This window comes from Panthera leo, chromosome E2, assembly GCF_018350215.1.
Source record: "Panthera leo isolate Ple1 chromosome E2, P.leo_Ple1_pat1.1, whole genome shotgun sequence".
NCBI classification, from domain to species: domain Eukaryota; kingdom Metazoa; phylum Chordata; class Mammalia; order Carnivora; family Felidae; genus Panthera; species Panthera leo.
Window position 1 is genome coordinate 33,411,096 of NC_056693.1, and position 285,850 is coordinate 33,696,945.

General features: G+C 44.2%; 8 protein-coding genes and 3 long non-coding RNA genes across 20 annotated transcripts in view; 8 read left to right on the top strand and 3 right to left on the bottom strand.

Annotated features, from left to right (window-relative positions):
• Positions 1 to 709: 709 nt before the first annotated feature.
• NUDT21 (nudix hydrolase 21) lies at positions 710 to 15,654 on the bottom strand. Its single transcript, XM_042918553.1, has 7 exons — positions 15,403 to 15,654; positions 12,778 to 12,978; positions 11,860 to 11,923; positions 7,199 to 7,288; positions 3,073 to 3,148; positions 2,332 to 2,446; positions 710 to 1,049 (listed from the first exon to the last, which is right to left on the bottom strand). The coding sequence occupies exons 1-7, from the start codon at positions 15,516 to 15,518 to the stop codon at positions 1,028 to 1,030; spliced, it is 684 nt and encodes a 227-aa protein (XP_042774487.1). The 5' UTR covers positions 15,519 to 15,654; the 3' UTR covers positions 710 to 1,027.
• A 50-nt stretch (positions 15,655 to 15,704) lies between these two features.
• OGFOD1 (2-oxoglutarate and iron dependent oxygenase domain containing 1) lies at positions 15,705 to 37,706 on the top strand. Of its 3 annotated transcripts, none has more exons than XM_042918550.1 (13): positions 15,705 to 15,775; positions 17,743 to 17,888; positions 21,706 to 21,752; positions 24,631 to 24,731; positions 28,232 to 28,348; positions 28,927 to 29,018; positions 29,227 to 29,355; positions 29,636 to 29,749; positions 31,182 to 31,261; positions 31,529 to 31,842; positions 36,178 to 36,300; positions 36,800 to 36,858; positions 37,353 to 37,706. In XM_042918550.1, the coding sequence occupies exons 1-13, from the start codon at positions 15,748 to 15,750 to the stop codon at positions 37,512 to 37,514; spliced, it is 1,512 nt and encodes a 503-aa protein (XP_042774484.1). In that variant the 5' UTR covers positions 15,705 to 15,747; the 3' UTR covers positions 37,515 to 37,706. The 3 variants fall into 3 exon arrangements, with proteins under 3 accessions (XP_042774484.1, XP_042774483.1, XP_042774486.1); XM_042918549.1 differs by lacking the exon at positions 15,705 to 15,775 and adding an exon at positions 15,858 to 16,084; XM_042918552.1 differs by lacking the exons at positions 15,705 to 15,775; positions 21,706 to 21,752 and having other exon boundaries at positions 17,757 to 17,888.
• Positions 37,707 to 44,914: 7,208 nt separating this feature from the next.
• BBS2 (Bardet-Biedl syndrome 2) lies at positions 44,915 to 77,943 on the bottom strand. Its single transcript, XM_042918756.1, has 17 exons — positions 77,652 to 77,943; positions 72,213 to 72,440; positions 67,189 to 67,314; positions 66,862 to 66,924; positions 65,985 to 66,062; positions 62,582 to 62,686; positions 62,411 to 62,497; positions 59,273 to 59,408; positions 58,888 to 59,027; positions 57,620 to 57,761; positions 57,361 to 57,532; positions 56,594 to 56,723; positions 55,128 to 55,259; positions 54,268 to 54,405; positions 53,267 to 53,379; positions 46,101 to 46,249; positions 44,915 to 45,394 (listed from the first exon to the last, which is right to left on the bottom strand). Exons 1-17 carry the CDS (start codon positions 77,766 to 77,768, stop codon positions 45,288 to 45,290), a joined length of 2,163 nt encoding a protein of 720 aa, XP_042774690.1. The 5' UTR covers positions 77,769 to 77,943; the 3' UTR covers positions 44,915 to 45,287.
• Positions 77,937 to 104,629, top strand: LOC122208103. 2 transcript variants are annotated; one of them, XR_006197107.1, is made up of 4 exons: positions 77,937 to 78,025; positions 83,015 to 83,138; positions 101,747 to 101,868; positions 102,706 to 104,629. It is a non-coding gene; the product is annotated as an uncharacterized LOC122208103 (long non-coding RNA). The 2 variants fall into 2 exon arrangements; XR_006197108.1 differs by lacking the exons at positions 101,747 to 101,868; positions 102,706 to 104,629 and adding an exon at positions 86,097 to 87,129.
• Positions 104,630 to 109,870: 5,241 nt separating this feature from the next.
• Positions 109,871 to 112,084, top strand: LOC122208102 (metallothionein-4). The gene is made up of 3 exons (XM_042918757.1): positions 109,871 to 109,901; positions 111,305 to 111,370; positions 111,925 to 112,084. The coding sequence occupies exons 1-3, from the start codon at positions 109,871 to 109,873 to the stop codon at positions 112,014 to 112,016; spliced, it is 189 nt and encodes a 62-aa protein (XP_042774691.1). The 3' UTR covers positions 112,017 to 112,084.
• On the bottom strand, positions 111,241 to 122,064 carry LOC122208104. The gene is made up of 3 exons (XR_006197109.1): positions 121,951 to 122,064; positions 111,901 to 112,055; positions 111,241 to 111,317 (listed from the first exon to the last, which is right to left on the bottom strand). It is a non-coding gene; the product is annotated as an uncharacterized LOC122208104 (long non-coding RNA).
• A 3,810-nt stretch (positions 122,065 to 125,874) lies between these two features.
• Positions 125,875 to 127,093, top strand: LOC122208340. Its single transcript, XR_006197210.1, has 4 exons — positions 125,875 to 125,899; positions 126,146 to 126,211; positions 126,430 to 126,494; positions 127,028 to 127,093. It is a non-coding gene; the product is annotated as an uncharacterized LOC122208340 (long non-coding RNA).
• A 16,406-nt stretch (positions 127,094 to 143,499) lies between these two features.
• On the top strand, positions 143,500 to 144,415 carry LOC122208074 (metallothionein-1). The gene is made up of 3 exons (XM_042918698.1): positions 143,500 to 143,626; positions 143,934 to 143,999; positions 144,197 to 144,415. The coding sequence occupies exons 1-3, from the start codon at positions 143,599 to 143,601 to the stop codon at positions 144,286 to 144,288; spliced, it is 186 nt and encodes a 61-aa protein (XP_042774632.1). The 5' UTR covers positions 143,500 to 143,598; the 3' UTR covers positions 144,289 to 144,415.
• A 3,901-nt stretch (positions 144,416 to 148,316) lies between these two features.
• LOC122208165 (metallothionein-2) lies at positions 148,317 to 150,020 on the top strand. The gene is made up of 3 exons (XM_042918935.1): positions 148,317 to 148,463; positions 149,030 to 149,095; positions 149,767 to 150,020. Exons 1-3 carry the CDS (start codon positions 148,436 to 148,438, stop codon positions 149,856 to 149,858), a joined length of 186 nt encoding a protein of 61 aa, XP_042774869.1. The 5' UTR covers positions 148,317 to 148,435; the 3' UTR covers positions 149,859 to 150,020.
• Positions 150,021 to 155,355: 5,335 nt separating this feature from the next.
• On the top strand, positions 155,356 to 157,014 carry LOC122208130 (metallothionein-2A). The gene is made up of 3 exons (XM_042918840.1): positions 155,356 to 155,466; positions 156,033 to 156,098; positions 156,770 to 157,014. Exons 1-3 carry the CDS (start codon positions 155,439 to 155,441, stop codon positions 156,859 to 156,861), a joined length of 186 nt encoding a protein of 61 aa, XP_042774774.1. The 5' UTR covers positions 155,356 to 155,438; the 3' UTR covers positions 156,862 to 157,014.
• A 27,785-nt stretch (positions 157,015 to 184,799) lies between these two features.
• Positions 184,800 to 285,850, top strand: part of NUP93 (nucleoporin 93) — a 103,291-nt gene continuing 2,240 nt past the window's right edge. Inside the window, exons 1-21 of one of the 7 annotated variants that reach the window (XM_042918628.1) lie at positions 184,800 to 184,885; positions 203,666 to 203,858; positions 213,489 to 213,606; positions 252,292 to 252,354; positions 257,391 to 257,519; positions 266,330 to 266,404; positions 268,424 to 268,513; positions 270,078 to 270,217; positions 273,814 to 273,946; positions 275,597 to 275,754; positions 276,917 to 277,082; positions 277,352 to 277,445; positions 278,218 to 278,409; positions 279,004 to 279,130; positions 279,244 to 279,316; positions 279,626 to 279,670; positions 281,343 to 281,459; positions 282,231 to 282,349; positions 283,237 to 283,354; positions 283,795 to 283,878; positions 285,315 to 285,443. In XM_042918628.1, the coding sequence (XP_042774562.1) occupies positions 203,680 to 203,858; positions 213,489 to 213,606; positions 252,292 to 252,354; positions 257,391 to 257,519; positions 266,330 to 266,404; positions 268,424 to 268,513; positions 270,078 to 270,217; positions 273,814 to 273,946; positions 275,597 to 275,754; positions 276,917 to 277,082; positions 277,352 to 277,445; positions 278,218 to 278,409; positions 279,004 to 279,130; positions 279,244 to 279,316; positions 279,626 to 279,670; positions 281,343 to 281,459; positions 282,231 to 282,349; positions 283,237 to 283,354; positions 283,795 to 283,878; positions 285,315 to 285,443 (2,349 nt within the window). In that variant the 5' untranslated portion in view covers positions 184,800 to 184,885; positions 203,666 to 203,679. Of the gene's footprint in view, positions 184,886 to 185,999; positions 186,214 to 203,665; positions 203,859 to 213,488; positions 213,607 to 237,357; positions 237,456 to 241,952; positions 242,018 to 244,088; positions 244,150 to 252,291; positions 252,355 to 255,391; positions 255,451 to 257,390; positions 257,520 to 266,329; positions 266,405 to 268,423; positions 268,514 to 270,077; positions 270,218 to 273,813; positions 273,947 to 275,596; positions 275,755 to 276,916; positions 277,083 to 277,351; positions 277,446 to 278,217; positions 278,410 to 279,003; positions 279,131 to 279,243; positions 279,317 to 279,625; positions 279,671 to 281,342; positions 281,460 to 282,230; positions 282,350 to 283,236; positions 283,355 to 283,794; positions 283,879 to 285,314; positions 285,444 to 285,850 lie in introns of those variants that run through there. The other 6 variants (XM_042918629.1, XM_042918634.1, XM_042918633.1 and 3 more) reach the window with 6 other exon arrangements.

Here is a 285,850-nt window from a genome sequence, read left to right on the forward strand (position 1 = left end):
GTGTTATTTTAAAGAGCTTTTAAAATTTGGCATTTTTCTCTTAGGCTGATAAAATCTATCCCCTATCCTGTCCTTATATTTCAGTTGATTCAAATTATTCCAAAATATTTTTGAAAAGGCTTATGTCACTTGCTAAAACCAAATTTTCGTTTCTATGGATATAAACTGAAATGACTAACTTTGCAATCCAAAGAGCTCAAAACCTAACAGACCCACTTTTAGAAACTTCCTTTACAGACCACTATTTTACCATGACTAAGAATGTCACAACACAAATAATTAATACCTCCACTATGTGAAGGAAAAATATCTCAATCAGCTCTCAATGGGTCTCTTTTTATACCAATTCCCACAAGTTTCCCTAAGGTAGCCAATTTTAACGACTCCTCGTATGTTTAAGGTCTGTTGCTTGCGAACAAAGGTCTGAACGTATCAGTATAAAATGTACAAGTCAGTAATATACTGGCAGCTCTGCTGTAGCACAATTCAGAGTGCTTTGTTTCAGGAGTTACACCTTGGGATCCATCAAGCAAATCTAGTTCCCAAAAATAACATAGGTTCCTCGTCACAAAAATCTAGAACACAGCCTTGGAGTATACCCCAACTATGACCTCAGAACAAGGGTCCCATAAACTCGACTGACCTAAATCTGCCATTGTCTTTAAATATTCATCAGCCTACGAGGGGGGGAAAAAAACCAGTCCTCACCTGTAAGAATTTTCCAAGTTTAATGTGAAAAACAAAAATACAAATAGAAAGAAGTCCATACTCTTTAATGTTGTACAAAAAGTAGGAGTAGAACCAAAAGTAAATTAAACTTTATCACATTTGTTTACATCACTATCTAGTTCTTCATATTAACTTTACTATTCAAACAGAAAGTAGGTAGCAATTTAGGGATTGGGGACGAGATAAAAAACAAAACAAAACAAAACCAAAAAAAACCTTGTCTACCATGTTTATTCTACAATGTGTTATAGCTGTGCTCACAGAGACGGCTTCTTTTACTTCTCCACTGTGCAGGAATTCAGTTGTATATAAAATTGAACCTGAATTTTAGAAAGAACAATATCTTTATTAAAAACAGCATAATTTACAAAGTTTTTTACCTTAGATGATGATAAAGAAATGTGAACATTTCTGCCCTCCTTTGACATTATTGGCATTTTCTATACTGAGACATACTTTTCTCTCACCTGTCTGATCTTACACATTAAATAAGTGTTGTTAAATACTTACAACTAAAAACAAAATTTAAGAGTGTACATTTGATTAATTATCCACTAACAAGTTCCTTGTGGGAAGGAAAATTTTATACCTCATGGTACTCTGCCATTCAGCACAGTTCCTGATACCTGGTAAGTGATGTCAGGGCTCTTTTTCCTATGTCATACTTCAACTTTTAACCCATCATCAGACCAAGAGGAGCAATAGATAAAGTTTGATTCATGTAACAAAATAGAAAGACCAATTTCCTAATCAACAAGGTTTCACAGAAAGCCAAAATCACTACTGGAAATGTTTTTGAACGAATATTTATGTCAGCATTTGCCAGGCGCCTGGCACTATTGTTAAGCACTTCAGATGCATCATTTGACTCACTCCTCACAATTCTATGAAGTGGGGACTACCACCCTGATTTACAGGTGAAGATACAAGCAAACAGTAGTTTGTCCAAGGTCACACTGCCAGAAGTTATTAAAGGTAGAATTTAAATCCAAACACTGCCCTCAGAATCTATATTCTTAGGCACCCACATTGTTCTGCGATCCCTATCCATAGAAGGCTCCTCAAACAGTACAAGCCAACTTTTTTTTTTAATGCACTTATCACTCTACCTGCCGAAAGAAACACAAAAAACCTCCATGTATGTCAAAATTCAAGACTTAATCCCACATACCCAATAGGCCTAACTATAGCAGGCTTTGAAGACGAAAGAGAACATATTACACCAAGAGATTCAATTCTCCACATTTTTATACAGATAACTTCCCTGGTTTTTATTATACACTGCTGACTGCCATTTTACCATCTCTTCTTTGAATGAAGACTTCAATCTTAACAGTAAAAACAAAATAAATCAGATTTGGGGAAGAGCACCGCTGGTACACTTCTGGTATTTACAAGAATGTCATGCTGCAACTTGAGGAGTCTGGGGACACTTTTTAGTCAGTCATATTTACTCTATGGCTTGTACATGAACTATGAATCCATCTACGTGTTAGTTTCCTTAAAAACCAAAATTCATAATTACCCCTTCTCAACCAGCTCAGAATATTTTAAATCTGGCAATTCAGACTAATCAGCCACAGAATGTTCAACTTTCTATACCTGCTCAGAAGCTGAGGGAGACTGGAAATGATGGGTCCATATCCTGGTGCATTGTCATATAATTCAAACAATGGTGCAGCTACAAGCTTGTAATTTTTAGGGACTGCAAACAAGGCTAAAATAAAATAAAACAGTATTCATTTTCTGTAAATTCTTATACAATCACTGCTTCTACTTCATTCATAAATTCATCACTCACTGGTTTTACATTTGAGAAACTTTTGAGGAAAAAGGTAATTCTCATTAACACATTTTTTGGTTGTATCTTCTGGGCAAAGTTCATAGTTCATGTTGCTAACAAGTAAGAGCACCTTAGAAGTGCTGGCCCTGGGAACAAGGAGAAGAGCAGAGCCTTGGGTTTATAATTTATTAGTTCCATTTTTAAGACATGGAATAATTATTTGTTAAAATGTACAACAGATCTAAATATGGTATTAAAAAAAAATCAGTTCATCGATCATCTAAAATTTTCAGTTTGTTACAATGTGAGTATCAATAGAGTTATTTCAAAATGCCACCAAATGGCACTTTATGCTCTAGTTAAATTTACTTTCCCCCCTATAGCATGACTGGCACACATATAAGAAAAACTAGTGAATTCTGTACAAACATAGTATGTGCTTTTATTTTCAGAATAAATCCAAAATTTTAAGGAACGTGGAGAAAACACCAATAGAAGTATTCTTGAAATTACTCTACAAAAGTTTTTAGGTGGGTGCTTTCGAAAACAAACTAACTTACCTTTCTCTTGAAGTTGAACCAAAAACAACTTCTTATGTTCCTTAGGTTTTGTAATATGTGCAGGAATATACGGATACTAAAATAGCAAAAGAGAAGAATTTGTATTTGCCAAGACATCCCTTAATCAACTCCATACCTTTATTTATCAACTTCTTCCATTTCATATCTTACGATCAAATATCAACCTTTAGAGACTAAGTTCTCATAATCCCAACACAATTTTACTTAACGTGTATCCTGTGGTTTCAATTATTTCTTTATATGTTTATTTCCCAATACAATGTATACTGTTGGGAGAACTAGAACCCCTTCTAGTCTGGCCTTTACCAAAACCTAGTACCTAACAGATGTTCTAATAGACAAATGCTTAATAAACACAACATAATAAGTAGAAAACCATTCAAGTCAATTAAATATGCAGTCGTAGGATTTACAGCTTGAGAAATTTACAACCCAATGAAGTCTGACATTAAGTACTGTTCTAATAAAAGTTGTTTTAAAAAAAAAAATCACTAAGTTCAATTTTCTAGAATTCTGATGTGGACACATTTGCTATATTAAAAGTTTAAATATGGCCCGTGAGGCATTTGACAAGATGCTCCTCCCCCAATGATGCCACACACACACCGGATGCACGCTTCAGGAACACCAGACGAGCAGTGGAAGGGGAGTCCTATCAGCTGGAGAGAATCAAGTTGCTTGTGAAAATGCAGAAAATATTTTGGAGAACTTAAGAGATTCTAAAGAAAATTAGAGAGGGGAGGCTACAATCTCAGAAAGAATTTTGATAGAGCAAATTTTAAAAGTCTGGGATACAGATCTCTCCTGCACCTCCCCGTAATACATTCAGAAAAATCTACTTTGGCTTTGGGAGTTGTATTTGAGGGCAGGGCAATTGAAAAATGCTGAAAACAGATATAAGGGGAGAGTAGGATAAAACAGAGGCAGCCAAAAGAAGGTAATATCCCCCACATTTAATGTAAGAACTTACACTGAGAAGCTAAAGGTCTTTCCCAAGATTACACAAGTAAGTAGTGACATCAGGATTCAACCTCATCTATTCAACCGTCATCACACTATAAAAGCCTGTTACTTCCCACTATGCTACCCCTCACTGGATTATCTCAGTATTCCAGTCAGAATAATTACACAGCACAGCCATCCCTAAAGTATGATGAACGAAGACAACCATCCCAGGCGTTGGAGGCTCCCTACATGATCATGAAAACCAGGCACTGGCAGTAACAAACAAAAAGGTAAGTAGTAGTTTGAATAGCACAGGCTATGGGAGACCTGTGGTTCACATAAAACAGAAGCTCCCACACCATGACCAAACCAAAGTGACTGGCATTAATTACCCCAATTTTCTTCTACTTATGGCTACATGTTCCTTTTCTTTTAAGCCTTTCTTCTCCAGTCTTCCTCTTGGTGTTTATTTTAAGCCAAGGGCACTTTATACAGAAAGACAGGGAGACGGTGTCATGCTCTTTTCCCACTGACACCTAACCACTACCCCAAGTGTATTAAATAAACATATAACACCTACACACAACACCTGCATTACACCTCATGGTAGCAGAGCCAACCCTAGGGTTCAGTGAATTAAAGTAACTGTCCTAGCACTTCGGTAGGGGAGATGAGGGCATTTAGAAAGTAGCCTGGAAAACTTTTATTACTGAGCTTCCAGTTCGATCAAAGAATGTTCAAGAAACCATAAAAAGTTTACAATAATTGTTTCATGTATCTTTGGACCAGAACTTCACTATTTCCAGATAGCAGATACTTTCTTAATAAGGCCGGGACAATCCTCAGGGAGTGAGTACTAGCACCAGCTTCCACAGCGCCTTATCTTCCTATCCTTCAGCTATACTAGAGAGTCAGAAGGAAGAGGACAGACACAATAACCTAATCTTTACTTGGTTGGTATTTTGTATGATTCTTAACCTGGAACACCACATAATGCAAAGAAGGTATCCAAGTCATAGAGCCTTGTCTACAGGATTCAGGATCAGAGGCTCTCATCAGTTAAAGGTGAGAAAACTTGGACATCAGTACCATCATCAATCATTACAATGGATTAAAACACAACACATGTATTTAAATCCATGAGGTCATATGACACTTTAAAAGGTCAATGAAACACACTTTTTGTGCCCCTCATCACCCACCTCAGATCCCATCCCACTTCAGATTTCAGGGCAGCTGTGTTGGGAAGTGCTAGAAAGCTCCCAGCTTGCTGCCACTGTCTCAGTCTCTGCTTTTCAGCCTCAAAGCATTTCCAAAGCCCCCAAAAATCAACCAATGCTCAGACTCAACATGAAAGTGCAAGGGAGTTAATTTAACCCCTATCCAATGGGGTATGAATCTCCAGTCTTCCATCCTTCTAATGGAACAATCTGGTACATTCCACATGGTTCCTCACAGTCCTCAGCAGGATCCAGTTGCCCAGTTATAATAAAATCAATCATGTGCCCTTCTTTTTTTGACTATTGCTGTTTCTGGTTGCCCTCTCCCATCAGTCTATTGCTTTCTGGGATCACTTCCCAAACAAAATGTCTGTACCCAAGTCTTTGTCTTATTCTTTCTCTTGAATAACATCTTTGGAGGATACTAATAAATTCATTCATTCTTATGAAAAGACGCATCTATTCTTTCCTATACAAACTATACCTCACGGTAACCAAATAGTTGATGAGAGAAGTTTTCCTTAATAAAACTACCACAACCGTAATGAAACCCAAAAAACTATTATCAATGAGCCACTAACATTACAGAAAGAGACAACCAGACATTAAAAAACTTCTGATGGAAGTGCACGATACCATCGGTGGCAGCCATCCTCCAAGATGACCCCCACGGTCTCCCGGTATCCACACCTTTGTGCAGTGCCCTCCTACAACGTACCATGTTGGTTTGTGCAACCAACAGCATACAGAAGTAAGTGATGGTATGACACTGTCAAGATCAGGTTATAATAGACCACAACTTCCTCCTTGAGCACTCTCTCTGTCACTATCTCTATATCGGATCTCAAGCTCTAGTGGAAGCCCGCTGCCTTACTGGGAGTTACACTGTGGAGACGCTCTCACAGTAACAGAGAGGCCTAGGGTCAACACCCAACAAGGAACTGAAGCCTTCAGTCGAACAGTCCAGGAGGAGAGGCCCGCTGACAAACACATGTGTGAACCTGGGATTAGATCCTTCAGCCTGAGTCCAGCCTGGAGGGGATGCAATCCCACTGACAACCTGACCATAACTTCATGAGACCATGAGCCAGAACTACACAGCTAAGCAGCTCCCAGATGCCTGAACCTGAGAAATGAAGATAACGAATGTTTGCTGTTTTAAGCTGCTAAGTTTGGGGATCATTTATTATGCAGCAATAAACAATATACTGCCTATGGTAAGTAAGCCTTGCACTCCCTCATCAGCCAAATCCAGCCTCTTGATCTAACTACCAGTTTATAGCACAGAAGCCAAAGAGCTACATGTTCAAGGACAACAGGCAGATGCAATCAGCAATGGAAACACAAAAGACTTTAAATAACTTGCTTTCATTAACAAATAAATTACAAGGAAAAAAAGAAGTAGGAAACCAACCAGCCAAAAGAGATTTAAGAGACTATCCTAATTTAAACAAATTAGAAAACAAAATAAAAATAAAACTTGAAACTAGTCAAGGGATATACATATTTAATGAGCTCATGGAATAATTTATTAATGTGAGAATGTGTATTGTGGTCGTGTTTTTAAAAAGACCCTTGTGTTTTAGAAATACATACTGAAATATTTACATTCCAAATGATACCTAGGATTTGTTCCAAAATAATCCAAGGTGAGAGCAGGGGAAATGGGGTTGCAGGTGAAGTCTGACCATGAGTTGCTAACTGTTAACCTGTGGATGACAGGTAATGGGGATTCATGTATTTTCACTATTCCTTCTACTTTTGTATGTTTGAAATTTTCCTTTAAAAGAACAAATGCTTGGCTTTTTCATTTTTTATCTAAATTAAGGAGAGAGAAAAGAAAATTTCAAGTCAAATTCTACTACACTCTTTTCAAATGGCTAGAATTAAATTCGTTTTCTACTTACCCAAATGCCCAGCAAATGTAAATGAGCACTGACCTGAGGAGGTTCAAAATTTGGTCTCCACCAGTTACCAATGCAGTCATCAATGACCCAGTCTTGCAGGACTCCATCTTGACGACCCAGGATCTGTTAAAAAGAAATAAGACACCCAATAAACAATCCATTTATATCCTTCTTTTGTGAAAATATAGATTTCCTCTTTATGACTTTTTATCTAATATTACCTGTGTCACTTGGCCCAAGACATACACTATTAGTTCCAAAATGGCAATCTAGCATCAACATAACTATACAGGACCAACGAATCTGTTGTTACATCCTGACCACACATGGAAAACCAAAGGTGATGAATTACTTACATCAGCTAATGCCATACATACAACAGTGTTTCCAGAATCAAGCTGAGGCTTATGTAAATCACCCACCTACCTAAATTATAGAAAAAAGTGTTCCAAATTCACAATTCTCATTTTTATAAATCTGTGCATTACATTAGACTTAAGTTATTTTAATCAAAATCACACTCCATACATTTTTATTGGTCGAACATGGTTCTACAAGGTTTACCATGAGAAGTTCCCTGTCCCACTTTCCCAATTTCCACTGGCTACAACTTTCAACTCTTAGCTGTTTTCCAATACTTGCCTCTATTTTTACAAGCATTCCCCTTGTTTTTAAATAAACTGTTTAAGTTTCAGAGGGTTGCTGGAGAGAAGGTAGGCAGGATGATGGGATAAATGGGTGATGGGTTATTATTGTTGTAATGAGCAACTGATGGATCACTAACTTCTATTCCTGAAACTAATATTATACTACATGTTAATCAGAATTTAAAAACTTGAAACAAACGAACAAAAAACTGCTCCAGATTTACTGAAAAAAAAAAAAAAAATGCAAAGATGCTACAGACTTCCTATATATCCCATACCCGGTTTCCCCTATTATTAACATCTCATAATAGGACAGGACGTTTGTTACAACTAAGGAACCAATACTGATACTTTATAATCAACTGGAAGCCCATACTTTATTGCGATATCCTTAGTTTTTAACTAATGTCCTTTTCTAGTCCCAGAATCTATCTCCTCTAAGCTACATTTAAATTATGCACAATTTTTCCCATAGACTGTAACAGTTTCTCAAAGTTTCCTTGTTTTTGATGATCTTCACAGTTTTAAGGAACACTGATCAGATATTTTGCAAAATGCTCAATTAGACTGGGATTATAGGTTTTGGGAAGTTTGGAGAGGAAGACCACAGAGCTAAAGTACCATTCTCATCACATCACATCAGGGCACGTTCTATCGGGAGAACTTTTCACTGATGTTAATCTTGATCACCCGACTGAGGTAGTGTTTATCAGGATTCTCCACTACATTTACACTTTCAATGCATTCTTTTTGGCATTTTTTGATTACCTTATTATGTTTTTATAAACCTAAAGAAAAAAAACCATTAACACCCTCTACTGTGGGTGAGAGTTTGGATCTCAAAAATTACATCCTCCATTCATACTTTCTCCTCCACCATTTGATTAAGTTTATATTCAGTACTTAAATTACTGTAACTAGGTGAATCAGACACACCAGAGTGTTTAGTAAACCGTAATTACATTTTGTTACTACGCAACTAACCTTTTCTTTCAGAGTTAATAACTATCTCATATATCCCTATCATTCACTATCACTACTTCATCTCCACATTCTCCCAAGAATTTAAATTTTTCTCAAAACATCAAATTTTCTATCACTTTCATTTTTTCCTAAGACACTTTTGTTTTGTTTTGGAGAGAGAGAGAGAGAGCACACACACACAACTGGGGGAGAGGAGCAGAGGGAGGGAGAAGAAGAGAGAGAGAATCCCAAGCAGGCTCCACATCTAGCTTGGAGCCCAATGCAGGGCTCAATCCCATGACCCCAGGGTCATGACCTGAGCCAAAATCGAAAGTCCGACATCACTCGACCAACTGATCCACCCTGGCGCCCCACTGACAGACTTTCTATATCCTCCACCACTCTGTAGATGCTCTCAGCCCTGCCTCACAGTTGGAGGCCTAGGACTTCCCTTTTCCTCTTTCCTGTGTTGTTAGATCCTCTCTATATTCTGAATACTGTATCTTCTTAGTTTTTTTTCTTTCATTTTGGTGGTGAACACCCTCCCAGGAAGCTCCCGGGAGCTTCCTGGGAAAAGGTACAAGAGATATATTTCTGGAAACTGTAGGTCTAGAAATAAATTTTTTACCTGCACATTTGATTTATGGTTTGATTAGACAGAAAATTCTATGACAGAAATCATGTTCTCTCAGAATTACAAAGGCATGTTCCCAGACCTTTTAACTTCGGTGTTATTTCTAGGAAGACAATACCATTTCTAATTTTGATGCTTTGGATTTAATTCCTGTCTCTCCTCCCCTCCCCAACTTTGGAAGTTTTTAGGATCTTCTCTTTATCCTTACATACTTAAAATTTCAGGAGCGCCTGGGTGGCTCAGTTGGTTGAGCATCTGACTCGATTTTGGCTCAGGTCATGATCCTGGGGTCATGGGATCGAGACCTGTGTTGGGCTCTGCACTGAGCATGGACCCTGCTTAAGATTATCTCTCTCTTCCCTCCCCCACCATCCCTCTATTCTGCCCACATGCTCTCTCTCTCTAAAATAAAAAAAATAAAATTTCATGATGATATGCCTTTGCATGGATCTTTTAACATTCATTATAGAGGGAAGGCCAATAGGTCTTTTTTAATCTGAAAACTCATGTTATTTGCGTTTGGGAAATTTTCTTGAGTTATTGTTTTGCTATTCCTCCTTTGTTCTATTTATCTATAATCTATTCTGGTCCTTCTAGAATGACCCACTAATTTTGTCTTTTCTTACCTTTGTTTTACCTTTTCATTCTACTTTCTAGATTTTGCCAATTCAATCTTTTAACCCTCTACTGAATTTTTTGTTTCTGCTAACATTTTAATATCATGGGTTCTTTCTTGTTGGCTGAATAGTCTTTTTTATGGCACAGTGTTCCACACATGAGCTATCTCCTTTCATCACACCAAAAATACGAGTCATAATTTTGTTGCTGAGTTTTCTGTTTCTGTTGACTTTCATTTGCTTCTTTTACTCTCTTTCTTCTTAAGACACTTTCTCCAAAAGCCTGGCTCACAATTAGGGGTAAACCAATAAGATGCTTAACTATCACCCCTCTGTGATAGGATCACACTGTTCTTTGGGAAGATTCTCAAATACTATCATCTGGAGGGTTGTTTGTTTTGGACTGGCCACTTTCTCCAGAAACAAAACCTCCAACCTTCAGCCCAGGGTATGTATGTAAGCCTAGTTGTCACCATTTTATGAGTCTAGTAGAAGTCTAGAAGTCTCACTACTGAGGATGTAAACTCTCACTTATTCTCATCTCCTCTACTTTTTCAATGCTTAGTGTTCTCTGAGTGAATAGCTACTGACAATCAATCACCAGCTAGTCTTTGTCTAACTGTACAGAGTGGGGAAGATGACCTAGATATAGAAATATGTCCTATACAAACTGTCAATCAACCCAGTTTTCAGTCCATGCATGCCCCCACTTTCATGGGCACCTGGCACTTCCAATCCTTCAACCTTTTGCTCTGTAGTGCTAGGTCCTGGACTACCTTCCTGTTGAGAGTTTCTGCTAAGACAGATGTGACTTGCCCATCTGCTTTCTAGCTCCTAAAATTTCTTTTTCGCTTTTGTCTCATCTTACACTCCTTCAATCTTACTGACTTTATATCTTAAATAAAAAAACAAAAACTCTTTACTTCCTTTTTGGTGGAGTTTTGAGAAGGAGCTGAGCTAAGCAACTAGGTCCAATCAACCACATATGAATGGAAGTCTAAGCACAGCACAATATTTAAAAGTTACAATGCACTAGAAAAAATACTGGAAAGATAAACCAGTAGGTCAAAGTGGTAGAATTACAGGTGATTTTAGCTTTGTTTCTCCTTCTGCTTTTCTGTATCTGCCAAGGTTTTGGCACAAAACGTATATTAGTTTTGCAATTAAAGAGGGAAGGACTGCATGCTAAAAAGTGAAAACAACCTGCAATCTCAAAATCTCGAGCATCTATATACATTTGGCCCCTAGTCTTTAGAGGCAGACATTAGAGTGCTTTTAAAAGGTGGCACAATTTGAGTGAAGGTTAAAAGATAAAAGTGCAAAAACGAAAATAGGTATTTAACAGTAATCATTCTCTTGTCAAAACCCTATAGCGGTCTACACTGGAATAATACTACATTCAAATCTCTAGCCACATGACATACTAGCTATAAACATCAAGCAAGTTACTTGAAACTCTGGGCCCAGTATCCCAATGGGTAAAATGGGATTAATAATAGTACTTCCTCCAAGGGCTATTGTGATGGTTGAAGGAGTTATTCCATGTAAAGCACTCAGAACAGTGCCTAGCACAATAAGTACTCAATAAATGTTGGCATTTATTAACCATTATTGTTACAACAAATTACAACAACAAAAAAAGTTAAGATAAAGCACAAGATCAACTTGCAGAAATTAAACATTGTAGTAACACTGTTGTTTATGTTTTATTTATTGAAAACTATTCAAAATAAATTTATCCTTTCCACAAGAGATAAAAAGCCTAATTGTCCATTAAGTTGGTGGTATTCAGGGCAAGAATCAAACTGCAAAAGTGGTTAAATGGAAAAATACCTCTGTCATTAAGCGTTTTAGTCCTTCAACTTCATCTTCTCCAGGGTTAAGTTCACCACCAGGTCTGTATAAAAGTTAAGAATTTCAGCTTTCAACTTAATACAATTTTAGGGTAACAGGAAGAAAAAAAAAATAATGCTTAATTTCTATCATGTAACTGAATAACACATATTTCAATGTTGGCTAAGGCAATCAAAGCAAACAAATGTAAAGGGAGGGGAAAGAATGTGCTAGAAAGTTGAATTCATTGTATTAAGTCACCAGACTAACAGTACACAAACCCTAGTTTTAAACAAACAAAAGGTGTAACATAACAAATATAACTGCTGGCCATGAGTCCATCCCAATCTCTTCTCTCTGGAAGCTATCTGGTGAAAATGGATTCTAGAAACGCCCAGAGAGGCAGTGGACCACATTCTTTAGGTCTGAAAAATGGGACATTTTTCAAGAATTCCTATCTAAGGATTTGACCTTTTTGGTATAATCTGGTCAAATAGTTGTGGGCTAAATATATAATACTGAGAGATTTATAAGTTTAAATGATAAAACTAAATAGTTATCTATAAATATGTAAGTCATTTTAAGAAAAATAAACACTATTCATCCTAAGAAATAAATAATATCAATTGTTCTTGGTAATGCTACAATGATACCTAGAAATTGAATTTGGACTTATTTGCTGTACAGGGCTTCTATCAGGCTCAATTATTAGCAATATACAGACACATGCAGATTTCTAATTAGGCAATAAATGAGCACTACCCTGGAGGAAAATGACTTATGAATTCCTCTTTCTGAAGACTCCATTAACAGTAGTGTTTGCGGAAATAAATGACTAAGGTCTAAAACTGTATTCCAAAGCTGCATAAAACAGCAATCCTAAAAGTTGTCTTGCTGTTAATTTCCAGTGACACTTACAATTTGAAGAAAGTTGTGCCCAGCTGCAGCAGTAACACATGTGGTAGCCGGTGTTCATGGACAATCAGAACCCCTTCTACGGTCCTTCTCATTCCAATTTTATCAAATTCCTCCCTCATGCGCTGAAATCTGGCTGCAACAGAGCTGTCCTTCTCATAGAGGGGCTCTTTTGTACCAAAAGTATAATTGGTAAGAGGGTACCTGTGATCCAAAGACAAACATCTCATGTGAGAACTGAAGACAATAATTTACCATGACAGATTCCAACCATGGATAAAGAAACTATGGTATAAAAGTGTATATGTTGTACTCAGAGACACAGGATTTGTCCAAAGTTACAAGGCTAGTTAATGTGACAGCAAAGATTAGAATCCAGCTCTCTGGACTATAAAGTCAGAGCTTCCATTAGATCAAGCTGCTACCCACACTTGAACTTTCAACTACAGACAACACCATCCCTAAGGCCCTCAAATGCTTAGAGAAGTGGCCACCTGGATGTCTGATACTCCCCTGATTTTTTATCACAGCTGCCATACTACTATTGACAACCTAGCTAATGCTCCCTAGGACTCCTCTACCAATCTAATCAGAAATTCTATTAACTATAGGTGTTAAAGACTAATACCTATTTTTCTACAAGATGAGCCACTACTTTCCATCATCTCTTCAGTTAGCAAAGCAGGGACTTCTCCATTGTACACCAAGCATTATGCCCAGTGCCTGATACAAAGTAGGCATTTATGCAATATTTCCTAAAATAAAGTATATTGTGGGGAAGAGGACTTGTTTTCAAGTTAGATTATAATGCACCCTGGTGAAATGAGTTCACATCAGTGATTTTTTTTCTGAATACTGTATTTATACAGGAGAGGAAACGTTCTGTAAATTCATCAACCCACAACTTTTTAAAAATTTTTTAATGTTTATGGTTAAGAGAGAGAGAGCACAAGCAGAGAAGGATCAAAGAAAGAGGAAGACACAGAAAACTGAAGCAGGCTTCAGGTTCTGAGCTGTCAGCAGAGAGTCTGACACAGGGCTTGAACTCAAGAGCCCTGAGACCACGACTTTGGCCACAAAGTTGGACACTTAAACTGAATGAGCCACCCAGGCATCCCCATCAACCCATAACTTTAATGGGGCAAAAATAAAAACATTTCACCAATTCTACGTAGTAATTCGATGCAAACTGGTCCAGGAATAAAGTTAACTCAAGAGAAAACCGTGAGCCCTAGCTCTAATTACCAAAGTAATCCAGAAGCTGTGCTTTCACATGAAAAGAAAAAAAAAAAATTACCTTTTCCACTTCATGGAAATCTTATGAAGATGTTTTGAAGAAGAGATATGAAATTAAACTGCTATTATGCTAATGTAATAGCTAGAGATATTAGCTTGTACATACACCACTATCTACCTACAGATTTAATAAACCTAACATTTTTATTATCTAACTTTCCAAGCCAGCACCTGTTTTGCCAAATAAAAACAATAACAACCACCATCTTTTCCATTTCAAATCACTGTTGAAGGGAATAAGTTCATTTATTTGAATGTAAAATAGAGAAACACTTAAAGTTTCTCATGGAAACACCAGTATCAGTAAATTCTTGTACCTTATAAATACTGACCAGTATAAACTGGCTCCTTTCCTCCATTAGGGTCAGCACCACGGTGGGTCACAAACTCTAAGATATTATTTAAAGCAAAAAAAAAAAAAAAAAAAGAAAGAAAGAAAAGAAAAGAAAAGAAAAAGGATATTCTGACAATCTCTTGATCAAGACAGAGCCCAAACGCCAATTACCCGCCACTGCAAGATGACTTTTGTGAGTGACATCGACACGCAAGGGCTTGAAGGGCTTAAACAGAAAAGTGTTGAAAATAAAAACGCAGGCCACAGTGGATTCTCTGGGGCTGCAGGCTGGTCCCCTCCACGGTCTGAACGAAAGCCCAACCCTAACAGAATCCACCCTAAGCTGGGGCCTACGCGGTGGTTGACTCCGGTCGCTGCGGCAGTCAATGCCGCAGGTGAATGCATAGGGTAAGCCAGCTAGTTCTGAACACGGGAATAAAATGTGCTGCATTCAAGAGCCCAGATGCAATTAAGCAGTTAAGAGAAAAAACCTAAACCTAAGCTTCATACCGAGATCTCGAAAGCTTACCGCTACAGAAAAGTGAAAACTGCAAAAACGATACATTACACCATTCATACCAGATAAAAAACACAAAAACAATACCACAAACGTGATGTGAAAACAGAAACCTTGGACAGGAAAAATAAACACACATTTTCCAGTAGGTTACCTCTGGAGACGTGGGGAGGGGGCGAGTTCAAAACAAACTTGGGATTTTCCTAGAATGACTGAATGGAGGGGCAGGGGAGCAAGCCTTCTCTCCAGAAAAGGAAAACCCTCCTCCCAAGTAGGACTCTAACCCCGTGGCGCCCGAGGACCAGGAAAGGGCCCCGAGGGATCTTCAAAAGCGCGCGTCCGCGAGCGGGACTGGAGATGGTGGGGAGGCGTGGAGCCCGCCGAGGGCCAGGGACACGCCAGAAGATCTGGAGTCTTTAGGAGCGCTAAAGAGGAAGGAAGTGCCCGCGAAGGCAGCGCGCTAAGGCCAGGCCGCACTTACAGATTGATGGTTCGCTCCAGGGTGAGGGGCTTCGTCTGCTGGATGTACTTGTTGCCGAACTGGTTGACCCCTCGGGGCCAGCCGGTTTGTGAGCGATTGGGCGGCACCACGGACATGCTGACTAGCTCGAATACTGGCGGCGAGAGGAAATGGGGCAGGCAGGGAGACTTTCCCTGTGCCGGGAGCGGTTATTCGCGTTCTCCTCAGCAGACGCCACCCGCCATTAACATGAGAGCGCAAGAGGAGGTAAAGGCACGCCGGAAGTGCATCCGGAGCGTCTGGCGGCAGGAAGTGGAGAGGCGGTGGCTGGCCTAGCCCAGCACCACTGGGCCAATCGCTGATGAGATGACTGCAATATCTGGAGTTTCCATTGGTAAGTCAGGAATGGGCTCCTCCTCCTCTTACTTTCGCACTTCCTATTGGGCGGCGCTGGGAAACACGGGATAGGGGGCATTCTGGGAATTGCAGTCCGCCCAGGAAAGTATAGCTGCTTAATCAGTGTGGCGTGGGTCTGTAGCTTAAGAGAAGATGAATGGGAAACGGCCAGCTGAGCCGGGCCCCGGCCGTGCGGGGAAAAAGGGAAAGAAGGAGGTGATAGCGGAGTTTTCGGATGCTGTCACGGAAGAAACCTTGAAAAAGCAGGTGTCTGAGGCCTGGAGCCGCAGGACGCCGTTCCGTCACGGTAACCGAGTGCTGTGAAGGGGGAGCTGCCGCGCGGGGTCTGGGGGCCTCTGAAAGTCCTGCCACTCGAGCCGAGCCCTGGGCAGCGGGGCCACAAGGGAAGAGTCTCTTGGAGACAGTATGACTTTGGCCACCTCTGACTCTCCTGCTATCCTCTATCATCCCAAGTTCGGTTCGGATTTAGAAATCTGAGAAGAGGAAGAAACGTAGGCCCGAGAGTTTTGGGAAGCAGAGGGCATGCAAGTTCGTAGTTCCTCCGAGGGCAATGATCGCTTATCCCAAAATAGCGTAGCCAGAGCATTTGTTGTGAGCTGCCAGTAGTTGGCACCTGCGCTTAATCGTTTTCACACGCCTATAGGTCGACTGCGTGACTTATGAAAGCAAACAAGTGTTGAGCAAGGGGAGGAACCCACCTTGAACGATTCCAGCCTCAGCCTCAGATACCACCTTAGGGGATAAGAATTCTGCTTAATGCATCATGCTTTCCCTTCTAGAGATTGCCATGAGTTTGCTTTCAGTTGTTAAGTACTTTAAAGAGGTGAGTCCTGGGTGTCTGGATGCACATAGAAAGGGATAGCTCTATACACGCAGGGACTTGTCAATATCCTAGGCTGTAGGATGGAAATAGGGATAGTGTCTACCACAGCTTGCTGAAGAGATGAAGTGAAGTCGTGCGTCTACAGCACCACTGTGTTTGGCACGTGGTCGGTCGTGGTGGTGGTGACTATTATTACAAGCAGTGGGTAAAATGTTGAGCTAGAAATCAAGGCATCGGAAAGTTATGCTTGATTAAAAAAAAAAAAAAAAAAAAAAAGAATGTTGTAACTTCCTCCAACAGTAACTTGGGGAAAGAAAAAGCAGGGTCAACGAAAAATCACCAGCCACTATTGTTATTGTCACTTTTTAAAAATGTATATATTTTGAGAGAGCAAGCACAAGTAGGAGAGGGGCAGAGAGAGAGAGAGAGAGAGAGAGAGAGAGAGAAAGAGAGAGAGAGTCCCAAGCAGGCTCAGCACTGTCCAGCGCAGAGCTGGACATGGGGTGGGATCCCACCAACTGTGGAGCCGAGCTGCTATTCTCATTTTTTTTTTTTAATTTGCTACTCTCATTTTAAGTGTGGGGGAAATCAGTAAAGAATCAAATATATTCAGTTCAATAGCTAATCTTTGAACTAAAACAGAAACGGAAACAAAAAAGCGGGTAGCCTGGGTGGCTCAGTGGGTTAAGCGTCAGATGTCGGCTCAGGTCATGATCTCGCAGTTTATGAGTTTGAGCCCCGCTTTGGGGTTGCTGCTGTAAGCACAGAGCCCTCTTTGGATTCTCTGTCCCGCTCTCTTTCTGCCTCTCCACTGCTCACTCTCAATCAAAAATAAGTAAACATTTTTTTAAAACTCAAAAAGGAGTACGAACCTTAATTTAGTGATATCACCTGTACTCCTTTTAAGAATTAGTATTTTAAGAACAATATTTTTTAAAAGTAGCATTGAATGCGTAAAGAAAAAAGAGAGAGCTTATAATTCTTCCTCCAAATCTTAGACTTTACTTACTTGATTTCTGAGAATTCACAACCATTCCCTTTTGTATTCTTTCTGCTATACCACTTAGGGGTCAAAAATATAAAAGGAGAAAAAGCCACAAGTAATGTTTTCCTTCCAACAGAGGCCATTGTCATGGACATGGAACCCTTTCTTCACTGCGTGATCCCAGACTTCATCCAAAGCCAAAACTTTTTGGAAGGGCTTCAGAAGGAACTTTTGAACTTGGACTTCCATGAAAAGTATAACGATTTATATAAGTTCCAGCAGGTATTTATGTCCCTTTCACTCTTCCACTTCAGAAATTAATTGACCACAAAGCCATTCATTACCTTTGGACTTGAAGTTTTAGATTGGGTTTGCCTTGGAGGGTCCTTGCCTTGACATTGTAAGAAACATTCGTTGATTTCACATAAGCTTACCAAGTGTTAACAATGTATTAGGTGCTATAATTATTGCGTGGGACTCTCTGACAGTCTCTGCCCTGTAAGACTTCAAAATCTAAAATACAGTAGAAGTGATAACGATGGCAACAGATAGTCAAGAAATACAGTAAGCCAGTAAGTTAAGTACATTATAAACAAAGGGGATCAGGTACATTTTGGGGATTGATATGCTAAAGAGAACTGTATGTTGGAAAATAATAACCATTTAAATTTTTGAGTTCATGTCTTTATTTTAGGTGGCATGATGTATTGCAGCATGTTGCTCACTGCAGAATGTCCAAGGAGAGTTAGGTCTATTCCTTTTTTGGTGGACGGTTTAGTTTGGCAGGAAAGACCATGTCAAACTCATGGCTGGATTTTCTACTCTTAGAAGACGGGGCCTAGTCTAGGTATGGAAATCTAGATCATTGGTTTCCCCAGTTTTGGGGGGAATATCTTTTTAGTACATGGTGTACATCACTCTTAGAAATCCTTTATAAAACTTCATGGACATCAACCCTCAAGAATCACAGGATAAAATGAAAAAGATGAAGACCTATTTTGTTTTCTTTGCATTTACCCTTTGATTCCTCTTTATCTGGGATAAGAAAGTAAATAACAGGATTTCTGTCTCTTTTATTCTTTTGCACTAGAGCTGATTGTGTCCCCCAGTATGTCTATCTTTGGGCCTTACACATATGATTGAATTAACCACATGATAAAATACACAATGTAACTCTTAATAATTCAGGAAATCCAGTTAATATTAAGCTTTTATCCTTAGTAAAGTTACATAGGTTAATTAAAACCACAATGATCTGCCTTTGTAATTATATCAACTTCAATAACAATAAATCTCTGTTAGACTTAGGGCCATATGCATCTCTGATTACTAAAATTGAGAAATAAAGCTGGTTTTTACTTAATGCAGTTTGGTGGATGAAAATACTTCTAACTGTAAAGTCAGTGAGTGGGAAAATAATAAAAAGGGCCCTGGGTAATGAGGAGGGGAATAAAAGATAACTTTAGATCACATGGGTGTTTGATGGAACTCTACTGGGCTGTGAATAATATTTACTTATGCTCACTTTGGGACTGAACTTCTTCATCCTAAGACAGTAAATATAAAACCTGCTTTCAGTCTTCTGTCCCTTCAGACTTTGTATCCCCTTTGCTTGTGCTATGAATTGCCTTAATTGAGTCTATGATACCTTCCAGCCTTCCGAACAGTATGTCATTAAGAGTTGCCTGATATTCTGTATATTTCAGAACAAACATTATTGAGTGCATGCTTTATGCCATGCTAAGTACTTTATTAATTCATTAAATCCTCAGTCCTATGAAGGAGGTACATTACTATTCCTCTTTTACAGATGAGGGGACTACATCAGTTTTTCCTTCTCTTCCGGATCGTTCCCTTTGACATATAAAAGAAAGATGTTAAGAAAAAAGTGCTCTTGACCTGACTTTGCCCTTCAACCACCACCCTAGTCCTCTGCTCCTCTTTTTTTTTTTTTTTTTAATTTTTTAGAGAGAATCTCAAACAGGCTCCATGCTCAGTGCAGAGGCCAGCATGGGGCTCGATCCCTTGACCCTGGGATCATGACCTGAGCCTAAATCAAGAGTTGGACGAGTGAGCCACACAGGCGCCCCTCTCTGCTCCTCTTGACAGTAGAGTTCCTTAGAAGTTGTCTGTACTTTTCTTAAATATGTCTTCTCCCATTCTCTGTTAAGCCCACTTTTCTTCAGCCTTTCACCTACAACTCCACTGCAGCTGCACTTGTCAAGCTCACTCTCGACTTCTTCTACGTTAGTAAATCCAGTCAGTCATCAGTTTTGAGGCCTCATTTTACTCCACCTCCCAGCAGCACTGGAGCTACTATGTTACTCCTTTCTCCTGGAGACATTTTCACTCTACTGTCCGGATGCCTTGGGGCTTCCTGCTACCTCCCTGGCAAGTCCTTGGTTTCTTTTGGTAGGCTTTCCTTTTGTACCTGACTTCTCAATGATGGAGTACTTTAGGGCTTTGCCCTTGGGCCATTTCCAGGGAGACCCTCGCTTTGCCTCTACTCTTGGGTATCTGTTCAGTGTCTCACACCTAAGTCCAAAACTAAACTCCTGATCTTCTCCCCCTAAATCTGCTCCACCTGTGATTTTACCCATCCCAGTTAATGGCAACTCGATCTTTCCAAGGGACCAGGCTTAAAAAACCTTAAGGTCCTCTCTCCCCTCATACCCAGTGTGTCAGGAAATTCTGCAGGCTCTATCTTCAAAACCTATCCAGAAAAACCCACTTCTTTCCATTCCAGTGCCAACAGCCAGCACCTGGCCCAAGCCATCTTTGTCTCTCATCAGGATTATTCTATCAGTCTATTAACCAGTCTCCCTGCTTTTACCCTTGCCCAGCTCCACTGTCATAGCCGTTGTGTTATTTTAAAACAACAGTGGACCCAAAAGAATTGAAGACACGTTCACATAAAACTAGTACACAAATGATCATAGCAGCATTATTCGGAATATCCAAAAAGTGGAATCAACCCAAATGTCCATCACCTGACAAATGGACAAACGAGTGTGGTCTGTCTGCACAATGGAATATTATTCAGCCAGAAAAAGGTATGACGTAGTAATGCTGCTGTAACATGGAGGAGAGGAGGAGACTTGGAAATGTGCTGAGAGAAGCCAGCCACGCAAGGCCACAGACTGTAGGATTCCGTCCATATGGAATGTCCAGAATAGGCAAATCCACATAGAGAGGCAGAATGTAGACTAGCAGTGGCCAGGAACTTGGGGGAGAAGGGTATGTGCAGTGACCACCTGATGGGTACGGGGTTTCTTTTTGAGGTGATGATAAATGTTCTGGAACCAACAGTGGTGGTTGCACAACATGGTGAGTAACCTAAAACCCACCGTATTACATACTTCCGGATGGTTAAGATGGTAAATTTTATGTTACATGAATTTTATCCCAATTTTTAGCAATTTAAGCAATTTAATCCCAATACTCCCTTGCTCAAAAATTCCCATGGTTCCTCATTTCTTTGTCAGAAAGCCAAAGTGCTTAGAACAGCTCTAAGGTGACCCCTTACCTCCTTGGCCTCATCTCCTACCACTCTCCCCTGTACTCTCTCTGCTCCAGCCACATAGTCTCCTTGGATTTCTTGACTAGGAAATGCTTCATACTCAGGACCTTGAATCCTCTGTGCCTAGGTATTCCCTTGGACTGTTTCCCAACCTCCTTCAAGGCTATGCATCCCTCAGCGAGGTCTAGCCTGGCCACCGTGTTTGTACTTGGAAGCCCTTCCCCATTTGAGCATGCCTACTCCCTCATACCCTGCTGGTTTTCCCCGCGCATTTGTCCCCTTCTTTCATACTGACCACTGTCTTTGTATGTTTATTGTCTGTCTCCCTCAAAAATAACATAAGCTCCACTGTCACAAGTGTTTAAGTATTTGTTGAATAAGTCACAGGGGGGTTAAGGAAGTCGCCCGAGTCGCAGAGCCGCCACGTGGAGAGACCATACATCAAACCCAGGCAGTCTGGCTTCAGGGCTGGGCTGTTACCCACAATGCTATGCCACCAGGGCACTCACTGAACTGCTTTCCTCTGTGTGTCTCATCTATGAAGGAAATCTTTTTTTTTTCCTCTTTTTTATGATCAAGTCTGATGATTTGAAGAAGAGAAGAGAGCCTCACATCTGTGCTTTAAGGTAAACAACTGGTGCTATTTGTCAGGTGCGGGAAGTATTATATAATATTATATCGCTTTTGTAGAGGAGGAAACAGACTGAGAGATGAAGTAAGTTCTTCAAGGCTTCCTAGATGAAAACTGAGGGAGCTCAGACACAAGCTCAAATCAGTCTGATTCCAGGGCCCAGTTTCTCAATGATAAAATGTTCAACCTTGTTAGTAATCAAGGAGACAACTGCAGGAAGCATTTTTCACCTATTAAGTTGGCAAATATTCAAAACCCCAGTGTTGACAGTCGTTTAGACCCCTTTATGCACTGCTGCCGACTTTCTTAGATGATGGTTTTGAAAGATGTATCAAAACCCTAAAAATTATGCTTATTATTTTGTAGTGTAAGTCCACTTGTGAGAACTTATCCCAAGAAAATAATTAAGGATGAGCTCAAAAATTCCATAGAAGATTATGTGTTGTAATGTTGTTTAAAATAATGAAAAACTATATACAAATTAAATGGCCATGCACTGAGATTTACATAGTTAATGGCACAAATGTAAAGTGGAAAACTCTACAGCTGTTGGCTATGACATATGTGAATTTTAACATGCGAGTATGATAAAGTTAAACCCTATTTCACCAATTCTAAGATACATTTTCTTTTTTCCCATTTTAGCACTGCTGAGATCCAGTGTCTCACTAATTACAATGGTGTCCTAGTTTAATTGGCAACATTTTTTTAAGTGAAATGTAAAATAATACTACTTCTTACAGACAAAGGCATATTAGAGTCAATGAAATACACTTGTCAAAAGAAAAGATGTTAAAACAATACACAAAGTGTGAATGATTTTAAGAAAGATATCTATTTGGCTATGTGTATACCAACGGAACGGCAGAAGAATGGGATGTTTATTTAAATCTGGCTAGTAGGATTTCAGATTTTTTTTTAACAGTTTTTTTTTTTTTTACTTCTGGAGTGTTTTTTCCCCAAGTTTTGCTACAATAAACACATGTTATTTTGGGGGGGGGGGTTGTTTTGTTTTTTAAGTTTATTTGAGAGAGAGTGCATGTGCACATGAGTTGGGGAGGGGCAGAGAGAGAGGGAAAGAGGATCCCAGGTAGGCTCCATGCTGTCAGCAGTGAGGTGGGGGGAGAGCCCAACATGGAGCTCGAACCATGAGATTATGACCTGAGCCAAAATCAAGAGTCAAGGACACTTAACAAGCGCCCCTTAGCACGTGTTACTTTGTAATAACTTTGTCATCTGTACAGAATTTCTATATATGATGGCAGTCTGCACAGATTGTTATTTCTTCCAAATCCTGAACTATTGCTTATGTATTAATTGTAACTCATAACATTTCATATTTATTTAGACCTTTCGTTGTTCCAAAGAGAGGTGATCGTGCTTTAAGGCATTATTATCTCATTAGTTCACAGCACGCCTCTGGTAAGCATTTCCTATGGGACCAAGGTTCCATTCTATACACACAGGGTAACAGCTGGATAGTGTGTGAGAGACGGCAGTCCTTGGTCTTTATAGAAAGGTGACCTTTATCTTTCCCGGTTGGATTCTGCAATTTCTCTCTTAAATACAATTAACAAGTGAGAATAATGACAGAAAATAACCCTGTCCTCGTGACACCCTCACAGAGTGACTAGAGGAAGGGCTTTTTATGGAATAAACTTGAGGAAGCCAATGTTACCAGTAAAAGAAGGATTTAAGGCTTTGGTAATAGTTGTTTAAAGCATCAAGACTTTGCAGAAATGTTTGCCACCCACATCTCAAGCCTGGTTCAGCACTTTGCTCTGCTGGCTCATTCCATGTAATTCGCAACTGTTTTTAAAGTTATGTGGCACTTCTGGGTCAACTAACGTAGCACAGTAGTTTACAGAAATTTTTTGGTTTGGTAATGTATAGTGCAGAAGAGGTACTCAGTATTAAAATCTCAGATCAGCCTGAAGACTTGATATTTATGAATAGCACAATTGCATTTGGTGGGAATTTCAATTGTGTACATCTGGACTTAGAGGATCCCCAAAATATTGTCTGTGTGTGCAAAATGTGAACTAATGTAAATCCTTTCAAAATGATATAAATTCATCGAGATTAACAGAATTTCAAAGTTGATCAGCTGAATGAGTTATAAATCGTATTAAAGAGATTTCTGTACAAAGAACCACATTAGGTGGTAAATGGAAATGGCATCTTTTCGTGGTATCCTGCTAGTATCAGAACCTCTATGAAAGGGACACCTGGGTGGCTTGGTTGGTTAAGCACCTAACTTTGGCTCAGGTCATGTTCTCACAGCTCGGGAGTTTGAGCCCTGTGTCAGGCTCTGCTGACAACTCAGAGCCTAGAGCCTGCTTCAGATTCTGTGTCTCTGTATCTCTGCCCCCTCCCATTCTCTCTTTCTCTCTCTGTCTCTCAAAAGTAAACATTAAAAAATAAATTAAAAAAAAGAACTTCTATGAAAGATTTTCCCAAGTGCCACATAGTTAGCATAATATAGACCGTTATTGCAACTTAAAGTTTTTAATCTACAACAGCGTCACCCAAGTGGTCATTAAACAGTGGAGCCGCTTTTAGTGCTGAAGAACATATCTAAAAATCAGTAACCTCGGAATGGAACATCAGTGCAATTAATTATGACAGAGGCCAAATCACTGCCATGATAGGGCATGCCATAAATTTAAAAGGAAGAAAACAGAGAAAACAGAGAAAAAAAGACTACAGTAGATAGATTAGCATTTATTTCTCTTTATTTCAGTTCCAAGTCCTAAACTGTGCAAGTTTAAAGTAAAGAATAAACTGCAGCCTCCAGGAAAAAGAAGTTGTGGCCTAGATCCAAATGGAGGCCTCACTGCAGCCTAACAAGTGATCTTTGTTTACATTTCTAGGAAAGTTCTGTTTGAAGATTTCCGGACTTGGCTTGCTGACATTTCCAAGATTGACCTGGAATCAACTATTGACATGTCCTGTGCTAAATATGAATTCTCTGGTAAGCAAGATAAAGCCCTTGACATCTGGAAGTCTTAAAGGCTTTAACTAACAGTGGCAAGAAGATAGCACCAGTGTGCCAGAATCCTGGGTTGCGTGTCCCCGCGTAGCGTTAGAATCTGCTCAGTAAGGAACACTTGACCGGCTCATGTACCGAAACGCCCACCTTCCTGGAAGGTATAATAAGTCAGGGGTTGTCTTTGGTGGAAATATGAAAACTGTTGACCATATTTTCCGGAAAATGCTGACATTGCACATGCACACCCGCTTTGTGTACAGTATCAGGAAACTCAGAGGTGATGTTGTAAACTCTACTCGTAGAACCACGTTCTTAAGGGAAAAAACCTCAATATAGAAGGATACAGCGTAAACCTTGACAGTCCCCTTCCCTTTCTTTTTGTCCCCCATCTCTTCAGAGGGATCCATTGTCACCAGTTCCCTTTGGGGGCATGTAAATGTCTTTTTGAAAACATGTTTGGTTTTTTTGTCTACAAGAAAAAGTATTTTGTTTTGTGTTCCTGAGTCCAGTTTTGATTTGGGTTTACTCTCACACAATATAAAGTATAATTGGGGGAAGTATAAATTGGTAGCAACTTTTTGAGGGTAACTGAGTGGTACACAGGAAGAGTCCTATCATACGCCCTTTTTAAAAAAAAAAAAAAAACTTTTTCTTTTCAATTGAAATAACTTCAAACTTCTAGAAAAGTGGCAAGCATAGTACAAATAACGTATTTCCTGTTGGACTTGGTTGCCGTTCTGCCCCATGACCCCCAACTGATTCCTACAACAAGGACATTCTCCTGTATGATAATGATAAACCATCAAAATCAGGAAGTTGAGATTAATACATGATTCCCATCTAATCCTCAGGCTCCATTCAAGTTCTATTATTTGGTCCTTGATTGCAAAAGGATCTAGGGGCGCCTGGGTGGCTCAGTCGCTTGAAGTGGCCGACTTGGGCTCAGGTCATGATCTCACAGTTCGTGAGTTCAAGCCCCGCATCAGGCTCTCTGCTGTCACCCGGAGCCTGCTACAGATCCTCTGTCCCCCTGTCTCTCTCTGCACCTCCCATGCTCGCTCCCTCTCAAAAATAAATAAACAAAAAATAAATAAAATACATGTTCAAAGGATCCCGTCCAGGATTGCACCGTGCATGTAGTTGTCATGCCTGTTTGGACTCCCTCAGTCTTTCCTTGACTTTCATTGTCTTAATGCTTCTGAAGGTTTACAGAGGAGTCATTTTGTAAAACTTCCCTCAGTTTGAGTTTGTCTGATGCTTCCTCATGATTAGATTCAAGCCGTGTGTTTTTGGTAGGAATATTACAAAATTAATTATGTGGGGTTGTTTTGTTTGTTTTTTTTTTACTGCATCTTCTCAAGTGGTATGTGGTTTCTGTGTGTCATAGTCTAGTGATACTAACTCTGATTACTTAATTAAGGTGGTGGCTAATGTCAGGTTTTTCTTTTTTTTTTTTTTTAATTAAAAAAATTTTTTTAATGTTTGTTTATTTTTGAGAGAGACAGAGCACAAGTGGGGAAGGGGCAGAGAGAGGGAGACATGGAATCCGAAGCAGGCTCCAGGCTCTGAGCCGTCAGCATGGATCCCAACACGGGGCTCAAACCCACAAACCACAAGATCATGACCTGAGCCAAAGTTGGACACTTAACCGACTGAGCCACCCAGGTGCCCCAGCATCCTCTGATATTTCTTGCTAGTTGCCAAACAGGGATATTTTTCAATAAAAAATCATTTCTTTTACATTTATTAGTTATTCTACTGTAAAGGAAACATTCCCCTTTTCCCATTTATTTATTCATGTATTTATGTCGGTGTGGATTTATGGATTACTGATTATGTAATGGGCTATAAGCAGTTGCTGTCATTATACTGATGCTCATATTGTCCCTGATTTGATCAAGGGGAGCCCCTTTAAACTGACTTCAGGTCCTTTTGATGTGTCCCCATCATTCTTAATATATCTTACTTTCTAGCAAAACAAGATTTTCCAGGCTTATCTTACATTTCCCCTGCTCTAGATCCAGAGTTGGCCATTCTTCCAAAGAACCCTAGTTCCTTTTAGTGAAGAATGATGCTTAAAAATCAAGATCTGGGTGGCTCAGTCGGTTAAGCATCTGACTTCAGCTCAGGTCATGATCTCACGGTTCGCGAGTTGGAGCTCCACATCTACTACTGTCAGTGCAGAGCCCACTTCAGATCCTCTGTCTCCCTCTCTCTCTACCTCTCTCTCTCTCAAAAATAAATGAACATTAAAAAAGAAAAAAATCAAGGGGTGCTTGGGTGGCTCAGTCAGCTGAGCGTCCAACTTTGGCTCAGGTCGTGATCTCACAGCTTGTGAGTTCGAGCCCCGCATTGGGCTCTGTGCTGACAGCTCAGAGCCTGGAGCCTGCTTCAGATTCTGCGTCTCCCTCTCTCTCTGCCCCTAACCCACTCGCATTCTGTCTCTGTCTCTCTCAAAAATAAATAAACATTAAAAAAATTTTTTTGTTTAAATCAAGATCTGGACTGTAGGTGTTTTTGCTGTTAGGGTGTCACCGCTCCCAGGCCTTTCAGTGGAAAAGAGGCAGCAAACACATATGCACATATACACACACACATGTGCACACACGTGCATTTACACTTTTGTGTGTTTCAACATGTAGAAATATGTAGATATCTAAATATCTATATAAACATCTACACATATAGGAAGCTTAATTCATGTTGATTCCTGCAGTTGTAATTCAACACTTTAGGTTTATCCCAGATTTTGCCATTTCCGTATTTGTAATTTCCTACCTCAGCAGTAAGAACCATGGCTTCCATTATCTTCAATAGATTTCTTCATCAATCGATCATGATCCCTCCATGTGTGAACAGCCTCAGTTCACCATAGCATGCCTTCCCTCCCCTGCCCTACACAGATGCCTGCCTTGTTCAGTTCCACCAAATGGCCCTTAGAAGTTTTAGCTCAAGAAATAAATGGGAATCAGTACCAAAAGGTCTGTGTACAGTGATGTTCATTAAGGCAAATGGAGACAACTTAATTAACGAGTGGAAGATTAAAGGGGAAGGAAGATAATTCATAATCCATATGGTATACTACATGGCCATTAAAAAGCATGACAGGTGTGTATACTGATGTGGACACTTACCATGTAATCAAAAGGCCACAAAATGACCACTGTAGGATACTGTTTTTTTAAAAGCAAATGTATGTAGGAAAAATACTGGAAGAATATATGCAAAAATACTGTTAGTGATTCTCTCTGGGGTCTGTCCCTATATGTGCCCTTCAGTGCTTTTGGAGTCCCCCGTGTTGCCCGTTTTATGTCTCCAATTATAAACCAGGAGAATAAGTGTCATTTTACAGCTGGAGGAGTTCACATTACAGATGAGTATCAAATGGACTGATACTAAATGCTGGATCCAGTCAGCTCCAGCTGCTCCTGGAGCTGCTCCTTGCGGTGCGGGACGTTAAAGTGTGCGTTGCACTATTGCAGATGCCCTCCTCTGCCACGACGACGAGCTGGAAGGGCGCCGGATCGCCTTCATTCTTTACCTGGTTCCTCCCTGGGACAGGAGTTTGGGGGGCACCCTGGACCTGTACGACGTTGATGGTAAGACAAGTGCATGCTCCTCGGCACTAGCCACTTCTGAGTTCTTACATACAACATGTGTACTCATCTAAGGAGGCGGAAGCCATTCAGTGGGGTGACAACCGCAGGGGAAGGGATGTCGGCCCTGACAGCTGCCTCTGAGTTGTGCTTCGAGTCGTCATTACTCCAGAGATAGAGTCCATTAACAGGACTCGGCAGACCCTACTTCTGAATACTGACCGCGGAAAGGTAGAGTGCGTGTACATTCGCCTGGCACCGTCGGTCTGCCAGGGCGAATCCATCTGACAGGAAGCCAGGGCTGTTTTCTAAGGACCAACACCAGATGTTGACTCTGGAAAACTTTCCGAATTTATTCCAGCTCTCATCAATAATAGAGGGATGGCGTAGTGAGAACAGATATCACCCAGCAAAACCAGCAAGTATGAGGGAGACAGATGGAAGGGGGTGGTGGTTTTGGATCTGCAGGGTACGTCTAGTTCCCCCTAGAAATCTGAGAATTGTCGGAGTGAAACAAGGCGGCCTGGAATTGGTTAACGATAACGAAACCACATTTGTGGGTGTTTTCTCTCCTGGTGCAGAACACTTTCAGCCGAAGCAGATTGTCAAGTCTCTTATCCCTTCGTGGAACACACTGGTTTTCTTTGAAGTGTCTCCAGTATCCTTTCACCAGGTAACAGTTGTAAACCACAAATACATAGAATGTAAGGATCATACTTTTTAGTTCCCCGTTAACAAAACGTGACAGCTTCCCGATGGACCCCTGTGGCCAGATGGTGCCCGCATCCGTTGTGATGGATCTGGAAGTCAGTGCACCCTGGCTGGTGACCTTCCCCCTTATCTGGTGTGTTCATTCATGTGCTGCTGGCCTTTCTTTTCAGGTGTCTGAAGTCCTGTCTGAAGAAAAGTCACGTTTGTCTATAAGCGGCTGGTTTCATGGTCCTTCACTGACCAGACCCCCCAACTACTTTGAACCACTTGTACCTCGGAGCCCGCACATCCCACAAGATGTAAGGATAAATGCCGGTTGTCGGGCCTCTTCTCTAGAAGCTGTAGCATGTCATTTGTTTTCCTGGTAATGAAACTAGACTTTACGTTTGCTCTTCCGCTCTTCTTGGATAAACTTTTGATAGTATCTTTTCTCAGGCAGAGTTTTCTGGCACTTTTATGTGTAACAAGGAGGAAATTATAGAGTGAGGATTTGCATATATTTTACTGTTATGAAATGACATAAGTGCAAAAGCAATAAGAACTGTGAACTCATATTTGGCATCTGCTCCTTCTTTTAAGCATGAAATTTTATATGATTGGATCAACGCTACTTATCTGGACATGGATTACCAAGTTCAAATTCAAGAAGAGTTTGAAGAAAGGTCCGAAATCCTCCTAAAGGAGTTCCTTAAGGTAAGCCAGCATATCCTGTCCAGTATATCTTGGGGACATCCTAACAAAATCTCACTGTTCTAACAACTTCTGCTTTTGTCTCTCTTCTTGGGTGGGTGCATAGGCATCATTAAAGGAGTTTTTTTGTTTTATTCTTGATTAGAATATTTTTATCACGCTCTTCTTCAAATAAAATATGGAAGCAGTACTAGCAGCCGACATAGGTAGCAGTTATATGCTTAGTGGGTTAAGAGTCCCTTGGGTGTTCCCCAGTTTTCTAAAATCTTAATGGTGCACACACACACACACACACACACACACACACACACACACAACTAGCCTCTAGGCTGAGAGGGAGTTGTATGTATTTTCCTTCCTATTCATTTGGTGAATATGGTTCACTATAAGCTCATTGCTTTTAGTAGAGAGATTATTAATTGGTCAACGCCTATTAACGAGCAATTGACAAGGATGAGGTAGCCCATTTCAGTGGCAAGGGAACTACATCAGAAGTCAGAAGGACTCTATGTTCATGTCCTGGCTCTATGGTTTTACTAACCCGAGCAAATCACTAAATCTCTCTGAGCTTCCATCTCATCATCAATTAAACTGCAATAGGACCTGCCTTGCTCGTCTTGAAGAGTTACTGTGAGGGCCACATGAGATCATGGATGCTGGTGTGGTGCTTCACAGTGATCCTGCTCCCCCCCCACGCGCAGTCCCAAGAGCTGTTCCTCCATGAGAAAGATAAAGGTTGAGACGCTACATTCTGTCTCTCTCTCTCTCTCTCTCTCAGAATTTTAAAGCTGACATTAGCATATTAAGGAATTTGAGAAGCATACTAAATAAACTTGTTTGACCCTATTTTACTGAGCTTACCTAAATCAGGCTTTGTGATCCTCGTTCCTGTTTTACAGCCGATAGGACTGCAGTGTTGAGAACATTCCTTGGGAAGCTACATTAAACAACTATAGAGAAAGCCTCTTGAGCATATTTCAACAGATTATTCAGCTTCTTGCTCTGTTCGTGGCTTACTATATTTATAAGGCTGATTAAATAAAAGTGAGGCCTGCAAGAGATTTTCGTTGTAATGACATTGGCTGTTTTGCAGCTTAATTTTTTTCCCCTCATAGGTTCTGGATTGAAGTCTGTATTGTGATCTTCATTTTATAAATGCAGGCGACTGAGATGTTGAGCAATTTGACATAAGACCTACAACTGCTAAAGGAGATCGTCCAGATTAACACTCGAATCTCTTGGCTAAAGCATGCTGATGATTTATCCAGTCTTTGTTCTGGCTTCACTGTATCAGGCCTGGGGTGGGGGGGTGAGTGTCGGCTGGCCCTTTTAGGAATCAGCCAGAATGATTCTGCAGAGCTGCTCCAGCTGCAAGACCAGGTGTGGGACTACAGGGAGAGTCCCTGACTGTTTTTTTTCTGTGCTCCTTTTCCAGCCTGAGAAGTTTGCAGAGGTCTGTGAGGCTTTGGAGAAAGGAGATGTGAAATGGAGCAGCCGAGGTCCCCCTAACAAAAGGTAGAACCAAGACATTTGCATTCAGCACCTGCCCGTTGGTCAGCCAGGCTCACCTCCGATAATAGGACATTGGCCCCGGTGGTGTTTCATCCCCACGGCCATCTGGTAGCAGGCCCCGAGAGAACCTCACTGTTAGAACAACTGGTGATTCAGTGAGCTATGCCAAGGTTTAGGCAGCGGGGTACAAAGCTAATGATCAGCTTTTATTCCATGCGTGATATTTACGTCTGTGGCTTCGATGAACAACTTGGCATCGCTGCTTTCCAGGTTTTATGAGAAAGCGGAGGAGAGCAAGCTTCCCAACATCCTGAAGGACTGCATGGAATTATTTCGCTCCGAGGCTCTGTTCTTGCTGCTCTCCAACTTCACAGGCCTGAAACTCCACTTCTTGGCCCCTTCAGAGGAAGATGAGGTGGAGGACAAAAAGGAGGGCGAAGGCACCTCTGCGGCTGATCACACTGAAGAAGGGACTAGCCATAGCTCCCCTGGGCCCCAGAGTCCTCAGACAGCCGTCAGCCACAGCAGCCAACAGAGCAGTGAACAGACAGACCCAGAGTCCGAGGAAAACGAAGCCAAGAGAGGTAAGCTGTCGAAATGATTTGTCCTTGTGTACCATTAAGCACTCACTAGTCAATCATTTATTCACCCAACAAATATTGCTTGCGCATCTGCTCTATGCTAGGCTTGTTTCAGGAACTGGAGGACAGAACAAACAAGGTCTCTGCTCTCCTAGAGCTAATATTCTAGTAGGAGAGGACAAAGATTAAACATGTACACGAACCACAAGGACACATCAAATAACGATAAGTGCCATGCGGAAAACTTTCGTAGGGTCACGTGTGAGGAACGACCGAGTGGCCTCTGAGGTGAATGGGCAGTTGGAAGAGCCTGTCTCAGAAGCTGCTATTTAAGCTCAGATTGGAATAACAAGGATCTATGGGAAGAACATTCTAGATAGGAGGAGCAGCTCATATGTTTTACTAGGCTAAAGATTTACGAACAGTGGACAGAAATAGGACTGGCTGTGCCCCAAACTGCTTTAAAACACAACATCATCAAGGAGAGGAAGGTGAGCAGCTTATGTCTGCTAAGGACCAATAGCAGGCTAAGAAAAACTTGTTTGCATTTGGGCACATGGACAGAGGAAATTATTATTAAAACTAAAGGAAGTCTAAGGGCGCCTGACTGGCTCAGTTGAAAGAGCATGCGATTCTTTTTTTTGTTTTGTTTTTAATGTTTATTTTTGAGAGAGAGAGAGACAGAGTGGGAGCAGGAAAGGGGCAGAGAGAGAGGGAGACACAGAATCCGAAGCAGGCTCCAGGCTCTGAGCCATCAGCACAGAGCCCGATGCGGGGCTCGAACCCACAAACTGCGAGATCATGACCTGAACCAAAGTCAGACGGCTAACCGACTGAGCCACCCAGGCACCCCAAGAGCATGCGACTCTTGATCTCAGGGTCCTGAGTTGGAGCCCCACGTTGGCTATGGAGATTACTTTAAAAAAATAAAAAATTTTAAAATTTTTTAAAAAAGTAGAGGAAGTCTTTCATCATCTACAAACAAGATGAAAAAGAGAAAAACATAGGAAATTTAAGAGGGAAGGCTTCTGTGGATTTGGTGACTGAGTAGTTACCAATTCAACATACATGTTTCAGTACCTACTAAACCAGTCGAGAAAATCTGTTTCCCAACTCCTCTCCTCAGTTTTACTCTCCCTGCTTCCGCTCTGATTTCTTGAGAAGGACCCCATGCAGCAAAGACGAGGGATCGCCATGGAAACAAACTCCAACACCCCCCCCCCCTGCACTGTGACAGGGAAACCACAAGCATTGTAATGCAGATTCTGTGGCCTCCCAAACGGACTAACCAGTTGCTTTTGTCACCACAGATACTTAGAACACCAGACCCAGGTAGCTTTTCCTGTACTGGTCAATACACAGCACTTTCTTTAATAATTTTTTTTAATGTTTTTTACTTTTGAGAGCGAGAGAGAGAGAGAGAGCAAGCAGGGGAAGGGCAGAGAAAGGGGTACACAGAATCCAAAGCAGGCTCCAGGCTCTGAACTGTCAGAGCCTGACATGGGGCTCCAACCCATGAACTGTGAGATCATGACCAGAGCTGAAGTCAGATACTTAAGTGACTGAGTCACTCAGGTGCCCCAAGATGGCCTTTCTTTAAGATAGAGGTTGGCTTTCCTTGATAATTGAAAGTGGCATCTATACTTGGACCCTAAAAGGAATCAGGTAAAGATCAGTGGAGCCTCAGGGGCTGTTTAAAAAGGTATTTGTTTGCCTCTATTCCTTTTGGTTTCATTTTTATGGGAACCTGCAGCTTAGGAAAAAAAAATCTATATAGGTGGCCAAAAGATGCTTTATTCTATTACCAAGCATCTACTGTTATGGAAGTCCCTGGACCAAAGCAGAGCAGGGAATACAAAAGGTAAACATGAAAAGTAACTGTTTGCAAAGTTTATCATCTTAAAAGGGTGGGGACCAAGCTATAAAGGAGCAGAGTTTTTATATTTTATTAAACTGGCCTAAGTTCAAATTAGAGGCTTTATAACTTTAGGATGTTAAACGTAACCCATGTGATAACCAAAGAAAATAGCCATAGAATATACATAAAAGGAAACAAGAAAGTAATTTAAATGTTTCAATGCCAAAAAACCAATTAAGTACAAAAGACAGGAATGCAGGAAATGGGGGACAAAAAGCTATAAGGCATTTAGAAAACAGGGGCACCTGGGTCGCTCAGTGGGTTGAGCGTCTCTTGATTTCAGCTCAGGTCATGATCCCAGGGTTATGGGATAAAGCCCCACATTGGGCTCCACACTGAGCATGAGCCTGCTTAAGATTCTCTCTACCTCTGCCCCTCTGCCACATGCTGTCTCTCTCTCTAAAATAAAAATATTTTAAAAATAGCAAAATGACAGAATTAATTCCCTCTTTATTAGTAATTATTATTTTTAAAAATTTGTTTTATTTATTCATATTGAGAGAGAAAGCACAAGCGAGGGAGGGGCACAGAGAAGGGGAGACAGAATCCCAAGCGGTGTCCGCACCATCAGAGCAGAGCCTGATGGAGCACTCGAAACTACAAACTGCGAGATTATGACCTGAGCTGAGATCAAGAGTCCGATGCTTAACAAACTATGCCACCTAGGCACCGCTCTATTAGTAATTACTTTAAATATAAATGACTATCAAAAGAAGGAGATTGACAAAACAGACAGGAACACATGATTCAACTATCTGCTGTCAGGGCGCCTCGGGGGCTAAGTCTGTTAAGCATCCAACTTCAGCTCAGGTCATGATCTTGAGGTTCATGAGTTTGATACCCACATGGGGCTCACTGCTGTCAGTGGAGCCCGCTTTGGGTCCTCTGTCCCCCTCTCTGCCCCTTCCCTGCTGTCTCTCAAAAATAAATAAACTTTTAAAAATGTTTAAAAAAAAAAAAAAAAGAATTTCTTTAAAAAAAAATACTGTCTGCTATCTACAAGGGACCTGCTTGAGATCCCAGAAGCAGAAAAAGATTGAAAATCAAAGGATGGAAAAAGATGTTCCATGCAAGTAGTAACCAAAAGAGAGCAGGGAGGAATGGCTATACTAATATCAAATAGACTTTATCTTTATTTTAGTTATTTATTTATTATTATTTTTTTTAATTTTAATGTTTATTTTTTATTTGTGTGAAAGAGAGAGAGCGAGCGGGGAAGGGACAGAGAGAAGGAGACACAGAATCTGAAGCAGGCTGCAGGCTGCAGGCTCCAAGCTGTCAGCACAGAGCCCGACGCGGGGCTCGAACCCACAAACTGCAAGATCATGACCTGAGCTGAAGTCGGATGCCCAACCGACTGAGCCACCCAGGCGCCCCTATCTTTATTTTATTTAAATTTTTAAGATATCATACAAAGTGTCTTCTCTGACCACAACAGGATGAAGTTAAAAAGAAATGAGCTATCAAGCCATGAAAAGATACAGAGGAACGTTAAGTGCTATTACTGAGTGAAAGAAGCCAGTCTGAAAAGGCTACTTATTGTATGATTCCAACTCTATGACATTCTGGAAAAGGCAGAACTAAGGAGAGAGTCAGATCAGTGGTTGGGAGGCACTAGGAGGAACGAAGGGATGAATTAGGTAGAGCACAGGGGGTTTTATGGCATTAAAACCAATTCTGTCCAATACTGTCATGATGGAGACTCGACATTACTCATTTATCAAGACCAATAGAATGTAGAGCACCAGGAGTGAACCCTAATGTAAACTATGGATTTTAGTTAATAATAATGTGTAGTATCAGCTTGTCAATTGTAACAAGTAAATCACACTGAGACAGGATGTTAATAAAGGAGAAACAGGAGGTAGGGCAATCTATTTTTTTTTATTTTTATTTTTTAATGTGTATGTTTGAGAGAGAGCAAGACAGAGCGTAAGCAGGGAAGGGGCAGAGAGAGAGGGAGACAGAATCCGAAGCAGGCTCCAGGCTCCGAGCTATCAGCACAGGGCCCAATGTGGGGCCCAAATCCACAAACCGTGAGATCACAAACTGAGCCGAAGTCGGACGCTTAACTGAGCCACCCAGGCACCCCTGCAGTCTGTTTAAAATTATAGTATTTATTCATGTTATAATTTTTTTTTTATTTTGGCAGCTAAATATTCTATCTGAAACTAACTGTAAAGAAAGAGAGCATCAACGTCCCCCCCGCCAACAGTCAGACATGGTACATTTCTGACAGTCACTGTTAAGGCTAGTTTGGTTCAGTAATAGATCAGAACAATAGGTCAGTAGGTCAGAAATAATTATGGGAATGATTTTGCTTTAGTGCTGGATCATTCCTGCTTACTATTCCCTCGCAATCTAGCAGTTGTATCAAGTTATTTTAAATTTTTTCTGGCCTTCCTATGGTTTTTTCTTAGACTCAAGTGTTCCCACATGCCAGGGGGAGTTGAGGCGTTGGAAGACTGGTCACTACACTTTGATCCATGACAACAGCAAGACTGAATTTGCCCTGGATTTACTTCTCTACTGTGGCTGTGAAGGTAAGAGTCAGGAAGTAACTTATGGAAATCAGTGAGCTGTTTCCATAAGAGGGGCAGTCTCTCCCGGTGATGCTCTCCACCTGACCCAATTCAGAAGTGATGTACCTTGGCCAGGATCACAGATCACAGAGGCACCCTGTTGGAAGGGATCTCGGGGGTCATGAACTTCAGTCTCCCCAACTCAAAGGATTTCTATCTGTGACTAAGGTATGGGGGATGTGGACCAAAACAGTTTCCCTCCAAGAACCCTCCCGCCCACTCAGATCTACATCTTTTATGTAATTTTCCTTCCAGGTGTATTTTACATTTAATTCTTAGTTTTCACTCCTTATTTGATGTTGGTTGAACAGTAAATTCCGTCTTATAAGCCATAGAGTTGGTTACCACTGAGGTCCCAGATCCCCCAGTCGTAGAGCAGCCTGGTATGGGCGATGTAAGTAGATGATGGAAGTCTTGTAGGAAAAGCTTTCTGAATGCTGGTTTGTCTTCCCTTTGTAAGGCTGGGAGCCAGAATATGGCGGCTTTACTTCCTACATTGCCAAAGGTGAAGATGAAGAGGTAAGTTGCTTCTGATAGCAAACTATCCTTCTTACTTCTTAAGGAAGCTTTCATTCTTCACACACCCAATTTTTATGACCTTCTGCCAGTGTCCTTAGCTGATAAATGCATGACGGTCTGCCTGGCACTGGTTCTGATTTCTAGTAGTAAGTACTCAGCAAGGAATAAAAATGCCAAAGGGTAATCACTAGGCATTTATTCTACCCTATTGAGAAATTCCATAGAAGTTAAGAGTTCCCATGAAATCTTTGGATACAGTAAGGAATAAACGCAGGAGGTAGAACCTTTCTGGGTATGTATGGGAATGGGGTCCGTTGGGAAATGCCTTGACAGCTAGAGCAACAGCGCCTCCTCATAAAGGATCTTTTAAAAGATCCCCTGTCACCAGTCTGAGTACATGATGTGAAAACCATCTGTTCCGTGGTGAATCGTTGAGGAAAAGAGTTGAGAACAAGTTCTGTGCTCTGATGTGACACTGTATTCACTTATTTCAGCTGCTAACAGTGAATCCGGAAAACAACTCTTTGGCACTGGTCTACAGAGACAGAGAGACTCTGAAATTTGTCAAGCATATTAACCACCGAAGCCTAGAACAAAAGAAAGCCTTCCCAAATAGAACAGGTTTCTGGGACTTCTCGTTTGTCTATTACGAATGACAGGGCTGAGCCAAGCTGAAGAAAAGAGACCCTTCCTCAGTACTGGGGAGTGCCGAAGAGCTAGGCATCACGCGGAGAGCTACAAGGTGGCCTGTGTGACCGTGTCTTCAAAACTGCGTGGTAGGACTCATCGTTATTGTATGCAATCTAGGCCTTAAGCTTGGAGCCAGGTATTTCTCTCTTGATAAAAAAAAAAAAAAAAAAAAAAAAAAGCTTTTTTGTCTTTTTTTTTTTTCACATTCAGTTTTCCATTTTCCATATGGACTTCCTTAGTGATTTTTAAAAAGCTTTTGTGTGTGGTAAAATACACACAACATAAAGTGTACCATTCTAACCATTTTTAAGTGTATACTTGAGTGACGTTAAGAATATTCACATGGTTGTGCAATTGTCACCACCACCCATCTCCAGAACTTTGCCATCTTCCCAGACTGAAACTGTCCCCACTAAAGAGTAACTCCCCGTCCCCCTTCCTAGCCCCTGACGGCCACCATGCCACTTTCAGTCTCTGTCTCCGTTCATACAAGTGGAACAATACAATATTTGTCCTTCTGCAACTGGCTCATTTCACCTAGCATAAAGTCTTCGAGGTTCATCCATGTTTCCAGTGAGTGTTTGTTTTTTAATACTCATAAATGACTGCTGATTCTGTCCTTCCTAAGCATACCGGTTTAGAAAGGTATAGAAACTTCTGTCCTGTTCTGGGTGGGCTCATTATACTTCCTCCCGGTGCCTATGGCTTTGTTTCACTGTGACTCCCTTAGGACAGTGTGGACTTAAATGATGATGGTATTCCTGCCTTGGTAAACACCGGGCCCCAAACCACATGGCCCCTGAGACTTCTGAGTGGCTGCTTGTGCCATATGTCATCATTCCTGGGGACCCACTGCTTTTCCATCCTGGAGTTGTGGCTCCTGTATAACTAGATGATTCTAGCCTCGCATGTGTCTTTCCTGTCCCTAAATACTCTCGGGTCAGCTATAAAATGAGTTGCCTGTTTTTCTTTTAAGAGAACAGATGCTAAAGGCCACATCAAAATGCCAAGAGGCTGTCCATTTTGTTACATTCTCTTCCCTGAACTGGTGTGAGGCTTATGTGACAACTACCACCTATACATGGGGGTGTGTACGAGGGGGGGTAGTGGTCGCTGCATCGTTAGCTACAAGATGCTGTTCTCATTCCAATACTGTCTTCTCGTTTCCTCTCTGTTTTTTTACATTGATTACCAACTGTTACCGTAGCTTTTATTTGGGATTTTATTAATCAGTAGGAAAAGCATTGGGCTTTTATCTTCTTTCATCTCCTAATACTTCAAGTACTCCCTCTAAAGTTGGCATTTAAATGAAGAGAATGAGGTTCACTTCCTTTAGGTTGATGGTTTCAAGATTTTTTTTGATTTTGTACCCCAGATAGATAGTATCTAGATAGATAGGGATAGCTATCTAGAAATTTTACACATGTACGAATATTCAGTATTGTCATAAAACACTAATTTTTCTCGGGTGAGATGAAAAAGACGTACCTAGAACTAGCTCTAACGTCTTCCCACACACACACAGTACCAGGCCAGTTTACATGCGTACTGTTTATTTGGTGTTTTTTCAGTTTATTTATTTTGAGAGAGAGACAGGGAGAGAGCCAGCAGGGGAGGGGCAGAGAGGAAGAGACAGAATTCCAAGCAGGCTCCGCACTGTCAGATCCATGAGATTGTGACCTGAGCCAAAACCAAGATTCAGATACTTAACCGACTGAGCCACCCAGGCACCCCTACATGTCTGCTGTTTTGGAGACCAGAATTCTTTCACCACAGGGGCGCCCGGGTGGCTCAGTTGGTTAAGCATCCGACTTCAGGTCAGATCATGATCTCACAGTTGATGAGTTCGAGTCCCGTGTCGGGCTCTGTGCTGACGGCTCGGAGCCTGGAGCCTACTTCGGATTCTGTGCCTCCCTCTCTCTCTCTGCCCCTCCTTTACTTGTGCTCTATTTCTCTCTCAAGAATAAACAAACATAAAAAAATTTTTTTTAAAGAATTCACAGCACAGTGACACGTGGGATTACAACAACTTTGTAAATAATGGCTTACATGTCAAAGTTTGCCTTTTCTTTTCAGTTCCTACAGACTGAATAAAGGTCATCCCTACAATATTATTTTCGCTCACTTGCTTTTTGATGTGTTTTCATGAGCGGGAGAGGGGGGAATGAGGTTCTAGTGAACAATCTGTCAGTAGCATAACTGCAAGTGGAAGGCCCAGGGGAAAGCGCCAGGGCGCTTGGAAAAGAGATACTCATGGCTGTAGGTGACATCTAGGAGGCCACCCCACTTTTCCAAATCTGGAGCGCTCAGTCTAACTCTTAGCATTCGTACAACGCAAGCGTTAAAATGTGTTTATTAGTTTCTCCTTAACCTCAGTGTGTTTAAGGTCTGCACCACAGCAGAAGCTTCTGTGCTCTACGCAAAAGGATCTCGCCGTCCGAAGGGAGAGACTCCTGGAGGGCCAGGCTCCGACGTTTCCATCAGTTACATCATCTACGGGAAAGATGGTGTGTTCGCAGGGCACTTTTCTGCACTGAAGACACTCAGTGATTGAGAAGCTGGTCTTCCTTAGTACTTCATTCTTCACCTGGATTTTTAGGGCTTAAAGCCAGTGTCAATAGTTGTGGCAAAAGAGGAACTGAAACACGGGCATCTTGTAAATCCTTCTTTCAGGTAAGAGCTGTTGATGTTCACCTGTGTAATAGATGGCATCTTCTCTCTCAGCAGTGAACCTCCGATTCTTATTGTTCCTTTTAGCGAAGGAAGATTATTCCCCCGCCTCAAAGAGAACAGCTTTATGTTTTTTCAGATTATATGAATAATACACGTTCGTTGTGAAGAATTAAAACATGTAAAAATAAAAAGGCAAGCTCATTTGGAGTCGCGCCATCCTGGCACAGTCACTGTGGCGCTTTGTAAGGTACCGACTTGGCTAACCTGAACCACATTTCCCAGAATTCCGTTCCCAGTCAGGGTGAGCCACAAATTCTTGTGCAAGATCTGGGGGGCCCGGATGAGGCGGTAGCCATTTAGTAGCTCACCACGTGGCTTAGCCAGAAGCCCACCTCCTGGTGTGAATCCGCATCTGGGCTGCAACTGTCCCAGCTGCCCCTGGATGTTCAGCATCTCTGTTCGAGGTCTCCCTGCCCGTCCTCTGGGCTTCCAGTTCCCGCACGAGACAGACAATGTGCCTCACAGAGACTGCTCTGCCACTTCCTAGAGCTGCATAAGGTCAACCCCCCAGAACAAATCCCCTTTACGTGTTAATAATGACGGACATTAAGAACATTTTCGTAGTTATTTGGACAGCATATTAGCATTTCTGTTAGGAGGAAAAATAAAACGTTCAAGGAAGAACCCTATAATAATCTAACTTCAGTACACTGTTTTAAAGATGCGGAAAATGAAGCCTAGAAGAGAAAGGGGCTGTTTTTTAACCTGGTTTTGAACTTGGCTTTCCTACTGCTCACCAACCACCTTCCAAACTCTACTGAATGTGGTGGTTTCTTTTCCGCAGCGGGGAAAAAATAAATCAATGCCTGGGCTACCTTTGCTAGACCAGCATTTCTTCAGCTAGGAGTTCTGGCTGCCAGGGTCTCTTCAATACCATTATGTACTTACTCGTATATTACTCAAACTGAGTGAGAAAATACAAACCCTGTTAAAAGGGTCACCCTTTGTGACACCAGAGGCAGGCTCTCCAGCCCTAATGAACAGAATATTCCCGCAGAAACACATGATTTCCTTCTCTGATTGATGCAAAATCAGTCCACATAGACAGCTCTGAAAACTACTTGGGAATTGTCCATGTGGCATCGTTTTAGGAAAAGCAGATTTCTGTACCATACAAATAAAAAGATGAGTCAGGAGCTACAGCATCTAGTGTGGGCAGGGGCCAGATGGGAAAGAGGCAAAATGCAAAACACCAAGCTGCAATGGGTGTCTTACTGTACTTTAGTTTCAAAGTGAAAAGTGGAGATAATTTAGTTCTGTGATCACAGGACTCTGCACTGGCAGATCTGCAACTGCTAATTATAAAATTTGAAACATAAATAATGTTAGAAATCATCCTTGTAAAGCACTTCTAGGGTTGCATAATTGTAAAGTCCCTAGTTCTTTGATTTTTGAAGCCACGGATGGGCTGACTAAAGGCAGGCAATTCCACGGAGAGCAGCGGGTGCCTCTCTGTGCTCGGGGCACTGGCTCGGCACCACTGGGAGGAGAAAGGTGATTGAGACGCAGCCCCTGTTCTCAGTGGAGGATTAACATTTACCTAAACACAGAATGTAATAAGGGTTAAAGAATAGACATGGGAGGGGAAGGGTCTCCTGAGGAGAGAGCATTTGAGCTGAGCCTTGATGTACGTGGATAGGCAGACATGGTGGGAAATGATAAAAACCATACTCTCTAAAATATTGAGTACTGAGGTGCCTGGGTGGCTCTGTCAGTTTAGCGTCTAACTCTTGATTTCGGCTCAGGTCATGATCTCACAGTTCGTGGGGATCAGGCCCCACATCAGGCTCTGTGCTGACAGTGCAGAGCCTGCTTGGGATTCTCTCTCTCCCTCTCTCAGTAAATAAACTTTAAAAACAATAAAAATAAAAAATATAGAGTACCTTAATCTGGATGTGGGCAGGGTGACTTTATTTAAAAGGATGCTTAAAAAATGACTAAAAAGCTTTCTCCCAGATCCCAGAATCCTCAAGATCAGCTTTTTTTTTTTAATGTTTATTTTAGAGAGAGAGCAAGCAGGGGAGGGGCAGAGAGACATGGAGACAGGCTCCACACCGTCAGCACAGAGCCCAACACGGGATCCGAACCCTCACCCCAAGATCAGCTTTTTTTTTTTTTTTTTAAATTTTTTAACATTTTTATTTATTATTTTTGAGAGACAAGAGTGTGGGCAGGGGAGGAGCAGAGAGAAAGAGGGAGACCCAAAAAATGAAGCAGGCTCCAGGCTCTGAGCTGTCAGCACAGAGCCCGACGTGGGGCTCGAACTCATGAGCCATGAGATCATGACCTGAGCCAAAGTCAGACACTCAACTGACTGAGCCACCCAGGTGCCCCCCGAGGTCAGCTTTTAAATGAAAGCTCAGTGTTCACTTAAAGCTTCAATAAAATTCAGCAACAAAATAGAGCTTAAGCCGTGACATTTTAGAAGGCGCTCAGATTCTATCAGGATAGAAAAATGTGACAACAAAAGAGAAATAATTGATAACCATTTTTCTCAACCTTAAGTTGAACACGGTGACTTCTGAGAGGAAACAGATGGTAGAATGTTTTATGAACATTTTCACCTGATCCAGTCTTTACATGACTGGGAACAGTCTGGAATAGCAGGAGGGGCACGGCTCCTTGGTTTCAAACCCACACCATGACTCACCAAGCCGTGAGACTCTAGAAAACATTGTGCCTGGGCTGAGATAACTACTATCAAGAGGATCAAATTATTGTGAAAATAACCTATTTTAACCTGTAAGTCAGGGCGATGTAAAGCTACCTTACTGCAGGTTAGCCCCTTCAAGACTTGCCATGAGTATTTTTAGGTCTAAGAAGGAAGTTTTTTGGCTGAAGAACAACAGAATGACCTTTGATGAGATTATTAGGATCCCTAAAAATGAGTAGTGTCATGCAATTAAAACCAACACCAACTAGAGATTTTAATCCCAAAAGCTACAGACAGGTTAAATTATGGTCATGATAGAAAAAGAAAAGAGTAGGACTCGAATTTTGCCAGTAGCTCTGTGACTCTGGCAAATAATTAATCCCCACAGCTCAGTTTCCTCACCTTTGAAGCACCTGTAAGATGTTTTTCTACTCCAGGGATTATGAAAAAAGAACACAGCATATATGGGTCTTTTGAGCTTATAAATTGAAAATGCAAAATAAAGGTATTATAGGGCACAGTCTCATAAAAATTAGGATTCCACAAAGCTCCCACTTCAGAAATAGAAGAGGTCATTCAAAATTAATTTACCACAAGAGGATGGCTTCACTTCCCCGCTACTTAGGAATGCTGTTAAGATGTGAAAACGATGAATGTTTTATTTTTTAATTTTTTTAAAATATAATTTATTATCAGGTTAGCTAACATACAGTGTATACAGTGTGCTCTTGGCTTTGGGAGTAGATTCCCATGATTCATCGCTTACATACAACACTCAGTGCTCATCCCAACAAGTGCCCTCCTCAATGCCCATCACCCATTTTCCCCTCTCCCCACACCCCCCCCCCCATCAACCCTCAGTTTGTTCTCTGTATTTAAGAGTCTCTTATGGTTTGTCTCCCTCCCTCTCTAAACTATTTTTCCCCTTCCCTTTCCCCATGGTCTTAAGTTTCTCAAATTTCACATGAGTGAAAACATGATATCTGTCTTTCTCTGACTTATTTCACTCAGCATAATATCCTCCAGTTCCATCCACATTGTTGCAAATGGCAAGATTTCATTCTTTCTCATTGCCAAGTAGTATTCCATTGTATATATAAACCATGTCTTCTTTATCCATTCATCAGTTGATGGACATTCAGGCTCTTTCCATTCCTCAAAAAACTAAAAGCAGAACTACCCTACAACCCAGTAATAGCACTACCAGGAATTTATCCAAAGGATACAGGAGTGCTGATTCATAGGGGCACTTGTACCCCAATGTTTACAGCAGCGCTTTCAACAACAGCCACATTATGACGAATGTTTTAAACATTAAACCAGTCCCAGAATCTACCTTAAGGCAAAAGTTTCACTCTGAGGGAAGGAGTTGCTAGCTGTTGGCACAAACACCAGCTTTCTCTTCCTTGCCTCTCTGCAGTGAGATGTGGCCATGTTAGCTAAGGGAGCATGAGTGGAAATGATAATGTGCTATTTCCAGATCATAGCTTTGATAAAAGCTTTCCCTTTTCTACTGACTGGGATATAAATACCTGTAAGGCCTTAGGACAGCCCTTCTCCAACAGGGTTCCTGTGCCATCAGGTTTTCACTGTATGTGATGAATGTGAAAATTGTCACCCGAACTGATTTCCTGAAACTTCTTTCTCTAGAGAACTCAGGGAAAGGCTGCTCTAGAGGATGACAGGGCTGAATGATCACAGGAAGCTGGGTCCCTGAGTAACTATGGAGAAATCCTAACATAAAGGAGAAATAAATGGGTCATGATAAATTTTGAGGTCTATTAGTTTCAGTAGCTAACATTACTCCAACAACAGATCAGCCTCAACTGACTCCCTTAACGCAAATCTGTTGTTTACACCCACCCCCCTTTCAGTGATAAGGCACACAAATGGAATATCCATGCTTGTGTTTTCCTCCACACAGTACAAATGGTTTATGTAATTCTAATACAGTGGTGATTTTATGGTCAACACAAAGTGTAACTCTTATGTTTTAATGAAAAAGAAAGTTAATTACAAATTCAATTACAATTTCAAGGAAAAAGATGTATCTATATGCCAACTTTACATACATACATACAGAAAAACTGGACTTTGAAGCGCTAACATTTCAAAGTGTTCAAAGTGTTCACCCACTCTACACAAACCTAGTATTGGGTTACTGCCGCTGATTTTAAAAATAGCAAGTGGATCCGCTTTTCAGATGCAGGGCGTTGTCTTACATTTGTACCACTCACCACGGCTGTTACCATTCTTAGCACCTGGGGTCACCGGCATATAATCCAAAGCAAACTAGCCTAGAATTTTAGGGAAAAACACTTTTCAGGAACTTCATTACCTATTGTTTCCTTTCCTAAGAAGAAGCTGTCCCCACACGCATGATTCTGAACAGCATGTTGATGTTGTTGCTTCGAATTGCATCCCGACAAGCAGTGATCACCTGGTTCTTTGGTTTTCCGACTGTGTGGGATGAAACATCCAATCAGTACAATCCAAAAGATCATTCAAAGTGACATTATAAATCAGAGGCCAGCTTTAAAACAGCATAAAACCAGGGAAGAAAAGAGATATATGGTGTGCAAATTTAACTGATTTATCTTACCACTCCCTAAAAAAGGTATCTTTGTGAGGCAATTTATCACAAACCACACCTACAGACCATCTACAACCTAGAAATGAAGTCAGTTCTATAGAAAAGAATCCAAGCTTCTATCTACCTAGCAAAGGTTATTTCTAAAAGAAGGTCAAAGCACTGACCCAAACAGTAGATTTCAGGTCTAAATCTCTGGCTATATTTCGGCTGCTTTTGGTTTATTCTATTACTCTTTCTCTAAATTTTAAGTTGGATACTTAGCTCATTAATTTTCAGCCTCCCTTTTTAAAAAAATAGGTGTATTTGAGGTTTTCCTTTGGGGTATATGTCACTAGGTTTTTCTTGGAAGACACAGCAAGACCTAAGAAAAGGCGCTGAAAGTTTTCCTGCCTCTGAAGTCTGCAGACTGACTAAAGCCTAACAGGCCAGCCAAGGTCAAGTGGCTTCCACTGAGCTGAGTGTTACAGGTGTGCCACTCTCGGCCCCAATATGAATTCTTGAAGCCACCACTACCTCTAATGGTTCTCACCCCAAAATCACAGACTACTTAGGGTGCTACAAAAAGAGACTTACCCCGCAAACGACCTGCTCTTTGAATGGCCTGATTTACTGCTTTGAGGTTCCCCAGTAGCTCTGTGTGATTGTTACAGCGAATTTTGTATCCGTTTAGCAAGTCTTTATTAAGGTCGTACAGTTCCATGTAGCGATTCTTCATGGTTTTCCTGTGTAAATCAACATCAGTGTATGAACCTCATCATACCCCAATATGGCAGGCTTACCTGAGAAAACCTGTAAACTTCTTACGTACATAAAGACACCAATTTTTTTAGCTTTGAAATGTTTGCTTTGACAACACTGAGAAAGTTTCCATCAACATATTCTATTTCCTCCAAATAAATGGAACACAGATGGCCTTTCTTGTTTAGTGGTCCACGGTTTGTTTGAATTTAGGAACCAACAATTAATAAACGCCCGCTGGGTGGGGGAGTAAAGAAAAGTAGGCAAGGCAGTAAGGTGGCTTCACAGTTTCTGATTAATATTCATTGGGCAAAAGTGACCTTATTCTTAATATTTTTAGACGACTGGTAAATTCAACTTCAAATTTCATCAAGGTTTTAAAAACAAAGGCATAAAGGGGCGCCTGGGTGGCTCAGTTAAGTGTCCGACTTCGGCTCAGGTCATGAGCCGGTTCGTGAGTTCAAGCCCCGCATCGGGCTCTGTGCTGGCAGCTCAGAGCCTAGAGCTGCTTCAGATTCTGTCTCCCTCTCTCTCTCCCCTCCCCCACTTGTGCTGTGTGTCTCTCTCTCTCAAAAATAAACATTAAATAAAATAAACTAAAAACTAAAAACAAAGGCATAATATTAAAACCACAATGAGATATTACTACACAATGAAAATGATTAAAATAAAATAAACTGATAAAGCCAAATGCTGATAAGGATGTGGAATGACTAGAACTCTCCCACACTGCTGATGGGAATGCAAAATGTACAGCTACTTTGTGAAATGACTGCGAAGTTTCTTAGGAAGTTAAATATACACTTACCAAATGACCCAGAAATACCATTATCAAGTATTTACCCAAAATAAATGAAAACATGTCTATAAAAATACTGTATGCAAATGTTTGTAGTAGCTTTATTCACAATCACTGAAGTATGGAACAACTCAAATGTCTATTAAGTGGTGAGTGGATAAACAAAATATGGTATATCCATTCAGTGGAACAGTACTATGCCCAGCAATAAAAAAAGAACAAATTACTGACACAGGCAACAACATGGATCCATCTCAAAGGCATTAAGGTAAGTGGAAGAAGCCAGGCTCAAAAGGCCTATACTATATGATTCCATTTATGTGACATTTTGGAAAAGATAAAACCACAGGGAGAAAAATCGGATCAGTGATGGCCAGGGACTAGAGGTTAGAGAGATACTGATGCAGAGAGACAAAAGGGCGATGGAAATATTCTACATCTTGACTGTGGTAGTAGCAACACGGCTATACATGTTTCTCAAAATTTACTGAACTGTAAACCTTAAAAGGGTGAATTTTCTGTGTGGATATAGTAAATTATATATCAACTAAATTGGCTTTAAAAAATAAAACAGATACATCTGAGAGCCTCTAAATGAAATATAAATAATTCAGGAAAAATGGAATTTAGAGGTTGGTGGTCACTTTCCTCCATTTTAGCAGTCAAATGCCTAAGGTCAACAATAGCTCTCTGACTGAAAAAGAAAAAAAAAAGCCAGAGACAGAGTTAAACAGGGGCCCTAGAGGTAGCTGGCCAGAAAAAGCAGAAACCTAATATACCTCAAAGAAAATAATGGGAAGAAAACAAATTACAAAGAGGCAAACCAGTCTCGATTTACAAAGGATGCAATTTTACATCTGGAAAAACTGTAACATAATTTAGTAAAGTAGTAGATTACCAAATCAATATACAAAAATCAGCAGTGTTCATATACTCAAAAAAATATATATATATAGGGGCACCTGGGTGGCTCATCAGTTAAGTGTCCAACTTGGGCTCAGGTCATGATCTCAGGTTCATGAGTTTGAGCCCTGCATCAGGCTCTGCGCTCTCAGCACAGAGCCTGCTTCAGATCCTTGTCTCCCAGTCTCCCTCCCTCCCCCCCCCACCCCTCCCTTGCTTGCTCTCTCTTCTCTCTCTCTCAAAAATAAACACTAAAAAAAAACAACAAGATATAATGTGGAAGAAAGATCCTACTTAGAACTGCAAAAATAAAATAGGCACAAACTTAACAAGAAAGTCTGATACCTATACGAAAGACCTACAACATGACTTGAACACATAAAGACAGACCGTGCTCTTAGTAAGACTGAACATCCTTGTAACAACGTCAGATCAAGTTAATAAACTTAACATGATCCCAGTAAAAACACTTATCTTTTTTTTCTGGAGCTAAAAAACCTGCTGATAAAGTTCACTGGAAAAGACAAGCACAAGCAGCCAGGAAAACCATGAAAAGGAAGAGCAACCTAGCCATACCAGGTAACATACAAAGCACTTTCCATACAAAGTAAGGAAAAGAATGGCACTCCCAAATGAAGAGCAAGACAGACCAAGAAAACTGGATAGGAAATCCAGAAATAGACCCAAGTGCATGTGGAAACATGATGCATGATAAAGGTATCTCAAATCAGTGGGAAATGGACTTTTAAAGCAGGAGTATTGAAACAGTGCAAAAAAGAGAAAACTGAACTTATCACTGTTATGCTAAAAACCAGGATAAACTCCAACCGAAACAGGGATTTAAATGTAAAAGAGGAAAACATACAGGTATTTAAAAAATAGGTTAATTACTCTGAATTCGGTGTAGAAGTTTAAGGAAAAGACTAGCCACTTTGACTACATAAAATTTTCTTAAAACTTCTACATGGCAAAACCAAAAATAAATTTTATTTTTTAAATAATATCCTTTATTTTAACCAGGGCACTTACATATTTTTTTTCTGAGTTGTTTTTTTTTAATGTTTAGTTTTGGGAGAGAGAGACAGCTTGAGTGGGGAGAGGCAGAGAGAGGGAGACACAGAATCCGAAACAGGCTCTAGGCTCTGAGCTGTCCGCACAAAGCCCAACGTGGGGCTTGAACTCACAAACCGTGAGATCATGACCTGAGCTGAAGCTGGATGCTTAACCCACTGAGCCACCCAGGCTCCCTAAAAATAAATTGTTAAAAATCTAATAAGCAAAGGACAAATACAAATGAAAACCTGGGGGAAAATATGCATTTCCTATCACAGATAAAGGATTAATAAACCTAATACATAAACAGACAAGATAAACAGTTCACACACAAAAAGAAAAGCCAATGGCCCTTAAAACAATGAAAAGATGCTCAACACTGCTCACAATAAAACAAATGAAAATTAAAACCACAATGAGACCACTTCTCACCCACTGAACTGGTAAAAACCCAAGAGTGTGCCAACATACTCCATTGGCAAGGCTGAAGAGAAACAGGCACTCTCATACATTACTTCTGAGAATGCAAAATGACAGAACACCTAATGAAAGAGAATTTGGCAATATCTTGCAAAATTCTGTACGCGTTTATCATTTATCCTGGCAATCCCATTTCAGGACTTGTTCCCAAAGGTATCCCGGCAAAAATATGAAAAGATAATATAACAAAGCTATGCGCTGCAACATTATCCATAAGAGCAAAAGAGCAATCCAAATGGAGGGAACTGGCTGAACAAACACCCAGAGCATGAGTGTTGCGCAGCCATAAATACAATGAATAGTATTTCTGTGTGTGACTATGCAGTGAGCACCATATTTTTAATTGTAAAACACCAGGCGGGAAAGAGTAAAATGCTATGATCTATCTATAGAGTGAGAAGATGAGTGTGTGTGTGTGTGTGTGTGTGTGTGTGTGTGTGTGTGTGTGTATTCAAATTTTGACTGGTTATTTACAGTGAAAGGGAGGGAATAGGATGAAGGTGACAGGAATGAGAAGTTGGACACTTTTTTTAATTTTTTAAATGTTTTTATTTTTGAGAGAGAGAGAAACAGAGCGCAAGCAGGGGAGGGGCAGAGAGAGGGAGACACCAAATCCAAAGCAGGCTCCAGGCTCTGAGCTGTCAGCACAGAGCCTGATGCGGGGCTCAAACTCGTGAACCGCAAGATCATGACCTGAGCCAAAGTCAGACCCTGAGCCAACTGAGAAAAGTTAGACTCTTCTGCATATTGTTTTATAGAACTGACTCTATATAAAAGTTTTAATAAATGTGTAATAAAATTAAACCCAAAAGAAAAAAAATGCCAATTCTCCCAAGACCAAAAGCAAAATGAACCAAATGAACCTAACTGTAGATAAATTTGTGGCATAACCAAAAAGGGGGGAAGTATTTCAGATACAATAACTTGACTAAAAATCCCTACTGGAATATACTCTAAAGACACAAAAAAAACTAGAAAAAAAAGTTTTTACTGTTTTCAGCACTCATATTGTTGATGTTGATACTATTCACCAGTCACACTGGTATTATACTAGCAAACAGTCAGGTTGATACTGGTTAGAACCAAGATTTTTCAATGTGAGAAAGAAGAGATATACTTTAAAATAAAAACTAAGAGCCCGCATTCATAAATCTGAAATGGAAACAGAATGAACTCATGATAGTCTCACAATAAAAATATATACATTTCCTGGTTCTACCCATTGAAAAGTCCAGAAACAGTAACCGCCCAGAGGGTGGTGCCCAATGGGCACCTCTCATGCACAGACTATAATCTCTAAATACCAATTCCCACTAAAAGTAACCAAGACTCCTTAAAGAAATGGCTGCTTCCAGATTCAGAAAGATGTACCCGATAAGCCTAAAATATTTTGTACAAGAAAACAAGGACCTAACAGAAAAATTGGCTATGTCCAAAGGTAGCTGTAGCCAACCTGAAAAGGTTTCCAGTGGCCTAAGACAGGACAATTCGGCCATTATACAGAGTAACTAAAATGGACTGAGCACATTAAATATGTTAAAATATATGAGTTTATAAGGATTTAAAAATCTCACTGGTTAGCACAGAGATGCTAGAGCACCAACTCATTAGCTTAAAGCTGATAAATAATCCTTACAAACTGTACCTCAGGGAGCAAAATAATCATTAATTCATAAGGGAATGTTATGCTTCATAGAAGTATTTTGCTAAAAATGAAGAAAAAAATAACAGAATTAGAATATCACTGTTTTGCAAACTCCTAAAGAAATAATGGATCTACGTAATGATCATCAACGACTGGTAACAGAATAGAAAGAGACAACCAGGCATTATATGCTCCCACGTAGAAGTACACAACACCACTTATGAGCTATTCTTGCCAAAAAGTTGAACCTGAGTCTAACCAACCCTCTGCATCTAACTACCATTTTGACAGAAATCCAGGGGACAAGAATACTACTAAACATTATCACAAGGATGCAATCAGCAAAATCCAAAATGGGACACCACAGAAGAGGGAGAGGGCTGGGAAAAAGAATAAAAAAGAATAAGCAACATGTGGATTAAAAGAGACTTAATTTTTTTAAAATTTTTTTAATGTTTATTTGTTTTGGAGAGGCAGAGAGAGACAGAGCGTGAGCGGGGGAGGGGCAGAGAGAGACAGAAATACAGAATCTGAAGCAGGCTCCAGGCTCTGAACTGTCAGCACAGAGCCCGATGCAGGGCTCGAACCCACAAACCCCAAGATCACGACCTGAGCCGAAGTCAGACACTTAACCGACTGAGCCACCCAGGTGCCCCTAAAAGAGACTTAATCTTTGGTCTTTGTTTGAACAAACCAATTTAAAACATACACACGCGCGCACGCGCGCTCACGTGCGACAACTGGGGAAATTAAACACTGACTAGGTTATTTTGTGATATTAAGAAATTATTTTACAGGGTGCTTGGGTGGCTCAATCAGTTAAGCATCCAACTTCGGCTCAGGTCATGATCTCATGGTCTGTGAGTTCGAGCCCCGCATCTGGCTCTCTCTCAGAAATAAATAAAACATTAAAACAAAATAAAACAAGAAAAAAGAAATTATTTTACATTTTTCTAAATGTGATAATGGTATTGTGGTTAGTGTTTTTCAAAGGCTCACTGTCTGAAATATTTATGGCCGAAAGGATATGATGTTTGGAATTGGCTTCAAGATAGTGCAGTGCATGGGAGAGGAAGAAGGTGAGCGCAGCCATAAAGCAGGATGGGCCAGGGGGTGACCAGGACCGAAGCCAGGTGGCAGGGGTATAGGAAATCACTGTATTACCTCATCTACTTTTGTACGTGTCTGAAACTTTCAACAATGTTAATTCTTTTAAAAATCACTTACTTCTGAGCAACACCATTTTAACGTATGCCGATGATTCAGGCCTTTCAGGAAAAAGCCTAAGCGGCACCCTGGGTGAACCCTTGCCTCTAATGTACACAAACTTCATCCATCCCTGGTGTCTTACTCTATCTACCTCAGTACTTTTAGTGCCGAGAAAAATTCTGCAAGAAGCTAGACCTGCACATCTTTGTGTTGTTTTTTTTTTAACTGTTTTATTGTAAAATGTAAAACACATTCGGAATAGTTCACACAACAAATGTTTGTTAACCAGGTCCGGAAACAGAACATTGCCGCAACCCGGAAGCTTCCCGATGGGCTCTTTCTGAACACAGTCCCTCCTCCCCTGACAGAAAATACTGTCTTATGTGGTAATGTCTTCGCTACGTTTCCTTACATCTTCTTCACCTATGTATGCTTCCCACATGATACACTTTTCAGTGTTGTCTGTTTCCAAAGTACATAAAAGGAAGCATTTTGTACACGTTCTTTTGATTCTTACTTCTTTCAATTTCCCTTATGCCTGTAAGATTTGTCCATGTTGTCATATGTCATGGAGACAGATGCCATATTTCATGGTACGACTATATTATAATTTAGCCATCACATTGTTGATGCTACTTTGTGGACTGTTTCCACTTTGGGATTCTTATGAGCAATGCCTCAGGAACATTCTCGTACAAACATCCTGGTGTATATGCGCAGAAGTGTTTCTAGGTTATAAACCGGGAGTAGAATTCCCGGGTCACAGGGAATACACATATTCAACTTCACTGATGATGCCAAGTTATTTTTCAAAGTCACTGTACCAGTGTGCACTCCTACCAGCAGCATTTGAGAGCTGTTACTCCGTATTGCTGACATTTTTAAACTCGTACCTGTCAGGTAAATACTCACATGTCCCTCATCAGACGCGCATCCTCAGCTCGGACCAGCAAACTTCGGATCAGGTTAGAATTATCGGCCATCTCCGCACTGAGCTTCTGATGCACTGAATGGTATTCATCCACCTGGAGACCACGAACACTCAGGAATGAAAAAGACCTCACAGACTCCTTGAAAATTAGTCAGATTGAGAAGACACTATCTGCCACACACAGAGGCCCTTCTCTCTACCCTGTTCACCTACACCATCTCGACTCTCCCCCACGGTTTCACCTCACCAATGAATTATCAGTCTATACCACCTCCCGCACTCAAGATGACACTCCATCTGGACCTCTCCACCGGGAGCCCTAGCAACATGCATATTAACATTTGAGAGATCTGGGGTGAGAATGCGGTTATAACTGAGGACCAGTCACTATCCTTTTTTCTTTTTTTTCTTTTGGATTTGGGTTGTTGGAAAGCACTAAACCAAAGAGCAAGGTGAATACAAGAGATAAGATGAGTGGCTAGCAAAGGAAAAGGTTAATATGACGTTTGTTTAACTGTAAACCAAACAAAGAAAGCAGGGTGGTCAGAAGCTAAACCCCTCACCTTTATAAAAGAAACCCTTTAGCTAGTGGGCCCTCTCAAACTAATTCAACTGTAACAATTTTCAAAAATTCTTTAGAACATGGCTATCCAGGGGCGCCTGGGTGGCTCAGTCGGTTAAGCGTCCGACTTCGGCTCAGGTCACGATCTCGTGGTCCGTGAGTTCGAGCCCCGTGTCGGGCTCTGTGCTGACAGCTCAGAGCCTGGAGCCTGTTTCAGATTCTGTGTCTCCCTCTCTCTGACCCTCCCCCGTTCATGCTCTGTCTCTCTGTCTCAAAAATAAATAAACGTTTAAAAAAAAAAAAAGAACATGGCTATCCTGTAACATACACACATTTGTGGTATCTCTCATCTTCCGAGACACATTTCAAATGTCATGAGACTACCACGTTCTCACAAATGCAGCCGCCGGGTGCCCTCACCTTAATTAGCACCTTTCGTAACTCCTCAAAGTAAACCGGGAAATCTGCTTCTACCTGAAGGTCTTCAATAGCAAAAAATGATGCCATCGACTGGATGATGTCACCAGCCAAGTCGATATCATCAGTATTTACGGTGATCTATCCAGGGGAAAATAAGAGACAAGCTTAGCATCTTCAGATATTAAAGAGAAACTTAGCGGGGCGCCTGGGTGGCACAGTCGGTTAAGCGTCCGACTTCAGCCAGGTCACGATCTCGCGGTCTGTGAGTTCGAGCCCCGCGTCAGGCTCTGGGCTGATGGCTCGGAGCCTGGAGCCTGTTTCCGATTCTGTGTCTCCCTCTCTCTCTGCCCCTCCCCCGTTCATGCTCTGTCTCTCTCTGTCCCAAAAATAAATTAAAAACGTTGAAAAAAAAAAATTTTTTAAGAGAAACTTAGCTAAAACACTACCTGAATTTCCCCACATTCAACACATTTATTGAACCTAAATTTATATGGGGTGATGAATCAGATAGGTGTTAGCCCTGAAGGAAATTATAAATTTTAGCAGCAGGCTAAAAGATCAATCCTCTGGCCTTCTAAACTAAACAACAAAATCATTCAAACGTTGAAAATGTTTTTTGTTCACCTCCGTATCCCCAATCCTTCCCAAATTAGACAAGGAAGTGCTGAAGGGAAGGGTGGAGGAAGACAGAAAACCACCTTCTAGATTATACCCCAGTGTCTAAAACGATTGACACTTTTAACACTAACAGACTACGTTGAAACATGCAGTTTTACAACCTTGATATCGCCACCCACCTCACTTTGCACTGAATGGTAAACATTACATAGGAAATCTATGCCTGTGACAGTAAACGTTACCTCTCCACTAAGCTTGATTTTTATATACAGCTGGCCACCATTCCGTAAGGACGTGAAACACACTTGAAATGGAGCATTTTGAATGTTAGTGTCTTCTGGTAACAGAAAGTTCTGGTTGAGCCATATAACAACCTTAAAAATGAATAGGATGAAATGAACTTTCATTTTTAAAGTACAGTCATTCTTAAGAATTACCTTTCTTTCTAGATTTACTGCTTGTTTAAAAAACAATTATACTTCACACCCCCTCCCACCAAGAAAACACTAATCACACTCCTTTTTCCCACCTCATACATGATCTTAAGTAACATTCATAATTATGTTTGGCCCCACAGCATGCATGACTTTACAGCATTTTCAGTGTAGACATAATCTTATATGGATTGTAGAAACAACTGGGTATGGTGCTAAGCCTGTTTACACTGTAGCTCTTCTGTGGCTACACTCTTGATGAGGTAGTCTGCTTAAAACTATTCCATTCTATCCTTTAAAAAAAAAAGGTAAATGAAGTACGCATGCACACACACAGCACAGACACAGAGATACAGCCACATAAGTAAAAAATAAGTTTTAATATTCATAACAATAATGGTGAGCAGCAGCATGTAAAATGCAGCGGTATTCCTTCACCAGCTGAGGTTATGCATAACCCTAATATAAAAGTGCATCCTAGCTCTGTAGTCTTAGTGGCCAAAACCAGAAGTTGACAATTCATCCGTTAAACACATTTATGTAACTTTTTGTCATAGTAAGATCATCAGACTAAAACCAGGAAATAACCATCTTAAACTTATATAGCCTTCATTTATTATTTTTGAAAGATTTCAAATTAGGGAAGTAAAGGTCATGGGAACCTTGACCACATAAGAACCTAAGAATCTACGTGACTAAAAAGCCTCCCTCAGATTTCCGGAGTCCAGCCGAGGTTAAAGGCCACTGGCATTAGTCCTTTACACTTTACAAGGTACTGTCACACCAAATATGTGATCTGCAGGGCCCCCTGTGAGGTGGGACTAGCCTCACTTAGAGATAAGGGAACTGAGGCTCAGACTGGTGAGGGCTGACAGCACTAAGAAAATCACTAAAATTTAACTAGTTAAGGTAGCATCTGAATCCAGAATGTTCTCAGCTCAAACTCCCACCCTCTTTCCAATTCGAAGCAGGTTCCTCCTGAAACACTGGGTCAGGACAAGTACACCAAGGCCATGACACCAATTAAAAGCTGGTAAGAATTTATCTGCAACTAAAGACTGCTCACGTAAATAAGGTGGTGTATTTTTTCAAAGTGAGAGAAGAGATTTTCGCAGTGTTTTGGTCACAGGTTATAAGCCAACACCAAACTCACCTGCCTCTTTCATGTCGTAATTACTGCTACCAAATAACTCATTCATGCAATTTCCCCTTCTAAGAAACATCCAAAGGATGCCGAAGGGGCAACAATATTGAAAGAAAAAAGTCAGACTCACCCTCTGTGCCCGTTCCGCAAGGATAAAGTTGACATAGCTGAGTGGCTCGGTGGCAGAGTGGGGGGCAGTCAGCGCATACATGGAGAAGCGGGGGAGCTGTCTTGTCAATTCAAATACGTGAAACTGGGTGCTGTGGTCAACCAAAGCAACACAAGATGAGAAATGTGCTGCATGGAATATTACTTCAAAATGCAAGGCCCAGATAACAACTATAAAATCACTAACTGGGTCATTGAGTTGTTATTCATGGGTTTTACTGAAGGGAAAAAAAAACCCAAAAAACTTGACAATCAAGTACTACGGTGATGGGGTTTGGGATCAGAGACAACATGAGTCTTATACATATATACATACGCGCACCAAGGGTTTAAAACACCCTAAAAGAAATGTGAAATGGCTTTTATCTTCCACAAATGTAGCGATATTCCTTCACTAGCTGAGGTTATACATAACCCTAATATGAAAGTGCATCCTGACTCTGTAGTCTTAGTGGCCAAAACCAGAAGTTGAAAATTCATCAGTTAAACATATTTTTGTAACTTTTGTCGTTATAAGATCACCAGACTAAAACCAGGAAACAACCATCTTAAAGTTACATAGCCTTCATGTTTTATCTTTGAAAGATTTCAAATTAGGGAAGAAAAGGTCATGGGAAATCTTGGTTAGGTGGGTAGAATCATCAAAATGGCGCCCCCAAAATCCACGGCATGGTAGGAAATCCACCCATCTTGCCTCCCTCTAAGTGCTGGCTGGAAACAAAGGGTCACCTGCTTCTGTAACCCACGAAGGTTTTCAAGTGCAGATCCACAGGGACATCTTTGGGAGGTGTGACTGGGATGCGGATGGAGCTGGAAAGGCTGTGAATGCTGGGGTGTACCACGTGGCTTTCACCCAGGAAGATTCCCTCGGCAAAAATCAACACTGCTCGGATGATGGTGTCTGCCGGGAAGAGAGAAAACGGCAGTTCCAGAACCACTCCCAGGAGGCACAGGCGTCCACAGGTGCCAGCTCCAAGTAATTCCTTACCGTTAGAGGTGGAAATGCACAGTTCCACGTGAGCAGGCTGGGTCTCATGCCCCAGACTGACTGAGAGGGCGGTGTGCAGCTTGGTGTTGGCTGGGATGACGCCCCGAGGCCCGTCAGCCTCGTTCAGTGGACTCAATTCAGCCTACGAAACATCCGACTTCCGACTCAGTCACCGAAACAGTGAACTAATGTCAATTTTAAATCATATGGTTATTTGGCTTCAAAAACTAACTCCCTGGGGTGCCAGGGTGGCTCAATTGGTTAAGTGCCCAACTCTTGATCTGGGCTTAGGTCATGATCTCACACTTCGTGGGATGGAGGCCCCTATGGGGCTCTAAGCTGATAGTGCAGAGCCTACTTGAGATTCCCTCTCTCTCTCTCTCTCTCTCTCTCTCTCTGTGCTCCTCCCCCACTTGCATGCTCTCTCAAAACAAATAAATAAAAACTTTTAAAAAAAGACCAACTCCCAATCATCTGATATTAATCCCATTCTTTAGAATCCAGAGGACTCACCTCCTTGGCACTCCCTCACTCTACCCGGCCTCTTCCCAAGGAAAAATACCCCATCCTTTCCTGTGGGTAGGGCCCGCTGGTCCCCACCGTGCCTTTCACAAGTTTTTTTGGTGTTGTTCTTTTAAAGTAGCAAAACAAGTTCACTTAGTGTAATAAATTCAAATACAGTCACACATGACAGGACAAATTAAAGTCTGGCTTCCTAGCTTATCTTCCAGCCAACTTGGTACACACACATGCACGCACGCACGCACACAAACACACACGTGGAAGCACACTCACAGAGGTTTGGCAGTTGTCACCTTTTTGTTATTTATTTTTGAAAAAGATGAGAGATATTCTGTACATACTGTTCTTGCACTCTTTCAGTCAGTAATGCCACAGATATCCTTCCATATCAGTCCGAGTACATACACCTGACTCTTCCAGGCTGCTGAACAGCCCCGAGCACACGCCCCACGACTGGTCAACATTTCTGTTGCTTCCAACCATTCACTGCCACAGACAGTGCTGCAGTAAAGGTCTTTGAGGGCTTGTGCAAGTATTTCTATAGTTTAGGTGCACGGCAGTGGGACTTCCAGATTCAAGGATACGCACCCTCTCAACTGTGACCCCAGCACAAAGGCTGAGGCCGTCCGTGCTTCCGCCAGTGGGCAGGAGGCAGTCCCGCTGGGCACATGCTATACTCCGTCTTCTTCCACATTTGCCATCCCCAACTTTTCACACGACATGTCCCCTTCAGCATGGGGGCCTACCTTGGCATTTTCCTCATAGTTACGGAGTTCCAGCAACAGATTCTGTTTTTTCTGACTCAGCTCTCGGACCAGGTCCTGCTCTATGCTGGTGTCCATGAGGTTGCCTCTCATCTCGGCTGTGCCTGGCAGGTAGCCCCGGACTGAACAAAAGAAAAAAAAAACCCTCACCAGATTGAGGAATACCCCAGCATAGCCAGGTCTACTTTCAAATCATCAGTTGTCTGATCTTAAAAACCAAAAACCTAAGTTCTCATCTCCTCAACTTGGTGAATTTATTAGGAGGAGAGGGTATCAATACAAACACTGTATACACGAATTTCCTGGCATTCTGACCCAATCAAATTGGAAACCTGGCTTTCTGAGGCTTTTTCCCATCCCAATTTACTTTCCCCATCCACGGAGCAGCAGATTAGCTGTGTGTGACCATCCATCCGGTAATCTCCCTCCAGCACACCAGCAACTGCAGAAGAAAAGTTGTCTTTAAAGATGACCTCCCCAGTTCGGTCACTTCTAGCATCGACCTAAAAATAAAGCAAGAACTTGAAAAATAGCTTATGCTGTAGCTTAAAACACACACACACACACACACACACACACAATTTTAAAGTTAAAGTCAGCTTTAAAGGTCAGCTAGTCTAGCAGTTTTTCAAGAGTGCTCCATGGAGCCCTGTGGCCTCTCAGGAGGCACCTTATGACCACTGGGGCCAAGGGGACAATAAGGGGACACAACCAGCTGTACTTTCTTCTTTTTAAATGAAAGCTGTTTCACATATTGGCCTTTATATAATATTTCATTTGGAGGAATGGGTTGGCAGTACATATCCACTTACTATCTGTGGGAACTTGGGAATGCCCCTTAACCATTCTGTGCTTGGTCTCCTCGTCTGGAGGTCAAGAACAAGCAGAACCTGAAGGAAATAACTGTACCTACACCCCACAGGGCTGGAATGAGGCCTAAAGAAGTTAACACACGTAAAGCACTTAGAACAGGGTCTGCACATAGACATATACAGGAAACATTAGTTCTATGTAAAAGCTTTGTCTTTATCGTGTATGTGTATAAAATATATCTACATCTAAAGTTTGAAAAACACCAAGCTAGCTTAACCTTCCATCATATAACCTTTTATAATAACCGATTTTAAGAGTCACTCTTCCAGGGCACCTCGGTGGCTCAGTCGGTTAAGCATCCAACTTCGGCTCAGGTCATGATCTCACGGCTCATAAGCTCTAGCCCCGCGTCGGGCTCTATGCTGACAGCTCAGAGCCTGGAACCTGCTTCAGATTCTGTGTCTCCCTGTCTCTATCTCTGCCCCTCCCCCACTCACACTCCAATATAAATAAACATTTAAAAAAAAAAGCCACTCTTCCACATAAAAACTATTGGGATGCCCTAGAGAGCCCTCCTATCCTGAGTCTCCTCTTCCCAAGAAAGGCAAATAAATAAATGATCAGAAAGCAATGCACCTGAAAAACAACAATGAAGGATAACTGCCTAAAATGTTGACTTTTGTTTCAAGCAAGAACACAAAATAAAAGGGTGGCTATAGAAAATCTCGTAGAGCGATCATTTCAAATAGCCAATGCCATTCACCATTTTTGTCTTTTCGCAAACATTCTTCTGGGCAAAACTTTGCAACAACAACAAAATAAAGTCATTTAGGTCATAGCTTACTACTAGCTCCTATCCCTTGCCTATGGAATGTCACATTCAAATATCCATGCTCTTAATAACACCAACATGTAAGCCTGAAAACTATCAATGCTAAAACCTGTGAAGCAATTTACCAAAGCCCTTAGCACATTAACCTAACCCTAGAATCCCCTGGCCAGCTTAGTCAGTGGAGCATGCAACTCTAGATCTCTGAGTCATGAGTCCAAGCCCCATGCTGGGTGTAGAGATTACTTTAAAAAATAAATAAATAACCCTCTCAGATTGAACTGAATTTGCTTCTGCATTTCCGCAATGTTTTACAAATAAGAGGGTTCATTGACTAACTAAGAAGCAAGGCTACAAATTAATATTTCTCTGGATGTTCTGCTCTTTTGCTTTATCCAACAGGGAGGTTTTGACCTGGGGGAGAGAATGGCCCTCCAAGCCCACAAATGACCTACAAAAGGTTAAAGTTAATTGACTGGCTGCAGTCATCTAGTATTTCTGCACCTGAATTCACATGCTGGGTCTGTATATTTCCTTTTGGCAGTGTAGATATTAGTTTTTCTACTTATATAATGAACTGTGTTCATTTTCTTATCTTTTTTTATGGTCTGGAAGAGATTATATCATAGAAATCCCTTAAAATTTTGAAAACATTTAACTCTAAAAACATCTAGGTCCAGAATCATATTTGAAGGAAACTTTTTTTTAAAAGGCAACTTTTGAAAACTTCTCAAGTCTAGTAGTTACTAATTCTTGAATTAATCATAATAATTTATATTCCCGCAGAACATGATCCAATACAAATAAGATGTTCGCATTTCTTTTTATTTTAATGTTTATTTGAAAGAGAGAGAGAGAGAGAGAGAGAGAGAGAGAGACAGCGAGCAAGCACGAGTGGAGGAGGGGCAGAGAGAGAGGGAGACACAGAATCTGAAGCAGGCTCCAGGCTCTGAACTGTCAGCATAGAGCCCGACGTGGGGCTCGAACTCACGAACCATAATATCATGACCTGAGCCAAAGTCGGATGCTCGACCGACTGAGCAACTTAGGCACCCCAAGATGTCACATTTCTTACTAAGGAACACGACAGTCTTCCCTTATAATTTTTATATGACCATACCAAAGGAAAATCAATTAAAGAAGCAGGAACCAACATAAGGGTCTCATAGAACTATTCTTCATGCAACACCAAAGGAAGGTTATAAGGAACTGGCCAAAGCAAAGACAAATCAGAGAAGAGAAGGCAGGAATTAGCTGATCTCCTTCAGGCAATCCAGCACTATCAGACAAGAAAGCTAGGGCAAATGGTACCCATGGAGATCTGGCAGCTACTTAGGCAGCTTCTAACAAGACAATCCTGACTTGCCAGAAGTCTGTAGAAAATACTGATTTGAACTTAAAAAAGGAAAGAAAGCAAAAATTTATTTTGAATTTCATAGCTGGAAAGACAATATGATATCATGATTCTTCCCACTAAGTCAAAGTTTTCAGTCAGTCTTAAAGTTTTATTACAGAAGAGCCCTACAACTCCTTTTTTTTTTTTTTTTTTTTTTTTTAGTAGCCTACACCTAGATCAACCTGATTAAATTGCTTCTCATTCCTTCAGGGAAGAGATTTAGAAATATCTTCCTGAAAATTTTCTCCCAAATAGGGCTTTAAAGACTAAAAGTCCACTCACTCACTCTGCAGTATTGACACTACACCAGGAAGAAAAAATGTACAAACATTATGAAGTTAAATCTGAAAAGTACAGCAAAGGGGGGCAAGTCCATATTTTCATGTTACTGACTCTGAGTCCTGCAGCAAATAGATCTCAGACAACCAGTCCTCTGAATTATACCTGAACTCTGTGCTTAGACTTACCTTCCCATTGGACCAGCCAGTTATCAGTTCACACACTCCATCAGAATTAAGGTCGAAAGCATGAATGCTCATGGCATGATTTTTGGACTGAAAAGGAATTTCAATAATTAGTGCAGAAGTCTCTCAATATGTCTAAAAGCCCTGAAATATTGGAGGCTGAATTATACTAACTTTAATTCTCCAGTATCGGGCTGTTTTGTCGTAAACTCCAACTGTGCCATTGGAAAGGGCATAACCAAATCGACTACCATACATGGAGCAGAGAGAGGTGATTATCTGCAAGAGATAACACACAAAAACACAACATCTTTTCATTAAAGTTCAATTCCATGTGGAGTATGGCTTTATAAAATCGCATGCCTTGCCACTGAGTATGTTAAAATTAGATTTAAATCTGTTAGAGGGGAATGTATTTCTCTTCTCTATGATCCATGTCATCTATTTCAGAGTTGGGTTATGAGAATTAAATAAACTCATAAAGTCTGTTATTTTAAATCAAACTTATGTGGCAAGTTTTGGTAAACTGTTTAAAAAAACACCAATAAAATTGAGCAATTGAGGATGAAATAGAGTATACAGGATATAGAAAATACACAACAGACATTGTTATACACACTAACTCAAAACGTTTTAATGATTGTTCCAGTTTCCTTAACTTACCATATCCTACAGTTTAAATTTTAAAGACTTGCCAGCGCACCTGGCTAGCTCCATGGGAGCATGTCACTCTTGCTTATCTCAGGGTCATGAGTTTGTGCCCCACAGTGGGCAGAGAGATCATGTAAATAATAAAAAAATAAAAATAAAAAATAAACAGACTTGTCGGGGCGCCTGGGTGGCTCAGTCCGTTAAGCGTCCGACTCTGGTGTTTGGCTCGGGTCACGATCTCACAGTTCATGAGTTTGAGCCCCGCATCCGGGCTCTGCACTGACGGTGCAGAGCCTGTATGGGATTGTCTCTCTGTTCCTCCCAGCTTGTGCTCTCTCTCTCCCTCTCAACAATAAATAAATTAACTTAAAAATAAAATAAAATAAAAAGACTTGTAAAACCCACAGTTGAATATCTTTCATGTACATGCTTTTCTATGACATAATTTCCTATTTGCTACAGATGAAAGATGTTTTTTAGAAGAAAACATTATCTTTTGAAAAGTACAAACCCAAGCACCTGGATTTGTGACTGTTGTGCTGTACAGAATGTGTACATCATACAGAAATATTTACAGGACTGTTTGGGGATTTAATATGCTTAAAAGGATAAAATTTTAGAGACTGAATAAAATTATCCTTTATTTAAAGTTAAAACCAAAACTTAATGATATCTCTGCTCCTGCAGATCCACTTTCTAATTCTGACACTAATACAAGAGATATTAAGAAATAAATTGTATAAAGCAGAGAATAGTTATATAATTTCCTCCACACCTACAGCTTTTCTACAAAACCACCCACTTCACTTAACTCTGAATACAAAGTGCTGTGTAGGACTCCAGAATTATTTCGCTCAAGGCATTCTTTTGGCAATACTCAGTACTATCCAACTGCCAAATGAATTATAATTTTGCTGATCCGCTAAACAGCGTTTGAGCTAAGAGCAAAATCCAACCGAAAGGGCAGGAAAATGGCCCTGAAATGAACAATTTTATAAAGTTCACATATTCATAACCTTAGCTCTATTTCATGTTCTCCTGTCCTTTTCTAGGATTTAGGAAAAAGGTGTTTCCAAAGAATGCACCTTCCTCACACGTAGCATTGACAATAAACAGAAATCCAACAAAATCTGAATGATTCCCACCCAACAGGAAAAGATTTACTACAAATTTGAATGAAAGAAAAACGATAATGCAAGACACAGCATCTACTGACAGGTGACTCTCAAGTTGGCTTTTTTGGGGGGGGGTGGGGGACGGTAGGAAGTGGCAAACCCCATTAAGAACCTAATGAAAGCTAAGGATTCTCTCTTCAAAAAAATCACACATTAAGCACATACACTTAAACAGAACCTCCTAACTTTCAATAGGGTCATTAATTTTCTCTACCTATAACTAGCAGTTTATAATTACAATAACTGTGAATATATGTTATTTTTTTTAAGTTTTTTTAAATGTTTTTATTTATTTTTGAGACAGAGAGAGACAGAGCATGAACGGGGAAGGGTCAGAGAGAGAGGGAGACACAGAATTCGAAGCAGGTTCCAGGCACTGAGCTGTCAGCACAGAGCCCAACACGGGGCTCGAACTCACGGAGTGTGAGATCATGACCTGAGCTGAAGTCGGACGCTTAACTGACTGAGTCACCCAGGTGCCCCAATAACTGTGAATATATAAAAAGTATAGTAGAACTAAGTAAAAATCTATGATCCTCACTATAAGATAAAGGTATATTAGCTAAACCAAGGATAACACTTTGTATATCAATATGCAAGTTTTGCTTTTTGGTCTTTTTTTGTAGTGGAACAGAAGCCCGACTTTCCTAGACAGCTTTTGTAAGTGGCAAGATGCAAAGACAAGTGGTCAAGATGGGCCCTGAGGCCAGTGCCTCAAGCTTTCTGATCTAGACCCAAACATGACCTGAATAAATTTTGCAGGATCCCAGCAAAATCTGACTACTAAGACTCCCTTCTGTTGTTTTTTTCTGCCTCTCTAGAACGTTCACAAGCCACTGCTCGTTTATCCTCTTCTCCTTCCTTTTTCAGAATATCCTAATTCGTTTTTCTGTTTCCATCTTGCCCAATCCTGGGGAACCAGCAGCATATAAATATCCTAAGAATGCCAAAACTACAACAGATAAGGGCGATCTGTAGACAAATGAAGTTTAAAGTTTTCAGAAACATCCCAGGTTCTATTCCATGAGCAATCCTAATCACGGAGAAACCCACGGGTTTCCAGTTCTCCAACATCTGATTTTAAGTTTACCTTAAAAAAATGTGCCTAAGAAGTACTTAATCTGAATGGAGAGGGAACGTTTTAAAACCTTCGTTTGTGTACTTCATTCAAGCCCATTTAATACACACGATGAGGAGGAGGCGGACAATCTTCAAATCCTGACCACACCACTTCGCAGCCATGTCTGTGTTTGAGTAATTGAACAAAGGAACTTAACACCAGTTTCCTCATCAGGAAAACAGAAATAATAATATCTTCCTACTAGGGCTGTTGTAGGATTAAATGGGTTAGTTTACCTAAAGCACTTAGAACAGTATTTGGCATATATTAGGTGCGCAATAAATGGTCACCATTATTAGTGTTCTTATTATTAATATGTATTAACTCATTAAAAGAAAGGCCTTTAAGTACTCAACAATTTTTCTCTATTTAATCAGTCTGTTCAAAACGTATCTTTTCTCTTCCCCAGCGGCCACCCCTGCCTCCCCCCAACTCTGAAAATATACCTTGATACAGGATTTTTAAGTGCGTCTTTCTCTGTAACATGCAGTTCTGTTCAATCTCCACAATTTTTACTTCAAAACTGTCTGGGTTGTGAGAAGATATCCCAGCACCCTTGTCAGATGTGACATTTCACTGTGCTGATCTATCTTGCCCACAGTTACCATGATTCTGAGGTGGCACTTCTTACCTCTGTTTCTGTCATTTCTGCTATAATCTCATCTTCTTTAAAAACTCGGATATCAAAATCCTCTGATCCGACAAGGAGCTGAAAAGAAAAAGAATCGTGCGTATTTAGTTCAACAAGCAAACACAGCAAAATTTCCATAAATGAAACAAAGAATGTGCACAGTACTTAAAACACTGCTCCTGCTACCCAAGATCTGCTCCCTATAATCTGGTAGTCAGGAAGGTTCCTTCTACTGCGAAAGTCAACACCTTCGGTTAGTGAAGAAAAGGTGGCCACTACAGACTATCCTTCCATGTGGGCTGCACATCCTTCCAGAATATGTTCTTCCACCAAGCACCTGAAAATGCTCCCCATTCTCTGCCCACAGATGGAAGCCCGGTTTCAAATGCCAGAGACCAGTATCCACGGACAAGAGACAGGTAAGCCGGTGCCCAGTACAGCACTTGGCTGGCTACTCAAGAAGCTAACTTCTAGAGTAACCATTAGAATACCTTCAAAGGCTAAGAGCCAATCTCTAAAACTTTCAGATTCCTGAAAAAGTCACAGTTGAAAACTACTTACAATTATGGTTTCAAAGCATCCGAAGGCAGCTGTAATTGTGAATATGGCTGTGGTCCCATCAAATGCTCTGCCCCCCCCCCCCCACCGCCCCGTCCTGTGTCTTTGCAACATTACGGCCTTGATCTTTACATCAGACAAATACAACTGATTCATTGTTCAAAAGAGAAAGACAAATGAGGCCAGTTGGCTTGTCATTTAGGCAACAGAGCACCAAAATCAACCAGAGAAGTGTTAACTTCTCTTAACCACTAATGTCACTGTCAAGGGGAAATTATTCAGCTGAGCACACAAGATAAGTATCTCCTCCTCCACACACCTCTTTCTTACCATCACCGTCAAAGTCACATAAGGCCAAGGAATGAACGTTATCTCCAGTAACCTGAAAATAAAACCAAAACTCATTAATATGCCATCTTTTTTCGCTTAATCCAAATGCATTAGCTACATGAAAGAGGATTATACAAACCACCAATGGGTGTTATTCAAATTACAAATGTTCTTTTTTTATGTACAGAATTAGAAAACATGTTTCTATTTTGTTTTTCTTATTCATTACAGCCAAGGGTAAAACAAACAAACAAAGCATAAAGAACATTAAGTGAAAATGTTTGGGAGGATTAAGAGAATGTTTTGTTCTGTATACCGTCCAAAAGAGATCATTTCCTTCGTGATCAAAACCCTGCAGAGCACAATTTCCACCAATAATCGCAAGAGGAGAGGAAATGTCCCCCAGTGTTCCCAGCACAATTGCATTGGCCCCATCTGCAACCTAAGAAGGAAAAAAAAGACATAAAATCTCAGATACACTGATGCACAGGCACAGTGGACATAAAATAGATCCTCATTTTTATTTGGACACTCAAATCCCTCTGTTGTCATTTGTGAGAAGCCACGTGGTCTCGTGAGAGGCAGCCCAGGACTGTCCATTGAGGACAGTCACTGTGGCTTATTTGTGCTTCTACCAGGATGAGCACAGATTCAGGATCAACTCAGGCCACTGGCCTCTCACACTAATCTGCTGCAATAAACTGCTACAAAATCCAAGGCTCTCTAGAACTACTAGTTCTAGGGGCCCAATTCTTGACAGAATCAAACTTACACCTTTAAAACACCCAAACTTTTGTAATCTATTTTAACCACTTTGCATGGAAATCTTTTTATTGCTTATTACCCAGTTCTCTTGCTACTAGTCCTTTTACTTGTAAAGTTACTAAGAATTCTGTACAAAGAGTAATAAACCATCCAGAATTAATAAATGTCCCAGACTTCTTGAATAAAGTATATAAGCATAATTTAACTTATTTTTAGAAAATTCAAGGAAATCTTTGGAAATACTGTTTATTATTAGGAAAACAGTCCTTATTTATATAACCTTTATGTAGGAAAACTATTTAAAAATTGGCTATAAAAGAAAGAAAACTTATTAGAAATCAAAACTGCTAAATGGCCAATAACTCAAAAGACAAAGTTAAAAGGTAAACAATAAACTGGGAAAAAATATCTACAATATATGAGCCAAAGGACTAATTGTTTTTTAAATGAGCTAATAAAAAGCAAATAAATAAGAAAAGGGTAAACACCCCAAGCCAAAAAAACAAACCAAACAAACCAAAAAGAAAACGAAAAAAACAAAAAAAAAACAAACAAAAAGGCAATTCACAAGAAATACTAATCACCACCAAACATGAAAATCCTCATTCTCACAATATATCATTTTTCATTTTTAAGATTAGAAAGATGAAAAATAACAAGATTATCCATTGTTGGTTGGGGTGTGATAAGACAGACACTCTCATATTCTGAGGGGAAGGTGGAAAACAGTAGTCTTTATATAGAACAATTTAGCAATATTCATCATTTAAAAAAGATTTTTAACTCAGTAATTCCAAAGCTCAATTCTTGACACCATTAATTTTATGTGTCAACTTGGCTAGGCCATGGTACCCAGATATTTAATCAAAAACATCATTATAGGCATTTCTGTGAAGGTATTTTTTAAAATGAGATTAACACTTAAATCAGACTTTGAGTAAAGCAGGTTACCCTCTATAATGTGGGTGGGTGGGCCTCACCCAATCAGTTGAAGGCCTTAATAGAAAAAAGACTGAACCCCTGGAGAAAGAATTCTGCCACCAGACTGTATTCAGACTTAAGTTTCAACATCAACTCTTCCCTGGATCTCCAGAGAATTTGCCTAACCTGCATATTTTGGACTTGCCAGCCTCCACAACTGCATGAGCCAATTTCTTAAAATAAAGCCACCAATCTCTCTCTCTCTCCCTAGAAGTATATATACACACATACACATCCTACACTCAATTTCAGTCTTATACAAAAACATAGGAAGAATATCTTTGTGATCCTGAAATAGGCAAAGACTTCTCAGGACAGAAAAAGCACCAACTATTAAAGAAAAAAAACTGAACAGCTACACTTCAACAAAATCAAAAACTTTTGCTCATCAAAAGACACGTACTTATTGGAATGAGCCACATACTGGGAGAATATGTTTGTTACATGTATTGTTATTTGTTATATATATTGTAAACATTGTTTTATATAAATATATAAGAATTTGTATATAGAAAATCTATAAATCAATAGTATACACAAACTACCAATAAAAAAGGCATTTTGTATATTTGTATAAAGAAAATCTATAAATCAATAGTGTATACAAACTGCCAATAAAAAAGGCAAAAGACCTAGGCACTTCACAAAAGAAGACACACAACTAGAAAATAAACACAAGAAAAGGTGTTATATATCACTGGTCATGAGGGAAATGCAAAATGAAGCCAAATACGACACCACTTCATACCTTAAAATGGCTACAATTAAAAAGACTGGCATAACCAGATGTTGACAGAGTATGGAACAACTGGAACTCACGTACATCACTGATGGGAAGTGTGAACTGGTACAACCATTCCTAGGTATCACCCAAGATAAATTAAAACATATACCCACAAAAAGACAAGTACCGAAATATTTCTAACAATTTTATTAATAACTGACCAAAAGTAGAAATGACTCCGTATGTCCATCCTACATGTCTATGATCAGAAGAATGGATACACAAACTGTGTAATATTCACACAAAGGAATACTACTCAGCAACAAAAAGAACTACTGCTCTCTGCAAAAACATGGATGCCTCTCACAGACCTGCCAAATGCAAGAAGCCAGATACCCAAGAGTCATTCTGTATGATCCCATTTGTGTGAAGTTCAAGAACAGGGAAAGCTAAGCTAAGCTGACAGAAATCAGAACGGTGAAAGTCTGTAAGATAGAAGAAATGACTGGAATGGGGCACAACAATATTTCCTGAAGTGATGGAAATGTTCTGTATTTTTATTGGGCATGTTGGTTACAGGGATCAAAACTCACTGAATAGTCACGTGTAAAGTTTGTGTATTTCACCGTATGTACAATTTTATCTCAATTTTAAAATACAAAAAAAAAGGGTAATTGCATTTCTAGGAACTTATCCTTAGAAAATAATCAGAGAAATTGGCAAAGACATATGCTTATCAAAGTATCAACTGTAATACAGAAACTATGAAAATAACATAAATATGAAACAATATAGAACAGATTAAGCAAATTATAATATATTAACAAAATGAAAAAAAAAACATAGAGCCTAGTAAGAATGATGCAGGGATATACAGTGACTTCATATAAAGATGCTCACAATATAGCATTGAATAAAAAGGCTGTGTGCAATAGCCAGGGAGTAGAGACAACACAAATGTCCATTAATGATGAGTGGATAAAGAAAATATGGCATGTCCATAAAATGGAATATTCTTCAGCCATAAAAAGAATGAAATACTGATACATGCTACAACATGGATCAACCTTGAAAATATCATCCTAAGGAAAGGAAACTCGTCACAAAAGACCATATATGAAAAGTCGACCATATGAAAAGTCGAGAACAGGCAAATCTACAGAGATAGGAAGTAGATTAGTGGTTGCCGAAGACAGGTTGGGGGACAATGAAGATTGACCACTAATGGGTATGGGGTTTCTTTTAGGGATAATGAAGATGTTCTAAACTTGATAGTGGTGATAGCCGAGTAAGTCCCTCAATAAACTAAAACTATTGGATTGTACATTAAATAGGTGAATTGTATGGTACGTGAAGTATGTTTTAAAATATCTTATTATAGGGGCGCCTGGGTGGCGCAGTCGGTTAAGCGTCCGACTTCAGCCAGGTCACGATCTCACGGTCCGTGAGTTCGAGCCCCGCGTCAGGCTCTGGGCTGATGGCTCGGAGCCTGGAGCCTGTTTCCGATTCTGTGTCTCCCTCTCTCTCTGCCCCTCCCCCGTTCATGCTCTGTCTCTCTCTGTCCCAAAAATAAATAAAAAATGTTGAAAAAAAAAAAAAAATCTTATTATAATAATATAAGTTAGAGGGTAAAAAAATGATCACATTTCGTAAAAAATTTCACCTAGTGGGGTGCCTGGGAGACTCAGTTGGTTGAGCATCTGACTCTTGATTTGGGCTCAGGCCACGATCCCAGGGTCACGGGATCGAGGCCAGTGTTAGGCTTTGTGCTGAGCATAGAGCCTGCTTGGGGTTTTCTCTCTCTCCCCCTCTGCCTCTCTCCCTGGCTCGCATGTGCTTTCTCTCTAAAATAAAAAATACATAAATAAATAAACAATTTCACTTAGTAAAAATCAGTTTAAGAGTTACGTGTTACCTCTAGATGGAGAAATTATGAGTATTTTTTTTTGTTTCCACATCTTTTCTATAATAAATATGAATAACTTGAGTATTAAAGCTGCAGTAGCCTAGGGGCACCTGGGTTGCTCAGTCGGTTACGTATCCGACTTCGGCTCAGGTCATGATCTCGCGGTCTGTGAGTTCAAGCCCCATGTCAGGCTCTGTTGCTGACAGCTCGGAGCCTGGAGCCTGCTTTGGATTCTGTGTCTCCCTCTCTCTGTGCCCCTCCCCTGCTCACACTCTGTCTCTCTCAAAAATAAATAAACATTAAAAAAATTTTTTTAATAAATAAATAAATAAAGCTGCAGTAGCCTATAGATGGCAGGCCACAGTAAGCGCTTGTCCTGTAAACTACTATACTAAATTTTAATGCAAAGCCACCAGGAGGTCTGTTTACTGACTTCCTGGCTCTTGGCTGAGTTCTCAATAGATCTTGACAGATGGTGGTATCACAGATATACCTCATGGGAGACAAGCTGGAGTGTCACCAAGTGGTTACCAACCATGATAAAACAAGTAAGTGTCTGGGCGCCTGGGTGGCTTGGTCGGTTGAGCGTCTGACTTCAGCTCAGGTCATGATCTCACGGTCCGTGAGTTCAAGCCCCGCGTTGGGCTCTGTGCTGACTGCTCAGAGCCTGGAGCCTGTTTCGGATTCTGTGTCTCCCTCTCTCTCTGCCCTTCCCCTGTTCACGCTCTGTCTCTCATTGTCTCAAAAATAAATAAAAACGTAAAAAAAAAAAAAAAAAAAAATTAAAACAAGTAAGTGTCAAACAGATAATGCAGATGTAAATAGAAAAATCTCCGTGTTGTTTACGTCACAAGAGCCATACGATAAGCAAACCAAAATAAATGTCTGATCTCTTTCAATCATAAAAAGCCAATGGACATTAATGAGTAACAGGAATATCATTGTTATAAAGGGATATACTTGCCTCTCTGTAGAACAAATCTGAATTATTGTAGACATCATAAGCCAGAAGATTAGTCTGTGTCCCCACCAAAAGAGCATCATAGCCAAGTTCTGGGTTCAGTACTCCTGCAGTCAGGCAGCTGACTGCCTGGTTGATGTTGAGAAGTGAAACATCAGACTCCAGGGGGCTCTGGAAGACCCTGGATGCACTGACATGCTGACTCCGGGTATGAGGATTGTGAATAAAAACCTAAATTAAAAACAGTTAATTACATCCCCGTAAAATACCAAAACTGTAAAATTAACATACATTTATTAAGAGACCCATGGTATTAACAGATATCAACACTAACAAGAGGTCACTTTAACCACCTACAAAACAAAACACTCATACACAGTTATGTGTATTGCTAGCTTTCAACCACTATAAATTATGGAAATTCAGTGGTTCTTAGCCTTGCAAAGAACAAGGTAATGGACAAGATGCAGTTGTTGCTTCCAGGGGCAGCTTACAGGCTACCCACCAGCAGGATGTCAAGTACTCTTATGAACTAGCCTCTTCCTGATCAACCTTCCAGAAGCGTGACCAGCTACAATGTGGTTGCTACACACTAAGAAGATCACACAGCATACAGTAATAAACACTTCCTTTAGCATATTTCATCCCAGCACCTCATAAACTCACTTCCTAACCCTTAAAACTGGCTGTTTTAGGGGTGCTTGGCTGGCTCATCTGGAAGAATGTGTGACTCTTGATATCAGGATTGTAAGTTGGAGCTCCATGTTGGGTGTAAAGATGACTTAAAAAATAAAACTTAAAAAAAAAACTGGTTGTTTTAAGGGTTAAAACTGGTAGTTTCAAAGTCTGGCAGTTTGGGGCGCCTGGGTGGCGCAGTCGGTTAAGCGTCCGACTTCAGCCAGGTCACGATCTCGCGGTCCATGAGTTCGAGCCCCGCGTCGGGCTCTGGGCTGATGGCTCGGAGCCTGGAGCCTGTTTCCGATTCTGTGTCTCCCTCTCTCTCTGCCCCTCCCCCGTTCATGCTCTGTCTCTCTCTGTCCCAAAAATAAATAAAAAACGTTGAAAAAAAAAAAAAAAAAAGTCTGGCAGTTAGTAGATCTGTTTCACAAATGTAAACTGAGTCACACGATCAAGCTTCTTCAAGGTTTCACGGACCATACTAGTAAGACGGAATTAAATAATTAGTCCAAACTGAGCAGTTTCAACTACCATATACATATATACATACATACACACACACACACACACACGTGTGTGTGTGTGTGTGTGTGTGTGTGTGTGTGTGTGTTATCCCAAGAGGGGTAACTGGATGTGGGGCAGAGGTATATTGGATACTAACATGGCTGTGGCCCCCAAAAGGGCACAGAACAAAAACAGATATGTAGTATATCTGTGGTATTAAAATTTCATTAGGGAAATCTTCACAGTCTCTACGAAGAAAAAAACGGTGGGAAATACTGCACTAGGGACCCCTTAAGCCTCTTCCAGTCTTAAAATCCACTGATTTTAAATCAGTATTTCATCCCTTTGGTAGAAATCCAAATAGGACTAATTTTAAGTTATTACCTAAACAAGACAGCCTGTTCAACAACAAATAATTTTCAAAGGAATTGACTGGAAATACACAGAAAAGGTATATAGCTATGGAATATCATGTTCATGTCCTCATTTGTGTAATACTTTATAATGTGCTTTAATAAGTGTTACTGCATTTGATCCTCACAGCAAGCTCGGGTTTACAGATGAGGTCAAAAAGGTTAATGCCCTTTCCCAAGGTCTGGCGACTGTTAAGTGACAGGGCAAAGACTTGGAAGCCTGGCATCTGGTTCCAGACCCTACACTCTGGCCATGATGTCTTACTTCCTTTTATAACAGTTCGGAACAAAAGAATTCTTTCAGAGTCTCCCAGTAATTAGGCTGGAGAACAGGAGGAGAAATCACTTTTGGACTTGCTGTGCATTGCTACTGGAACAGAAAGAGTTTGAGATTCCCAGGAGCCGACTTCTCCCTAGCTTCCCTCTTGCCGTTCTCGGGTTCCAGGAGACCTACTTGTCCCTCAGGCATGGAAAAAGCCAAGCTCAGTCACACAACAAATGGATCACTCTCTGTGACTGGCTGAAGTTCACACAACATTTATCTAACTGAGGGGATACTAATGAAAGTAGAAATCCAACTGGTCCCCTCAGCCCCATGGGCGAGAGAAAAAATGTCCCCAGAGGAAAACACTAATGTTCATCTTGCAAGAAACCCCTTTTTAAAATATCCTTGCTCGAAACAAAACAAATAAAATCCTTGCTCAGGCTCAGAGGCCAGATTCCAGTAAGTCAGATTCACATTCTCAACAGAATCCTACTCATAATGTCAAAATCCTGTTTCTGGAGACGTGAGCTCCAACGGTCAAGGAGGGCTTCAGCCTTACCTGGAATGTTTAATTATTTTTAAAAAAGAATATATTCCGGTATTACTTGGATCATAAAATACTACCGTTTTTAAATCTTAATATAAAATATCAGGTCATAAGTCCAGATTTGTTTAAAGTTCTAAAGAAAAGATCCAATTACACAGGCCACAGGACTTTCTCGTCCTCTGTCCCTTTTTTTCCAACTCCGGAAACAGACCTAGACTCCAGTGTCCCTGCCTTTCACTCTAGATCACATTCTAATGAAAGGGTTTCCACAAAAACCTCTGCCTGATCTTCCTGCTTCCACCGCTAGGCTTAGCTCCCTGCATCTCTGTTGCAGTACCAGCCAGTTATCCTTTAAAACATTAATCAAACCCCATCACCCAAAACAATGATGTTTACACGGCCTACAGGCCCTATATGATCCCGCCCCTGGCTACCTCACTGCTTCCCTCATTCCGTTAGAGCCCTCACTTCCCTGGAACACACCAAGCTACTTCCACCTCAAGGCCTTTGCACTTGCTGATCCCTCTGCCTGGAAGGCACTTACTCCACAAATATGTGGGGCTTGTTTCCTCCTTTTCTTCAAATCTCTGATCTACAATGATCTTATTAGAGGCCTAGGGATCACTCTGTCTAAAATAGCAATCTCCCATCATCTCTATCCCCTTACTGTTTCCATCCCCCCCCCATGGAGACATTATCTGTTGTTATTTATATGTATATATAAATATGTTAACATATAAATAAAATATAAAAATTAAAATTTACAAATATAATACAAATATACGTATTTTATTTTTTCTCCCCCTGGTGTCTGGCTCCCCCTCTCAAATGTAAGCTCCAAATGGGTGAGGTTTGTCCCTTTCAACCTTGCAACTGCAAAGCTAAGAACAGTGTGCAGCAGTAGTAAGCCCTCAACACATTAGGGGTGGGGCCAATATTGATGGGACCTTTTCAGCCCATTTATTTAGCTGCCACGCACCCACAGAACTATACGAATTTCTTTTTGGCATTTGTCAGTACCTCTTAACAGTAACTAACATTACCACATGCCAGGTTCTGTGATAGGGGCTCTACTACATTATACTACCTAATGAAAATGAATTGTAGGGGCGCCTGGGTGGCTCAGTCGGTTAAGCATCAGACTTCGGCTCAGGTCATGATCTCGCGGTTCGTGAGTTCAAGCCCCGCGTCAGGCTCTGTGCTGATGGCTCAGAGCCTGTAGCCTGTTTCAGATTCTGTGTCTCCCTCTCTCTCCGACCTTCCCCCGTTCATGCTCTGTCTCTGTCTCAAAAATAAATAAACGTTAAAAAAAAAATTAAAAAAAAAAGAAAAAGAAAATGAATTGTAATGACTTTCTACTTATGTATCCCAAGGCATATTACATAACATACAACATAGGTAGAAGTGTCTTGAAAACTATAAACTGGGAGCCTGGGTGGCTCAGTTGGTTAAGCCTCCGACGCTTGATTTTGGCTCAGGTCATGATCTTGAGGTGGGTGGGATCAAGCCCTACATTGGGCTCCGCACTGATGGCACAGAATCTGCTTGGGATTCTCTCTTCCTCTCTGCCCCTCTCCCCACTTGTGCATGCACGCACGTTCTTGCTCTCTCTCAAAATGCGTAAAGTTTAAAAAAAAAAAAAGAAAGAAAACTTTAAACCATTATATAAATATTAGCTTATTAAATCCACATTTTAAATCCACACTGGGTTGGGGGACCTGGGTGGCTCAGTCCGTTAAGCTTCTGACATTTGATTTCGCTCAGGTTATGATCTCATGTGAGATCTCATGTCAGCCTCTGTGCTGACAGCACGCGGCCTGCTTAGGATTCTCTCTCTGTCTCTGTCTCTCTCTGTCAAAAATAAATAAACACTTTTTAAAACTCCACACTGGGTCAAGAACAGGTACTTTAACTTCATTGCCACCACTTTCTAGTTGCATGACCTCAAGCATTACTTTGAACTTCTCTGAACCGCTACTCTAATCAGTAAAGTGGGAGTAACAAAAAGAAAATAGCAATTAACAATTAGTGGCTTATATGCCTACATTTCTTATATGCCAAGCGCTTTACTTGTATTAACTTATTTAGTCCTTATAACAACCCTATGTGGCAGATACTATTATTACGAACTTTGCCCAAGGTCATGAAATTAGTAGGTACTAGAGCCAAGATCACTAGACCTGTGCTATGCTGCTACTCTTGGCATTGTAGCAAGGATGAGGAGATAATTAATGTAATGAAGCCTTGTCCCTATTAAAAGTTATTGCGCTTGGTGTCACTGTATTCCATGTATTTGGTCATGCCTCCATCAGTGCCTTGATTTGCCTTGTCTGCAGCCCTGCAGGATTATAAGCTTTGTGAAAGCAGGGATTCCAGCTTTATCTCCGAATCCCCAACATCTAGCACAAGGGAGGTGTTAAGTTTCCTGAATGTTAAATGACCATGTCTTTTTCACCTCTGTGACTCCCACACCTTGCACAGCATCTGGCACATAGTAAGCGCCTAACGGGTACTTAGCGAATAAATTATAGAAAAAGACATAAATGTACATGGATAAAGATCAGGTGAAATTTTAATTGTTTAACTTAGGGGTCTTTGTATTTTTTTTTCCTTTTTTTCTGTAAAGTTGTTTGGCTCGAGAGGCAATATAAAATAGTGAAAGGAGCTCCAGAGTGACAGGCAGAGGCCCTGGACTCAACTCTGGGGTGGGTTACCACTCCTAACCCTGACCAAGCCCCTTCCCTTCTGGGGACTTTTCTTCCCCAAGCTCCCTATCTGCACAGGAACTCCAACAGTGTCCAAGTCTAAATGCCTGAAGACAGGTAAAGTTAAGTGTTTAAAAAAGCCCTTCATGCGAGACCCCATTATTCTTCCTTATTCTGCGCGGGAAGGACGGCTACCGACGCTACCGCCCGGTCGCCGGGCAACTGTGGCTGGGGGCGGGGTCGCAGGGTGAGGGGCGGGTCGCATCGGAGCGGCCTGCGGAGATCCTGGGGACACTAGGGACCCGGGCTCGGTGTGGTAGGAGCGGTTACCTTGCCCGCTTGGGTGGCGGCTGCCAGGCACGGGTGAATCCCGTCGTAGCGCCCTATGGCCACCATGCGGGGGCTGATTTTGTGGCGCAGTTTCAGGGTGAACACAGGCAGCAGCATGATGGCTCAGAAGAGGGCTCGCCGCCCGAGGCATGCGTAGCGGAGCCGGCCTCACCCGCCGCGGTGCGGGGCTCGGGGACCAGAGCAGCCCGTCTTCAGCTGCTTCAAACCTGGCGCGAAACAGTGCGGGATCTAGGAGGCCCCCAAACCGCCCGCTCTTTTCTGTGGCCGCTCAGGCCCGCCGAGCCTCTTCTGCGGCTGCGCAGGCTCCGCCCGGGTCCTTCTGCGCCTGCGTGGTCCGAGAGCCTGCTCCTGAGGTTGGTTCGCTTTCTTTGGTGGAGTTGCGTGTTTTGTTGCTGTTAACTTGACCCAGTTCCATCCCACTGTACGAATGGGTCTGAGCTGTTGCACCCCCGGGGCTTCTCCTAGCACCACAACCAAGCTGCACCCCTGCAGATTCCACACACTAGTACCGCACTCCCAAAGGGTCATTAATTCAAGAAAAGGTGTCTTGGATGCCTGCTCTGCCTTTTGACTTAACTGTTAGTCGAGGCAAACCACAGTGGTTACCGGCACTAACTATACGATCCTTTCCGGATATTTTTAATCACGCTTTAGACTCTCATGTTTAAATAGTCTAGGGCCCCGCTTGTAAAATTCCTTATATATTTTTAAATGAAAACGTGCATAATTGAAACGTCACAAAACGTCTCATCGTTCATTCAAGCACACAGTGTGTCGGGCACTGTTCTAGACAAAAGAGGTACAGCAGTAAACATAGCGTTTACTACTCCACTGGTGCTCTCCTGGCACTAACATATTTGTCACCAGAGACCACCACTAAACAAGAAATACATGTAGTAGGTCATTTGGTAATAAGAACTATAAAGTTAAAGGAGGAAAGAGGGGTAGAGGGTTGGAGGAAGTGGGGTACTAAATAGGGTGGCAGGGAAGAGACCTCACTGACAATTGACATTTAGGCAAGGACTTGAAGTGAGGCATTCTGCCTGGAAGAGTGTTTCAGCAGGTACAAAGGCCCTGAGAGCTCCCTCTGGCTGCCTTCTGGAGATAGACATTTAAAAGTGAGAGATGAAATTAATAAAAACCAAAGGAGGAGACTGAGAAGGAGCAGTCATTGAGGAAGGAGGACCAGGAGTATAGTGTTCCGTAAGCCAAGTGAAGAGAGGGAGAAGGAAAATAACAGTGTCAGATGCTGTAAGTAGGTCTTAAAAGATGAGTTCTAAAATGTTCTTGTTACTTGGGTTTTGTAATTACAGCTGTACAAATGAACATCTTTCTTAAAACCTACCGGTGTGTCTGTGACTAGGTACAACCTCTTTTGGAGATCATGTCAAAGGACTAAATTTGAGATCCTTGATTGAATGTCAGACCTCAGACAATGGACCTCTGCACCTCCTCTGATAGGCCTTGCCTCTGAGTTCTCCCAGCCCCTTTCTGCCCTACCACTTCCCCTGTCACTTAGGGAAACATCACAGTTCCTAGGAGTTCCCCGTAGTGGGAATTGCCCTGGGCTTGTCCCCCTGCCCTCATCCATCAGAATTTACTTTGTTTTGTGAAGTATCCTTCCCCTCCACCCCCAGACCCTACTTCCATGAAGTTGTCATCAGACTGAATCCACTCCACTCTGCTAATAGCTGATCTCAGCTTGATAGGCCACCTGTCCCACGAACAGCTTGAAAGGCATGAATCTCTACTAGAGATCACTTCAGGCCATCAGTTTCAGACAGACATTTATCGAGGGTCTCCATATGCCCGGCAGTGTCGAAGGACCTATGAAAACAGCAGTGAACAAGAAAGATGTAATTGTGCCCCTGTGGAGTTTACAACCTAGAGGACGTAGGGAGCAACAAACATTACCCATGAAAGCAAGTAAGATCATTTTGTCTGGTCATAAGGCTGAGGTGCTGGATAGGCCTCAGGAAAAGCCTCTCAGGAGAAACCTGAACTAGGATCTTTATGACAAGAAAGCAGCAGCCATTAGAAAGTGTGGGGGAAGGGCTTCCCACACAGAGGCAACAATAGGGGGAAAGGCCCAGGTTGGGCATGTTCGAAGATCAGGAAGAAGACAACGTGGCTGGAACCTAGTGAGTGAGAAAGAGGTCACATCACCTAGGGCTGTGAGCCATACCGAGGAGCTTAGCAGGTGGACAAGTCCATGTCTAACTGGATTGCCCTGTGAGGCTGGCCTTGGTCTCCACCTACCCAGCGAAGCCTCACTCACTTTATGTACTGCCTTGGTGGCCTGGACCTTTATGGTTTCTCTTCCTAACGGGACGTTGCAATCAGCAGCAGCAGCATCACTGACATTTATTGAGCATCTTCTACATGCCATCATTTCTAAGACTTCATGTGGATCATCCCACTCAATCCTATAATAACCTTAAGAGGCAGGTACTATTTTACCCTATTTTACAGATGACAAAACTTTTCCTTTGTCTCCTCCTCCCTTCATGACTCTTCAGTGGCTCCCCATTTTCTACCAAAGAGAGCTCAAGCTCTTTGACAGCTTATGGAAATCAAATTCTGACCACCTTTGGCCTCTGCAAGCCTCCTCTTTTGCCACCTCTTGCCTTGAACTCGATCCCGTCTCTGCTGCTGTCTCTAGCTTCCCTACCTTTTCTCACATTTACCCTCTGCCTGGACTGTCCTTTCCCTCATTTCATAACTCCCTCCCATCTTTGGGGACAGGCTGGACATCATAATTCCAGACAGTCATATCTGCTACCACATTTAGGAGGGGTCCGGGAAATCACATCATTTGCCATATGGGGAGTATCTGGGAGCATTTGAGTCTTTGGATCACAATCCTAATTAGGGAGTATTTATTGGGAGTATTTGCCATATTGGGAATATTTGAGTCTTTGGATCACAATCCTAACTAGACTCAGCAAGGATCCCCAGAAGGGTAGATAATCCCCATCCTTTTTGCCTCTTTGCCACTGGACAGAGCAGAGGACTTGGAGGCTCTTTTCCAAGGAGGAAGGAACAACAGCTAGGAGAGGCTGGCCCAGAGAGGCCTCTCCCCCTACCAGCAGTCCCAGAGTGTTCCCTACCTCCAATGATTCCCCACCCCAGGAATCACTGGCTTTTCAGGGAAGACTCCTGTTATCTTCACATCAGTGAGACCTGGGGCTCTGCTGGTGGGCTCTAGGTTGGCAGCCCTACATAGTGCATGAGCCCACAAGTCTCGAAGTATGAAGAACTGGGTTCAAATTCCTCCTCCACCAGTCACGCACTGAGACTCGGGTCCATCAATGAATCCTAACGTACACACTTATTGAGTGCCTTCTCTGTGCCAAGCATTTGACACACACACTTATTCACTTAATGCCCACAGCCAGCTTTGGAGGCAGATTCTGTCGTCATCCCCATTTTACAAGAATGGAAACTGAGTCACAGGGGGTTTATAACCCAAGCCCAAGGTCACACAGCTGGTAAGTGGCAGAACAAGGATAGCAAATGCAGGTGGTCTGGCTCCAGGGCTTGAACTACTAACCACTGCACATACTGTTCCCGCAGTGAACTCCCTGAGCTCCGGCATCCTCTTCTACAAAAGAGAAATATCCATAGTCCTACTTCTGGGGAGTGTTGTGATAATTATACAAATTAATAGAAGTAAAACCATGACTGGCACTTAATAAGGGCTCCCATAAATGGTTCTTATCGCATTATGGGCTTATTACCTCTCGGTGGGAAAGCTGCCTTTGGCTCGTTAGGATCGCTACTGTAATAAATTTGGTGTCTTTTCTTTCTTTCTTTCTTTCTTTCTTTCTTTCTTTCTTTCTTTCTTTCTTTCTTTTTAGCAAGTAGCATTGTTCCTGGTTCCTTCTTATCCCTGGGGGGGGAAAAACCCACCTAGCTAGACAGAAGGGTATGGTGGAAACTAGGTGAGATCCATCTTGGGATGCCCACTTCCCAGGGGTCTTGGGCCACACCTGCCACCTGCCTGCCCCCCACCCACGTCCTCACCTCGCTATGTGAAGCATTCCCACTAGAGGGTGTGCAGGTGTAAAGAACAGAGGTTTGTGAGCCTTAGGACTCTGGATTACAGGCCTGGAGAGAGGCCAGCTGAGAGGGACCCTTGGGACAGAAGGCCTCCCATTGTCAGTCACAGTATTGACTTCTGGACAGTGGACTGGGGCAGGGGGCCAGCTGGAGGTGGACCTTTTTTTTTTTTTTTTTTTTTTTTTTTTGAGAGGGGTTTGCAGAGAGAGAGAGAGAGAGAGAGAGAGAGAGAGAGAGAGAATCTTAAGCAGGCTCCATGCCCAGCACAAACCCCGACTCGGGACTCGATCTCACGACTGTGAGATCATGACCTGAGTGGAAATCAAGAGCCAGACACTTAACCAGCTGAGCCACCCAGGCACCCCTGGAGGAGGACTTTGGACTTTTCTTTTGTGCACTGTGATGTCTGCTGTTTTCACAGCAAGTTTGTACTTTTGTAATAAACACACACACTTTAAAATAGTGTGCGAGGGCCGCCTGGGTGGCTCAGTCGGTTAAGCATCCGACTTCAGCTCTGGTCATGATCTTAGCGGTTCATGAGTTCGAGCCCCGCATCGGGCTCTGTGCTGACAGCTCAGAGCCTGGGCCTGCTTCAGATTCTGTGTCTCCCTCTCTCTCTCTTTACCTTCCCTGCTCACTCTCTCTCTCTCTCTTAAAAAAAAAAAAAAAAAAGGATAATATAGTGTGTGAGTGGAGGATGTCTGTGAATTTCAGAGATCCAGATCCACAGCCCCTCCCCACCCTTACTGCCCCAGAACCCGCCTATAAAAGACCCCAGTCTGAAATTTCCCTAAACTTAAGGGCAGTGGCCGTTAGGATCTCTCCTCAGAGCACAGAGGGGCAGGAGGAGAGCAGGGCAGCACAGGGCCAGGCTCTGTAAGAACGCTTTACGAGCAGCCCTCCCAGATGTCCCCTCCTTCAACCCTTCATCACCTGACTCCCATCACGTGACTGCAGTGGGTCTGCTGCGGGCCATGGGGGTGAGGCTGTCCATCTGGGTCTCCGGTTAGCCCATGTCACACATGTGAGAAGTGAGGAAATGAAGAATCAGATTGCAAGCCATTTACTTAGCAGCATGTCACATATTAAAAAAATCAACAACAGAAATTGCTCCTTCTGGTCAGTAGACAGGAGAAAAGGTACCACCACTACTACTAATGATAGAAGCTAACATCTGTTGAGCACTCACTACGTAGCAGACTGCTAAATTACTCATATTATGATCTCACTTAATCCTCCAGCAGTGCTGTGAGATAGGTAATATTATCCCCATTTTTCAGATGCAGAAACTAATTTCAACTCCAGTTTGCATCTGCCCCGCCCCCCACCGCCCATGCATGTCATCGAACTGGTAGAAAACCCGGCAGATGCCATCTCAACTGAATGACCACGATGAGTAATATGGTAAGTCACGTTATCCTGCACGGGGCTTCACCTCTGTGGTATTTTCCCCTCAAACTCGTAAGCCCTGTCTAATCAGGAGAAAACAACAGATAAGCCCAAAATGAGAGACAGTCTACAAAATACCTGACCAGAACTCCTCAAAACTGCCAAAGATCATGAAAAGCAAGGACAAACTAAGAAACTGTCACAGAGTGGACCAGGTTCAGGGCACATGGTTAGGAAATGCAATCCTGGCTTGGATCTTGGAGGAGAAAAAGGACGTTAGTGAGAAAATTGGAGAAGTCTGACTAGAATTTATAGATTGGTTAGTAACATTGTACCCATGTTAATTTTGTGTTTTTGACAGTTGTACCGTGGTTATATAAGATGGTAACATTAGGGAGACTGGATGAAGAGTCTGCAGGAAGTCTGGCATAGTGCTGGAGATTGGGATGGTCCTGGAAAGGAGGACTGACTCTAAAGGGCACAAGGGAATTTTTTAGAGTGATAGGAATGTTATATATTTTGATTGTGGTGGTGGTTACATAGACATACACATCTGTCAAAACTCATCAAACTGTACATTTAAAATAATTTTATTGCATGTAAATATACCTCGAGGAAGTAGGGTTTTTTTAATTTTTAAAATCTAAATTTTAATTTTAAATTTAAAAAAATTCAAATCCATTTTTAAGTCACTGCCATACATTAAAGCCTTCGATGGCTTCCCATGACACATAAAACCCCAAATCCTAACTTGGCCTACAGAGCTCTGGTGTCTGTGAACCACCCCACCACACCAAGTGTGGCCTCACCTCAGGACATTTGCACTTACAGCCCCCTCCACCTGGAGTGCTCTGCCCCCAGATCTTGTCAAGCCTGGCTCCCAGGTGTCAATAAAATCTCAGCTCAATGGACCCCTCCTCAGAGAGGCCTACCCGGAGCTCCTGGGGCGCTCTCTCTTTCTCTCTCTCATTACCCTGCTTTGTCATCCCCATCCCTATAGCATTGGCCTACATAACTTCTTCCCACTGAAAAAATTCAAAATAGATTGTTTGGTTTTGCACCAAGAAGCACTGAGAAGCGGTGCCTCCTTCTTTTTCTCGTTTTTACACCATGACACTCACAAAGACCATGACTGAGATGTTGGGCATGCATGATTCTGAATACGATTCTGGGTGGGCCTGAGACTCCCGAAGAGAAGGGAAGCCATGAGGAAATGATTCCCGTTTCCACACATGAGGACATATGAGGACTTCATAACACAATAAAGCAATGCTCTACCTCACATCCTTAGTTATCTAAAGACCGATTCAATAAGTTGCATTTAGAGACTCTTTAGGGAAATAAAGAAGAGATTTGGTCTAGCAGGATTCAAATGCAGTCGGTAAGCCCAGTACCCAAGGAGCAGAGGAACAGCTCCTGGCCCAGCCCGCCCCGCCTGGGCACAGATCAAAGCTGATAGCTGGAGTCTGTTCCAGTTTCCAAGGAGTGTGCTCTTTATAGCCCCCTGGAGCCATACCTGGGTGTGGGCAGCATCAGACGCTGGCTGAAGCTTGACTCAGCTTCTGTAATTACCTATTTTGGTGGGAAGCCAACGGCTGGGGCACCTGCTCTAGAAGCTGGAGTTTTTCTATGTTGGTATGAATCCCTAGAGCCGACAGCACAGTGCAGCCTTGCAAATCTGAGCACCATATCTTCAGGTGGCAGAGCCGGCTAAAGAAATTCCAAGTCCCAATTCTACAGTCATGGCATTTCCCAGTCGGAAAGGGCAGAGAGATCACCAGCCCCAGCTTCTGACCATCCAGCCCCTATTTGAATACTTCCCATGATTGAGATGCTCACAGCTCACATGGAGGCCATTACCTTTAAACACGATCCTCAGAAATCTCTCACTGACATTATGTGTATAAATATTTTTTATATGTTATATACATATATATCTTTTATATAAACTTACATAAATAGTCTCTTACTCATTATATTAGACTGACCTACGTCTCTCTGTAGAAACAGACAGATTGACTACATGACCTTTGGGGTATTTGAAGATGTATCATCTTCCCTCCGTGGCTTCTTTATGCCAAACACTCCCAGGTGGACCCTTCAAGGGTTCCTTGGGGTGTGTGTGTTGGGGATGGGCATGGAATTCCTAGTTCCCATACCCACCACGGCACACTTTACCATGACTCCTTGCTTGAGGAGACTGCAGACATAATATATTTTGAGCCCTACCCGCTCCCCACCCCCCCCCACACACACACACACACAGAAGTCCTTTCCCTCACTTGTGGAATTGTCCAGCAGGGACACCAGGAAACAAAGATCAGGGCTATTGTCTTGAAAAATAGACAAAAGCAAACTGGCCAAGGTACAAAGGCTTGACGGGACACAGAGACATGCTCAGCCAGGATTGTGAGAAACTTAACCAAGAGACTATTAACAGAGGTGTGGGCAGGACTTAGGAAACCAACACGGGATAAGGAGGCAGCCATGACTACCTGTCATGGGCTGAATTGTGTCCCCCGACCACCACCAAAAAAAAAAAAAGGTATGTCGGAGACCTAACCCTCAGGGCCTCATAATGTGACCTTATTTGGAGAGGGTCTTTGCAGAGATAATAAGTTAAGAGAGGTGGTTATAGTATCATAATCCATATGACTGGTGTCCTTATAAAAGGGGGAAATTTGGATACAGACACACACACACACACAGAGAAAGCCATGTAAAGAGATGAAGGCAGAGATCAGGGTGATGCTTCTATAAGCCAAGGAGTACCGAAGATGGCCAGCACACTCCCAGAAGCCAGGGGAACCCCTCTCATGGCCCTCAGAAGGAACCAGTCCTACAGAGACCTTGGTGTCAGACTTCTAGCCTCCAGAACTGTAAGAGAATAAATCTGCTATTTAAGCCACCAGTCTATGGTGCATTGCTATGGCAACGCTGGGAAACTAACACACCACCCCTAACCTTCCCCAGAGAAGAGAGCTGTGTCCCAGGAGCACCTGGCTGGAGCTGCATTCACAGAGGTGGCAGAGCCAGGAGGAAGCTGAGCAATGAAGAGCCTCACCACTCTCTCCTCCTACCCTCCAGCCCCCTGCGTGGCCTAAGCCAGTGGAAGCCCGCAGGCAAGGGAGGTGGGAGAAAGTGCCTGGAGGGGCTCACTGTCCACACCTCTTACACCTATCTGGGTATCCCCTCTGCAGATACAGCAGGAAGGGAAGTCAGGAGAGCCTGATCCAACACTTTCATCTGACCTCCTCCTTCCCCAGGAGGGAGCGTGACAATGCAGCCATTATAATGCAGAATCGACAGTCCAATTGGATGTGGATTCTCAGTGCGCACGTGCCTGCTGAATACAAGGCTGCTGCCTGTGACATCATTGCTGTCTTGTGCTTCCACTCGTGCACCCCAACCTCTTTAGAACAATGGCTTCTTGAAAGATTTTGTTATTGAATAGGTAATACTTTGATATCGTATCCAATTAAAAGATACAAAAGCACAAACACGAGGATGTGGAGAAATCGGAACCTTCGTGCGCTGTCGGTGGGACTGCAAAACGGGGTGCAGCCGCTGTGGAAAGCCGTATGATGATTCCTCAAAAAATTAAAAGGAGAACCACAATATGCTCCAGAAATTCCACTTCTGGGGATTATACCCAAAGGAGCTGAAAACAGGCACTCAAACAGCTACCTGTACGCCAGTGTTCAGACAGCATTATTCACAACAGCCAAACAGTCCCAGTAGCTACCAGTAGACGAATGGATAAATCGGCAAAATTCCTATCGTGGAATAGTATTCAGCCATAAAAAGTACCGCATCCATGCTTCCACGTGGAGGAGACTCGAAGGTATTAAGCCAAGTGAAATGAGGCAGACACAAAAGGACAACTATTGTATGATTCCATTCACATGGGATACACGAATAGGCAAATATATCGACACAGAGGTTCCAGGGGGAGGGGGCGGAGGAGGCGGAGGGGGGACTTATTGTTTAACAGGGTGAGGAAAAAGTCCTGGACACAGACGGTGGTGACAGTTGACCCGTGAATGTGCCTAATGCTACCGAATTGGATATTTTAAAATGGTTAAAAAGGTAACATTTAAGTTATGTGTATTTTGTCACAGTACAGAAGAGTGTATTTTTTTTTAATTTTTTTTTTTAACATTTATTCATTTCTGAGACAGAGAGAGACAGAGCATGAACGGGGGAGGGTCAGAGAGAGAGGGAGACACAGAATCTGAAACAGGCTCCAGGCTCTGAGCAGTCAGCACAGAGCCCGACGCGGGGCTCGAACTCACGGACCGCGAGATCATGACCTGAGCCGAAGTCGGACGCTTAACCGACTGAGCCACCCAGGCGCCCCCCAGAAGAGTGTATTTTTTTTTTTTTTATTTTTTAAAAATTTTTTTTTTCAACGTTTTTTATTTATTTTTGGGACAGAGAGAGACAGAGCATGAACGGGGGAGGGTCAGAGAGAGAGGGAGACACAGAATCGGAAACAGGCTCCAGGCTCCAAGCCATCAGCCCAGAGCCTGACGCGGGGCTCGAACTCACAGACCGCGAGATCGTGACCTGGCTGAAGTCGGACGCTTAACCGACTGCGCCACCCAGGCGCCCCAAGTGTATTTTTAAAGAGTACGCAACGAAAAGGAAGTCCCCCTCCCGCCCCAGTCCTTGCCATGCAACCCCCTCCTTGGAGACCCTCCTAAGACCAGGTTCTGACTCTCCTTCTGAAGACTGGAGTTACACAGGTAGGTGCTCTCCTCCTGAACCCTTCTCCCTAGCTTCTGTTCACTCCATAAAGGGTGGCATACTAGACACATGGCTTTATATTTTGCTTTTTGCACTTAACAATATGCTTTGGGGAGCATCCTTGTTCTTCTGTGTCTCCCTCTCTCTCTGCCCCTCCCCCCCCCACACGCTGTCTCGCCCTCTCTCTCAAAAATAAATATTTTTTAAATGTTTTAAAAATTAAAACATAAGGGGCGCCTGGATGGCTCAGTCGGTTAAGCGTCCGGCTTCGGCTCAGGTCGTGATCTCGCGGTCTGTGAGTTCGAGCCCCACGTCGGGCTCTGTGCTGACAGCTCAGAGCCTGGAGCCTGCTTCGGATTCGGTGTCTCCCTCTCTCTCTGCCCCTCCCCCGCCCATGCTCTGTCTCTCTGTCTCTCAAAAATAAATAAACATTTAAAAAATTAAAAAATTAAAAAGAATGGTAGAATTTCAGAAACCCGCCAAGTGTGTGTATTCGTGAGGACAGGGTGGGGATACGATCTCGTCAGTTCGGCTTCACAAACGTTTATGGAGGCCACACCAGGAGAAAGGTCCCTTGCTAGATGCTGGTATAATAATAGCCGACAGCTATAAAGCTCTTACCATGTGGCGGCTACTGTTCTTTGCACATTAACTTACTTAATCCTCAGAACAACCTTATGATGTACGTGCTATTATTAATTAGTCCCGTTTTACAGGTCAGTACTGCCGGGCATGAAGAGGTAAGTAACTCGCCTAAGATCCCATAGCTAATTAGTGATGGAACCGGGGCTGCACCCAGAGTGGGGCTCTAGGGCCCTTGCTCTTGTACAGTCCTGATGCTGCCTCTTGGGCATGCAAACATTTACAGAATTTCATGCCAGCCCCGGGCTTCCTACTGAGAGAGGTATAATGATGCCTTAGACATAAGCCCCATGCTCAATGAGTTCACGGCTGCAGCAGGGGCAGAATTACCCTAATACAAGGCCAAGAACTGATCAGTGTTAAAAGAGGAACAAATCGAATGCTCTGGATGGTGGAGGAAAGATGACGAGAAATATCTTGTAGAGGACGGGACATCTGAGAGTAAAGGGAACCAACAGTAATGGACCAGCCATCCCACACCGGCCACTTCCTATGTTGAGTCCTCCTGATGACCCTATCACCGACCCCATTTCACAGACCCAAAAAACTGAGGGTCCCAGAGATGCATTAAAGTGGTGAAGCCAGGAATCCTCTCCCAGGATCAGCTATAACTCAGAGCCAGCAGCCTCTCTGCGGTGAGGTGCCAACAAGGTGTTCCCAAGGCCAGTGACATCAGCCCTCCTGTGTTGGGAATGTGTGGGATCTTTAGTCAGCCTAATGTGAATTGTGGCCAATTAACAAGCCAAAAGCACTTTGAAGATGACACAGTGCATGTAAAGGGCCCGTTCCCACAGATGGCAGTCAGTGAGGCAGGACAGGGCGGTTTGGGGTGAGGATTATGGGGGGACAATGTCTCAGCAAGGCAGGAATTCCTGGGGCAGAGGAGCCAAGAGGGAGGAGGTTGAACTCATCAGCCAGGCTGGGCTCCAGGAGAAACCTCACTGTTTCTAGAAGGATCAAAAGGAGTCTCTTAAGAGGTCCTGGGAAGCTGCAGGCCTCTGGCCACCCTCCTAAAACAATGATGTGAATGGGGGCATCCCACATGCTGCTCAATCGATGGTCACCACACACTGGGCTCTCGCCAGATGCTTATATAAAGTATCAGCAGAAGGAGACACAAAAACCAGGGAACAGTTGTTGCCTCAGAGAGAACTGCAGGGCTGGCTCAGGGGAGGGAGACAGACTTTTCACCGCACACCCTTGTGCTTCCTTTGAATTTTGAACCATCCAACTGTATTGTCTCTTCAAAAAGAAATAAAGCTGAAAGTTTTAAATAAAGATGATCAGAGCATATCGCTGGGGAAGGAGAAAGGTTACAGAGTAGCTTGTTGGATGTAATTTAATTTCTATGTTCTAAAACCCTACGTGTGACACCAATAAGGGAACACACTGACATCACAGACCTCCTAACGGGATGCACTGAGGACCCGGGATCACTTCCGTGGTGTTGCTGCCCAAACTGCCAAACCCGAATCTACTCCTAAGGACGTGTCAGGCAAACCTTGAGTGGCCCGGCCTGTACCCCTCCAAAATGTCAAGGTCATGAAAGAAAAAGAGGCAGAGGACCTATTTTAGACGGAAGGAGAATAGAAACCCATGGCGACTAAATGTAACTGTGTGGTCCTGGATCGGATCCTGGAGCAGAAGAAAAAATTGCAGTCAACGATGTTGGTGAGACAATTGGCAAAATTTAAGTTAAGATGTGCAGACTAGATAATGGTACTGTGTCAACATTAAATTTCCAGATTTTGTTGATTATCATATGGCTGTATAAATTAATATCTTTGTTTTCCAGAAATACATAATGAAATATTTAGCAGTAAAGGCTCAACTTACTCTCAAATGGTTAATACACATATATATTAATACGTATATATGTATTATATATACATATATATTAACATGTATATATATGTATATACATTAATATGTATATATATATATATGTACATAGAAAGAGAGAGAATGATAAATGTGACAAAATGCACATCTGGGTAAAAGATATATGAGAGTTCTTTATACTAATCTTGTAAGTTTTCCTTAACTGTGAAATTAATTCAAAAACAATAGAAAGATATAAGCCAAAATCTTATCAGTGCTTATTAGTGTGGCGGGATTGCCATTGAGTATTTTTTCTTTTTGCCCATCTATACTTCCCTCGTTTTCTTCTTTCCTTCCTCCCTCCCTCTCCCTCTTCTCTCCCTCCGTCCCTCTGCCCTTCCCTCTGTCCCCCCGCTCCCTTTCTTCCTTCCTTCCCTCCCTCCCTCCCTCCTTCCCTCCTTCCCTCCTTCCTTCCTTTCCTTTTGAAAAAGTGATATGGTAAAAGTAATTCAGCCTAGTTCTTTTCATTGTTGTTGTTGTTTAAGTAATCTCTACACCTAATGTGGGGCTCAAACTTACAACCCTGGGATCAAGAGGCCATGTATGTTCTACCAACAGAGCCAGCCAGACTCCCCTTTGGTAAAAGCAATTCAAATGCTATAAATGCCTATTCCAGCATAAGTCTGCCTCCTCAGCTCCCCAGCACCCCTCGCAGAGGTAACCACCACCATTACATGTTTCTTGCGTCTCCTTGCAGCTGTATTCTGTCCGTACGCGAACGTGGACTGTCTAGGTAGCCTCTCCTTGCTTTCTCCCCACAAATGGTGGCATCTCGTGTCTTGATGTGCACACCATTCTGTACCTTGCCTTTCCTCAGATAACACTATGTATCTTCATGATCCCTCTATATGAAGACATATTTTTAAGGGCTGCCTAGAATTTCATTGCACTGCTGTGTCATGATTCTTTGAACCAATCCCCATTGTCATGGACAGTTTAGTCCTTTTCCAATCTTTTATAAGCAAAATTACAATGAATTGCACCCACTCTTTGTGCACAGTGTGTAAATAAATACATAGAGAGGATAATCTCCTACAAGTGGAGGTGCTTCCTGGAAGCACGTATGCTTTCACATTTTGAAATTTTTTTTTTAACGTTTTTATTTATGTTTGAGACAGAGACAGAGCATGAATGGGTGAGGGTCAGAGAGAAGGAGACACAGAATCTGAAACAGGCTCGGGGCTCCGAGCTGTCAGCACAGAGCCTGATGCGGGGCTCGAACTTACGGACTGCGAGATCATGACCTGAGCCGAAGTCGGCCGCCCAACCGACTGAGCCACCCAGGCGCCCCTGCATTTTGGATGCTGTCGTGGTTGGCCCACAGGATGCGCACATCTGGTTCTCCACTGCCCCCGCACACCGCACGCTTCACATTTTTGGATCTCTGCCAATCAGATAGATTTTTTTTTTTTTTAATGATATCTGGTTGTAGTTCCAATTTGCATTTCTATTATGACAAGCATAGATGGTATCTTATCATTTTCTCTAAATGCCATTTGTATTATTCTGTCATCCCTCCCTGCAAGTATATGAATGATTTAAATTTTCTACCACAGACCTAACCCTCCCACAGAGATACCCATGGCATTAATCCCAGGCTGAGCCCTCTTTGGACCCCTCTGGGGACTGAAAAGAAGAGGATCTGTATCTCCTGGTGCATCTAGACCACAGCCATCCCAGGGACTCCAGTCTCCTTTTGTGTTTACTAGCTGTAAACCAAGGGCGATAATTTACCATGGGAGCTGGGAACGTGACTCAGCTCAGGGTTGGGCAGCCCCGGGCTCTCTGACCAGCCAGCCCCTGGTGCCTGGCCCATGAAGGCCTGATCTCAGAGTTTGCAGCGTGCCCCCTGCCCATCCTCAAAGAACAGAACTTCTTAGTCCCTCTGAGTTTCTGTTTTCTCCCCCAGTCTTTGAAAAGCTGTGGTGGGAACAGAACACTTCATTCAAAGGAAGTCCTGAAAGGCCCTTTTGTGGTGCATCCGGTCCAGGAACCAGCTCAGTGTTCTCTGAAGGAAAAAAGACTTGAACAAAAGCTGGCATCCTAGGAACCCTGGAGGTCAGGCCCTCGTTAATTAGCCACTGGCGTCCCTGCCTCATTAGTATTCACACACAGGCAGAACACAGCTTCTGCCCTCTAAGCTTTCCCTTGAACCTCCTCCATGCAGAGATTGATGTTAGAGGTGGGATTTTTTTTTTTTTTTCCCTCCATCACTTGCAAGATATCCACAGATAGGGGCTTTTTCTACCTCAGGACCTGGCTGAGGGGGAACATGGCCAGGTTGTCAGTCATTATCTTGATCACGCCCTTCTTGTAGACAGAGCCCCAGCTTTGGAAGCAAATGGACTGATGTTCAGATTCCCCACTCTACCCCTTTCTGGCTGGATGACCTTAGCAGATGACCTCTCGGGGCTAGTGTTCTCCCTACAATTATGGATTTACAATAGTACCTATTGTTCAAGGAAGGTGCTGGTGTCTTGGGACACAAAAAATGTGCAGAAAGGGGATTTGGAGATCACAGAAGAACAGAATGAGAAGGGATTCGTTTGCCAGGCTTTTTCTTAGAGGAGATCAACCCAAGGAAATAACCACTGAGTTCTAAAAAAAAAAAAAAAAAAAAATGCAATCAAATCCTAATACTTCATTTTGAGTTGAAATTCAGAAACTTCTTATTATGCTATTACCTTCAAGGTAAACAATTAAAAAGTAAAAGAAATAAAAAAGTAAATCCTCGCCCTCGCTGCTAAGGCCCCATGTGAGCAGGCCTCTGTCCACCTCCTTGTCTCCAATCTACCACTCAACCTTGGACTGTGGGGTGTCGGCGGGGGCAGGGGCACGAGGGCAGGCCATCTCGAGATGGGCCACGTTGGCATGAAGATTATTTCGAGCTGAAGGCAATCAAGACCCTATGGGCTCAATAGAAACTTTTGCCCCTCCTTTAACTACCCAGAAAAATCTAAATTGGGGGTGTTTTCCAGACCAAGGGTTACTACCAGAGATAAATTTTATCTGAGTCACCCATCTGTATGGCAGGGGCAACATCTAATAACCGAACATCTGCTTTTCTTCTTATCGCCCTTTGAAGCGCACTCCTTTGCCCTGAAGTCCCAGGCCCCTACCCACATCTCTTCAGTTCAGGATGACAAACGTACCTCATTTTGCCTGACCGTTTTGGGAATTCCCATGTGTGTATGGATTCCCCATCTGTACGTCATTAAATTTAATTTCCTCCTATTCATCTGTCCCAAGTCGATTTGATTCTTAGTCCAGCTACAAGGACCCTTGAGGGGACAGGAGTTCTTGCTCCCTGACAGCTCCAAGACCGTGCCAGTGAGCATCTCTCAGTGTGTGAATGCTCAGGGTTCCCTTATCCCTCCCCCAGCCCCTGATGGTGGAAGCCCTTTCGACCTAGACTCTCTCCCACCCTCTCCTCTCCACTCTGGCTGACTCCTGCTCAACATTCAGGTTTCAGCTGAAACATTCACTTATGTAGAATGTGCAGGGGCCCGAACCCCTGAGTGGGTTATTTGCTCCTACGACCCTCTCTCTGCAGGTTCTGTCTGTAGTTTCAGACACCCTGTTTTCCTTGCTGGCTGCTAGAGCCACCAGGATGCATTCCTAGAGCTGGCACTGTGACTCACTGTGACTGGCCCTGGAAGGGGCTTGTGGAATATTTTGGCAAGGAAGAAGAGGGGAACATACTGGGGAAGGAAAAGATAGGTTGGAAGGGAGACGTGGATGTACCGACAGGCTTTCTGGAGTCCCACAGCAAAGGGCAGCCACCTACTCGCTTCCCGCCTGGGTAAAGCCCCCTGGAGATGAGGAGAGGTTGGGACACACACGTCTATGGCACTTGAAGGAACAAGCCCTTTGAAATCCCCTTCTGAACTTTGCTGGGTACTTCCTCTTAGAAGCTTCAAAGTGGTTTTCAAACCCTAATTACCCCACACACTATGGCCCCAGGCAGCCGCCACACTGGGCCTAGATGTTCCTGTTTGCAAGTTAGGAAACTGAGCCCCAAAGTTAAGTCCTTGCCCGGGGCCCAAAGAGGAAATCAGCCTGAAAGGTTGTTCCCGTTCTCAGGAAACTACCCAATAGAGGAAGAGCTGGAAGCTGAGGGTACTTTGGGCCTCGGTTTACCTATATGGGTGAGGGGACCCTCACTGCTCTACAATTCTTTAATTCTCTACTGTGCATTTACCCAGCTCAGGAGTTGAGGCAGCCCAGGCAGGCCACATGCGGCCCTCAAACATGTGTTGTGATTGTCTTAGGGTTTTGTTTTTTTTTAACAGAAGATTTTTATAGCAAAATTGAAATTTGAGGATTCTCTTGAAACATCAAAAGGTCTGGAAACACTGGACCCACAGATTCCATCTCCACTAGGTCTAAGGCTAGCTGGAGCTGGGCAGCAGCTACCTCCTTTGCACAGGGCACATGTTCGCCAGTTCGCCACAGACCCCAGTGCCCCCTCTTGTCTCCGACCTGGCTTCCTTCACTCATTCATGAAACCCACTGAGCCCTCTTGGCAATTGAATCAAAGCTCTTGTACTGCCTCTTCCACCTTAGTTACTACCTCTGGCTGCACTGGCCTTCTCTGGGTTTCTTGTAAAAGCCAAACTCTTTCCAGCCACAGGACCCTTACATATGCTCTTCTGTCTGCCTGGAACTCTCAGTTGAAGGGTGGCTTCCTTTATCTGAATTGGGTTCCCCTTAATGTATCTATAGCTATCTCCCAGGCCGCATCACAACTTGTATTTATTCATGACTGTGCTTACTTGCTTGTCTTCTGTCTCCCCTATTAAAATACAAACTCCTGGAGGGCAACAAAAACTCAGTGTTATTGACTGCTGCCTCTGCAGCATGCAGCCCAGAACCAGACAAACCTTGGGAACTTGGTAAATGTTTCTGGCGTGAACGTGTGCATGAATGCATGAATGGGACCCTGGCAGGCCCAGTGGATGTCCATCCAATGATAAGTAGCCAGTCATCCTGCCAGGGGCAGGCACATGTGCTCCCTTTTCCAGAAGCCCTGGGATAAAAAGTGAGCGAGAACACTTCAGGGGGGTTTTAAAAGTATTTATACCTGGATACATGTGTCAGGCAAGGACAGATGACTAAAGCAACCAAAGAAGACGCCAAAATGACAGTACAAAGTGAGGCTTCTTCCAGATGCAGAAAAGGAGGCTTGGCTTCAATTAAATCAGCAAGTCCCAAAGTGGATGCAGAGAGGGGGGATGATGGACACCAATCTCAACAATCACGAAAAGGAGAGCCTCCCTTGAAGTTCAAGAGTTTAAGGCAAAGACAAGCCACCTCCCTCATCCTACTTTATGCAAAGGACCTTATGATGTCTTCTACCCAAGACACAGGATGAGTCAAGAATAAAAACAGGTTTAAGGAAGCATCCGATTGCTAGGGGACAGGTCAGAGGCTGGGTTGGAGGCCCATTTACAACCATGTGGTCAGTGTTTGGTGATGTCGAATGAATAAATGACAGCATGAATTTTGCAGATATCCAATATTATAAGATGCCATATTGCATGCCTCTCCCCCAGGTGCCCAGCAGATCCTGGCCAGAGCAAGAGTGCTGGGCAAAACAGATTCAAACGGTCATTCATTTGGTGTATCTGGTATCTCCAAGGTGTACCTAACTCATGTTAAAAAGGTTAACCTTCCAGGCTGGGAGTCAGCCACTGAAAGGGGGTCGGCCACAGGGAAATTTACAGGGTGAGGATGGTGAGGCTGAATAGGTTTGGCATCTCATATTGGATGAATGGAGGGGTTCTCCAGAGGTGGGGGGGTAAAGGGATGAGGTGGCGTGAACAGGTATCGCCAGCTTCTGGTCAAGAATCCGTTCCCAGCATCTCAGATCCCAAGAGGGAACAGCTCCTCATCGTTGGCCATCCCCCAGCTTCTCCCGGCCTCCTGCAGCATCTCTCCCCTCCATATCCCAGGAAAATAAGAGAGATTGGCCAGAGGACAAACGTGGCACTTGAGGGTGGCTGGGGGCTGGAGAAGCGGAAAAAGGCAGGAGATTTTTGCTCATCACAAAAACAAACAAACAAAAAAACCCTAAAGAAAAAAAACCCATAAAACTTTACTAACAGTGCTCCCCAAAAGGGAATAGACTACTGCCTAAGGTAATGAGCTTCCGGTCACTGGAAGAGTACAGGTGAGACCCTGGAAGCCATTTTCATGACTCTTGTAGATGGGATTCCAGCCAGCATCAAGTAATGTTCTTATCTTGGTGGCTGTGGGTGGGAGAGTTCTCAGACCCCCTGATATTGTAGGCAACATTTTTTCTGTATCTTTTGTTTTTCTTATGGAAAGTGTTGATAAGTTTCTTTAGTTTCTCAAAAGGGTTTATGACTCAAAAAAGATTAAAAATTATTCAGAGGAACTGATGAGGTCACCATTTCCCCAACCACTTCTGATTCTGCACATCAGAATCATCTGAGGAGTTAAAAAAAATATGGGGTGCCTGGGTGGCTCAGTCGGTTAAGCGTCCGACTTCGGCTCAGGTCATGATCTCACGGTGTGTGCGTTTGAGCCCTACGTTGGGGTCTGTGCTGACGGTTCAGAGCTTGGAGCTGATTTGGATTCTGTGTCTCCCTCTCTCTCTGCCCCGCTCCCACTCATTCTCTTTCTCTCTCAAAAATAAATAAACATTAAAAAAATTTTACAAAAAATATGAGACCCTCCCCAGCTCCCACTCCGAGCTTACTGAACCAGAATCCCCCAAAATTTGTGTTTTTGAAGAGCTCTTACTGGATGATTCTGATGCCCTCAACCAAGGACTGGTCTGAAGTCTCTAAAAAATAGTAACCAAAGGAAGGCCTCCGTGAATTTTAAGTGATTTTTCACCCCGAAAGTTTTAGAATTCCAAGACAGAGGTCACAAAACAGGGCCCCGTGGGCTTCTCTGGCCTATGGGGGTGTTTTAAAATAATAAACAACTTTGGCCAATGTTTAAAAATTGGAATAGTTCTGGGTGCGTGGATGGCTCAGTCAGTTAACTGCACAACTCTTGATTTCGACTCAGGTCATGATCTCACAGCTTGTGAGTTCGAGCCCCAAGTCGGGCTCTGCACTAATTGTACAGAGTTTGCTTGGGATTCTCTGTCTCCCTCTCTCTCGGCCCCTCCCCCACCCCTCACTCGCTCCCTCTCTCTCTCTCAAAATAAATATTTACAAAAATAAAAAAATTGGAATAGTTCACACACAATTCAAATTTTCAACTTCTATAAAATGCAATAAATTTCTCCTATAAAATCTCCTATAAGAGAGCTAACAAAATTTGACCCTAATTTGCAAATCCCAATATTTGATTGAAACTTATTGTGTTTGCCACAGTCCCCACCACTCCCTATGGCATACAATCAGCTTACTTTGCTCTTAGGAGTTAACTGCCTAGCCCCTGCAGGCACTTAAGTTTGAGACCCCTATTTGGAGCTTCCCCAAAAATTCACCAGCCTAAGAGATTGTTGACTCCAACGTATTTCCCAAATTGAGAAGAAGGCTGTCTGCTCCTGGCTGAGCTGGGAACTGAGGGGCCACAGGTCTCCACTTTCCCCAGCCCTCTGCCTCCCACCCAGCTGACATCCAGGAGTTGTCCTTCAACTCTGTCCAGCACCAGGCCAAGGACTTCAAAGCCACACTAGATCCAAATTGAGTTGACACTAATCCTCTTTGGCCTCGGCCTGTTTTCTTCTGCCAGGCAGAAACTTCCCGCCTCTGCTCGCTTCCTTTTAAAATTAACAAGCGTTGCAGGCAAGCATCAAAGGCAGGGTTGTGTCTTTAATATTCCAGGCAGGCCCAGGCTGTGATCACAGCCCCTCCCCCATCTTCTTCTCTTCCCAACTGAATTGGGGAAAATGGTTCGGCTGAGAGTGCCAGAATCAGAACATTGGCCATCCTTGTCTGTTTGATATTTGCACCAAGGAAAATTCCAGGGCCAGCAGAACATCTTCACAGCAATTTTCTTCAAAGTGCCCTGCAAAAACTGGGCAATTATTTGTAAGAGGCAGCCTTAGAAGGGTATGTTATTATCCCCATTTTACTGGCAGGGAAGCAGAGGTCAAATGGCCTGCCCCAGCCAGAGAGAAAGAGAGAGTGAGATGGATGGAATCAAAGCATAAATCAATGTTCATCTGAGACTCACACAGACCTGTGTCTGGTCCAGGAATTCTAGCACACCCAGGCTTTCATACCCGGCTGGGTTGTCGTGACCGCCCCTCCTGGTTCTCATGCTAGGCTTCCCAGACCTGAGCTGTGTGAAGACAATAGGTCAGTAACCCCACAGGCACTGACTGAGGGGGTAACAAGTTCTGTCATCAGCCCTCTACCACGCAGGAAATGACTGTGGAGACTAATGATCCTCCTTCCATACAACCCTTCAACTCTTGTCTTTGTTTTTTTTCTCTGTAACATTAATTGGGGATGATCTGATTATTTTCAGAGGACCATGCATTTATCCTGAAGTAATCCACAAGTTAAATAACTAGGGCACCATAGTTCCAAGTTATTAGTGGAACCCTGGCAGGTGGGAAGGGGCTGTAGGGTCAGAGGATTGGTCCATCTAGCTGAGGGACCTGTTCAAACAGAAGTCCACGGACACCACCCCCGCTGAGATTTTGGCGTTGGAGGTCTGGCAAGCCCACTGTTGGCAGAGCTCGTCGCAGGGGCTACAGGTCCTGAGCTGCTATATTCCCTCCCACATCTTTGGAGGAAAAGCCTGGCCAAAAAGTGCCTGCAGACAATGAACAATTTTCTCAAAAAAGTGACTTTGATCCCAACGCTTTTATTTATTTTTTAAAAACTTTTAACATTTATTTATTTTTGAGAGACAGAGTGTGATCAGGGGAGGAGCAGAGAGAGAGCTGAAGCAGGCTCCAGGCTCTGAGCTGTCAGCACAGAGCCCAACGCGGGGCTCGAACCCACAAACCATGAGATCATGACCTGGGCCGAAGTCGGATGCTTTACTGACTGGGCCACTCAGGCGTCCTAATCCCAATGCTTTTAAATACAAACTGCCTTTCTGGGACTTCAGCTGAGGGGACTGCCCCTCTAGAAATCATAGACTCAAGCACCTTCCCAACAGCTCTCTCTTTACCAGCACCCAGAACAGAACTGGGAGGGCCCTGAGCAGTTATCTAGCTATGGACACCTCCTCAGTGTTTCGGGGGGAACTGAGGCCCTGGCAGAGAAGTGAATTAGTGAGTGAGTGACACCAGTGAGTGAATTAAGAAGACTTGGTTGCCCTGGAGAGAGAAGATACAAGAGAAAAAGTAAGATGTGTGCACAGAGGGGAATGAGACAAGAGGAGGAGAGAGGAGGAGGAGGAGGAGGAGGAGGAGGAGGAGGAAGAGGTGGAGGAGGAAGGACACAAAAGGGAAGGAATGGAGAGCAAGAGAAGGGGGGGGGGGGACAGACACCCTTGTTTATTTCACCACCTAAGCACATGGTTCTGTGATACCCGCCAATGATCTCTCTGGGAATCTCAGCTCCCCAATTACACCATAAACCCTTCTTTGTACCCCTAGGTGAGGCATGTGGCACCGTGTGGGGCCCTAAGCAGTTGCTTCATCTGAGCGGGTGGTTCTGCGAATGGCCACATTTGATAGTCACATGGGAGTTACAAAGGCCAAGAGGTTTTATTCCTCGATGCATCACCTCACCCAGCTGATCCGCACCATGGGTGGGATGATAGGCAAGGCCCTTCCCCTCTCGGAGCCTCAGGCTCCCTATCTGTAAATGGGTTTGGGATTGAGACAGGCTTTAGACCACATTATTGCCCTTATAGCCCTGGCATTCTAGAATTACGTTCATTCCAGGAGTTCTGCTTCTGTCCTTCTTCAGGTATTCCTGAGAGATGTTAGAGGGCAAATCCAGAACTCCTTACTATAAATAAATTTCAACTGGAAGGAAGAGTTTTTCAACAAAGGGTATAAAGCACAGAAGCCTAGGATGAGTTTTGCCAACTTGACCAATCCCCCGTGGCCTGAGCAACTGCTGGCAGAGAACATGAAGACTTCGGACACAGCTCCAGGCTGTCCCTCCACTCCCCACTGACCCTGAGTGGCCTTCCTGGGACGTATGAGGGTGTTCATCTTCCTCATCCCCCAAGATCACTTTGAGTCCTCTTAACAGGGAAATTATTAAAAACCAGTAAGGTGCGGGGCGCCTGGGTGACTTAGTTGGTTGAGCATCCAACTTCAGCTCAGGTCATGATCTCACAGTCCGTGAGTTTGAGCCCCGTGTCGGGCTCTGTGCTGACAGCTCGGAGCCTGGAGCCTGCTTCGGATTCTGCATCTCCCTCTCTCTCTGCCCCTCCCCACTTGTGCTCTGTTGCTCTGTCTCTCAAAAATAAATAAATGTAAAAAAAAAAAATTTTTTTTTTTAAATCAGTAATGTGGAAAGACAGAGACAGGCCGTGTGACTATGAAAGTGATACAAACTGGTCCCAAAGTCGGATTGGTTAGTGCGATGCCCACTGAGCAATCGTAGAACGCAGCGCGTTAGCAAGAACACTGGACCACAGAGTAGACCCAAGCAGCCAAAAATCTTTACAATGGTACACTCAGCCTCAGTACTAATGAGGGGAATGTAAACCAGTAACCAAGAAAATGCCATTTTGTATCTGCCAGACTGATGAAACTTAAGTCTGACAATATCAAGTGTTAACAAGGACGTGGGCAAATGGTCCCTTGAGGACACTGATCACACGGGAGTATGAACTTTTGGTAAGCAATGTGGGACTATCTAGTAAAGTAGAGTCAGCCTGTGACCTTCCGCTCAGCAAGTCTGTTCCCAGAGAAACTCTGGGACATGTCACACAAGGAACCATGTATATGTGGCAATCCATTACAGCAGCGTTTGCAATAACGATAAAGGGGAAACATCTAAATGCTCGCCAATAAGAAAAAGGATAGAACTGTGAGATCGTCTTATAATAAATAGAATGCTATATGGCAGTTAAAATCATAAATTTCAAAATGCTAAGCCAAAAAAGCAAAAAAAAAAAAAAAAGTTGTAAAAGGCTACATGGAGAATGATGCCATTTTATATGAGGTTTACAAACTTGTAAAACAAGACCATATAATTTTTTTATAGATACATATATATGTAGTAAAAGTAGAAAAACATGCATGGGCATGGTCGACACTTTGAGAAATCAGTTCCTGGGTTTGGTGGTGGGGTAGGCAGGAGATAAGGGACGTTTACATGAAGGGTTTCCACTCTGCTTTGCTCCTTTAGGTCATTGAAATGAATAATAGGACTTAATGTTAATATTTGGTCATGCTGGAAGTTTCTACATTTAATTTTCTATTCTCTGTTTTTGAAATCGTTCAGAATAAAAATAATAACTCAAAAAAGAGAGAGAGCAAAAAACAAGGAAGAGCATTGGCCCAGAGTTCCAACTGAGAAATCTCCAAGTGCCGCTGTTCCCTTGGGCAAGTCCACTAACCCTGAAGGTGAAGCTGGTGTTCAATGGTTTTCCTACGGGTTCTAGCTGCGATACCACCCCCACCCCAGACAAAATCATTACGTGAGAGGAGGTGGGTGGGATGCACAAGACAAAACAGATTTCAAAAAGAGTGGCTGCCCCATTTAAATAGAAGAGAGGAGGGGTGAGGCCTGACATCCCCTCTGCAGCAGCCCCTGCAATACACCTCCCTGAATCCCCAGGGGTGTGAGCCTGAGCGGCGTGAAGACCCCAACACTCCGTGAGGAACCCAGAGTCTACCTAGACTGGGAGAAATGAAGGGCCAAGACCAGGCAGCTAGGGCACAAAATTTAAGGAGCTACTCACTCTCGGGGTCATTCAAGCACCACCCTGCACTTGCGTGCCTTTAGAGAAATCCTGCTTGCTTTCCCTTTTTCTGACGGCTATTGAAATATGTATTGCCCGTGCTGGAAAGCAAGCTCCTGATGACCAGTCCGTGTGTCTGGCTCACTGACCTCATCCAGAGTGTTAACCTGAAGCCTAGTACACAGCAGGGCCTGAATGTTTGCTGAAGGATTGATGGAAGGAAGGGAGGAGGGAAGGGAGGAAGGGAGGGAGGGAGGAAGAAAGGGAGGAAGGGAGAGATGGAGGGAGGGAGGAGGGAAGGAGGGAAGGGGGGAGAAAGGAAGGAAAGGAAAGTAGGAAGAAAAAGGACTTAGGAAGGACAAATGGACAGATGTGAGCCTCTCGTCCCATCCCCAAAGCCCTAATCTGGGCTACCAGCCAACCTGGGCCAGCCACTTTGCTCCTGGGGGCAATGAGTGTGGGTAATTGTTGGCTTTGACCTTACTCATCCTTCCTCTAGGGCCGTGTGCAAAGCGGAGGGTTTCACTTGCCCAGTGGGTACTGAATTACAGCCCTGGAGCTGGAGTCCTGTGTAATTAACTAGCAGCCACAAGCCCTGGAGAGTCTGTGAAGTCTGCCGAGCGCACAGATGATTGGGCATCGAGCAAGGTGGCTCCTAATCAGCCTTGGCCTGATTTTTACAATCCACAGAGCTGAGACCCACCTCCTGGGAGGCTGGTTACGCACCGGTTGTGGGTTCTTTACCTGGGCTCCGTGAATGGAAGGGGGGGCCTGGAAAACAAAATTCTGTGTGTATACATTTTGGTTGGAGTGAAGAGGCTTTCTTGGAGCTATCCTGAGACAGAACAGCCCCAGACTCCCTGGCATGTATAGCTTTCTGTCTCTCTCTCTCTCTCTCTCTCACACACACACACACATGCATTGTTACCTTAGCTTATCTGATGGAACAAATGTCTAGAGACATATATTTAAAGGAAACGTGAAGAACCTTACAGTTTATCAAAATCTGTACAAGCTCTTCCTGATGATAAGATCTTCAGAACTCGGATCACAGAGAGGGAAGCATCTCGTTAGCCCAGCAGGGGAGGAGTCATAGCGCATGAGGAAGGGGGTGCTGGCCCTGCTCCTCTCAACCAGCCTCCCACTCCAAAGCCCAACTCGCCAGGGTTTGGGGCTCTGTCACCCCTCTGCACCATGCTTTTCCAGGCCGGGCTGTGGACAGATTTGTGACAATGATGTTCACCCTTCGTGTTCTTCACGGCTTCCTACTGCTCTCGCGAGCTTTCTATCCTAGCATCTCCTGTCCTGCTCCTTCCACTTATCATTTCCCTTCTAAAAATGACAAGCTGATGTTCGGAGAGGTGACATGCCTTGCTAAAGCATCGAGGCCAAACTCCAGGTATATCTGACTCCGCATCAAGCCGTCTATAAACATAGCACGCCACCACAAACATAAAATCTTAATAATATCTACCATTGCTCGAGCACTTGCATGTTAAATGCTTGATCTTCTTCATTTTCTCTTAATCCTCACCATAACTCTATGAGTAGACCCAGGGACCCCCATTTTATAGTTGAGGTTCACAGAGATAAGGGAGCTTCCATAGAAAGCGGATGGAAGAGTCAGAATGGGAAACATGTGTGAAGGACTGCTGCCCATAATATTCATTATGCTCTCTCTTGCTAGAGTGTGAAAGGCTATCAAGAAACCCACAACTGGTGCGAGGACAACTAGGCTGTGGTTGTGAATGGACAGTGACACTGGGAGGCAGGGGCATGCAAATTATACCTCAATGAGGTACCATTACACTTCTTCACACTTATCAGAAGGGCAAACATTTCAAAGTCTGAATAGAAGTATTGGAGGAGGAAGTGGGGAAATAAGAACTCTCAGAAATTGCTCAAGGGAGTGCAGATTAGTAGAAGATCTTGGGAGAGCGATTGTCCCCCCTACCACCTAGCTACCCTCCTTCTAGGGATGAGTGAGTTTTGTATATTTATGTACATGACATGAAGGGGGATGTTCCTTGCAGGATTTTTGTAATAAAGAAAACATAGTATAAGGGTCTAGGGCAAGAGCAGGTGCAAGGGGGCCCAGTTAGGAAAGGAGCCGAATCTTCCTGGGAGGTGATGGTGGCCCAAACCCGGCGGCGGCGGTCAAGGCAGGCGAGACTGAGACGGAGACCATAGGGGAATCTGGTTGGAGGTGAGGTGGGGAGAGGCGGTTGGGGATGGAGTCTGAGATGCTGTTTGACATCCATATGGAGATGCTGAATAGCAGCCGGAAATATGGGGCTGAAGTTCAAAAGAGAGGCCGGGGCTGGAGATGTAAACTGGGAGTCATAAGCACATAGATGGTGTTTAAAGCCATAAGCCTGTTAACTTTTTTATTTCTTATAAATAAAAGAGCTGAAGCAAATATGATCATGTTGACATCTGTTAATTCTGGGTGGTCGATACGATGGTGGTTGTAATACTCTTCTTTGTACTTTTTAGTAGGTTTGAACTTTTTAATAATAAAGTTAATTAGTAAATAGTTTATAAGGTGACAAGGCTCCAAACTGCTGACGAGTTCAGTCAGGAATGCCTCAAACCTAAAACATAGGTACTGGTAACTAAGTGAGGAGTCAAGTTCAAGTCCTCCCCTGCCATCAACCTAAGTTCAGTGACTGGGGGTTGACCCTGTTTCCCCATCCGAACAACAAGAGGCTGACCCACAATTTCTGAGGGTTCTTGCAGGGCTGGCCATCCAGGATTCAAGCTGGTGCCTCATAGGGTCCCTGCCAGCCCAGATGGTATCCACCAACCTCTCATGCCTAGTCTTCCAGATAAGGCCAGAAATACTCCATAAGAGGGCTCTGTAGATGGAAGTTTAGCTCTGCCTCCAAACAGATGAGAACTACATCGAGGGGAGTCAGAAAGAAAGGGCTCCACCGTCCCCAGGCCCTGGGACCCAAAAGGAATTAGGCTGAGTTTAAAAGCAGGGAACTAAAAGGGCACCTGGGTGGCTCAGTCAGTTAAGCGGCCGACTTTGGTTCAGGTCATGATCTTACAGTCTGTGAGTTTGAGCCCCGTGATGGGCTCTGTGCTCCAGCTTGGAGCCTGGAGCCTGGAGCCTGCTTCGGATTCTGTGTCTCCCTCTCTCTCTGCCCCTCCTCCACTCCTACTCTGTCTCTCTCTGTCTCTCAAAAATAAATAGATGTTAAAAAAAAAAAAAGTTTTGTAAGCAAGGAACTAAAACCCAGAGACTTTTAGCCACAGTATTTGAGAAGTTTGAATGCATCCAGTTCAGGACCCCAAGACAGGCTGAAGTCTATTAAAAAAAAAAAAAAAAAAGAATAGTCTATGATCCTCAAACATACAAATAGGTGGGTGGCTAAACCAATCTGCCAAGTTGTAATAGGCCCAGGTAATGGTAATGACACTACTACAATAATAAGTGCTTAAAATGCATTCTCTCACTTAACGATCATGAGGACAGTGCCGTAGGGTTATCATTTTCATTAGCCAGGCTTTGCTAATGAGAATATTGAGGCTCAGAGCAGTCAAGCAACTTGCCCCACATCAAGCAGCAAAGAAGGGGCAGAACGTGGATTAGGAGCAAAGCAGCATGACCCCAGATCTCAAGCTGTTGACTGCTCTTGGTGAGCAACTCGTTCCTCTCAATCTCCTCAACGAGAGCCGGAGAAGACAGCCTCGGCGTAACTCTGTTAATTGAGCCATTTATTCATCGTCAGCCCATAAATATTTATTGAGTACTCACTGTGTGCCAGCGCTCAGTGTGCCTGGCCACGGGGATGCTGAGATTAATACGGACTGACTTCATTTTTGAGAAGCATGCAGTCTAGAGAGAGAGGTCAGTATATAAACCAGCATAATAGAACCGATGGCTCCAGGCTGCTCCAGGGGGTGGGGCTCATACGTCTAGAGGGTCCCTGTAGGAGAAAGGATGGTGATTCCCAAAAGCAAAACACGGGCCAGGGTGTGGAGTCATGGCGCAGGACTCTTCTCTGATATCATCAAATGGCTGAACCTCCATTCCTAAACCATGAGTCCCAGAAACTTATTTCTGGCAAAAAACACTGGGCTCAGGAACATGTGTTTAGCTTTTTCCTTCATGAGAAGGGAGAAGATAGAGAACCCTGTCATTTTGTAAGAGAGGGGTATTGGCTGCTCCTTTGGAACAACCTGTTTCATTGTTTTGAGAAAGCCACTGGACATATGCACGGAGGAGAGGCCATAGCTGGAGATGGAGATATTTAGGACTCAGGCTCGAAGGACCTACAACTGCTATGTGACGAGAGAAGAGCTGCCATCGTCAGGACTGCTTTTCTGCAGAGAAGTTCTTACATCAAGACCCCTCGTTTGAGGGGGCAGTGGGGGTGGGGTAGGGGAGTTCATTAACCAATGGGATTTAAGAGCCCCACAAAACCTCTGAACTTGTGGGAGGGAAATGTGTTTTGTGCATTTTTTTTTCCTGGGTAGAGGATCCAGAACTTTCATCAGATTTTCACAGGGCTCCTTGAATCCCGCCGGAAAGCTAAGGATCACTTCTTTGAAGATGAATTAACACATTTTTCAAATATTAATTTTCTAAGGGTGGATTTAAGCTGTGCCTAGAGCCATTGCATGTTCTTGGGGGTGGTGTGTGTATTCTTGTCTTCGTGCTCCATGCAAAGATCTGGAGCTGAGACCCAGAAGACAGGCAAAAGGGCAAAAGGGGCCTGTGGATGTGCTTCTCCAGGCACTTGGAAGAAGGACGGCGGAACAGGAACGGGACAGCCTGGGGCACAGCTCAGCATGGACTCGACTGCCCCATGCCACACATGTTGTTTCAATCTGCACAGCCCAGCACCTGGGAAATATCTTCATGCTACGGGATAGAATTTTGAGATTATCATTCAGACGGGGCCTTCAGCAAATCACAGTGTCAATCATCCGAAGAAGAAGTCATTCCTGGCTCAGACAGGAAAGAGGGAAGGGAGATGGCTTAGATGAGGGTAAAGGACAATCCCTTCCTCGCTCTGGGCTCACGGGTTGGGCTACACCTTCTAAGGCATTAGTATCTGCTGCAGGGCACACACATAAGAGGTGAGGCAGGGGAGCTGACCCTGCCAAGAGATGGACTTGGAAGGAAGACGAAGCCAGCCTCCAAACTCTGACAGCAGCCCTGCCCAGTCAGGGGTTTCCCGGGCTGAGATGTCCTCCTGACCTTCACAACTGTAAGCTCTGGTTTTACTCACCCTTGGCTCCCCAGTGCCCCGCACAGTGCCAGCCTTTAGAAGGAGGTGAATGGATGAACATGCCTGGATCCCCTAGAAGGCTGTGAACTCCTTCCAGGCAAAGGCCATTTCTGGATCACTACAATATCGCCCCTGCCTACCCTCCCCGTGTCCTGCTGATGACCACGGGGCTGAATCCCTTTCTCCTCACTAGAACTTCTCAGCTCAAACCCGTGGTTCCACGGGTCAGACCGAGGCCTCGCTGGTCCTTATGGATAAGTAACGGAGACCCCGGCAACTTACAAAAAGGAGGATCTGCCTCCACTGGTTATGGCCAGGCCCCATCTTTTTTTGCCTTTCTGACTGGTAACGGTATTTTTCAGCAGAGGTCCTCAGTACCCACAGGCAGGATCCTCATGCATTTATACGTCCACTTGTCATTCACTCACTGGTTCATTTGTCCACTTATGTGTCCACTCACTCTCTCATTTATGTCTTCAGTCCTCCGACCATTCATCTCCTTCCTGTATTCATTCATCTCCTAAACGTTGTGCAGAACGCTGAGGAAGAGAGAGGCATCAGACACAAATCTTGCCTTTGAGAGCCCTGAGATTGGGGCACGGGGCACAAGAGCCATGGACATGCTCACACAGCAGAGTACAAAGTAGTAAACGTCATGAGAAACATACAAACGCATCACTGAGGGGTCACAGAAGTAAAGACTTCTTCCAGTTGAGAAAGGGGGAGATCAGAAGCAGCTTCCTGGAGCGTGTGTCATCAGTGGCAGCTCCAGAATTTCTACGTGGAGAGGGGGTGAAGGTGGCAGCTTTTGGGGGGCAGCCTGAAGCTGCATCATCAGGGAGCACTTTACACAAGACTGAAGAGCAATCTGCTGCCTATATCAGAGAATGCGGTTATGGTGAAGATGGGGGGCTCGTTCTCCCACAGAGCCCCCCTTGCTTCTACTACTCAAGAAATGGCGTTTGAGCTCATGCTTCGGTAAATGAGGAGGATTTATTTGGACTCGAGGCAGCAGGGAGAGATGAACACCTGACAGGAGCAAAGGCCGGATGTGGAAAAGTTCGGGGCAAGTATGGGGAGCCTGGAGTCCTTAGGTTTTGGTGAGGCAGGTAGAAGGGAGGAGTGGGCAATGACCTGAGAAAGGTAAGTTGACCTTGGAATGCAAGACTAAGATGTTCGGGTTTCCTTCAGCAGATGGTGGGAACCGCTGAAGGTTTTGAGAATAACAAGAGATGAGCAAGAGAATAACAGGGCCAGTGCTATTTTGGGGGTTCTATCTCCGAAGCAGTGTGGAGAATGAAGAGAAGCAAGCAAGCCCACAGGAGGCTGGTTCCAGGCCCTTCCTAATGTTTAGGGGGGCAGAGCAAGAGCACAAATGGAGGTTCACACACCACTGGCTAAAATATCTAAAAGTTATAAATCAAATTGGCAAATAAAATACATTCCATCCCCCTACCTTACAGAGAGCTTCATAGCCACCTGAAGGACCAGCTTCAAATGTTTAATTCTCAAATCCTCGCACTGGAAGGCACCTAGAGAGCTGCCCATGGCCCCAAGGCCCACCTCCCTTCTTTTCCCATCCCTAGCCTCTTCCCTCACTCCGAGAGGCCTCACGCCCACCAGTGGGCTCCCAGCCCACACATCCAAACTCTGTTTGCACCCCCAGCAAACAGCTACCTCCAACCACCCTTCAGGCCTAGAGTGACACACACCAGCTGCCCATCTGCCCTTGGGAGCCTGGGGCAGAGGTCTGAGCAAACCCTCGGAAGCAAGCCGGCTTGGGATGAGACAAGATTCCAGAATCCAGAGTGTTATGTGTATGGTCTAGAAGAGGTTGCGTACTTCGGTTGGGCACGTGCCCCTGACCTTTGGCCTTCTCACCCAGGGAGTCTGGAGGATATGCCAAAAAAGGCCCCAGTGGGACTTTCTAAAGCCCAAGACCCTGGCTAGAAGTCCCCTTCTGCCCATGGTAAGGGCTTTTAGGACCAAGGGAGACGGAATGAGGCCCCGAGCCAGGCCCTGTGAAGAAGGGAGCAGAAATGGCAGGCTGCATAGGACTTGGAGAGCAGATGGGTACAGCTGCCAATCTGAGCACTACAAGCACCACTGGAGCCTGAGCCCGGCTCCTTGACACCTTGGCACATACGCAGATGGGTGGATGAGCCACCTGCATCCCTTCTGAGAAGCCACCTGTGTGACTGTACTGCCCTCCCTCTCCTCTGCCCTCCTTCTGCCCGCTCCCTCCAACCCCCAGCCCGCAGCGTCTGGCCGGGCCGTGTGCAGGGCGTCTGGCCCCAGGGACAGGTGGGGTGCGCCCAAGTGCACACCTACACAGCTATAAATAGGGAGCCTCCAGCGGCTGCTGGCTCAGCTTCTCTTCCCCAGCTGTGATAGCACTGGAGCCTCTGGAACACCTGGACCATGGACCCCGGCGAATGCACCTGCATGTCAGGTGAGTAAGCATGCCCACTCTGGGGTCCTGGGACCTTGCACCAGCTTCCGACAGGGCACCCACAGGGCTCTGATGAATATTTCTCTCCCTCTAATTAGGAGCCGCCAATGGGGTTTGTCTCGGACTGGTGACCTCTGGGACGGCTCCCACTCTGTGGCCTACTAGTCTGATTTGCTAGAATTGAGACCCTGGATCAGGGGGCACTTAGTGTCAGGCCCCCAGGGGCAGCCACCAGAGTTGAGGAAGTGCTGTGGCTCAGAATCTGGCAATCTGCTTTTGGTCCACTGCTGCCATTCACTCCTGACACTTAGTATTTCCAACACTCAGTTTCCTCATCCAAAAACCAGGGTCACTCACCCCCAGCTGCCCACCTCCCACTGTTGCGATGAAAGTGTTAAAATCATAAGGCATTTGCAGACGTCAGGGGAGTTATTAGAAGCATACGTGGGCTCCCGAGTCTCTGAAACTCCTTAATTTCACGTAAGCACGTAGCACAGGAGGAGAGAGGTCAGAGTTTGGAGACATCCTGGTCTTTTACCAAGAATCCTCACAAGCCTCTCTGGTCCTATACAGGACTATGTCTATACCCAAAACTTGCCAAAGAGACAGAAGCTTCCAGCACTTTGACACTCAAATGATAGGGGGGATGATTTTTTTTTTAAGTGTAAATGGTTTTTGTATGAAAACAAGCTATGGCTGCAGCTCTCTTTTGAGGTTATTTATGTCCCTGGTTCTTTCTCCTGGCCATTCAGGGTTGCCATCTTGCCTGATGCCTTGCAAAGGTGAGGAGGGTATACAAGGCTCCGACAGCCCCTGGGGGACCTGGGGCTTGGTGGACTTGGCCTAGTCTAGTGGTTCTCAACCCTGACTGTACATCAGACTGGGTTGCTTTTTAAAATATGATTCCCGGGGCCCCTGTGTGGCTCAATCAGCTAAGTGCCCAACTTTGGGTCAGGTCACGATCTCACGGTTCGTGAGCTCAAGCCCCACATCCAGGTTCTCTGCTGACAGCCCAGGGCCCGCCTCAGATCCTCTGTCCCCCTCTCTCTCTGCCCCTCCCCCTCTCAAAACTAAATAAACATTAAAAAAAATACGATTCCCTTTTCTCCACCCAGACTCACGAATCAGAATATCTCAAGGGTCGGACCCATGAATCTGCAATTTAGCAAGTGTCCCGGCTGAAGGGCTGGAGACAGCCACCCCAGTTTCCATCCATGGTCTGTGACTGGTAACCACTAAGGGGCCCTGGCCACTTGTGTGATGCTCAACAGCATCTTCTATCCTCTTGCCCAGCCCCTCCCCAAGGACAGACCACTAACCTCGCCACCGGGACGATCTGCAGCACACCTTGTGTTCTCGTTCGATCTCAGTCCTTACGCTTGTGGCTCTGTCTTCTCTTCTAGGAGGAATTTGCATCTGTGGAGACAATTGCAAATGCACAACTTGCAACTGTAAAACGTGTCGAAAAAGTGAGTTATGCTGACCGGGGGCACCGCTGGCCAGAAGCTAGGAAAGTCTGTTCCCTCCTTTCTCAACCCTCCAGCCAGCCATGGTGGTATTAAGCAGGTTCTGGAGGCCTTTGACCCATGCGGGAGTGATCTGAAATGAAAGCTGAGCAGAGACCTGGGGCAAAGCTCCTAAAGCTTGCAGCCCACCTGGGGATGGGGGCCTCCATGGGGGTGCGTAGGAAAAGGGCTGCGGGGAGGTCCTGTTGTGGCCAGTGGTGAACGGGGTGGAGCACTGGCCTGGAGTCATGAGCTCTGAGTTTTAGTCTTGATCTGCCACTGACCAATGACCTTGAACAAACCCCTTCCCCTCTCTGGGCATGTGGCATATTCTTGATGACTCCTGAGGACCCCTCTGGCTCTAACATCCCACAGCTTCCTGCCCCAGGTAGGAAGGTCTTCTGCTAATGTGGATAGAAGCCTGCGGCATGCTCTGCTTTCTCTAAGTGGTGGGAGAGGAAGTGGGAAGACGGGGGCGTGGCCCCCAAACTCACCTGTCTGTCCTGTGACCTTTTCAGGCTGCTGTCCTTGCTGCCCCCCGGGCTGTGCCAAGTGTGCCCGGGGCTGCATCTGCAAAGGGGGCTCAGACAAGTGCAGCTGCTGCCCCTGAAATGCATCCGTTGTGCTGGAGGCAAGGTCTGGGAAGCATCTGTACAGAGCATTAGTCGAGAAGTTAGAATTCTTGTACCATAGGTTATGCTTTTTATATATTTGCTCAGATGTGGTGTTGGTGACATTCATGTAAAGTGCTTGCAGCAATAAAGTTTCCGCTCATGGTTGTCTGATGGCTCAGAGCACTGTTTTACCCTAACCCAGCAGGACGGAGAAGGACTGACTCTGTTGCAGACATGGTAGGCGCCGGCCCGCATCCCTTCTGCAGATGGCAGCTAATTACCCAAACCTGCAACTCTGCCTCAGGGGGCTCTCTCCTGCTGCACGAGCTTGCTAGATGCCTGCACAGAGCAGGCCAGGAGTACTGGGAAATCATCGCCCCTGGGGACAGCCCTTAGCTAATGACAAAGAGGAGTTGGTGGAGGAATACCCACAGCACCTTTATCCTCCCAGTGGGACAAATCTGTGACAGGTTCTAGACCATGCTCCAGAAGTCCCCAGCAGCAGAGCGCTCCAGTAGCCCACGGTGGTGACCTGCTCCTTGACATACGCCATATTGCCTTCCTTCCTTCCCCGCCTCACTTCTCCATTTTCCTACCAGTGCTTCCTGGGATCCCCCACCCAACAAAACTTGTGCGACAAAACTTCCGCTTTGGAACTAACTCAATCTTAGGCAGGCTCTCCGGCACAATATTGGCCCAGAATGCCTCACTGTGTGCATAGTGATATTTAAGGAACTTTAGCACTGAATCGTCCATGAACTCCTAGGGTAGGATGTCTGTGCAGATCTAAAGAAAACCCCCAAGGCCAAGGTACTGAGGGAGTTAGCTCCCTGGTTTGGTTATTTGGGCTCACTTTGGGAGTGGGTGACAGGGTAGACATAGGCCAGGAGAAACTGATGCTGTTCCCTGAAGTTCTTGTATTTCACGGAAGTCAATGTGAAGAGAATCTGAGGTCTTTGCTATTCCCCCCCAGATTGCTGACACAGACATCAGAGCTTTCGCTGCCCTGGCCCAAGTCCAAATAAGCTTAATGATTCTAAGTGCTGCCATTATGTCATTATGCAGCACTTACAATGCATCGGCCACTGTGCTGAGCATTTTACACACACGTTCTCATTTAATCCCTTCAATAGCCCTGCAAGAGGGTGGGTTGTATGGAGGAATCCTGGATTTAAAAAAAAAAATTACTTATTTTTAAATAAATCTACATACACAAGGTACAAAATACAAAAGATACAAAGGGTATAAGTCTCCTTCCACCTTTGCCTCCCAGTCCCTCCTCCTCAAGACAGTGACTGTAACCACTTACTTGTATTCCAGGGATATTCCCTGTCTGTACAAGCACATGTGACACACTGCATCACACACACACACACACACACACACACACACACACACGGCAGTGTACTACATAGCTGGGGAAACATGGTGTTTCCCCTTATATAGTAAATTCTCTGCCAAGTCCTTTTTTCCACTTGAGAACAGTAAGTAGAAGGAAAAATAAGATTAAACCACAAAAAAAACATTGTGACAAAACAAGAATCAATGGCTGAAGCACAATGGGAGACCAAGAGGGAACTCCACATATGTCTCTTTCATGGCAGAGCTGTCCCTGAGCCTAGCACCTGCCAGAGACCGTGCAGAGCAGGGGCCATAAACAGCTATAGGAAATACTGGTAACAATGAGCCTCCCTCTCCCTAAAAATGCACACACTAAAACCCTCACTCAATTTTACATATGAGCTTAGAGAATTCACAGGCCCCCTGAGTCATCTCTGGATCCCTGAGGAGATCTTGGTTAAGAATCCAAGGCACGTGCATGGTATCTATTACTTAAAAGAATAAAGTGGTCTAATAACAGATTAAAATACCGAGCACTTACTTCTTGCCGGGCACTGGGCCCAACATCTCCCCTGCACTGTTTCCATTTAATTGTCACAACATGACCTCGTGAGGTCAATACCGTTATCAACTCCATTTTCCCCAGATGAGGAAACAAAGGCTCACGAGGTTAAGTGACTTGCCCAAGGCTATACAGCTAGTTTATAGAATGGAGATTTGAATCCAGATATACAGACTCCAAAGCCAGGCAACTGAGAGCAAGTGGAGGTAGACAAACAACTTTGTAGATGGACAGTGTTGAAGGCTGAAGTCACTGGAGGCTGGCACCGGGGAAGGGGAGGCTCAGTCCACTCTCATCCACACCAGCACCCTCAGCAGAGTGGGGCGGGGTGTGGGGGGACTCAAGCCCTGAGGGGGGTGTTCATTCATGCCGCCAAGGGCCCGAAACCAGGGCCCATTACAGGCTGGAAGCAGCCGTCAACTCCACCAGCCTATGTCACGGTGGTCATCAGAGACCATCAGGCTTTTGGGGTTTTTTTCTTGCATTTCTAATTGCCTTTTCCCTCTTGCTATTCATTGACCAATCTAATATGCATTGCCTTCTTTCCTGATATTCTGCAGTACTATCATTCTGGGATGTCTTTTCATTGTTCTCCTAGGTTAGATCTATTGTTTCTTGGATCCCCCATCATCCTCTTGGGCTCCTTTCTATTTTGCTGGAGTATATCCTCAAGCAATTTTTTACCAAAAGGATGAATTAAGAAGAGGTGTTTCCTCCCTAAACGTCAGGAAACACCTTTATTTTTCTCTCATGCCTGACTGGTAGTCTGGCTGGATATCCAATCTGAAGTTCGATATCATTTTTTTTTTAGCACTTTAGAAAGCATTGTTCCACTGTCTTCTCACATTTGGTGTTGCTGCTATGAAAACTAACATGGCCTACCCTTTATTTTTCATCGGAAGCTTTTGAGAAATTTCTCAGCCTTTTTGCAATCCTTTTATTAATCTTTTGAGAATTTGGTCAATCACATTTTAATATATAAGAACTTCTTCTCTGAACACTTATCACAATATCTTGTTTGTTTGTTCAAATGAAGTCATTTCCTGAATCTCTCTGGTGCACTAAATGCTTTTTTAATTTTTGTCATCAAGTCTCTTCTTTCTGGAACTATTTCTGCTTCTTTGAGCTACAAGCAGGCTCTGCGGGTGTCAGTGAGGCTTGCTAACTGGCAGGCTTGGTTTTAGCATGCCCAGGTGGGGACCTAGTAGGCAGGTGTGGCCCACCCCTCAGTGTCAAAACCAAAAGGGCCCTCCTCTGACCCTTTTCTGCGAGCCCTGGCCCCTCCAAGACTGGTTACTCCATTTCTTCTGAGACATCTCGCAGCCTCAGCCTGGGGGGAACTGGCGATGTTGTGAAGGAGGCCAATATGACAATCACGAGGCTCTTCTACAGTTCCGTCTTCTATCACTCCCCATCCTGGTTTCTGTGACCACTTCCTCTTCCGTTCTCTCATCCTGACTCCCCCAACCAAACCAAAACAAAATAAGACAGAACCCCCAAAGTCTCTACTTTTTCGATCTGAGCTGTGGCTTCTTCTCTTCCCATTTACCCATCAGTGTGATTCGACCCATTCCAGTATTCCAGAAAAATGTTGTAACCTCTCATCCATTGATGTGCTGTCCAAGCCATCCTCCCCCACACCAATTCTCACTTCTTTTATTAAGCTTTTCCTCCTTTGTCTTTCTTGAGTTTCTTTCAGTAGATTCTCAGGAGGAAGAACAGGTAAATGCATGTGCTCAGTCTACCATCTTGAGCCAAAATTCCAGGCTAGGCTTTTTAGCGGTATTAATTTTTTATCTTTACAACAACCCTGCAGGATAGGGATTCTTATCTCCAATATACAGGTGAGAAAACTGAGACTCAAAGAAGTTAAGGATCTCTTCCCAAACTCAGCCAGGACTAGTTGAGAGAGACGCTTGAAGACCACAGAGTAAGATAAGCGGGGGGGGGGGGGGGGGGGGGGGGGGGGGGGGGGGGGGGGAGATATGCCGAAGGGAAAAGTGAGCAGACTAGTTACAGGTGGCCATGAGCAGTAAAACTTGAGCAACGTGAGGAAACACCAAGGGAACAGATTTTACATCAAGATAAAGAAGAGTTTTGTCAAGGAAGAGCTGCTGAGAGCAGGAAGGTACTGTGTCAGGAGGCTGGCACATTACACATTGTGTGCTTGTACTACCGAAGGGACAACGGAGACCCCTGAGAGACTGTGACAGAGTCTGCACCTGCTCAGGACATTCTCCAACTTCGATGGAAACCAGAGGAAGTCTCGGTGGGGAAGCAATGAAATGCAGGTCACAGGATGGGGAAGGAAGTTCCTCCCGTGGACTGCAGGGGGCGCTCGAGGTCCAGAGGCAGGTGCGGAGGAGTGCGCCCTGAGCCCTGGGCACTGTGCAAGAGTTGAAGTCCTAATTCCCGCCTCAGTCTGGCTGGGTTTGAGGCCCAAGAGATCCCAGAAAGGGCTTAGAACCCTAGACACGGCTGCAAAGAGGATAAATGAGGCAAAACTTTCCAAGGGCCCATTAAAAGGCAATGTGTAAGCCACCCAGATTCCCAGGACAATGTACGTCTAAGAACCATGAAATCCTCATTTGTCCCAGTAACTTCATTTCTGGAAACCTGTCTAAAGAATTTGCCACAAATTCAAGGGAAAATAAAAAAGCATCATTCAGGGGCGCCTGGGTGGCTCAGTTGGTTAAGCCTCCAATTTCAATTCAGGTCATGATCTCACAGTTCAAGAGTTTGAGCCCTAAATCAGGCTTGCTGCTGTGAGCACAGGGTCTCTCTCTCTCTCTCTCTCTCTCTCTCTCTCTCTCTCTCTCTTTCTCTCTCTCAAAAATAAATAAATATTTTTTTAAAAAAGCATCACTCGGGGCGCCTGGGTGGCTCAGTCGGTTAAGCGCCGACTTCAGCTCGGGTCACGATCTTGCAGTCTGTGAGTTCGAGCCCCGCATCGGGCTCTGGGCTGATGGCTCAGAGCCTGGAGCCTGCTTCCGGTTCTGTGTCTCCCTCTCTCTCTCTGCCCCTCCCCGTTCATGCTCTGTCTCTCTCTGTCTCAAAAATAAATAAAAACGTTAAAAAAAAATTTTTTTTAAATAAAAAAGCATCACTCACACAAGAAGGTTCATTGTGGTACTATCCACAATTGTGAAAAACTGGAAATGGCCTCAAGTGTACGAAATCATTCAAGTAAGCAACGGCCCTCACACATAGCAACAGGATATGATACAGCCAATAAAAGTGCAAAAACACAGGAAATAATTATGGTAAAATCTTAAGTAAATATTAGGCTCCAAATGAGTTACACAGTAATTTTTTTTCTTTCAAAAAGAAGCCACACAGGGGCACCTGGGTGGCTAAGTCAGTTTAGGCATTCAATTCTCTTTTTTAAAATTTTTTTTTATGTTTATTCATTTTTGACAGACAGAGACAGAGCACAAGCAGGGGTGGGGCAGAGAGAAAGGGGGCCACAGAATTGGAAGCAGGCTCCAGGCTCTGAGCTGTCAGCACACAGCCCAACGTGGGGCTTGAACTCACGAACTGTGAGATCATGACCTGAGCCGAAGTCGGATGCTCAACCGACTGAGCCACCCAGGAGCCCCAAGGCATTCAATTCTTGATTTTGGCTTAGGTCATGATCTCACAGTTGGTGGAATCCAGCCCCACATCCGGCTCTGGGCTGGCAGCAATGGAGCCTGCTTGGGATTCTCTCTCTGCCTCCCTTTTTCTTTGCACCACTCCCCCACCCCCTCACTGGCTCGTGCTCTCTCTCTCTCTCAAAAGAAATCAACATTAAAAAAAATAATAAATAATAAATAAAATAAAAAAGAAGCCACACAATATACGAAATATGGAAATGAAATATGCTACAATGTTAGCAGTGGTTGTGTTCAAATACAGATAAAAGATAATTTTTCCTTTTCCTTCTTTCTATTTCTCTGAATTTTTCTAAATTTACTGAAGTAGCATTTTTTTTAAATAAACAAATACTGTTTGAAAAGGGGAAAAAAATGTATCCTTTGAGCCAGCAATTCTAGTTTAAGGAATGTTGTATACTCAGGAAAAAAGTCATGAATCTACACACACAAAAGCTACCAAGATGTTTATCACATCACGGGTTATGATAGTGAAGATCTGGAAATGAGAAAAGTGTGTCAAAGGAGGGGACCGCTTAAGGAAATTGTGGAATAAACCTACTAAAATAAAATGGTAGAAATGAAACTAATTTCATGGACAGATGTTCGTAATCTACCGAGAAGCAAGGAAAAAAAGTAATTTATAAATCAGTGTATATTGCAGGCTTCTATTTTTATATTTGAAAGGACCGTATATGTATTTTTTTTTTATTTTTTCAAAATATCTACACTAAACAAAGAAGGAAGAAGCGGGAGGGGGGAGCCAGACCCAGATGTTTTTTAATCTGAGGTACAGATGGCCTGAATTGTACGATTTATTTTTAGAAGCAAGGAAAAGGCAGAGTACTTGAAACAGTGGTGGAAAATTTGGGCCATGTGACTCCAGTTCAATATGCATTCACTAAATGGAGGCTTCCCTCCCTCTCCACGTCCAGCCTCACCCTCAGCCTCCCCGTGGCAAGTGCTCTCACTTACTTTCTCGTATTTCAGTCCCCAGATACCTTAGTCAAGGAGGCAGGGCTAGGCATGGCTCTCCACATTTGACAGAGGACGAATCAGAGGTCCAAAGACGCCAGCTGGTGATGAGGCCGGGGTTGGAAAGCGGGTGTTCTGATTCCCCTGGCTCCCTTCCCTGTATGTCTGAGTTCCTACAAATCACCCTGGAGTTGTTATAGGATAAACAGCAGGGTGTCTCTACCTCAGCACTAGCGACATGTGAGATTGTTTGGGGAGCCTGTCCGTGCGTTGCAGGAGGCTTAGGAGCATCCCTGGCCTCTACCCCATTAGACCCCAGTAGCATCACAACCCACCCCACCGCCACCACCACCGACACGTTGTGACAACTAAAATGTTTTCAGACATTGCCAAATGTCTCCTGGGGGCAAAACTGCCCAACAGGAGAGAAATACTGAAGGAAGGTGAGATGTGGCACAGAACTTGAACGCTGGATCAAGCTGCTCTGGGGCTGTTTCTGGAAAAAGGCGATGCTGCCTGTCCCCAGACGTGGCAGCAGGTGGTGGTGGAGGGGGTCTAATAAGGAAGGGAGAGAGAGAGGAGGGGAGATTGGTTTATGCAGAAAGGCAGGGGCCCCAACTTGCTATGCTCTCTCCTGACAGCACTTAGCTTACTAAGTGTAGATTTCTTATTAAATGCTTCCTTGCCCAGACAGTGGGTTCTCAGAAAAGACGGGTGTTGTCATTGTCCTGCTCTCCTTTGTACCTGCCATTCCTAGCACAATGTCTGGATTAAGGCAGTGCTCAATAAATGTTTGTGACATGGAAGGAGAGAATTCACCATCGCAAAACTCATTTCACAAAGCAGGATGGTGGGGGCCACAGAGCAACTTCATTAGTACATATAGAATCTAACCTGACTCTTCATGACCTGGCCTTCAAGGGGTCTCATAAAAAGGGGTGACCCCAAGGTCAGTTCTCACGCTGATTCATTCACTCAGCCTTCAGAGACATTTCAGGTGTGCAGGGAGCTTGCTAAGCACAGAAGGGAGGAGAGGAATGAAACTCCTCTGTCAGCCTCTGCCTTTAGGGACCTCTGAGTCTGTCAGGGAGACTGTAGGACTACCCACTCTCCTCTCCTACAGGGGAGAAAATATCTAGGCAAAACCCCATAGAAGTTCCCAGAAGGGTGGTTATGTCTGGCTGCAGGCAGGACTGAAGACTTCCCGAAGGAGGCAGCATTGAAGCAGGGCCTCGAAGGATATGTAGGATTTTAAGCAGGAAAAAATTGTGGGCAGGACATTTCAAGAAGGGGTAACAGTATGCACAGAAGCATGAAAGCAGGAAAGCTTAGGGGGATATTTTGGGAATAGCGTGGATTACATTTAGTTGCCAGTGTAGGTGAGGGCCAGACTCTGCATGGAAAAGTAGGCCAAGGGGAACTGGAGTCCATCATTTACTAGTTCCAGCTCCCAGAAGATTGCTGAACACAGAAGTGTTCATTGAGCACTGTTTGTTGAGCGCCTATGACATGTTAAGCAATCTGCATGAAGAATCTCACTGAACGTTCATTATAACCCAAGCGGTAAGGAGCATGATTAACCCCAATGAATCGCTGAGGGAAACAGGAGATTCAGAATCAGGTCTGTCTGACACCAAAGCCAGTCACTCTGAAGGACTTCAGTCTTCACTCACTGCATGTAGGAAGAAGATTCTGGCAGTAATGTCAGGGTGGTGTGGGTTTTGTGAGCAGTGCAGGACCCCTGTCGCCCTGCTGTGGTTGCCCAGCAGACCCCCAGAGTGTCTCCTGCAGTTTGGGAGGGCTTTCTCCTGCCCCAGCTATAACGGACCCTTCCCTCGTCATAACCCATCTTCCTCCCCGAGCCACAGAGCTTCTGCCCCCAACACGCACAAGAACTTCCACAATCGGTGGCCCTTGAACTCCAACCCACCAATGCCCAGCTCAGCTCAGCTTGAGCCCTGACTCCCTCAGGGTTTAATGCCTCCTTCCCTAGGGCCCTCACTGGGAGGGGACGGCAGACCACCTCTGTTCCTATTCTACTGAGGAGCCCCTTGGGGAAAACTCTTAGAGGTAGGAGTAAACCCCAGGAATCAGGGTATTGGCACAGTTGCTGGGGTCAACCTGGCCACCTTCTGAAACCTGGAAGCTTGGAGGCTGCCTTTCCCTGCCTCCGCCTCCCAACCCACCCGTGTGATCAGAGAGAACAGAATCTCCTCGTGGCCTTTAGAACCCACACAAAAGCAGCCAATGCCTGGCTAGGAAGGGCGCAGGAGGGCAGGGGAGACAGAACCAGCAGCCAAGTTGGACGTGAGCACTCAGGGGACCAGCCTGGTATAGGGCAACATTTCCCTGACTTCTGTCCTTCGAGAGCCACCTACACGATTTTGGGCATAACCACCTATCACCTGGTCTATTATTACACTTAAATTTATGTTAAAAGGACATCTTGTGTCACTACTAAGGAGGAGAGACTGAATCACTTGCCATAAACAGAAGGTAACCATGGAGACAGAGGGTTATTACATTTCTAGGTAAGTTGTTCTATGGCCTGCTGAGGCTCCTTCCCCCACCCCTCCCCTGACTCCTTACCCTCTCTGTGACCAGGGCCCCTTCTGTTTCAGCTGCCCCTGTGGATAAAGCTGCTCGCTTAACATTCCTTCTACTAATAAAGCCAGATCTCCCCAAGAAACGACTTTATTTGCAGATAAGCGTATTTGCAAACTCTCTCGGTATACCACCGTCTTCCCAGGCTCCCGAACTCCTGGTCAATTGTTCAGTCCCAGGATAGTCAATTAGGAGACCCTTTGAGGGCAATGCAAGAGTCTAATGCTTGCCAGGATCCATTTCAGCCAGGGGTGGGAGTGGCTGGACTCCTCGCCTTTTTCTGAGATCAAATGGGGATTTTCTGCCCATTAGTGGATCACCCTGCCTGATCTCCACCCCTCAGCCTACCTGTTCTCGCCTCCTGGCCCCAATCTAATTGGAAAGAAAACCGTCTTCGTGCACTCCCTTCTCCCAGGAAGCCCTGGGGTTGGGTGTGGGGGCCCAACAGGAGGACGAATGGCTGTGATTTAGCTGGTTCTGGCTGACACCTGGAATCCTGTGTCTGATGGAGGCAGCAGCAACTCAGGGAGCACAGAGCTGAGGCGGACAATGGAGCTGGGTGTCCTGAAGGAGACATAGGGATCCCAGGCTCCCTGCAGCATCCTCACCCGACCTCCCCAGGCTCACACTCACTCTTAAATGGGAAGAGCCAGCAAGGTTAGGGCCCTGCCAGAAAGTCTTCCAAGTGTCATCCAATTTAAGCCTCAGACAAACCTATGAGGTAGGAATTACTATTATCCCCATTTAGGAATCATAAATGGGAGCCCTTGAGCAACCCAAGGCACAGAAATATTAAGTAACATGTTAATAACTTACCACATTGCTAGTAGATGGCAGGGGCAGACTGTGAACCCAGCCAGCTTGACTTGAGAGCCATTCATTCATTTATTCATTCAGTAAATGTGTCTTGAATGTCTCCCATATACAGGACACTGTTCTAGGCACTTCGGACCTGTCAGTGAACAAAAGCAATGATCCCTTATAGGCTTGTGTTGCTTACATTCTAGCAGAGGTGACCGACTGTGCATAAACTTCACAAGCAAGTCAATTATTTTTGTTTGTCAGACGGTGTGAAATGCTGTGAAAAAAGAAAAGATAGAGCAAGGTATGGGGGATCAGGAGTCCTGGCGGTTTGGGGTATGTGTTGCAATTTTAAGTAGGGTGATCACGGTGGGCTTCCTGGAGACAGTAAGATTTGAGCAAAGACTTAGAAGCAAAGAAAGAAAAGAGGGAGCCCTGTGGATACCCCGGGGGGAGGCGCAGCACGGGCAGGAGCACAGACAAATCATTTTGGGCTGTGAGAATTAATGAGAGGACAGAGGGGAATAAAGGTGGGCATGAGGGGGACTCGCTGGAGGGACACACGTATCCAAAATGTTCTTTGGAGCTCAGAGAAGCTGAGAACTGAGGGATGAGGGCCAGCCATGTGAAGAATCGGGGCTAGGTAATGTGTTTCAGAAGGATGTTGTGGTTTTCAGACCCTTCCATATCTTGGCAACCCTTGATGTGCTGGGTACACGAGTCAGTACATACGTGCATATACACATACACGTGTACAGATACAGAACACAACCACATATACGTGGATCTGCCTTTTTTAAAAATCTTTTTAAGTTGGTCTATTTTGAGAGAGCGGGCAAGCAGGGGAGGGCCACAGAGAGAGGGAGAGAGAGAATCCCAAGATGACAGTGAGGAGCCCGCCATGAGATCATGACCTGAGCCGAAACCAAGAGTCAGAGGCTTAACCAACTGAGCCACCCAGGCGCCTGGTGGATCTTGATATGATATATATATTATGTATATAATAAGCACTTATGTTCACATATTTATTATAAGAATTGGCTCACACAATTATGGAAGCTGAGAAGTCCCACAATCTGTCCTCTGAAAACTGGAAAACCAGGAAAGTTGTGGTATAATTCGGCCTCAGTCTGGAAGCCTGAGACCCAGGAACACCAATGTCTGAGGGCGGGAGAAGATGGATGTCTCCGCTCAGGCAAAGAGCAAATTTGCCCTCTCGTCCTATTGGTGCCCGGAACAGATCCAATGATGCCCACCCACTCTGGTGAGGGCGATCTTCTTTATTCAGTCTACCAATTCAAATGCTAATCTCTTCGGGAAACATTCTCACAGACACACTCAGAAATAATGTTTTACAGCTCTCCGGGCATCCCTTAGCCCGGCCGAGTTCACACACAAAATCACCATCCCAGGGAGGTGGGGGGGGGGGGGGGTAGACTGCTCTCCCACATCTGAAACCTCAATCCCAAGGACATCTGAGAGGCCTGAGGGGAAAGGGCGGGGGCAGCTCTGGCTGAATGTGTTGGCATGGATAATTCGCTGGCACTGAAAGTCCTAGATATTGAAGCCTTGAGGACTATAGGCAATTCCAGCCGCAGGGGCCAGAGTACCCTTAGGCAACATGAAAACAAACAAGCAGGAAATAAACCGTAATGCTAGGGTTGGTGAGGCTCAGTGACCTCATGAAATTGCATGAAGCCCATGTTGAGAACCAACCTGGACTTCATATAATACCTTGAGGTTTCACATGATAGCGTCTCCTGGGACTCTTGGTTCTCCTCTTCTGGTTTTCTCCTGTTCCACCGTTACTGAAGCTTCCACTCACAGACCAACACATGAGAGACCTGCAAAGCCAGGGAAACCAGCTAGCTCAACTCCTCAGATGAGGCCATGTGGAGGCCTCTGGGGCAGCTCATATCTTGGTGGGGGGTGGGTTTCCAACCGACATTTGAAAATGCTTGTCCAGCTCTGATTTAGAACAGAGGCTCACTCTGCTCGGGGCGACATTTGGAGCAGTGCTCAGTCTCTGAGTCTCAGTCTCCCCCACTCAGCAAAACCAGTCTGAAGGCTCACCAGACTTGCCTTCCTTGGGGGGCAGCCAAGGGATCACCTCTAAAGGGGGAGGGATGCAGGTGCTAAGGGGGTGTCTCCTTAAAAGAAGTAGAGGGGCTCAGTAGGTTGGGCATCCAGCTTCGGCTCAGGTCATGATCTCAAGGTTCGTGGGTTCGAGCCCCACGTTGGGCTCTGTGCTGACAGCTCGGAGCCTGGAGTCTGCTTTGGATTCTCTCTCTCTCTCTCTCTCTCTCTCTCTCTCTTTCTGCTCCTCCCCCATTCATGCTCTGTCTTTCAAAAATAAATAAACATTAAAAAAAATTTTTTTAAAGAAGTGGAAGCTAGGGTGGGAGAAGTGATAAGAGCTCTTTGGAGGGCTTGCAGAGGAACCTCCACTCTTGGGCAGGCCACAGGTGCTCCCCTCCAGCCTCCACCTTTCAAACACTTAACTGCAGTGATCCTGAGATAACTTTTGTTCCTTCCTCCTTCCTTCCTTCTTCTCTTTTCTTTTTTTTTCTTTCTTTCCTTCCTTCCTTTCTATTATTCTCTCTTTTTTAAACTCCGTCTCTAGATAAGCCTTGTCCCTATGAAACCTGATGCAACTTTGCAAAAGGTGTTTGCACCACAAGCAGGTAGAGTGAGGCCTCTCCATGGGGGTCACCATGTGACTGACTGTCTGAAATGCCACCATGAGCATCGTTTCTTCTCCTTCTATAGCCTTTGACCAGTTGTCTAGTGCTTTCCTTTGCTCCTCTGTGTACTGGGGATTGAGTGTCTTCATTTGCTGAGCAAGGACGGTGAGGCTCACAGGAAGGATGTGAACTGTTCTGGGTCTGGCTTGTGGTGGCTGCGGGCCACATCACTACAATCTCTGTCTCCTGTGGTTGGTCACACTGTCTCCTCATCTGTCTATTCTCCGTGTGTCTTATAAGAACACTTGTCATTGGATTTAGGGCCCAATCCAGGATGATCACATCTCAAGATCCTTAATTCAATGACATCTACAGAGCCCCTTTTTCCAAATAAGGTAACACTCACAGGTTCTGGGATTTGACATGGATATCTTTTGGGGACCACTTTTTCAGCCTGCCACCGGCACAAGGGACTCCACGGAAGGAAGAGATAAAAGGAAAGCTGCTTCCCTGTGAAGCTGGGATGCAGCCACATAGTGCCACCCCCTCTTCCCCCCACCCCTCCCATCAGTCACCCCAGCGCTGTCCTTTAGGCTTCCCAGAGCCAGCCCCTCCCAAAACCAATTTGCAAGGCCCTTCCACTGGTGTTAGGATTATGTTCCTATTTGATAAGAGATGAGGGAATGGGGTCCCAGCGCAGCAGGGTGCTCAGCACCCCATTTTGACTAACCTGGCGCCCCAGAATCCTAGAATAAGAAGAGAGGCAGGGAAGGGCCGGGAAACATGCCATGCCGCCGTTTGAGGAGAGAAGTGCGCACTCTCTGTCCTGGCCGGCTGCAGCGGCGGACCCGTCCCCAGCGGTGCACACGGCGGCACGCACACGGACGAACGGGAAGTGTTTCCCACCCCCCCCCCCCCCCCCCCCCCCGTGCACGCGGCGGGAAGCGGCCCCGGCCGGGAGTTCAGGAGCGCCGCGCGCACCCGGTAGTGCACGCACGCGGCTGCTGGGTGGGGTGGGGTGGGGGGAGCGCCCGGCCGGGCACAGGGCGGGGGAGGGGGGACGGCTGCCGCAATGCGCGCCTCCGCCTAAGCCTGTGTGCCCAGATGGAGAGAGGGGGCGCCGTGTGCGAGCCGGCTGTGCATGCGCGCCCCCGCCTGGGGCTATAAAAGCCTCGCCACCTGCTGCCACTAGTGCGTCCAGTTGCCGGGAGAAGCCAGTTCACCTCCTCCAGCGGCAGCTCCTCTGGACATGGACCCCGAGACCTGCCCTTGCCCTACTGGTGAGCCCCCGCCCCCATCCTGCGCACAGCGCGCCCCTGACTTGCAAGGAAACGGATGCCCGACGCCTGGGCTGAAGGACCTTGGGGGGACGGGACCCTCCATGTTTGCCATTTTTAACGTCGTTGAAGAGTAGACATGGCTATATCCCACAGGGCACTGAGATTTGGCACCCCACCTCCTCCTTTATGCCTGGCCGCACCCCACTTTTAGCACCTTAACCCTTCCTGCGGTGTCCGCCCTTCTAGGCGGTTCCTGTACCTGCAACGGCTCCTGCAAGTGTGAGGGATGCAAATGCACCTCCTGCAAGAAGAGTGAGTATGGGGACCCCTCCCCCCGCCCCTGCCCCCTGCTCCCTGAAGTCAGCATCTCCCTAGGCAAGATGGAGAGACCCCTAGATCCCCTGTGACATTGCTTTTGACTCTTACTGGGACAGAACCACCTGGGGAGGCCTTAACATACGGTTGCTCGGGCCCTGCCCCCAGTGACTGGTTCAGCATGCCTGTGGCAAGATGTTTTTCTATATTCCCAGATTCTGATGGACAGCTATGATGGAGACCTTCTACCCTGGTCCAAACCCTCACCTCAAAACCTCAAGTACCTGGAGAAGGGAGTGGTGAAGCTGGGGGCTAGCTCTGGAGTTTGGGTCCCTTGGCCCCTCTCAGGCCTTCGAGGATCTCCTCAGTTTGACCTCCCCAAGTCTCCCTGGAAGCAGTGTAATATGCTTGGGGAGGAGGAGGTGGGAGTGTGTAAGACTAGCCATAGAACCTTCCACCGTCTCCTGGAGCCCCTACCGTCTCTGTTCCTCCAAGTTCATCCTTCAAGTCCCTTTTCAAGGCCATTGTTTACCCTGAGATGTTTTCCCCTAAAGGTCCAGCACTAACCCCCACCCCATCCTTGGGACTCCCCTGCACCCACACAAGGGGCTGTGGGCTATCTACTGGGTACTCCTCCCCAGTGGTAGCCCAGCATGCAACTGACATGCCATAGGTGCTGAGTCAAACTGCAGTGTGAGACTAGGAAGGGGGCAGCGCCTAGGCCCCTAGCACCCCTCCCTTCCCCTTTCCCTTTTAGTGGAGACAGATGCAGGGAGAGGCCATCACACTGGGCATTCCCCATTTGATCTGCAGGCTGCTGCTCCTGCTGCCCGGCGGAGTGTGAGAAATGCGCCAAGGACTGTGTGTGCAAAGGTGAAGAGGGCACCGAGGCTGAGGCCGAGAAGTGTAGCTGCTGCCAGTGAGGACCCGCACCCCGTGTGAACCAAGTGGGAGAGCTGGGTGGTCCAGGGCCACCTCTTCTGTGGTGAGGCTTGGCTGTGTGTCCCCTTCCTCTGCCAGCTGCTGGCAAGTGACAATAAACCCTATGAATGGCATAAGCCAAGGACTGGTCTCTTCTTAAAGGGGAAGGAGGTGTGGGGAAGGGGGAGCCTAATGGGAGGGAACTGCCCGATTGAAAATTGAAATCCTGAGACATGGACACTGTTCTCTTGGGGCTGGGATGGAGCTCTGGGGGCGGAATACATTCTCCCCCACCTTCAGGTGGCACTCAAGCCTCCTGCTAAGTCAAGCTCAGTTCTGGGGACGGAGGGGAGACTAGACCCATATGTTTGTCTCTTACTTCCCCCTCTCAACCTCCCTTTGTTCATCTGTATAATGGGGTTGGTGGGGGAGATAGTTAAAACCAGGCCCCAGTCCCAAAGCCCTGTGATTTCTGGAATTTTCTAGTTGCTCCTGCAAAGCTGCCCATTGTCGGAGCCATCAGAGGAGAGAGTCCAGGAGGCCCAGGGGCCTGTCTTGGCAAACGGTCAGCTGCGTTTCCAAGGTCACCACCCTGAATAGCCTGTCTCCCCAAAACAGATTGTTCAGCTCCTTTCAAATCACTTCATCTGGCCGTTTGTCTCCAGCCCCTTTTTCTCCAAAGGCAAGTAGGGTAATAAGAGCTTTTATCCATTGTGGTTATGATCCAGTCCTTGGTGAAAGAGAACACTCAGATTTACCTGGGTTGGCTAAGAAGGGAGAAACAGAATTCTGGGAGACAAAAGTTTCCCAGTGAGAGGACACAATCCGGTAAACACATCAGTTTTCCTCCAAGTTAGTTTTTCAGGATAGTTCATTCAAAAGCCCACCAGGGTTTATTTTTAAGATCTAATAGGCTGAGTTTAGAAATACAGTGTGCAAGAAAAGCCAGTTTTGAAAAGGAACAACGGACAGGGTTTGCCCTCACCCACTAGCATTACTTGTTCTAAAGGTCTAGGAAGTGGTGTCAGCTCAGGAATAGATCCGTTGGACAGAGAGGAGAGTCCAAAAACGGGCCCCGTGTAGCTTCGAGTAAGAGATGATTGGGTCAGTGGCCAAAGGCAACACTAGTCAGTGAACAATTGGCTACCCTTTTGCATATCATGTGAAAAAAATTTTTTCAATTGACTTAAATACCTAAGTGCAAAAACAAAGCTATAAAAGAATTAGAAGGGGAAAATAGGACAGTGTTTATTCCTCTGGGGTGGAGATGATTCTTTTAAATAAGACCTAAAAGATCGAACATTTGAGATTACCTTGTGCTAAGCCCTTTTAAGTACATGATCTTACTTGATCCTTAAACTCTAGAAGAATGGTGTGATTATTATACCCATTTTACTGAGGAGGCAATAGGGCTGAGAGTAATTCGCATGAGGCCGGTTAAAAAATAAACTGAGGTATATGTGTTTATTTAAGCAAAAATTTGATACAAATCTGGCAGATAGAAAGGAACTCCAAGGCGCTGCACAAAATTGAAAGACTTTTATAGGCAGAAGGGAGCAGGAACAATGAAGTTATAATCGGAAAAGGAAGGAAGGAAGGAAGGAAAGAAGGAAGGAAGGAAGGAAGGAAGGAAGGAAGGAAGAAGAGAAAGAGAAAAAAGGAAGAAAATAAACCCAGGTTGATTATTGCAAAGTTACTTTCCTTTAGGAGATGGGAGGAGTCTATCAGGCATATTACCTAACTAGTGCTGATCAGGCAGTTCCTGATTAACTGGTTTAAGATGCCATTTCTAGGAGAACCAAAACTATAATTAAGTCTCTGTTTGGTGACATGGGGTTTAGCACAAGTGACCCCATTTTGGACCTGTTGTCTTGTTTTTAACAGATCACATAGCTAGAAGGTGGTAGAGTCAGGATTTGAACCCAGGCTAACTGACTAAAATCAGTCCCTTGCAACTAACCATGATTGTTTTCTTGCTTCTGGCTTGCCTTGTGTTACAAAAAGCATCAAAACAAATCTGAATCACCTCATACTCAGGATGATGTTTTTGTCTGTTGAAGCTACTAGAACAAAATATTACTGAGTAGCCATTAACAACCGAAATTTATTTCTCACAGTTCTGGAGCCTAGAAGTCTGAGATCAGAGTGCCAGCATGGTCCAATGAAGGCCCTCTTCTGGGTCAAAGACTTCTCATTGTATCCTCACATGGCAGAAGGGACTAGGGAGCTCTGTGGGGTCTCTTTTATAAGGGCACTAGTCCCATTCGTGAGAGCTCCATTAATCACCTCCCAAAGACCCCAAGAAACACAAACATTCAGACCATAGCAGATGACTACAAAACCGAAATAAGTGTTGGCAAGGATGTGGAGAAACTGGAACCTTGTATGCTACAGGCAGAAATGTAAAATGGTGCAGCCACTGTGGAAACAGTACGGCAGCTCTTCCAAAAATTAAAAATGGAATTGCCATATAACCCAGCAATTCCACCTTTGGGGATATCCCCAAAAGAATTAAAAACAGGGCCTCAAAGAGATATTTGTAGACCCGTGTTCACAGCAGCATTATTCACAATAGCCAAAAGGTAAAAGCAAGGTAGGTATCCACTGCCAGATGAATGGGTAAACAAAACATAGTGTTTACTTACGGTGGGATATTATTCAACCATTCAAAGGAAAGAAATTCTGATTTATGCTACAACGTGGAGTCGTAGGCCAGTCACACAAAAAAAGAAAAAACCGTATGATTCCAGTTATATGAGGTACCTAGAGTTGTCAAATTCATTGAGATAGAAAGTAGAATGGTGTTTACCAGGGGGTGAGGAGAAGAGGATGGGAAGTTGTTTAGAGGGTACGGATTCCAGTATTGCAAGATGAAAAGAGTTCTGGAGGTTGGTTGCACGATGATCTAAATGTACTTAACGTTACTGAACTGTACATTTAAAACTGGGTTGGAAGAGCATGTGACTCTTGGTCTCAGGTTCATGAATTGAAGCCCCACGTTAGGTGTAGAGGTTACTAAAAATAAACAAACAAGCAAACTTTAAAAAATAAAATAAAATAAAAGTGGTTAAGATGGTAAATTTTATGTTCTGTGCCTTTTACCACAACTAAAAATAAAATAACCAAAGCTACACGGCAATAGAAAGTAGTTGCTATATATGTGTGCTATAGACTATATTGTATCTGCTCAAATTCATACACTGAAGTCTGAATCCCTGATATGATTGTTTGGAGACAGGGCCTGTGAGGAGGTAATTAAGGTCGAATGAGATCACGAGAGCGCGGGGCCTTGATATGATGGGATTAGGATTAGTGTCCCCAGATGAGACACTAGAGAGCTCTCTTGCAAGATGGTGTCTGCCTACAAACCAGGGAGAGAGCTCTCATGGGAAATGAACCCTAGCTGCATCCTGATCTGGGACTTCCAGCCTCCAAAACTGCAAGACAATAAATTTCTGTTGTTAAATCCACCCAGTCTATTTTGTCATGGCATTCTGAGCTGACAAATACAGTGTGTGTGTGTGTGTGTGTGTGTGTGTGTGTGTGTGTGTGTGTGATGGGGAGGGGAGGAGACCAGTATCTATAATATATAAAGAGTTAATACAAATCAATAAGAAATGGACAACAAGATTTTAAAATTTCCAAGGATATAAATTAGCAATTCATAGGAAAATAAACTTGAAAGGCCAAAGAACAAATGAAATAATATTCTATCTCATATCTATCAAGGAAATGCAAATTAAAGTAACATTTTGCCCACCGGTTTGGCAAAAGGGTAAAAGACTGCTATTTTGTATTAAGAGTGAGGGGGTAGGGGAATGGTTATGAACCCCCATCCCCTGCTGGAGGGAATGTAAATTGGTACAGCCACTTTGGACGGCATTTTAACAGTAGCTACTCAAACATAAAATGTGTATATCTTCAACCCAGGACGTTCACCATACCATCATTGTATTAGCAGAAGCCTCAAAACGAGTTAAATACCCTTTAGTAGGGAAGCATAAAAATGGTCATAATGACCGCCTAATAAAAAGAATCATGTAAAGGGCCCCTGGCTGGCTCAGTCGGGCGTCAAACTTTTGATTTCGGTTCAGGTCATGCTCACTCAGTTCATGAGATCAAGTTCCATGTCAGGTTCTGCACTGACAGCATGAAGCCTGCTGGGATTCTCTGTCTCCTCTCTCTCTGCCACTCCCCCTGCTTTCTTTTTCTTTCTGTGTCTCAAATAAATAAATAAACATAAAAAAAAGAATTATGTTAAGGCTCTGGAAGGCTCTGGAAAAACTACCACAACTTATGATTAAGTAAAAAACTATATATATATATACATATACATATATATATATATATATGTATATGTATATATATAAAATATCCATACAATTAAATATATATATATAGTACTATATATATATATAAAACACTATATATATAAGCACTATATATATATATATATATATATATATATATAAGCACTATATATATATGTGTGTGTGTGTGTGTATATATATATATATATATATATATATATATATATATATATATATTCTGTATATATTCTGTGGAGCATGGGATTTTCCCAATCAAGGGAATATTTAGCTTTATTCATATTAACCTTTTCCAAAGAGACTGCATTCACTTCTGTTTGGCTAATTTTTAGGTGTGCTAGTGAATACCACAAGTTGTTTTTTTTTTTTTTAATTCAACACTTTGCCTTGGAGATATATCCACGTTAAGACATAGACAGCTAATAACTACTATAGAGTATACCATGGATATGATTGTATCATAGTTTATTTTTAAATTTTCTTAATGGACTAATGGATGGATATTTAGGTGGCTTTTTCCAATAAGCAGAGCATGGCTCCTTCTTGTATATGTGTCAGTGAGTTTCTCTGAGCTGTAAGCTGATGTGTCAAATTGCTGGAGCACAAGAAAGAGCCCTTTTAATAGATCTTGTCAAAAGTTCTTGCTGGGATTGTTCCTATTTGCACTCCACCAACAGTGTCTGAGAGTTTTCAATGCCCCATTCCCTCATCAACCCTGAGTATTAACCTTGAATTTTTTTTGTCAACTTGACGGGTGAAAAATGACATCTTAGATTTTAAATCTAAGTAAGGTTGAGCACCTTTCCAATGCTTTATTGGCCAGTGGTTGTCATTTTCTATGAACTACTGATTCATGTCCTTTGTCCATTTGTCTATTCATTTGCTTGTAGTGTTCTTGTTGATTTGTAGAAGCTCTTTATATATTTTGGCCACTAATCCTTTGTTTTCGATCTGCTTTTTTATTTTTCTGAAAGTTCTCAAAGCTTTTGGCCTTCTGGTAAAATTCTTTTCTCTTGTTTTTTTTAACCCACTTTTCGAGATATAGTTTACATGCTGTAAAATTCACTCATTGTAAGTGTACAATTCAATTATATTAGCAAGTTTTTAGAGTTGTGCCACAATCACCACAGTATAGTTTCAAAATATTTTAATCATCCAGAAGTTCTACCGTGCCCATTTGCAGTTAATCCCTGCTCCCACCACCAACCCTAGGCAACCAATAACCTGCTTTCTCTCTGTATGAGTTTGCCTTTCCAGACATTTCATACAAATGGAATAGCATAATGTCTTTGGGAGTCATTCCATGTAGTTGCATGTCTTAGTAATTTATTGTTTTATTGCTGAATAGTGTTCCTTTTATAAAAAAAAAAAGTTTATTTATTTATTTTTGAGAGAGAGTGAGAGAGAGAGAGAGAGAGAGAGAGTAGGAGAGGGACAGAGAGGGAGACAGAGGATCCGAAGCAGGCTCTGCACTGTCAGTGCAGAGCACGATGTGGCGCTCGAACTCATGAAATGGTGAGATCATGACCTGAGCCAAAGTCAGGTCACACTTAACTGACTGAGCTACCCAGGCACTCCTGAATGGTGTTTCATTGTATGGATTTACCCCATTGTATTTATCCATTCACCAGTTGATGGATGTTTGAGTTGTTTCCACTTTTTGGCTATTTCAAATAATAGCTGTGTTCATAAACAGCTGTGAACATTTGTGCACGAGTCTCTGTGTGAACATACATTTTTATTTCTGTTGGTTAGATATTTGGGAGTGGAATTGCTGAGTCTTATGGGAATTCTGTGTTTACTTTTTTGAGAAAATTGCCAAATTGCTTTCCAAAGTGGCTACATTTTACATTTCCACTAGCAATGTGTGGGAGTAGCACATTTTCCACATCTCCACCAGCACTCTTAAATGCCTGTATTTTTTTTTTTTTTTGAGAGAGAGAGAGAGAGAGAGAGAGAGAGAGCAAGCTGGGGAGGGGCAGAGAGAGAGAGAGGGAGACAGAATCTTAAGTAGGCTCCACGTCCAGTGTAGAGCCTGACGGGGACTTTATCTAATAACCTTGAGATCATGACCTGAGCTGAAATCAAGAGTGGGACACTCAACCGACTAAGCCACCCAGGTGCCCCAAATGTCTGTATTTTTTATTAGAGCCATTCTGGTGAGTGTAAAATGGTACCTTATTGTGGTTTCAATTTGCATTTCCCAAATACTAATGATGCTGAGCATCTTTTCGTGTGCCTAAAAGCCATTCGCATATCTCCTTTGCTGACATGTCTACTCAGATATTTTGTCCATCTTAAGGTGTTTTATTGTGGTAAAACCTACCATTTTAACAACGGAACATTTAAACAATTTTTAAGTGTATAGCTTACTGGTATCAGATCTATTCACATGGTTGTGCCTCTATCACCACCATCCATCTCCAGAGCTTTTCCATCCTTCCCAAACTAAATTCTGTCCCCATTAAACAATAACTCTCCATTCTTCCCTCTTTCCAGCTCCTGGAAATTGCCATTCTACTTTCTCTATGAATTTGACCACTCTAGGTGTCTCATGTAAGTGGATTCAAACAGTATTTATTTGTCCTTTCGTGACTTATTTCATCTAGCATAATACCTTGAAAGCCCATCCACGTTGTAAGATTTGTCAGAATTTCACTCCTTGTTAAGGCCGAATAAATTTTCTGTTGTATGTATATACCACACTTTGTTTATCCATTCAGTCTATCAGCAGACATTTGGGTTGTTTCCACTTTTTGGCTCTTATAAACAATGCAATGAACATGGGGGTGTATAGATCTTTTCGAGTTAGTGTTTTCATTTTCTTCTGATAAAAACCCGGAAGCGGAATTACTAGATTATATGGTAGTTTTATTTTTTTTATTATGTTTTTAAGTGTATTTATTTTGAGAGACAGAGAGAGAGGATGAGAGAGAATCCCAGGCAGGCTCCGTGCTGTCAGCGCAGAGCCCAGCTCGGGGCTGAAACCCATGAAGTGTGAGATCATGACCTGAGCCGATACCAAGAGTCAGACGCTTAACCGACTGAGCCACCTCGGCACCCCATGGTAGTTTTATTTTTAATTTTTTTTTTTGAGGAAACTCCATACTGCTTTCCATTGTAGCTGTACCAATTTACATCCTTACCAACTCTCGCTATTTCTTTTCTTTCAGTTAATAGCCATTCTGACAGGTGTCAGGTGATGTTTCATTGCAGTTTTGATGTGCATTTTCCTTGATGATTAGGGAGGTTGAGCATTTTTTCATGTACCGGTATGTCCTCTCTGAAAAAATATCTATTCAGATCCCCTAGCCATTTTTTAATCAGACTGTTTGGTTCTTGGCTATTGGGTTATATGAGTTCTTTACATATTTTGAATATTAACTCCTTATCAGATATATGATTTGCAGACATTTTTTCCTATTTAGTAGGTTGCCTTTCCATTTTGTTGATGGTTTCCTTTGCTGTCCAAAAGCTTTTTAGTTTAATGGATCCCATTTGTTTACTTTTGCTTTTGTTGCTTTTGCTTTCAGTGTCAAATCCAAAAAAAAAGTCATCACCAAGACTGACATCAAGGAGCTTTCCGTTCATGTTTTCTTCTAGGAGTCTTATGGCTTAAGCTGTTACATTCAAATCTTTAATGTATTTGAAGTTATTTTTTGTGTATGGTATAAGGTAGCAGTCTGGTTTCATTCTTTTGCATGTGGCTGTCCAGTTTTCCCAACATCATTTATTGAAGAGACTGTCCTTTCCCCATTGCTTATTCTTGGCTCCTTTGCTGTAAATTAATTGGCCATACATGTGTGAGTTTATTTCTGGGCTTTCTATCTTGTTCCCTTCATCTATATGACTGTTTCTTTGCCAATACCATACTATTGTGATTACTATAGCTTTGTAATACGGTTTGAAATCAGGGAGGGGCACCTGGGGGGCTCCGTCAGTTAAGCATCCAACGCTTGATTTTGGCTCAGGTTACGATCTCACGGTTGTGAAATCGAGCCCCACATTGGGCTCCATGCTGAGGGTGGAACGATTGTGAAATCAAGCCCCACATTGGGCTCCATGATGAGGGTGGAACGTACTTCGGACTCTCTCTCTCTCTGCCCCTCCCCCACTTGTTTTCTCTAAATAAGTAAATAAATAAATAAATAAACATTAAAAAACAAATCAGGGAGTATGCTACCGTCTGGTGGTATTCTTTACAGTTTTCCATCATTCAGCTTTTAATGAGTGATCTTTTCCGTCGTTCCATGGAATTTTGAGCCAACGTAGGAGATATACATCTCCCCTGAGCTGCCATCTCAACTCGGCCCCCCAAACCGTTTCATCACAAAAATATCTATGAATGCCTGAAAATCACCATGCTCTGTGGTGGACACCGAGGATGGATGAAAAGGAATGGTCTCAGCCCTTCAAGCACTCAGGAGGGTAAAGCCATCGCAAGACTCTGGAGTAGAATCCTGAATGCTCTAGAGCTGGAAGAAACTTACAGACTGTGGCACCCGGGTTCTCCTCATTTTAGAGTTTGGGAGGGTGAAGCCCAGGGAGGGTGAGGAGATACGAACAAAAGCTCTGGTGGGTTTAAGAAGGGAGTGACTCCACTAGGTTGCAGATCAGGGAAACACTCCTTAGAGGAGGAGGCATTTGAAATGGGCTCTTCGAGTTGGAGGGCGCCTGGAGGCGCCTGGGTGGCTCAGTTAGTTAACTCTTGATTTTGACTCAGGTCATGATCTCACAGTCTGCAGAATCAAACCACATGTTGGGCTCTGTGCTGACAGCACAGAGCCTGCTTGATATTCTCTCTCTTTCTCTCTCTCTTTTTCTGCCCCTCCCCTTCTGTGCTCTCTCTCTCTTTCTCAAAATAAATAAATAAACATTTTTTTAAAAATGGGCTTTTGGGGACAGTAGGAGGGAGCAAAAACCTGGAGCGTGGAGTGTCATGTATGTTTGGAGAAGGGTGTGGGATGCCCTGATCCTAGGGCAGAAGTGCTTTGGGGACAGAAAAGGGAAGTTGAGGCCAGATTAGCCAGAAGGTGGTACCAGAAGGTGTTTAGCACCTCCCTGAATGCAGGCTTTCAAAGCTGCCTCTCCACAAGGCAGGCCTCACCCTGCAAGGAGCCTCCTTCCTGGCTGCTGGCAGGACTCAATTTTCCCCATTCCTCTGCATTATTAAGCACCCACCATGAGCTGGGCACTGCGCCAAGTGCCAGAGCGAGGACAGTGGGCACAGCAGACAGCCCACAGCCTAGTGGGGAGTCAAAGATTAAACAAAAAAACCACACACAGCACTAGCTGCTGGGAGAGGCTGCGTGTAGAGGGGCCTAAGTGCACAGGCTCTGGAGATAGACGGCCTGGTTCGGCCCTTTCCTAGCCACTGGCTCTCAGCAATGTTACTTAACCTCTCTGAGCCTGTTTCTCCCTCTGGAAACTGTGGGTGGTAACAGTCCCTGTCTTCTGGGGCTGTCAGAAGAATCAAGTGAGTTCGCACATGTAAAGCACCAAGCACCAGGCACAGGATCTAGAGCGTGGAAGTATTAGCTGCTTTATCACAAGTATCTGTCATTGTAATAATGACCCCTCCCCTTGAGTGTGGCCTGGACCTAGTGACTTCTCACAAATACAACGTTGCAAAAGCGATGGGATGCCACTCGGTGTAAAAGTGGCTGTGACTTCCATCTGATCACACTTTGCTGTTGGCACTCTCTCTTGCCCTTTTGCTTTGCTCACTGTCCTGTTGTGAGATGCTCTATGGAGAAGCCCACGTGGCCAGGACCCAGGAAAGGCCAACAGTAAGGAACCAAGGCCTTGGCACAATAGCCCCCAAGGGCCCAAATCCTGCCAACAACGCCATGAGGGAGCTTGGAAGCGGATCCTGTCCCAGTTCACTCTTGAGATGACTGTGGCCCTGGCTGACACCCTGCTTGCTGTCCGTGAGAGACCCTGAGCCTGAGGGCCTAGCTAAGCCTTGCCTGCATTCCTGACCCACAGAAACTACGAGGTGACACATGTGTTGTCTTAGCTGCTGAGTTTGTTATGCAGTAATAGAAAACTAATACACCACCAAAAGGAAGGCAGGGCCAGTGGAAAGAGAAGGAAGAGCTAAGATCACAGAGATGGCACCTGGGACAGGCACCATGGAATTACAGGATCTCCTGGGAGGAAGGGCCCTAACCTCTTTCTATCCCCCTATCTAACGCTGGAATCACCAGCCTCTATTTCTATTGCTGTGGTGACAGGAAACTATCTTCCAAGTTGGTCCCTTTTGGTCATGGTCAGCTCTCATTGCAAGGAAGGTCTTTGCCATCTATAGCAGAACCTTTATCCCTGCAGCCCCACCCTTGGCCAGGTTCTGCCCTCAGGACCACAGAGTACAAGTCTAATGTCTTCTTTTCAGCGTGGCATAAACACGTGGGTGTGGAGTCAGAAAGTCTAGGTTCAAATCCCAGTGCTGCTGTTTACAGCTGTGTGACCCTGAACAGGCTGCGTAACTCCAGGGCCTCATCTATAAAATGGAGACAATAACAGCATCTGCCTTCTTGAGCTACGCTGAGGCCTAAATGAAATAAACTCAGGATGTCTTTAACACCTGGCCTGGGGCACTGCATGTGCTTCATATTTTCCCCCACAACAACTTCAGCAGATTAGAGATGCCCGTGAATCACTGACTCCTCCCATCAAGACATGGGGCCTTCCTCCTTTGCCTGTGAATCTGGACCTATGACTGCCTGACCGACAGAATGGGGCGAAACCGATCTGTGCTAGTTTCAGGGCCCAGGGTTTAAGAGACTCACAGCTCCTGTTCCTGTGTCTCGGTCCTCGGTCCTTGCACCTTTGGAGCCCTGAACTGAACGGAAGGAGCCTAATTGCCCTGAGGCTGCCATGCTGAAGAGGCCACCTGTGGGAGCTCTGGTCAATAGTTCCAGGGTGCCAGATGATGTGAGTGAAGCTGTCTTAGGTCTTCCAGACCAGCCCATTCACCAACTGAATGCCACCAAGTGACCTCAGTCAGTAATACACGAAAGAACAGAATCACCCAAACGAACGCTGTTGGAATTCCTGACCCATAAAACCAAGAGAGACAATAAAATGGTGGTTGTTTAAGCTGCTAAGTTTGGGGCAATTTGTGGCATAGCTATAGATAATCAGAGCAACCACTGTCCATATATTTGAAGGTAATGCTTTTCTTCCAGAATGAACCTGTCCACGCCTCTCAATTGTTGTTCACATGACAGGGTTTGAAGTCTTAGGACCATTGTGATCAACTGTCTTCTGGACAGTGGAAGCCCAACAATAACACGACTCACAGGGTGGTCTGACCAACGGTGCCAGTCAGGACTCTATCCAGAATGATTTAACTAAAAAGGAAATGATTGACTCACAATGGCTTCAGGAATGGCTGGATTCAGGTGTTCCAGTGATGTTCCAGTCTCCATTTCCTTTGTCATGATTTTATTTTCAGGCCCTTCTCATGGAGACAAAAAGCTTTAGAAATTCAGCTTCACATCCTCTCAGGTTCAAGTGTAGACAGAAAGAGTGACTTCCATTTCCCCAGCATTTCCCCAGCAAAAGTTTTGGTGATTCTTTTTGGTTCATGGCTGGGTGATCCAGAGCCAATCACTGTGGCCAGGGAGGTGGAATGGCTTGGGATCCCAGAGATGGAGTCTACACCATCCAAATCATAGGGACTAAAAGGAGAGAGGGGAGATTCTACAAAGGAATACTAAAAGTACCTCCACAAGGGAAGGATGAATGGATGGCTGTGCAGCAGAACCATAAACATCCCCCTCTGCAGTTAGGAGAGTAAAAGCTCACCTCGTTCATTCTAGATGGCATACTTCTATTAATGCAGGCCAGGGCCACATCACTGGCTCACACTGATGACTAAATCCGAGTAGCTGGTGTGTGTGGGGGGGTATTTTTCCTCATCTAATGCTTCTTGGCTTCCTGTCCCTTCATCTCCCTCCCTCAGCCCTGCATGCCAGGGCTGCAGACATTGCAAGGTCTTCCCTCTCTAGTGTGTCCCAAGCACAGTGAGGCTTTCCCGGGACGTGTCCCTGAGCAAGACTAGGGCCAGGCCCCCCTCACCTTTGCTGATTGGTCATCCCTCCCCTCACAGAATCAGAATGATTCAGGGCAGACAGCTAAGGCCTGGAGGCAAATTTTACTGCCAACAGGGATGGCTCAGACCCAAGGCTAGATTCAAGACCCTGGGGGCAAAAACAAGCCCTATTGTCTCTTCATAGTGTTGGATTGTTTCCCCTGAGTGGGCCAGTGACCACCTGATTAGAAACCAGGAATTTTGCATATAATGTGCATGTATATGTAAATGACAACAACAACAAAGTCTGTCCACTGCTCCAAGAGCAGACCTTCAATGCTCTAGTCCACAGGGCTGCCGGACACAGATTTCTGAGACCTTGGCTCTGAAATCAGAGAAAGTTTGCATGTGCCCTTCAAATTCTAGCACAATTGGATCATTTGACAGGATGAGTAAACTGAGGCTCGGAGGGGCCCTGGCACATAACTGCCTGAAGGTCAATCAGCAAGTGAGTGGAATGACTGTTAGAATTTAGTCCCTCTGATGGCTCAACTCTCCTGCCCTGTTTGGTGTTTTCATCTGAGTGAGCACACAGGTCCCAGGGCGGTGGAAAAGTTTTTTTACTTTCATTTTGTAATCGGTCCTAATGCAAGGTGGGGGCTGGGGAGGGAGGGGACATTCAAGGGATTACCGCCTTTAATTCATCTGACAAATATTGATTAAGCACCTACTACAAACTTGGTCCTGTGCCTGGGGCCAGAGCCACATTTTGGGGAGCAATGACCGTTCTTGTTTTCAGTGGCGGGCTGGAATGGGGAGGGACACAGATATCAATCCAACAGTCACACAAGGTCCTGCATATTACAGACATGGAGAGTGCCAGGAAGGAAGAGGACAGGATGTTTACCAGTACGTTCCACAGGCATCCTGACTGAGCATGGGGTTCAGGACGGGTTCCCCAGAGGAAGTGATGTTTCCACAGGACCTTAGAGTAAATGCTATGAGAACAGCCTGTCCTTGCCCGCCTCCTCACTGAACTCCCGGCTGCAGCAACCAGCATACCCTAAGTTGCCAGGAACCTTCCAGCGACCAGAGGTTGCTGACTCCTCTGATGACACACTCTGGGCATTCCCAGGATGATGATCTAAGGTCCGTTACCCAGAAGCCAGACACACTTGAGCAAGGGAGCTGGGTGTGCCTCCTCAGACAGGAATTTGGCCGCCACCTCCATTCTTCTCCTCAAAGCACACTGGGGAAGAAATTTCTTGTGGGGTTTTCCCTTCCAAATGCTCCAGGGCAATGCTAACTTTCCAACTGGCTGCTTCTTCTGCAGGCTGGAGTACAACTCCTTCCCCTCCCCTGCCTGGCAAAGACCTTCTGGCCTTCCTTACCTACCTCCTCCCAGACTGGACTGACTTTCTTCTTCTCTGTTCCCCCTGGCCCTGAATGAACCTCCATCCTAGCCATGACCCTGGTGTCACTTTTCCCTATGCACTCACGGGGCCGCTCCCATGACTATGAGTTTCCTGAGCACCAGGCTTGTAGTTTCTTGATCCTTACTTTCCCTTGTTGATGTCTACCTTTCAATGATCTACCCTTAGCAGCTGCTGGATGTTTTGATTTGAATCACTAGGCTGTGCTATGCACTAGCTCTGTGACATTGGGCAAGTTACTTAACCTCTCTGGGCCACCATTTCCTCCTCTTTAACATAAGACTAAGGGGGTTGGGGCGCCCGGGTGGCTCAGTCAGCCGAGTGGTCAACTTTGCTCAGGTTGTGATCTCGCAGTTCGTGAGTTCGAGCCCCACGTCAGGCTTGCTGCTGTCAGCGCAGAGCCTGCTTTGGATTTTGTTCCCCACCCCCGCACCCCAATCCCTCTCCTGCTTGCTCTCTCTCTCTGTCTCTCAAAAATAAACATTAAAAAATAAAATAGGACCAAGAGATAGTCCTTATGTTGCAGAACTTTTTACCTCAATACCTGGGGTTCATTGTCTCCCCACTCTGAAGTATGAAGAGATGCACACAAAATGAGCAGCAAAAGGGACGCCTGGGTGGCTCAGTCAGTTAAGCGTCTGACTTCGGCTCAGGTCCTGATCTTGAGGTTCATGGGTTCAAGCCCCGCATTGGGTTCTGTGCCGACAGCTCGGAGCCTGCTTCGGATTCTGTGTCTCCCTCTCTCTTTCTTCCCCTCCCCTGCTCACGCTCTGTCTCCCTCTGTCTCAAAAATAAATAAACATTTAAAAAATTTTAAAAACACACACACAAAATGAGCAGCAAAATGTATTAGAGTATAAGATCAGAAAGGAAAAATAGTAGGAAAGCTCTCTTTACAGAGAGGAGGCATTTGAGGGTGAATACCCATGACTATAGGTAAGGGTCCTTGTTTTGTAAGGTTCTGGTTGCCCCCCACTTCCCTCTTGTTCCTTCTCAGGTTCTACCCTTATTGGTTTGATAGCTCTAGGTGCTGTGTTGTCCATTCCTGATTGGCTCAATTCCATGGTATGAGGGGTGGTCTATGGCCATACTGTTCCTTGTGGGTCATAGGTTTTACGGCCTACTCATTTTTAGTCAGATCTTTTGTCAAATTCCTGGGAAACCTGAGGGGGAGTAGGTGGTGTCTGTTACATTCCTTAAAAAAATATTTTTTTGATGTTTATTTATTTTTGAGAGAGAGAGAGAGAGAGAGAGAGAGAGAGACCATGAGTGGGGGAGGGGGCAGAGAGAGAGAGAGGGAGACACAGAATTTGAAACAGGCTCCAGGGTCTGAGCTGTCAGCACAGAGCCCAATACAGGGCTCGAACTCTGAACAGCAAGATCATGACCTGAGCTGAAGTCGGACACTTCACTGACTGAGCCACCCAGGCACGCCTGTGTCTGCTACATTCTTAGGAGGAACCTTTCCCCGAAGGGTTTGCTGCGGTCAGACACTTCCAGCATTGTTCCAAAATAAGTTTTTTTCCCCACCCAGTGACTTCAGGTCCTAATCTTTCCGTCTCTGCCCATTTTATCCTATCTTTCCCTATCCTACTTACCTCGTAGGGTTGTTAAAAAACAAAATTCAACTGGGTTAATTTGAAGATCTAATTGGCTTTATTAAGTGACTCATGAATCAGTATCCCATCTTGCAAGTAAGGGGGAGTTCGGAGGAGTTGTACAAAATGCAAAGTTTTTATAGGAAAGAAAGCGGGGCAAGAAAGTCATGAGCAAAGGAAAAGAAAGGATTGTTTTAGGCAAGGTCACCTTCCTTAGGTGGAAGGGCAGGGTGGATTAGTTCATCCTCCTTTGGGAAATAGAGAGGGCCCCTGTGACAGATTGCCTCATTGGCGCTGATCAGAAAATTCCTCATTGACCCTTAAGACTTACACTTCTGCGGAAGGTTAAAACTGCAGTGTAGGTTAGGTATTTAGCCCCCGTTTGGTGACTTGGCCTAAGGGACACCATTTGGGGTCAGTAGTTTCCTTTTTAGCAGTTGTTATGGGGTTAAATGAGAGGCCGCACAGAACACGCTCACTAGCTCACTACACTCCGTAGCACACAATAAAGCACTCTATATACATTGCCTAGATAGGTTGTCCATAACCATCCCATGGGCTTACCATGCTGTGACACGATTATTAAGTCTTGACAGGTACAAAGAGGTTTTTGTAATCTGGTCTTCCAACAGATTTTTCTGTCCAGGAGGGGGCCCCAAGACCCGCTCCGCACCCCTCTACCCCAGCTTTCCCCCGCCCCCCAAACATCTCGAGTTCAAGCACAGGCCAGGGGGCAGGGTGCCCGGCGCAGGGCCCAGCGGCCCGGGACGCGGTGTCCCGGCTCTGCACCCGGCCCTCCCGCACGTGGTGGCCCGCGGCGTACGGAGGCGGTTTCTGGGAACCGGGGCCGGCGGCCGTGCGCACAGCCCCGTGCGCCGCGCGGCCGCCGGTGATTCAGCGCGGGGCGTGTGCAGGCGGCGGCCGCACGGGGCGGGCTTTTGCACTCGCCCCGGCTCCTTCCCGCTATAAAGGCGGCCCGCCGCGCTGCGCTCCACCACGCCTCTCCTGAGCGCCCAGCCACCTCTCTGCAACCGTCTCCGGACTCCAGCTACCGCTTCTTCTCGCCATGGATCCCGACTGCTCCTGCGCCACCGGTAAGCTCGGGTTCGGGGCCGCGCGTCGGTTGTAGAGCCAGAGAAGCAATCTCTGACGTCCCCTTCTCTTCTTGATCATTCACTTTCGGGGTGCTAACTGCCCCTCCCCAGAGCCTCTCGGTGTACCTCTCTCTAGGCTAGTCGAGCCCCGCTCCTACCGATGAGGGGTCGGACTTGATGGCCTGTCCGGGTTCCCACGGGCAGGTTGTGGAACTGAGACTCAATCGCCGGGCTGCCAGCACCCATTCCCGCGTTCGAGTCCTCCCCAGGGACGGTTCCGTTCTCACCGCTGCCTTTCTCCTTGCAGGTGGCTCCTGCTCGTGCGCCGGCTCCTGCAAATGCAAAGCCTGCAGATGCACCTCCTGCAAGAAGAGTGAGTGCCTTCTTTTCTCGTACACCCCCTACCCACCGCCACCCCTAGCCCATACTCCAAGGGGAGTTAAAACAGGATAGTTGATGCCCCTTCCTCGGGAAAGGTGCTGCCTCCACGATGGGCCCCATAGGGGAGGACCGGAATCACTCATCCTTTGTGCCCAGCGCTCATCTCTGCCGGCTTCTTCCCTTTCACAGGCTGCTGCTCCTGCTGCCCCGTGGGCTGTGCCAAGTGTGCCCAGGGCTGCATCTGCAAAGGGGCATCGGACAAGTGCAGCTGCTGCGCCTAATGTCCCGGAGAGCCCGTCCCCGATGTAAATAGAGCAACGTGTACAAACCTGCAGGGTTTTTTGGTTTTTTGGGTTTTTTTGCTATTTTTTGTTTTGTTTTTGGTACAAACCTGATCCGTTTGCTACATTCCTTTTTTTTCCTATAAAATACGTGAATTATAATAAAAGTTGTTAAATTTTTTCTCGCTTCTGTTTTCCTTTGCGTGCCCAGGAGGGCTGGGGTAGCGGATTGGACTGGAAGTGCAGAAACCTGGGTTCTGTCCACAAATGTTAGTCCCTAATAAACTGAGTGCCTTAAGGCAAGTCAGGTTACATCACCGAGCTTAACTTTCTGTAAAATGGAAGAGCCAGAGGATATAAAGGCATGAGGACTCATCGGGTCCGTCTGTTATCATGTCAAGCGTTGATGGCACAGAAACTTCTCAATCCAGAATTTATTTCTTTAATTATAAGTAATCTCTAAGCCCAAGATGGGGCTCAAACCTCCTACCTGAGATCAAGAGTCACATGCTCTAGGGACTGAGCCAGCCAGGTGCCCTGTCAATCCAGAATTTCTCATGCTCCATGGTTTCTCTGCCCAACCTCAGATCCTCACCAGATTTTAGGCTTGAAAAGTGACTAAAGGGAATTGGAAAACAACTTCTCACCTGTTTGAATCCTACATGGGGTTCTCAAACCCCTGTGGTGAAGGAGTAGTTTTTACTTTCTATGCATCACAGACTAAACCTTGGTAAAAATATATTAATTTTACAAAAAGGCCATAAAAGAACAATATGATGCTCATGTATTTAGGTTGGACACACATAGTTTCAATAAATACATGAAGAACAAAATTAGAGATTTTAAAACACTGCGCATATGTATGTTCACTGAAGGTGTTCACTGAGCACTAGAAACAATTCACAAATTCCCCAGTGCTGTGGACCACACACACCTGAGTAGCTATGTCCTGGATGTCCTTCCCCACAGAGAACTTGGCTTGCTCCCTGCCACTGTGCCACTGACAGGACACCCAGTACCCCTGAGAGCTCCCTGTTGTGACTTGGCTCTGAGTCTTTGGAAGTTCCTCCCCAGGTCAGGCTGGGATCCGCCCCTACAAAATCTGCCCTTGGCAACTTGAAACCAACAAAGTCACTAGGGAATTGGAGACAATTGCCCAGCCATTTCCCCACAAGAGGGAGGCCATCCAAGAACTGGTTCCAGATGGAGTACTTCATGTCTGTCTGTGCAGGGTGATGGCCAGTCCTGCCGTTTGGAAGACTTTGTGTTGTTTATTAGGCAGGAGAGAGGCCTTGAGTGACTTGTAATTAGTGCCAACGGTTAGTCCCCCGGGGCTCTTTGTGGAGGGAGTTGCTACTTGATGTTCAATCAAAGAGAAAGTGAGTCATGTGGCCCTGAATCAGGACCATGCTTGCCTGTGGGTGCCTGGTGTGAAAAGGGGATTTATGAAGCCAGCCCGTGCCCAGAGCATGGGCTTTGCTGTCAGGCAGTCTGGGTTCACAGCCTCCTTTGTCACAGGTGGAATGACCTGGGCAAGCTGCTCAACCTTACTGAGCCTCGATTTCCCCATGGAAAGGAGATTCGGTCTCTATGTGGGATTAAATGATAGGCTCCCGGCTCCCGGCTAGGGCTTAATAAACAGTGGTCATTACGTCCACACAGACATTCATGGAGAGGGAATCCTATTGAATCCCAATAAGCTCTTAGGGAAAGGGTCCAAGAGTTTGGAAGCATTACTCTAGGCTGGAGGTTAAGGGTGGGATTGGAAATTTGCTGACCTGGTGCTGGAAGGAGGGTGGATGACCAGCCTAATGCTCCCAGGGACAAGATGCCGCCACGGCATTTGGACAGACACAAAAGTCTTCACCATCCTTCATGCCATTTGGTCTGCAGGAGTCAATGAGAGAGTGAACATGCAGGGGCTGGAGTAATCATGCCGTCTTCAGAGAGATTGAGCCAACTGTCTAAGGTCACGCAGCTCCTAGGCAGGGGTCTGAACAAATACAGCTGGCCTCAGGCCCTGTCCACAGCTGACTGATCATGATGGCACCGGGTGCCAAATATTGCCTCTCACGATTCAAAGGTGGAAGGGCCTCTGGAGATGGACCAATGGTGCCCCAGCTTGGGAGATGGGACACTGAAGCCCAGAGAGGTCAGAGAGCTAATGTAGAGGATGTGACTGTCAATTCAGTGCTCTCCCCACTGCTGCTCTGTGCCAGGTGTTCAGCGTCCTTACTTTTCATGTGAAGTCATGGTGCGGGGAGGAGGGTGAGGGCATGATGCAAAGCCCATGTGAGTGCAGATCCTACCCATGTCACTTACAGCTACGTGACGTAAACCTCTCTGGCTTAGTACTTCCACTGTAAAAGGGGCAAAGAAAGGCATCTGGCTCAAAGGATTGAATGAGTTAATACGTGTAAAGAACTTAGAACAGTGTCTAGCACATCATAAGTGATCTATTAATATTAGCTGTTACTTTACTTTTATTATACATAGCATAAGGCACATTTGTTACCTCCTGACAAATCAGCCAGGCCTGGGATGCTATTACTTTCTTATTATCATGCATAACACAAGGAGTATTTATTTACCTCAAATCAGCCTGGCCTGGGGTGCCAGGTTATGTGTCCTGTGTGGTCTTTATCAATTGCAGGAGAATGTGGCCCTTGGGCAGAGAACATCATTCAGAACATCACAAAACTGTGATTGGAATTACAGGTATAAAGCCACGAGGAAGATGCTCTGTGCCTTAGATCAGACACCAGAAGACGCCTGCCATCTTTTTAACATTGTACTTTGAAATGATTCATATTTTCTTTAATTTAAATGAAAGACAAACTGTTTATGATTACTAAAAATGGGAATCAATCTTATCCTAGACATAGAAGATAGCCAGAAAAGTATATATAGTGTATGAAAATATACTATATAAATATATATGTATTTCATTTATGTCACTTATGGATCACTTCATTTGCTACCCATAGTTTGAGGTGGCAGCTTGCTCTTATTGAAAAGGTCTCAAGCAGTAGAGAAACATAACATACCTAGGTCAAAGTCAGGCTTATCTTTCCCCAGGGAAGCTGACTGGATTCAGATCAGTGTCCACTTCTAGCTGTGTGACTTTGGCCAAGTAATTTAGACTCTGTGCTGTAGTTATCCGTTAACAAAAAGGGCTCAAAAGTAATAGTAATTCCCTATTGGGGGTCTTTGTGAGGGTACAAATTTCAAAAGTGATTATAAAATGGCCTGGGACATAATAAATGCTATGTAATTCTTGAGATGCTTAAAGAGTAATAACTACTTTTCTTTGTTATTTTAAAGCCAGGTCTCCCTATTACCTAAAAGAAAGCCTCCTTTGTGGGCATCTTACGCATTGGGCAAGAGTGGGGCCAAGTCTGGAGTGCGGTGCACCTGAAGGCTGTCGGGCGCACTAGATTTAACCCAAAAAAGGACCTGGAGAAATGTGCCCATATATCTTTTCCCTCCTGGAAACGGACAGAGGCAGTGGTCTGTGTCCCCCAAACGGTGTACAGGATAAAAGGGTCCGAAAGCCCGACGTGGGGCCGGAGAAGAGACTTGCCAGGGAGGCAAAGGTCACGTCCACCCCCCATCCTCTGCACACAACTCTCTCAGGTGGCTCTGCACACCCACCCTCTGCCCCTTGCCCCCGCCAAGCCTGGGTCTGGAAGGAGAGGCCGGGGTTGCACACGGGCTCCCGGAAAGAGCGACCCGGGGACACCTGCAGCGGGCCGGGGGTGGGGAAGGCGGCGAGGACCCAAGCAGAGAGTGCCCGGAACCGACGGGAACGGGGGCGGCGGCCAACCGCGGGGAGACAGAGAGGGGGCGGGCAGGGCGGCTGGGACACCGCGTGCCGACCCCTCCGCGAGGTGCGCACGGAGCCCGCCACCCTCCTGGACCCGTGCGCCCGGCCCCGCGAGGTGCACACAGCACAGCCAAGGACACGCCAGGCCGCGCGCTCTCCGCGGGGCGGGTGCAAGGGCCGGGGCGGGGCCTTTGCGCCCGGACCGCCCGCTCCCGCTATAAAGCCGGCCCGCCAGCGCCCAGGCTCCACCACGCCTCCAGCCATCAGCGGTGTGCCTCTTGTGTCGCCTGCTTTGGACTTCCGTCGTCACCTCGACTCCAGATGGACCCCAACTGCTCCTGCTCCGCCGGTAAGGGCCCCCGGCTCTGAGTCTTAGGGTGCAGTTTCCCAGGCCCGGACCGACTGTTCTTGGGGTTAGAAGAGCGACTGTTTTGGACTTGAGCTGAATCCCGTCGTGGGCACGTGCTGTGCTTTCTCCCCCGCCAAGCCCCTGAGAGCATTTCCGTCCTCTCTCTGCCCCCTGTGTTAGAGGGGAGGGTACTGCGGTCACGTCGAAGCCACCTGTTGGTCGAGGGCTGCTGACCTGGGACACAGTGCTCTGTTCAGGCCTTGGAGCCACCAGCACTTGATGGGAGGCGGGGCATTGCCTCCTCGGGGTTCAAGACCACAGGCTCTGGTTCTACTCTTAGCCCTTTGGAAGGCCCGAGACCTTCCGTGTGGAGTAAAAGCCGGAGGGGACCTACCTTTCCTAGCACCGCAGAGAGAGAGAGTGGGGCTGCCCTTACCCGCCCTGCGTGAGGAGCGAGCTCCTGGTGCTGGGCACCGACCCGGAGGCCGCAGGGGGCGTGTGTTGCCCACCCACTGTGGCTCCTACACCGCACTTGTGCTCACCGCGTCTCTTTCTCTCCCTGGCAGGTGGCTCCTGCACGTGCGCCGGCTCCTGCACGTGCAAAGAGTGCAGATGCACCTCCTGCAAGAAGAGTGAGTGTGGGGTGTTCTCCCAGGGGGGCTGGGCTGGGTCAGATGACCCAGCTTCTCGACATCCCCTTCCCTCAGCCCCTGACTCAGAATTGGCACTGAAAGTTCCTGCAGATAAGATGGTGGAGTCCCCACCTCATCCTAGAGCAGGGCAACCGAGGCCCCTGCAGAGAGGTCAGCAAATCGTGTCAAGGATGCAGCCAGCACCAGAACCTAGGTCTCCTGCCTTCTGAACCCTCCAGTGTCCTGACCCTTGACGTTCATGAATTTGATGACCACGTGTGGTGTCTCTGACCTGGTGCAGCCCTTTCCTCTGCAGACAGCCCAGAGCTTCCCTGGCCCTCCTGGGCGCTGGTGGGCAGGGGGTGCCCCCTCTCTGACCTTGAGGACTTCCCTCGTGTCACTGTGTGGTTCAGGGGGGCAAAGGACTAGCCTCCATTGTCCCTGGAGGCCCTGTCTCTGTGTCTGCAGGCGTTCTGCCCTGTCCTGGAATCAGATGGGGGCAAGGCAGCCTCTTGCTAGGGGGTAGGACCCAGTTGTCTAGGGACAGAGCAGGCCATCCTCAACCCAGGGCCCTGCAGGGCTGGGGGCAGAGCTGTGCCGGGCCCGCTGTGGGAAGGGGGGTTCCTGGTGACCCACTTGGGCTCTGACCCACTCGGGCCTTTCTCCCCCAGGCTGCTGCTCCTGCTGCCCCGTGGGCTGTGCCAAGTGTGCCCAGGGCTGCATCTGCAAAGGGGCATCGGACAAGTGCAGCTGCTGTGCCTGATGTGGGGGAGCATCTGTTCCAGATGTAAATAGAGCAACATGTACAAACCTGCAGTTTTTTTTTTTTTACTTTTTCATATTACCATGACCTGTTTGCTACATTCCTGTTTCCATAAAATACATGACTTATAACAAAACTTGAATAAAATAAAAGTTGAATTTATGCTGGCTTTCTTTTCATGCTTTGGATATAAGGCACCTCATATTCCCCATGGCTGGAGTGGAAGATTGGACCGTAAGTGCAGAGACCTGGGTGCTGGACCCCCAAGTATTAGCCCCTAACACACTGTGCCTTATGGGAGTCAGGTTACCTCTGAATCAGTTTCTTGGATGAAAATGAAAGTATCTAGATGCCCTAACAGTATGGGGCAAATACAGTTCCCCTCAATTCTCGTGGGAAGTGTTTGTGGTCTACAACTTCTCAATATCTAATTAGGATTCCCTGCTGAGCTTTGATCCTCAGCAATGTTAGGCTTCAGAAGTACTCAGGAGGGTCGCCTGGCTGGCTTAGGTGGTAGAGTGTGCAACTCTTGTTTTGTTTTTTATTTTTTTAAATTTTCATCCAAATTAGTTAGCATATAGTGCAACAATGATTTCAGGAGTAGATTCCTTAGTTCCTCTTACCCATTTAGCCCATCCTCCCTCCCACAACCCCTCCAGTAACCCTCAGTTTGTTCTCCATATTTATGAATCTCTTCTGTTTTGTCTCCCTCCCTGTTTTTATATTATTTTTGTTTCCCTTCCCTTATGTTCATCTGTTGTGTCTCTTAAAGCCCTCATATGAGTGAAGTCCTATGATTTTTGTCTTTCTCTGACTAATTTCGCTGAGCATAATACACTCCAGTTCCATCCACGTAGTTGCAAATGGCAAGATTTCATTCTTTTTGATTGCTGAGTAATACTCCATTGTATATATATACCACATTTTCTTTATCCATTCAGCCATCGATGGACATTTGGGCTCTTTCCATACTTTGGCTATTGTTGACAGTGCCGCTATAAACATTGGGGTGCATGTGTCCCTTTGAAACAGCACAGCTGTACCCCATGGATAAATGCCTAGTAGTGCAATTGCTGGGTCGTAGGGTAGTTCTATTTTTAGTTTTTTTGAGGAAACTCCATACTGTTTTCCAGAGTGGCTGCACCAGCTTGCATTCCCAGGAGTGTGCAACTCTTGATCTCGGGGTTTGGAGTTGTAGGTTCAAGGCCCACATTGGGTGTAGAGATTACTTAACTAAAATCTTTAAAAAAAAAAAAAAAAGTACTCTGGGGATGGAATCTACCTCCCCACTTGTTTGACTTTTCTTTACAGGGCTTGCTTCTGACACACTTGAAGGACCAATTTTTAGTTTTTAGTTTTGAGAGGAGAGAGAGAGAGAGAATGAGCCAGGAGGGGCAGAGAGAGGGAGAGGGAGAATCCCAAGCAGGCTCCATACTGAGAGCGAGGTGCCCAATGTGGGGCTCAAACCCACAAACCCTGAGATCATGAACCTGAGCTGAAATCAAGAGTCGGATGCCTAACCGTCTGAGCCATCTAGGCACCTCCCAATTTTTACTTTCTGACACAGATTTAATTTTTGGCAAAATAAATTACTAAGAAAAAACTTTAAAAGGCACAATTTACAAAACCCACGTTTTAATTCAACAAATTTCCCTCTTGTTTTGAGGAACAAAATAACAAAACTTTTAAAAACTGCAAACGACACATGTATTCATCAAAGGTGTGCACTGAGCACTAGAAACAATTCACAAGGTGTGTGGACCACATACACCTTGAGTAGCACCGTCTCCAACACCCGCACAGGGAATCCATCAGTGTTGGCTTGTCTAGTGCCACTGACAGGACACCCAGTACCCCTGAGAGCTCCCTGTTGTGACTTGGCTCTGAGTCTTTGGAAGTTCCTCCCCAGGTCAGGCTGGGATCCGCCCCTACAAAATCTGCCCTTGGCAACTTGAAACCAACAAAGTCACTAGGGAATTGGAGACAATTGCCCAGCCATTTCCCCACAAGAGGGAGGCCATCCAAGAACTGGTTCCAGATGGAGTACTTCATGTCTGTCTGTGCAGGGTGATGGCCAGTCCTGCCGTTTGGAAGACTTTGTGTTGTTTATTAGGCAGGAGAGAGGCCTTGAGTGACTTGTAATTAGTGCCAACGGTTAGTCCCCCGGGGCTCTTTGTGGAGGGAGTTGCTACTTGATGTTGAATCAAAGAGAATGTGAATCATGTGGCCCTGAATCAGGACCATGCTTGCCTGTGGGTGCCTGGTGTGAAAAGGGGATTTATGAAGCCAGCCCGTGCCCAGAGCATGGGCTTTGCTGTCAGGCAGTCTGGTTCACAGCTTACCTTGCCATTTCTTGGCCATGTGACCTGGGCAAGTTGTTGACACTTACGAAGCCTTCATTTCTTCATTCGTATAAAGGAGATGACATTTCAATGTAAGAAATTCAGTGAGATAGTGTCCTGGCTCCTGGCTAGGGCTTAACAAACAGTGGGTATTATGGTCACTACAATATTCACACTGACATTTGTGGAGAGAGAATACTTCTAGCTCCCAACATGCTCCAGAGAAAGACTCTCTGGTTTGGAAGCATTACTCTGGAGGCTAGAGATGCGATTGGAAATTTGCTGACCTGGGGCCCAGGGGAGTGTGGATGTCCAGCAATAAGCCCCTAGGGACAGGATGGTGCCACCGCATTTGGACAGACACAAGAATCTTTCCCATCCTTTACGTAATTTGATCTGTACAGGAAACCGTCAAAAGCGAACATGCAGGGACTGAAGTGATTGTGCCAACACCAGAGAGATTAAGCAACCAGCCCCAGGTCACACAGCTCCTGGTCAGAGTTATTAATTTATATACTACAGCTGACCTCACCCTCTGGCCACCACTGGCTGATCATGATGTCACTGGATGCTAAATCCTGCCTCTTATCATTCAGAGCTGGAAGGGTCCTTTGAGACAGTCTAGTTGTGCCCTATCTGGAGAGATGGGAAACCGAAGCCCAGAGAGGTCACAGAGCTCTGCAGAGGATCTGACTGCCCTCTCAGTGCTCCTCCCACTGCTGCTCTGTGCCTCTCCGTCCTCACCTTTCATGCGAAGTCATGGTGCAGGGTGGAGGGTGAGGGCATGATGCTACAGTCAGCCTGCATGAGTGCAACGCCCCCTCGTGTCACTTACAGATGCCTGACGTAAACCTCTCTGTGGCTCAGTCTCCTGCACTATAAAAGGGGAAAAATAGTAGGGCAGCGGCTCTTAGAATGAGATTATTTAATACATGTAAAGAAATGAGAATGATGCCTGGACACAGTGAGTAATCCATAATGTTAGCTATTATTTTATTAATAGCATCCATAGCATAGGAGACATTTCTCTACCTCCAGAAAAATAAGCCCAGCCTGGTGGGCTTAGCTGCGTGTCCTGTGTTGTCTCCAGCTACCCAATGAGCATGTGACCAATTGCCCAGAGAGAGTTATCCTCTCTTCTCACACGAGAAGGGTCGGCCCTAGGGATATAAAGCCATGAGCAAGACAGTCCAAGTCCTCATAATAGATACAGATGGATGCCTGCCATCTCTGCTGTCCTCTGCAACCGTATCTTACTTAACATTTTCTTTTGAATGATTCATATTTTTTGCAATACATTTATATGAAAAGCAAAGTCTTTTACCACTACTGAAAATGAGAATGAGTTTACTTCCAGACATAGAAGTGTGCTATAAAATCATGTATCATATATATATGTATATATATACATAGATATGTGATTACATATACATATATATCATATATTACATATACATATACATATATATATATATATATATATATATATATACTCCTTTTGTTTCACTTTGTCACTCCCAAGATTGAGCTTGACGCAGTAGAGTGGAGCTAAAGACATATCTCCGGGCCGAAGGGAGGCTTTATCATTTACTTTCTTTCCCTCCAGCAGTGGCTGGAACCATATCCAGGGTACCACCTCCCAGCACCGTGACCCTGGGTTAGCTACCTTAAACTCCATGTGCTGTGTGCACTTTTGCCTTTGGGAAACCGGCTCGTAACTAATGTCCCCTTTGTGATTGCTATTGGGGGGCACCTGGGTAGCTCAGCTGGTTAAGGGACTGACTCTTGGTTTCTGTTCAGGTCACAATCTCTCTGTGAGTTCGAGCCCCACATCAGTCTCCGTGCTGACAGTAGATTGGGATTCTCTCTCTAACCTTCCCTCTGCCCTTCCTGTGCTTGCGTGTGCTCTCTCAAAATAGAGAAATAAACTTAAAAAAAATTAAAAACATAAAGGATCACTGGTAGGGTTCAAATAGCCAAGATGAGACACAAGGATGGGAACAGACTAAATGCTATGCAGTTGCCAGGAACACAAAGAGGGACAGAACCACTCGTCTTACTTTGTTATTTGATGCCGGGTTCACCTATCACATACAAAGATCCCTTCCCATGCTTTGGGCACCTCCATCATGAGTAGGGTGAATTGGCAGGGCTGAGGAAAGCCCCTAGAAAGTTTAGGCAAAGGAGCACCCGGACAAACGGGCCCACACATCCCTTCCGCGGTAGAGGATAGAAAGAACGAAGGGAGCCACAGGCCTGTGCTCACGGCGTTGCTGTGTACAAGACAAACACGCCCTAAGGCCCACAATAGGGGACCTAGACAGGCAATGGCTGGCAGGGAAGGGAGGAGGAAGTCACTAACACTAGGTAATTCTTGGAATGCTGAAAGGGAAATGACCACTTTTCTTATTTTGTTATTTAAAGTCAGGTCTCCCTATCACCTAAAAGAATCCCTCCGTTGTGGGCATCTTACCCACTGGGCACCGCCTGGAGTGGGGTGCATCCGCAGGTTGTGGCAAGCCCTGCTTTTAACCCAAAGAAGGGCCCAGACAATCGCGCCCATATATCCTTTCGCGCCTGGAGAACGGACAGAGGCAGTGGTCTGTGCCTGCCAAACGGCGTACCGCATGAAAGGGTCCGAAAGCCCGACGTGGGGCCGGAGAAGAGACTTGCCAGGGAGGCAAAGGTCACGTCCACCCCCCATCCTCTGCACACAACTCTCTCAGGTGGCTCTGCACACCCACCCTCTGCCCCTTGCCCCCGCCAAGCCTGGGTCTGGAAGGAGAAGCCGGGGTTGCACACGGGCTCCCGGAAAGAGCGACCCCGGGGACACCTGCAGCGGGCCGGGGGTGGGGAAGGCGGCGAGGACCCAGGCAGAGAGTGCCCGGAACCGACGGGAACGGGGGCGGCGGCCAACCGCGGGGAGACAGAGAGGGGGCGGGCAGGGCGGCTGGGACACCGCGTGCCGACCCCTCCGCGAGGTGCGCACGGAGCCCGCCACCCTCCTGGACCCGTGCGCCCGGCCCCGCGGGGTGCACACAGCACAGCCAAGGACACGCCAGGCCGCGCGCTCTCCGCGGGGCGGGTGCAAGGGCCGGGGCGGGGCCTTTGCGCCCGGACCGCCCGCTCCCGCTATAAAGCCGGCCCGTCAGCGCCCAGGCTCCACCACGCCTCCAGCCATCAGCGGTGTGCCTCTTGTGTCGCCTGCTTTGGACTTCCGTCGTCACCTCGACTCCAGATGGACCCCAACTGCTCCTGCTCCGCCGGTAAGGGCCCCCGGCTCTGAGTCTTAGGGTGCAGTTTCCCAGGCCCGGACCGACTGTTCTTGGGGTTAGAAGAGCGACTGTTTTGGACTTGAGCTGAATCCCGTCGTGGGCACGTGCTGTGCTTTCTCCCCCGCCAAGCCCCTGAGAGCATTTCCGTCCTCTCTCTGCCCCCTGTGTTAGAGGGGAGGGTACTGCGGTCACGTCGAAGCCTCCTGTTGGTCGAGGGCTGCTGACCTGGGACACAGTGCTCTGTTCAGGCCTTGGAGCCACCAGCACTTGATGGGAGGTGGGGCATTGCCTCCTCGGGGTTCAAGACCACAGGCTCTGGTTCTACTCTTAGCCCTTTGGAAGGCCCGAGACCTTCCGTGTGGAGTAAAAGCCGGAGGGGACCTACCTTTCCTAGCACCCCAGAGAGAGAGAGTGGGGCTGCCCTTACCCGCCCTGCGTGAGGAGCGAGCTCCTGGTGCTGGGCACCCACCCGGAGGCCGCAGGGGGCGTGTGTTGCCCACCCACTGTGGCTCCTACACCGCACTTGTGCTCACCGAGTCTCTTTCTCTCCCTGGCAGGTGGCTCCTGCACGTGCGCCGGCTCCTGCACGTGCAAAGACTGCAGATGCACCTCCTGCAAGAAGAGTGAGTGTGGGGTGTTCTCCCAGGGGGGCTGGGCTGGGTCAGATGACCCAGCTTCTCGACATCCCCTTCCCTCAGCCCCTGACTCAGAATTGGCACTGAAAGTTCCTGCAGATAAGATGGTGGAGTCCCCACCTCATCCTAGAGCAGGGCAACCGAGGCCCCTGCAGAGAGGTCAGCAAATCGTGTCAAGGATGCAGCCAGCACCAGAACCTAGGTCTCCTGCCTTCTGAACCCTCCAGTGTCCTGACCCTTGATGTTCATGAATTTGATGACCACGTGTGGTGTCTCTGACCTGGTGCAGCCCTTTCCTCTGCAGACAGCCCAGAACTTCCCTGGCCCTCCTGGGCGCTGGTGGGCAGGGGGTGCCCCCTCTCTGACCTTGAGGACTTCCCTCGCGTCACTGTGTGGTTCAGGGGGGCAAAGGACTAGCCTCCATTGTCCCTGGAGGCCCTGTCTCTGTGTCTGCAGGCGTTCTGCCCTGTCCTGGAATCAGATGGGGGCAAGGCAGCCTCTTGCTACGGGGTAGGACGCAGTTGTCTAGGGACAGAGCAGGCCATCCTCAACCCAGGGCCCTGCAGGGCTGGGGGCAGAGCTGTGCCGGGCCCGCTGTGGGAAGGGGGGTTCCTGGTGACCCACTTGGGCTCTGACCCACTCGGGCCTTTCTCCCCCAGGCTGCTGCTCCTGCTGCCCCGTGGGCTGTGCCAAGTGTGCCCAGGGCTGCATCTGCAAAGGGGCATCGGACAAGTGCAGCTGCTGTGCCTGATGTGGGGGAGCACCTGTTCCAGATGTAAATAGAGCAACATGTACAAACCTGCAGTTTTTTTTTTTTACTTTTTCATATTACCATGACCTGTTTGCTACATTCCTGTTTCTGTGAGATATTTGAATGACAATAAATCATCTAGACTCTTCTGGCTCCAGGTGTCTAGCAGTGTGTTGGGAAGGTGGGACTTGTTTCTAGTTGGGTTAAAGGGGACCTGGGTTGGGGGAAGTTGAGGGGGTGGGCATGGGAAGTGGGGGTAGGGCAGGGTTTTCTGCAGTCTGGCTGGTCCACCTCCTTTGAGGCCCTTCTTGGACAGCTATGACAGCCTCCACTGCCTTCCAGAATGTCCCCACCCTTCGTTGTATCTGTGTCACTACCCGTATTCACTCAATAGCCACCTATGGTGCATCCAGTGTATACACAGGCATTGGGTTCTACTTGTCAAGGTCGCATAGAGCTCACAGACTGCCTGGGAGAGAGAAGTTCTGAATCGAAAGTACATGTCTGTGACTGAGCATGCTGGGGGGTGAGCCCAAGTGGGGAGACCTGCCATGGGAGCTGCCTTCCTGTCAGAGGGGACTGCTTGAGCAAAGGCCCTGATGTGTAGGCCCACGTGGCTGGGTAAGTGTGCGAATGGAGTGTTCCAAATTCACTTCGGAGACCGCGTGTCTCCATCTGCCAGACTCCCCACCTGGCTGCCCTCTGAGCCACTCGGAGGTGGGACAGGGGAAGAGAGGACCACACCAGGGTCCCCCTTTCCTCTTCCCAGCTTCCATTCTGATTTCTTAGGTGTAAGATGGGCTGCGGAACCCAGATTTTAACAAGGACCTAAGGTTGTAACCCACCGGGGCGGTCACATGGAGCATTTAGTGAAATGAAATGAGCCTCTGCCAGGAAATATTTCCACCCTGGTTGGAATTTGAGGCCAAGTCCCCCAGCGTGTGGCTGCCTGTCCTGGGGGCCAAGAGAACACGGAGGTACCAGGTTCCTGTCAGTCTGTGGAGGAAGAGGCGGGTAGGCCTTGCCCTGCAGGATGTGGCAAGTGTTTTCGTAGAGACCAAATCAGACACCACCCCGGTGTGTATGGGCTGGTGTCCTCGTCACTGTGTCCTAGTGAGAGCCTGGCACAGACCCTGTGGCTCTTGGACAGGAGAGCGATGTGCCGTTGCCACGTGTGCTCCGGAAGTCCTGCTGCCACAGTCACAAATGGGCCCAGTTATTTCACAACTCCGCCTTTGGGACTCACAGCTGCCAATCCTCTCCGTGGAAGGGTACAGAATGTCTTCATTCGGCCTGACAAACACAATCATCGGCCTGCAGCGTTTTACTTTTCAAGTCCTGTGTGAAGTAGCCTTCTCTCTTCCTCCCTGAGCCCCCCATTTCCCCAAGGGGTGGGCGGGGCATGACCATTACGGTGGCAGCTCGAGAGATTAATTTACAATAGTTTTTTTATTTTTTAATTTTTTTTTATTTAAAAAAAAAAATTTTTTTTTTTAACGTTTATTTATTTTTGAGACAGAGAGAGACAGAGCATGAACGGGGGAGGGGCAGAGAGAGAGGGAGACACAGAATCGGAAACAGGCTCCAGGCTCTGAGCCGTCAGCCCAGAGCCCGATGCGGGGCTCGAACTCATGGACCGTGAGATCGTGACCTGAGCCGAAGTCGGACGCTTAACCGACTGAGCCACCCAGCCGCCCCAATAGTTTTTTTAAAAAATGAATATGATTGCATCAGAATGGCTCATTTAATTCCAGAAGCCAATGCCTTGTTTAGCTGGTAAGACAGTTAAACATGGCTGCTCTGGGGCCAGATTGCCTGGCTAGAACCACAGCTCTACTACTTAGGCAAGTTATGTGGCCTGTTTGTGCCTTGTAGTTCTCATCTGTAAAGTGGGGGCAGTAAAAGTGAGGTTAGTCGCCATATCTGACAATCAGTAGGTAGATCCATAAATGCTCTCTCCTGGATTCAAAGAACACTTATTGGACCTCTGCTACATGTAAATCACTGTGCTGTGCTGGGCACAGAGGAAGATAGTATGTAAATAAGACCCAATCCCTTTGCAAAACTGGAAGAGTTTATTCAAGTCCCTGTTGAATTCAGGGAGCTTTTATTTATCATTTCTAGACACAGCTGCTGAGCTGGGGCAGAGAGTGACACAGAGTCTGAACATATCTGCCTTTAGGAGAAGGCAGAGAAGACTCTAGGTATGAAAGCCTTGGAGAAGGGTGTGATTCAATCGGACCAGGAGGCCAAGAGAAAACCATTCATTCATTCATTCATTTGTTCATTCGCATGGTCACTCTTTGGCCAGAACTGATTGGAGAATCGGTGAGTAGGCTGGAAGAGTAGGGGGTTAACTCTTCCGGGAAAGCGGGGAGGCTGGCATGACATCCCTGACCGAGGCAGAGGCTTCCTATTAGATGAACCAATCAGATCCTCTCCCCTGAGGAGCATAGTTTCCAGGTGCAGGTACAGGAACAAACGGTAACTGGAGCTCTTGCTGTAATTGGACCTACATCATGGGAACAATAAGAATGCACCCAAATGGTGGCCACAAGGATGGTTAGACCAAACTACAGATTTGTTTTCTGTGAGCACTGCTGTCCCTCTCAGTCTTCCAGACACTCGGAAAGCTGAGCATCTGCCCGGAAGAGTCCCAGTGACCTCACTTCCCTCTGAACTCTGAAAGCAAACCCCATAGCAGTTAGGGCCCCTTGAATGACAGCAACAGATACACTTGATCTTAGCCAAAAGGCCGAGAAGCGATGACAGCAACAGAAATGGACTCTGGCCAAATTAGGTAAAAAAGAAATTCGTTGAAAGGGTACAGGAGACGGTGTAACTGATAGGGAGGGTGGAGAACGAGGCCCAGAAAATGGGCAGGAGCCATAGGATGGGGTGGGGGTGAGGCTGTCAGCAGCAATTCGTGTCCCGGGAGCAGCCTGGCTGGGCCGCTGCTGTTGGCATAACGGTCACCTCCACTTCTCACTGCCCCCGTCACTGCCACCGGCCACAGCTCTTGCAAATGAATTCTAGACTGCCCACTAAGCTCTCCGTCTCCTGCCCAAGACCCAAAGTCCCAAGAAGTCCAGCTGGCTGGGGGTGGGGAAGAGGCATATCTGGCCACCTTTGGATTCCCTGCAGATGCCCCAGACTGACCCCGGCAGGAAACCAGTGAACCATGGGAGAGTTTAATAAAGGACTTTTTTTCTTTTTCTTTTTTTTTAAGGTTTATTCATTTTTCAGAGACAGAGAGAGACAAAGCGCAAGTGGGGGAGGGGCAGAGAGAGAGGGAGACACAGAATCTGAAACAGGCTCCAGGCTTGTGCTGTCAGCACAGAGCCCAACGCGGGGCTCGAACTCATGGACCGCGAGATCATGACCTGAGCTGAAGTCGGACGCTTAACCGACTGAGCCACCCAGGTGCCCCTCTTTTTTTTTTTTTTTTTTTTTTTTTATCAAGGAGTTGGAAGCAGTGAGAGAATTGACCAAGCAATGGAGGCCCTGGCCGGCCTATGCCTGAAGAGCCAGAGGGAGGGGTTGTCACTGGACAGAGAGCAGCTGTCGCTGTAGGAGAGGATGCCCCAACAAGAGCTGTGACCTTCAGGTGGCATCTGACCTTGCAAGGGAGCCTGGGGAATACATTCCGTGACCTCCTGCCCTCCCCCAACCAGATGCCGTTAGGGTCCCGCCCTCTACCTGGCTCATAGAGGGGAGGGTGGACGGTGGATCTGGAAAATACTCGGCACGCCTTGCAGACGGAGTGTGCCGCCATCAACAAAAGCTGCGTCTCTTCCTTGCACCCTAGAAGAATCTCACTGATCTGAGGATGAATTCAGCTCAGGGAGCTGGAGGGAGGGAGGGGGTCGGGGTGACGGTAGAAGGCCAGTGATAGGAAGGAGGCATGGTGGGACATTGGAGGTCTCTCAGAAGGCCTGCAGGTGTGGCCCAGCAAATTTGCTCAGAGCCCCGTGAGGAGGAGGGTGGAGGAGAACCTGAATCACACACCTAAGTCCCTGTGGGACTCTCACCTGGCCCCACCTAAGGCATCACAATACCCATTGAACCACCCTTTCGGAGTGATCCCTGAGGCCACTCCTGGCTGGCTGCAGTCCCACCCACATCCACCGCCACCCCCGGGGCAAAGCCGTGAAGTCAGCAGAGCCTGCCTCCCTACTTTCCCCCCACATCTCACCACCACACCCAGATCCTTCCTGGCCCCTTCTTTCCTCTGATAGCACAAAGCCCGAAGCGGGGCTCCAACTCACTAACCGTGAGATCATGACCTGAGTCAAAGTCAAGAGAGGGACACTTAACAGACTGAGCCACCCAGGTGCCCCTGCAGACTCTTCTATCTAGCAAGGATAGGGAGGTTGGGGTATGTTGTAAAGGTTGGCTGGTTTTTGCCTCGCAGCCAGCAGTGGGGGACTTCTCACGAGTCAGAGATCCCTCCTGGCCTCTGCCTTTGCCTGCACAGACTCAGCGATTCTTGAGCATCAAGGGAGGAGGCTGAGGCAAGGCTGGAGAGCTGGTGTCATCACCGACGCTTGGGTGATGTGAAAGACTCAGTGGCCTAGTCCCCAGAGATTGCCTAGCAAACTGGGGGATGGCATCTCAGCCCCGTCACCAGCCACTCTGGCCTGCCTGACACATCATTGCCATTGCTGGGGGTAGGGGTATTGCCATATATAAACCTCTGGACGCTACTCCCTCCAAGGCACCTCCTGTGCCCACCCACAACAAAGCTAAGCTACATCCTCTACCAGCAAGCCATCCAGGGGTCTAGGATCACCCCAACTTTGACAGATTCACATTGTCCTTCAGAAAGAGAAGGCACTGCTTCACCCAGAAAAGGGACTCTCTGGGGGGTACATTCAGGCTTGTGATGGACATTGGTCAAGTCTGGCTGTCTGGGATGCATTCTCTAACTTCCTTCTGGTGAACCCCCTCCGCCCACATTGTGCCCAGCCTCAGAGCGAGGGGAGACCCAGGAGTCTGACTAAAAAAGGTAGAAGTTCAGATCCTTGTTCCCCAACGAGCCTCAACCAATCAGATATTCCCCTTTGGAACTCACACATGGACTAGAATGAATTCCGAGGATATTCCTCATAGGCACATGCCCTGACCCCAGATTCTGAGACCAGGCCTGTGGATCCTGTGTCCCAACATTGTGGCATTTCCTTGGCTCCTGCCCTCTTTCCAAGCCTGGACCCACAGTGCTCCCCACCCCTACCCACTTTTTACCATTCCAGCAAATGATGCTTAGCTTAATTCCCTTAAGGAGTCTGGGGAAGATGTTGGTGGGCCAAGGGGGCGTCATAGGACCAGTCTGTGGCATCATAGGACCACCCACCGAGCCAATCTTGGCCTCATCGGACCCCCAGAGCCTAAGACTCTGAGGGCAGAACAAGTCCAGAGACCTGGATATCACCTCCCATCCTGGACCACATTCTTTCTTGCCTGGGCCTGTAAGTCACACCCATGGGTGAGGTTTTTTTCTGGGCAGGTAGGCATTTCCTGCCCTTGGGGCCTGCCACTCTTCAGGCCTGGGAAAATTACTTTCCTGGCAGAGATTCATAGTTTGTACCAATCAGATGAGCCTCCTCATATCCCTATGGGCCACATGGTACTGGGTCCCTGGTATAGGTGAAAAAACAAGGCAAGTCCCCAAGGCAAACTCCCTCAGAAGGAAAGTGCTCAAAGAGGGCATATGTGCGGGGCCCTTAACACCACTGACTCCTCTTAGAGTCTGCCCACCTCAGTGTGGGCCCTTGCCTCTCCTGGAGGAGGGGACAGTGCAAGGAAAGTCTTGGACATGGGAAAAAGAGCCTTGTTCAATCATTTCCCCTATAGAAGGGAGCCGTAGAGGGTTAAGGGGCAAAGAAACAATGTGACTGCTGCTGTTCACATATTCATTCCTGGGTACTTCCGCTGTGCTGGGCCAGTGACAAGGACTGATTAGTACTGATGAATTAGACAGCCTTTGCCTTCTAGGCGTCTTCAGTCGCCTAGAGGTATGTGGGCAGAGTCAAGTGCACGAATCAATTCAACATAGGGTGATAGAGGGCAGGATGGAAACAAGTAGACTCCCACCTCTTGGCCACCACCTCCACTGCAGCCACGCCGGTCCAAGCTGTCATCTGCTGTCACCCTGGTCTCTACCTGGTCTCCCTATGCCTGTCTGCCTTGGCCCCTTGAAGTCTCTACTCAGCCCAGCAGCCAGAGGGGCCTTCTGCTCAAAACCCAACATTGGTCTCCATCTCACTCTGTGTGCCAAGTACTCACAAGGACCCACGGATAGAGCCTATGGATGCACATCCTTTTTTAGAACATTAGATTTTTAAATTTCTGCCAGTGAAATGGGTGCAAAATGATATCTCACTGTGACTTTGATTTGCATTTTCTTTTTTTTTAAAAATTTTTTTTTAAACATTTTTATTTATTTTTGAGACAGGGAGAGACAGAGCATGAACAGGGGAGGGTCAGAGAGAGGGAGACACAGAATCTGAAACAGGCTCCAGGCTCTGAGTCGTCAGCACAGAGCTCGACGCGGGGCTCGAACTCACGGACCGCGAGATCATGACCTGAGCCGAAGTCCGCCGCTTAACCGACTGAGCCACCCAGGCGCCCCTGATTTGCATTTTCTTGATCCCTGATGGTGTGGAACATCTCTTCATATGTTTATTGCCATGTGTTTCTTTTTCTGAAAAATGCCTGTCTATATCTTGTGCTCACTAAGAGAAAGAAAACAAGTGAAGTCCGTACCTTATTCAGATTTCCTTAATTTTTACCTGATGTCCTTTTTCTGTTCCAGGAAGAGACCGTATCGCATCTAACCATCAAGTGTCCCTAGGCCACTCTGGGCTGTGACAGTTTCTCAGACTTTCCTTGTTTTTGATGACCTTGACAGTTTTGAGGAGTACTGATCAGGTGTTTTGTGGGGTGTCCCCTCTATGGAATTTGTCTGCTGTTTTTCTCATTACTAGACTAGGGTTATCGGTTTGGGTGGGGGTGAGGGGTGTTGGGGAGGGGTAGGTGGGGACCACAGAGTTCCTCATGATATCTTCTCAAGAGTATAATATTATCAACTTAACTTATCACTGTTGATGTTGACCTTGACCACCTGGCCGAGGTAATATTTTTCAGGTGTCTCCACTGTAAGGTTATTCTTTTTTGCCCCCATCTCCACACCGTAGTCTTTGGAAGGAAGTCACTTTGTACTCGAAGTTAAGCTCCTCGAGAGCCAGTATCTACATAAATTATTTGGAATTCCATCCAGGAGATTTGTTTCTTTTCTACTTATTTGTTTGTTCAAGTATTTATTTATATTAGCATGGGTTCATAGGTATCTATTTTATACTTTGGGTTAGGATCCAGAATAGTTTTATTTATTTTGTTGCTCAAATTGTTCCAGCTCTGGCCCCCAAGATCTCTTTTAGTCGTCTCCTGGGTCCTTTTGACATACCCCTATCATTGTGGGTTTTCTTTCCTGTTTTTTTTTTTTTTTAATCACTTCATTACTTTTCATTTGTGCGCATTTTTCCGTGGGTTGTTTGTACCCTTCTTATTATGTTATAGACATTCATTATACACCCTTGAAATTCAACCTTTGTCTGAGTCTTTTGATGGGCAAACATTCTTACTTCTAGTTAAAATGATCAAATTTTATTATATAATCAGTTCTTTTGTGGCTCGTTTAGGAAATCTTTTGCTACTGTGAAGTCTGAAAGATATTTGAATACCTAAAAATATCTAAAATATATCTTGTAAAGTTTTGTTTTTAAATGGAAGTCCTTCATCCATCTGGAATGGGATTTCTGTATATAGTAGTGAGACAAGTATCTAACTTCATCTTTTTCCTGGTGAGTAAGTGGGTCCATTTATTGCATGCTCCTTCTCTTCCCCGCTGACCTGACTTGCCACTTCTGTTAAGTACCAAAGTCCCATAGATATGTGGATCCATTTCTGAGCTCTGTTTTTCAACAAAGATTTTATTTTTAAGTAATCTCTACACCCAACATGGGGCTCGAACTCACAACCCTGAGATCAAGATTTGCATGTTCTTTTGATGGAGACAGCCAGGCGCCCCCCTCTTTCTAAAAGTTCATAATAAGACTTGATGTCTCCCCCTGCCTCTATTCCCAAGTCCCTAGTGTTCTTCAGAAATATCCTGGCTATCCCTGGCTCTTTCCTCTTCTATATACATTTTAGAATCACCTTATTATAGTTCCATGGAAAAATTCCTGTAGACTCTGTTCAGAATTGCATTGAATCTGCAGATCGATTTGGGGAAAGCAGATTTTTCCCTCTCTCAAACAACAAAAATTTATTTTCTCATGGTTCTGGAGGCCAGAAGTTTGAGCTCAGAGCGCCAGCATGAGCCCTCTTCCTGGCTTGCAGACAGCTGCCTTCTCACCGTGTCCTCACACGGCAGAGAATGAGTGAGAGCGGACGTCCTAAGAATATTAACCCTTCCTATCATGAAATGCGATAACTTCAGGAAAATGCTGGTAAATGTTTAATGATCTGTTCCCCACTGGAAAAAAAATGCATTCATACACACAAATATACCCATTTATTATAAATTTTATTTTTATTTATTTTTTTATATTTATTTATTTGGGGGAGAGCATAAGTAGGGGAGGGGCAGAGAGAGGGGGACAGAGGATCCAAAGTGGGCTCTGTGCTGACAGGTTGACAACAGCAAGCCAGCTGTGGGGCTCGAACTCCAGAACCACAAGATCATGACCTGAGCCGAGCCGAAGTCAGATGCTCAACCGGCTGAGCCACCCAGGTGCCCCAAGTTATTACACATTGTAATGATATAAAGAATATATAGCACACAATTTAAAAAAAAATAACAAAATATCCAATACTCTTTACCGTACTCTTGTCATCCATACAGTCTATTGATTTTCACAAAATGCTTTCACTGAGTTTTGCTCAACTCTTTTATCTGTAGCCGATCAGTAGCTTGCAATTGATGAGTCAATACAGTTCCAATATGAATGCAGGTTCATTTTTTCATTTTTATTAATGAGTAGGATGAAAGCCGCATAGGGCCTCTGTTGTGTACCCTTCTTTTTTTTAAACAACCCTTCAAAAATGCAGACCCATTCTTAGGCCACTCAAAGACAAGCTTGGCTCAGTTTGACTCACTGGCCATAACTGACTGATCCTTGATATTCTTGAGATTGTTTACATCTATTGTATCTGATTGATGAAAATGCTATACAGCGGTGTATTACTGTGTCCCTTTGCCCCATTGTGTGTTCAGCGACCAAAATGTGTGGCTAGAAATTGGGCAATGTGTACGCTGCCTAAATTGGCAAACACTGAAAACCAGGGCTTAATTTTCAAGTCTAGACTTAAGATAGTGATACAGTAAATGCGGATAATGCAGACTGAATCCAAAATATGTAACCATTCCATTATGAGTAGCAGGAAGAATTGAGGGAAAAGGATCTTCTAGTATTTGAAACTACTATCCGATTCAGCAAAGAAATCATTCATATCATTGTAATGCACAAGTAAAGTTGCAACATACACCTTTCAGTACTGGCACCCTCATCTCCCAGTGCAGACTCTCCTGCACATGACCCAGTCCTGGCCAACCAGAGTTATGGGGTCAGCGATGGTCATGTGACCCAGCTTAGGCCAATCAGAGTGAATTCTGAGACATTTGCTTGAACTCTGGGACCACGGATGGTCTATTTCTGCTGGGGTTGCTACACTGCTGGGACCACCACAGGAAGAAAATGCATCTGAGTGTGAAGCTGACAGAGGAGGGCGGGACCAAGAATTGGAGAGAGTCCTGATGTGTTACTAGGGCACCCACAGCCCATGGGACTGCTTAGAATTTTCCTGGATTTTCAGTTACGCAAGCCAATATGTGATTATGCTCTTTCACTGAGGCCAATCTGAGTTGGGCTGTTTGATTCTTGTAACTGAGTCTTTGGTCCATTTCAGATCCCGAGCCGCAGCTCTGGTCTGGAAGGTACAGACAAGCTAGACCAGAAAGGATGCACAAGGGACCAGACACCGGGAGAGCAGTGCCCTGTTTTGGATTTACCCCTCTTTGGAGGGCCTGATCTCAAGTCACTTGGTTCTGCTCCTGGGACCTTAGTTTCCCCATCTGTCATCTCTTCTCAAAAGCGTGCAAAGATATGTTGAATTAAATAGAAGCCTCTTTGCCAAAGCACTGACAGTATTTTTCCTCCTGTCAGGGCATCTGTGTTCAACAGGGAGAGCCCCCAGGGGCCGATCATGGAATACACCATCCTATAATGGCTCACATCAACAAATGCTTTCTCTTACACAACTTCCTGGTGTGATACAGAAGGACATTTGTTGTGGCCACTCACCGATGACTATGACACAGGAAGGTTCAGGGGAAAGAGTGTGGGGCATGGAGTAAGCCAGCCCTGGGTTTTATTTCTGGCTTATGCCACTAACCACCTATGTGATCCTGGACAAGATACTTAGCTTCTCTGAGCCTCAGTTTATTCATCCACCAAATGAGACTATGAAGATTTAACAACAATGCCCAGCATAGAGAAGGTGCTCAATAAATGGTAGATATTATTACGATAAAGATGTGTGACTTTCGGGGCGCCTGGGTGGCTCAGTCGGTTGAGTGTCCGACTTCGGCTCAGGTCATGATCTCGCGGCCTGTGAGTTCGAGCCCCGTGTCGGGCTCTGTGCTGACCGCTCAGAGCCTGGAGCCTGTTTCAGATTCTGTGTCTCCCTCACTCTGACTCTCCCTCATTCATTCTCTGTCTCAAAAATAAATAAACGTTAAAAAAAAAATTAAAAAAAAAAAAAGATGTGTGACTTTCCACCAGATTAACAAGGATTTTAAAGTTTGACAATATCAAATAGGAATACTAACCCACCGCTTTGAGAGACCAAAGAGCTCTAAGACTCACCTACAAGGTTCTGGTTTTGACAAGTGAATGAGTTCATGCATTTCTTCTGGAATTAAAAGCAATTGTTTGTGAAATAAAACTGAGACATAAACAAAGTCACAAGGTGGATAAATACTCAAGAGGCTCCCAACTCCTGACCCAATGCTGTCCTCAGAGCATCTCTTAAGGGCAGTCACATCTCAGCTCCAGCCCACTGTGCTGTGGCATGTGGGTTCAGTGTGGCCAGACCTTGAAAATTCTGAGGACAAACCAGAAACTGAGCTTTTTTTTAAATGAAATTTATTGTCAGATTGGTTTCCATACAATACCCAGTGCTCATCCCAACAGGTGCCATCACCCACTTTCCCCTCCCTCCCACACCCCCATCAACCCTCAGTTTGTTCTTAGTATTTAAGAGTCTCTTATGGTTTGCCTCCTTCTCTCTCTGTAACTTTTTCCCCCTCCCCCCACCCCCTGTTCTTCTGTTGAGGAAACCGAGCTTTTTATGTAAGATATCCAGGTTTTTAAAAGATCATGTGGAAACCCAAAAGCATAATGCTAACTGAAATAGCCAGACACAAATAGACAAATACTGTATAAATCCACTTACAAGAAGTACTTTGAGTAGTCAATTTCATACAGACATGGAATAGAGGATACAGGGGGTTAGAGGAAGAAGGGGAATGCAGTTATTGTTTAATAGATACCATGTTTCTGTTTTGGAAGACGAAAAAGTCCTGGAAACGGGTGCACAGCATTGTGACTATTCTCACTGCCTCTTAATTGCACACATAAACATGGTTAAAATGGTGAATTCTATGTTACGTATATTTTGCTACAGTAAAAATAAATTATATTAGAAGAGAAGAGAGAGAGGAAAAAAAATTGAGTGAAGTCAGAGCACCAGATTTGGCCAATTTGGAACGCCTGGTTGAGGTATCCCTATTTGGAATGCTAATTCTAGCCCATTTTCCCTCCATCTGCCCAAATTCTGCTCATCCTTCAAGGACACCCCTTGGTGTCCTTTGGCCCAAAGGTCACCCCTTTTCATTCCCCAAGGGTGACGGTCCAGGAACATTGAGCCTGCTCTGCTGCATAGCTGAGCTAGCCTCTTGAGAAACACATTCTCCAAGTCGCCATAGACTCTACCCCTTTTTCTTGTCTTTTGGTCCACTTCACCCCTTTGTATTACCTCCCTGGCCATGTAGGCATCTGAGATTTCAATCAGGATCTATTTTCTCGTGTTCTTATACAATTCAGTGTTAGCATTATTGACTGATTCCTCCCTGCCACACCTGCGGCCAAAGGCCAGGCTACAGAGAGGGGAGACCTAACGTGCCCCAGTCTCCCTTCATCAAGGATGAGACTTCGTTGTTTGTTGCTTTAATCCTGGGTGTCTCAGCCTGCTCACCACTGACATTTTGACCTTTGTGGTGGAGGCTGTCCTATGGACCCCTGGCTTCCACCTGCTAGATGCCAGTAGCACTTCCCTGGTTGTAACAACCAAAAATATTTCCAGATCTTTCCAAATGTCCTCTGGGGATCAAAACAATCCCCAGTTGAGAACTGGTTTAATTCATCGATTCATTTACCCGGTAAGTGCTTCCTTAAAATGAAAATCCAAATCGGGTGGAGCGAGTAGTGGAAATCATAGGCAGGTTGAAAGCTAGATACGTTTTTTAAAAATCAACAACATAATTTGGCAATCGTTACCCAGAATTCTAAGTAGTCTTCCTCCCAGTGTCACAAATCCCAGCTCAAATCTGCAAGTCTGAGTACTCTACAGGTTTTTGAAAAGGGACGGACTTCGCTTACTGGGTGTTTGCTGCCACCTGGTGGTAATTTTGTTCATTGCAGGCTTGAGGGAGTTTCACTGTTACTAGTCGAACAACCAGCCCATCAAAAAGTTAAGACAATTCGACTTGCTTTCCTTAGATGCTAGAAAGCAGTTCTAAGTTCACAGCTAAGACAGACCAGCCCTTCGGAAAGTAGTTTGGAGATATCAGGAGCTGGTATAAGCGGCGACCTGCCGGTTTCCTAAGGTCTTAGTTTGAATTTTTGCCCCTACTTTTCCTACTACTAAAGGTCCTTTTTGGAGTGTGTTTAAAATTTGTGACCAAGTACATTTGAATTCATTTTGTGAAGATGTTTTTGAGAATTTGGTAGTATGCTTGGCGATAATTAGACATATTTAGGATGTCATAAAATGGGGGCTTCTTGTATGAAAGCAGTGTTTTCCAAACCCGTCTGAAATTAGAAACTAACTAGGCCTAAGGTAGGGCCTTACTGAATGTTAGCAGTTAACAGTGACTGTTACATTACAGCAAGCAGGTCTGGAAACCTCAGTCAGTGTTTGGGGTTTCAGAACTGTCACTATGATGCTCAGTCTCCTGTCTGACCTTGAGGATGGTGGGATACCCCTGAGATTCAGTTTGGGCAGAAGCCAAGCTCCACAACTGTTAATACAGGTGATATTTAATAGCAGAAACAGCAAAGTTTCAAGAGACTCTGAGAGAATTCAAGAGAGCGAGCCTTTGGTCCGTCATCCACACAGTGGCCAGACTCATTCTGGTAGAACGTGTCACTTCTCTCTCCAACACCCCCCCCCCCCCCCCCCCCCCCCCCCCGCCGCAGTGATTCACTATTTTCTCTCTGAGTAAAAGCCAAAGTCCTCACATTGGCTCCCAAGGCCTTAGGTGACTCTCTCCCATCAACCCATGAGCTACATTTGCTCAGTCTTGTCCTTCATGAGCATAAAGCAAGTTCTGTCTTGGGGCCTTTGCACATCCTGTTCCTCCCATCCGCCCCCCCCCCCCCACGCCTGGGACGCTCTCTTGGACCTGCTTCCACCCCCCATCCTTTCCAAGTCTTCACTCAGCCCCCTCCCCCTCTGAAACCCACCCCATCCCCCCTTCCCAGCTTTATTTTTGAGCAACTGTCGTCTAATCTCCCATATATTTTGACACTTTGTCTATCTCCTCATCACAGAATGCATGCTCCGTGAAAGCAGGGACTTCTTTCAATGGAAAAATTCTTGCTTACTGCAGACATTTATTGACAGGGTGTATACATAAGCAATAAGGCAGACACGGCAGCCTTCCAAATTAAAGATCTCTCTCTTTAGAAACAAGTACATTATTTGAAGGAAACCATTTATAAGCCATCATATAGTTATCGTAAAGGGTGTCTTAAAATTATGGTAAAAATGGTCAATCTTTTTCTGCTTAGTCCTTGAAGCAATATTATAAACTAGCATCTCGGTTTTATAGGCTCCGATGAGATCTGACCTGTATTTCCCCTGCTTGGTACCTTGAAGGTTTATTCTGCCAAGGAAGACACGGGAACTATGAAAGGCAGCTGTGGGGTAGCAGCCCCGGACTTGAGAATAACCCACATTGGAGAATGAGTGCCAAGAAATGAGCTGTGCTTGCTTGGGTGGTTCTAACAAAAGCGAGTTTAATCACCGATGTTTCTAGGGCCTGAGGTTCTGGGCTCAGCGTTGGATGTGGTCTCTGAAGGCCTGGTGCCGAGCTCTGTCTCTGTCACTCGTAGGCACGTCACCGTGGGCCAATCCAGTGCCCCAAATCGTGCCCAGCACGTAGTAGGTGCTCAGTGAGAAGGCAGCTGGAGATGGCAATGCACTCTTGGAGGTACTGGGGGTGAGGGGAACCAGGAGTCGCAGGTGAGGAGGAAAAGGTAAACACTGCTTTTCCTCTCTTTTGAAGAACTCTGAACAACGTGTGTTCTACCAGATGTTTGTCCATGCCCAGGGCCAGGGCCAAGGTGTGGCGTGGGAGGAGCCTGCAGGGAGGTCAGAGGCCAGCACAGAGGGCCCGCCCTGGAGAAGTTCATAGCCTAGCACAGGTGATAGACGCCTCACCATCCACCTAACATGGACCGATGTCATCTGTGCCACTGAGGGGCTCAGAGATCACCAAGGAGGGAGCAACCTGTTCTGGGAAGGAGGGGCTGGAAACCAGGAAGTCTTGATGGGGCCTGAGCGAATGAACTCGATACAACCAGGAAGAGAAGGTGGGGGGAGGGGGAAGCATATTTGGGGGGCAATAATGATGTTTTAGTTTCCTTTTTCTCCTTTCCTTCCTCCCCTCCCCTTGATTGCTGAAGTCATGTATTTCCTACTGGTGGAATATTGATAAAGTATAGAACTAAGAAAATCTCACACCCAGAGATGGTCCTCGCTCACATTTTAGTGTCTATCCATGTAGTCTATTTTTGACATTGTTAATTTTTAATCATGCATAATACACGGATATATTCTTCTTGTAAAAAATTAAGACATTATAGATAGGTCTTGGGTCCCCTTAGACAGTCAGCCCCACTCCTGGTCCCTTCCCTCCAGCCCTTGCCTCCCAGATGACCACTCCATCAGGGTAATAAATATCATTTCAGACTGTTCTCTATATACCTGGAGATGTAGAGACCTATTTTTAGTTGGAATTATATTTTATACTGCAAATTCAGCATTGTGGCTGTCTTTTTTTTTTTCACCTCACGCGTGAGTACTTTTTAAAATATATTTATACACATAACTTAAAATATATTGTTTTGTAGTTTTTAAATTTGTGTGAGCTGTGTTGCTCATACTGATGTGCAACTTGTGTGACTGAATGATTTAGGGCAAAGGGTTGAGAGTGGAGGCTCTGGAAGCTGATTACATAAATTCAAATCCTGTTTCTACCACCTCCTAGCTGTGTGAGCCTGGGTGGGCTACTTAACCTCTCTGTGCGTGAACTGCCTCCTTTGTGAAAGAAAGCTGTTAGTAGTTAGTATCTCACTTTCTCAAGAGTTGTTGTGAGGGCAAATGAGATACTGCGTATCCACTATTAAAAGCAGTCCCTGCCATGAGGGGTGCTATGAACCAATGTGAGAGTTGATCAATTTGTTAATGCTTATGGGACCAACTCATTCTTAAGGGGTGAAATAGCATAGTGGCTAAGAGCATGGACTGTTCAGCGGGGCTGACTGCCAGGTGGGTTCAAACCCCAGGACCACCCCTGGGCCAATGAACTTTGGGCAAGTTTCTTAATTTTCCTGTGCCTTATCTATAAAAACTTAGAGTATGAACATTATAGGATGAGCTCATTATGCCTAAGTATTTAGAAGGTATGTGCCCTTAAGTGTCAGAGTCATTTTCTCTCTGTCTGCTACCTAATATTTCAAAGATTTGTTATAGTCATTTAAAAAGCCATTTGTCTATTAATAGACACTTAGGCCATTTACCCATTTCCTTCCTTGTGCTTGTTTCTCTACCCAGGAGTGGAATTGCTTGGTCACTGGGTATGCACATTTCAATTTCTTAATATTTAAAAAATGCTGGGGCGCCTGGTTGGCTCAGTCGGTTAAGCATCCGGCTTTGGCCCAGGTCATGATCTCAGGGTTTGTGAGTTTGAGCCCCGCATTGGGCTGTCTCCCATCAGCACAGAGCCTGCTTTGGATCCTCTGTCTCCCTCTCTCTCTCTGCCCCTCCCCCACTCACATGTGTGCCTGCTCTCTCTCTCTCTCTCTCGAAAATAAACATTAAAAAAATTTTTTAATTAAAATAATAAAAATTGCACATATAGATTTACTCTTTTAGGTAGTTGGATTAGTAGTATCAGTTTTTCCACTTAACTATACAGCGTGAGTAATATTCAAATAATATTCAAATATCAAATATTCAAATATCCAAATGTGGATTAAACTGGAAGCATTTTCTTCATCCATCATTTTATAACCATTACGGAAAATTGCACACATCTACAAAAGTAGAGAGAATAATAAAATGAACCTCTATATACCCATCCCCCACCCCCAACTCCATTAATGTCAACATTTTGCCATGCTCTGTAGAGCACTGCAAATAATGGCTCAATATGCATCAGAAGCTTGTGCTGTAATTTATTGAACCTTTTCCCTATTGCTGGAAAATCAAGACTTTATTTTTTCATGCCGATAATAGGATTTCAATGTCTCACGTTTAGTGACAGAGTACAGGAATGTCTTGCCATTCTGTTTTAGGTATTGCCCTGCTCCCTGCTTGGCCTAGAGCGGATCCTCTTCTGCCCTTAGGTTTCTCAGATGCAGAGCTGGAGGCAAGGATTCTGTGCACGTGACTTCCTGAAGGACAGAGGGAAGCAGAACAGGGAAGGGAAGAGCTGAGCAAGGATGTGTGGCCAGGGACTCTCTAGCCTGACCTTTCCCACCAGGGTGTTCTGGAGTGAAGCTCATACCACTGACTTGTCCAGGTATGGGCCGGACTGTGAGCTTTCGCTCCCTCACATCTGTTAGACCCTGGCTGCCCTGGGAATGGGACATAACCTGCCAGGCATCTTAAGGGGAGGCAGAGGCCTCAGTGTCAGGTACAAGAGAGTGACGGTGTGGAACGCCCAAACACCCACATCCTGCATCCCGAGACCTTTATTGACACTTATTGATGGGTGAGGTTTCATAAGAACTGTCTGTGAGGTTAAAGCAAATCTTCTGAGCTCTTGGATTAAACTGGAAGATTTGGGGCTGGAGAGGCGGGAGGCAGGAAATGAATCTCTCCTCTTTTCATATCTGGCTGCAAAGCCCACGAACGCCCAAGCTCAGGCTGCAGCTAGATATGGAACGAAATGAAAGATTGGGCCACATGATGGCTCAAATGGAATTTGAGACATAAACAAAAAAATCAGTCAGAGAGCTTCAGGAGGCTGCAGGGGATGGGGGGAGGGCAAAGGGGCAGGCAGAGGGAAGATGATCCTGAGCTTTGGCAGATTTATGGGCCTTTGGAAAAGGCTGGTGGGGGGTAAAGGAGGGCCTGAGGTGGGTGGAGACTGAGATTCCGGGATGGAGCTATGGTTTGTCAGGGAGATAGGTGCACACAGACAGGAGGGTGGCGCGGGACTCTCTTGGCTGCCTCGCAAAGTTCAGGTTCAATAGGCAGGTTAGGGTGGGCTCCTAAGGGATTAAATAACCTCATCCTTAGAAGGCTGAGCCCTGATTTTCTGACGGACACGGAAGTGCTGTCCACCCTGCTGCAAGAGACCCAGGTCGGAGAAGAGAGCAGACTTTGCAGCTCACACTCCTGAGTGGCATCATACACACACGTGTTTCCTTTGGCTGGGAAGTGGACTCTAAGAATCAAAATCTTTAAAAATCTGGGGCTCCAGGAGCATTGGACCACTGTTCCCGCATGGCTTCAATGGGACTGTCTCAGTAACGGTGCCCCCTTTAAAGTGTGCATGACGCAATCCCCACTACTCCCTAGTGCCTCACACCTGTCTGCTTCACTCATTCACCTGGCCGGCCCTGCGGGGGTTGGGGGCGGGGTATGTGACTTCCCACTCACAAAGTCTTCGAGAAATCTAACCTCCATCATCTTTTTTCTTCTCAATCATCTTTTGAGGCTCCACTCCCCGCCTCTGGCTGTAGCAATTTGTGTGATGTCCAGGAGAGCAATGAGGAATGGAAGCAGTGGACGGGCCAGACCAGCATAGAGGGTAAAGATATGAGTCCTGGAACCGGACTTTCTGGGTTCAAATCCTGGCTCCAGTACTAGCTGTGTGAGCTTGGGAAGTTGCTAAACCCCCCTCCTCCACACCGGGGTCTCAGTTTTCTTATCTATAAAATGGGAACAGTGAAATGAATAAATATGTGTAAAGCTCTTAGCAGTGACAAAATGTTCCACAAATGTTAGGTATTATTGTGATCGCTAGCCCTGGACACTGATGTCACTGTGCCTCCCGCTGTGCAAGGCCACTCCAGGGTTGTGCTTCCCCTGGCCATCTGCTACAGCGGCTCTGGCCTGGCCACCAAGATGCTCTCCCAGCCGTGCTCAGCAGTCACCACAGGCCTCCTGTGATGGGGCCCTACCCACTCCCCCAAAGTCCCAGCAGTAGGTACCAGACCCCCAGGCATTCTTGGATGCATTCTTGGATGCCAGCCTCCATCCAAGGAACCCCTTCCAGGGATCAGTGTGCAGTGGGCCCAGGCCCACCTTGTTGTCCTTTGGATCTCAGGAAGCCATTCCCTTCTGAGCCACATGACCTCCATACCTCCTCTGGTTTCCCTGAGGAAGGGAAATTATACAAATGCCAATTCCTGGGTCACAAAATGCCAACTCCCTGAATTCCATGAATCAGAATCTCTGAGGTCAGGGATGGCGAGTGACATGCACACACACACACACACAGACACACACACACACACACACACACACACACACACACACACCCTCAGTTTTTCAGATAAAATTACGTTCATGTTGGGGCACCTGGGTGGCTCAGCCGGTTAAGCATCCGACTCCTGATTTCGGCTCAGGTCATGATCTCACGGTTCATGGGTTCAAGCCCTCCGTCGGGCTCTGTGCTGATAGCGCAGAGCCTGCTTGGGATTTTCTCTCACCTTCTCTCTCTCCCCCTCCCTCTCTCAAAGATAAATAAACTTAAAAAATTATATTTGTGTTCTGCAAAATACACAAATCTCAACTGTGCAGCTTGATGAGTTTGGGCAAATGCACACCCCCACCCCATGTATCCCACACCTCGGTCAAGGTGGAACATGGCCATCCTCCAGAACTTTCTTTCTTTGCCCTTGGGACACACTGCCCTCTCCCACCCAGCAAGCGCTGTTCTGATTTCTATCCCACATTGGTTGTGTCTGTTTATGAACTTCAAATACATGGAATCATGTACTATGCACTTCTTCTGGCTTCTTTTGCTCAGCGCTGTGTTTGAAATTCATCCATATTGTTGCATGTATCAGTAGTTTGTTCATTTATATTTCTGAGTATTATTCCACCATAGGCATGTGCCACGATTGACTTGTCTCTTCTTTGATAGACATTTGTTTCCAGTTCGGGGCTGTTATGAGGAAAGCTGCTATGAGCATTCTTGTATAAGACGTTGTGTGGACATATGCTCGCCTCTCTCCTGGGTGGAAACCCAGCAGTGGGATTGCTGGGCCTTTATTCCAGGCTGCCAAACTGTTTTCCAAAGCGGTTGTAGCATTTTGCACCCTTACCAGCCAAATAGGAGAGCTCCAGTTCCTTCACGTTCTTGTCAGCACTGGGTGTTGTCAGGCTTTGAAACTGTAGCCATTCTAGGGGTGCCTGGGTGGCTCCGTTGGTTAAGTGGCAGACTGCAGCTCAGGTCATGATCTCACAGTGCATGGGCTCCAGCCCCGTGTCGGGCTCTGTGCTGACAGCTCAGAGCCTGGAGCCTGCTTCGGATTCTGTATCCCCCCCCCCTCTCTTTCTGCTCCTCCCCCCTTCCCCTGTTCCAGAGGCTCTGTCTCTGTCTCTCAAAAATGAATAAACATTAAAAAAATGAAAGTGTGTTTATTAGTATTTCATAAAGTGCCTATTTAAGTCTTTTGACCATTAAAAAATTAGCTTAGCTTTTTATGATTAACTCTCAGAAGTCCTTTATGTATTCTGGATACATATCCTTTGCCATACACATGTATTAGGAAAATTTCCTTTCAGTCTGTGGCTCGGCTTTTCATTTTCTTAATGGTATCTTTTGATGATCAGAAATGTTAATTGTTGATGAAAAGCAGTTGGCTGTCTTTGTTCCTTTTGATTAGGGCTAGTTTTCTAAGAATCTTTGCCTATTAGCCATATCTTTACCAGATAATGGTGAATTATTGCGTATATTCCCCCACTGGCCACATTCTTCTTAACACATGTGAACACACACACACACACACACACACACACGCGCGCGCGCGCCACATGGAACAAGGAACCCAGAACTTAAGAATCCATGACATGAGGGGTTAGAGACAATGGGTTTTCACCAAATCTCCATACCACCTCCTCCCCTTTTTTGTGATAAGGACTCAATTATCTGGGACATGTACCTCCAGTTAAGACATTTCCCAACCTACCTTGCAACTGGGGGGAGCCAACGTGACTAAGTTTTGTCTAATAACTAGTGAATGGAAGTGGAAATAAAACTTTAAAAATGTATCCTTAAAAGGGATGAGGTGATCCTTCAGGTTTCTGTCCTCCTCCCTGCTGGCTGGAACTTGGGCATAAGAGCTGGAGCTTAAGCAGCCATTTTGAGCTGTGAGGCAGGATGCTAATGGAGCAAGAATGTAGAAGGAGCTTGAGTCCTTGATGACTTGAGAGCCACCACCTCATTTGAATGGCCTCTCTCTTCAGACTTCTCATATATGACAGAGAAAGGATGTCTTATCTTGCTCAAGCCAATAGGTGTTCGTGTTGTTATCATTATTGTTTTTGGTTTGTTTTATGCAGTTGAATCAAATACAAATTCTTGGCTGCTTTCTTGGTTAGGGAGAGGAGGAAAGTCAACTTTCCATTCTTTGGTTAATGGATGTAACCAAAAACAAAAACAAAAACATCAAACCAAACCAAAACCCAAACCAGCCAGCCCAGCTACCAAGGAATTTCTCAAGAAGTTACCCTGTCACACCTTACTTGGAAAGGAGCTTAGGAATCTGGAACTTTCCTATAGCCTTTGCATGTCTCTTTATGCGGCCTCATTGTACCCTGCCAGTTGGATCTGGATGAGCATTACTGACTCCCTCTGATGCATGATGGACTGAGATTCAGAAGGCAAATGTCTTGCCCCCTGTCCCAAACAGGCCACAGACAGAATTCAGATCCCCTGACTTTTCCCCCAAAGTATCATGGGAATACCTGGGAACCACAACGGTACTGGAAATGAAATGGAAAGGGGATAAAGGTAAAATCCTGTTCCTCCATTCACAGTGGGGTGTGACAGAGCCAGGACTGGGGAAATGCAGGGAGATGCCACTGTTGTGTGCTGTCTCTGCACTGGCATGATGCACCCCCCCTCCCGCCCCCCCCACCCTTACCTCTCTAGTCTCACCACCTGAGACCCTGCTGTAGGTTGTGTTGCTCAACTCCTCTCTAAACAGCAGAACCTCATTCCCCAAAATCAGTTCTGAAAAGAAAATGGCAAGACCCAGGGCTGCAGCCTTATACCAGCCTGGGTACAAATCCTTTTTCTTTCTTTCTTCTTCTTCTTCTTCTTCTTCTTCTTCTTCTTTTTTTTTTTTTTTTTTGTTCCTTAGCTGTGTGACCTTGGGCAACTTCTTCCACTCAGCCTGCTTTCCTCTTCTGAAACACGGGATGCTTTGAAAGAGTTCTTGGCAGGATTAAATTAAACAGCATAAATAAAGTTTTTGGCATATGGAGTTCCTTCCCCCTAACTTTCCCTTTATTATAATAGGGTTCTCCAGTGTTCCTTGTCCCTGAGAAGTGAGAAACTGTTAATTCAATATATTCTAATTATGCACCCTTCTGGGTGTAAAGTATGGTGCTAAGATTATTCACTAGCTAGAGAGAAAGCAACCCTGATCCAGCAATCCAGGAAGGAGCAGCGCTCTGGTTGTTCAAACACCCATGCACCCGGCTTGCTGAATGGAAGGCAGGGAGCAAAGAGCCCTTTTTGCCAAAATAAATGGCAATAGATCCTCCCTAAATGTTGCCGGCTGGCGAAATGCACCAATGAGCTAAGTCAAACCCATTCACACTCACAACACTGAAGTTATTTCTGTTCTCAGGTTTTCTTTCTTTCATTCATTTGACACATTGATTAAGTGCTTGTTCTATACAAGGCCTTGCATTGAAATGAACATATTTTAATTTTTTTTGCAGTAATATGTTTCAGGGAAAAAAAACCCAACAACCAGGACAGTTGCTTCTTGACAGGATAGATGTTACAAAAACACCAAAGAAACTGATTATTGTAAAAATCGGCAGGGTGCCTGGCTGACTCACTTGGTTAAGCTTCCGACTCTTGATCTCGGCTCAGGTCATGATTTCACAGTTCATGAGATCGAGCACCACATGGGGCTCCATGTTGATAGCATGGAGCCTGTTTGGGATTCTCTCTCTCCCTCTCTCTCCCCTCCCCTGCTCGTGCTCTCTCTCTCAAAATAAATAAACATTTAAAAAATCAGTACTATATTGGATAAAAACTCCTCCTTTCAGATTTTCCAGTTTAAGCTGAACCATGAAACTAAAGATCAGATTTCTCATACTACAAAATCAAATGCATCATAAAAATGAAAATTCTGTGAAGACACTTAAAGATAAAAAAAGCAAACATATTTTTCCAGTAAAAAATTATCAGCCAGATGGAGAAATAAAGTTTTGTTTTCACCTGAGCGCCCTCTGTCTTGACTTTCTAAGGATGGTTTTTTCTTTCTTTCTTTTTTTATTTTAAATGTTTATTTATTTTTGAGACACAGAACATGGGCAGGGACAGAGAGACACAAAATCGGAAGCAGGCTCCAGGCTCTGAGCTGTCAGCACAGAGCCCAATGAAGGGCTCGAACTCATGGAGTGCGAAATCATGACCTGGGCTGAAGTCGGATGCTCAACCGACTGAGTCACCCAGGCACCCCTAAAGTGAGACATCTAAGGTAGCCATCGGCCATGGGCTGCCGCCTGGTGGATGTGTGTGAGTGGTTTTCATAAAGGTAAACTCTGGCATTTACCTGGGTGGTAAACCTGAGCTCTTACCTGCGCTCTGCCGGGTGGCCAGCATTTAGCAGTCTTTTCCCTCAAGGCAAGACAAAGTCTGGCCACACCACAGTTTCAGGAAATGCCTCCGGCGTCCAGGAAATACCTGACTACCAGGACCACACATATACCAGCTGGCCCAGCAGCGCCATGCCACACACGCCACGGTCAGAGCACATTTGGGTCAAATGCTGGGGGTGCCAAGTCTATTTGAGAAATTCAGGTTCTGCTTTGGAGCATAGTCGATAATTTGGGGGGCTGGAGTCTCCATTCTGAGGTCCCCTGGCAGGTAAGGTCAAGTGGGATTTTTCTCAATTAACATTATTCACCGAGCGCCCCCTGGTGGACACAAAGCTACAAATGCCCTGCCACTGCCTTCCAGGGCTTCAAATCCGGGTGAAAAATTTTGGATAATTGCAATGTCATGCTATGCTGGGGATGGGTAGGTATGCAGCTTTCCCCTGATGGGTCAGGGAAGCCTGTATTCAATTCTAGAGTATTGTGGCAACAGGCCTCGCCAGAAATAAAAACAGTTAACACTTACTGAGCACCTACTATATGCAAGACTCTGCTCTAAGCCTTAAACGCTTATTAACTACTTTAATTAATCCTCAAAACAACACTTCCTGGTAGATTATTCTTCTCCCTGCAAGAATACCCACGATGTGAAACAGGTAATCTCCTCCCAAAATAAACTTCGGTATTCTTGGGTATAGTTACTAAAGAAGGGAGAATGAATGGTGGAAAGCCCCAAAGCCACCCACGTCCACTATTGTTCCCCATACTTATTTGCTGATTCTTGATTTTTCCGGAGTTTGCAGCAAAGGATTAGGTCTTCTGCTTTCTAAGAGTGGTAATAGCTAGAAGTCTGCTTCGGTTTCCTACTTTCATTCTTGGAGACACACTTTTCTTTTGTGATTTAAGTCTCCCCCGCCCCCGCCCCTCCAGCTGCAAACACATTTAATAATCAACCACAACAGAGCCCCTGACAGATGGGCCTTGAAACAGATGGCTCCATTGAAAGGCAGCAATTGAAAATGGAACGTAATTTGAACCAATCAAGAAGATGGGGTCTCTTGGAGGCAAAGTTTCTACAGAAACTGAAACCGTACCCCTACAGCTCCTTTGGTATATTTCCACATCACCCCTCCCCCCCACTGCAGATGAGCCTTCCAGGGGGTGGATCCAACTTTTTTTTTTTTTTTTTTAAAACATCTGGAATGTTGAAAAGGAAGAGAGAGAACCCTTAGGGCCTTGTCAATCAATTTCACTTTTCTTTTGGCAAATGTAGCATCCAGTGACAAATTGCACAATTTGACATAAACAAAGTTGATAGAAGTCGGCAAAGCTGTTTTAAAACAGCAGCAATGCAGAGATGTGTAGGATGGGGTTTTTTCACTCAACAGTCAGTATGTTTAATAACAAATAAAACAACCAGATGTTTAATAAATCCTACCACCTTCACAATGTCATCTGATAGTAGCTGCTATTGGTTAATGAGACTATGGTATTGGGGCCCCTGGGTGGCTCAGTCGGTTAAGCATTCAAATCTCGGTTTTGGCTCAGTCACGATCTCACAGTTTTGTGAGTTCAAGCCCTGCATAGGGCTCTGTACTGGCAGTGTGGAGCCTGCTTGGGATTCTCTCTCTTTCCCTCTCTCTGTCCCTCCCTTGCTCATGTGCTCTCTGTCTCTCTCAAAATAAATAAATAAACTTAAAAAAAAAAAGAATGTGGTATTTGTTCCAATCCCAATTCAGGAAGTTGGTAGTAAAGTCCATTTAAGGACTTCACTGGATAGCTCTTATTGTTATAGGAGTTTCTTTTTTCAGTTTTTAAAAAAATGTTTATTTATTTGAGAAAGAGAGAGAGAATCCCGGGCAGACTCTGTATCGTCAGCACAGAGCCCGATGCAGGGCTCAAACCCATGAACCGTGAGATCATGACCTGAACCAAAATCAAGAGCCCGAAGCTTAACCAACCAAGTCACCCAGGTGCCCCTATTGTAGGAGCTTCTAAGCTCACCTCTGAGAGTTTCTTGGACTAGGAAATATTGGCCTTGACATCCTGAGACTAGAGAGTATAGTCCCTGGTGTGCCACTGTCCCTATGTAACCTTGGGTGAGTCATTTAATCCTCCTGGAGTTTAGGTTCCCCACAGAATACGTGATGATGATCAGCCCTGCCCTGCTTAACCCTGGGTTGTTGCAAAGTTCAAGCACAATATTAGATGAGAATCACTTTTTCTTTAATTTGGAGTGTATTGATTTTTTTTATTGAGAAATAATTTCATCTAGTAAAGCGCACAAATCTTGAAAACTCATCTGAAGTGCACAGGGAGAAGCTTCTCTTTTAAGCTTTTAATGACTTGTAAAGAATATTACTGATCATTCAGCCACGGTTTGAGAAGCTTTATGTAATTCGCCACCACCCACTAGGAAGCCATCTCTGGCAGTGCAGTTCAGGATAGGGGGCAATCGTGGCATTGGATTTTGTCTGTCATTTAAGAAATATTTCTTGCTTTCCTTCACAGTACCACACGCTTGGGATTGTGGGCAAGTCTAAAGACATAAAACAAGGTTCCAAACTGCAAACAGTCGGGGGAGGGGAAGTGCTATGAATTCCGGATAGCAAAACATGTAACATTCCACAGTATAGAGAATATTTCACTTATTTTTTACTTTTTTATTGTAGTGTAATGAATAATATATGTGCGGTAAAGTGCACAAATCTTAAATATGCAGCTCGATGAATTTTTAAAAAGTGAATACATCCATGCACTCAGCACCCAGATTAAGAAACAGAACATTAACAGACCTCAGAAGCTTCTCTCATTTCCCTTCCCAGTCAACAGCCCTTCCGCCCTTCAAAATCACCACTATTCTGATATCTGTCACCATAGGTTAGTTTTGCCTGATTTGAACTTTAAAGAAATGGAGTCCTACTTTTGGGTCTGGTTCTTTTTTACCATTATGCCTGTGAGATTCATTCATGTTCACTCTCTTAGTTACTGCAGTATTTTGTTATGTATCTGTGCCATAATTTATTTATCCATTCTTCTGTTAATGGACATTTTGGCTGTTTCCACTTTTGGGTTAGGGTGCTATCAACTTTGTTGTGTATGGCGTTTGGTAAAAATATGTACACATTTATGCTGGAAATAGAAAGATGGATCCCACGAACATACATATATACACATGTAAAATTGTTGGGTCCTGGAGGACGTGTGTATTTAGCTTTCATATATTTCGTGAGTTTTCCAAAGTGGTTGTCCCTGTTTCCAACCCTTCAGTAATATATGATGGTCCCAGGTGCTCCACAGCCTTTTAAAAATTTTTATTCTCATGTTAAAGACGCGTAACATAAAAAATATACTGTCTTAACCATTTTCAAGTGTACAGTTGAGGGATATTAAATATTTTCATAATGTGCAACCGTCACTACCATCCATCTCCATAACTCTTCACTTTGTAAAACTGAAACTGTACTCATGAAACAAGAACCCACTATTTTCCTCCCCTTCCATCCAGTGCCTGGCAACCACCCTATCCTTCCTTCTCTCTATGATTTTGGCTACTCTAAGTACTATAAGTATAAATAGAATCATAGCATTACTCTTTTTGCAATTGGCTTGTATCAATTAGTGTGTCCTCAAATTTTATCTATGTTGTAGAATATGTCAGAATTTTCATCCTTTTTAAGGCTGAATAATATTTCATTGTATGTATATACCTCATTTGATTATTCATCTGTCGCTGGACACTTGAGTTGCTTCCATGTTTTGTTTGCTGTAAATAATGCTGGCTGCTATGAATACGGGTGTACATATACCTCTTTGAGACCTTCAGTTCTTTTGGGAATGTACCCAAAGGTGGACCTGATGGATTCTATGGAAATTCTATTTTTAATTTTTTAGGAACTTCCATACTCTTTTTCCAAAGGGGCTGTACCATTTTACATTCCTATTCTTCACACATCAAGCTTGTTCACCCATGGAGCTTTCACTCTTGTTCGTCTGCTTGGAGTGCTCTGCAGCCAAGACTTTGCAAGACTAGCCCTTCCTCATCATTGTGTTTCAGCTCGGACAGCACCTCTTCAGAGAGGCCTTGGGACGGAACAGGCATTCTCATTCTCATTACCCTGCTTTTTTTTGGTCATAGCCCTCCTTACAAACTGGCAGGTATTTATTGTACTTTTTTTCTCCCACCAGCTCGACAACTCCATTAGAGCAAGGATCTTGTCTGTCGTGGTCACCACTGTGCTCCCAGCGCCACTGTGCCCCCAGTACCTGGCACTAGGATGGTGCTCAATAAACGGTTAGAAACCCGCGCTAGAGATTGTGCATTCGCTCTCAGCCAACTCTAACCAGGAGGGAAGACTGAGGGCCAAGGCCACGGGCTAGGGGGGCGTGGCAGCTCAGCCGGAGGCCCCGGCCACAGCCCCGCCCGTGTCCTTGTTCTCCTCCGCGGGTCTCCATAAAGTTTATTTGGCGGCGCGCCGCGCGAGGGCTTCTGGGAGGGCCGACTTCGGCCAATCAGGTAGCGCGGGCGAGCGGCGCGAGAAGCGGCGGCCGCGTTCTCCAGCCGGGACCTGAGCTGCTGAGACTGCTGCAGTGTCAGGTAAGGGTGTCGGTGTCTATGTCCTTCCCACTCGGGGCTTGTCCTTGAACCAACCCGGGGCCCCGAGGCTGGGCGGAGTCCGGTCCGCACGCTCGGAGCCACGTTGCTCTCACTTCCCGTTCGCCGTCTGGCAGCCGAGCACGCTTGACGCCGGCGACTCATCTCCCTGTCGAACCGTCCCCATTATAGTGTCTGGCAGCGCCCTGGGAGTGCCTTCTATCCGCTCTCTTTTTGAACACGGAGCTTTGGCCTCCTGACTCCCCTCCTCCCTTACTGCGGCGCTCTGCCGCGGCGCGTCACGCCCACACCCGCACCCCCACCCCCACCCTGTGCACAGCGAACCCACTCTGGGTTGGGGCGGCGCCCCTCTCCGCCACAGCACTCCGCCTGCGTGCTCGCCCCTGGGGATGTACCCTGTCCTCCCTCCAAGGGCGGGGTGTCGACCCTGTTAGCCTTTCCCCACCCTTGGCCTGTCTGCTGTACCCGCATCCAGGGGAATGCTGCTCCGCACGTAGGGACACGCAAGAGATTAGAACCTGGAGATGGCCTGCACTTTCTTGGCCCTCGCTGCAATGCCTGAGTTTACTGGGTTTCTTTAAAAAATTGCGGGACGGACCCCAGGGATCTTCGGTCAGAGTTTGGACCACCCTTTCACAGATCCGATGGTTTGCCCTTGTCAAGTGAGAAGGAGATTTGGGTTTTTTGTTGTTGTTTGTTTTGGCCAAATTGCTTTTCAGCATGAGCAAGGATCACCTTTTGTATTCTGTCTGCGGAACCTCAGAGGGTGTCCTTGGGCATCATAGCTTTTCTTTCTTTCAGCTGTTCTTCGTGCATTTGTATTTGGGACATTTGAGTTTCCATTCATGATGAATTTCTGTTCAAGGCTCATAGTTTTAAATACTTATGTTTTAGGCTAACAGATCCTCTGTTTGTATCTCCAATGGGGGCTTCTCCCTCGACATCTACCCAGCTACCTATTTTCTATCCCTACCGAGATGGATGTTAGGGAACTCAGACTGAACCTGTCAAGAGAGGCCTAGCAAGCTTCCCATCATCTCCCCTCCCAAACTGCTCTTCTTTTTGTTTTTGTTTTTGTTTTTGTTTTCTATCTCGGTAATATAAAAGATCTAGACAATAACCTTTGAGTCACCCTTGACTGCTCTTTTTCTTTCTCATTCCACATCCAGTGCTTACCACCCTGGGCCAAGTCACCACCACCTCTCACCTGGATTATTGAAATAGTCTCCCAGCTGGTCTCCCTGCTTCTGCCCTTGCATTCATGCCCTATTTTTCAGCACAGCAGCTAGAAGGATCCTTTTGAAACGCAGGTCAGATCATATCACTCCTTTACACAAAAACCCTCCAGTGAGTTTCCGTCTTATTTAAAGACAAATGCCTCCTAGTGAGCCATAAGGCTTTACATAATCTGACCCACTGTTACTTTCCCACTCTCACTTTCTGCTGTTCTCCCTTTCCAGATGTCAGACATGCTTTGACCTCAGGACCTTTCTGCTAGGGGTTCAATATCCATGTGGTTTGCTCCCTCACTTTTTTCAGGTTTTTATTCAGGGATCATGTAGTGAGGCTTTCCCCAGTTTCTGTCTTCATTTCTGTTTCACTTGTTCTTCTTAGCAATTATATTTTAGTTATTTACCTTGTGTATTGTCTTTCCCTTCCAGAATGTGAAGGGCAGAGTGTTTTTATCTGTTTTGTTCCCTGATAATCTTCAGCACCTAGATCTGGCACGCAGTAGGTGCTCAATAAATGCCAAATAAACGAATGTTCCTGACACCTTTAGAGACTGGAAATACAGTGATGAATTAAACAGTCCTGCCCTCGTTGGAGTGATGTTGCTATAGAGGATACCGCCAGCAATAAACAAACAAATATAGAGTGTAGTATCAGACTATTTTTAAAAGGAGGACAAGGATTTCTGAACAGATTGAAATGAGAGAGCAAGTGATGGGAATATCTGGGGTGAGAGCATTCCTGGAAGGGGAATACCAAGTTGCCAAGACCCTGAGGTGGGAACAGTTGCAGAAGTGGTGAGCTTGAGTGTCTGAATCTGTTTCTTGATGGACTGAAGTAGAAAATAAGGTAGAAATACAGATGTTCCAAAGAGGGGGAGAGGTCAGCAGAGACCCAGAGGTGAGGGTCCAAGGGGGTATTCAGGGAACAAGCCACTTTAATTCATCAAACATGTATTTGGTACCTATTTAATGCTAAACTTGGTTGCTGAGGGTTCAGAGTTGAGCAGTCTGCATTACAGGAATTTGCCATGTAGAGGAGACAAACATGGGAAGAAATAATTACAACTATTTCACCAGAGAAGAACAGTAACAGAAGGTTCAGAATATTGTGGGAGGGGTGTGGGATGGGGAGGACTGCCCTAGCTGACTTTGCAGGATACATAGGAGTTCCCCATGTGACAGTGTAGGCTTGGGATGTGTTATAGCAGAATATGCAGCTGCATATGCAGGAGTACGAAGGGAGGAAACCGCGAGAATCGCCCCCAAGAGTAGAGACTTATTAGGGTATCTTTGGGGGAAGGGGAGTGAGAGATGTGGATGGTAAAAGTGACAGTGTCAGAATGCATGCATTTCCTCCTGGAGAGGACGGAAGGTGTCCCTGGTGAGATTAAGGCAGGGGAGCATTTCAGAAAGACTTCTTGCTAAGGGGAGGGTGAGTTAGAGGAACGAGGTAGTCAGGAGAAAAGCTTGAGGGTCAGACCGGGAGCGAGAGAGATGAGGATTGCCTTTCGCAAAAGGTTTGAGAGGTAGACCTGGATATTGGCTGGATGTTCAGGAGCAGAGGAAGGCGACCCTCATGTGATTCCCAGGTGGTTTCTGGCTGACTTGCTGGGTGCTAATAGTTTTACCGAGAGACTGGGAGCCCAGGAGGAGAAATTGGTGGTGTTGGTAGCTAAGAGGAGAGAGAAGTGATGAGTTTGGTTTGGGACATGTGTAGTTTGAGGCACCCATGGGTCATCCAGGTGCAGATGTCAGGTGGACAGTTGGAGGTACTAGTTCAGGGGAGAGAGCTGGCCTGGACGTAGAATAATTTCTACCAAACCCTTGTTTTGATAAATTAGGGTTCTTATCTGGGCCCAGATAGTCCTCAGGGGTCTTTGGGTGGCCTTTTGGAGGAGGGGTCCTATGAGCCTCCTGCCATTGTATCTTCAAGAGTGTGTGTGTGGTTCTGTTATGTGCACATGTGTACATGAACATTAGACTCACAGATGTCTGTGGCCATTCGAAATATTAATAATCACTGGTAGGGGTTCTAGTTGAAGCCATGGCCAAAGGTGGATCTTATCCAGAGAAATACACAGTGTGGGAAGAGGAGGTCCAAGGATAGAAGCTTGGCATTTAAGGGATGGATAGATGTAGAAGCCACAGCAGAGGAGGCTGAGGGAGGGAAAAGCTGGGAGAGCAGGAGGCGAACCAGGGAAAGGTGGCATCTTCAAGTCAAGGGAGAAGAGTGTTTCAGGAAGAAAGGAATGGTCAGGGTGTCAGAGGCTGAGAGGAAGGGTTGAAAGTCCATTGGACTGAGCAGTTAGGTTAGTGGTGGCTGCAGAGAAATGGGAAAATAGTGAGGCAAGCAGAAGTTAGGTTGCAGCGGGTGATGTGTGGATGAGGCATGACAGAGGATGGCCATCTTTTTTTGAAGAGAGTGAGAGCTGGAGGAACGTGTGGGATTGAGGATTTGTTTGTTGCTATGTTTGTTTACTTTTTGAGAGAGAGAGCAAGAGCGCATGTGCACACGCATGAGCAGGGGAGGGGCAGAGAGAGAGAGAGAGAGGGAGACACAGAATCCGAAGCAGGCTTTAGGCCCTGAGCTGTCAGCACAGAGCCCAGTGCGGGGCTCGAACACACGGACCACAAGATCATGACCTGAGCTGAAGTCGGATGCTTAACTGAGTCACGCACGCACCCCAAGGAATTGTTTTTAATCTTTTAATTTTAGAATAATTTTAGATTTACAGAAAATATGTAAGATCAGTACAGAGTTCTCTGTACTCCTCACCCAGTTTCCCCTACTGCTGAGGAATTATCTTAGGAGAGGAGACACCTGAACTCTAGGAGAAGCCGCCAAAGACAGCCATCATTTCCTGAGCTCTGGCTGTGTGCAAGTCCCCGCCACGGGCTTTGCCTGCATAATCTAACGTCATCCTCACAACAGCTCTCTGATGTCTAAATCTGTTCCCTTCCTGGTCTTTCTCATTTCAGTAAGTGGCACATTCATGCTCCCGAGTTACTTACTTAGGCCTGAAACCTCGGCATCGTGTTCGACTTCTTTTCTCTCACGCTCTACATAAGTGATTCATATTTACGCGAAATCTATTCTTAAAATGTATACGTGAGTCAGTCTCTTCCGCCACTACCATCCTGGTCCATACCACTCTCCTGTAGCACATCTGGGTAGTAAGAGCAGCCTCCTGACTGGTCTCCCTGTTTTTACTTTGTGCCCTTCCTCCCTGCAGTCTGTTCTCCGTGCAGAAGTGGGAATGAGCCTTTGAAAAGGCTTAACCCTTTGGTAGTTCCCATCACACACAGACGAAAATCAGACGTTCTTATTACCATGTGCTGTGAAACCTACACCACGTAGCCCCTGCCGTAACCCCTCTCCCACCACTTTTCCCTGTCATGTTGCGCTTCAGTCATGTGGCCTCCTGTTCTTCTTCACATACGCTAAATTTGCTTTTGCCTTGGAGCTTTTGCAATCGCCGTTTCCTTTGCAAGAACATTCTTTCAGATATCAGTATAGCTCACTCCTTTATTTCATTTAGGTCTTTGTTCAAGTCCTTTTTTTGTAAATGTTTATTTATTTACTTTAAGAGAGAGAGAGAGAGAGAGAGAGGAGAGTGCAGGTGAGGGAGGGAGGGGCAGAGAGGATGAGAGAGATTCCCAAGCAGGCTCAGCAGCTGTCTGCGCAGAGCCCAATACGAGGCTCGAACTCACGAACCATGAGATCATGACCTGAGCCAAAACCAAGAGTCGGACGCTTAACCGACTGATTGACCTAGGCCCCCACGAAGGTTTCCTTTTTAAAGAAGCTTTGCAGAACACCCCAGCTAAAGCAGTCCCACTGTTCATTCTGCCACATTTCCCTGTTTTATCTCCTTGTGAGCACTTATCAATACCTGGCATCATTTGTCTATTTGTTTATTTTAATTGTCTGTCTCCTAACAGACACAAGTGTTTTGAGTCCCAGAACCTTGTCTAGTTTTTCCACAGCTCTGTCCCCAGTGCCTTGAACAGATAGTACCTAGTGCATGGGAGATGCTTAATAAATATTTGTTAAATGAAGGAAGATGGGGCTGTGACTTTGGTGGACCCAACAAGGTCAGCATAGGAATTTAAACAATAGGAGTCAGGCTGGCTGGGTCCAGGGACCCAGAGGAGGTCCCACAGGACCAGCCAAGAGGATTCTTGTCTTTCCATCAGATAGAAATCAAACATGAGCCGAGAGGAAGTGAGAGCAGAGTTTCCTGAAGACGCAGAGTGCAGATACAAACGGAGCATCTGGGAGACTCAGAAAGGAAAGACGAGGGAGTGTCATCTATGCTGGGGGGCTGGGGTTCTTACTGAGGATTGTGATCCGTTCGTTGTAAGTGCTTCTTTAGGCATCTGGGAACTGGTTAAAATGGACAAGTATTTAGGTGTCCTCTATAAGCCGCTTATGCCCTGGGGCCAAGGGTCTTGGTAAGTCAGTGGTCTGGAAAACATACATAACAGCCTCGCTGGTCACTCCTTAGATGGTGTCTCTTGTGCTGGAAGACTCCAAAGAAATCATTAACTCAAGAATCATTAAATCAAGAAATCATTCACAAGGAGGACGTGCACTGTCTGTACTATAAGACGTGTGTAAGGCGGGGGCTCAGGCCTTAGCAAGAATGAAGGCAGCAAAAAAGCAGTCCTTCATGGGGTCCCTTCTGTTTCCCTAATCTCAGTTAGATATTCTTGGCAAAGTTTGTGGAAGTTTATTCTGTCAGTCAGTGACTGTGTTGGGGAATCTAGCTGCTGTTCAAGGACATTGTCGGAGTTAAGAAAAGTAAAGCTACAGAATGCTTTAAACTTTAGGCTTTTTGGAAGAGATGGAGAGTCTTGATATAAATAGACAATAATATAAAACAAATGAAGGAGAGTGATATCAGCACAATGGCAAGCTAAGAGGTCCTGATGCCTGTCTCTACGTAAAAACAACAGAACAACTAACAAAAACCACATATTGACAAAAATAGGTCTGTGAGAGCTCCACAGTGACACAAGGCAGCTGCAGACACCCTGTGGAGCACCAAAACTGAGGATTGGCTACATGGAAATCTGTAAGGCAGATAAATGAACAGAATTTAGGTGAGAGGAGATGTTTGTGGGATGGATGTTTAGGAAAACCATTTGGTAGGTAGGACTTGAATTGGTGGTAAAAATAATAGCTGAGGATTATTGCGTGGTTATTATGTGGCCTGTGAAGAAGATATAGCTCTTTTTCCATTTCACAGATGGGGCCTAGCAAGAGTAATTAACTTGCCCAAAGGCGCCTCACCGGAGAGTGGAGGGGCTGGCTGGAGCTCAGGGGTACAGTGGAAGGTGGGGAAAATGGCATGAGCAGGGCGTACGTAAGGATGGTTAGGAGCAGAGTAAATCGGGTAACTGGTACATAGGGTTTAATCAAAAGCAGTGCCTCGTCTGCATCCCTGTGAGTGGAAGGCATTGAGGCTTTGAGCAGGAGCAACATAGGGAAAGTGATGGTGGAAAGATTGAGGCAGCCACAGCAAGCAGAGTGACGTGGGAGTGGAGTGGGAGGGGCTCGAAGACATCCTGGTGTCTCTCAAGAGCTTGGATTTAAAAGGATGGAAGTCCTGCCTCTTGTAATGGTGAAGAAGATAGAAGCAGCAGTTAGACTAACTTCATTGTGGTCGTCATCTCCCAATATGGGCAGAGATACGCATGTTACGTTGTAGATCTTAAACTTACCCGTTGTTCTGTATCAATTCTATCTGAATAAAGCTGGGGGAGGAAGGCAAGTACCTTTTGCTATCTAAATCTGTTAAGTAATGAGAGTTGGGATAGCACATTTGGAGAGTGAAGGCTATCTTGTCATCTGAATCTAAAGTATTTGGTTTCCTGAGTTTTTGTTAGGGAGGAACAGTGGTTTGGATAGTGAGAAATACCTGTCTGCTTTCTCTCAAAAAATATATCTGCATCTCTTTGGTTTCTGAGTCTGGAAGGCAGAGAGTACCTGTATATAAACCATCTGAAGTCATGCGCAGTTGTAAAGGAGAAGGGCGAGTTAAAACCAGAGAGAGAGGGAGTGAGAGTGAGAGAGAAGCCAGGGGACAGAGTGAAGGAGATGAGGAGGGCAGGTCTTGGGCGGGGGGAGCTGGGGGGGGGGGGGCGGTTACTGCATTTTGAGATGTGCCAGATGTGACAGTCACGTGCTTGAGTGGAAATGCGTAGGCAGTGCCTGGAAACTCTGGGTTGCAGTGTGAGTGCAGGGCGCAGAGTGGGAGTGTGGATTTGATAGTCAATGCCATCGAGGATTCAGGGCCACTGGTGAGACAGACACTCCGAAGTAGGGGATGTAGAGCAGTTTAGAAATGAACAAGTTGTTGGGGCACCTGGGTGGCTCAGTGAGTTAAGCGGTTAAGTGTCTTACTTGATCTCAAGGCTCGTGGGTTCGAGCTCTGTGCCCACAGCTCAGAGCCTGGAGCCAGCTTTGGATTCTTGTCTCCCTCTCTCTCTCTCTGCCCCTCCTCCACTTACACTCTGTCTCTCTCTCTCTCTCTCAAAAAGAAATAAACATTAAAAATTAAAAAAAAAATTAACAAGTTGTTTGAAGTTAGACAAGGTCACATACAGCCATGGAAAAGAATTCAGACTGACAGAGTATGTATAAGATGGAAAATCCCAACTCTTCCCTTTGCTTTCTGGAGGTAATGCTAAGGTACATTTCTCGCTATGTAATGTTTCTTTACTGTGAATTATCTGTGAATTATCTTAAGTGTATAGCTCAGTGAATTTTTACATATTTATCCAATCATGTGACCACTAACCATATTGAGATATGGAACATTTACAACGTGAGCTGCCATAATAAAATACCATAAACTGGGTGGCTTAAATAGCAGAAGTTTATTTTGTCACAGTTCTGGAGGCTGGGAGTCTGAGATCAGAGTGCCAGCGTGGTCGGGTCCTGGCGAAGACCTGCTTCCTGGTTGTTAGATGGCTGCTATCTCACTGTGTGCTCACATGTTCTTTCCTGGTTGAATGTGGTGGGGGTGGGGGGGTGGGTAGGAAGCAAGCTCCCTGGTGTCCTTTAGTAAGACACCAATCCCTTCATAAGGGCCCCATCTTCATGACCTCATCTGAACCTAATTCCCTCCCAAAGGTCCCTTCTCCAAATACCATCACATTGGGTCTTAAGGCTTCAACATGGGAATTTTGGAGGGGCACTTTCTAGTCGATAGCACCCGGAAAGTTTTGTTCTCCTTTCCAGTCGGTTACTCCCGTGCCCCCACCCTAGAAGAACCAGTGTTCTGATTTCTACCACCATAGATTTAGTTTTTTCTGCTCTTAAAATCCATTTAAATGCAATCGTGCAGTATGTGTTTTTTCTTTAGAATAAATCTGGCTGCTTTAGTTAACCACTGTGTCGGCAAAATTTATCCATATTCCACATAGCTATAGTTCAGTCTTTCCTATTGCTGTGTGGTATACCAGGGTATGAATATGCTGCCATAAAAAATCTCAAATGCGATAATTCTGTCTATACAGTGGTGTTTTTTGTTGTTTGTTTGTTTCGTGTATGTTTTTTTTTAAAGTGACATAGCATTTATTCAACTTGATTTTATTTATTTATTTTTTTATATATAATTTATTGTCAAATTGGTTTCCATACAACACCCAGTGCTCATCCCAACAGGTGCCCTCCTCTATGTTTTAAGATTATTTGGTGGTGGTGGAGGGCTCAGACTTTTATTAGAATCTGATAAAAGCTGTAGTGCTTTTCTTATATTAAGAAAAACAATACATGTATTTCCAGGGGTTCCTAGTGACTTTGATGTCGGTGTCATGGCCTTCAGGACAATAAGCTTTCCTTGGTTTACAGCAGGGTTTCTCAGCCTCGGCATTATATTTGAGCCATGTAATTCTTTGTTGTGGAGGCTGTGCTAGGCATTGTGGTATGTTTAGCTCCACCCTCGACCTGTACCCTCTAGATGTCCGTGGTATGTGGCCTGTCTCCCTGAATTGTGACAACCAGAAATGTCTCTAGATATTGCCAGTGACCTCTGGGGAGGCAAAGTTGCCCTCAGTTGAGAAACATTGGTTTAGAGAAAAAAAGCCAGAGCCAAAGACCTTTTAGAGGCTGATTTGGTGATCTTCCCTGCTCATGCCAGTTTAAGATGTGGCCGGTGTCGTCAATTTCCATCACCACTCAAATGAGGCTGCTCCTTCTAAGGACACATTAAGTGAGTTTAGAGACTGACTAAAGGGGCGCCTGGGTGGCTCAGTCGGTTAAGCATCTGACTTCGACTGAGGTCATGATCTCACGGTTCCTGAGTTTGAGCCCTGCATCAGGCTCTGTGGTGACAGGGTGGAGCCTGCTTGGGATCTTTTATCTCCCTCTCTCTCACTGCCTCTCCCCTGCTTGTGTGCTTTCTCTCTCTCAAAAATAAACATTAAAAAAAAAAAAAAAAAGACTCACTTAAAATCTCTACATTTGTAGGAGCAGTCTCTTAGGAATTACCTGAGCCAACCCCATCACCTCAGTGGTGATGAGACTGCAATCCAGAGAGGGGGAAGGGTCAGCCCCAGGGCCAGAGGCTGATGTGGGGCAGAGCCAATGCGCAGTTCTTCCATTCCAGGCCCAGCTTCTACTCTGCTATTGCACTGGACAGCCCACTGGACTGCTGAGAGTTTATCAGAAACTTCCCTGGGGGATACTTGATGTTTTTATATGATGCCAGGTTGCTCCTCTTTGCTCTCTGGATATGAAACAATACAAGGGGCATTTTATGTATCAGGAAAGCTGATACTGTGCCTTCTTTACTGCAAACACTGAGTCACCCAGGCCAGTGCTAGTCCCGAATCACCCAGCTCTTTCATTTCACTCTGTCTAGGGTAATTTGTTTTAGCTCTTTGTTTTCTCCAGAAGTCTACCTTCTGAGTAATGATCAGATCCAAGTCTCTTTTACTTAGTCTCATGGGACTAGAAAGAATTATCCAACAACAGATTTTTTTCATCCTTTTCCTAAAGGCATCTGAAACAATAGTATCTGTTAAGATGCAGTTTTTCTCTTTGGTTGTTGTTGTAATTGACAGCTGACAGATACAGCAAAAAATGGAATGATAACCAAGGTTTACATTTTCAAAAGAAGAGAGGAGAGCAGCACCAGTCTTAAACTTTTGATACCTCGGGTGAGGCTTTACTCATTAATCTTTGGTGCTGAATATTGAACACACTTCTCTTTCGTTTTAATCCTATTAAGCCCAATTAATAAGATGGTTTGAGGGCAAGATTTCTTCTTGAAATTAAATGCTAGATTTCTTTTGAATCACACCTTCATTGTGGAAACTTGAAGTTCTAATAAAAACCACATTTGATAGTGGGTAATATACATTTAAAAATTATAACTGTCTATCAGAAGTTCTTACTGAATGATAATGAAGTTGTGCTTAAGTAAGTTATAATTTAGTATCAAATATTTACTAGAAGAGTTTTTTGAAGCAGAGATGTTTATAATTAAATGACAAAATGTTGCCAAATTGGCAACTTTGGAATAAAAGCTAAAATAACATTTTACAATGATGTAAATCAGTAGAGTTTATAAAATCCTTTCTGTGTATCATCAACCCCTTGAAGTAGTTAGGGATTATCATCCTCTTTTTATAGATGAGGAAATTGAGAGGAAAGATTTGGATTTTATCCCAGGGGTAAATCGACCTACTTTAAGCCAGTAAGTGAACGTTGTAGAGTCAAACGAGGTGCTTCAGAGTCCAGTCTTCTCCTGTCTACCCATTCTGTTTTAAATATGTATATGTATGTTTTTACTTATTTTACTGTCACGTTAAAACTTTTAAAAATAATTTTCAAAAAGGAGTAACATTGTTAATTGTATGTTTTGAAGAGAAGAAAAGAGGTGGAAGTAGCACCAATTATTTCCTCTGAAGTATACAAAAAATCCTCCCCCCCTCCCCCCAAAAGCATCTGCAAACTATAGCAGGCTAAAAGTGCATTTTTTAGATTCCAAGATCTTTGTAGTTGAAAGAGATAATATTTGGGTGTGTGGTAAGATTAGAATTTCACAGTGAGTACTTAGAAGTCCTGCTTGAGTGTATTGACATTCTGCAGGGAAAATCGTTGGTGTCATTTCCCTGTGCAGTCACCGAACTGAGAGAGATTCCTTTAAGACTGAAGGAAAGACAGAGGCCCTTGCTTTATCTTTTCATCTCTTTGTTACCCCCTTCATATTCCTTGGATAACTGTTCTGTTTGGATTGTGGGTGATAAGGAAAAGGGAAAATGCACACGGGTTTGATATGTTGCCCTGTCCTTGAAAAGGGCAGGGAGTTCCCTCTAGCATTCTGTGCGTTAGGTCAGAAGAACACTTTCTGGATAGATTTCATCATTTACAAAACGGATTTCTTCCCCCAAATCTGCTGTCTAAATAAACACCTTACAGAGGGAAGGGGAATGACAACAGGCCTGTTGTGTTAATCTTTACACGGTAGTGTTTTCACTGCTAGTGAGGGAGCTGTGCCAGGGGCATATAGCCAGTAAGCGTTGAACCTGGATTTACTTACCAAGTCTAGCTCAGATTTACCTAGGCAAAATAGGGGTTGGCAAACTATAACGTGTAGGCCTGAGAAGCTAAAAAGGGTTTTTACATCTTTAAATTGTGGGGAAAAAAATCCAAAGAAGAATATTTTATGACAAGTGAAAATTATATGAAATTCATATCTGAGTGGTCATGATTAAAATTTTATCGGAGCACAGCCATGCTCATTTGTTTACCTATCATCCAGTTTCAAGCCCAGCTGTGCAGGTGCAACAGAGAATGGCCCACAAAGCCTAAAATAATTTGCTGTCTGGCCCGTTACAGAAGAAGCTTGCTGACCCTTGCCCTAGCATACCGGTCTCAAAGACTAGAAACTGGAAAAGAGTTTGGTAGACAGGATGGATGGCTATGAGGCTCTTTCACTCTTTCCTTTGTTTTCGGTCAGCTTTGAGGTACTGGAGGTGCTCGTTTATGGAAATATATCCTGTAAGTATCATGGGTTCACAGCCACCTCTGAGATGACCCAGTAGTTTTTAAACCGTGGTTCCCCAGCTTGGGAGTCCACAAAGCCCTGGGAAAGTGGGAAGGCACATTCTACTGGTGGCTGATGCTTTAGAAGAAAAGACACTAATGAACTAATAATTAATACCAGAAAACAGATGTGTAGACATTTTAATACAATAAGCATGAATACTGTAAGAAACTGAGAATCAGACCATCTGCAAAATCCTGAAGGGGCCACTCTGAGAATACTGATTTAAAATGGTCTAGAAGTGTTGAGCAGTTTGCATATTTAATTATCCATTTGGAAGGGAAAAATACCCTTCGTGTGTTTCCTTCACTGTCACACTACTCTACTTCACCACCACAGCGCTTCACTTTTGACACCCAGTGTGTGGGTTTTCCACACATCAGGCAATTTTCAGATTGCCTGCGCACCAGCTGGCTGTTACAGTTTAACTCACTTCTGGCACCGTGTACCTGGAGATAGCGGCAGATCCCACCAGTTAAGGGTCCAGTCCCACAGAACCGTGCCCACCCCCCACCCCCCTCTTTCGGAAGCCAGTCGCGAAGCCAGGTTGCTACATGTGCTTCTGACCTACCGGCTCTAGATCTGGGGTTCCCGCAACCCTCTCCTCAGGTTCGACTAATTTGCCAGAGGGGCTCACAGAGCTCAGAGAAACATTTACTTACGTGTTTACGAGTTTGTCATAAAGGATACGGATGGACACCCTGATAGATACTTAGGGTACTTAGGGTACTTAGATACTTAGGGTGGGGTCTGGAAGGGCCCCCGAGCACAGGAGCTTCTGTCCCTATGGAACTGGCAGGCACCACCCTCCAAGCATGTGGTCACCAACCCAGAAGCTTGGCAGATCTCATCGTTCAAGGGTTGTTGTAGAGTGGCCGGGGCTGAGAGTTCCAGCCCTCTAATCGTTTGGTCTTTCTGGTGACTGGCCCCATCCCAAGGCTGTCCAGGATGCCCCATCCCCAAGTCACCTCATTAACATAAGCTCATGTGAGTTGCAAAAGACTCCCCATCTCAGGATATTCCAAGGGTTTTAGGAGCTTCGTGCCAGGAACTGAGACAAAGACCAAATAAATTTTTTATTATACTACACTACTCTTTTCTGGCTTGATTAAATATTTAACATGGTTATATTGCGATTGTAAAAATCACCATACTTTTCATAATTAAGACACATCTTAGTAGCAAATAAACTGAAATTATTTGATGCATTTTTGCTCTGCCTTTTTATTTAGTTCATCTCATCCTGTAAGCAATTTGGGGATTTCTTTTTCCCCTCTCGCTAAAGCATGTGTATGTGTCCAGAAGGGGGCAGTTTTTGGGCAGCGAGCGACAGGTGAGTGCTGACTAATTTGAGGAGATGGAAGTCCGCTCAGCCCTTGATTTCACCTGGAGGGAAGAGCTGTCTATAAAGCTGTGGGCTCTAATTTTTTCCTCTGCTTAATTTTCTCAGCATCCTCTAGGTGTGGTGAAGAGATCTGGATTACAGGGACTTTGCACTAAGAGCATTCTTCTAATATAGTGGGGTGCCCTACTGTGGCCTCTGAAAAACCTTGGGTTATTGTCTTTCATTTTGGGAGTAACTTTTTTATTGAAGTATGATACACAGTCTGAAAAGTACACGAATCATGAGTCCAGCTCAGTGAATTTTCTCAAAGTGAACACACTGTTAAGCAGCACTCAGCTTAAAAAAAACAGAAAATTAGCCCCTCAGAAGCCTCCCTTCTGTCATCCCCGCCCCAAGAGTAACCAGTCTTGCTTTCTAATAGCAGTGATAAGGTAGCCTTTCATTTTAAAGCTTTTGGTTGCCAGTGTCTGAGGAGGTCTGTGGAGGCTCAGGAAGACTTCTGCTATGTAGCATGGGAGAGGTTTGATGCTCAGGGCCCTGGTATCCTGCGATGCTTTCTGAAGCACCTGTCAGTGTTTCCAAAGTCCTCTCCTGATCAGGCTCAGTTGTTGCTGACAGAGGAGCCCTGGTGTTGCGGCTTTGTCCTTGCTGGCCGTTTCCCATCCAGCCCCAATTTTGCTGCCTTGACTGTTCAACGTTCCACTTCCGTGGGTCCTCTGTGTGGCATTTTCCTGTCTCCCTCCTCCATACCTTGCCAAGGATACAACTGGCATCCAGTCTCTGCATGTGTCTTGGCCAGATTTTCCACACTTGATCTTAGCCAAAAGGCCGAGAAGCGATGGCCAGATTTTCCAACATAAAGCTTGGACTTTGCCCCTTCCTACCCCCAGTTCTCTCTTGGACAAGGTTAGTAAGGTTATTTGCTTGATCATCGTTCAGTATCTTGAGTCAAAATGGATATTTGGTTGGTTTAACCCACTTATTTTATGGCTAACTTGATATTTACTTTGTGGAAGAGATAAAGTTTTTCTTATATTTATGATATTAATTGTAAATTAAAAAATTTTAATGAAATGGGATGGGATGATGACTACATCGCAGTATAGATTTGGAAGCCCTCATAACGTTTTTATCAATTAATATCCACTGGTTGAGTTATAATGCAGGATAGATCCAGTTTTTCCCAAATATGGCATTAAATATATAGGTCTTTTCTCTCAGACAGACGTGGAACAAGCTTATTTTCAACTCTGAAGTTGAATAATGATATTTTTTCTATATATTTATTCTTCTGGTTTGGAATTCTGTTCACCTGAAAACTGAGCTGTTTCTTCTAAAATTCCACTGGTTTTTGTCTGGGTATTTAGAGGGAAAGTACCAGTCTGGACCAAGTGTGATCTGAATTCCTGGCATTTATACTGTCACTGCCTTATGCTGTGCAGCCTCAGAAATGTTAAGTATCAGTTGGTAGTCGGAAGGGAATGTTTTTGCTCTGGTCTTTGCTTGCCAGTGGGTGCTGATTTGGCAGGAGAGTGCAGGAAGCCTTCAAGAAGAACAGACTCTCCACAAATGGAAGAATAAAACTATTCATTCCACAAATGAGCACCTACTGTGTGCCAGGTGCTGTTCTAGAAGCTCGGGATCCATTAGAGAACAAAACACACAGAATCCCTGTCCTTGTGCAGCTTATGTTCTAGCAGGGGTGACAGTCAGATGGGGGTGTGCTAGGGACAGTTGCAGCTTGCGCTCCTAAATATTTTGTTCCAGGTTGGCATCAAAGGCCAGGTGACAGTTGAGCTGAAACAGAGAGACAGGGAGTCAGTCAGGAGTGAATCTGGGAGAGGAGCATTCTAGATAGAGGAAACAAGGGGTAGAAAGGCTCTAGGGCAGGAATGTGCTTGACCCGTTGGGGGAGTAGCACAGGGGCCCCAGGGGGACTGGAGCCCAGGAAAGGAAAGGGGGTCAGGGCTGGAGATAAGTCTGGAAGGTAAGAGGAAGGGAGGCTGCTTCTGTAGGGCTTCACTTTGTACAAAAGGTTTAAGCAAAGGAAGGATGTGGCCTGACTTTGAAAGGATCAACTAGACTGGAGGAGGCAAGGGCTGAAGCAGGGAGGCCAGGGAAGAGGTGATAGTGACTTGAATGGGTGCAGGTGGTGGGATGAGGTAGATTCTGGGTGCATTTTGTGGGTAGACTTGAAAGGCTTTGTTGGCCTGGAGGCGTCATGGAGGCCTTCAAAGATTTTGGCCCAAGCAGCTGAGTAGCGGTGGCTCCACACAGAGAAGGCCAAGGAGCGCGTTTTGTTGACGAGAGATTAGAGCTCAGCTTTAGACATATTAAGTTTAAGATGGTGTTTTTAGAGATTCAGCTTTTAGTTTATCGTGGTCAAATAATTCTGTTAACTTTTAAAAGTCTTATTTTTGGGGCCATATTAAAGTAAAATGTGACTTTTATTTTGCATTTATTATTTACACTCCTATCCATCATTCCACGTCTTTGTAGGGGCACGTCATTTGAGAAGTTGAGCGTTTCCTTTGTCTGAATTTGTCCGACGTGGATGCAAAATGTTAGATGTATTTTTCCCGTTTTTTTCCTTTTTTATTCGTTTCTTTAAAAATATTTATTCATTTTCTGAGAGAGAGAGAGAGAGAGCGAGCGAACACAAGCAGAGGAGGGAGAGAGAGAAAGAGAGGCAGACACAGAATCTGAAGCAGGCTCCAGGCTCTGGGCTGTCAGTATAGAGCCTGACTGCAAGATCATGACCTGAGCTGAAATAGGACACCTAACCAGCTGAGCCACCCAGGTACCCCTTTTCCTTCTGTTTTAAACTTAGAAAAGTTTGTTTCATTCAGTTCTTTATTAAAGGAGCTACAAGATTTTCCTTATGAAAGAAAAAAAGTATTTCCTACTCCTTGGCTCTGTTAGACGAATTATTTTTATCTTAGAGTAAAAAGGGGTGGGGGGAATTGGCGGCATATTACTTTTCTTTTCCCTTTCTGGTGAGCGACCATGTTTCTGCTAGTTAGTAGAATGTCATTGGCCCTGTTGGTTTCTGAGGAAAAACATTTCTCTATCAGACAGGAGCCGTTGTTTAAAAATACTCGTTTCAGGGGCACCTGGGTGGCTCAGTCGATTAAGTGTCTGACTCTTGATTTCAGCTCAGGTCATGATCTCAACGATTCGTGAAATTGAGCCCCAGCATAGGCTCTGTGCTGACAGTGCGGAGCCTGCTTGGGATTCTCTCTCCCTCTGTCTGCCCCTCTCTCTCTCTCTCAAAATAAATAAATATATATTTAAAAAAAAATACTCTTGTTTCTTTCTTCTGTCCCCGAGAACAGAAGAAAGTTCTGCCATCCCCTTGTTCTGCCATCCCCATTTTCCCACGGGTAGAGATGGCCAATTACAGCCTCACTTCATTGGTTCAAAACAAAACAATGGTTATCTAGAAACTTTAGGAAAAAGAGTTAGCATGTATATGACTTTTTGCCTAAAGATTAAAGAATACCGAAGTGTTTTTATGTTTACCCCAACTGAGCCATATTATTTGTTTTTACCTTGTGCCTTTGCCTATAAATTTAGTATCCTTTAATGTCCATTTAAGAAAGAAATCCTCATTTTCCTCCTGTGGATTTATGGGGATAACCATGCCTTTTTAACATTAACCTGTGCTTCATAGCTTAGATATAATTATATATTACGTTACCGTTGTAACTACCATTCTAGACTAGTGGCATTTCAAAGGTGCAGTGAAAGCCATGGGTTTAAAACAAAGAAGAAAAGTATGATCAACAAGGGCTACTGTTTAAAGATTGAAAAAAAAAATTTTTTTAACGTTTATTCATTTTTGAGAGACAGAGAGAGACAGAGCATGAGTGGGGGAGGAGCAGAGAGAGAGGGAGACACAGAATCCGAAGCAGGCTGTAGGCTCCGAGCTATCAGCGCAGAGCCCATGTGGGGCTCAAACTCACGGACTGCGAGACCATGACCTGAGCTGAAGTTGGATGCCCAACCGACTGAGCCCCCCAGGCGCCCCTAAAGATATTTTCTAATAAATAATTTTGTCAGTCCTTTAGCAGTGTAAGTTTTTTTTTAATGATAGTGATACTGTTTATGTTCTGTTGATACAAATAGTGGTAGGAGTTAAAAACATGCTCTTGTTCAAGAATCTTACGCAAGGGATGTACAGTATGTATAAGATTCATAAAGGTGTAATATCCATTAAATAGTAACACTGTTCATAGGACTTTTTCTCTGTCAACTGCTGGACAAACAGGTGGTCTTGTTAATAATATTTGTGATCTCGAAGCCAGCTGCTATTTATATTAACACAATTGTTAGTAACAGTGGCATTTCTAAAAGTAGTAGGTACTGTAACAATGGAGTCTAATATCCTGAATATCATCTATCACCAGCAGACATGGATCTCTGCTCTCAGTAACCTCGTAAGTGAAAGAATGTGTGAATGGACTCTTGAACATGAATTTTAAGACTGTCTTTTAGGTTAGTGGAGGAACAGGTGTGTGAGAATGACACGGGATTAGTCAGGAGACCTGTGTTCCTGTGTTCGTCCAGCCACACTGCAGCTGAGAGTGCTCGGGGCACCGAACTGAGCTCTGTGTGGACTGGCCTTGCTTCTCCTGTCTACTCAGGAGCCTCGTAGAGTTGTTGAGAACCATATGATATAAGGGCCTCATAAATTGCCCTGCCGTCTGTGGATGGTGGGGTTTTTCTAAGACAGGTGGAGGAATAGGAGGTGCCAGGGTGATTGTTCTTTAGCCTTCCCAGCGGGGGCCACCGTGGTTCCATTTCCTTGTTGGCTTTGAGTCTGTGGAAGGAGGCAGGAATTCTGTTCTGTAGCTCGGTATCTTTGCATTTGTTCTCGTGGCAGAAATCAATCTTGGGGCTGTCAATATGCACAGAAATGATCTATTTCTTCACAGTCTGACTCATTTTCTCTGTCAGGCCTGTTCTTGGGCTCTGTTCAGGAACAAATCCTGCTTGTTGATGAGCTGTCTCCTTGTCTGTTTACAAAAAGTCCTCGTGTTCCGTTTAGCTTGTAACAGACTCAGGCAGCATTCGAAGCTTGTCTTTCCCTTGATTTAGGTCTCTTTCCTCCCCCATCTAGGATCTGCATCTCCAATGGATACTGAGGGGTTTGGTGAGCTCCTTCAGCAAGCTGAACAGCTTGCCGCGGAGACTGAGGGCATCTCAGAGCTTCCCCATGTGGAACGGAACCTCCAGGAGATCCAGCAGGCGGGCGAGCGCCTGCGTTCCCGCACCCTCACACGCACGTCCCAGGAGACAGCAGATGTCAAGGCGTGAGTACTGGTGGGGAGGCAGCACAGCTACTGGGTGGCTCAGGGGCAGGATCCGATTCTTTCCTTCCTTGAATTAGGATGCAGTCTGTAAATGACAGACACAAGCCAGATTCTTGGGAATTCAAGAGGTTTTGTAAACAAGTCAGCAGCCTTGTTCTGTCTCCCTGCTTCAGGTTTTCCAGCCTGTCTGCCTGACCAAGCCATGGTCCCGTATCACAGGCAGAGATGATTAGGATGGGAAAAGGTGAAGAGTTTTATCACACAGAAACTCGTTACAGTAGTTCCTGATTGGGTTTGCTGACCATGGGGTCATATTTATGACCGGCTCCCATAGCTGTATTAGTAAATGCCGTTACACAGATAAGTGTTCCCTTCAAAGCCAGGGAGCACTCCGAGATGAGCAGACTTTTTAAGAGCACTCGGAAGAAATTGATGGGCTGTCAGTGACAAAAAGCCATTCAAGTGAGGGGCGATTCTTTCTGGTCATTGTTGGCAACCCCAACAGCTGCTTCTGCAAGGCCTTGCACGTGCAGTGCCTGCCAGTTGCCCATAGAACAGGAAAGTAGGTGGGCCCAAGAGAGTGCAGCTGAAGAAAAGTGCTGACTGGCTGTCCAGCCAGTGGCTCCTGCTGCCACACGGCATCCGCCAGGCTGTTGATTGCACAGTGGGGGTTGGGGCACCACTAGCCAGTCCTGGGCCACTTCTGGCGCTACAGCCATGAATTACATGTGGTTCTTGCCCTCAAGGAGCTTGTAATTTTGGGAGACAGGAAAAACAAAACAAAACAAAACTTTGCTGCTTTCCATGAGAACTGTGATTTACTGATTACTTGTGTCAGAAATTTTACTTAATCCTCTCAACGAATATTAGGGCTCTTGTCCCCTCATTACAGTTGAGCAGCTAGGGCTCAGAGAGGACAGGTAACTGTCAGTTCACAGACCTGGTGAGTGTTGAGCCAGGATTCAAATCCAGTAAGGCTGACTCCAGAGCCTTGATGGAAGGGCCATGGGGGGATGGAGGGGTGCTATTACTTGTGACCTTGCTGGGTCTGGAAAATCACTGAGATTCTGTGTGGGCGATGTGGGAAATCGTTAATCGTCTGTTCAGTCTTCATTGTTTGAACTTGAGAAAGACCCAAGTACCGATGTTTCCATGAGGATGTTATTTTGGGTTTGTAACAAATGTCACAAGAGTGAGTATAAGTGCTACATTCTTCTCCCAACTAATCTTGAAAGCTGAGTGCTTTGGCTGCTCCGCTGAGTTAGTAAGGACTTTGTGGAGATTCTGTAGGTCTCCCCAGAATTTTTATTTAAAATGCTGGTTAGTTTTGATTCCATTGGTTTTGGTAAAGGCAAGTCAGAAGAACTCTGGCAGGAATATTTTACCATCCAGCCAGGTGCTCTTCTGCATTGTTTGCCAACACCCCCGCCAGCCTTGAGACAGATCTGCTTACTTGCCCTCCTTGCAGGCTCCTTACTGTTGCTGCCGATCGCCTGCCGTTACCCTCAGTCTTGAGCACGCAGGCTCTGTGCTTGTGTGCAGGGATGCTGCGGGAGCGAAAAGACCGTGATGCCAGCTGAGTTGCTATAGTTATAATTTAATTGCATCAGCTTTACAGCCTATTAAGAGCAAAAAGGGAAAATGTTTTCTTGGTAACAATTATCAGTCATGCTCTCTTTCTTGTAAATTTCCATTCTTCCTCATCTCTTTCTACCTTAAATTCATTATTTTAGGGAGGAGGAAGTTGGAACATTGAAAGAATGGGTATAGGGTGGGGCAGGTGCTTAAAAAGAAACCAAAGGGCTGATGACTGTATTTTTCCACCTTGATAGGCAGACATAAAGTGTGATGTGAATATTTTAGTACAGGGTGAAGGCAGAGAAGAGAACTGAGTAGGAAACATTTTCTTACATGAAATAAATTTTGAAAGAAAATGTGTCTTTAAGATTTTAGTTAAGATTAAATTGTAGATTTAAGATTGAATTGTTCTGTGCTGAATTCATTTGTTTAAATATACTTTGTTGGATTTTTCATTTCAGGGAACAGATTTGAAAGCTCTTTTGCATGTGTGTTTGATATTTTTAAATTGTTAAATTTCTTCACACATAAAGAATATGCATAACATACATAAAGGTGTGAATCAGGGGTTGTCAGCCTGTGACCCATGAGCCAGATCCAGCCCGCTGCCTGTTAGAGTCTTATTGGAACATGGCCACACTTATTTATGTATTGTCTGTGCTGCTTTTGTGCTACAATAGCAGAGTTGAGTGGTTATGACAGAGACCGTATGGCCTGCAGAGCCTGAAATATTTACTGTCTGCCTTTTACAGGATAAGTTTGCTGACTCCTCGTGTAAATAATAATAAAATGAATTGCACGTTGCACAGTGAAGACACAGATATCGTCAGTATCTGTGAAGCCCTCCCTGGGTACCCATTTTCAATCTCATCCCCCCTCCTTTCCCATCAGAGATGCCTCACTGGATTTTTCCAGTCAGATTCAGAAGCCAAACAACTTAGAGTTGTACAAAGAGAAAGCCAGCAGTCACTCTCTGTCCTTAACTTTATCCCCAGAGTAACCAGGGTTATTAATTTGCTTATTCTTTCACACTTCTCTCCATGTTCATGCAAAGCATAGATGCACATTTATGTGCCCACAGTTTCTCAGTAAATTATAAATTTACTTGAGGTAATACCACTAAGCAACCTTTTTGAGCACTTGCTCTTTGTCAGGCATTGTGCCAACCACTTTACATGCGTTATATAATTTCTTCTTAAAATAGCCCTGTGAAATAAGTGTTTATTATCTCTGTTTTATAATTGAGAAACGTCAGATAGCAAGGGCCAAGCCAGAATTCAAATGCAGCTTGGTCAGTACGAATCTCTCCCATTCCTGTGGCACTTCTCAGTTCCCAAAGAATTGTCATAGGCGTTCTCCTGGCTGATGGTCCCGTGTGCTCCTAGAACACCTTTTGTCCTCCTCTTCTGGGACTAGAGTGTTTGACTCCAGCCTCTGTGGTTCTTTGCTCAGGAGAAGCTGCCTGGTTTGCGGAAATTGGGGCAGGTATAAGGCAGGGAGCCTTTGGATTTTCTAACCTTACAAGCTAGAAGTTTCTGGTACAGCCTTTATTTGTAAAGCCACCTGTTACCCTAGATTCCCTGCTCCTTTCCTCAGTTTTCAGTCCGACTCCCTTTCCCCGTCAAGGCTTCTGCCTGTGACTGGACAGTTCCTGTGGGTGCTACCCCCCCCCCCCCCCCCAGATGGGACCTTTCTCTTTGGACTATTCTAATAGCTAGGTTTTCCATGTCAAGGCTGTCAACCCTTGTACACCTTAAAACTGCCTAGGCATTGGGCACATTCCCACATACCATGGGTGGAGATATGGCACTTGTGGGACAGAATTTGGCAGTCCCTCTTCCAGGGTCCCTCTTCCAGCAGTCCCCCTTCCAGGGTCCATCCCAAAGATACACTGACAAAACTGTGAAAGACGTGTGCCCAGCAATATTCATTGTGGCATTATTTGTGATAGCAAAAATTGGAAATGACTGAAGCATCCGTCCATAGGGAGCTGGTTGGATAGATGTGGTATGTCTTTGTAATGGAGTACTTTTCAGTAGTACAGAAGGATGAGAATGTACACTACTATGGAATGACTCCAGGAGATATTGTCAAGTAAAATAGAAAATATGTACAGTACTCTTCCTTATTTAAGAAAGCAGGTAAAAGACACCCAGTGTTCATGAATTGGAAGACTTAATATTATTAAGATGTTAATACTTTCAAAATTGATCTGCAGATTCAGTGCAGTCCTTATCAGAATCCCAGCTGGCTTTTTTTGCAGAAATTGACAAGTTGATCCTGTAATCCATGTGGAAATACAAGAGACCTAGAGTGGCCAGATTTTTAAAAGGCAGAAGAAAGTTGGAAGGCTTATAGTTTCAATTTTGTAACTTCAGACAAAACTACCGTAATCGACACCATGTGGTACTGGCATTAAGGACAGACAGTTGAATAGAATTATGAATCCAGAAATAAACCCATGTGTCTATGATCAGCTGATTTTCAACAAGAGTGCCAAGAGCATCTAGTGTTTTTGTCAACAAATAATGTTGGAACAACTGAATATCTATATATAAAAGAATGAAGTTGGACACCTTAACTCTAAATGGAATACAGACCTAAATGTAAAGAGCTAAAGCTTTAAAACTCTTAGAGGGAAACATAGGTCTAAATCTTTCTGACCCTAGGTTAGGCAGAACCTTGTTAGGTAGGAAACCAAAAGCACAAGCAACAGATTAAAAAATAGGTAAATTGAACTTCATCAAAATTAAAAAATTTTGTACTTCAAAGGACACAAGAAAGAAAACCCACAGAATGGGAGAAAATATTTGCAAATTATTTATCTGACAAGGGACTTGTATCCAGAATATTGTTAAAAACTTACAACACAATAAAAACACAACCCAATTTAAAAATGAACAGAAGATCTGAATAGCTGTATCTCCAGAGACGATGTACAGTCAACAAGCAAATGAAGATATGTTCAACATCACCAGCCATCAGGGAAACGCGAATCAAAACCACAACATACTGGGGCGCCTGGGTGGCTCCGTCGGTTAAGCGTCTGACTTCAGCTCAGGTCATGTTCTCGCGGTTTGTGAGTTCAAGCCCCACTTTGGGCTCTGTGCTGACAGCTTGGAGCCTGGAGCCTGCTTCGGATTCTGTGTCTCCCTCTCTCTCTGCTCTTCCCCCGCTCATGCTCTCCTTGAAAAATAAATAAACATTAAAAAAAAAAAACAACACAACATACCACTTCACACACACATTAGGATGGCTATCATTCAAAGACAGACCATAGTACGTGTTGAGCATGTGGAAAAAGTTGAAACTGCCCTATACTGTTGGTGGGATGATTAGTGGCCCAGTAGAGGTGGTGAGGTATTGACTCTGGACTCATTAGTTCACGTTTGAAATTTGCGCTCATGGTCTCTTAGAATTTGCTAACCTTGGGAGGGGCCGTCCTTCCGATGTCAGCAAGGCCCCAGTTGTGAAAGCATCAGATACAGAAAATAAAAAGGCACGATTAATACAAAAAGTAAACAAACAAAAGGTTACTTACTGGAAAGGGAGGGACTAAAGTAGAGAAAACAGGGACTTTTTTTTTTTTTTAAATAAATTTGACTTGGGAATTCTGTAAATATTTTACATTATTATAAGACAAAATTAAATTTCAAAAAAGGAGTTCCTAAAAAAGGAAAGTAAATGCTTAATCCAGTTGGTGACATAACCACACATAAAGGAACAGTTCCAAGTGATATCATAATCTGTCTTCAGTCATCATGTCGGAGGTGTTGTTACTGCTGTTTTGGGACTGTTGTGTGTATAGTATAGGATAAAGCAAATAAGTAGGTAGGTAGGGTGGTGATGTTGAGAACTGGAACTTTTAGTGTGGGAGATGCAGATAGAAAATCTGTGAAGTTAACCCCAAACTTTGTGTTTTAAATTTTAAATTGGAAGCATCAGTATAAACTCATGATGTAATCTATCTTAAGAAAATTGAAACAGAAGTAAAAACTTCATGTCTAGCTCTGCTTATGGAAAAGGCCTAGAAAGTGTAGCAGTGAGCAGGCCTAGTGCCTCAATAGTGCCTCTGAAATCTATTTTTTGTTTGTTTGTTTATTTGTTTATTTTGAGAGAAACCAAGCATGAGCAGGGGAGGGCCAGAGAGACAGGAGAAGGAGAATGCCAAGCAGGCTCCACACGGTCAGTGTGCAGAGCCCGACTTGGTGCTCAAGCCCATGAAACTGTGAGATTATGATGTGAGCTGAAATCAAGAGTCGGACGGATGCTTAACTGACTGAGCCACTCAGGTGCCCCTAAAATCCATTTTTTAATAAAAGCAGCTGGGGCTCTTTGGAGAGTTAGCTGACTCCAGGTCTGGGGCAGGTCTGTGTAAGATGAACATGAGACACCTCGTCATATCAAACAGAGGGAAGTTATGAAGGGCTACTTGAGTCGTGTCAAAAGAACTCAGGAACCATCTTCAGAAGGTCTCTACCGGCTGAAGAGACAATTTGAGCATCATAAGGGTAGTAACTACAATGGATTGAAACACATTAATAAGTGTTTAATATATCCCAGTTCATATATCTATGAATGTTTAAATTTATGAGTTCATAATGACATTAAAACGAAACTCATCAGTCACTTTGAGGGTGCTGGAGAACGATCTCCTAATTCAGAGTAACCATAGTGGATGAAGAGAGTTTCTCTGAAAGGAAATATTCTAGCTGATGAAAATAGAATACCACCATTTTGCAACCCCTTGGGAATTAATGACTCTCAGCAGTGATCACCACTATCTGCCTACATTCCAAAAGAAATAACCAGACATTGCAGACTTCTTGGTCAAAATCTCAAGTAATCTAAGCAAAAAATAATGCCACCCAAATCCAATCAGACCTTTAGAGCTTATTTTCAATTTAAAGGAAACACAGAGGCTGGAGGAACATGTTAAACGGCATGTGGGGTTGCAGTCAGTAAAACCTGTTACGGGAGAAACTACGCCCTTGCTACTTGTAGTGTAGTCCCATAGGTAAACAGGATTGCGAGCTTTTTAGAAATGGAGAATCTCACGCCCCATCCCGGACCTACCAAGTCAGAGTCTACGTTTTAATGTGCTTTGCAGGTGATTCACATGTACAGTTCAAGTCTGAGTTGTACTGCTCTACAGGGCAAATAATCCAGAGTCTCCAATAAAGAAATTGTAAGGAAAAAAAATGAGTTGGGGGAGCAACCCGTAGATTAAAAAGGATTTAGGAGGCATATCGTCATTCACAAGCAGAGACCCTTATTTGTATCCCATTCCAAAAAAGCCACAAATTTTTAAATTGTGAAATAATTGGGGGAGTATTTTAGATCTACTTCAGAATAATCTGGGTGGTGGAAAGAGGAAGGTAGGTAGGGATTCACATGAAACGGAGTAGGCTATGACATGTTAATTGTTGAAGCTGGATAATAGGTACAAGGAAGTTTACTATTTTAATTTTGTATTTAAAATTGTTTTTCTATAGGTTAAAAAAATTTTTTAACATTTATTTATTTTTGAGAGACAGAAAGTACGAGTAGTGGAGGGGAAGAGAGAGAGGGAGACTCAGAATCTGAAGCAGGCTCCAGGCTCTGAGCTGTTAGCAGAACCTGACGCAGGGCTCGAACCCACGAACTGTGAGATCATGACCTGAGCCGAAGTTGGACACTTAACCAACTAAGCCACCCAGGCGCCCCGTGTTTTTCTATAAGCGTTTAAAAAGGAGGGCCCACTAAGATGACTGTATTCAAAAAGGTAATAAATATTGGTGAGGTTGTACAAAAAATTGGAACCCTTGTACATCGCTGATGGGAATATGAAATGGTATAACTGCTTTGGAAAACCATCTGGCAGTTCTTCAGAAGGTTAAACAGAGAATTATTGTATGATCTAGCAATTCTACTTCAAGGTATATATATCCAAGAAAAATGAAAACATATATTCACACAGAAACTTGTACTTGAATGTTCATGGCAGCATTTTTCATGATAGCCCCAAATTGGAAACAGCCCAAATGTCTTCTCAACTGATGAATGGATACATACATAAATATAAAATGTGATGTATCCATATAATGGAATACTGTTCAATTATAAGAAGAAATAAAGTGCTGATACAGGTTACAACATGGATGAATCTTGAAAAAGTGTTATGCTAAATGAAAGAAGCTAGTCGCAAAAGGGATGTATTGTATGATTTCATTTATATGAAATGTCCAGAATAGGCAGATCTGTAGAGACAGAAAATAGATGAACGGTTGCCAAGTGTTGTGGGGAGTTTGGGAAGGGACATGAGGAATGACTGCTGGTGGCTAGGGTTAGGGTTAGGGTTAGGGAGGGTGATGAAAATGTTCTAAAATTGCGGTGATGGTTGTACAACTCTATGAATACACTAAAACCAATTGAATTGTATGGTATGTGAATTATATCTGAGTAAAGCTATTATAAAAGGAAGGAGGGTGTTACCCTGATAGCCATGCTCCAGGCTTCACCCAGCACTACTCAGAATCATTGGGAGGAAAGTTGCCTGGGTGATTCTAATGTGTAGCCAGGGCTGAGAACTGCTGTATTAGAAAGTTAGCTGTTACGGATTATTAGAAGAGAGCTAAGATTGCCTATCTGACATGGTAGCCTGGAGGAGAAACCTCAGAGATGGCATTCCAGTTAACCCCTCTAACATGGAAGAGACAAAAATCTACAGTGGGGAGCCCTCTGGGTGCACACCATCTATTTCTGTAGTACTTAGAAGAATAGAAATAAACACGAAGTCCTTTCTCTTCTCCAGTAAGTCTGTTAGTTCAGGACTGGAAATCTTAGGTGTTACCCCTATAAGTGTTAGGGTTATTTGTGCCGCCAAGGGGTCTAGCTTCTTCTCAGTTACTCAGAAGGGGCATCAACTTTGTCGGTGGGATTTTGGGTACCAAATCATCATCCAGGAGAAACAGTCTAAGCATCCAATTCTAAGTTTCTTTCTTCCAGAGAGTGTTCTAGATATTAGTAAGACTGTGATTTATATAAAAAAACAAACAACAAACAATTCTTCCATTGTTACATTGCCCCAGGTGAGTGGAAGTGAAACTAGCCATATTTTTCCCATCTCTCTTCAAAAGCATTTATTCGGTCACAGGCTCCTGTATTATTGGACTGGGCAACAGAGAGGGAGCTTGAAGATGTGATAGATATGACGTTTGGCATTTATTTATTTAATACTTATTTTGAGAGAGAGTGTGTGCTCGCACCTGCACAGGAATAGGAAAGGAGCAAAGAGGGAATCCCAAGCAGGCTCCGTGCCGTCAGCACAGAGCCTGATGTGGGGCTCTGTCCCACGAAGCATGAGATCACGACCTGAGCCAAAATCAAGAGTCGATTGTTCAACCGACTGAGCCTCCCAGGTGTCCCTAGTGTTTGGCTTTTAAAGAGAAGCCATGGGGAACCAGCCTTGGATTTGGGTTTGACTGCACTTTGCAAATCATTGATGGCCCCAGACTTCGTTTTCTCAGCTGATGAGTAGTTTCTACTGGGTTATTCCTGAAGCTTCTAAAATTTGTCGTTCACTATAATCTGTCTTTACAGATGCTGTGAATACAGGATGGTGGTAAGAGTTTGTGCTCTGGAGCCTGATGACCTGGCTCTGCCGTTTCCTGGCTCTGTGACTTTGGATGAGTCAGTCAACCTCTTTGCACTTTAGTTCCCCCATCTGTATGTAAAATGGGGATTGAGAATAGCATTTACCTCATGATTTACTTTGCTGTAAAATGTTTGTAGTAGTCTAGCCTATCATTTTATTGATATTCTATCATTTTATTTAGGCAAGTTCTTCAGTGTAATTCAGGCATGATCAGAACTATCGCTTATTACCAGATACAGCACCGTGTCTATTATTCCATGTGATAGATCTTTATGGAAAGGCATAAAAAAACCATATAAAAGTGTCTGGGCTGTACATAGGAGGTTCTGAATAAAAAAATTACTCTCTAATATTTTATGAAGCATATTAGATGTCCTAATCCTGCTTTTTTCTCCCTGCCCTGTATGCTCATGTAGGTCAGTTCTCCTCGGGTCTCGGGGACTTGACATATCCCACATCTCCCAGCGTTTGGAGAGTCTCAGTGCAGCCACCACCTTTGAGCCTCTTGAGCCTGTGAAGGATACAGACATTCAGGTAAGACCTGCCAGGTGCCAGGTCTGGTGCAGGTGGAACCCTAGCATGCAAACCAGGCTGAAGGCCCTGGACCTTTGTTGTCCAGAGGATGTAGGAATTCTAGATTTCTTTGTTAATTCTCTTCCCTAGAGATTAAGAGAATGGGAGACTCTGCTTTGGAGATATGGTGGGGAACATCGGTTACTTTCACAGTGCTCTGAGAGGCTGAATTTAGGAAAGCAATTCTGACCTGCGCTTTTTAGATTATTGTAATTATGAGAACAGATTTTCCTTCCTTCCTTGGGCTTAATCCAGGGCACAGAGACATTAGTTATAAGTTTCTCTTGCTTTCTGTGCTGGATCTCAAGTAATTTTACTCTTTGTCTTCCACATTTCTTTTCTACATCTTACTTGTATTGGTTGGCAAAGAGCTGGGGAAAACTTAGAGTACTGTTTACTGAAATGTACTCATCGATTTCTAGGAAGTATTTGGCTGCATTAGAGGCACCAGGAAATGGTCTAATAGAGCACTCCAGTCTCATTTAACCTAACATGCCACTGGCATAATTGATTGCTGTTTTAATCTAATCAGAAACTGGTATGTGCGTGTGTGTGCACACACACACACAGATTGTTAAGGAAAACCTTGTGATTCATTTAGTTTTGAGGAATTGGGAGGCTGCATTCACGTTAGAGTGAAGGGACAGTGAACTGTCATTTTAATCATTGATTCACATTTGAAATGAAAGGATGCGGGTTCTACAAAGGCAAACCATTGTACAGATGGGTACTAATTGTGTTATTATTTGGGCTCAGTTTGAATTAATACTCTCTACCCACTATCCTTCCCAAGAACTATTTTTATCCATCTAATGGCCACCGTTCTACTGCAGTTATTCCATTTCAGTAACTGAAAACCCTGTGTTTGTGTTGAGTTAAATAACTATAGATGGTATTTTTCCTGTTATTGATATGTTCCCATAGTCTTCAGTTTTTTTAAATCTTGTGTACTAAATCATATTTGCTTGTCACCTTATAGATGCCTGCTCATTTCCATGTAATCTTTTTAAATTTTTTAATGTTTTATTTATTTTTGAAAGAGAGAGGGAGAGAAAGTGCGTGCGCTTGAGAGTGGAGGGGGCGGGGGCGGCAGAGAGAGAGGGAGACACAATCTGAAACAGGCTCCAGGCTCCGAGCTGTCAGCACCGAGCCCTACGTGGGGCTCAAATTCACGAACTGGAAGATCATGACTGAGCTGAAGTTGGACGTTTAACCAACTGAGCCACCCAGGCGCCCCTCCATGTAATCTTAAAATGGCATGTGTGTGTAACTGTTGTTTCTGTTTTATTTTTAGCTGTACCTTTTTGTCCCTTCTCTTTTACTGCTTGATGCTCTATAAACCGATACTTACAACAAGGATGAGGTGGGCAAAAGGGATAGAGCTCAAATTAATTTGAATAATCATATATTTTGAAGAGAATCCCTAATAGTGTGGAAGAAGTGGCACTCGCTATAAGGTTGTGTGTGTGTGTTTTTAATATTTAAAATTCCAAAGAAGTTTTTTTTTTTTTTTAACCACCAGCTTTTAAATGTTCTTTAACATATCTGTAATACATATTTGGAGTACTCGGCACATTTAGTAATGCACTTCATGAATTCCCTCTGATGTGGTACTCCATTTTTTTGATTTGAGATATTAATGACAGGTTTATAAATGTATCGAGTCATGATGGTCTTCTAACCTTCTGTTTAATGCATGAACACTCTGCTTCAGCACCCCCATTAGATGGTTTCCCAGCAGTGGATGCTCGGTCACATCAAAGAGAGTTTCTTAATTTGGAATGAGCATGGCTAAGAGTTTTGGTCCTGCACCACTGGGAAATCTTTGAACTTTGAGAGGAAGCGTGCTTCCATTTCAGAATTTTACCTCAAGCCTTTTCCAGAATAGCTCCAAAAATGCAAAATGGTCAATCCAAGATAACTTTTGATGAATTGGGAATTGATCATCTAGACCTAAAGATTTAAGACTTACTATTTTCAAAATATTCTGTTGATTTCATCTTCTTGCCAACAAAGGCAAAGGAGAACTCCATTTAAGTTTTAAAGGGCTGAGGCCTTGGCTCTATCTGAGATGGTTCTAGTATTGATAGGGGTTAGAAGTTTTGTATTGTGGGACTCACCCCGCCTATACTTAAGCCTCCTGTGCATACAGTATCTTCTTGTTTAGTACAAGAAGTACACTTCTTGTTTAGTAGTTAGATGTAAGTGCCAAATCAGCTTTCACCCTGAACATGGAGCATTCTTTCTTTTAATCCTTCTCATTGCATTGTTGGTGTTCCAAGAAGAGTCAACTTGGTCATTTTCAGTTTTTTGCTTTTACAAAAGCCAGATGTACTTTTTGACAGACTTTTTTTCTCATTTATTTTAACAGCTTTATTTATTTTATCTTTTTAAATGTTGATTTATATTCTAGAGAGAGAGTGTGCACGGGCATGAGGGAGGGGCAGAAAGAGAGAGGGAGACGGAGAATCCAAAGCTGGGCTCTGAGCTGTCAGTGCAGAGCCCACCTTGGGGCTCGCTCAAACTCATGAAATGAGATCATGACCTAGGCTGAGGTTGGACACTTAACCGACTAAGCCACCCCGGCTCCCCTTAACATACTGAGATGCAGTCCACATACCATAAACCTAATGGACTTTTGTGTATAAATTTTTCCAACCAGTGCCGTTTTTGCGATGCGAATGCATCTTAATCCCACATGCCGAGTATCAGTCAGAGTGAATTTATTATGTCAGTTTATAAATTTGTAGAGGGAAATGCTGAAGGATCCTTTGATGGATGCTGTCCGAGACTTTGTACCACCCATTGTTTCTATTACTTAGAAGCCTGAAAAGGCATTTCCCCATGTGTAGATATACATATAGATACGTGTGTAGTCCTTTTCTGTTTGATGAACATTGATTCTGTTTCTAATGGAAAGCGTGAAATTAATAGAGGATTTTCACTGTTGCTGTTTGGTTGTTTGTCACGACTGATGATGTTGGCATGCACTGAAAATGCAATTTTAAAAGACTGTAGTGGCCAGCAAAAGTAATCTATTAAAAAAATTTACTTAAATCTATATATATGGCTAACGCTAGGAGAATTTTTTAAAATATGTATTGGTTTTCTTTTTTGGAAATGGTTATAAAGAACGCCTGCATGTTTGTGTAATAGAGGTGAAGAGCAATGGCTGTTAACAGAGCAGGGCACCGCGATGACTGTACTGCTCTGTCCTAAGTTACTTCGTGGTGCTTGCAAGCACAGGCCTTCTCACAGAGATCCACGTGCTCACTTCTGTCTTTGGAAGAAAAATATCAAGGGCAGGTTGCACATCTTTACTATGATCTGAACGGACCTAATGTACCACGGATGATATGTATTATATACTAATAAGGTGCGAATTTACACAGTTTGGTTATATTGTGGGCTTTTCACTAAATTACATGTATATTTCAAGAAGGCTGTGCGGAAATTGCCTGAGTTGGCCATAAAAATGGGAGCTGCAGTTTCTCTGCATTAGGCTCTATTACTTCCAAATGGCATGGGACCAAAATATAATAATGTTATTGCTAAACTTTATTGTATTCGATTCCTAGGGCGGTCACAACAAGTTTCCACAAACTTAGTGGCCTAAAACGTTAGCAATTTGTCCTCTCACAGTTCTGGACTCTAGAACTTTGAAATCAAGGTGTTGGCAACACCATGCTCCCTCTGAAGGCTGTAGGGGAGAATCTTTCCTTTTGTAACTTTTGGTGGCACCGAGCTGTTTCTTAACTCCGGTGTCTTCCTCCATCTCCACAAGGTTTTCCTCCTCTGTGTCCAGTCTCCCTCTCCTTTCTCTCATAAAGACACCAGTCATTGGGTGTAGGGCCCATCCTATATCCAGGATGATCTCATCTTGGGATCCTTATCTTAATCACATATGCAAAGATCATATTTCCAAATAAGGTCATATGCACAGGGACTAGGAGTTAGGATTTACACATGTCTTTTTGGTGGGGGGACACAGGTCAATCCACTACACGTACAGTGCCAGAAATTTTAAGACTAAGTTAACTGTAATTAATGAAACATCATCAAATCTAATTCTTTCATAGCTGTATGGAGTATTGGGCTAAGACATCTATTGCTAGTTGTTCCAGTGATTGCAGACCTCAACCAGATATCTGATCTCGCCCTCATCATTCTCTTTGGGGCCTTTGGGAAGACCCCTATCTGACTTCAGAGTTTAATAGTAGTTACTCTTTCCAAACAGACTAACGCTCCAATGTGTTTAACATCTTCCGTTTTCTTTCTTTTTTTTTAAGTTTATTTATTTATTTTGAGAGAGAGAGAGAGAGTGAGTGAGTGCGCGTGAGTGGAGAAGGTCAGAGAGGGAGAGAGAGAATCCCAGGCAGGCTCCATGCTGCATGGGGCTTGATTTCATGAACTGTGAGATCATGACCTGAGCCAAAATCAAGAGTCAGATGCATAACTGACTGAGCCACCCAGGCACCCCAAGAGATATCTATAGAGACATTTTTCAAATAGAAACAGTTTACTTTTCTAAAGCATTACATACTAGTGTTTGGAGTATGTATCGGTCAGATTAACTTGTGAGACTTTACTGCAGTGTGGGGAATAAACTTAAGAATTCCCTGAGCTTGCACCAATGGGTTAACAAGGCATAAAGAATTAGACAACCATAGGATGTACACACCCAAGTTTGGGTAAACAAGATTAGATAAACGGGGCAAAGGCCCCCAGTATAGGACAAGTGGGGCAAAGGCCTCCAGTATAGGAGGTATAGGTATAGGAATAGGGAATCTCAGGATGAAAACATCCAAGATGAGGTACATAAGATTAGGTATTCAGGGTGGAAACACCCCCCAACTTAGTACAATAGCAGAAAGCTGCTTTCACTGGAAGGAAGGACCAAATTAGGTAAATGGGTAAATAGGGCTATAGACTGCTGCAGGGCGAAGTTGCCCAGAGCAGAGCTAGTTAGCAAAAGAAAGGTGCCTTGTTGACCCTGAGGTAGCATGCTCTGTCTTTCTTGTCCCCTAGACCAGTTTAGGTCAACAGAGGTGGTGCCTCACTTCTGCTGTAAGTAACCTCTCGCCTAGTGCCAGGATTTTCTTTTGTATTAACCCAAACCCTTAACACCACCTATCTTCAAAACCCCCTTTTCCCTCACACCCATGAGTTAATGTTCATGATTTCATTGTCTCTTTGTGCACGCCCATCACCACGTTTGTGTCTTCGGATCCTAACAGAACAGAGCAAGGACCCTTAACTCGGGGCTCTTGTCTCCTCTTGGATGTTAGCCTCTCTCGCATTTTTAATCCTGCATCCCGCTTTCTTACTGGACAAGAGAGAACTCCAGACCCAGAGTCTGCAGTGGTAGCCAGTGGTAGCACACTGCAGTAGAAGGAGCTGTCTTGTGTGTGTGCATGCATGCACGTGTGGGTATGTGTGTGCATGTGTATATTTGTACTTCAGCCACCTTTCTTTAGCCTAGAGTAGTGCCTCTGAAATGTCCGAGGCCTCACTTGTGAGGCTCTCCTCATGTGTGCTTCTTTCACGGCCTTCTCAGATCTTTCCCCACAGCCTACAAATACAGTGTGTCCATTTTATTGCCTAGGAAAAAACCAAAACTTTCCAAATGTTTCCCCACAAAGTAAACAGAAATTGAGCTTATGTTCGAATTAATTTAGCAGTCCATTTGGATCTTACATAAGTGATTCTTATCTATTCAGATCCTTCTACCAAAAAACAAAAAAACAAAAAAACCCCCAAAACACAAAAACCCAAAAAAACAAAAACAGAAAGAAGGATCCTGTACGGAAGTTCTTCATAATCTGTGTAAATTTCCAGATGGAAATCTGTCCTGCCCTGTATGAGTAAAGAGAGAATGAAGTCTTAAATAGTGGATAAAATAACTGTATCAAAATTGGAGCCAGAGAAACTGATTTATCAATTACAAGGCTAATGATGCAATAATAATTCACTTGTCAGACACTTGTCTTGCCTACCACATTGCATCCATAATAAAATATTCATTGTTTCCTTCCTTTTTCTGCCCTTGGCCTTGGCAATGTAGAGTATGCTCAGACCACTCTTAGCTTATGTTTTAAATAATCAGAAGAAACTAAATAGCTTTAGTAAGTATAAAAATGAATCACTGCTTGTGTAACCCATTATCACCTAAATTGTTATTTTCCCGGTTTATCTTTTAATTTTATATCTTCGGAATTAAGAGACTGCTGCTTAAATGGAGCTATATATAACAGCTAAGCAGAAAAGTGGTTGTGTTGCTTACTAATTGTGTGTTTGTAGTACTGGCAAGTTGTTAGTGGGGAATTGGTTCCAGAAATCCTGTGGCAGTTTGTTTTGTTGGAAAGAGGGTCAGACTTGCCTAGAGTGATTAGCGTGCTAATAGCAGCTCTTCAGGAATATTACTGGCAAAATATTAATATTGAGGAAGAAGTGTGGTAAGCTTTCCCTCGCTTAAGCCAACTGCGGGAAGGTGCAGTCTGAAGGGATGAACGATATCTGATCTCTGGGATTATTTTTAAGTAGCCCTTTTCATTTGTTTCTAGAAATTGAAACTACTGAGCGTGTATACCGAGGACAGGTCTGACCAGAGCTGCTTTCGTAAATATAAGGAAGAGATGGGGTTCGTTCATTAAGAGTTGCATCTGTTTGCATGCTGATAATTTGTGTAATAGTCCTGAGAAATGTTTTAAGTGGGCAAAATATACCTAGCTCCCCTGTTGTTTCAGCTGTTAGTATGCCTGAGCAGGCTTTTCTATGGTGGTGATCTAGCCCAAATTGGATGATTAGAAATTTTGAATTGATGGCACCCTGAAGGAATGAGATCTTGCTCTTTAATTGTTCTCACGTAATATAAAAATGTAAGAGAATCTAAGAGCGTGAAGGTTTTTAGTTAAGCATTTGTCTTTATTGACCTCCTTGCTTATATTCCTCTTGCCCCTAAAAGAGTCAGTGGGAAGTTGATGGTAACCTTTCTTTTGAGTTTTTAGAGGACTTTAATGGATATTTGAATCTTGCCCTTTTGCGGCTTTGTAACAGCTGCTTATCCTGGACTTAAATCAAACAACCTATAGCTAATGTCTTGGGTTCACACTAGCTAATGAATCCAATTCTCATGGGATCCAGAGCCCTGCTAGCTGGAGAGAAACCTTTTCCTGGAGCAAACACCAGGTACGTTTTAGGCCAGCATTCAGTTGCAGTGGCCAGGCTGCATATGGAAAAGACCTCCATCTCACTGTGCCTCAGCTTCTTGTTCAGGGCGGTCATGGTGCCAGGCTTTGTCTCTTGTGTGAACACTGCAGTGTTCACATCACTCCCACTTAACAAACATATTTGCTATTCCTTGTTGCTAAATCCTGACCCAGGGTAAATCTCAGAGCTGGTAAAAACCAGTAAACATGTAAAAAAGAAAAAAATAGTGTCTTCCCAGAAGCTGGTTAATATGTCATCCTGTTTTGTGTTTGTAATTAGGTATTCTGATCCTGATTACTGGGGTAAGTACTGAAATGATTTAATTTTTCTGCCTGTCTGTGATAAGGGAAAAGGTAGGCATTGTGGTCTGGTGGAAAGTATGCAATTACATTAAAGTATCCTGTGAATGGAATTAAAAATGGTAACTTTGGAATAAAAATGGGTGTTAAAGGCGTCGTCTGTGGAAAATGTGAAAAACTGCTTTTATGTGAGCCAAGGATATAAGATTTCAGCCTTTTTACTTATCCATTCACACTTACTCCTGAATGCAGGGCTTTCAGAACAAGCAAGTAAATGGATGCTGAATGCGTTCTGAGCAAGCAGGAAATGACAGGCTTCTTTGTCTTCTCGGAGGTTTCTTATATCCTGTAGTGAGCAAGGGAATATCAATTACCAACTAAAGAAGAAAGAAGTTGGAATGGTTCTGTAAAAGTGTTTTAGAAGAAGCCCATGGCTAAAATATTTATCTAAGAATTTAATAGAGCACTTCAAATATTGGCCAGGCCCTGGTGCCTTTGAACCAGAGTTGAGTCATCCCCTCCCTCCTTCATGAGCTGTCTCTTAACCTGCCGATATCTATTGATGCCCCAGCACTGTGGAGACGGGGAGCATATATTGTCATCTTCAGTCTGGTGTCTTTAAAAGTTGCTTGGTTTCAGGAACCAGAAATGGGCATGTCTTTTCATCTGCTGACCTATTTGATACTGGAGTGAGTGTAATTTAAATGGGAGTTAAAACCTCATTGAATATCGAACACATTACTGTAGACCAGTCTGTCGTTCTCAAATGGCAGCCCTTGACCCTGTGTATCACTTTGATCCGCTTGCTGTGGCACCCTGTGATCTCTTATTTCTGTTTTGGATTGTTCGATCTGAAGCTTTCCAGGCCGATAGCCTGATGTGGCTCCTTCCATTGTTATCAGTTGCAAAGTGTGGTTCTTCGGTGACAAAACTCTGGGGTCCAGGTTCCTACTGTATCCACTAAAAATCCACATTCTGTGAAGGAAGTGAGAGGGAGCTCAGACAGGGGAGACCCCTGGTTTTGCTTCTTTTTGTTTGTTTGTCGGGGACCAGGAACAGAAGAAGCTGGGAGAAAGTCTGGGCAACATCCTTCACAGACAAGACCTGTATTAGAATTTCTTTTGCTGCAGAGCTCTCAGAACTAGTATGTATTGCTTTCTTTTTAAGCTTTTTCCCGTTTCACAGATGCTTGGCTTCCATCTTGTACTTCAGATATGGAGAGGTTCAGTGAGCCCCTCAAGCTCAGGTTGCTGGCAGCCGAGCCGAGACTAAGGCCCTCAGTTCTGACAGCCCCAGGTCTGCAACGCTAACGACGCCACTTTAATTATCTTGGAGGACGGAAGGGCGAGGCCTTGCCTCTCACCGTGGAGTGGCTGTGAGGCTGAGATGCCATCAGCCAAATCCTGCCTGTGCTTTTGAGAGAACCGCAGCCCTGGAAGCACTGCCCGGAGGCTGCTGCGCGGGGCTGGGCGTGACACGGCTTCCAAGAACTTGTACAGAAAGAAGCCTGGTCATATGGAACATATTGACAACCAGCACCAGGCAATTCATTTAATTTATAAAACAAAGGGAGGGTTAGGTCAGCAGAATGCAAGTGGGAGGGTGGATTTACTGGCTGATTTTTATTATTACTACCTGATTTGGTCTCTTTCTTTGAGTGACATGAGCAGGATATGAGGGAGAGTTTCCTCTACTCCTCCCTTTTCTTAAAAAAAAAAAAAAAATGTTTGTCTACTTTAAAATGCTGTCACTATCTTAGGGACAGGCAGAAATGGCCATGAAGGTTATAATGTGCTTGATTTGTTCAAGGTACCAAAATAATCTGGTGTGATATTATCTGGGAGCACTTTGTCTTCTGCCAGGTTTTATCTTATCCACGGTGCATATCAGTCTCCCATATTGTATTAGATAGGACCAGCGCAGGACCTGGGGATCCTTGGTTTATGGGCATTCATGGTAGCCCTTAGTTCTGTGACAGGGTCCCAAACTGTCCCAGAGGTCTTCACGGCGAAGAAGTATAGTGGTGGGTATTTTTCTTTTGGAAGGTGTTTACTGAATCGGTGCCTCCCAAACGAGTTTGTCTTAGGCTGAGAGATGCTCTTAGAAAAATACAGTACAAATGAATTACTAGGAGAAAAAAAATGAAATAAAAGACATGCAAAGGGTAAGCCTTAGTTTTTCTAATTAAATTCAGTAGACATAAAATTACTCCATCAGCTTGCTATAAAAGTTCTACATGCTTATTCTCTGTTTGGCACCACCTATTTGGGGACTGGTGCTCCTTCAACCACACTTTGAGTAGCGCTAGTTTAAATAGTTGTATTTCCACCCCCCCCCCCCAACCTATCCTCTTTGTCCCTTTCCTTCCTTACTTTTCTTCCTTTCTTTAGTTTAAGTGTTTCCTGCTGGTGCAGTGAATCATGGCACTAAAGACAAGTTTTAATTCCTGTCTTCTGTTTTAGCCCAGCTAATATTGAGGAGGCAGAGCTAAGGTTTACTGAACATTTATTTTGTCAAGACACTATACTAGGGGGTGCCTGGGTGGTTCAGTCAGTTGAACGTGCGACTTGGTTCTGCTTCAGGTCACGATCTCAAGGTTCATGAGTTCAAGCCCCACATCAGGCTCTGTGCTGACAGTGCAGAGCCTGGTCGGGATTCTCTTTCTCCTTCTCTCTCTGCTCGCTCTCTCTCTCTCTCTCTCTCTCTCTCAAAATAAGCAAACTTCAAAAAAAAAAAAAAAAAAAAGACACTGAACTAAACACTTCCTGGGTTTCCGGTAACTATTTCAGGCGTATACCATTGTCAGCTGCATTTCACTGATGGGGAAACCTAAGGCCTGCAAAGGCTAGATATGCCAGACTTGAACTCCCTTCTGTTGGTTTGAGTTCAGTACTATGGCCTTAATCCCCTGGGTTTTAAATTTCATTTGTAGGTCAAAGCTGTTTGGTAAAGAAGTGAATTTTCAAGATATATTTGAAAGAGTGAAGTAGTTGAAGTATTTTAGTAGAAGTACTGCTCAGTGATTGCTCATTTAGAGCAAAATAAAGGCTAGAAAGCCCACAGTGAATGGATGTGGTGGGCATCACACTTATTTATATATGCTTAGTAGTCAAATCATGTTGACTGAGGGACAAAGCTGGAACATGCTTTCTAAACCTTTACACAAATCCCTGCTGGTTTGGGGGTGTTGGGGGTGGTGGGGGGAGAGAAGTTTTGCAGGAAGGCCAAACCTGCTTCATCTGTTTATCTCCAGGTGCTTGCTTTTTTGCCATAGTTTTGTGCTTGCTGAGCTGTCAGTTTAATTTACTGTCTAAAGCTCAGCCTATTATTCCTCGGGTTTGCTGCCCTACAGGTATACTGTAAAAGGTTTCTGTGAAATCCTAGAGTAGCTTTTAGTTTCGAAATGCCAGTGCTTTGTGCTTGTGAAAATAGGTTGTGTTCAGCTTCTTGCTTGATCATCTTTGTTTTGTTTTGCTTTGCTTCTGAAGCGGAGCTCGAGTTAGAAGAATGATGCTAGAAGCAATTTAAAGGGCACATCCAGTTTTTTACTGTAATCCTGAACTATTGATTGTTGACTTATTTGTAGGTTTAATGCAGACCCATTTCCTTACTTAGCGTCTGACTGGCCATTAAGCTCTGGCAGTGTGCCGGAATGTTGAAATCTTGCATCTTATAATATGATTTGGCTGTCTAAGGGTATTATGTGTGTTTGGTTTTTATGGACACACACAAGGCCCTTAACTCTGTGTGTGCTCCAGAATACAGGAAAGAATTTCTCTACGGCGAAATTACTCCTGTCTAGGAGACAACACAACAGTGAGGTGACCTGGAGTCGTGTAGATTGGTGCTCTTTGGACTGCCTGGCTCTTGAAAATAAATACAGACTAACATAGCGGAATCTCGAAGAGAAGGCCAAGCAGGGAGCTGAAAAGACATGGTGGTGATCCATAGTAGGGCACAGTTAGGCACTCCCGTGTAGGTAGCCCTCAGCGTGTGCCTGGTGCCACTCTCCTTGTATGAAGTCAGAATTAGAGTCTAGCCAAGGGGCTGGTAAAGTGTTCTTACGGAGGGAGCTAGGCTTAGAGAGGTCGGAGGAGAAGTAATCATTGTCTGCAAAAGACTTTTACCCTCCTCTTTCATGACCTAGACGCCTCTTGACTGGAAGAGAGGGTGAAGCCCGAGGGAGTTACTGACAAGAAAACATTAAATTTGGGATTTTGAGAGTGTGAATAGGAACTGAATGGCTTTAGAGAAAATCCGGTTTTCCCCCTAATTACAAAAGTAAGACATGCTTAATTCAGAGAACTTGGAAAATGGCCCCCAAGTACACTTTCTTGACTGGCTGTATTGCCCCTCCAAGTTGTCTGAACAGCCGGCATTTGGAAGTGTTGGATTGTTTTGACCAGGTAGTTGAGATTATAGAACATCAGTTTGAAGTGACAAGGAAAATTGATTTAATGGAGAGATGATGGATTAGTCCATGAAGTATGTGTTAGAGATCGGCTACAAAAGTGACCCTCATAGTTCAGAATTGGTCAATTCTTACAAAACGACATACAGACCTTTCCTTTATTCTGTAAAAGTAAGGCTTCCTAACGTGTGAAGGGGGATCTGAGACATGGCCGGTTTTATGAATAACTATTACGTCATTTTACTACTCCCCTCAAACCATTTGAAAGAATGGTTATCTGTGACTTTGTCCTAATTTGGAAGATGTAGGGGAAAGGAACAGGCCAGGACTATTATGTGAACTTTGAGTGGTACACCATAATAACTCTTCCATTTGTGTGATACTTTTCAGTGGGCTTTGCCCATCACCGTCTTCTTTCTCGTGGTGGAATGGGTTGGATGGGTGTTGGCATTCTGTTTATTTAGAAGGAGAAGATACTGAAACCAAGATGGAGAGTTTACTTACTATGTAAAGGTAGAACTTGAACCCAGACACTTTTTTTTTTTTTTAATATTTATTTATTTATTTAGAGAGCACAGGCGGGAGAGGAGGAGAGACAGAGGGAGACACAGATTCCGAAGCAGGCTCCAGGCTCTGAGCTGTCAGCACAGAGCCCGATGCGGGGCTCAAACCCACGAACTGTGAGATCATGACTTGAGCTGAAGTCAGACGCTTAACTGACTGAGCCACCCAGGCACCCCTGAACCCAGACACTTCTTAATGCATTGCCCTGTGTCCTTTTTTTTTTTTTTCTTTAAATGTTCTACTTATCCTTGAGAGATACACACAGCATGAGTGAGGGAGGGGCAGAGTGAGAGAGGGACACAGAATCCGAGGCAGGCTCTAGGCTCTGAGCTGTCGGCACAGAGCCCGACACGGGGCTTGAACTCACAAGCCGTGAGATCATGACCTGAGCTGAAGTTGAACACTCATCCAACTGAGTCATCCAGGTGTCCCTTGTCCTGTGTCCTTATTATCATGCCTTGTTCAGGAAGGCATGGGATGAGGGTAAATTGCAGGTTTGTTTTTTTGTTTGTTTGTTGTTTTTGCAAAGACACTAAGCTAGGTCTTTTGTCACTGGTCATTTCTTGATGTTTTGGTCTTATCTTTCCTTTCAGACCTTTCTTTAGCTGTTTCTTTGAAGTTGCATTTCTGTTTATTCCTTTCTGTGTGGAAGATTTGCGAGTTGCCTAAATCAGTTGTAGAGATGAAAATGTTAGAAGAGTAATACCATAAACTGAATGGTGGCAGACCTCACTTTTCCCGTCTGCGGTACACTTTGGAACAAAAACGATACTGATGTTTGTTGCTGCTGCTGAATAGTTTCCAAATGCCCTTTCTGTGAAGGGGCTCAGTCTCTTGAGACTTGTCATACTAGCTAGAGCCTATCAGCCTTGTTTTTACTGTCTGAGTAGGTCTTTGGTGCCAAGCAACTGCAAAGTGGCCAACTGGAACGCATGTCATATTTGAAACTTCGGGTGGATTGGACTCTCAGAATTGAGAGCCCATTAGGGGTGAGGTTTTCTGTTTTTGTTTTTGCCAGCTTTTGCTTTCTATTCTCCCTCCCTCCTGGTTTCTTTCCTCTTTAGGCTATCCTCCCTTCCATTGTTGTTGTCTGTTCTTTTTATCTTTCCTCCTGTCTTCCTTTCATTCTCACTTTGTTTCTGTCCTCTGCGTCCCACTTTCTCTGCTCCTCTCCCCCCGAACGTTTCAGACTGGCTGTCCCATCAGGAGCAGCTATTGCTAATGGGGCAGTGTACCTCCTTTTCCCCAAGCATCTATTAGCTGTGAAGTCATGGCTGTTAGGATGGTTCCTGCAGCCTTGGAGCGTGTACGGCCACAGCTGTCTTGCAGTAGAGAGCGAGCCTGGGCCAGGTGAGAGCTGGGTGCTGTGTGAGCCTGGCCTTGCTGGCTGCCTCTACCTCACATCTCTCATTACTTCTGTTTTCAATTGCATTTGCAAACCCCCAAGGAAACGGAATTTAGTTTTATCCATCTACTTAACTTGCTTATATTTTGCTCTTTTAACAGAGCAAGGCTGATGTTCAAGTGCATTTCCTTATATTTGGCCCTTTCCTATAGCCTCTGCTGATACTCTGCTTTTGTTTGTTTTATTTTTCGTGCCTGACTCAGTTTGATATTGAGGATATGTAAGAATTTTCTCTACGTAGCAAACTAAGGTTTTGGGTGAGGGTGTTACAACCTTTCATTCTTTTTGAGGATTGGTTTTACATTAAAGCCAGGTCCTAAGAAGAGGGAGTTATGGGGAAGAAAATGACCAAAGGAAGGAGAATATTTGAAATTCTTTCTCATGTTTCGGGAATTAAGTTATAAATTAATCTAGCTCCCAGTTTCATATGTGTTCTTCACCATTTGTTAACTATTCATCCAACTAGCTCGTTTCTTGGTGGGGGAGGAGGAGTGTTAGGGAATGGGGTTTATTTTGGAGCAGCAGACATATTGCAGAGCCCTTCAAGGCATCTAAGTTTTTCACTGGGGGTTAGGAAGGGAAAGGAGCTGCAAATCTCATCTCTGTTTTTGTATTAGCTTTCTGCCTCAGGTTGGTTTTAATTTCCTACTCCATTCCTCTCATGCCCTGAATGCCTTTGGCAAACAGAAAGCCTTTGTTGGTTATTCTAAAGGGTGGTGCCCAGACTAGCAGCATCAGCATCACCACAAATTAATTAGAAATGCAGATTCTCAAGCCCCACCCCAGACCTACTAAATCCAGATTTCTCGAGGTGAGGCCCAGAATCTGTTCAGTAAACCCTCCAGTTTGAGATGGACCAAATTAAATGATGACAGAAGTCTAGTGTAGGTATATCCTGCTTCCCTGGCCATCTCTGCCAACTTTTAAACTTCATCCACCTGTGGACCAACCCTGAACTTGGAGCCTGCAAAGCAGTGTGTTTATCTTTTCAGTGTTTGAGTCCATCAAGAATTTGTAACCACCCCTGTTTGTATCTTTGTTTCATGAAGGACACAATGATCAATAAAATATATCTGAAAAACATATATATATATATTAAAAACTTATGACTTCTAATTGGTCATTGATTACTTTTTCACTATGGAGGTATCGACTCTGAGACTGAGGCTGTAGCTCAAAATATACTGCCTAAAAAGCAGTCAGAGCCCAGAGGGGAATGAAGAAGAGAGGGAGACAGGAAAGGGAAGTGGAGGGATTAATAATCCCATCTTTGTTAATCATCATTATCCTCTCTGATCGCTGTGAGCGGATGTGCTGTTGCTTCTGCAGATGTTAATAATTCATGGATGGACTATGCCAAAGGGAGGCCTTAAATCTGGTCTCTCAGCAGATTAAATACACCGTCTGCCATCAGTAGGAGCCAGGAGAGATGAAAGATGGACTTGTTGTTTTTATTCATTAACCTGATTTTCTCTGCCTTTCTCTTCAGCTCCTCTCATCCTCATTTTGTTTACCTTTTCATTTGCTTCTCTATGTGCCCTCCTCCTGCATTAAGTGAGTCCTGGGGATCTTGGTTGGGTCTATTGTTAATGACATTAGATTTTACTTTTCCTTCCCTGCTAGTAACAACAGATGCCGTGAGAGAAAGCAGAGAGGCAGAATAAGTATTTCCTTGGAAATGTCTAAATCAGTCTGCATATTTGAAAAATGTATTAAAATGTGCAGCCTGTGTCTTAGAAATCATTTGAAATGGCTCCTCTTTGTTTTGAAGAGTAATTCTATTATATAGGCAGTTGAAGATACACATGACATTCTTACTCCACGTAGGTCTGGTGTCATTTCCCCATGTTATAGATGAGGAGACTGAGACACGAAGTGAATGACTTGTGTAGGGCTGCCTAGAAGCCAGTTCTTAACTCCGAGACCAGTATGCTTTCCACTAGACTTAATTACCTCTTCCTTTTAGAAATCATATGTAGACAGCCTTGAGAGACATTTTATCAATATTTCACCATATTCATTTCGTTAGTGAGGCTTAAACAGAAATTAATCAGATTAAGTTCGAATAATACATAGGTAGCCAGCTTCATAAGGAACACTTCCGATGAAACTCTAAATGTACATTTGCCAAGAAGCACCACAGTCAGAGAAGGTTGATGACAGTCTGCACTTGTGTAAACATCTCTGGAGCTTCTGATTAACGACCCTCAGCAATTTATAGGTTAATCAATAAATATATGATAAGCACTCAACCCTGTGCATGAAGCTTTGTTAAGCACCCTAAGTGGATATGAGACAGTCCCTATCTTTAGTGGATTTTCAGTGTTTTAGGTTTGCCCGAGGGGATTTGCTTACCCGCAATGCCCCACTAGCAACTTAAGCGTGCAAGATGGCAAAGTAGTAGAACTGGAAATGTTGAAGCCACCACAGTAGTTTGCTGGAGGACTTAGTGGTAGGAAGCATGTTAATAAAACTGGACCATTGTCTTTGAAATGACTTCCACCCATGTCACTGCTGGAAGGCTGGTGGAGAGAAGAATGGTATGGGAAAAGCAGATTTTAAAATCAGGCTAATTTTCATAAAAAATTTCAGAATTGCAGGTCCTTTGTGTTCCTGTTGTAGAGGTGAGAGGCGTGCAGCACAGAGATGAAAACCTGACCGGGTGTTTTATAAGGCATCATAAGTTCCTGGGGCCGAGACAGGGCCACCTGTCTCGCTTGCCTTCTTTGTTGTCTGACCTGACCTGGAACGATGGGGGTGAAAGGCAGGGCCTCCTCTCCCCTCGGCCGCCCCTGTTGCCTCGCCGGCATCCTGTGGGGCACCTGCTTCACATTCATTCTGCTGCTATTCTCATAAGTTTTCCCCTGGTTATTTTTTGTTTATAATTTTCTTAAGGGTTGCATCCTTGAGTGTAATTTTATTATGTCTTAATGCTACATTTTGTTTATTGCGTTGAGGAATGCCATAGTCAACTTTTTAATAGGGTTAATGAAAAAATAGAATCCTGCCTACAATTTTCCTTCATAGAAAAATTTCAGGAACTGTATTTTGTATGGCAGTGAATTTGAAACCCTGACCAGATAATGGAATGCAGGTTTTTCCTGTTTAAGTCATTGAGGATTGAATAATTTTAGTAATCCTTTTCTTTCTCTTGAGGAGCCTTTTTTTTTTTTAATCACTTTCTGATCTTATCAGTGTTTTCCAGCTAATATTAGAAATAGAAAATATGTGCAGAAAAAAAATTACATGAAAGTTAAAGTTTTAGTGTCTCTTATTTAAAATAATAGTAACAATATGATGAACCTTGCTTTAGTAAGTAAATCCAAACTCTGAATATCTGCATTTATAAAGGAAATCCTGGGGCGATATTTAGCTTTAGAATTCCTTCAAATAACAGCTTCCCTACTGAATTAAAAATAGAATTTGTTTAAAAGAATTCTATTTACAATCAACCTGGTAAGAAATAACATCTGTTGTGTAAAGTACATTGGTAACAAGAACTAGTAAGCTAGAAGCCCTTCTTTTGTATCCACCATTATCCCCATGTAATAACTTAAGATGCCGTGGAATCTGGGACTCAAGCACATACTCGAGCAGTTTTTCTTGGTATGGTGTCTCATAGTGCTGTGCAAAGAGTTCTGTAAACAAGAAACCCACATCCTGAACCCAGGACCTAGACCGGGTCGCTGTGTGACCTTGGCCAGAATCTGAGTTTCTCTGTCCCTTATTTTCTTAATGTGTGCCACAGGAAATAAATGAATTGCCCCTGAAAATTCATGGCTATGATTCTAATGAGTCTTCATATACTTTGGGTTTATATATATATATATATATATATATATATATATATATATACACACACACACACACACACACACACACACATATATATATGTCAAAATCACTTGCTTCCTCTATCTAAATACTGAGGCTGATAGATGCTGTGTGTGTGTGTGTGTGTGAGAGAGAGAGAGAGAGAGAGAGTGTGTGTGTGTGTGTGTGTGTGTGTGTATGTGTATGTATGGGACAGACAGTCAGTCACAGACTGATAGAAAGCTCTCCTCATTCTGAGTTTCTGAAATCTGGGACTGCAGTGAATTGCCCTGGAGGAATATTTAAGGAGAGATCCTTCCTCCTTCCACTTTAGCCTATTCCCATTAATGACTACATTTACTGGGAAACTACTTCCTGAAAACGTGTTTGAAGTGGAAATCTTACTTCTGAAATTACGTTTACCCTGGTGTGTTAAGTTTGGGCCTGCTTCTACACCCTTCTCCCACCCTTTTTGGTTTATAGGCATACCAGGGGCAGAACTGTATTCTGGGGCAGCAGAAACTCTTTAGCTTCTCCGTACAGAGGGAGCTTTCTTTTCCCTGTTTTTTCTTGACCCCTGGGCAGATGAGTTTGCATATGACCATCAGAACCTTAATTTGTTTTACTGCTAAATAATGACTTGCGGAAGTCAGCTGATTTCTATTGACTGCCTAAATCTAGGCCCTCACTTAAAACAATACTCAAGGTGAAATGTCATTGATAAAATTAGCAGATTGCTTTTTCATTCTCAGCTGATTTGTCAGGACAGATCAGCTGTGAATGCCACGCCACTGACTTTGGGCCAGGACCATCTCATCTTCCCTGAACCTCCTTGGCACTAGATAGATGCAACGGAGAAGGAAGCCGACTTTGGGAATTGAATACTGTTGGTCATGATGCTTAGTCACAGAGTAGAGTTCGGTGCCTCTGCACTTTGGCCAAGAACCATCTCAGCATCCGTCTTACTACCTAAGGCTGCAGTGATCTCAGGGAGCTAAAGAGATTTGAAAGAACAAACAACAAGCAAAAGTAATATTTAGGTCCTCTTCAAGTAGTTGCCTGTATCTGCCTGGGTGGGGTCTAGTGAACACTAATACAAATCAGTGAAGTGGTTTTGTTGAGTGTCCACTATGGACAGCACTATGGTAGGCACCGATGTAATTAGAATAAACATAAATTCTGGATACTGTCCTCTGGAAGTTCATCCATCATCTTCTACCTGGAAATTCAAGACTGACCAACATTTCTATAATAGGACCAAGCTGTCCAAGGCAGTGTAAAATGACAGACAGAATTGAATGGGAATGATAAGAGGTTCTCCATGGCTTGGGACTTCAGAGGAGAAGAGTGGGTAATGATGAATGAATTCTGGGGTATTGGGGAAGACCCCCCCCCCCGCCCCCGGAACAGACAGGATTTGAATGGGCCTTTGAAAGATTACATGGGCATAGCTTGCAGGAAGTGAAAGAGGATATGAGAATAATAGCCTGACCAAAGTCAGGGAGGTGAGAACAGAAGTTATGTGCTAAGAAATGAAATCTGTCAGGGAGGGGGTATCAAATGTGGAAGGAGTGACTGCCAAGTAGTGGAGTGTAGGCAGCACATGCTGTTGAAAGTTTTGGAGCAGGTAAATGTCAAGAAGAAGGGGAGGGGGGTGTGGAGACCCATGGAAGTTGGATTGGCCAGTGGAAAGGATACCTGCTGAGGCGGTGTTCAGAGACAATTGTAATAATCCAGGCATGGTGATGACACCAGGACCAGGTGGGTTGGTGAGAAAACGCAGAGGAAAAGATGTGTGAGAGATGCTTGGAATAAAACATCTGCCACACTTGGTGCCTGATGGGCTTAAGAAGGATGTTCAGAAATAACTTGAAGTTTGTAATGAGGAGAAGGATTGGTGCTGTCGGTCGAGGCAGAGAAGTTAGGAAGATTAACTGGTTGAGTGTTGAGATTTCATTTCAGCTTTTGATGTTCTGGCAAGACATCCCATAGAAATGCCCCTGAAACATTTAGAGATAGGATAAGAAGCACTGTTCAGAAAATAACTCCAGACAGAATTTTCCAGAGCCTCTGGTCTAGAGGTAAGAATTGTGGCAGTAAAAATGAATGTATGGGAGGGGGAATGTTTAGCATGGGGCAAGGGAACAAGATCTCAGTGAGGAGAGAGCAGCCAGGAGGAGGTTGGTGATGGAGGGGAAGGGAAGCGAGATCCAGCTATGCCTTAGAAGGCTAGGGGGTAGGGCACAGTAATTGCCCAACCTCACATGGCCTCTCATTCCTAACTCTTAAAAGCACTTACCCACCAGTGATATTACATTATCTTCCCAGCAGCCCAGTGAACCTGGCAGAAGGTAGAACAGAGCTCACCAGGGATCTGTCAAAGTCTGATTTCTGCATAAAGCCCTGCATATTGTCATGGTACTTTAGAGCTTTACAGTGGTTCACTTGAACGTGGTAATTTCACCTGGCGATTATTATTATAATTCTACCTGAACCACAGAATTTCGATGGCTTGCCTTTTCTTTTCTATAATCTTATTTATTAATGATAACAGGTAGAAAAAAAAGAAGGAATACTAATGCCACACCTTCAACAATGTCTCATCCTTGCTGGGTTTCAAGTGTAGGCCTAAGGAAATTGGCCCCCTTTTCTTCCTACTCAGAAATCTTTCAAACCATTTAACTATATGAAGGTCAGAGAGTCTTCAGCATCTGGATGCCGTTAAGTTGGATAAATGTTCCTACTTTTTTTCGGAAAAATCTTTGTCCTATACCTGTAGTTTGCTGAGAAGTTCTTTCATGGACTGATTGGTAGGATCTGTAGACAGATGGATATAGAAATAACAAACTTGAAGCTTTTTCTATCAAAGAGTCTCATTATAATGAATTCTAAGGAACTGTGTAAAGGTGTGCTTTGTTGGATTTTGCATAGAATACTGTTTGAGAATCCAAGCCCTCACCTGAAATTCGGAGATCTTTCAAATACACAGAGACCTAAATCCACTTTGTGGCAGTAAGCTCCATCTGTCTTTACACTTTTGGGCGTGTAGATTTTTTATGTAGCGTGTATCTGGTGTACAACTAGCTGTTGTAGTTGGGAATGGTGTGGTGCACAGAGGGTTTTGAAACGTGTCGATCCCTGTGGTCGGAAGGATCCGACATGATCTCCATTTGTATAAACAAGCCCATTTTTATCCCTTATATTAATAAATGCTGAGTTCATTAGTTGTCTACCCTTTTTATTCTAGTTTTTGGTGCTTGGGTCTATATAAACCAAAACAAAAATAAATAATAGACTACCGAATAAACATTTAGGAATTGATCGCTTTATGTTCAGCTAGTGATAAAACAAGTAGAGAAGTGCCTCCTTTGTAAGGTGGCTGCTTTTCAGTGTTTTTATGATCTCTACGTACGTATTCAGGCCCCTGGGGTCTGAAGCAGGTTAGTTAACACTTCTCTGTACCCTCTGCTCCAGGGTCCTTTGCAATCAGAATATTTTGCAACTCATCTGGTTTCCTAGATTGGAGGAAGACAGAATCCGAGCTTGTTTACAATTTGTTCTAGCGTAAAGAAATATCCTGTTAATTTATTTGTTGGCCGTTCTGTCGGAGAAAAATGTCTTAATAGTGACTCAGTGAGGAGGGTTTTTTTAGTAATGAAAGTGGGTTTTCTCACTCTCCTGTAGTGAACTTCAGATGTCTCCCTTGGGAATAGGTTTTAACCATCAGTAAAATTGTTTGACTTAACCACACAGGGGTTTGGGGGTTCTTTTTTTTTCTTGCCCCTTCTGTCCCCAGGCAGAGACTCCTATTGCATACCGACTGGGCTCCAATGCAGTATTTATTTGATCAGAAACAAAAGAGTTTGCTTCTTGCAGCGGTTCAGAGAGAGGTCCCCCAGGATTGTCTTTTGTTCGGTAATTGGAGCATAAGCTGAGCCTGGTTAATTTCAAAGCTACCCCCAACACACGTTCCCTTCCCCCCTCCTCCCTTCCTTGTGTGGTTTCTGAGCTGCTAGTGGTACCTTGTATTGGGTCTGGAACAACAACAACAAAAGCTTGAATTGTTCAATGTTAGCTACAACTGCTGTGATACCTGCTATGGCACCTAATAGCACTGTTGGTGCAGTTAATTTTAAGTTAGGGGAAGAAACAAAACTAGAATGCTCTTCCGCTTTACAGTGCTTGTTAACGCATGCACCTCCAAATTATGCACTTGGTGCTATCACAGTGAATAAAACAAAGGAAATCACGAGTTGATTTTTATGTTAGTAGCAGAAGTTCTTTCATCGTTATGCACTGTTCAGACCCCAGTGTGTTCCTATGTTCATTCTTTTTCGGTCATGTTTTTTATAAAGGCAGAAATGTCTGCAACATCTCAACTCGGAGCATTTAATTGGCTAAAGTTCTGATGTAAGAAATCTAAGTTAATTATATTAATTGTTTTTCTTTTAAAGCAACAAAGTCTAACTTGGTTCTGCTTCTTTAAATACCAAAATGATGACTGTAGATGAATAAGAAGCCCAGGTAGCCAAATTCTAGATGCTAAGTAGCCAAGTTAATATTTGTATAAAAATACATTACAAAATTGGCAAATACCATGTGTCATTCTGGTTCTGCAGTATAGGTGTTGGTTTTGCAATCAACAGATTGCAATTGTAGGGTTTGTGGTTTTTGGTTTTGAAGATGGAAGGGTATTTCTCTCGATTTTTTTTTTTTTCCTGCAATCTGCACCATGATAATGATGGTCCACTACCTGACTAGCCTGACTTTAATCATCTGATGCATGGTTCTTCGTGCAGTTTGATCTTTGCTTTTTCACAAGCTTTCTTGAAATTGCACAGTTCTTTGCTGCATTGAGTTTCTTTTAGTGACAATGAAAAGCATATGTTAGTATTTTAATGTAGTCTTTGATTTTCAGGTTATACATTAAAACACAGAAGAAAAAAAAATCCTGTCTGAGGAGCTCTTTTAAAAACCAGTACGGTAGCATGGGAATATTCATTACTTACACATCATATATTTTTCCCTAAATGTTGTACGAAGAAGTGACAGTTGAGCCGAGCATATGTTAATAAAAGGTCTGCATTTTCCTGTGTCACTGACAGTTTCATTGGCTGTATATTCCTGAAACGCAAAATAGCCTCAGTTCTGTTCAAAGCTATAATTAATCTGAATAGTTATTTAAACAGTATTGAAATCTTTTAACTACTGAGAGGCCAAACATTTAAGATGGTGAATGTACTGTTCTGTTTGAAGGATGGTGCAGTTGATGAGGGCACGGCGATCTGAGATGCTTGTGTATGTTGGATCTACACATCCTGTAGGCTAAAATGGCAGAATCTGTCTGCTGCTGTATAAAATCTTTTAACTACCATTTATTTTAGCATCATGGCATGTGCAAATTCCTGCTGCTCAGTTAAGGGACCAGCTTCACAACTGGTGTTACAATCTGTGGCCACAGCATTGCATCACAATGCAGCAAATGCATTTTCCACATTAACCAAACATGACAGCTGAAGCGATTATTAACCATGCAAGATGTCGGAAGTCATCAAAAATTCACATCAGAGTAATTGCAGTGGCTTGGGTCGGAAAAGAAAAAGTATCATAGCATTCCTTGCCTACATGTTGTCTCTCCCCCTCTTAAATCTTAACTTGGTACAGTCCGTTAACAATAAAATACCCTTCTGTAACCTATAAACTGTTACTCCCATCAGTTTGTGCTTTCAAACTGATAGCTGACTTCTCTGAATTTGTGTGGAGCAGCACGAAAGATGACGCTGTGCCCCAGGGGCTGCAGGACACCCTTTTTAAGGGGACCCTGCAGTCTCATTGTCTAATTGGACTCTTTAATGCTTCAGTCATATCACATTTGCAGGGTGTTCTCTTTTCCTTTTTCTTCTTTCTCTCCTCTCTCCATCTCTCTCCTCTCTCCCTTCCTCTTCCTTCCCCCCCCCCCCCCCCCCCACCCCCTGAATTCTGGCTGTCTGGAGTGGGAAAAACTTGAGCACTGGTTCCAACGGAGCTCATCCCACATAGAAGGTATGGAAGAGCTGCAGTGACCAACAGCATCGACTGGTCTGTAACTCCTAAAATTTGAGAGCTGCAGGTAGGATTACCTATGTTTTGTAAAGAAATTAAGAGAAATGCACCCTAGTAAATAGAGTGACAGCATGTTGTTGCAGTACCTTTGAAAGACGAGATCTTGGCTTGTTTAAAATTTCAAGGTAAATTCAGAAGATTTAACTCATTTGATAGAAAAAGTACTTGATTCTCCTGAGAATTGTTCAGATTTGTGCCTTGTCATTCTAATATTTTTCTTTAAAAAATCCATTGGGTGGGGCAGAGAGGTATTTGCTTAAAGATTTAAATAGTTGGTTATTTTGGATTTTTCAGACTTCATCTTTAAGTAATAAGTAGTATGGACTTTGTAAGGTTTTTTTAAAAAGATGCATGTGAAGTGTAGAATTCTTATATGAGGTAAAATATTAAAATAGAATTTCCTTTTGATAAAACCAGATCCTTTGGGATTGTAGGTGACTGTGTGTGTGTGTGTGTATTATGCCTTAATCATTTATATTTTGTTATAGGGAGGAAGTAATATTGGAAGTATTTGGGATTATCTCACAGGAAATGCTTTAGCATAAAGCTTTAAATAAGAATTAAATAATAACATCAAAGATATGGGTTTTTAAGTATTATCAGGTAGGCGATTTAAATTAAGGTAGTTACTTTTTCTTTCTTAAATTCATCCTCAAAAGAGTACGAGTCCTTTAAGTATATTTCACATTTTTGGTGTAGAGAATGTGATTTCAGTACATGAGATGAAAACTTCCTAAGTCATGTAAGCATTATCTGGAGGGTAATAAAATTATAAATGTTGCCTATAACACTTTTAATACCTTGATTAATATCAGAGTTGAAAATGCTTTTAATCAGCGTTAAAAAGCAGCTTGCTTGTTGCCTTCCCTTACAAACAACAGAAAAAGACAGTGATGTATAGCTTTTTATCCCAAGGAATGTATTTGTATCATGGGACCTGTAGGGTCTAGACTTCTTTCTGCAGCAGGGACTTGGAAATTGCTCACCTAGTTGAGAGATTAAGCTCTCTTCAGAGGTGGGGGACTTTCTGTACTCTTAACAATAGGAAGATTTGAGGAGCTGTCAAGTGGGGAACGGAGGAGAGCTGCTCAGGGAAGGGAGAGGAACTGAGAATTTTGCTCATCTCAGCATTGGAGATCTGGATTTGCCCACGACTAAGATTCCTTTAAAACTCTGACCCAGTGCAGCATTGCAAAGAATTGATTTGTGAGATGAGACAATGAGCTGTGGTTTGCATTTTGTAAAGATGGAGGAAACCTCTAACACTGACCCTGTATGGGAGATGACTCAATTATCCGTGCCTTGGTACAATTGCAAATTATTTTCCTTTGTCTGAAGTGGGTGGATGCCAGCGCCTTCATCAGAGCTCCTTAATTTAATGTATGGAAAATGTCTCAGCCACCATTTTTAACAATTAGCTGTATCATGGTTGAGGTGAGCTGCATTCTGAAGGCAGCTGCAGGGCCATTTCATTTACATTCGGCTCTGTGGCACAAGAGCTTTGTGACTGTAAAACTCAGAAAATGAATTTGCATACCGCATAGAAGAGTTCTCTAAGAGGGTGGAGAATATTCTCAGAAAGAAAATGGAATCCTTTTGTCTACAGTAAGTATTTCTCATATACTCATATAGCGGGGAGAGATTGAAAATTTGTCTTTGGTTGAAAGGGCAAAATAGACTTTTAAATGAATGCTGCAAATATTAAAGGTGTAACAGAGGTTCTTGGGTGTATTTTTTTTATGTGTGTGTCAGAAACCAAGTGTAAGATATATATACATGTGTATATATATATATATATATGTTTGGAATATAGGTTCTATGAATGATTTTAACACATGTTTTCGATTCATTATTTGGTAATTTAAGTTAATGAGAGGTATGAATCTATCACTAGTCAAAAGGTGAAAATGACACTTGGGATAAAAAAAAATCCAAATATGCTATATTTAAGAGTTCAGGCATCTTTTCACGGTCTTTTACAAAGAGTTTGTTTTTCAATCCTGAAGAAAATTGCTGGATTTTAATTTAGTTTTTGTTTTGTTTTGTTTTTGGAAGAAAACCCTTCCATGTTAATGATCTGTAGTAGCTGATTGAAATATATAAGAAAAAGTGTTTTAACAAAACAAGATTTTGTCCTAAAAGATCAATAGATTGAGACTTTCACTCTCTTTAATGGGGATAATTCTTAGTGTCTTCTGTTTAATTAATAGTTGTGACTTCAAAGCTACTTGTGGAAAACTCTTGTTTGTGATTGTAAGCTTAGAGATCTCGATTCTTAAAATTAATTGGATTTGACTGGCTTATTCCTTTGTTCCTTTATGCTGTTCCTAAGAGAAGTAAGTGGATTTTAACTTCGACTTCTGTGTTTATTTTTTTTAAGGCACTTAACCCTGAAGAATGTATAGTAAGTGTATTTTACAGTAAACTGTACCATGAAGAATTTGCTCAAAATGCTTTAGTAGCTGTTTCAGGAGTTGAATCTTCACAGAACTGAGTATCCGAGAATCCTTTTAACTTGATACCAAATTTATAAAGCCAGCTGTTCCTGCAAGTCCTACTGCTCTAGCTGTTATTCATCCTACTCACTGAATGCTGGTTTTCTCTAATTGATAGATGTTTTTGAAACTAAGGGAGAGCAGGATTTCCACATCAGTCTTTTCATTGAAATAGGAAGGCTCACTTTCCTGAGCCCTGTTCAGAATCCTACAAAGATTCCATAAATCTTATATAAATCTCAGGGTTGCAGCAGAAGAGCCTAGATCTCTGTATAATTTTTGTAACCCTGGGAAGGACATTTAATATATTAATTGTTTAGATGTGTGGTAGAATGCAAAGGGATTCCTTCCCTTGATTTTCACAAGGCTTGCACTTAGAAATAAAAGAGTTCTGGGCAGCAAACTAGAACTCCCATTTTAACTGCAGCTTTGCTTGCATAAAATGGTTGGTTGGATGGCTTGACGGGTGTCACAAAGCCTTCCATTGAAATTTTTAAAGTAAAACTTGGTTGAAGATTCTGATCTTATTTTCTTTCTCTGGCTTTATGTAAATCACATACAAGGTACTCTGGGGAGATAGCAGAGACCCAGTTGCTTTCCGGTGCTTTGCCTCTACCATGGTCTACTCAAGTTTGGCTCCTGGGAAGAGGCTCTCCTTTCTCATACTTATGGGGGGTTCCCGAGTCTCTTCAATCTAGAAGCTCTTCGGTTTTCTCATGCAGTTTTAGCCTAGCTGCTAATAAAGAGTCAGGGGCTCGCTCTTTTTGCTACAAAAAGAAATGTTCATATCAAACCTTTGAATGCTCTGGCAGTGCCATAATGTAGATAAGCAAGCATGTCGGCCAGCCCGCTAGAAACATTCCGTGGCACTAAGATGGCAGTGAGGAAGGAGTAAAATGGCGTCACCACGAACACTGTGATAAGAGGTGGAGCGCATGAGTTATTTTTCTTTAATCAAGTTTGAGGACACCTCTAGTAGCACTGCTTTGCCAATTTACAGTTGTTTTTTTATCCTGTTTGAAGATGGAAATTTTGAGATTTTCCTGAAGTAAAAGACTTAATTAGCATTTATATCTCAATAGCTTCCGATTGTTCCTTTTAAGAAATTGGTGACAGATATGGATAAAATACATTTTTTAATATTTCATATTAGTGCTTTTGAAACTCCTTGCTTTGTGTTTTCTTCTTTCTTTAAAAAAAAACGTAGAAACATAACTTCTTCCAGTAGAGGATGGATTTTAGAAAACAGGACAGTACGAGTCTCCTTTATGACAAGATGAAGCCAGCATTCCTATGAAAAGATGTTATTTGTCTTTGAGTCTGTTTTCATTCTAGCTCTGTGTGGGCTTTGGTTATTTTATATTTAAAATATATGTTGCCACCTTCAAAACCCAGGTTCATTTCTTTGTGGTTCAAGGTATGGATTATTTTGGAAGTGAACTGTAGTCATGGTAGTAGGACAATGCTAATTTCTTACCTGTTCCCATGTCTCATGGAGTTGGAATTTCGGGAGCCGGCCTCAGAGTTTATGAAGTATTATCAGCTCATCTTGCAGTTAGATACAGTACGGTTTACAGTAGTTAAATAACTTTCTCAAGGTCATCCATCTGGAAAGCAGTTGATTTGCCCTAACTTCAGGCCACCTGACTCCTTCTCTTTGCTGTGCTCTGTATGCTACTGTCTACATCTGATTGCCTGTCTTTCTCTTTGTGGGCTCACTGGTGACTGGTGGCCCTAATGGATTGAGCTTTCGGCAAAACCTATATTTACTTCAGCCGCTTAACTCATGGAGATGTTCCTACTCGTCTTGCCAGAAATGACTTAATTGAACTGTGCCTGGAGTCTTCCCGGGCCTGTGTTGATAGGCATTTATAAATTTGTCATTTATAAACGAACATTGAAAAATAAGGCATTCTGCAAGTTGAGCTTTTAGGTCCATTATGTTGTCTCAGCTCAGAGGAGGAAGTGCTCATCTCCTGGGATAGTCATGAGCGTCACGTCCGTCTGCCCCGAGCTTCGATGGAGCCGGGCATTCTGACGTCCCCTCCCAGCAGATCGTTCCTCCAGCTGTAAGGTATGAGGGATCCTGTAGTGCAAGCTTGTCCCTTTTCCTAGTAAGGATGGGCTGGGCGAAAAGTCAGTTTCAGGCTGTTTGTATTCGTAAAGTGGTCTTGCTCTCTCTCCCGTTGTTTGTATTTGCCACTCCAGCTAAGCAGTGTTTTCTGTTTCCTGTACCCATGGTGATTAATGGTGAATGGTGTATCCTGTGGTATTCCCTCAACACTGACAGGGTGAAGTCAAAACGTTTCCAAGCTTGAGGTTTTAGAGAGTGCAATCCCAACGACTGTTAGCAGGGCAGAAGCGTACCGTGGCAAATTCCACGCAAGACAACGGAAGTTAGAAAAGTCTCTGGCTCGTTTTAGTGGACTCCAGACAAATGTCTGAAAAAGAATTTCTGAATAAGAAGAAACTGCAGCAAAACCAAAGCTCCCTTTTCTGTGACGGCCATGATGATCCGTCCCGTAGGCATAGGCAGTGCTGCATAGTGGGAGGGGCTGTGATTTCCGACTGCAGTGTGAGTGACTGACACCGTGTGCCAGTAGGGAGTTAATATGACACGTGGTTCTCAAACATGGCCTTCCCCAGTGGCGCGCCTTTTGCTTGCTAAGTAGAACTGGATCTTGAGCGCTGTGGAGACAGCCTGGCATGGCCTGGCCAAACCCACTAGGTTCCCACCTCACTGGCTTGGAGACACACCCTCCGCTGTCGACTCTCACAACCCCCCAGATCTTGCTTTTGTTTCCTGTTTCCAAAGGGAAAAGACACTAGATAGCAAAGCAGGGGATCTGTGGCTTGTTTTTTTAATACAATATGAGGTTGTTTTACTGAGTTCTTTTAGAGTGGGTTTGGGGGATGGTGGGGGCAGTGGTGGCCACGATAAAGGCCATTATTGGAGCATTCCCATTTTATACCGCAGTGCGTTTTGAGTACCCAAGGTTCTTTGAATGTGGACCGATCCATCTCCAAGATGGAAATCAGTTCCTCAAAGACCTATTAAAACATTTTTATCATCCCTTAATGCGTATCCTCCTTTTCTTACCTTCCTGTCACTTCAGGTGGCTATGGGATTAATATTTTTTCGATCTGTTCATACCCTTGAGTGAGGAGAGGGTTCTGGTGCTGGTTTTTAAAGCCAGACATACTTTGCCACACTGTTACATACCATTTGCAAAACTACATTGAAGTTTTCTTTTCAGAATCCCCCCTGTTCTTATGTCCCCAAAGGTTAGCCCGAGCAAGTGCACTAGTTTTTTTTGGTGATGGCAGGGAGGGGGGTGCGCAGGGAGATAAAATGTTCAGAGTTGCTGACCTTGCTTTCTCCCATGGGGCCACCTCAACAGTCTGAGAACAGTTGGCCGGCTGCCCTCCCTCCATCTCTGTCTTGGCTTCTAGTGTTCCTGTTCTTCCCTGCCCCACTTCTAGTAGTGGAGAGAGAAGAGGATGGCCAGCAGAGGCCCAAGCCACTGCAGCGTGGCACATCCTGCCGCATCATGGCCTCTTTCACTAGGACACAGGCTCTGGCTTGTTTTTCATGAAGTGGTAAGGTTATCAGCACTGAGCAAGCCACATCATCTCCCCAGACCTCTTGTGACCAGCAGGGGAAACTCATTTATGCAACCCTGAAAGGTTACTGCAGGGCTTTGCTGGATTTGGGAGGCGGGGAGGGGTGTTCTGCCGAAAACATTTTTTCCTCCCTAGTGCCTAAATCGCCCTCGTTTATGATCCTACTCGTCTATATTGTGCCCTTAATACTTGATCCCCCTCTGCACGTGGCCCCCAATGACTGAGCTGAACAGATTGCTTTCCTTTCCTGGATGGCCAGAGGTAGGTAACATAACAGGACTGCCCTGGGCTCCCTGCAAGGGCACAGCTGGGTTTGCAGCGGTAGCACAAGCGATTTAAATGGCCCTCACAGGGGGGACAGCCCTTACTTAACCTCAGCCTTACTTTGCATGGACAGTAACTCAAAGTGCTGATAAGCAGCCCTTGCTTCATGACTTGGTGTAGAAATAGGAAGAGGCATCTAGTAGTTATGTGCCTACATTGTGTTGACAAGGGAGGTGTGCTGTGCCCTCCTGCACCCCTCACTACCGCACACGGGACTGGCATGTCCCCGTTCTCAAAAACCTTCCCTTCTGGGTCATGGTGAGTCCCGCCTCTTACATTGTCTTTCTTTACTCAGTACTGAAAATCTTGGAAGTTGGGTTTTTGTTGTATGGTAATTACTTTCCCTTCTCTTTCTCTTCTTCATTCTTCTGTGGGTTGGAGAAGATAATAGGAAGGGGTCCACAAAAGGCAGTAGGTGGACTCGTGTGAATGGCTCTCTCAAAGGCCTGTGGCTTTTCCAGACGGCACAGACAGGTGAGGTGGAATTTCATCACGCCTGGATTGGCATGCCCTTGAAGAGACCAGGCATGCCAGCCCCCTTAAGTCAGTGCTGCCCAGAAGGCCCTAGGCAGATCCAGAAGGAGGCACTACTCAGAGCTGTGTGTTCTTAGGTTTAGAATCTCCTTGGACACATTGAGGTAGATTTAACTTGTGAGAATTTGTAGACCATTCTTTAAACCAATTTGAATTATGGGAGCAACTGATTTGTTTTGCCTTAATGGACCCAGATCTGTCACCTGATTGCGTGGTCCTTTGTTTAGCCCAGGAGTAGAAACCATGTACAAAAGGGGACCCTGAAGCCTGACAGTGACAGATGGCCTGGTGCCCATGCGGCGCCATGTTACAGCGACAGGGTTTGCCACCTGTGGCTCCAGAGCTGCCTGCAGGCCTATGGATCTGCTGAGCTGGCAAATGGTGGGACTCACAGCCACTCTTGCAGGGTCTGCTGCCACCTGCTGAATGAGAGTGGCTAGACTTTTGCATAAAAGCACAGTGAAAGATCCTACAACAGCATTAAAAACATGGTACAGTTGGTGATGTCAGCTGCCAGCTTAGCACTGCTTTTTGCAGGGGGATTTTTTTTTTTTAACACTTATTTTTGAGCAAGACAGAGCGTGAGTGGGGAAGGGGCGGAGGGGGTGGGGCGGACACAGAATCCGAAGCAGGCTCCGGGCTCCGAGCTGTCAGCACAGAGCCCGACGCGGGGCTCGAACTCACAGACTGCGAGATCATGACCTGAACCAAAGTCGGACACCCAACCGACTGAGCCACCCAGGTGCCCTGCAGGGGGATTTTTTTTTTTTTTTATGTTTTTATGTTTTTATTTTTTTATTTTTTAATATATGAAATTTATTGTCACATTGGTTTCCATACAACACCCAGTGCTCATCCCAAAAGGTGCCCTCCTCAATACCCATCACCCACCCTCCCCTCCCTCCCACCCCCCATCAACCCTCAGTTTGTTCTCAGTTTTTAACAGTCTCTTATGCTTTGGCTCTCTCCCACTCTAACCTCTTTTTCCTTTTTTTTTCTTTTTTCCTTCCCCTCCAGGGGGATTTTTTAAAGACCTCTATCTGTGCATCTGCTTTTCAAAATATGATGCGGTCTGTGAAGAACAGTTTAAAGTATTAAACTTTTGTAGAAAACAAGCTATGGGATTGACTCTAAATACCTGAGTTGCAGGATAAAGCCTGGATTTGCTATTCATATCGTATTCCTTGCAAAAGAAGATTTCACCGTCTCTTAGGCGTTTTAGGCTGACATTTTATGTATTCTTACTGTATTGCGTTAAATGTTTCTCTGATGAAATTACCAAACATGCTATAAGACCATATGAAATCCCCCCAGATTTTAAAAATGTTTAAATTTAAAAATTTCTCTGTTCATCTTTTAGGCTTTATCAGTAATGAACATCTCTTTGCACCTGCAAATTCCTCGAGGCGTTCTCCGTGGGCACCACAAGGGAGCTAATGAAAAGCGTGTCCACGCCATCTGATAGGCCCAGCGGCTCTGAGCACTGGCAGGGTTTCCGTTGTGCCCATCTGAAAACAGCATCTTGCTTTGTCCTTCCTCACTTTCTCCTCCAGTAGCAGTTTTACTTTTGTAAAAAATTCACCCAGGAGAAGGTTTCAGAAGAGGTCATTTGTTCAGAAATTGGGAAGATGGGAAATTTAGGAGAGGTTAAGGGAATAGGCATTTTACTCAGAATGAGCAGAAGCAGGATAATGGGTATAACTCACACTCCTGTCTTTTTAGAAATCAGACACTTCTCCGTTTCACTATCTAAAGGTAATGGCTACTTGCCGTGCTTATTGGAATTCTGGTTTCCATCTTGGAACAGACCCTCTTGAGGATTCCGTCTGTTAAGCTTATTTTTTGATCTGCTTAGTTTTCTTTTCCTTGTTTCATTACCTTCTTAGCTGTTGCTTGTATCTTGGCAATGTTTTTTTAATCCACAGTGACCATTTTCTCCTGTCACTGCTTGCTTGTGTTATTATTTTGGTTTGGAATATTGGTTACAGATCTATTAATTTGTACATTGTATGAAATGAGAGAAGATACAAGGCTTTTACAGCACTCACTATGTGTTTTTGTCAGATACCTTCTCGTAGGCAGTCTGGCCTGCTGTGGGGGCTTCACTTTGAATTTTTGACAGAGTAGATTGCCGTTGACAGTTGATCTTTTGAAGGGGAAGAGACACGGAATGGTCTTTTGTGTTTTGAAGGGGAAGGAGCATGTAAAATACGGCTTTTGCCATATCATTGTATCTTTTTTGTTTAATTTTTTAACGGCCAGGAAATCTGTGTTCAGAGTCTTCATTTCAAACTGTTTACGTAACTGTCCGGCAGAGCACTTCTTCCTTGTAGACGGGAAGCACTTTTCGCCATCTTACTTTCCTAGCTAAAATGGACACCAGAATTCTTCTCCCAGAGACCCTTATTTCTCACAGTTCTCACTTTTGGGAAGCAAATAAGCTAAGAGAATTTGGCCATTTGACAAAAACATCCCTGTGCCCACTCCCGTCTTCTGCAGTAGGAGTTAGCTGCCACTTGTATTCTGAGACCCAGTCTGCCTGGTGACTAAAAATAAGGCCGTTTCATGCCTGTCTTTCCCAACGTGCGCCATTTCAAAGCTCGTTCGGCTGTCAGGTACCTGAGATGTAACCACACGTTTTTTAGGAGAGTTGGCTTAGCTTGCGGTTATGTTCTGGGTGGTTCTTGGTTAGTACAGGTGTCCTTTGCTTTTCAAAAGTTTGTGTTATGCCACTTTGCTTTTATAAAAGACCTACATTAGTACCTGTGTGCTAACCAAAAGAAATTCAAAGAGGACTTTTGTTTTTATGAAAAAGGTGAAAAGCAAAAATAGCCTTCAGCATCTGTTTTGTAGCAAGCAGTTAGAGAGGCAGCGTGCACTGGGCAGTGGCGGCGAAAGCAGCATCACCAGACTCCTTCCCTGGGAGCCACACCGGCATCGCGGCCTCGGCCTCAGCCGCCAGAGCTCTTTGAACTGTGTCTGTGAGCATCTGTGCTTTCTCTTGATTTATTTTGTGCATCCATTAACAAGATGTGCCTCAAGGTATCAGAAAAGCCTAAGAGAGTTTATTTTTGGGGTCTGGGAAAACTCGGAATTTTTTGCACAGGTGTTAATGGTAATTGCTTCTTCGCTTTATTTCTTTTTAACTTACGAAAGGGTTCAAAGGTATGTTCTACTTTCAATAGCAGGAGAAACCTTTATACATTACAGGGCAGCCCACTTCCCCTGTTAAAGATGGAACACGTGGCTGGAGATCTTGGACAGCTGTACAGTGTGTATTGTTCCACAGCAATAAACAGTAATAAGAGTTTGAGACGCCATAGAGTTGACATCTAGAGCAATGATTTCCAGCTTTTTGTCTGTGATCCTTAGAAGCATTATATTTTACACCATGACCCACTTCATACATATAAATGCTTTCAACTATATAATTGAAAGGAAACTTTCACAAAACAGTGTTTACGTATACCACATATCTCTGTTGCATTTTATTTCATTAAAAAAAATGCTAATCGATTTCATGACCCATTTACCGGTTCTGACCCACATTTTGAAAAACACCATTCTCAAGGAATGCCACAAACTTGATATTTATCTATTGTCTCATTCTTCCCCTCACTGTGTGACATAAGGGGAAGAAATGAATAAATATTCAGTCATAAAATATGTTTATTCTACCTTGATTTGCTGTGATAGAGACAGTATGGTAGGATGGAAAAAGGTAGAAAAGGGGTCAGAAAATTTGGTTTCTAAGTCCAGGCTTTGCTACTAACGAATTAGGTGATCTAAATAATATGGAACCACAACATTGTAGGGTTGATAGAAGCTCTAGAAACCATCTCGTTTGGCCCTTTCAACGTTTAAACCTATATTAATTAAGGACCTGCATTAAAGTATGATCCAGTTAGGCAGCCCCGAGAGATAGCTTAGTATTGGGTTAAGAGCAAGGACTAGACCCAGATATGTGTAATGCACACGTAGCATGGCGTCATCCCCATAGCCATGAAAGGGTTCGCCTTTACTTGTACTGGTATAACAGAATTCTCTGAGCCTTCAACTCATCATTTGTAAAGGGGAATAATAGGGGACAAAGAAAACAAACTAAAGATACTTTGCTTCCCTCTTGGACTCCCACCTGTTTAGAAAGAAAAGGAAGTTTTTCTTTATTTTCTTGATTTAGAAGAAAATAAAATATAGAATAAATAGAAGTACTATTCCCTAAGTATCTTGGTAACATTTGGTCTCTTGACAACTGTGTTTAAATTTTGCCTCTTCCTTATCCTTGTTGGGGTCCCGTGGTCCAGTTAGTTAAATGCTCAGATTCTGTTTCTTACCTGTAAAATGGGGAAGGGGTGGATGGGGGCGGGGGGAGTGATCATGCCTGTTTTTTCATATTGTTAAAAGATTAGCCATAATGTCTTTGCATTGCTTAGAGCAGCGTCTGGCCCTTAGTTGCTTGCTGAATGGGAGCTGTTATATGTTATAGAAAGCTTGAAACCAAAACGCATTCAAGGAGCCAGTTAGAAGAGGGTCAGTTTCCAGGACTCTGGCAGTGAGGAGCAGTATACAGATGGGGAAGTCAGGAGTAGTTATCTTACTTAGCAGGCCGGTAGATGTTTGTGGAGTGTTCTTTTACTGAGTGGGCTGGCAATAGACCGGTTAGATGGGAGACTCTGAGCAATTAAAAAGTGCTTGTTGGCAAGAAGAGGGGGCGTTAGGGATGTGGTGCTGTGAGGGTCACAGCTAAATGACTGGCATCTTAGTGGGAGGTGACCAGGGTCTTCTCTGTAACAGGGAGCCCCACCCGATGAGAAAAGGCACCTTCAGTTCACCCTTCACGCTCTCAGTCCTACGGAAAGCCCATTCTCTGATGAGCTCTAAAGGCATGTCTCTGGGATGCTAGGTGTTAGAGGTGCCTCACAGAAGGAATTGGAAGGAAAGGAAACGTGTGGAAAAGGGAAGTCAGGGGAGAGATCTGTGCGAAACTTGGGCTGAGGCAGGTATTTTTCTGCCCGACTAGTTCTTTAATTTGTTATTTTCCCTTGAGGTGTGTGTTCTTTAAAGGAAAGTAACTGCCACTAGATGGCACACGGATCCCGGCACTATTCCCACTGCATAAATTATTATTCTTTTAAAGATTCTTTTCAAAAGATAGGTCACCAGTGTGTTGTTTTTGAAAATAAAATATGATATGTAGCCTTTTTTTAGTGTTTCATTTTAGAGAGGAATAAAGGATTAAAAATTGAAATTCAAAATCTACGTATCTTGGGGGTCTAGTTTGCACTATAGAAGAAAGCTCAGTTGTTGAGGTATGTAATGGCTCATGGTCTTTGTTCATAGGAAGATGATGTCTAAAATGTGATGCTCATGCACAAGTGGTTGATTTACTTATTAGTGAGACTTTTGGAATGTAGGTTTATAGTGAATATTTTCAAGAGGAGTATAATCTGCCCCTAAAGCAACATCTGTTTTTCTTTCATTCATTACTACTTGACATTTCATCTCTTAGAAAATTTGGAATTGTGTTTCTTACAGAAAATTATGTTGCTTTTAAACAAATGTATCTGATTATTGCTTTGCATCTGTGTTTTAAGAGTGTGTGTGTGTGTGTGTGTGTGTGTGTGTGTGTACACGTACCTGGGTTAAATGTGGACGTGGCTACATTAAAGGAATTGGACGGATGGGCTGGTCACTGGAAAGAGCAGAGGAAGTCCAGAGGGAGCACGGGGTGCTGGGCACAGCCCCTCCCACCCCAACTAAAAAGAAAAAAAAATGACACCAGGCCTGGTTAGGCAGTGGTTGTCACCCCCCTACCCCAGAGGTGGCTTGTGTAGACAGTCCACCTCCCAGAGCAGCAGCCGGGAAGAGGTGCAGCAAAGCACAGTCTATGCCTACTCTTTGTTTGCGAGCAGCATTCAGTGACAATTCCATAGCTTTGTTTATAAACTGTGATACTAAAACCTTTAACTTTAGCCAGTAAAGACTGCTTGTGAAAGGGAAATTACAGTAAAGGTTTGTTGAATTGATTCATTTGCTGGGAAGGGTATAAGGATCTGTTAAAATCCTCCCCATCATCTCGTGTCTGGTTTCCCATCATCTCACATCTGGCCAAAGGCAGGGATGTGGTGATAAGCTGCCTCCTTCTGAATGCACCACACAGGGTCCTAACTTTATGTGCTCTGGTTTAGTGAGGCCACTGCATTAGCAAACAAGTGACGATGCCTTTCCCCACCCCACCCCACCCCACCCCACCCTACCCCACCCCACCCCACCCTACCACCAAATAGCAGCGTAGGTATTTGGAGCAGCCTTCATGTTGTGCCCTCAGCTGCCACAGGGACTGCCCAGAGCAGCCTATGAGAGGAGCATTTCCTGGGCTCCTGGCCATTACCCTTGTTCATTCCAATGTATTGCCAGGTTGGGGTGTGACAGGTGTGGGAGAATCATGGGCGACTACGTAAGAGATCAGGGAAACCTAGAATATTAGTAATATTTTATTTAAATTTATATGCCCAACTATAGTACCTCTCCCCCCCCCCCCCAGCCCGCACTGTTTCCACCCCCCCCCCCCATAAGAATCAGCAACTTCATATCTGGGACTGCTTGAATAACATATATTAAAATGTTATAGTTGTTAAAATATAATAGGTGACCAAAAATTAACCATGGGGAGCTTGGGTGGCTCAGTAGGTTAAGCGTCTGACTCTTGATTTTGGCACATGATTTCGTGGTTCGTGAGTTCGAGCTCTGCATTGGGCTCCATGCTGACAGTGCAGGGCCTGCTTGGGATTCTCTCTCCTTCTCTCTCTGCCCCTCCCAAGCTTGTGTCCGCTTGCTCTCTCTCAAAATAAATAAATAAATAAACTTAAAAAAAATTAACCATACAGTAAATTTTTTAAATTTAGCATATCTTAAATAATGGTTTTTTAAATTTAGCATATCTTAAAATCTTTAGCTTAACTCTACTCTGTATTATGTTCCCTCAGAGAGTTCATATTTTTGGGCATTTCTCTCTTTGATGTCACCAACAAATCTAAATCTAATTGATTCCAATAATAGAGCTACATGTATTAAACCTTGAGTCAAGCACTTGATTGCATTATCTCATTTAATATTCATTTTACATATGAGTAATAGAGAGTTTGGGTGACTTTGCACAATACATGCCATCAGTAAATGGAGGCACCATGATTTGAAACTAGGTCTGCATTGTGTTACTGTGTGGTTGTGTTTTGTAGGCATTTAGCCCCGTGCATATTTAACCAGACTTGTGGACTGTCTTCTGTTCCTCCCACCCATATTAAACAAGCAGCTGATATCATCAGACCTGAGATAGGGAGTACACATGGCAAAACCCCAGAAGAAATGTGTAGATTTTGGGGGGAGGGTATCCCAGCCATTGACAAGTGGAAAACACCTGGATGAATGAATGGTGATGCTTCTACTGCAGTAGGAAGAAACTGGAGAATGAATTGAAAGCAATAGAGAAATCTAGACCAAGAAGCACTGTGAGCGGCCGCATAGGTAAAGCTATATCTGTAATGTGGGCCGGTCGGAAATACTGAAGAGCAGTCTTGACTGTTCATTCACATTTGATATGTTTACAGGACGGGGGACTCATGCTACTGTTCCATGGGGACTTTACTTTCTAACGGCCATCATGTGCTTCCCAGAATGAAAGGAACTAGGAAACATCTGGAAAAACCATCTGTTCTGATGGTTTTGAGTTAAGAAATTTCTGTCAGGGTGAAGGTGGACAGGATAGTACATATCCTTATAGTTATTTTTTCCCCCTACAGTATACTTTTTTGATTACTTGAAGGTTAATTTTAACCTCAGTTGTGTCATTTTCCCCCCCTTTCCTAGGGTTTCCTGAAGAATGAGAAGGACAATGCCCTGCTGTCTGCCATTGAAGAGTCTCGGAAGAGGGTAAGAAACGGCCCTAGCTGAACTGTGAGGGCATAGTGTATACCCGCAGTACAGGTTCTGGAAGCTGCAGCTTGTGTCCTAGACCCAGCTCTCCTACTTAGTTAATTCACCAGAGGGAGTTCTAGGGAGTTGGAGGAAGATACGATGCTTGTATCTGTGTGTGTATTTAGTAACTGAAATGCATCTGAAACATAGATTCGCCAGTTAATTATTAAATTAATCCTGAAGTGGAAGGGTCAGACAATTCATTTATTGCAGTATAAGTGGTATTTTGATTTCTACTGAATCAGCAGTTCAGAAAAGCAGGTATGACCATCAATAATTTTCCTTTGTTTCTTTTCCTTTTTTTTTATCATACAGTTTGACTTTCTGTGTTACCTTTTATATTAACAATTTCCCCAAGCTCTTAAAAAAAAAGGCTTGGAGCTTGGTGCTCCAAAGGATGATAACTAAGTCGGTGAGAGCAGCAATACTTTTCATCAGGCATTCCCTCAAGATACTCCAAGATTGTTTACTAACATGTGTTATCTCCATTTTTTTCTGACAAGAATTAAAAGAACAAAATCTCTCCAAAACATCCCATTATGGAGTGAGAGATTTTTTAGGCCACTGGAGTCCTTTACGGAGGGAGGAGGAAGGTTAGCAGTCATGTGAACTTGGTTCTAAAAATGCAGCTCTTCCCCGGAAGGAGGCTGGAAGGGTTCATGCCAGTCTGCCAACGGTGGCTGTCTTGGCAAAAGTGAATAGGGGTGAAGGGAAAACCTCCGTTTTGCTGTTTACTTTATAACTCTTATCAAGTAAAATATGTTTATGTATTATTTATGTCGTTTAAAAAAATAATAAAGAAAACATAACGCTTCTCAGTGTGCTTCATTAAAATGTTCTTTGCAGGTGGAAATGTCTCAGGAGGGCTGACGTGAGTGAGATAGGGCAGCAGGGGAGCTTGCCAGCTCTAATTTATAAGAAGATGTTCCGAAGTCATTTCTTTAAATGACCGAAAATTTTAATTATCAGAGTAAAAAATCCCTAAAATTTTATTAAGTATATTTTTGGCAATAGTATTTATCCCTGGAAATAGAGGAATTCACTTGATTCAGATTTGAAAAAAAAAAATTTTTTTAATGCTTTTTCTTGTTCACACTTCAGTGAGTTACTCACCAACATTGATTCTCCTGCTGTAGAGAACCAATGAAATTAAATTAGGATTGTCAAATGCCACTGAGCCTTATTAATCCATTTACCCTGCGGAATGTGTTTCTGGAATTGGCAGCCTCTGAACGTTGTGCCATACTGAGACTAAATGTGCAGCCAGCCAAAACATTTAAGTGACATACCACAGTGCAAAATGTGTGCATATGTATTTGTGAGGGAGATGTTCCGGTGTTGGGGGCCGGCATGGGGGGAGACCTTTCACCTCTCTGGACACCAAGAGGCTAACCACTGAGCAAGAATTATTTTCAAACAAAAGGTGAGCAGCTTCCTGGCATTTTGGTGGTAATTTCATGTTTGAATAACTTGCCAATGTCCTGCTGAAATGCCAAGAAAACAAGCTACAAATCCACAAATGTGTCCTATCTTTTTCCATTTGGTGCATCCCAGCAAAAACAGAACAACATTATCAGAACATATGTAGAGTTTCTAAAAGCCAGCAACAGCTCAATAATAAACGGGTGTGAAGTCAAAGCATATTGCCCTCTTCCCTTTATGAAATTGGGGTTCGAGTGCTCTCCACCTGTTTTTAATTCAGTTGCCCAGTTCTCTTCCTGCCTTCCTTTCTTAACTGTGTGCAAAGAGATTTACACACGTAATGTGAAAGATTCCAATTTAATTTATAATTTCTCCACTGCTCTGTCATTTTCTGTGGTTTGTCTTTCCTTCCTTTTAATTTTTACACATCCGCACAGCCTTTGAGGTTATTCCTTTTCTCTTCCCTTGGATTTCTTTCCTTCTTGTCCCTACTGTTCCCTACCTTTCACTTTGTCTCAGACCCTCACTGTCCTTCTCTTAGTTGTCAGTTAGTAGCTCTGTCGATCCTCTCTCACTAGCTCTTCTGGTTGACACTCTTCTTTGTACCTAATCCAGTGGTTCAGATGTGGGTCTAAAGGGAATAGGCTGGAATAGGGCAGATGGGTGGCTGATCATTCCTGATTAGCCCACAAATTCAATGTTCATTAGCTCTAATGTAATTAAGATAAGCTGGAGGTTGCATGGTCAAAGGAAGAGAATTTTAATGTTGGGCCATTTATTTTTATTGGAAGCTCCTTATCACACTAATGATGAATGGAACCACAGTGCTGTTCATTCAAGTTGTGGTGCTGTTTCTGAATGAGTAGCCTGGCACACTGCTCAGATGTATCTGAGGATTTGAGCCCAGAAAACTGCCAGTTTTCAAAGGACTTCCCTGTGTTCTTGAAACAGGAGTTCTTGGCACGTAGGTGGGCAGCCTGATGAATAGGTATTGCTTAATTCCCACTCTTAATTCCCATTAAGGGTCACTCTGACCCTTAAATGGTGCTGGAAGTGTGTCCCCACCGTCCTTATCAACAGGGTCTCTGGGTAGTATATTGTCTGTTTTCTTCAGCTGCTTTTACTATTCTGCCTTTCTTTATCAGCCAGAGGGCTTATCCTTAAGAAGAACTCTTGCATCAGTCTGGTGTCCTGGGTCAATACCACAGCTTAGTGCCTCACCTGTTGCAAGCTCAGAAAGCTGTACGGTCCGTCAGCCTTCCCCCACCTCCTTATTTCTGCCTGCTCTGGTCCTCGTGCCACATCACCCTTCATTTTCCGTTGCTGGGAGAGGCTCACCGCTGAGGGAGTTGTTGGTTTGACCACTAAGTGGGAAGAGTTGAGAAGAAATTGCAGTTCACTTGTGCATGATTTCTGGTTATCCTCTAGGGAAATCACCCCTTCTCTTACCCTGCCACCGCCTTTCTGTTCCAGCGTACTTCTCTCTCTTCAAAATGTGGAGCTCTCATATTTCAGTTCACTAATGTAACGAGAGAAAGTGATTTTTTCCTTGGATATTTTTTCACTCTAGGCTGACTGGAATGGTTCCTTCTGCCTGACTGCAGCAAGAAGCAAGCCAGGTGGAAGACTGTAAAGTTTATGATTATAATTTCTCCTGTGTCTTTAGAATACATATTAGAGAAGAGTTTCATTGATAAATGGACCAAAATCAGACTTGCAGGATATGCCAGCCTTCTTCCTAATCATTTGTGTGTGTGTGTGTGTGTGTGTGTGGTATCTACCTCTTTCACATTTTGATAAATATTGGTCCATACTCAAACATCCCATTGGTAGGAAGAGTGTATGTGATTTTTCTAGCAGTTTCCCAGAGCTCATGTATATGGGGATTATCAGTATAAATTATGTGTTGCCAAAAATAAAATAGGCATCGCTAATACTCATTCCCTTGGTGCTGCCTAATTAGATGCCAATCTGATAGCAAATGAAATGGCTTTTTGAAAAGTGGGCTTAAGCTGATGGGAGACATGGTCTGCCAATTAAAGAATAATAGACTAAGAACTTAGGTCATGATTTAGTGTGTCTAGAAGTTGCTTTCACTGATCTCTTCAAAAGGTTTTGTTTTGTCTTCTTCCTTCCCTCCCTCCCTTCTTTTTTGTCTTTCTTTCTCCTTTCTTTCTTTCTTTTCTTTTCTTTTCTTTTCTTTTCTTTTCTTTTCTTTTCTTTTCTTTTCTTTCTTTCTCCTTTTCTTTCTGAGCACCTTTGTTTTGGCAACAACCTGCTGTATCACCACTAGACAGGAGTGAGGTTTGCCAGACATTTCAGTAGTGACTTTGAGCACAGTGGTAGGAAACCTGGTTGTAGAAGGCTCTGTTTTTGTTTTACTGATTTGCCTCCTTATATGAAAATATTACTGTCTCTAAAAAAAATAAAGACACTGGGAGAATCTTTAGTTTTTGTCTTTTCTTAGATGCTTATTAAAAACCATGGATTTATATAATCCAATTAAAAATACTTCAGTTTAAACTGTGACAATTGTAATATGTAGCCTTATTTCAAAGGTTTAAAATATATATTTATCTTAATGAGCGAATGAAAAGATGTTCAACATTGCTAGTCATTAGGGAAATGTAAATCAAAACCATGAGATAACAACTCACACCCATTAGGATGGCTACGGTCAAAAAAAAAAAAAAAAAAAAAAAAAAAGTCCAGAAAATAGTAAGCGTTGGCAAAGAGGCAAGGGTGTAGAGAAACTGGAGCCTTTGTGCATTGTTGGTGGGAATATAAAATGATGCATCCTCTGGATACGTGGAGGTCCATCAAAAAAGTAAACATAGAATTACCATGTGATCCAGCAATTCCACCTCTGGGTATATACCCCAAAGAACTGAAAGCAGGAGCTTGAAGAGAGATCTGTACATCCATGTTTATAGCAACATTACTCACAGTAACCAAAAGGTGGAAGCAGCTCAAGTGTGCATGGACAGCTGGATGAACAAAATATGGCATGCACATACAATGGAATATTACTCAGCCTTAAAAAGGAAGGAAATTCTGCATACGCTGTATAGCACGGATGACCCTTGAGGACATTATACTGAAGGGAGTAAGCCAATCACAGAAAGGCAAACATTGCATGATTCCACTTAAATGAGGTACCGAGAAGTAGTTGAAGTTCTAGAGATGGAAAGTGGTGGTTCCCAGGGGCTGGGGGAAAGAGAAAATGGAGAGTTAGTGTTGAATTGGGGACAGGATTTCAGTTTTGCAAGATGAAAGGAGTTGTGGAGTTTTACGGTGGTAGTGACTACACGACAGTCCGAACGTACTAATATCCTGAACCGTACACTCAAAAATGGTTAAGAGGTAAATTTGTGCGTGTATTTTACCACGATTAAAACAATCTCTTTAACGTGTTAGACGCTAAGGATAATTTTTTTAAAGTAGATTGCTTTTTTTGCTCTACTTATGGAAAGATGAGAATCTGAGGGACTTTTGAGTTTCTGTTGAACTTTAAAGGAAACTGTGTTGTTTTCCTGTTGGGGTCATCTCCCTCTGTTCCTCTCTGACAGACCTTTGGCATGGCCGAGGAGTACCATCGGGAGTCCATGCTGGTTGAGTGGGAGCAAGTGAAACAGCGAATCCTCCACACACTGCTGGCATCAGGAGAAGATGCGCTGGACTTTACTCAAGAAAGTGAGGTAGGTTGAGCCCAAAGGATAAGCCACTGCCGGGGCGCCTGGGTGGCTCAGTCGGTTGAGCGTCCCACTTCGGCTCAGGTCATGATCTTGCAGTTCGTGGGTTCGAGCCGCACGTTGGGCTCTGTGCTGACAGCTCAGAGCCTGGAGCCTGCTTGGGATTCTGTGTCTCCCTCTCTCTCTTCCCCTTCCGTTCTCATTCTCTCTCTCTCTCTTTCTCTCTCCTCTCAAAACATGAATAAACGTTAAAAAATTAAAAAAAAAAAAAGATAAACCACCACCAATAAAAATGTGACGTCGAGGAGTGCTTGTCTGCTAGACTACTGGCAGTCTTGGCACAGGTGATCACTATCTTCCCCCTGGAGACACTGTCTTCACTTGGCCTCCAGGATGCCCACATTTGCTGGTATTTCCTTCAGCATGTCTGGCTGTTTCTGCTCAGTGTCCTTTGCTGAATTTTTCTGACCCCTTGACCTGTAGATGTTTGGAGTGTCTGGGACTCAATCCCTGACCTGCTCTTTCTCCCTCAGTCACTGCCCTGTTGATCTCATCTGGGCATGTAGCTTTAAATACCATTTCTATGCCGAAGACTCAGATTTACCTTGCAGCCGCCAACCCCGGACTCATTTATCTGGTGGCCTCTTGGTTCTGCTAGCATGTTTCATGGCCATCTCAAGCTAAACGTGTCTGTACCCGAGTCATGATAGCAACTGCCCGCCACCTCCCTTTCCATGCCAGCCTTCTCTCCCCACAGAGTTTATCCTCTCTACAAATGGCAATTCCATTTTTTCACTCGCTCAGATCAAAAACTTCAGATTCAGTTGTGTAATAATGTGAGCAACTGACCCATAATGGCCATTCCTTACTATTGTTATAAAAAAAAGTAGTTTCAGATGACTTAGAGGTGCAGATTCAAAAGTATAATGTAAAAATTACCATGTAAGACATTTCAAGTAATGTTACCAATGCTTCCTGGTAAATCTTTTTCCTACAGTTTGTTTCACGGCTAGCTAGCATTCATTTCTCACAAGAGAGAGGACACCTGAGGGTCAGAGAGACATGTAATATACTGGTTAGGCTCAGGAGTATTGGCTCCACACCATCATTCTGTTCAAGTCTGAGTTTAAGGTGAGTGGCTTGGCAGTTTATCATGCCTACGGGGTAATGACTGTATACATCCCATATCTACACATCTGTTCCTGACTTAAAAACCAGTTTTTTCCATGAAGTTAGCCCCCAAATAAATGCTAAAGACCTTTGTGTTAGGAAATTACTCATTAAGGACCCTGTTCCACATTTCTTGCACTCAAAGACTTCAAAGACTAAGATCAGAGTCTTCGGGAAAGAATTAATGTGTAAAACCCTTGGTCAGCCTAATGTTTCATTCTCTATTTCTTGTGAGTCTGAATAGATAAGTAGAACAGCTCATGGTTTTATAAACTTCAATTTTTAAAATGGTGTTAATAGGTTGTGGTCTGTATTGGGATTTGGAAGTAATTATAAGCTGCTAATGAGATGTTCTTTTTTGATTGCTCTTTTCTTAAAAATAGGTTAGTCTATTTAGAAGAATTCTCTTCCTTGACCTCCAGTCCCCTTGGAAGAAAGTTATCGATACTTTTGCTGTTCTCTATTGTGACAGCTAGCAGAATGGATAGCTTTGCTGTAAAAGCTGGCAAGGGATGCAGATGGTTCTCTCTTCAGATTACCTAGGGAATTGCCATTTTCTGGAACCTTCTAGGTTTTATTTGTTGCTGTTCTTTTGAACTTCTTTCCTGAAGTATAATATATATACAGAAAAGTGTGCACATTATAAGTATGCAGTTTGGTGAATTATCACAAATGGCACAGACCCAGATGAAGAAACAGATGACTACCAGCACCCCAACAACCCTCCTTGTGTGCCTTTCCAGTCACTGCCTCTCAGCACCACCAACGGAACCACTGTCCTGACTTCTAACATCATAGTTTAATTTTGCTTGTTTTTTTGAGCTTTATGTAAATGAAGTCATACAGCATATGCTCTTGTTCCTGGCCTCTTTTGCTTGACATTCTGTATATTGTTGCATGTAGTTGTGGGCCGTTCATTCTCATGGCTGAGTAGTATAACTACAATCTATTTATCTGTTCTTGGGTTGATGGACATTTGGATAGTTTCTGGTTCTTTGCCTTTATGAATAGTGCTATTGTGAACGATCTTGGAGGTTTCTTTTGGTGAACGTATGTTTGCATCTCTGTTGGGTACAGCTAAGAGGGGAATTGCTGGGTCAGAGGATATTCAGCTTTGGTAGGTCCTGCCAGACGGTTTTCCATAATGGTTGTATTGATGTACCCTCCCACCAGCAGTATGTGAGAATTCCATTTGTCCCATACCCTTGCCACACTTTTTTGGGGGGGAGGGGGGGTGTTTTTAAAATTTAACCATTTCTACAGGCTTCTCCCTTGCAATTTTCTTCAAGATGATAGAAAGGTGATGTACGTCTCCATTTGGGCAGACATTTTCCTCTACCCTATTTATAGAGTCTTCATGGTATGAAGGCCAGAGATAGGCTTTGGAATTCCCGGGCTTGGGGGTCCTTATTATAGATGGCTTCTCAGGAAGAAGTGTCCTAAGGAATGTAGAGCATGTGCACAGTACGGTGCCTTGCCCGGAATGGCAGAGAATGTGCACGCAGCACATCCCAGCAGTCTTTATAGTGGGTGTTAGTGTTTGGTAAGCTGCACATTAAGTTTATTTTAATCATTTCAATATGGATTTTTCCCTTTTTAGGGATTTCCCTTGGTTTATAAAGTATCTCCAGGAATGTGGGGTGCCTGGGTGGCTCAGTTGGTTAAGCGTCTGACTCTTGATTTCAGCTCAGGTCATGATCTCATGGTTTGTGAGATCGAGCCTGGCGTGGGGTTCTGTGCTGGCAGCACAGAGCCTGCTTGGGATTCTCTCTCTTCCTTTCTGTCTCTCTTGTCTCTCAAAATAAATAAACATTACAAAAAAAAAAAAAAGAGAGAGAACACATGTGCTTTGAAGCAAGGAAGAGGCTTTTGGAATCCCTGTGCTATACTTGCATGTGGTTAGTGGGAGGAAGAACACCCCCAGTGCTACACTGCTTGCATGACAGCACATGGGGTTTGAGCAGTGTTGGGAATCCTTGGTGTATCTTAGCCAACTTTTAAAACAGTATTTTTAAAAGTCAACTTTTATCTAACTTCTGTACAGTCTAGTGCCTGTGTTGGTTTTAGACATAGTCGGTAGATGGGTCTGTAATGTATTGTCTGGGAAATGACTGAGCCTAGCAAGCAACAGGCTCCATTGAGATGCTAAGTTGTAGCTTAACTGCAGATAGTGAAGGTAACATTTCACACCGTGATGTGCGAACACTGTGTGTTGAATATAATGTCTCGTTTTGATAACGGACTTAATACCAAATTTGTTCAATTCCCGGTCACAGAACTCTTCTACATTTTAACGTCTCTGAAATCAGGGTGTGTCTTAAATCCAGTGTCATAATTTAGTTGACAACATTTTTTCTTTCCTGGTGGTGCATAAATAACATGTCTTAATAATAGATGATATATTAAGATTCAATGCAGTACAGTAAAGTAGAGACCAACAGAGTTTAATTGGAAAACTCCAGACTGCATGATTTCAAACTGTGTTTTATGACTCCCTGGTAGTTTCCTGGGGCCGGGAGGTGGGGGAGGGATTTGTTTCACATATCAGAATTTGAATAGGATTTCAAGTATAGAAAGCGCTCTGCGGTTCTTTCAAAAAGAAGTTTAAAAAATCCAAACGGGCCCTGGGGCACCTGGGTGGTTCTGTTGGTTAAGTGTCTGACTTCAGCTCGGGTCATGATCTCGCAGTTCATGGGTTCCAGCTGTGTGTCAGGCTGTGCACTGACAGCTCAGAGCCTGGAGCCTTCTTTGGATTCTGTGTCTCCCCCTGTCTCTCTCTGCCCCTCCCCCACTTGTGCTTGCTCTCTCTCAAAAATAAATAAACATTAAAAACATTCAAAGAGACCTTTCATTTTAACATCATGCTGTATCATACCTGAGCACCTCCTTGCACAGTATGCTAGTGGTAGAAGTGTATGGATACACTTTTGAGAACTCTGCCACCCCCTCCCTCCTCCCGCGCAAATGTAACCTCCGACAGCGGTGCATGTGCTGTCCCTGCCAGTTCCCTCTCACGCATCCATGTGCACATTGGTCCACGTACGTTCATCTGATCAGTATCAGTGTATTCCATAAATGACACAATTTTATATATTAAAGTCTACAACTTATCATTATGTTTTGATTTTTTTAAACTTATTTTGGAGGCTTTTCTAGGTTAGTACATGTAGGTGTCTGCCATTTTTTAGTGGCTCGACAGGTTTCATTATTTATTTATTTATTTATTTTTTAAATTTTTTTCAACGTTTTTTATTTATTTTTGGGACAGAGAGAGACAGAGCATGAATGGGGGAGGGGCAGAGAGAGAGGGAGACACAGAATCGGAAACAGGCTCCAGGCTCCGAGCCATCAGCCCAGAGCCTGACGCGGGGCTCGAACTCACGGACCGCGAGATCGTGACCTGGCTGAAGAGATCGTGACCTGGCTGAAGTTGGACGCTTAACCGACTGCACCACCCAGGCGCCCCACAGGTTTCATTATTTAAATGGCCCAAGTATTCTTCCCACTTTGTCCGTGAAGAATGAGGCTCCAAAGAAGTTAGATGTCATTACCAAAGGTCAGGCAGTTAGATTGCATTTAGAACCTGGGTCCTCTGGTCCCCAGTTGGTATTTTTCTTCCTAGTAGTACTAGGCTTCTGTGTACAGATTTTATAGCCAGCTATTGTGAATTAATCACTTTAGTTCCATTTTGCTTATGTAAAACCAGACATTCCACTTGGCAATTTTATGTGTGTGTGTGTGTGTGTGTATGTGTTTTAACTCCATACTTCTTTTGCTGGGAATGCTAGTTACATTCCTTCCTCCCTAACTAGAATGTGCCCTTCTTGGGAAAAGAGTTTATTTATATCTGGAGAGTCTTTGTACAAAAGTAGTTGCTTAATAAAAGCTTGTGATTCCCTCCTGCCACCCTCCAGCCACTTCCTACCTGATCTGGAATGCTCTCTTACTGTTTTGGGAATATCGTCTACTCTGAGAAGACTCTTCTCATGTCTGTGCTCCCAGAGGCTGCTGTTTCTTCACATATCGTGTCTCTAGACTCCTGGATGAGTCCCTCTCTGGCCCTGCCCTCTCATCTTCTCTGCCTTTCTGGTCTCTGATTCCCTGCTCCTGTCGTCCTCACTTGGTGCCATCAGGCCCCAGTGCAGAGAAACCCACATGTCCAAGGGGTTCAGAATGTTACTCCCACACAGCATACTGGTGGCTGCTTGCCCAGCCCTCAAGCAGCTCCTGGGTTTGAAATTCCAGTGAATGTTTGCTGGTTCCTCAGCTCAGGAATGTGCGTGTACACATCCAGTTTCTGGGATAATTGACTTTATGTGCGGTGAGATGGAGACTTGGCCAAGGGCAAATGAAGGAAGGCTACCCTTGAAAACAAGAGCATTAGGCAAAATTAATTTAAATGGAAATTTGAAGGCTGAAAACCCAACTACTTTTTAAATGGATAATTTTAAAAATTAGGTTTTAGTACTGGAAAATATTTCTCAAGGCTGTTTATGTATATGTAGCTGAAACAACTGTGTCCTTGCAGAAATGTTGTTCCCGTTTTTATCCTCTTAGTCATTCCCCTTGATTAGGCTACTGGAATTAACAAGTTTAGTGCCCTGTGTTTTTAAAAAGACTTTGGGATCATCAACATTCAGGCGGTTAGTTCTGTTCTGGAAGGGTGGCTGGCTGTCGAATAGAACAGTCCTCAACTATGTGTTACTGGGAACCCTCAGAGTTAGCAGAGAAAATGAGCTGCTGGGAGTTCTGTTCATGCAAGGATTGTGTTTATTTTAGAAAAATGACATGAGAATTTCCAGCCAGCACAGACTGAAATATTTTAGGTTATGTTTCTGTAGTGTCCATATCTATCCATTGGTGTTCACTATAGGATTTATTCCTACGTTCATTATGGTTGTTTATTTTGTGTTTAAAAAGTGGTAATAGCTAGTGTTTATTGGCCAAGTATTTGGCCCTGTGCTGAGTTCTTTCTACTTATTTCTCACAACAATGCTGTGCGGTAAATACTATTTTTCTCCTTGTTTAATCTTTACCACAAACCCAAGGTGGATACCATGACCTCCCCTGTTTCATAGCTAAAGAAACCAAGGCTCAAAAGAAGCAGTATATGCAATCAAGATCACATGGCTAGTGAGTAGTGGAGCCAGGATTTCTAACCACTGCTCTCTGGTTCTTTGATGGCTGTCCTTGGAAAGTTGCCCTGGGCTGCCCTGGCAGACATTGCGGGGCCAGAATGTGCACTCAAACCGTGGCTGCACTGCCTCCTATTGGAGTGACCTCGGACAGGCTGCTTTCTGTGTGCTTTGGTGTCTTCATCTATAAAATTGATAGAATAACAGTATATCATCTTAGGGTCGTGAGACTTAAGACAGTGCTTAGCATATAGTAGTGCTCAGTAAGTGTAGCTGTTATTATTATAACCTGGTGGTTTTCACCAGTTCTGTGTTTCAGATAGGAATGCTTTCAACTGTGAGTAACAGAAAATCCGTTTCGGCGGCTTGCCTAAGGATTTCTTTTTCTCACCTAACAAGAAGTCCGTGGGTGTGGAGAGTGTGGGCCTCCATTCAGTTGTTCTGCGGTGCCGTCAGACACGCAGCGCCTCTCTTTGTTCAACACCGTCCTCGGCACATCCCTTGAGGCACCTCCCTTGAGGCTCACAGGATGGTTGCTGCAGCTCTGCACACCCCATTTACATTGGGAGAAGGCGGGGGCGTTGATCGGCCATGCGAGGCTCTTCGTGCTCCCTTCACCAGAAAGAGCAGAAGCTGTCCCCAGAATGTACTCCAGACTTGTGCTTCATCTCATGGACTAGAACTAGGGTTCTCGGCCACTCCTAGCTGCAGTGGAGGCTGGGGAAGGGCATATTCGGTAGCTTGTAGAGGTCAGCTCATGGGGGCCTGTTGTTAAATTTTCAGAAATTTTGCTGTCTATCTGATACTCCTTGGGATAGCTTGAAATCGGTCATGGCGGGAGTACTTATATCATGGAAAGCGGCCAACACTATAGATCAGGCCCCTTCCCCAAGCTGGTTGTTAAATATTTACCAGCACACTGTTAGGTATCTTTAACTCCATATGCCAGACAGGGAATGGAGGTGAGAAGTAAGGATTTGAAATGGTCGTTGGGTCATCAAGCCAGCAGCATCTGCCAAAGTCAGTAGACTGTTTAATGTTTTTAATAGCAGTGACTGCAGAAAATCAGAATTGAGGAGGACCTTCTGAGGTTGTCTAGGGCATCCCCTTCATTCAACTGATGGGAACCTGAGGCTCCAAGAGAATGTGCTCTGCCCCAGACCCCAGAACCAGGGAGTCCAATGGCCCTCCTGGAACCCAGGTGTCCCAGTTCATTCTTGAGAACTTGAGGGCTTACATCTCACCTTTCTGCCTCCTGCCCTCTCTCCTCCCTATGCTACTCTCCGTCCTTACCCACACAAATATTCCTTTTACCAGCTTTGGTAGTGCCAGGATGTTTTGCTGCTGTCTTGTCAGTTTTCCAGAAAACCTATTTTAAACTCTCCCACCTTTTTTTTTTTTTTTTTTTAAGATTTTAGAGAATACAGCATTGAATTTTTTTTAATGTTTATTTATTTATCGTGTGTGTGGGGGGGGTGGTGCAGAGAGAAGAAGAGAGAGAATCCCCCAAGCAGGCCCCACGCTGTCAGCACAGAGCCCAACATGGGGCTTTATCTTAGAATCATGAAATCATGACCTGAGCTGAAAGCAAGAGTCAGCTGCTTAACCGACTGAGCCACCCAGGCGCCCCAGCACTGAATTTTTTTTTTAATGAGAGAAACTTAAAGAGTTTGCTATAGCACAGTATAAACTATAATGTAGTGGAAATTTCAGAATATACCTAATGGGAGATACCTGATTTTGACCCATACTTGATTACAGTAGGGAATGGAGCTTAGCTGAAGATTGATTTAGTCTTTCTTCAAAAAAAAAAAAATGTAATCAACTTTTCCCTATGTTTGTGTCTAATTGTCCCCATAGACGGTGGACTCTCTGGGGACAGGCTCCATACCCATGGCCTATTGTCATCCCTGTGGCCGTGGCACTTGCACTCAGCTATACGGGAGACAGACACTTCGCAGACATTTACTGAAGCAATGAATGAATGAGTGCCCAATGTAGACTAGCTTCATATCTTCAGATGTAGAAAGTTAATCAGCAGCTGTTCTCTTAGTGTGGATTCTGGATTGGAAATGCCTGAATCTTCATATTGTAACCCTTTAAGCCCCAGCCCCTTCACTGTCTGATGTGACTGATGGAAGGAAACAGGAGGCCCACAAATAACAACAGCTTCGCTGGTGGGAACACCTAGAGGGAGAGGATGGGGTGGAGATGGGGCTTGGGATTGAACCGATTGTTGGAAAGATATGCATTTCCAGGAACAGTCATTGACGTCTCCTTACAGTTTATTTAGCCTCCTGCTACTTTTGAGTTGGGTTTCATGCCTGCTCCCTTCTTGTGTATTCATAGGAAGGGAGTATTGTCTTATTGAAACCCCTAAAATCATCATTTTGAGGAAGTCTGACTAGGCAAGAGACTTCTCACAGCTTAAAGATAAACGTATGTTTATAAGATTTTTTTCTTTACATGACTAAATGCTGTTCTTAATGCTGCCTGTGTATTTACCTACAGCCAAGTTACATCAGCGATGGGGGACCCCCTGGTCGAAGCTCTCTGGATAGCATTGAGATGGCCTATGCCCGGCAGGTGAGCATTCTCTCAGAGAAGATCAAAACCAGGAAAATTCTATGTGAGTGCTCAGGGGAGTAAAAGAGAACCAAGACTTCATGTGAAAGTCAGACCCTGAAATCAAGTTGGGGTTTTGTTCAGAGGACTGGTTAATATTTTGCCACCTCGGTCCCTGGAGAATTCCATCAAATTGGGTAATAGAATGACTCACATTTGACTTAGGGAAATGGAAGTCTGCCCTCTCCCCTGACCCAAGGCGTCTCATTTTGTATTTGGCAGTAGCCCATGTACAGTACAGCCTTGAGTAATTGCACTGCTTAGCAAATGGAGTTCTCTATTAACCTGAATTACCTAGTAGGCTGATGGTATAATCAGAAATCTTTCTTCACCCCTTGTGGTTGAGAGAAGTTTTCTAAATGCTTTTCTGCCTTGGTAGGCATAGTGTATTTACCACTCTCTAATATTGTTGTCCTGGAGAAGCTCATGATATTTTAGGGGCTGTGGCTCTGGCTGTATGTGATGGTCACACAGTGGCATGGGGTTGGATTGGGATGCTTTGTGGCGAGCACAGGGACTGTTGGACTGAAGCTGCCCTAAGGAGACAGTACAGACCTGGAATTGACTTTTTGAATAAAACAGCGCTGGCTGCCTGTGTGTTTTATTCTGATTTGCCGCTTTCCTACACAAAATAGTATCAAGAAGGAGAAACCATCTTGTTTCTTGAATTGAGGATGGTGAGCTTGCACCCCTTTGTTACGAACAGTTTTCTAAGTCTCTCTCCTTGGGCGTACCATTGCCAGTCCCTCTCCTTCCAACTCCCTTGTGTTTTATTAGTAGGCCTTCATTTATTTTCTGCTCCATGTTTTAGATTGCTCTCTTTCTCCCTGCCACACCTCCATCCTTTAAATTTCACCTCCCTCTGTGGCTGACTCCTCCCACTGCCGCGGCCACCACCAGAGTTCAGGCCTCATGAAGTTATAAGCTTGTGAGCAGAGAAGCTGTGCCTCTTTGTCTGTGAAAGTAAGACTCCATGAAACTAACATTTTCCAGACTCGGAGCACCCTGTCCCGTTTATGTGAAGAGGAGAGTGAATCTTTATATCCTATGTTGAACAAAAAACCTTGCAGAGGGGAGGCCCTTAATAAATGCACAGTGAGTGAATAAACTCCACCTTATCGTGTAAAAACCATTTTATTTCATCCTTATAATGCCCCTGGAAGCTACACGATACCGTCCCTCATACAGAGTAGGGGGCATTGAGGTTCAGTGGGAGTTCTGATCTGTCGTCTGACCTCACTACTGTGTTCAGTCCTTGGTAGGGCAAGGACTTCACAGGCAAAGAGGAGAACCTACGAGTTCTTAATGTCATTATTTTAGTTCTTTTAAAATAAAATTCAAAGTAATAGTGGTTTTCCCGTACCTTAAACACCACATAGTTCCCTTTTCTTGAGAAAATTTTCCTAAGGAGCAAGGATTCTTTCCTGGAGAAGTGGGTACTCCAGACACACGGCGACTGCTGTTCTAACCCATGTGGAGGATTGCAGCCTGACACTCTTTACTCAGTCTACCAGCCTTGGCCTAGAGCCATTCAGTCCTTTTGCCAGCAAAGATTACCAAACTTTGCCCCAGGTTCTTAGGAAAGCAGCAGCCGAAGTCTTCCCATCGTCCTGTCTTCCCCTTTGGTCCTTGCTTGCTGGAACTGGGGATCTGCTGGGTGGAGAGGTGCAAAAGTGCCTGTGGTCTCCTCCACCGGGACCACCCTCCTTCCATTCTTCAGCTCTTAGGAGGGCTGGGGTAGCAGTTAGTTTGGGTGTGTTGATGCTGCCTTCCAAAGTTAAAGGCACATCTGGGAAGCTGGCCAGAGGCCTTGACCTCCAGGCAGTATGGATAGCTCAGCCACACTGAGGAAGGAAAGGTTGGCTGAAGCTTCTGGTGCTGACTGTTGGGCAGAAAGCTGGCTTCGGAAGTGCCTTAAGAGGTTTTAAAAAGAAGAGGAAAAAATAGAAATTGTGCCATTTACTTTGCTTTTCATTTCAGATTTATATCTATAACGAGAAGATTGTAAATGGGCACCTGCAGCCTAACCTCGTGGACCTCTGTGCTTCCGTTGCAGAGCTGGACGATAAGGTAGCGCCCGGAGCTAACCCAAGGGGAGACGCGGTGTCCGGTGTTCAGATGGGATTAGCAGCTTGCTGACTGGGCAGAAACGTGCTCAAGAGACACCCTGCTCTGTGGAATAAAATGTTAACTGTCCTTCAGAGTTTCATTTTAAATAGCTTTGGGGTGGTTTTTTGATGATGATGCTATGTACGTGTATTTTTAATGCATCTTCAGAAGACCCAGCCGGGATCAGTTAATGGGCACAAGAGGTCTCCTTAAGATGTATTGCTTTGAAGTCCTGTCAGGTTTCAATTCTTCCCTCACCAGTTTCCTTCCTTAGACTAACGGACTCTTTTACAAGAGCTGAATTGTAAAGGTGATGTGGTTTTTACACCCGGGAGCCCATTAAACCTGACTCAGATGTGATCTTTAGGTGCGTTCTTTGTATGCCGCTGGCTCCCACCCTCTCTGACTCCCCATCTTTATTCCTGTCCCTCAATTCTTATCCCTGGCCAGTTTTCTCACCCTGGGTGGAAAAAAGCAGATAGGTGGATTGTTAGGTGGCCAGGAGGAATGGGAGAAGGAGGGAAGAATATAATGGAAGCAAACACAATCTTACACAGATTATAAGTATTATTATTATTTTGGTCCTTAAAAATGCATCCAGCTTTTTTTTTTTTTTTTCTTAATAATAAAATACAAGGCAACGCAAGCAAATCTAAGGAAGAAAGTCAAGAATCCACCTACCATCTCACCACCAAGAGTCACATTTGGGTGGATTTTCTACAGTTTTAGTTTCTGAGAACATGAAAACAGGATTTTGTCTCTTTTTGTGGGAGAAGTGTAAACCTGCTTTTCTCATCAGTGCTCTCTTCTAAGGATTCTTAACTTTAGAATATTGCAGAGCATTCAGGGAATCCATTTTTAAGGAGAGATTTACAGACAGGAGGATTCTTGGGAGAGGGAGTCCCATATGTGTGGTGGTAACACAAAGGAGAGAATGCCCATTCCTTTCCTGGGAGGCTCTCATGGAGGCGTCTTTTGAAGGGAGTGAGTGGGAAGGAAAATGGGAGGCTGTGACACTCACAAAATGGGGTAAGAGCAGCGGCCCCTGGAGAGTCTCTGGGAGGACAAAACCTATATATTATTTAGGTTAAACTCTTTATTTTAAGCCTTAAGAAACTCAAATGACCTTGTAAGGACTGAAATGCAGCTACTTGAGTTTAAACTCCTGGAGCTTTGGACAATTATAAATGTATTCACTCTCTTGTAAGGAATAACCCACTGAGATTCAGTGTTCCTTTTACTGTTGTGTGGTCTCAATTATGTGGGTGGTTATGTCAGACCTGGAATAGAAACTGATCTGAAAACCAGCTCGGGACAGGAAGGTGCTCCTTGGAAGATGGAGTCTAGCAGCTGGCAGGGCACAGGCGCGTCTTCTGTACTGAGCTTCAAGCCTGAGGGCCTCAGACGGAGGACATTAACCTCTTCCCCCTCCTTACCTTCTCTGCCTTTGAGGTCAGAGCCTCGAAGAGCCAGACCGTTTCTCCAGCCCTGCAGCGTTGTCACGTGCGGTTTCATTTGTGCGCAGAACATCTCTGACATGTGGAACATGGTGAAACAAATGACAGATGTGTTGTTGGTGCCGGCGACCGATGCTCTGAAGAGCCGCAACAGCGTGGAAGTGCGCATGGATTTTGTCCGGCAGGCCTTGGCTTACCTCGAGCAGAGGTAAGGCAGCCCTGGCCTAGCGGGGCTGGCTTCAGAACCCCCCTGAAGTCAGCCTTGTCTCGTGTCTAGTAGTCCTTGGGCTGAGTGCCCTCTCTCTGGTATAATTTAAGCAAGGTTGAGCGAGGCTGAGAGATACAATCCTGCTTTCACAAACACACTTCTTTACGGCCTGTTTCTGCAGCAGTATAAAGTCATGGTGAATGGGAGTGCTGTTAGACTTTTCATTTTCTCTTTCTCCACTCTCTGGCCCTCGGTATGGAGACATCATGATTATTAGGCCATGATGCCTTAGGTCAGGATCCTGTTCCCTAATGTGGTTCAGCCGTTACTTCTTAAGCTCTTTTGTTCTCTGAGCATTTTAATTTTTACAGCTGGCAATATTATCACCTTCGAGCCTTAGGAAGAGTCCTTGAACCTTTATTTTCTTTCTGGCTCTATTCTGTTAATCCCTATGCATCTGGATCCTTCCCAGCTGCTAATGCCTGTGATTTGTGCCTGGGTTTCTTTGCCACCTCCTCACTAAGTGGAGTCGGTCACTGAGGGGGTTGTGGCTATGCCCTTGTGCCCTGTCATCCCCTTCATTGGTAGGACCTATGCCATTCATCCCTCCCTGTGGACCCTCCTTTCAGCTCTGAATTTGCCAGCAGGGGTTGTCATGAGTGTGCAACGCACCCTCTTTATTTCAGAGCCACGGTGCTGGGCCTCTGCTAGCTCGAGAAGAGAAAGCCAAGTTGAATACACTTGCTAAATTGCAGTTCTTTGCCAGTGAGCTGTGCAGCTGCTGGTCCCCTTATAGTGTGGTTGCCCTTTATCAACAAAATAAAACTTCATTAGGAAGTCCTAAGATTTCCTTGTGCATTAACTGAGGTGATTCAGACTTGGTATAGCAGAGAATAGGTTTTTATCAAATACTTTAATAATTATACAATAGTCACATGAGATGAATGCCATCAGACAAAAACTTCCCTTGTTAAGAAAAATTTGGAACTCCAAATGTTTTTTATTCTTTTTTACATAGGCACAAAAGAGCTTATAGAGTATTATAATAGGCTTTTGCTAAATTTTTTAATGTAAGTTTTGGGTATATTGATATGGAGCCATAAAGATCCTAATGTATATGGTAATATTGCTACAAGCAGCAGAGTAAGAGTCAAAATTTCTGACAGTATATAAAAACCTTTAGGACTGAGTTTTTTATAATGTTTGATTTTGAGAGAGAGAGAGAAAGAGACCGAGTGCAAATGGGGGAGGGGCAGAGTGAGAGGGAGACCCAGAATCTGAAGCCGTCTCCAGACTCCAAGCTGTGAGCACAGAGCCTGACATGGGTCTCAAACCCTCAGACCGTGAGATCATGACCTAAGCCAAAGTGGGACGCTTAACCGACCTAGCCACCCAGGCGCCCCTAGGATTTTGTTTTTTTAATGGGTATATGACTGCTCGTGACTGCTTTTTCTTTAGTAAACCCACTCTTCAACATTGGTGCTTGACTTCACCAATGGTACAAGGCTTTTCTTGATTTTATATCTGGTAAGCCATCCCATTTATTTTATTCTCTTCATTTTGCTTATTTAATTTTACATATTTATTTGTCTTAAAAATTCTTTTTTTTTTCCCCTTAATTCCTTTGGCAGCACTTGGGAGCTACTTGGAAGTTTGCTGTCCACAATTACTGTCACCCTATTGCCCTTCTTTTCTAGGGGCATCACTCCCCACCGGTATCCTTTTCAAGGATTTGTTGTCATTTCTTGATAAAGGGACTATTTCATGATAATTATACTCACTTTTTAAAGTAGTTTTGCTGGTGCGAATCGTGATGGCGTGGCAAAGTAGACCCAGCCCCAAATGGTTTTTTGCAGATAAGGCTGAAAATGTTGAGAAAATGTAGGACTGGTACAGAAAAATGCCAGAGGCTCTTGTACCTTTTCACATTTCCTCCCCCCCCACCACTTTTTGATATGGGAATATTTTGTTTGATTTTGTTTTTTGTAGTTATGATCCAAATGTGTACAGTATGTGGTTTTATGTAGTTTGCTTTTTAAAACTTTATCAGTATCATTTTGCATAACTGCGTCGAATTCCATTGAGGTGTTTTTTTTTTTTTTTTTTTTTTTTTGGTAATTGACATTTAGATGTTTTTCTGTGTCTCTCTCATACTCTCATTCTGTTATTTTACTTAATCTGGTGTTGAATATCTGTGCATATGGAGCACCTGACTTTTTGAGTTAGTCTGTTTTGTTTTGGACAAGAAACATATTTAGAAAGTTCTTTATTCTGTTAACCCCATATCTGAATATCTGTAACTAGAACCAGTTAATCTTAGTATGGAAGCACCTTAAAAACACTACAGGTTTTAAGGAATTGCACGATTTTAAGAATACTAGCAAATAAATGAAAAAGAAATGATACAAAATCCTTTGCAACCATCGGTGTGGGAATTGGTTCAGCAAGGACATCAGTGGAAACTGAAACCATTCAGTAGAAGATTATTGGTGAACAGAATATTCACATGGCTTCCAAGTATTACTCCACAGGGTACTTATCAATTTCAGAGGGAAAGGTACTTTTACAAAAGGTGGTGAAATCTGGTGAGTGACACTTTTAAGCAGGTGATCAAACCAAATATTACCTGGGGCTCAGTGGGCAGTACCAGCATCAGCTGTGTGGGATTCTTGGCAACAGAGTTGAATCTTAATTAAATCATGAGGAAATGGTCTAGGTTGTGGGACATTCTACCCAACAGCTGGCCTGGATTCTTTTTAAAAGGTCAGTGTCATGGAAAATGGTGGTAGAATTACCCTAGAGTACAGGAAATGGAAATGGCATGAGAACCAAGTGCCATGCATTCCCTTGACTGGATCCTAGACTTGGGGGGAGAAACACAAACCATAAAGGGTATTATTAGGAAATTTGAACGTGGCTTATATTTTAGATAATAGCAGTATGTTGATGTTCAGTTTCTTGCTGTCATAATGGTATCGAGGTTAGGTAGGAGAATGCCCTAGTTATTCCAAGGAACATAGTGAAGTATTTACAGATGAAGTAGCCCCTGCTTTCTGTATTTGTATACATTTTCAAATGGTTCAAAAAACAAGTGGGTGTGTATATGTACACGTGTGTGTACGTGTATATATATATATATGTATGTATCAACATAGAGAGAAACATGTGCACAAAGGCTAATAACAATTGATGAATCTCGGTAAAGGTTATATGAGTATTCATTGGGCTATTTTTTTAAATTTTTCATAGGTTTGAAATTTTCCAAAATAAAAAGTTTAAAAAGAATGCACCAAAGCATTCGGTTGTGAGCTGAAGCAACCTGTACATTAGGCCTTAATGCATTGGAAGTCTGCTGTTCTGTTCCTCGAGGGGTGCTTTTGAGCATCCACAGTGATGAAAGATCTGTACGGTGGTCTACTCCTCACTGAATCAGTAACATAGTTTGCTTTATGAAGCATGCACTGTTTCCTCCTCTGCGTTAGGTTTGAAGTCCAGGCCCTGCCCTGTAGAGTTCACAGTCTAATGTCAGGGATGTGGATACAGATACCTGTATGTGTTCTCAACCTTTTTTTTGTTTTCCTTTTCAATTTTTCCAGTTATAAGAATTACACCCTTGTGACTGTCTTTGGAAACTTGCATCAGGCCCAGCTAGGCGGGGTGCCTGGGACTTACCAGTTGGTTCGAAGTTTCTTGAACATTAAACTTCCGGCTCCCTTGCCTGGACTTCAGGTACTGGCATCTTTCTCTGTGTGATGAGTTACACGCCTGGAGTCGTCTCTCTGAGATAGGCATTGGCAGCGAAGATGAGGCTGTGTGTGGAAACTGCTGTATGGAAAAGAGACCAGAGTGGGGCTAGGAGAAAGGCTGGGGGGACCTTGCAGGAATCCAGGTGATGAGCAGATGGTGGCTGCTCAGCTCAGTGGAGGAGGGCTCAGGGGGAGGATGTCATTGGATTCTTGACGTGTTCTGAAAGTAGGCCCAGTAGGACTTGTTGAAGACTTGGATGTGGGAGTGACAGGCAGAGTCAGGGATGACTCTTGGGATTGTTGCTTCAAACATCTGGAAGAATGGAGTTAGATACAGTTCCTAGAATGTGACACTTTTCAGCTCATACATAGTCCAGTTGGGGGAATTATTTTATAGATTTAATACCCTGTGCAAAGCAGCACTAAGCTGGAGCTTTGTGCCAAGGTGGTGGGATACAGAGGAAGCTGTCTTGATAAAGGAGGTGAGGTTCACCCTGCGCTTGAAAAATAGGGGCTCACCTGCCACAGGTCTTAGAAAAGGGTGTTTAAGGTGGAGGGAACAACATGAACAGATGCGTGGAGGCAGGAAAGAGTATCTAGCATAGCATATCGGGTGTGAGGTAGGGCTTGGAAAACGTGGGACTGGCAGGTGAAAGCCTTGAGTGCCAGGCTAAAGCACTTTGTTTTTTTTTTGAGACAGAGAGAGAGACAGAGCATGAATGGGGGAGGGTGAGAGAGAGAGGGAGAAACAGAATTTGAAACAGGCTCCAGGCTCTGAGCCATCAGCCCAGAGCCCGACGCGGGGCTTGAACTCACAAACCGCAAGATCATGACCTGAGCTGAAGTCGGACGCTGAACCGACTGAGCCACTCAGGCGCCCCAGCACTTTGGATGTAAATACCTCAAAGGGGTTCAAGTGGAGAAGTGATAATGGTCAGATCTGGTTTTAGAAAGAGTCCTGTGGGGGGAAGGGTTGAGGGACCAAGAAAGGAAGTCTGAGGCCCACCCCTCTGGAGGAGCTGGAGAGAAGCGGAGAGAAAAGCAATCCCAGGCTTCCGTACAGATGATGACAGAAGCATTTGGAGGATAGACCAGCTCCGGTACTGGGACAGTGGGAGTGGAGCTGCCTTCTCAGATCCCCAGTGTCGAAAACAAAGATAGTCAGTGAATGAACAGCCGACAAATGAATGAAAGTGCCAGTGTCCGTTTGACTAATCATTTGTAGTTAACACTTTATAAACTCAAGTATAGTAATGGTAGTCTCTTACTGGTCGGTAAACTTTAGCCCTTGCTTTGCGGGGGTTGCAAGAGCGCACGTCTGTGAATTATCACAGAGCATGTTACCCAGTTACTGGCTACTGGGATTCCAAGGTGAATCCACAGGCTGGCTTTTAGTCAGGTGGAGCACATGGTGTTCTCAAGGAAAAGCTCTAGGGCCAGGCTGCATTCACCAGCTTGGACAAGGTACTTAATGTCCCGGTGCCTCAGTTTCCTTGTTTATAAAACAGGGAGGTCCCTACCTAACGGGGTGGTTGTGAAGCTGAAGTGACTTAGTATGAGAAGAGGGGAGTGTATCAGAAAGCCATCAGTTAGCTTTGTTTGCCTGCTTATTTGAGCATCTTTCCTCTTTTAGGATGGAGAAGTGGAAGGCCATCCTGTGTGGGCATTAATTTATTACTGCATGCGCTGTGGGGACCTGCTTGCCGCTTCGCAGGTGGTTAACCGAGCCCAGCACCAGCTGGGAGAATTTAAAACCTGGTTCCAGGAGTACATGAACAGCAAGGACAGAAGGTATGGTGAACGAGATGGTGCATCCAGAAGACGCCACGTGCCATCAACAGGGATTTGCTCCACCGGCATTTGCTCTTTTTGCCCCGTGCATGGCTCAGAATAAGTTTCTGCTTGGGAAAAAAATGAAGTCTAGAAAGCAAGTAGAACTTGCCCGAGAGTATCAGTTGAGAACATTAAAAGAGCCCCATTCTGATACTGAAGCGTTTATGTTTGGGGATTTTTCTGTTCCTGTGTGGGAGGGAGGCACTGTGGTTAGGAGCACGATTTTACATATCCTGTAAATCCCGGGCATATCCAGGATGCTTTATTTAAAAACTCTGCTGCATTACACTTCATTTAACACTCAGTGCTTTTGTGGTTGGCCCAATATGAAAATGTGCTGTCACACACTTCGTAGCTCAAAGGCTACAACGAGAAGTTAGTCATTTTGAAGTGCAATCATTGAAACTGGGTTTTTTGTTTGTTTGTTTTGTTTTCAGTTCTTTTCCATTAAGGAACTGCTAAGGATTAATTTTTCTCTGGGTTTTAATGTACTTGGGCTAAGTTCATATTCACTGAAACCCAGTTTAAATATATGTATTTGTATTTGAGACGAATAACGGTGGTTACTCTATTTTCTCCTGTGGAATACTAGCGATACTTTTCAAGGCAGGTTTTTAGACAGTGTTCATGATGCCATGTCCAGAGATTGTCGTAAACCATAAGCCTCTCTCTTTGCTCGCATTAGTGAGTTTAAAGTAGGGTTAATGGTGAAGAGACCCCGAAGCAAGGATCTGAGTGCAAGTAGTTTATTTTGGAGGTAATCTTACATGTATAAGGGAGCAAGGAGGTCAGAGTGGGGGCCAAGACACTTAAGGGAAGGACTCACTTTTGTCCATCACGGCTTGAGGGTTGCTGGGGAGTGCGGTGGAGTATTAATTCCCCAGCATTTCTGACGTGCCCCTGAAGGCCTCTGCCAGAGGAAGCCGGCAGGCGGGGGAGACGAAGGTGTTGGTGGCCGCACGTTGGATGAAAATGGTGGTAGCGGGGGATGTGGCTGGGGTGGTGTCTGTGAAGGAAGGCTGCGTAACTCTGCTATGTGGTTGGGACCCGGGGTGCTTGCAGGAACCCCTGAGGGTCTTCAGCATGTGTATCTATGCTGTCTGTTCCCTTGTGTCTTTAGGTTGTCACCAGCCACAGAGAACAAGCTCCGACTGCATTACCGCAGGGCCCTCAGGAACAACACGGACCCCTACAAGCGGGCCGTGTACTGTATCATTGGCAGATGCGACATCACCGACAACCAGAGCGAAGTAGCTGACAAAACCGAGGACTACCTGTGGCTGAAGGCAGGCACCGCTTCCCTTGCCTGAGCAGGGCGTTAGCCCCTTCCCTCTGCTTGTGTTCCGCACACACATTTTACCTGCTTAATGTGTGATGCCAGTAGGGTGATAGGGCTAGTGGATTTCCTGCCTCTTGACCCCGTTTTTTGTTGTATAGTTCTCAACCCGTAACCACAGCCATTAGCACAGCCTCGAGCTGCTGAGCAGCGACAGGTCTGCATGCCTGGCTCGGGACGTAGTTTGTACCAATGCATGTGTTTCTCTTGGGGGTTTAGTTGAACCAAGTGTGTTTTGATGACGACGGCACCAGCTCCCCACAAGACAGGCTCACTCTTTCACAGTTCCAGAAACAGTTGTTGGAAGACTATGGTAAGATACCCTGAACGGAACTACTTTCTCTGTCTTGTCCACCTAAGGTCACAACTTAGCTTTCCTCTAGGAACGTCCTTCGTCTCTGAGCTCCGGATCTTCAGAACACAACACAACACATCAGTGATTTCAAATTCAAGTAGAAGCCATGTGAGCTCAAGCAGTGTGTGTGACTTACATGGTCATACACAGTAAAAGCTATTTTACTCCAGTTCTTTGAACTGCTCTGGTAGACGTTTGCTCAGGGAGAGACAGAGGCAGGACTTGGCTATTGCTTCCTTGGGGATCTCGCAATGACTGTATCTGAGCGTAAATGAGGGGGACATAGCTCTCCCTCCTCACTGTTTCTGTTTAAGAATTCTGGGAGCAAAAGAAGGTCCCAACTAGTGGCCAGCATTTATTGAATTCACATACCTGTGAATCTGAGTGAACTGAAGTATCTTTGAAATCTTCATTCCTCTCCTTATCGAGTGACTCTTCGCAGGGCAAAGGAGATAAACAGCCTCTTTTATGTGTCGTCCTAAGGTCCTGAACTCTGTTTCTCTCCCACTTATGCAAGCGGTTTGGGTTTTACAGCACGACCCCACTCGCCAGTTGTGTTGTGAGGTCTGGAGAAGGTTGTGGAACCAGGTCATGGTTCCTGTGGCAGTCCACCGTGCCCGGGGCCCCCTTCATCCCGTCAGCAGGTCCTCTGAGCACGCGGGGCTTCTGCCTGGGGTCGGGGCTGCTGAGAGCCTGGCTCCTGAGTCAGCTTCGCCTCCTCCTCCCCCAGGCGAGTCCCACTTCACGGTGAACCAGCAGCCCTTCCTGTACTTCCAAGTACTCTTCCTGACGGCACAGTTCGAGGCTGCCATCGCTTTTCTCTTCCGCATGGAGCGGCTGCGCTGCCATGCAGTCCACGTGGCGCTGGTCCTCTTTGAGCTGAAGCTGCTTTTAAAATCCTCGGGACAGAGTGCTCAGCTCCGTGAGTATTTGTTGGCACTGGCGTCCCCATCACTCACCCCCTCCCCCATCGGGCGGCAGCACACACGCACCTGCCACCACCGAGGCTTTGGGCACATGGTGCAAGTCGTGTCAGGGCAGTGGAGGTAGCACTGTGTGAAGGGCTAGCTCTGTGGCCAGTCGGTCGGACCGCCCGGAGAATGAGCGGGAAGCAGTCCCTGGAGTCCTGAGTCACATTCCGTTAGGGCCCTAAGCGGAAACCCCAGCCGCCACTCTCTGTGCCCACCTGCCCGGGGCGGGAGAGTCTGAAGAGGGGCAGAAGACAAATGTGGATGAATGCCTGCAGACTCCTTAGCAGTGCAGCCCGGTCTCCTCAGAGCGCGAGCCGTAACGGCCAGCGGTCTCCACCTTCCAGTGTGAGAGCAGCGCGCTAGTAACGGACTCCAGAATGCCGTTTCCCCCTCTGCTTGGAAAGCAGCTGAGGACAGGGTAGTGCAGCTTACATTGGCAAACGTTGGTCAGGCTGCAGGGTCTTTGGATTCAGCTCCCATAATTCCCGGTTGCCTGGGTCAGACGGGCAGGATGGTCGTGACCGGTTCTGTCCCCCACGGTGCAGTCAGCCACGAGCCTGGCGACCCTCCCTGCATGCGGCGGCTGAACTTTGTGCGGCTACTCATGCTCTACACCCGCAAGTTTGAGTCCACAGACCCGAGGGAGGCACTCCAGTACTTCTACTTCCTCAGGTAACACCCACTTTTGACCATTGACTTCGGCTGGCTTTCATCTCTGTCATCCTGAGAACGATTAGAGACCTCAGGTCCACGCCAGAAACCGTGTTGCTTTTGTCCCCTTCCAGGGATGAGAAAGATAGTCAAGGAGAAAACATGTTTTTGCGCTGCGTGAGTGAGCTTGTGATAGAAAGTCGAGAGGTACGTCGGTCCCTCCTTTCTCCCACCCACGATTTGCAGTGCACACACCCGTGCTGACGTGATGCTGTGTGGTCACGCTAGCATGGCTGTGGCGGATGAGGCCCGGGGCGGGGTTAGCGGGGGGTTCGGTTGTCTTTGCTTTCTTGGTTTCTGATCGCGAAAATACCGATTCAGTCTCACTGTTTTCTGATTCATGTAAAACTTCTCCTGCCTCCGCTGTTTTCTTCCTCTCTTTTGTGTCCAGAGAATTGTGGATTGTGTGTATATCGTTGTCCAGTAAATTGAGTACACTTTTTTTTGTCTCCACAGTTCGATATGATTCTTGGGAAACTAGAGAATGATGGAAGTAGAAAGGTGGGTTAAATGTGCCTCTAGAGATGTGTTAGTTTGCAGTTGGGGATGTACAGTTGTCAAAAGAATATAGTTAAATCTTAGGATTCAAAGTAATAAAGATGCAGATCTTAACGAAATTGTAGTTTAAGCAGCAAAGAATGGCCACAAATGATGCCCTTGATCTTAACACACATCTGTTTCTCTAAACTATGTAAATGTATAGCAAGATAGCTTTTTTGTTCTTAGTAATCTCTACATCCAGTAGGGGGCTTGAACCCACAACCCCAGGATCAAGAGTCAACAGGCTCTACTGACTGAGCCAGCCAGGCACCCCGATCAGATAGCTTTTTTATTATGTGCAGAGGACTCATCTGTTCGTGCCTGCTGATTTTTGAGCTAAGAAGACTGCATTTCTGTCATTCTTGGCTCAGAAAATATGCAAGAAAAGGAATTATTTACTGCACCTACTCTCCCCAGATAAAAAAGTTAGAAATATGCTTGACCTCTCTCAGAAGGTAGTTTCTGAGGGCTGAGAACTTCACTCTGACCCTGGAGATACAGCTGTGCCTGTGACCTTAGTGATTCCCTGAGACCTGTCGTGCGCAGTGGGAGCCATAGCTAAAGGTGCAGAGGCCCTGGTGCCAAAAACCAGTCTGACCCCACACAGGCATTCTCCTGGTGGCTTTGGGAAAGTCACCTGCGTCTCTCAGGAACTCCCTTTCCTCACTTGTAAAGATGGGTGGTTTGGACCCAGCAATCTCAAGATGAGCTCGCAATGTGCACACCTTCCAGCTCAGAAGAACGGACAGTGACGGTACTGGTGACAATGGCCATGCTTATTGAGCAGTGACATTTACCAAGCACTGTGCTGAATGCTTTATAGGTATTTTTTAACTGATCACCACAATAATGATCCAACAAGGTGGTTTTCAAATGAGGAAAAGAAAACAAGAGCAGTTCATTATTTCCCGCAGGATCACACAGCTAGTAAGAAGGGGAGGTGGAATTTGAATCCAGTCCTTCGTGACTCCAGAGCCCATGCTCTTCACTTGTCTCCTGTGCCGCCTCCAGGGTGGCAGGAGCAGGTCACCCCGACTTGGTCTAGCGCTGATGGAAAATCAGAATAGCCTGTCAGATGTCACTCTGTCCACACTAGCTCTTCTGTGGTTCCTAAGGCCTCTCGTGCTCTCCTGACCATTTGGTTGCTGTTGAATGTTAATGGTGATTTTTAAAAAAAATATCCTGATGCCATTTGCCATATATTTTTTCAGCACCGAATTTCTTTTACCATCTGTCTTAGAAAACAAATCCAGAATCTTTCAGGTATTTTCTCTGAGCCTCCTGGTTTTTCCTCCTAGTGCCTACGCATCAGCAAATTTAAAATCATTGACTCTTTCACCTACCCTCTGGATCATGTTGGACAATCAGGCAGCACAGACGTCTTATTGCTGACTCCTCTGTGCTGCCCGTGAGTCTGCTTCTTCATCTGTAGTTTCCTTGGTCCCTTTCATATGTTTAATAGGACCTTACATCTTCCAGAATGCCAGAGTCTAGCAGATGAAATATATGCATTGCCTAGGGCAGGCATTTTCAGTTAAAGTCGTTTTCAGATCCCAACTGCTTCTGTGTGTTTAAATTAACAGTTCTGCGTACCCATCTCTCTCCTCCTCCCCTCTGTAATTTGTCTTGTCAGCCTGGAGTCATAGATAAGTTTACTAGTGACACAAAGCCTATTATCAACAAAGTTGCTTCAGTGGCAGAAAATAAAGGACTGTTTGAAGAAGCAGCAAAGCTCTATGACCTTGCCAAGGTAAGACATGCCCTTTTCCTTCTTCTGTACTTAATAGATCCGTCGGCCTTTTGGCATTAAATGCACAAACAGTTTGACAATGCCACTGTTGCACCGCTGTCCTGATGAGGCATTTTCTCCTAGTGCTTGGCAGTTAATGGTCCGGTCAGGGTGAAATTCCCATTTTACAGAGTTACCTCTGCCCATAAAGTATTTCTGGCCAAATAAGAACAACATATTGCCCGGACATCCTGTAGGCCTTGAGCTCTCCTCTCACTTGGCAGCAGAATAGGCGTCCATCACATTTCGATGGTGAAGCTTTGGGACAAAATGCCTTCGTGCTTACCCTTCTGGTCGCCACAGACACGCTCGTGAGGCCTGTGTGTTAGGGAAGGCGGTGACAGCTGAGGTGCTTCGAGAGAACTAGAATAAGTACTTCGACATGAGGACATATGGTGACTGCTGATCATTACGTGGCCTAAAAAAGATTATGCTCTTTCTTTTATAAACTGAGAAAAGTGGGCCAAAAGAAGGTTTATAATTCATTTTTTGTTAATTCAAAGATGTTTTGAATGAGTTCTAATTAAGATGTGGAAAAATGCGCGGACATTAAGGGTCCAGCTTAATGAGCTTTCCATAGGTGTATATCTGTAACCATCATCCAGATCAAGGTACAGAATGTTTTAATCCATCACCCCAGAACGTTCCCTCTTTTGGTTATTTTGTTTTTCCTTTTCTCTTTTACTGATTATTTATAATCGATTCCTTCCTTAATTTTAAAAAATGGAACAGAATGCTGACAAGGTGCTAGAGCTGATGAACAAACTGCTCAGCCCTGTTGTCCCCCAGATCAGCGCACCACAGTCCAACAAAGAGAGGCTGAAGAACATGGCGCTCTCCATCGCGGAACGGTAAGACCGAGAGCTGGCGCCGAGGGGGCACGGCGCCAGTGCCAGGCTGCCCGTGCCCACCACATGCGTCTTCAGCTTTACTAGTCACATCAGGTGGCCTTCCAGAGTCTCCCCATCCCCCCAGCACTGCTTGAGAGTTCTTTTTGCCCCACATCATAACCAGTACTTGTCGCTATCAGAGTTTAAAGTTTTGCTAGAAAGAAGGGTATGAAAGCGTATGTCAACATTCTAATCTTGCTCATTAAGTTTAACTCTGGGCATTGTACTCCTCTATACACAGTTATAAGCCATCTTAAAGACCTTCTGGAGCGAAGCTAGTGATAGGTGGATGGGGGAATTCTTAGAGATGGTAGTGGCCAGTGTTTAAGAGCCACCTTCTTCCTTCTTTGGTGAGATAACGGAGTTATCAGACTTTATTTGGTGGAGCTCCCAGGCTGAGGCCACAGTCATTACCTTTTGTGCTCTTCTACAGATACTCCTAGTAAAGTGACTTAGAGAAAACTGGGTTCGAGATGCTTTCCTGGGGTAGCACAGAAGAAGACTCCTGATCAAATAATCCATTTAGCAAACACTCTACAGTGGTAGCCACTGGACTTTTGACCCATCAGAACCTTTTTATCCTTCCTGGAGATTTGGATGCTTAATGGTGGCCGAGGCCGAGGTGGCACGAGCCATGCTTCGTGCAGAATATTTACAGATGGATTCGTATCAAATCCACCATCAACTTCTTGGCCATTGGAAAAGAAACGCTATTTTCCACTCCTTAATTCACCTCACCTAGAGATTTCAAGAGGTTTTGAGATTTTTCAAATGCTATCCTAAAGTTACAGATTGCATAGAAATTCATAATTATCCCTGTCCCCTCTTCCCTCTTCTTTGTCTTTCAGGTATAGGGCTCAGGGAATCAGTGCAAATAAATTTGTGGATTCCACGTTCTATCTTCTGTTGGACTTGATCACCTTTTTTGACGAGTATCACAGTGGTCATATTGACAGAGCCTTTGATGTAAGTTTTAAGAGGGCTATTTGAAGTGCAGGTTGATGTATGTCCTTGGAAATCCAAAACACTATATGGGATGCATCTAAAACAAAGGAAATGTTACCAACGTGCCTGTTAAGCAAAGAAGACAAGTATGACCCTGGGACTTGAAAGGGGATTTCTGTGTTGCTCTTTTTTCTCTCTGCTCCCCATTCCTTTCCTCATTAGTCTGAAAATGGAGAGATTTCTTGGAGTAACTTGCAATCTCTGAATTTTAGAATTGCCTCAGAAAATGTGGTTGGGAATTTAGTCAGAAAATTAGACCAAAGCCTTTGTGTGTTTGAGGGAAGGTAGTATTTTGTATTAAAGAGCCCTTTGTAACATGTGAGATGCTTGCTGTCTGTCTAAGGAGACAAGATGACTGATGGTTATTTCATATGCAGCCGGTCGGGTTTTGTTTTAAACAGATCATTGATCGTTTGAAGCTGGTGCCCCTGAATCAGGAAAGTGTGGAAGAGAGAGTGGCTGCCTTCAGAAATTTCAGTGATGAAGTGAGTCCTTTTCTTCCTGCATTATAGAATTTTTTCCCCACTTCTGCTGAAAGCTTTTGTTTTAGTGTAGCTGATGATGTTAAGAGTCCCAGTACACTAACCATGTAGACTGAGTTTAATAAGGCGAGTCCAATTTCAGATATTCCTAGGTTGGTTTTCTGTGAGTACACATATCCCCATCAGGTCATTGTCCAAATTCCTGACTCAGAAAACACAGTCTCTTTAGTGATTAGACATGTTCTTGGGGGCACAGATTCCTGGTTGATCCTGTGTGGTCTGGTTTAAATCTGTATTATCCACTTGTTCTAGAGGGAATCTTAGTGCTTAACTCTGATCTTCCTTAAGTAGTTCCATTGGGTGTATGAAACATGCACCATGATGCACCTCCTTCTTTCGCTTCTCTGAACTGTTTGTCTTGAGAAGCAGAACAGTGACCATGGACTCAGTTGCCAGCCCATGAGCCCCAGAGCCTCTGTCTCTCTGCAGAGTTTCTAGCACATTGCCACCGTCTAGCCCAAGGGTGCGCAGTTGAGCTGCCCACTGGAATTTCTAAGAGGCTGTAAAAAATCTTCATACCCAAGGCCTACCCCAGAAATTCTGGCTTCTCTATTCTGGACTGGCCCAAGACTTCTCTGGTTGTTCCCACATGTAAAAAACTCTTCTCTAGAACCACAGACACAGGGCCAGCTGCCTGGCCCTGGGATGTCACTAGCTGTTTCCATTTAAAACCGTTACACAGTAAGCAAATACCTCTTATGAAGACATGTTTTTGTTTTAGAGGAAGAGGGAAGGCCAGCTTCTGCACGCGGGGGGCTGTTGCCTGCTGTGGTACTCAGTTTAGAAGGTCTTGCCCCTTGCAGACCTGCCTTTCTTACCTGCTGTCATTTCTACCCCAGCCACTTCCCCTGTTGTTGTTTCTTGCCTTCCCCGGGATATACTGTTCACTGCGTTAGGGAATGAAGTGGTGCACCAGGGTCTGCCCTTGAAGACGCTCCCAACGACTCTGCTAGGGCTGGGCAGGTTCAGTGGAGACAGTCTGGCTGGTCTAAGATAGTGGGGAGTGGCGGGGCCTGGAGAACCAGTGTGCACATCCCTACCTACTGACATTGAAATCCAGACTTCTTACGGTAATCACTCTGCTGGCCAGTCCAAGCCTACATAGTGGCCAGATACGGTCAGCATGCTTTTGGCTCGCTGCCCCTCTTTATGCCTAGGAGGAATGGCATACAGAAAGGAGAAGAATAATCTGTCTCACCTGATCATCATTGCCTGTGCTTTGCTCTCATGCTTGACATGGCAGTGCCATTGGCTGCTTTTTGGTGACCCTGTAGTTCTCTCCCTGGCAGCTGTGGGACGTGATGTGCTTGGACATACACTGGTTGTCGGCCCCAGGGCTTGGTGCTTTTTCCTTACTTCATGTGTTTTTCTCTGGGCAGATCAGGCACAACCTCTCAGAAGTGCTTCTCGCCACCATGAACATCTTGTTCACACAGTTTAAGAGGCTCAAAGGGACAAGTCCGTCCTCGGCATCCAGGCCCCAGCGAGTCGTCGAGGACCGTGACTCTGTAAGATCCCAGCGTTGGCCAGAACCATCGCTGAGAACCACCTTTCTGGTCTGCTGTCCTCGGCATCTCATGAGACCCCTGCTCCTGACCCCAAATGCTCTTTCCTCACTGCCTAGCTGCTGAGTAAACCTTGTGTGAGGCTCTCAGAAGAAATTGAACATTAACGGGATCACCGCTGCTCTCAAGTTTTAAAAAAAAGTGAAGTCTGCAGATACTACCTTTTAAAAAATCAAACAGAATACTAATTTGTGGTGATTCCATAGGAATTTCATATACATTTTGAAATCGGAAGGTTATTTTGTGAGTCTCAGCTCAGCACTTTCATCAGAATCATAAGTACTTCTGGTCAACAATGAATTTGATTCAATGAATTTGATTCTGCCCTCATCTGAACCTCTCAGTGACCC

Excerpts from the sequence above, each read along its gene's own strand:
- NUDT21 (XM_042918553.1), bottom strand. The coding sequence starts at position 15,518 with ATGTCCGTGGTGCCGCCCAATCGCTCACAAACCGGCTGGCCCCGAGGG. Across the intron at positions 11,924-12,777 it reads GGCACAACTTTCTTCAAATT|ACCTGGTGGTGAACTTAACC; the intron begins GTAAGTGTCACT and ends ACTTTTATACAG. Across the intron at positions 1,050-2,331 it reads CTCCCTCAGCTTCTGAGCAG|GTTCAATTTTATATACAACT; the intron begins GTATAGAAAGTT and ends TCTAAAATTCAG.
- OGFOD1 (XM_042918549.1), top strand. The coding sequence starts at position 15,931 with ATGAATGGGAAACGGCCAGCTGAGCCGGGCCCCGGCCGTGCGGGGAAA. Across the intron at positions 16,085-17,742 it reads CAGGACGCCGTTCCGTCACG|AGGCCATTGTCATGGACATG; the intron begins GTAACCGAGTGC and ends TCCTTCCAACAG. Across the intron at positions 36,301-36,799 it reads TCTCTACTGTGGCTGTGAAG|GCTGGGAGCCAGAATATGGC; the intron begins GTAAGAGTCAGG and ends TCCCTTTGTAAG.
- BBS2 (XM_042918756.1), bottom strand. The coding sequence starts at position 77,768 with ATGCTGCTGCCTGTGTTCACCCTGAAACTGCGCCACAAAATCAGCCCC. Across the intron at positions 62,498-62,581 it reads CCCGATACTGGAGAATTAAA|TCCAAAAATCATGCCATGAG; the intron begins GTTAGTATAATT and ends ATTCCTTTTCAG. Across the intron at positions 57,533-57,619 it reads GTGCATTTCCACCTCTAACG|ACACCATCATCCGAGCAGTG; the intron begins GTAAGGAATTAC and ends TCTTCCCGGCAG.
- LOC122208102 (XM_042918757.1), top strand. The coding sequence starts at position 109,871 with ATGGACCCCGGCGAATGCACCTGCATGTCAG. Across the intron at positions 109,902-111,304 it reads CGAATGCACCTGCATGTCAG|GAGGAATTTGCATCTGTGGA; the intron begins GTGAGTAAGCAT and ends CTTCTCTTCTAG. Across the intron at positions 111,371-111,924 it reads CTGTAAAACGTGTCGAAAAA|GCTGCTGTCCTTGCTGCCCC; the intron begins GTGAGTTATGCT and ends TGACCTTTTCAG.
- LOC122208074 (XM_042918698.1), top strand. The coding sequence starts at position 143,599 with ATGGATCCCGACTGCTCCTGCGCCACCG. Across the intron at positions 143,627-143,933 it reads CGACTGCTCCTGCGCCACCG|GTGGCTCCTGCTCGTGCGCC; the intron begins GTAAGCTCGGGT and ends TTCTCCTTGCAG. Across the intron at positions 144,000-144,196 it reads ATGCACCTCCTGCAAGAAGA|GCTGCTGCTCCTGCTGCCCC; the intron begins GTGAGTGCCTTC and ends TCCCTTTCACAG.
- LOC122208165 (XM_042918935.1), top strand. The coding sequence starts at position 148,436 with ATGGACCCCAACTGCTCCTGCTCCGCCG. Across the intron at positions 148,464-149,029 it reads CAACTGCTCCTGCTCCGCCG|GTGGCTCCTGCACGTGCGCC; the intron begins GTAAGGGCCCCC and ends TCTCCCTGGCAG. Across the intron at positions 149,096-149,766 it reads ATGCACCTCCTGCAAGAAGA|GCTGCTGCTCCTGCTGCCCC; the intron begins GTGAGTGTGGGG and ends TTTCTCCCCCAG.
- LOC122208130 (XM_042918840.1), top strand. The coding sequence starts at position 155,439 with ATGGACCCCAACTGCTCCTGCTCCGCCG. Across the intron at positions 155,467-156,032 it reads CAACTGCTCCTGCTCCGCCG|GTGGCTCCTGCACGTGCGCC; the intron begins GTAAGGGCCCCC and ends TCTCCCTGGCAG. Across the intron at positions 156,099-156,769 it reads ATGCACCTCCTGCAAGAAGA|GCTGCTGCTCCTGCTGCCCC; the intron begins GTGAGTGTGGGG and ends TTTCTCCCCCAG.